At 37.8% G+C, this 288,358-nt stretch overlaps 6 protein-coding genes and 1 long non-coding RNA gene across 17 annotated transcripts; 3 read left to right on the top strand and 4 right to left on the bottom strand.

The window, feature by feature from the left end:
- Positions 1–12,243: 12,243 nt before the first annotated feature.
- Positions 12,244–33,932, bottom strand: LOC120311693 (gap junction beta-2 protein-like). Its single transcript, XM_039351486.1, has 2 exons — positions 33,740–33,932; positions 12,244–13,889 (listed from the first exon to the last, which is right to left on the bottom strand). Exon 2 carries the CDS (start codon positions 13,865–13,867, stop codon positions 13,076–13,078), a length of 792 nt encoding a protein of 263 aa, XP_039207420.1. The 5' UTR covers positions 13,868–13,889; positions 33,740–33,932; the 3' UTR covers positions 12,244–13,075.
- A 183-nt stretch (positions 33,933–34,115) lies between these two features.
- On the top strand, positions 34,116–43,277 carry LOC120311694. Of its 2 annotated transcripts, none has more exons than XR_005557696.1 (3): positions 34,116–34,421; positions 35,530–35,687; positions 42,737–43,277. It is a non-coding gene; the product is annotated as an uncharacterized LOC120311694 (long non-coding RNA). The 2 variants fall into 2 exon arrangements; XR_005557695.1 differs by having other exon boundaries at positions 35,335–35,687.
- A 27,680-nt stretch (positions 43,278–70,957) lies between these two features.
- On the bottom strand, positions 70,958–115,683 carry CRYL1 (crystallin lambda 1). 3 transcript variants are annotated; one of them, XM_039351484.1, is made up of 8 exons: positions 115,609–115,683; positions 102,860–102,967; positions 95,356–95,482; positions 89,126–89,287; positions 88,400–88,594; positions 82,602–82,707; positions 76,605–76,711; positions 70,958–73,707 (listed from the first exon to the last, which is right to left on the bottom strand). In XM_039351484.1, the coding sequence occupies exons 2-8, from the start codon at positions 102,940–102,942 to the stop codon at positions 73,579–73,581; spliced, it is 909 nt and encodes a 302-aa protein (XP_039207418.1). In that variant the 5' UTR covers positions 102,943–102,967; positions 115,609–115,683; the 3' UTR covers positions 70,958–73,578. The 3 variants fall into 3 exon arrangements, with proteins under 3 accessions (XP_039207418.1, XP_039207417.1, XP_039207419.1); XM_039351483.1 differs by lacking the exon at positions 115,609–115,683 and adding an exon at positions 112,113–112,389; XM_039351485.1 differs by lacking the exon at positions 115,609–115,683 and adding an exon at positions 104,902–104,924.
- Positions 115,684–115,748: 65 nt separating this feature from the next.
- IFT88 (intraflagellar transport 88) lies at positions 115,749–162,311 on the top strand. 4 transcript variants are annotated; one of them, XM_039351481.1, is made up of 27 exons: positions 115,762–115,929; positions 116,013–116,066; positions 117,670–117,765; positions 118,250–118,312; positions 119,629–119,685; positions 123,397–123,450; positions 124,367–124,430; positions 125,550–125,619; positions 126,974–127,064; positions 128,044–128,148; positions 129,432–129,534; positions 130,657–130,771; positions 131,803–132,034; positions 132,817–132,887; positions 133,815–133,901; positions 135,568–135,667; positions 136,538–136,624; positions 137,530–137,716; positions 138,525–138,633; positions 138,780–138,930; positions 145,958–146,073; positions 148,004–148,056; positions 148,164–148,229; positions 149,696–149,802; positions 151,511–151,571; positions 155,821–155,922; positions 162,053–162,311. In XM_039351481.1, exons 3-27 carry the CDS (start codon positions 117,676–117,678, stop codon positions 162,172–162,174), a joined length of 2,463 nt encoding a protein of 820 aa, XP_039207415.1. In that variant the 5' UTR covers positions 115,762–115,929; positions 116,013–116,066; positions 117,670–117,675; the 3' UTR covers positions 162,175–162,311. The 4 variants fall into 4 exon arrangements, with proteins under 4 accessions (XP_039207413.1, XP_039207415.1, XP_039207414.1 ...); XM_039351480.1 differs by having other exon boundaries at positions 115,764–115,892; XM_039351479.1 differs by having other exon boundaries at positions 115,749–116,066.
- A 3,883-nt stretch (positions 162,312–166,194) lies between these two features.
- On the top strand, positions 166,195–170,369 carry IL17D (interleukin 17D). 3 transcript variants are annotated; one of them, XM_039351475.1, is made up of 3 exons: positions 166,195–166,424; positions 168,187–168,482; positions 169,377–170,369. In XM_039351475.1, exons 1-3 carry the CDS (start codon positions 166,410–166,412, stop codon positions 169,693–169,695), a joined length of 630 nt encoding a protein of 209 aa, XP_039207409.1. In that variant the 5' UTR covers positions 166,195–166,409; the 3' UTR covers positions 169,696–170,369. The 3 variants fall into 3 exon arrangements, with proteins under 3 accessions (XP_039207409.1, XP_039207410.1, XP_039207411.1); XM_039351476.1 differs by lacking the exon at positions 166,195–166,424 and adding an exon at positions 166,438–166,801; XM_039351477.1 differs by lacking the exon at positions 166,195–166,424 and adding an exon at positions 166,844–166,991.
- Positions 170,370–175,543: 5,174 nt separating this feature from the next.
- On the bottom strand, positions 175,544–184,334 carry EEF1AKMT1 (EEF1A lysine methyltransferase 1). 2 transcript variants are annotated; one of them, XM_039351473.1, is made up of 5 exons: positions 184,251–184,334; positions 181,104–181,252; positions 179,644–179,726; positions 177,658–177,938; positions 175,544–175,723 (listed from the first exon to the last, which is right to left on the bottom strand). In XM_039351473.1, the coding sequence occupies exons 2-5, from the start codon at positions 181,248–181,250 to the stop codon at positions 175,581–175,583; spliced, it is 654 nt and encodes a 217-aa protein (XP_039207407.1). In that variant the 5' UTR covers positions 181,251–181,252; positions 184,251–184,334; the 3' UTR covers positions 175,544–175,580. The 2 variants fall into 2 exon arrangements, with proteins under 2 accessions (XP_039207407.1, XP_039207408.1); XM_039351474.1 differs by having other exon boundaries at positions 181,104–181,289; positions 184,251–184,331.
- A 7,109-nt stretch (positions 184,335–191,443) lies between these two features.
- XPO4 (exportin 4) lies at positions 191,444–284,104 on the bottom strand. 2 transcript variants are annotated; one of them, XM_039351471.1, is made up of 23 exons: positions 281,641–284,104; positions 261,622–261,727; positions 258,215–258,356; positions 255,652–255,790; positions 239,399–239,515; positions 236,778–236,931; positions 231,676–231,788; positions 228,584–228,741; positions 228,216–228,390; positions 223,240–223,416; positions 214,704–214,846; positions 214,452–214,594; positions 213,548–213,725; positions 211,643–211,802; positions 210,605–210,774; positions 209,073–209,247; positions 204,522–204,815; positions 202,585–202,765; positions 200,768–200,886; positions 200,005–200,135; positions 198,814–198,931; positions 197,992–198,084; positions 191,444–197,704 (listed from the first exon to the last, which is right to left on the bottom strand). In XM_039351471.1, the coding sequence occupies exons 1-23, from the start codon at positions 281,716–281,718 to the stop codon at positions 197,507–197,509; spliced, it is 3,462 nt and encodes a 1,153-aa protein (XP_039207405.1). In that variant the 5' UTR covers positions 281,719–284,104; the 3' UTR covers positions 191,444–197,506. The 2 variants fall into 2 exon arrangements, with proteins under 2 accessions (XP_039207405.1, XP_039207406.1); XM_039351472.1 differs by lacking the exons at positions 255,652–255,790; positions 281,641–284,104.
- Between the last annotated feature and the right edge of the window lie 4,254 nt (positions 284,105–288,358).

Here is a 288,358-nt window from a genome sequence, read left to right as displayed (position 1 = left end):
ACAATATAGTTTCTAGAGTTAATACCCGATTTAAAAAGTAAGCAGACATGTTGAAAACATAGTAATTAAAAGTTTTCATTGCTATGATGCAACAAATCATTCAGAGTTTGTACCCTATCTTGTTGATGTCAGCCCAAATCTTACTGATTGTCAATAAAAAAAACACTGGCAGCTGATGTGAAATTCTTTTATGAACTGGGAAGAAACTTCCTTCTAACTCCACCTTATGTATGTAGAAAAGATATGACTAACTAATACAGTAAATCTCTACAGAAAAGGTTCCTCAGGATGATGCAAGAAAAGGGAGGAAAGATACATTCTTCAAACAGTTTTTGCAGGCCACAACACATCTGTACTACAGTATGTATCATCTAACTATGGCAAATCTAGACAGCATACTAAAAAGCAGAGACATCACCCTGCCAACAAAAGTACATATAGTCAAGGCCATGGTTTTCCCAGTTGCAATGTATGGCTATGAAAGTTGGACCATAAGAAAGGCTGAGCGCAAAAGAATTGAGGTCTTTGAACTATGGTGCTGGAGAAGACTCCTACAAGTCCCCTGGACTGCAAGGCGATCAAACCGGCCAGTCCTAGAAGAGATCAACCATGACTGCTCTTTAGAAGGCCAGATCCTGAAGTTGAAACTCAAGTACTTTGGCCACCTAATGAGAGGAAAGGACTCACTGGAGAAGAGCCTAATGCTGGGAAAGATTGAGGGCAATAGAAGAAGGGGACGACAGAGAATGAGGTGGCTGGATGGAGTCATTGAAGCAGTAGGCGTGAGCTTAAATGGACTCCAGAAGATGGTAGAGGACAGGAAGGCCTGGAGGAATGTCCATAGGGTTGCGAAGGATCGGACACGACTTCGCAACTAACAACAACAACAACAAAATGTATCATTTAGATCTCAATTTCGGCAACTGTGTGGACTTCAGCCTCCAGAATTCCCCAGCCAGCATGTTGGAGCTGAAGTTCACACATCTTAAAGTTGCTGAGATTGTCATCAAAAGCATGGTTATCATCAAAATCAATAAAATCCAAGATAAACACCATAAATTCATTTCACTGTTACAAAAAAAAAAAATGCTGGCATGCAAGCTTAGATTATACTCGACTTCACTGGTACCCTAAAAATATAGCTGCCATAGGCATATCTAGAAAGATTTAAGAAAAGCAACCGAGGAATGTGATTTAACTTTCTCTCAACTTATCTTCCTTTACATCCCCCTTTTTTATTTCTCCAATGGAATTAGGTTTTCAATAATACTAGAAAAAGGGAAAGATTGTGGTTTTGAAAGGAATTATGGTATTTTTTAATGTGAAAATTTATTCCTGCAGATTATATTCTTAACCTGTTTTAAACTGAGTATTTTGTAATCCAATAGCGTTTGAAAATATTATTGGTTTCTCTGTTGCTCTATCCTCTGCATGCCATTATTCATTTAGCAGAACATTGATTATCTTCTTTCTTAGTCCCCATCCTATTGTTGTTGCTTTTTGTCTTTTTTTCAAACCATTCATTAACTGGGTTTCCTCTAATTGGTGACAAATCTTAACAGATTTTAGATACCTTGAGGTTTCCCTTAAATAGAGTGAGGCTACTGATGCCAGTAGAAATACGGATAACTTCAGTCTATCTCACAAGTGAAGGAAGCATTGTGAGGAAATGGCAGAAAAAAAGATAATGCAAGAGTTTCATTTTTGTTGTGGTTCAATGCTTTTGCGAAAACCCATAAGTAGGACTCCTTCCAGGCAGTTACTTGATTTTCATTTAACTGGAGATGCCAGGACCTGAAGCAAAGATCCTCTGTATGCAGAATGATAGAGAGATAAAAAAGTTGTTTAAATGTGAAAAAACTTTGAAGTAACCTTGTTTGATCTTTTCAGCTCCTTCAGCAGGACATACACTTGTGAATATAGGACTACCCTAACTAGGCTACAAATCTTCTACTGATCACTAAATGACTTGGACACCTTTTGGGCTGTGACCTCTGCCACATGCAGGCTAAATTCTTGCCCCTCTTGGCTTCTTTGGGTTACCTGAATCCAGGAAGAGATGTTGCTAGTGGCTCTATAGAAGGCAGTTATGCAATCCCTCTTTAAGAAATTTTCTGTAGATCCAGAGGCATCAGACAATCATGCCTGGTCTTCCATCTTCTCTTTTTGGGCAAGATTGTCAAGGCAATGGTAGAAGACCAACCTTTGTCATAGAGGGAACAGATTATCTGGGTCATTTTAGTTAGGGTTCAGACCTGGGTATGAGATAGACATAATGTTGGTCACTCTATTGGGTAACCTTTGTAGATACCTGGACCAGGCATTGTTTTTGTTTCCTACTTGTCTTCGAGCCATTAAAAGGTATCTTTCTGAACTATCTCCAGGGATTTGACATTGGGAGCTCTAAGCTTCAGTAGTTCTGTTCCTTGCTCAACAGAGGGGTCTGGTCGATGGTAGTTGAGAAGAGCAATTAGCCTGATGGTCACTCTGTTGTAGAGAGTCATAGGATCAACACTGTTTAATATCTATATGAAGCCATTGCAGATGATCATTTGAAGGTTCCAGGTTTGATATCATTGTTATGTTGCTGACATCAAACTTTAAAGTGTGATCCTGAGCCCTGCTGGAAATGCTGTCAAATTTTCCAGAGCCTGGAAAGTGTAAATGTCTGGAAGGACAGAATGTGAAAATTTGAACCAAGCACAAACAGAATCATTGTTTGTCCACTGAAATTCTCTGTCTGCTTTAGATCTCTTGATAGAAAGACATCACCTCTGAAGAAGTGCCATAACTTAATGAGGATTGTTCTCCTGGAGCCATGGTTACGATTTGAACAACAGGATAACATTCTGGTTTATGGGGCTTTACAGAATACAAAATAACAAAGTTGGAAGGGATCTTGGAGGTCTTCTAGTCCAGTCCCTACTCAGGCAGGAAACCCTATACCATTTCAGACAAATGGTTGTCCAATCTCTTTTCAAAAACTTCCAGTGTTGGAGCATTCACAACTTATGGAGGCAAGTTGTTCCACTGATTAATTGTTCTAACTGTCAGGAAATTTCTCCTTAGTTCTAGGTTGCTTTTCTCCTTGATTAATTTCCATCCATTGCTTCTTGTCCTTCCTTCAGATGCTTTGGAGAATAGGTTGACCCTCTTCTTTGTGGCAAATCCTTAGATATTGGAACACTGCTATCATGTCACCCCTACTCCTTTTCATTAAACTAGACATACTCAATTCCAGCAACCGTTATTTATATGTTTTAGCCTCCAGTCCCCTAATCATCTTTGTTGCTCTTCTCTGTACTGTTTCTAGAGTCTCAACATCTTCTTTAGATTGTGGCGACCAAAGCTGGATACAGTATTCCAAGTATGGCTTTACTAGGGCATTATAAAGTGTTATTAATCCTTCACCTGATCTTGATTCTCTCCTTCTGTTAATGCAGCCTAGGACTGTGTTGGCTTTTTTGGCAGCTGCAGCACACTGCTGGCTCCTATTTAAGTGATTGTCCACTAGGACTTCAAGATCCTTCCCACAGTTACTACTATTGATCCAGGTACCACCTATATTATATCTGTGCATTTGGTTTTTCTTGTCTAAATGTAGAACCTTACTTTTTTCATCACTGAATTGTCATGCTTCAGATGATGTGCCAGAAAAGTACTGTGAAAAGTTTGTTACAGGGACTCATATCCTTATCACCATGTGCTTGAATAACTCTGGCTCACTTTATGCGAGGCTGTCTTTAAAACTGCCAATGATCCAGTGTACAGTAATCTGTATACTCACTAATACCCAGAGTTGGAGCATCTGTGCTATGGGCCCTGTAAGCTTTCAGATGCAATTTAAAATGTTGTTTTCAATCTATAAAATTCTCTGTGGCTTGACAACTGGACAACCCCCCCCTCCCCCAGAGTGATCTGATACCCATCTTATATCTGTGATTCAGGGCAGTTCACACAATTCAAAAAATAACAGAAACCAAAACCACCTAGGAATAAATAGCCAAAACAATAACAACAAAACAAAAACAAGTTCAAATAATGCAAACTTTCTGGGTGAAGCAGCTTGTCTTTTCTCACCTCTGGAAGGTTAGAGATGCCAAAGCATGAGGTGTTGCTTCTTGGTGGCAACATCAGCATGTTAGAGCAGCCTTCAGATTAGATGTACTCACTAACCTCTTTTCAGAAACAGCTATTTTGCATTTGGTTTGTTGTTATTGTTGTTTTTCTATTATATTTTAATTATATTTTATTTTTTAAAAAATAATACTGATATTTTAATTGTATAGATGTCTGTCTGTCAATCATTCAAAATCCCTAATTGGATTGCAGTTGGTTATAAATATAAGTAATATTAATAAATGGCAACAAAGAGATTTTTTTTAATATGCAACATTTGCTGTCAATTCATCATAGGGATTCTTGCAGGCCAAATATAACTGTCCAAAGTAAATATTTTATTGTCTAGGCAATGGAAGAGAGAAAAGGATTTTCAAGAAAATAGGCTTGAGTGGAAAGCAGAATATATCTTTCATTCAGCAAAAAGCAGAACAGAGACAAGAACACAAGGAACAGGTAAAAACAGCGAATCCCTGGTTGCTGTATCTACTTATAGTAGCCAATAGCGTAAAGACTGAAAATTGTTATTGAAGTTTTTGAAGTTGCAGGAATGTTAATAAAGCACGTTTGAACCGTTAAAACCAACCCTTCTTTTTTCCACCTGTGCTTCTTTACAAATTGCTCCTGGCCATCTATGTGTGTATGTGCAAGCATACCACTTCCTTTGCACACAGTGTGAAGCACCTCTTTCAAAGGATTGCCCAGCCCTTACTATCTTTAACTCAGCTATTACTGTTAAGTTTCCTTCTCTTTAACAATTTTCCAGAGTTCCAGATGTAGGTGTGTAATGGCCAGGCTGTCCGCTGGAGTCTATATTTGGAGGAAAAGTCTGCAGAGCCAGGAGGAGCAGAGAGAAAGGCTCTGGAGGGAACTCCAAATATTTTGGTACTAAAAAAGTCTCCCGTGTATGTTGTACATCAAAAGTGCCCAAGAACAAGGCCTTTAAAACTGAAAGAAAAAGATGCTTAATAATATTAATACTTATTTAGTCACACTTGTGGTACCCCAAAATCTACATCTTGTATATAGGTAGTCCTCAGCCTATGACAGTGATGGCGAACCTTTTAGAGACCAAGTGCCCAAAAACCGCCCCGCCCCTGCTCTGCCCACGCGCTCCCGCCCTGACCCCGCTCATCCTCAGGGTCATCCATGGCATGCCGCAGATCGCCCAGGCGGCCCAGCAGCGCCATGGTGGCCACGCCCTCCACCCATACCCTGCAGCATCATCTGCTGCCTAGTTGCCATGTGCTTGGCTGTGCAGCTCCGCATGGGCCACACCCAGGGGTGACTCTTCTCCGGGGAGGCTGCTGGTGAAGAGGGGGCTATGGGGGGAGGCAGGGCTGGGGCGACAGCGTGCATGCCCACAGAGAGGGCTCCAAGTGCTGCCTCTGGCACTAGTGCCATAGGTTCGCCACTACTGACCTATGACCATAACTGACCCCAAAATTTCTGTTGCTAAGCAAGACAGTTGTTAAATGAGCTTTGCCCCATTTTATGACAGTTGTTAAGTGAATTACTGCAGTTGTTAAATTAGTAGCACAGTTGTTAAGTGACTCTACCTTCCCCATTGACGTTGCTTGTCAGAAGGTTACAAAAGAGGATCACGTGATCACATGACCATGATTACGGACACTGTAACCATCATAAATATGAATCAGTTGCCAAGCATCCAAATTTTGGACCGTGAAGGTATTGCAATAGTCATGTGTGAAAAATGGTCATACATTTTTCAGTGCTGTTGCAACTTCAAACAGTCACTGCAATAACTACCTGTAATAAAAAATAAGTTTCAGGATGATGTCAGTGAACAATTTCAGCAGCAAAGAGAATTTCTGTAAAGTAGAAAAAGAGGATGTTAGACTCTTCCTCTGTCTCTTACAGAGAGCAACTGCTTTTATTCAGGATAGACGTAAGCCTGAAAAAGAGAAGTCTGGTCCAGAAGAAACAAATTGGGGTGAGATATTACAAGAGAAAAATACAGCAGACAGAAGAACCTTTTTTCCAACCTCAAATCATTTCTCTACTTTAGGGGTATATTTGAAAAACTCCTTTGTATAAAGTCAATCACCTACGGTTACAAACAACAGAGGTAGGATTAAAGATAATTGATGGCTACATGGATATATCCCATGTGGTTTCTTTGGCATTTAGAAGTGGTTTGCCTTTGATGTCTTCAGGCACATTTTTTCCAGTTTCCAAATATTGTGTATAATTCTGAGAAATCATGGTGATCTTCCATCTTAAGCAGGTGCATATTTAGCATTTTGAGACCAACTATAGCCAGCTACATACTGCATAAACAAGGCAACAGAATTGCCATACTGCGGATGTGGCTTGTAGTTCCACTCTGTAGCACTAGATGGGAGCAGGAAGATTTCTGTGATAAACTCCAGTGACAGGCCACAGGGCTGATGATAAATTCCATGTGCCTAAAAAAAAAAAAGAAAAAGAAAAGAAACTTGCAGGACGAGATAGCTCAGCAATAGTCAACTATTAATAGAATAAAAATTTGCTGAGTCAATAAAGTTCAGAAAGTGGAGTTCTGATTAAGCTCATTAATTCATAAAAAGAAACAGATTTTTAAAAATCTGATCCAGTTCCTCAATTTGGTGCCATATAGATTGTAACAGGAAGTTCAGCATGATGCTTTAGATGTCTATATTGTATCTACATTCAAATTAATTCTATTGTCAACTTCATTTTCCAGGTAATTAAGTAGGTAGATCTACAAGTGCTCTCTAATAATATTGGAATTGGATACTAATTATATATAAATAATGCTTGTAAATATTCAAATTGCAAGCATACATTAAGATTATCTATCAACATATGCCAGCTTTTCCTAACTTAATATTCTTCTGATATATAGGGATATGCCTCTGAGAATTCTAATAGAAATTCTGGGAGTTGAATCCAACATTTTTGAGGACAGAGTGCTGAAAAGGACAAATCAGGAACAAACTGCAGATTCTGTCAATTTATTATTCCTTCGTTGGAGTAGAACAACTGAGTACTTTTGTACCATCTTGGCTTTGTTTTAGGTGGAGTTGAACAGAAGAGGAAACAAAGTTGGCAGCTCATCTGTGAGACTTGATTTGCAGGACCAGCTGCTAGATATATGTAATTTTGTTGGGTGGGGAAGCAATTTGCCTTGTCTTGAACAGAAAGCAATCGTCTCCAGTAAATCTCAGATTTGTGAACTACATTAGAGGAAGTATCCTTAAATTGTGAACAAAAATGTTGGCTAATTCATGCACAGTCAGGATCAAATGGCAGTAGTTAGTAATGCTGAGGAACACAACATATCTGTTAACTGTGTTCCAAAGAAAAAACAAGCAACTCACTTATGGTCACCGCTGGAAAATTGGGAACAGTAGCATACTAACATAATGAACTTGTGAATCTTGAGAAAGTGCACAGATTCCTTGGGCTGATGACTCTCAATATGACACTGCATTGTGAAGGCCATCTGACAGATGGCAAATAGTTGGGTTTCTGCAAGAGTATTTGTTTCTTTAAGAGTGGAGGTGGTGCCCTGCACTTGAAGGAGGCACTCTCAAGAATCCTTCACTTGACTGATGGTTTTCATTAATTTTCATTTAGTCTCCAATTTTCCCTTTCTGGGAAAGTAATTGGGAAGGTGCTCAGATTACAGCTTCAGAGACCCCTGGAAGATATGGATTATCTAGATCTTTTTCAATATGGTTTCAGACGGGGGGGGGGGCATAGTAATGAGTGATGTTCCAGTTTTTAATATGATTTATTTTCTGGACTTGGATGATTTATTTATTTTTTGCATTTTTTATATGGTTATATTTTATAAATCGTTCAGAATTATAACAGACTGGGGTGCCCAACACATCATGAGTGTCAAATCATTTGGCTTGTCTGGACCGTATTGAGTGATAAGGAATATCTTGGGCCTCATATAAAATGTATAATATAGTTAATCTTGTGATGCCACATTATGGTACTAGCTATCCAGGGCTACATGCAGCCCATAGCAGTTGGATGCACTTGCTATACAGTAACTAACCAACTAAGGAGGGGATGTAGCATGATCATAAATACAACTGCTTTCTTTATGTAGAGGAAAATAGAGATAACTCTACAAGAGCAGTTATGTAAACATCAGCTTAGATTGAAAAAATAGGAAAGGCTAAGAAGGAAGTTCAGTGTTGCCCCACCTTGATTCTCTTTGGTGTAAGAGAAGAGAGACAGAAACTCTATGCCCTGTATCGATCATATAGCATTCCAGTGTCCTCATGTAGTCAGTTTCCTGACGTGGACTGCCTCAAAAGGAACTATTTGTTGATGGTCTTACAGCAAATATAGACAACTAAAATCAGTACAAGATGGATTCTACCAATGGCATACCAAGGGCAAGGCAGTGGGAACAATCACTGCTGGATGCAGGCACTAAGTGAGCGTGTTGTCTGAATAGACTTCAAGTGCCAAATAGCCTAACTATGCCACCAGATCCCACCTATAGAACTCCTTCACTTCCAACACCTTTGCTGAGTTTTAGATCTCAGTTTCAAATGCAATAATTTCACAATGGCATACCTTATAATAATTTAAATATTTAGTCTGGAATATTGTTCATGTTTGAGAAGCCTTAATTTTCTTCCTGCTACAATAAGACACAGTGGGCAACCTCTGTTGTCCATTGTGATATCCAATGTTTAAATTCTACTGAGAAACCTCAGAAGCTTTTTATTTGTAAGAAGTTGGATAGCTTTCTTTCAACTTGGTTATTATACTGCATGTTTCAACACGGCTGTCTTTGAATTAATTGTCAACTCACGTCATGTACTAACTGGTGTTAAATGATGTACAAGAGGTATTTTTTCATGTTTTATCTCAAATGCTATTTTCTGATTTGGAGATCTGCAGAAAACTAATAAGAGAATATCTGTTGCTACATGACAGGGGTTAGTCTTTGTACTTACAAATACTGCTGACTTCCTTGGGATGTGCTTTTAAATAAACACAAAATTGATTTTTACCTTATTACCACCATTTAATTTCAAGTAGTGCAGTAATTAAGGGTAGGAAAATGTTCCAAATTCGCTCCTTCAACTTCTTACTCTTTATTTATTTCATAACAAAGAGGGAAATGTTACATTTATTTAAAAAAATAAGTTTGCATACTAATTTGCATAGGAGTTTTTATAAACTAGATTAAAACAATTCATTACATAGGCATCTGTTATAAACCATAAGGAGAAAAATAAACAACAAAAAACGCATTGCAATGTTGGACACAAGTCATGGGACTTATATTGTGATATCATGATGCATCTTTCATCACTTAATCCCTTTGCCCTTCCAGGAGATGCCTCTGGTCAATATATCTCATTATTATGTACATGGACTGGCAATTGCTGTTCAAATTTTAAGACTTTCTACATCTTACTGAGAAAGCATTTGACACGGGGTTTTCTGCTTGCAATGCTATAGTCCGTTTGTAGAAAAGAATGCTTTAGAGGCCAGTATTTTAGTGACAGATTAAAATAGAGAGCTATCTTATCGATGTTGGGCATCTGTGTAATACAACAGATAAGAAAAATGAATAGCTTGTATTGCTTGATAAATGTTTAAGACATGGAGAAGAAATACAGTAACTTGAACTAAAAAATCTTCAGTGTCTTTCTGGATTGGCTCAAGCACTATACTAGCATCTTAGTTTCAGCTGTGTTCAGCTAAATATATCCCCAAAAGCCAAATAGCAAGATGCTAATCATAATTGCTAATTGATGTAAGCCTCACCCTTCTGTATATACATGCAATGTATGCTTAAAATCTGTGTTTAAATAACTGCTTTTTTTTCTTAACAATCTCTCATACTCCCAAGGAAAACAAAAACAAGAATCTGTCTAGACTCTAAGCCATCCATGGAATGTGTATTCTGCTGCCCCATTTTTATGTTTTTGGGTGAGTTACTACTCTTACATTACTTCATCCAGCTGTCAGAAGTGTATTTATTCTCAGAGATTACAGCTGATTTCCAGGTATGTTACCACCACCAATGCTCACTGCTGTGTGCTTTCCCATTTTTAAAGTGAGATGACAACTTAACCTAGAAGTAAATTGGAGGACAGTGCAATGACTGAAGCATGGATGTTATGAGGTTAAACCTGCTACCCCAGGTAGCAGATGGGCCTCTGCAGTTTGGATCAATTGACGTATCCAAATTGCCTTCAAAGGCAGTCTCATTGCTGTGTGGTGACAAAGGCATGAGTCACTGTGATCAAAGTTTTCTAACCCAGAAAAGTTTACAATTGATACACCAGTTGGTGCTGGGCAAAAGCCCTCCTGGCCACAGTTTCTGCTTGCTTCTCCAGTCTGGAGGCCCTTTTTTACCATGATGGTAAAAAAGGGCCTCCAGACTGCAAACCTGACCATTAAATAGAAATGTGATATCATGAATAGCCACAACTGGAGGCAGACGTATTGCTAGCCATGGAAACTTCATCTTTCTAGAACTGAATCTGAAATTCTTAAACCATGCAAATCATCAGGCATGAAGTAGACAGAATTTGGACCGCATCTCCAGATCAGGAGCCCTAACGTACATGTTAAATAACCTAAGGATTAAACATCATTGAGAGGTCTAACAGGACCTTTAGTCTGATGGGGCAAGCTAAACAAACAAGCCATCACCATATTCTGAAGCTATCATTGCAAAACTCAGAAATAATCGCCCTCTGCTTCTAGATGTTAATTCTGATTCATTAATAGATAGGCTACAGGTGTAGCCGGTTTTCCAAAAATGAAATTTAAGGGTAATCAGAAATCAGGCTAAATGTATAGGTAGCTCCCTAGATTATTTGCAGAAGATGACCAAGAATTTTTTAATTTAAATTATTTAACAATAGCAAGTAAGAGTAAGTGCCCTGCTTTTAATACAAATTAAAATTTAGGCTATGGAACAAAGGTTTTATGAAAAAGCTGGACATGTGAGAAAAATATCAAATTCACCTTTTGCTACTGAGAACAAATTCCTAGTTAAGCATGTTCTCAAAGACACCTAAATCTAATACCAAGGATGTGTGGTATTACTTTTAAATAAATATCCATATGATTGTGCTACAAGTGTCTGATACTTTCTCCCAGCTGTTATTACCACTTTGGAATTACTAGTATAGTCAATGGATATTAGAATTCAAGGAACAAATAAAATTATTCAAGCCTGAAATTTTCTAGCAGGCTTACTTACATAAAACTCAAAGCAACCTCTTTCAAATTTCAATGAAATTTGTTTCCCAAGAGCTAGAAACATATTGCATTAATCAGACATCTTCTATTTAATAGCCAGTTAACTGTTTTTTTTTCACAGTCATTGGGTGACAAAGATTATTTTAGAATTTTGTCCAACTGTGCTATTTTTATTTGCTGTATTTAATGTTTCTTATCAAGCTAACTGATATGGAAGAAAAGGAAAATCAGTATACTTTTTTCTGCCATTTATTGTAGAATTGAACAGGAAGCATAATCTGCCTTATCTTTTCCTTGATGCATTATGATTAGAATAGCATGAGTTGTGTGGAAAGCTTTAATCTCTTTGACCATGGCTGCTGAAAATTAAACTTATATTTTCCTAACTCCCTATATTAATTAAAATCCTAGCCCCATCTATTGATGTGATAGAAATCTACCCAATTTGCATCTTTCTCTTCTTCCTGTCTACTCGGCGCATTAATGCTCCAAATAATAACTGTAGTCCTTCCTGTATCTCAATAGTTTTCTTCCAATTCTTGTTATAGTAAAATAAATAAATACATTCCAATGCTTATGACTTAGCTTGCAGTTCTAAACTGAATCAGTTCTTTCTGGGAATGTGAATGTCACATAAGATAATGGAGACTGAAACTTAAATCTTGTGTAGAATTTAAGTTAACTCTCAAATGTAACTCCAGACTTAAGTATTAAATTATTTGAAAAGTTGAGTAGAAATTCAACTGCAAGAATTTCAAATTGTAAAGATCATGCTATTAAATATCAGAATCCTAGCCCACTAAAACTTGATTAAATCTGTACTTCAATTTTCTGCCCTTTGGATGAAACACAGTGTTTTTTTAAGGTCTCAACCCTTTTTAAAAACAAAAAAATGTAAACATATTTACAGGAAGTCAAAACATTTTTCTTTTATTTAGAGCAAGTTGATTTAAATGTTGCTGACAGACATATTCTTCACATTATTTTCAGCCAACTACCACTGCCTTTCTTAATTTTATCATTTCCATTTATGGTTTAATAATAATATTTAAAAAATAATAAAAATAATGGATATGCTCTGTAGCCAATGAAACACTATTTCGGTATCTTTTTAAAAATTATAACTAATATATTACAACACAAGGAGATTTTATAACTGGCATTAGACAGAATATTCATGGAATTATTTATTGCTCATGATTTAAAATGTTTGCTTTCCAATCACATTACAGTGAAGACATTAGCATTTTGTTCGTTTATAGAAATCAAAATAAAAAAGAGACATTAATTAATCATATGTCTTAACATCAAGAAATATGGAATACTGTATCAGTCCTTAGAAAAATATGTTAATTTAATTTAGATGAAAAAGTAGAACATCTACCACAGTGGTAAAGGGTCTTGTAATACTAACAGTATTTAATCAGTAAGGCAGTTAATTCCATCTCTTTAGTTTAAAGATTAATTTCAGTATGAAGGCACTAATTAGGATTACTTTAACAAATCAAAATAGATCTGGTAAAGTTATACATAAAGTAAATCACATCATCTTAAAATCTTCAACATTCTTATGTCAGTATTGACCTTAGAAAACATGTCTAGCTCGAACATGTAGTAATACTCTTGTTTACCTGTTACTTTATTGCTTAATCAAATCTAACCACTTTCATAGCAGCTTTATGAAGGTGGTTATGCAGTTACTCTACATCAAATGCATATTAGACTTTTGATCACTCTAGTTGTTTGTAAATGGTGTTACTGTATTCTGGCAGCTATCTGATATAAGCTCATTCATTTCATTTTGTTTGCTTTCTTCTTTGTTCCCCTGGATGGCATGATTTTTGGGTATTTTTCCTTTTCGAGACCTTCTAACACAAAACTTCAGCAACAAATAAGAGAATTCTGCTACATTTAGTAGAATGCAAATGCCAGACACTGAAATCATAAAAATGGTAAATATTGTCTTTTCGGTGGGTCGGGAAACAAAACAATCCACTATATTGGGACATGGCCAAATGCTACATTTCAGTAGGCGAGGCATGTGATACCCCTGGTACATATAGTAAAACACATACATGAAAGAAGCTTCAAATATCAGCCTGAATAAGATGCTGGCAGTGTATGTCCACCACAAAGGACCCTCGATGTGGAACCTCTGTCTCTTTATTTCTTCTATGTCCTTGAATTCACAATTTTTATCTCCTTTTTGGAATTTTTTTTTCTTTTCATGCCGTCTATATGCCACGTGCATGGCCACCAAAAGTGCAGGAGTAGAAACAAAAATGAGCTGCAGGGCCCACAGTCTGATGTGAGAAACTGGGAAAAAATAATCGTAGCAGACATTTTTGCATCCTGGTTGCAAAGTATTGCAGACAAAGTCATCTTGCTCATCACCCCAGACTTCCTCTGCAGCAACTACGAGAATCATAATACGGAAGATGAAAAGAACAGTCAGCCAGATCTTCCCAATGCTGGTGGAGTGTTTGTTCACCCCTCCTAAAACAGATTGCAGGGTTCCCCAGTCCATTGTATTGTCTGAGTTTTGGGGCCTGTTAAGACAAAGAGATGTTTTTTTTAAAATTATACAATAATTTTATAAAGCTTCTTCTAGATCTGCATGCATAGTTCATTCAAATAAATGATATAAGCAATTAAAAATATTTTTAACAACAGTCCATAAATTAAACAAATATTTTGGACGTCATTTCAACGGGCAGCAAAAATATTGTAGGAAGCTAAAATATTGTAGGAAGCAATTATCCTTTTCCGACTTAATGATACCAAAATAAGTCCAACAGCACTTAGACTAATTCTATAAATAGTGACTTAAGTAAAAGATTTAGATTTATATATTATTTACAAAACGTATATCTCATAAAATGATTCTAGGTGGATCACAACAGTCAATAAAAATAGTTAAAATAGAAGTCAACTTTTCCCTCTTCCCAAATCAAACAGTGATCCATCACAGTGGCCCAAAGTCACTTTGCACAGTGAGGTAAACAGCATATAAATTTAATCAATCAATCAATAAATCTCAACCACAATCCTAGGCCAATGCATTTAGTCTCTGGAAGGCTAAAAACAATAGGAACACTTTAGATTTCGGGTGAGAGGCTACAAGTAGTCTTTGATGTACAACCACTCATACAGCAACCATTCAAATTGTGACAGCACTGAAAGAGAGGGACTTACAACTGATCCACAAGGTTGTGGTCATTGTAGCATCCCTGCAGTTACATGATGAGCACTGAGATCTACTGTATACTCTACTGCCCACCTGCTGACTTCATTAGCTTGCCTATGCTTTCCAATGCTTGTCTACTGCACAGCGGTCATGTGACATTGTGCTTTACAACTGCATTGTAGTGATGACAATCCTGATCCCAATTTCCATCCTAACCCATGGACTAGCTGTATTCCAAAGGGCTGAGGCAGCCACCAAGAAGGCACACTTCCAATATCAGGAGACAACATTTGAGGAAGGGGACTTGGAGCATGCACACTCTCTAGTCTAGTAGAAGGGTAGATGCCCTCAGGGAGAGGCGATCCTGCAAGTAACCTGGCTTGGTGCCATGGAGGGTCTGAAAGGTGATAATCAACATATTGAACCAACTGGGGCCAGTACAGCTTTGCAGCAATGGTGCTTCCCAGGTGAATTATGGGACACCCAAAACTCTGGCACTGCTCTTCTCAATCAATTTGCAGCTTATGGATGGCTGGCCTTTAAGAGAATGGATATAGAGGGCATTGCTGTAATGCAAATGGGAGATGACTAAGGCATGAATGTCAGCAAGCACTCATCTCATATCTTTGCTTGTATTTAAGTTGTACACAACCATTTTTGTTTTATATTTTATAAAGTTACAATACAGTTGTAATATTTCAAGACAATATTCGGGATGCATTTAACTTTGAATTTCATAATCCTGATTCAGTTTATGAATGTTGCGCAGGAAACAAGCCTAGCCACTTGCAAGTGAATCTGTGTGTTCATCTTTAATTATCAAACATAGAAACTCCCAATTCTGCCTTCTCTGGATTCTGCCATAAGAGGGAGAAAAGGGGGAGAGCAAAGGGGCTTTATGGCCCTCACTTCCTTCAGCACACTTCAAAGGACTGAATGTGTGTTTATTGTGGCCTCTAAGCTTTAACATATCAAAGAAGAGTAATTGCCTTTCATGTAGTTATCTGAAGTCTCCATCCAGACGGAAGAAGAAAGGGGATGGAATTGTGATACTTGAAACTATCACTGGAAGGGGGGTTGATTGGGTGGGACTACTGGGGAACCCCTTAAAACCTTGAATGGGAGAGCTTGAACCCCAAGTCCTGTCTAGCATGCCTGCAACCATTTTCTCTTAATAAAGGATTCCTGTTGGAAGAATTATTCCAAGAGTTCTGTCTTCTTAAGATGCAAAGTGGGGTGGGTCCTCACATTAGACAGGACTTGCAAAATTAATCCACCTGGAAGGAAGACCCTTGCCGGGGGATTTTGCAAAAATTTACCATGTCAGACAATGGAGCAAAAGAGGGGGAAAACTCCCTGGAAAGAGAGCCGCTGACCCAGTTGGAACCTTGCCAGATGTTGGGATCCGAGAGGCCAGATTCCTCAGGAGAAGAAGTGGTGGAGACACAGGACCACAAGCCTCGCTGGTCGATGGGCGTTGGAAAGAAAAGTGAGGGGGGAAAGGAATCAAGAAAGGTGACCCTGAGACGGGGGACCAAGCAACCAGAATGGAAGCAGGAGAGGGAGAAATCCCTGCACGCAAGTGAAGAGGGAGGAAGCTGGGCACCGTACTCAGACTGGATCCTAGAGAAAGCTATTGACCTGATGAAGAGAACTCTCAGCTCCCTAGGAGAGGAGAATACTGAACCCTACGGCCGCCCCAGTTCCTGGCGCCGCAAAGGGAGAGACACCGAGGGGGACATGGAACCTGCAACCCCAGGGACATCTACTGATCCAGGAGCTCCCACCCCCTACCGGACCACAGATGGCAATCTGGACGGAAGGCACTACCACCCACAACAGAGGCACCAATCCATTCCAAGACGTCCACCGTTGGAAGTGAAATTCAAAGGGGAGCCAACACGCTTGGGATTTTTCCTAACCCAAGTCCTCAGCTACATGGAGGAATAGGGGCAGGACATTCCCAGCGACAAAGCCCGCATCCGGATCGTGCAATCTGCCCTGGATGGACCAGCTGCGGATTGGGTAGTGAACTTGCATGACTCCAATGCCCCAGAACTCAGTAACTTCAACCGTTTCATGTCCTCTTTGAGAAGACGATTTGAAGACCCCCTGGCTGATCGCAAAGCCCGTGAAAAAATAACAACGATGAGGCAGGGCAAACGCCCCGTGGCTGAGTATACACAAGAATTCCGGGCCATTGCCAGCAAACTGAATTGGCCAGAAGACATCCTCCTTGGCCATTTCAAAGACTGACTAAACTATGATCTATATGATGCTTGCCTACCCCGAGGGGACCCACATCGACTTGAGGAATGGTACGTCTTGGCAGAGGAAGCAGAGATCGACATATTGAAGAGGCACCGCCGAGGAAAACAATGGAGCCGCCCCCCGCCTGAGCTGACACACCAACCGGTGAAATCATCGGATACAGCCAAGAAGCAAATGAGATGTTTCAAGTGCGGAAGAGAAGGGCATCGAGCTGTAGAATGCCTCTCAAAGGCCCCCCAGCACAACCCAGACAGATCCCCAATCAACAAACCCGGAAAGTATTCAGCTAAGCCAAAAGAAACGGCCATGAGAATGATGGAAATTGCAGAAACCCCCACCTCTGCTCACCAAGGGGAAAGGACTCCAGCCTACACCACAGGGCCGGTGGATGCCTCAGATGACAGCTCGGAGGGCGAACCCCTGGTACGTGGATGCATCACACCCATCTTCAAAACAGTGACTATATTAATCCCCCCCATGCCCGAAGCTGTGAAGGTGAAAGCCTTAATAGACTCTAGCTGTACCCGCTGCCTCATTAGCCCAACACTAGTGGGGAATCTGGGCATCCCATCCAGGAGACTGGAACAACCAATCTCATTTGGCCAGCTAGATGGATCCATAGCAGGGGGGGTGCCAGCTACCCTAGCCACTTTGCCAATACATCTCTCCCTTGGCAACCATGAAGAGGACTTAACGTTTGTGGTGACCCCAGGTATGGAATGCCCAATGATTCTAGGGATGGAATGGTTGAAAAAATGGAACCCCTGGGTAAATTGGAGGACGACAGAAATCAAATTCCCGAAGGGGGACCCTATGGACTTAAAACCCCAAGGGAGGCTACCAGAATCAAGAATAGAAAAAGCATCATAGGAGAGGAAAAAAGATTAACAGAAATACCAGAGGATATAGGGACCCTTGCTGAAGTCTGCAGTGAGTAGTAGGGCGAATGACTTCCCCCCTCACCGACCCACGACTGTACCATGATTCACGCCTGGGGCAAAACTCCCGAAGCCCAGATTATACTCCATGAGCCCAAAGGAGAAGGAGGAAATGGAAAGATTTATAAAAAAAAACCTGGAGAGAGGGTTCATTGAGCCAGCCAAGCCTAAAGTGGCTGCCCCGGTCCTTTTTATAGAGAAGAAGGATGGCTCTTTACGTTTATGCGTGGATTATAGGGCCCTGAATACAATCAGTGAAAGCAACCTATACCCTCTGCCCCTCATGAAAGACATGCTGTCACACCTATCGAAAGGGAAAAATTTTTTCTAAACTAGACCTAAGGGAAGCTTACTATCGATAAAGAATCAAGGACAAGGGACGAATGGAAGACTGCATTTAAATGCCCCCATGGGTGTTGGTGCTATCAATCCAAAAAGTCTTGACCATTTGGATTACAAGGGGGCCCTGCAGTCTTTATGCAATTAATCAATGAAGTTCTAAGTGGAGCACTGTTTAAGGGGGTCCTTGTTTTCTTGGACGACATTCTTATCTTTACCGAAACAAAAGAAGAACACGTCAAACTTGTCAGAGCGGTTTTAAAGAAGCTGCGAGCCGCCCACCTATATGCCAAACTCTCAAAATGCGAATTCCACCAGGAAAGGATAGACTACCTAGGCTATCGCATATCCCCACAGGGCATTGAAATGGACCCAGAGAAGGTCAGAGCAGTATTAGAATGGGCACCACCCCGCACAAGAACGCAACTACAAAGTTTCCTGGGCTTTGCAAATTTTTACCGCCAATTCATCCCCTCATTTGCACAGATAGCCTTGCCCCTCACTAACTTACTAAAAACGAAGGGAACACCCTCAGTAAAACCTCGCCAGCCACTAAAATGGACAATGGAGTGCCAAGCAGCGTTTGAGAGACTAAAGAGACTTTTTTCTGCCGAACCAGTACTAAGGCACCCAGACATGGACAAACCCTTCATAATACAGGCAGATGCAAGTGATGTGGCAGTGGGGGCTGTGCTATTACAAGTAAATGATGATGCAGTATTGCAACCCTGTGCATATACATCTAAGAAACTCACGGAAACAGAACAGCGCTGGCCCGTATGGGAGAAGGAGGCTTATGGGATACGTTGGGCATGACTCACGTGGCGACAGTTCCTGGAAGGCAACAAAATCCCCTTCCAGGTATGGACTGATCACAAAAATTTAGAAGCCCTGAAAACTCCCAGGAAACTCAATCCCAAACAAGCCCGCTGGTCCCAGCATTTTCACCAATTCCAATTTAAGCTCAAACATTTACCAGGAAGAAAGAACTTCCTGGAAGATGCACTATCTCGCATGCCCCAATATAACAGCGCACGAACCACAGACTCTAGACCAATAATGGCAGAGTCACAACTGGCAGCGCCAGTAACCACAAGAACCCAAGCCAAAATAAAACCACAACTGGACAGCCCAACTGGGATTGAATTCAGAAAAAGTTTGGAAACAGATGATTGGTTCCAGAAAAACAAACATGTGTGCACAATGAGAGACGGATTGCCTTGGGTAGGGGAAAAGTTATATATACCCACAACTCAAAGACTAACTTTCATGCAACTTTGCCATGACACAAAATCAGCAGGGCATTTTGGATTTGTAAAAACTTTACACTTAATTAAACGGCAATTTTGGTGGCCATCAATAAAAAGGACATAGAAAGTTATGTTGCCAGCTGCCCAACCTGTGCATCAGCAAAGAGGTTGCAAGGGAAACGGCCAGGGCTGTTAAAACCAGTGGGCCAAGGTCCTAGCCCCCTGGAGAAATAGCCTGGATTTTTATAGTGGGGGAATGGCCTGGAAAAGCAATGGGAATACTGTTATCTGGACAGCACGGACCTATTTTCCAAAACAGGTGTCACTTTATCCCTTGCCAAAAAATTTCCCACTGCAAAGGCCTTAGCAAAACTTTTCATCCAGCACATTTACAGATTGCACGGGGCACCCCAACGCATCATCTCTGATAGGGGAGTGCAATTTACGTCTGCAATTTGGAAGGAATTTTTATCCCTCTTAGGGACCACTCAGGGATTGACATCTAGCCACCACCCTCAAGGAGATGGACAAGCGGAACGGTGCCAGTCGGTACTTGAGCAATATTTGAGATGTTTTTAAATTTCCAACAGAGTGATTGGACGGACTTACTTCCTTTTGCAGAAGTTGCCTACAATAATGCAGTCCACTCCAGCACAGGCTACACTCCTTTTCAAATAGCCAACGGCCAAAGTTTCAACCCTATGCCAGAGTTAACCCCCAAAGAACCAACGATCCCTTCCCTGAAAGAATGGATGAAAACTACAAAAAACACCTGTCAAAGTCAGAAAATCACTAGATGAAGATTAGGCGGGCATACAATAGCACAAAGCCGATAAAAAAAGGATTGAGCATACACCATTCATTATAGGTGAAATAGTATACCTATCTACAACCCTGTAAAAAACTTGGACCAAAATATATAGGGCCTTTTCCAATTAAAAGAATCATAAACCCAGTAACAGTAGAATTAGAATTACCAAAAAATCTCAGGCAAAATACACCCAATTTTTATTGCAGCTTGCTGAAAAGAGAGCGTCAGTCATTTTTACGGCCAAAATCCCCACCACCACCACCTCCAATCATGGTGGAGGGCGACCAACACTTCGAAATAAAAGCGATCCTTGACGTAGGAGGTATCGTTGGAACAACTCAGTACTAGTTGCCTGGAAAAAACACATCCCTGCCTCACCAAAAAATGAGGGGTCCATAAAACGTCCACGGTCAGACCCCGAAGCTATTGAAGAAGAAGTTCACAAGAGTATACTAACAAGCTAACTAAATTTTTTACTTGTGTTTTCTTTCAGGTGGATCTCTCTTATGTTAGAGGGGCCGGATGTCAGAATCCAATATATTTAATCTTTTAATATCAAACATAGAAACTCCCAATTCGCCTTCTCTGGATTTCTGCCATAAGAGGGAGAAAATGGGGAGAGCAAAAGGGGGCTTATGGCCCTCACTTTCCTTCAGCACACTTCAAAGGAGAATGTGTGTTTATTGTGGCCTCTAAGCTTTAAACATATCAAAGAAGAGTAATTGCCTTTCATGTAGCTATCTGAAGTCTCCATCCAGACGGAAGAAGAAAGGGGATGGAATTGTGATACTTGAAACTATCACTGGAAGGGGGGTTGATTGGGTGGGACTACTGGGGAACCCCTTAAAACCTTGAATGGGAGAGCTTGAACCCCAAGTCCTGTCTAGCATGCCTGCAACCATTTTCTCTTAATAAAGGATTCCTGTTGGAAGAATTATTCCAAGAGTTCTGTCTTCTTAAGATGCAAAGTGGGGTGGGTCCTCACACCTAGCCACTTGCAAGTGAATCTGTGTGTCACACCCATTGATTACCCAAGCACCAAAGTATTCTATGCTGATCGAATATAATGTAGCATTGTTGCTTTTAGAATTAGAGATATCGAATATTTAGATCTGGTTAACTATCTGCTGTTATTTAAAAGATGGATGAAATTGAAAGTTTTGAAAAGAATCCAGGACTGTTTCTGGAGTCATCAGGAATAGGGTTCCCCCCCCCCCTTAAAATAATGTTATCTGTGGTAAAATAAACCAAAATTAATTCTTTAGCACAAAATTAAAAAAAACATGATCTCATGGGTTTGTAACAATGGAACTTTTTAACAAACTCTGAAAGCTCAGTTTAGAGTTCTTAAAACCACTTTATTTTTCACATATTGTTAAGCCTTGCTAAGGACTGATAGATGGTTTTTCTCAGTGCAGGTAGTCCTCACCTAGTAACCACTTGTTCAATGACTGTTCAAAGTTACAATACCACTGTATAAGGAAAGCTATGTCCAGTCCTCAACAGCATCCCTGAAGTCATGTGATTATCATTTGCAACCTTCACTGCAACCTTCCAACAGCGGCATGGTGGCCTCGTGGTGAAGACGCTTACCTCCCATTTGGAAGGTGTTCAATGCTAGGTAGCGACAGATGTTTCTCTCTCATGGTGCAAAGAGAAAATATCTACTGCAAACTTCACATAGGCATCGGGAAGGGCATCAGGCCAGTAAATGCTCAGTTCTATTCAGTCATCTTGACACTACCCCAAATTAAGGAATTACAAGGTTGTAAAAAGAAAAAAAACTCTGCCAGCTTCCAACAACCAAACTTGGTGGAGAAGCTGTCAGGAAGTTGTGATCACATGATATTGCACTTAACGACCACTCATGATTTGTTTAATGACAGCAACTGGAACTATTGTTGGAAGTTGGTGCAATCACATGATTTTTTGTTTGTTTTATGATATCGCTCAGTTCCCAGACCCAATTATAGTTGTTGACTGAGAACTATCTGTAAATGTGAAAGTGAGGAGAAGAAAGATGCTAGGAAACTATAAATTACACAGTGTATATCTACTGCATATACCAAGTTTCTGAATTCCTTGGGATATTTTCACAAAAGAATTTCCCAAAGAATATGTAATATCCTTAAAAATAAACAGGAATACTGATTCTTAATGTGACAAAAGGCATTTGGAAAATAGTTCTTATGAATTATTCTTAGAATCAAAAACTGACATGTTTACGACTCTAAGATAGATAATGAATTTTTTATTTAAGAAAACTTTATCATCTTAATAAATAGATATATTTGGACTTTACTACAAGATAAAACTCCCATCTCTTTTATTATATTTTGATCTAATAAATAGATAACAGAAATCAGGACAACTACACTGTAAGAGACCAATCAGTGCTACTTGTATTTAATAGAGTCAAATAGAATTCAGTGAGAAAGCCAACAGTCTCAGCTAAGGTGAAGAATTACAGTCTATATACTCAGTGAGCATTAAATAAAGGCCATGTGAATCTAATTTTGTTTAACTAATAGAAGTACTTTAAAAAGTGAACAATTTTCTCTGTCTCTGTTTCTCAATAGTCCTTGAGAAACATTAGATTCTTGGAATAATTATTAACTGAGCAGGAGAAAATTAGCATTTTACTTTTCTGATTAAATTGCAATAAAGTGTAAAATAGATAATCTTTGTCACACTTTAGGGTTAAGAAGAAATCACAAAGATACATGGCTACTCATACAATAAGCTTCCTTAGAATGTTCTAGATGACACCTGTTCTCCTGAAAAGTACTGGTTTTGGCTTAATAGTAAACCCCATAAAACTAGTTCAGCTTTTAGTGAAAATCCAAATAGGATGATCATACTTTCAGAAATTTGCTATTTGTATTGTGATCTAAAGCCTTCTTTATAAATTACTACAATTAGTATATAACCCGCTTTTTGATGGAGTGATCTCAAGTTATCCTAATGGTTGAAGAGCCAAACCTCATATAACAGGACTAATGATATAATTGTGATCTGCCTGATTATATGCTGATTTTTTCAGCCCAGAAAAAAAGCTTCCCAAACCTTTCCAAGATGCTGTATGTCTGAGTAGCATAAACTCAGTCCTGGAAAGTCGTATGTCATAAGATATATGATGGGACATGCAAATCATTTCTATGACTATATAATTTAATAAAACAAATTCGCATTTTATTTTCATTTTCAATATAACTTATATTATTGTTCTTAAAAGTCTGCCACTGTATATAATAACTGTTCTGCTGAATTATGTACAGATTTAATTTGCTTAAGGAACACATGGGCTTGGCTGCTGGCATCAAATCAATAGTTTAGTGTCTTTTAGGTGCAGAAAGCGGTAGAGACACTGCATGAAGTAATGCTGGAATTTGGACTACTTCGTAGACATTGAACTGTAAAGTTAATTTCTGATTTGCAAACTTGCAACCTTATTTTGATTGCCTGGCAGGGAAAGCTATGCTACCTGTCACTTCCTAGTTATGGAAATTCAAACTCGACTTAAAGATCCAGCTCATGACTGTGGTAGATTTGCTGGTGAAAAAACTGAAGCAGCCAAACCTACTCCCACAAATCCAAAATTTTTAATGAAATAATTTTGGAAATTTTACTCATGTATCTGCCCCCCACCCCATACGCTGATTTTCTTTTGTTTTCTTTAATGGATATGCAGAAAAGGAAAAAGAAGAGAAAAGCCAGTAAGATAGTCAATACTATTCTGTATATTAAAGTATCTTATTTACTCTGTTACAGGAAAAATAAAAAAAATCAACACAAACATATTTTGTAGCTCATTAAATGAACATTACAATAACAAGCAAGTGCCACTTATTTTGACTAAAGCAATATACTAAGAGACTCAAAAATCAGCAATTAACAATTTTATCTACTTATAATATTTCTACCCCATTTTTTAGCAATAAAATAATTGCAATCTAAGCTTAGAATTGGATAGACGAACAACAGGCCCTTCACCAGTTCTGGAATGCCTGTTTGGTCAGAAGCAAATTCTGCAGATAGAAGATTATTTTTGTGAGAATAACCGGAAGGAGGGTCCTGGGTAAGATATGTTGTGAATAGGTGCTTGGAGAGGGTGAGTTCTTTCCATAGTCTTATGCATCTTCTAAGAGGATCCGTAGTGAAGCCTCTTAGCTACACTAGCCTGGAGCAGATCCCTTCTGTTGTTCATTATAAGGAAAACTTGAAAAATGCCATATATACTCTTCTGTATAAACAATTGTTTTTAGAAGCAGCCAGACTGGAAAATGAGCAATGAGTCACTCCAGTACCTCAGCTCTTGGGTGGTGTTGAGTCCGTGGCGGGAAGCAGACATGAGAAGCAGTTGAAGTTCTCAGTTTTCTTTATTCTGCGTTCAGCTTACACGTAGATGGCTTCAGCAGCTCCCAAAACCTCCCAACTTCTTATATAGACATTTCCCGGGTAAATGCAATACTTTTCCCGCGCCAGCACCCGCGCATGCGCACGGCGCTGGCGACCGCCTGTCTGGTCCCAGGCAGCTTTGCACCTGCCCGGGACTGCCTGCAAACTCCCGAGCCGTTTGCAAGGCTCGGGACATAACACCCCTTTCCCCCGGGCTAAAACTACTACCAACATATAATCATTTATTTTATGCAGTGTTCTTCTTCTCAGTGCTCCTATCGTTACCTGGCTTTTGTTTAGCCAGCAATGTTATGTAATCCTCTAAGTATTTAGGAGACTTCTTTGCTCTCTGTGACCTTCGCAGCTCTGGGTTACTAGCATGAGTTCCCTGACTGGAGGGAGATGTGAGCCTGTTCTCCTTATTTTGCCTTGGTGCCTTCCAAGGACTGTGCCCCGCTGCCGGGCCTGCTTGCTCGCCCACCGGGCTCGTCAGGCCAGGGCTTCTGTCACTTTGTGACCTGGTTGACCTGCCTAGCTGTAGACCCTCGGGCCCCTTTAAGTGATAGCCACTGCTGGGCGTCTCTGTTGAACCTCCTAGGTCCATCCAAGACCTGTCAGGAGGCTGTCCATTCCCTGAACCCCCTTCTGTGTCCGGGCTTGTGTGGGTTTCTGTACTTTCCCAAAACTCAGTTACTCCCTGATTTGGGCTAGAGGTGTTGTAGTCGGGACTTGGTTCCTCGAACCACTCCATGTATGTTGACCCCCTGTAGGATTTGGGTAGAAGTCAGGACAACCTGGAATGTGTGAGCAGCTCTCTTGCGGGGAATGATTTGTTGGGATGCCCCGGGTATCCTCCGTGACTGGAGTGCTGTGTGATCGATGTGTGTGAAGTGAGTATGCCCCCGGGGTGACTCCCTGGCTGGAGTAGGCGTGGATGCCTGGTAATTAGGTAGGCTCATAGAATTCTTGTTCGGAGCTCTCGCGGAACCCTGGGAGGGGCCGTTTGTAGCTCCATCAGTGGAGATGGGCAGCAGCTCGTGCCCTTCCCTTTGCTCCAAAGGGTCCCCCTCCCCCCTGGAAAAGACCCAGGAGTCTCATCTGAAAAGTCCCGCTGAGGGCGGAGTTGGTCGATGTGCCGACGCAGGACACGACCGTTTTCCAGGGCTACCTCGTAGGAGAGAGGACCTGTGACCCTGGAAATAGAAGCGGGGACCCATGTATGACCAGGCCCGTAATTGCGAGCCCAAACCAGGGCACCCACAAGTAGTTGTCTAGGTGCCCTAGGATGTGAGGTAGATGAAGGAAGTCTGTCCGGATGCAACCGGTCAAGTTTAGTAGTAAGTTGACGCCCCCAACGAAGTTCAGCTGGGCTTCTCCCTGTAGAAGTGGACGGTGTGGTGCGATAAGAAAGGAGAAAGTCCGCCAACCTGTGATGCCAGTCCCCGTAGGTGAGTCTTTTCAATGCGTCCTTTGTGATGCGCACCATACGTTCAGCCATACCGTTTGGTGGACGGGTGGAAGGGTGCAGACATGGCATGACGAATCATGTTTGCCTGTAAGAAAGCTTGGAATTCGGAGGAAGTGAATTGAGGGCCGTTGTCGGACACAATGACATCTGGCAGCCCGTGTGCAGCAAAAATCCCCATCAGTACCTGAATAGTCTTTGCAGTGGTGGTGGATGAGACAGGCACAACCTCAAGCCATTTTGAATGGCTGTCAACAAGGACCAAGAAGAACTGGCCCTGAAAGGGTCCAGCGTAGTCAATGTGCACCCTAGACCATGGGGACTGTGTTTCCTCCCATCTATGCACGGGAGCTTGGGGCATCTCTGGGCGAGATCGTTGGCACAGGTGGCATGCATGCAACTTAGCCTCAATATCTTTATCTAAACCAGGCCACCACAAGTGGCTGCACGCAAGGGCCTTCATGCGAACAATGCCAGGATGACCCTCGTGGAGGGACTCTAAGATCCTAGTCCTCATTGAGGTGGGAATGACAACTCTGTTTCCCCAAAGCAGACAACCCTGAGAAGTGGACAACTCGTTCCTTTTGGACAAGAAACTCTGAAACTCAGGACTAGGGCAGTGCTCAGGCCATCCAGACAAAACCCAAGAAAGGACACGTGAAAGTGTGTGATCTGTGCCTGTTTCAGCGGCAACATCCCTGGCATTCAGAGGGGACTCGGGCAAGGCTTGGATGGATAGAATGTTGACAGCTGGCGCAGGGTTAGCTTCTACTACTGGCAGGGGCAATCTACTGAGGCCATCAGCATGGCCCATTTCTTTCCCAGGCTTGTGGAGTAAGGAAAAATCATATGCAGACAGAAAAATAGACCACCTAAGCATTCTAGGGGAACTGATTTGGGGAGTTTGTTTACGTGTGGTAAACAGTCCCAGCAGAGGCTTATGGTCAGTGAAGACCGTGAAGTGCCTGCCCTATAGAAAGTCATGGAATTTTTTAATTCCAGCAACAACAGCCAGAGCCTCCCTGTCTATCTGAGCGTAGTTGCGCTCAGCAGAAGACAATGTTCTGGAGTAATAGGCAACAGGAACCTGAGTTCCATCAGACCTGAGGTGGCTCAGGACAGCTCCAACCACGTAAGGGGACGCATCACAAGCGATGCACACAGGAAGAGACTCGTTGAAATGTGCAAGTACACTGTTAGAAGTGAGCAAAGCCTTGACTTTGTTAAAACAACCCTCATGCTTTTGTGACCACTGCCACACTGCTTGCTTGTCTAGTAGCCTGTGAAGAGGCTCAGCTACACTAGCTTTTTGTGGAAGAAAAGAATTGTAGAAATTCAGGAGGCCCAGGAAGGCCTGAAGTTCGGACTTGGACTTTGGCCTAGGTGCTTCTAAAATAGCAGTCAGTTTGGATTCAGCAGGGTGAATCCCAGCAGCATCAATTTTGAACCCCAGAAATTCAGTAGAAGGCACCCCAATCATGCATTTGTCTTTTTTGAGCTTGAGGCCTGATTTCCTGAATCTTAACAGAACAGATCTTAGCCTTTCAGCTAGAATGTGTGTGGAGTCTCCTGCAATTAAGACATCATCAAAGTAGGGGCAAACCCCCGGTATGCCCCGCAGTGTGTTTTCCATGACGCTTTGGAAAATCCCAGGAGCGACATTCACTCCAAACTGCAGCCTTTTTACCTTAAAGGCTCCCCTGTGGGTCACAATAGTCTGAGCTATAGCAGCAGCATCATCAACAGGCAGCTGTTGATAAGCTTGAGCTAGGTCAAGCTTTGCAAAAACGCGCCCCCCCTTGAGGGAGGCCAGAATATGACTGACCACAGGAACAGGATAGGCATGGTGCTGCAATGCCTTATTAAGAGTGCATTTGTAGTCAGCACAAATGCGAATGTCCCCATTTGCCTTTAGAGGCGTGACAATGGGGGTCTCCCAAGGGCTGGAATCAACAGGTTCTAGGATTCCCTGTTGGATCAGTTTGTCTAACTCAGTGTCAATTTTACTCTTTAAAGCAAAAGGGACCCTTCTTGCTTTAATTCTAATAGGAGTGACAGTGGGGTCTAGCTTTAAGGACACAGGGGGTCCTTTGAATGTGCCCAGCTGGGGGCTGAAAACATCTTCAAATTCTTTGCAGACTTCCTGTAGGTCGAGTGTTTGTAAGCTGTTGAGTCCTGTGACGTGTATCCCCAGGGCCTCAAACCAATCGAGTCCTATGAGACTCGTTCGTTCACCCCCTACTACTAATAAGTCTAGTGGACCTTCAAAACTCTTGTATTGCAAGTTAAGGGTGGCCTCCCCCTTAACACACACTCTTGAATTTTGAAAATCTGTTAACACAATGTCAGAAGGCCTTAACTTGGCCTGAGTTCCACTACCGGAACAAATCTTCCTAAATGTATGCAAGGAGATAATTGAAAAGGCAGACCCTGTGTCTAGTTCAATAGATAATGGAACCCCTTGTAGCTTCACCTTGAGTGACAGCTTTTTCTTAATGGGCTTGTATGTGCCTGTCCTAAGGATGCTTCTTCGCGAAGCGCAAAAACCTACCCTATTCTGGCTGGGGAATCTGGTACCTTTCAGGCGCAGTTCTTCCTGAGGTTGTACCTTTCGTCGGCCCAGACACACAGCTGCAATGTGTCCTTGTTTGCCGCATGCCCGGCAGGTAGCGGAGTGGAACTTGCAGTCGGTTCTCCTGTGGCGACCTCCACAGCCAATGCACTTGAGCAGAGCTGAAGAGCTTCCCTTCTGTTTTTCTTCCTTCGTGGGGTGGAGACGGTCGACTTTCTCGTCCGGATCCTCCTCGGAGTTTCTTTGGATGTCTTCCTGGTGCACGGATGCAACCTCTGGACTGTTTCTGATCGGCCGCATGTTCTTGACAGCGCCGCCTGCTGCGTCTTCTGCGGTGACTTCCCTTAAGGCATCTTGGTAGGACAATTCTTCTTTAGCGAAAAGTCTCTGTTGTAGATCTCGATGCCTTAACCCGCACACGAATCGGTCCCTCAGGCGTTCTTCGAGGTCTTTGAACTCGCAGTGCTTGGCGGCCTTCCGTAATGCGGCGATGAATTCTTTGGCCGACTCACCGGGCCGTTGATCCCTCTGCTCGAAGGTGTGGCGCCATGCGATGACGGATATCTTGGGGTGGAAGTGCTCCTTCAGTAGCTTCTTCAGATCTGCGTAGCTTACAGACTCTACTGGAACAGGTGCTGCAAGGTTTTCTGCGATGTCGAAGGCGTCTTGGCCGCAAACACAACGCAGGGTGGCAGCCTTCAAGCTCTCTTCCCTCACTTGGTTTGCCTTGAAGTAGTTCTCCACCCTGGCTACGTATGACTCCCACCGCTCTGGATGTGAGACGTCGAATTCCGAAAGCCTTCCGATTTTCGCCATCTTCAGGAGATGGGTCTATCAGCCAGCCTCCCCCCGAATGCGCACTGGATTGGCGGGTAGCTGCCGAGTCGACGCCGTTCCGCCGCTCAGGACTCACTTGGGTAAGCTTACACTTCTTCCTTTCCAGGCGGTGTAAGGCGATCCCACCTTCGTCGCCAGTGTTGAGTCCTTGGCGGAAAGTAGACACGAGAAGCAGTTGAAGTTCTCAGTTTTCTTTATTCTGCGTTCAGCTTACAAGTAGATGGCTTCAGCAGCTCCCAAAACCTCCCAGCTTCTTATATAGACATTTCCCGGGTAAATGCAATACTTTTCCCGCGCCAGCACCCGCGCATGCGCACGGCGCTGGCGACAGCCTGTCTGGTCCCGGGCAGCTTTGCACCTGCCCGGGACTGCCTGCAAACGCCCGAGCCGTTTGCAAGGCTCGGGACATAACAGGTGGACTACAAGATCATAAATAAATAATTACAAGTAAAAGGCTTGTAGATTTTCACTGAAAATCTAGACAACGAAACAACAACTTTAAAAATGGAAGTGACTTTCTACACAAATCAGAAGAAACCTGAGAAAGAAGAAGACCAGATCGAATGGAAGACAACTATACCAGAGTAAATATGGGGATCTAGGCCACCAGGGTGACAACTTAATGATTATAAATGGGCCAGTTCTTCCAGAAAATTGGCAACTAGATGGTCTCCTTTAATTCAAGTAACATACACAAGAATGAAGGGAGATCTATTCGATGATTTAAAAGCATTGGTATGGAAGCCTGGTTGGCGTAAGAAGAAAGCTAGAATTAGGTTGAAAAACTGAGGTCTTTTGATTTATTAGAGAGGATTCTAAATTGCCAACTAGTGGGCTAAACGGAGACGTTGAGACAAGGGGAAATTTGATTATTAGATTTAAAATAGTGGGAAAACAGTAAAAAATAAGGGATTAATTTGTTTAATATTGAGGACTTAGATTTACAAGAGAAATGAAACTAACAATTAGGCAATAGGTTTGAATTATTGATTAGCCCAGATAATATAGATGATAGACTTGAATTATGTACATTTTAGATATTATAACTTTTATGAAGTGATACTAAGGAAATTTGGGTTACCCGAAACTCAAATACCATGGATATTAAACGTTATATTGGACTATGGTAATTAAAAACTAAAAATTAGGTAAAACTTAATAACAGGATAGGGATTGTTTATGAAGATTTATTAAGATATGTATAAGCAAAAATGTATTGATAAATGTGATAATGAAGTTTTCACTGAATTTTAATACAATAGAAATTTTCTAGCTTAAATATAATATAGCAAATGTTAAGGGAAACAGAAGAAATATTTGATGTAACCTGAGATATGTATTAAAGATTTGATATTGAACTATTGATTAACCCAATCACCACATTGCCTTCCAAATACTCAAATGTAAAACTGGAAAACCAATAAAATATTATTAAAAAAAAAGATTTTTTGGAGAAAAGGTAGAGAATACATTTCCTCAATTCCCACATCATCTTTTTTTTCTTTCTGAATCATAAATAATTACAAATAAAAGGCTTAAATCATCTTTTTCTTCCTACAGATGTGTCTGCAAAAGTTTCCTTATTAGCATTTTCCTGTGCTATTCTCCTGAAGTACAATTATGTTATTAGCGATCAATGACAATGGAAGGAGTAAACGGTTTATTTTAACCACTTTATTGAAGAAAAACTCCCACAGATAAAAGAAGTGTTTGGGCATCAACCCAGAACCACATTAAAATATCATTTCAGTTAAATCACACTTTCTGAAAAACAGTTAATACTTTTCTTTCTTAATCAGTAGGAAACCAGATAGTGATAGCTACTAAGGAAGAATATATGACTCTACATTGTAAATACAAAAGTGTTTAATCTCCAGAAGAGGCTTTTATTTTTTTTAAAAAAAATTGGCTGATATGTGTTGCAACTTCATATTTAATTGCCTATCTTTAATTGTTTTAATTGGTAGATCATGAAATATCCAGAAAAATCATACATTTTCCTGAATATGTAAGCAAGTTAAAGAGATTGTCATAACTTCTTTGTATCACTTTTAATACTTATATATATTGAATTACATAGAACTCTTCAAAGCAATAGCTTATTTCCAAACTTCACAAAAATAAAATCATAAGGTAAAAGAAAAGGAAATGTTCTGTTTTATATATGAATTATTTACAAATACCTATTTGTTTTATTTTATTTATATTTTAATCAATTTTCTAAATGTAAGAAACACTTATGTGAAGAAATGTATACTGCAATTACATTTCACTAGTAAATCTTTACCACTTGAGCATTAACTACTTTCACATATTTTTTCCAAAGAGGAAACATCATTCCAAAACAAAATTTGGATCCCAACATTCATTTTCTATCACATCTATTATATTGTCATATTTTTGTAGCCTTTATCACATACAGTTTCATAGGAACTTGTACATTCACAGGATCATATAAATTCCTAAATATTTCAATATTGTGGATAGAAAGCTATCTTACCAAGTTGATGAAACAGCTTATGTGCAAGAATGGACTTCCATGGATAGACTTTGTTCCAGTGTCATCTGCAAACAGACCTTGAAAGGCTAAGCAGGGTCAGTCTTGATTAATACTTGAATGGGAGACTGCCAGCAATTTCCAAGGTTGTAAGATAAACTAGGAAGACAACACCAGAAGAAGTCAATGGTAAACAACTTATGTACTATTGCCACTTACCTACAAAGCCATCAAGATCAACCACATCTACATGAAGTGCATACAATGCATTACCATACAATATAAATGGGCGACAAAGACAAAATGATGAAAAAAGTGAGACACTGATTACAGCATAGACAGAAAAATCATATTTAATTATTGGATGGGAGACGGTAGCAAAAAAGTAACATAAACCACTCATGGCTAGAACTTGTTTGCTTGCTTTTCCAAGTGATGAAAGAATAAGTTGTTTTAAAATTTAGTAATTTAGGGTGCTATTAAATTTGTAAGTGCATTCTTGGAAAAGTCAACAAAAGTACCATTTTGAGGATTAGCCAAATAGTAAGTATTTGAGTCTTCTCAAAGAACATCTGAAAGAAGAAGTGACTTTATGAGATAGGTTAAGTGATTTGTGCAATTTAGTATCAGAAGACAACAAAGACAATACTCTAAAGTCTTAATTATGATCAAAGCAAGAAAGGAAAATCTGATTTCTCTTCAAAGAAATTAGCTTCTATCCCTGGATTGTTATTATGAGAGAGATAAGAAGAAAATAAAAGAAAATGCAAGAGATCAATTGAAGAAATAGATTCCACATTGTGGGATCTTCTTTAACAACACATTTACTTAACCTGTCGTGCAAGTCAAGGACAAACCAGTCTACTACTTATAGCAAAGAGAGCAGACACCTTATCTTCTTTAACCTGCCTTTTGATACCAGAGCTACCCCCCCCCCCAAAAAAAATAGCCAAGTAGGGAAATTCTGGTAGAACTGAATGGACTATTATTACAGAATTGTAAAATTGGAAAAGGAAATTTGAAGAATGAAGCAAAATATAGCGATGCCTAAAAGCATTCGTGAAAAGGTCCCCTTTTCATAAATTCTTTTTAATATTGCTTTCACAGGGTTTAATTGTTTGCAAAGAAAAAAAAACTCTCTGAGAACAGTCCAATTGGACAAGAACATGTTCCTTGACATTCTTTCCAGTAGCACATAGACAGGGAAACCCAAAACTATTTTATGGTCACCAAAATTAACCATCCCGTATGCAAAGGGTGAAAGATACAACTTCTGCTGTTGTTTTTCTATTAGCATCTGGAATTTAACCCTCCAGAAATGAGGAAAAGCCTTGCTGGAGTGGACCAATTCAACATCCCCTCCCATCATCTGAGGAAAGCCTATATGGAGGACAATCAGGAACTCTGTCTATTTATTTACTAAATTTACATGCCACGCATCTCAGTCGGCAGCATCTCTCCCGTCAGCAATGACGATTCCTCGCCATGAACTCGTTTAACCCTCTTTCTTTCCCATCTCTTTTTTTCACCTACGCCCAATAAATCTGACTTCGCGACTCTCCGGTCCCTAAAAGGGAAGGACGCCGACTTTTCAGGAATGGGGTTGTTAAGAGGACGCTTCCCAACTCAGCTTGAGCAGGAGGCAGGGGAGGGGAAGGCGGACGAAATTTGGATCCCTGTAATTTAAGATCGGTCAGTCCATCGGCAGCCGCGCAAAGCCATCCAAGCCCCTGGAATAACCCATTCACTACCCCCTCCCCATCCCTTATCCTGGCTCGAAGGGCGTCGAGCTCCTACCGGGTTCCCCCCCCCCCGAGGGCGCAAGGAAGTTCACCTGTTCGCGTCCCAGGAAGATCGAAAGCCCCGAGCGCTCCGCCTCGCTGAGCGCACCAGGTAGGGGCGGGTTGGGGATCCAGGCTATCGGCGGGGAGAGGCTTCTCGGCCAGCAACCGCGGGCGCCCCCTTTACACTTTGGCACGCCGGGATCCTCAGCAGCAGCAGCCTTTCCTCCGCCGCTGTCTTCGAGGTCTTCCCTGTTGGAGCGCGGCGGCTTTTAACCGCGCCCCTTACCTGCCCGCCTTCTCTTGACGCGCCGTGGGTGGCGGAGGGACAGCCCGGGCTGTAGAAAGCGGCGAGGAAAGGAGGAACGTAAAGAAAAGCAGAGAGGAGAGAAAGGGGGCAGACGAGAAGAAGGAGCAGCCCGGGTTAACCTGACGCCCCCAGGCCGGGATACCTGCAGGCTCAAGAAGGAAGGGGAGGAAATCTCCTCGTTTGCCCGCCTAAGCCCGAAGAAATGGTCCAGCTGAGCGCCTCCCAGATGCTGTGAAGGACCCTCCCCTCCCCTCTTCTCCCGGAATTCAGTCGCAGGTTCAGGGGGATTTTGCTGCCCCAATGCCCAGCTTGTCTTGCCTTCCAGGCTGGGAATGTTGCGATTAGCCCCTCCTCACAACACAGCCATTGGGGCGGCTGCTGTCCGCAAAAATGAAAAAGAATACAGAAGAAGGATTGCTGTACAGGTACTCCTCGACTTACGACCACAACTGAGCCCAAAATTTCTGTTGCTAAGTGAGACATTTGTTAAGTGCATTTTGCCCCATTTTACAACCTTTCTTGCCACAGTTGTTAAGTGAATCATAGTGGTTGTTAAGTTAGTAACCCGGTTGTTAAGTGAATCTGGCTCCCCCATTGACTTTGCTTGTCAGAAGGTCGCAAAAGTGGATCACATGACCTTGGGACACAGCAACAGTCATAAATATGAACCAGTTGCCAAGCATCTGAATTTTGATCACATGACCAGTGGGGGTGCTGCAATAATTGTGTTCCTTTTTTTAGTGCTGTTTTAACTTTGAACGGTCACTAAATGAACTGACTTAGGTCAAGGACTACCTGTAGTTACTTAACTTCTCCATAGAATGAAAAGACTTTGGTCCCTTGTGCAAAAGAATAAAGGAAGAAGGAACTGAGATTGGAGGATTCAAAGTCTAGAATGTACAGGTATTCCTTGACCTATAACTACAATTGCATTCAGAATTTCTGTTGCTAAGCAAGGCAATTGTTAAATGATTCGCACTCAATTTACCACTTTTTTGCAGAGTTGTTAAGCAAATCACTGCAGTTGTTCAGTGAATCACAGTACAGTTAAGTAAATATGTCTCCTACTAATGACTTTGCTTGTCAGAAGCCGGCCGAGAAGACCTCAAATGGTGTTTGTGGGATGCTGCAACCATCACTTATAATATTGGTTGCCAAGTGCCTAAATTTTGATCACATGACCGTGGGGATGCTGCAGTGGTTGAAAGTGTGAGAATTGTCATTAATTTTTTTCAGTGGTATTGTAACTGAATGGTCGGTAAACCAACAGTTTGTGATAATTTGCTATCACAAACGATATGCATGAACTCACAGTCCTCACATTCTGTTTAACTGCAGACTGAGGATCAACTGACGTAGAAGGAGAAAAAGAAGCATTCGTACTTAGAAATTCACGCTGACCTACTACATGCCATCCAGAGATCTATCAGTTGGGGCAGATCTACCCTGATCTAAAGCAGTCAACAAAACCCTATAGGGACATTCCTCAATTCAATTCCAAATATTCATTCCTTATTCAATTCCAAATAACAGGGTCCTGGTGTACATCACTACAGGAATGCCAAGATCAAGTACATGAGTTTGTCTTGTAGCAGATACTGAAGAGCAAATGTTTAAATTTGAAACATATCAAGCTCAAATATTAAGACTGGATATTGCCTTTTCTTTATATGCCAAAGAAAATACTAAAGGTAAGTTGAAACATGGTTAATGTAATTTCAGCTCTAGCTTTCCAGAGAGCTTGAAACATTATTAATATATTCAAAGTGTGTTAACGTTTTATATTAAAACATTAGCTGCTTTTGTTAAGATCTCGAGAAAAATTTCAGTGTACCCAATATTAAGAACTCCTAGATGGATTTTTGCTTAATTTTAGAAAATATATTGAAACTGTTGCCTTTTCAACTTTTAAGTTGACTTATGAAGTAATTATCATATAGTTTTCTCTATATATTTCCATTACTCCTAAAAGTGCACAATTTGGTTTAAAAATCCAGAATGTCATTTGGTAAAGAGAAGTACAGCATTATAAGATTTATGTATTTGCTTTCCCAAGTACTTTCAGATAAGGCTTTGAAAGTAATTAAGAGCATCAGTTACATTGCAACTGCAAATAGGAATTACCTATTTGATAATATGCTTTCTATTTGATAATATGGTTTCTTTTAAATGTTTGCCTGCATAAACTTTAAGTAGCTATGCCTACATATACTAATACATTTCTCTCTTTTCAAACTGGGACTATTCTGGCTACAATTCTGGCAAGAGTATTAGAACACCCTATTTGCCTTCCAGATATTTTGGACCAACTCCCACAGTTAATGCAAAAATTGTAAAAAATATAGTACAAAACATCTGGTGTGTACCCAGTTGCTTACCCCTGAGCTATGGTACATATTTAGTGCACTTACTTTGCAAAGAAGAAAAATCTTTTGAACCCAGAAATTAGCTCAAACTGTCATTTTCTTTTGCACAATTCTGTGCAATTAACTAATGACAAATAAGTAATGTCACAGGGGGTTCTCCTGTTGGCAATCTAGCTCCCATAATATATTCCTTAATTTTTAGTTTCAGATATACGTACTTCAGTTTAAAATGATTTCGTAATGGGAGGCTGTCCAAAAAAACCAGAGGTGTCCTTGAAAAAAGATTTCATTTGAAGCAATATGCTGATCTGAGCACATTTGCAGTAAGGTGCAATGAAATGAGGTGATCAGTATTTATGAAGGGGGTTCTTCTTAGAAAGAAAGAATGATCAGAAGAAATTCTTGGTGCAATGTTGATGAAAGCGAAAAAAAAAAAGACCAAATAGGTCTACCCCATGATGATAAGGGTGATGAAGTGTCAATTACTTATCTGCATTTATTGGTTGTCCTCTGGTGGCCTTCTTTAAAATTAACTGTTTTATATTGGCAAACTTCTTTCAGTCTGCTGTGACAATATTGCTAAACTTTACAGACAAAATTGGTCACATTTGACTGAGAGGGAGGTATTGGCTGGGCAGAGTCCTGTGAGATATTTGGTTATTCATTTATGGAGACTTTAAGCCACCTCAATCTGACTCACACTAAGCATTAACTATGGGTCTCGAGCAGGTGCATTCAGACTCATGAGCCAGGAACAGCTGCCATTCCCTGTCTTCTCTATCCATTACTATGACCATCGTTCTCTGACTATGGGCTCCAGGGAATTGACATTTTCAGAAGTCATCTGAGGGTCATTTGAACTTGTGGCTTCTGGGGTAGTGATTATGATTATCTGTGGTACAGATTGTCTGGATCTGGGTCTTTCTGATTGGTTCAAGCTGACATTTTTGAGAGAAGGAATGATGCTAAGGGTTTTTAAAGAGGTAGTGCACCTTTCCTCACGAGGCCATGGACAGCTACAGCCCTGTCTCCAGCCTTCTCTTTTTGGGGAAGATTGCAGAGAAAGTGCTTAGGAGAACAACTAGAGAGAGCCTATGCAAAGTGGATTATTTAAATCCCTTCATGTCTGGGTTCGGGTCCGAGCATCGGAAAGACGGCATGTACCAGCCTTATACAGTAGACCAAACCACGAATAACTTAGGTTTAGACCTAAACTATTTTTATGGAACAGCTATAATAACAGAATCTTATAAGTCTGAATGTGCTCCATCCCTCCCTTACTTTAGGAGGGGGCTTCTCAGGGGACATCTGAGACAGATGAGGACTAATAAAGGCGAATATTTGTAGCTCAGGATTGAAATGAGGGGTCCTTGGTGGTCTCTGAGCTTGCTTGTTTAACGTCATCAGTGCTGGTGATTTCTTTTTTGGTGATGTCACCCACCGATGATGTTACCTAGTTTGGGTAATGAAATTTCTGCAAAAAGACAAGCAAGCTCAGAGAGCATCAAGGACCTCATTGATGGGGAGGCCAGGAGCAGGATGAGGAGGATGTGGAATCTGTTGTTAAACTATCAACTACCTCTACTGTGATGCTCCCATATTGGAATCCCAAGCAAACTGGAGAGCCAGGTCTTTAGTTCTTACGAAAGTAGCAATAGCAATAGCACTTAGGCTTATATACTGCTTCATAGTGCATTATAGCACTCTCTAAGTGATTTACAGAGTCAGCATGTTGCCCCCCAACAATCTGTGTCCTCATTTTACCAACCTCAGAAGGATGGAAGGCTGAGTCAACCTTGAGCTTGTCATGATCGAACTGTTGGCAGTCAGCAAAGTTAGTCTGCAATACTGCATTCTAACCACTGGTGTCACCCTAGTTTATCTAAACAGCTTATCTTAGAATGGGCTACCATAAAAGATCATCTGAGATGTCAAAAAGAGAATAAACACACACTAACATACAGGAAGTAGCCTTTTTTGTTTGTTTACTAGCTTTAGTTCAATATAGAAAAAAATTTGATTCTCTGAGGACAGCTATACTTCTGGCCAAAAGGTGAATGTGGATTCATAGCAGATCAGCACTGAGACTGCCTAAATTTGTTTACTATCTCTATTTGTAATCCCCATGTAACCCATATATACTTCTTTAAAAAGTCCAAACAAGGTTGTCATTTTCTATGAGACAACTAAGAATAGCTTGAAGACTCTTTCTCTTTGCATAGTCACTATTAAGTTTTGGGATCACCTCTAAGCATTTTCTTTTCATCTGAGTCACTTCTGAAACAGCTACATACTGTAATTCTTCCATTTAAAAGATAAAACTGAAAATCACTTATCTGTACATTAACAAAGATTAACAATTTTTTATAAAATAAAAGTTTGACAAGTTATTTGTGGAAGTATTGACGGTAGTTTAAAGTTACTTTCATTGTAGAAAATAAGATGCCTTATGTATTCAGTGTGTAAAATAAATTTTAACAATTGCATTTTTCTAAAAGTTTTTTCAAAATATTTAAACTAAATGAGGTATTTCAGATAATCCTTGCGTGTATAAATTATTTTAATATTGCTAGCACTGATGAAGTTACTTAGTTTGGGTAACAAAATTTCGGCAAGAAAACGACCAAGCTCAGAATGCACCAAAGACCCTAAATTATTTTACTTCTAAAAGATTCCAATAACTGTAAGTGAAATAAGGATGACTATGACTTGGATAATTAAAAATCTCCATAAATCGATATTTGAAATATTTTACAAGAACAAAACATTCCTTAACTTATAAAGCTGATTTTTAAAAAGATATGAAAAAAATGTTGGTTCTAAATTTAAATAGTTAATATTCATGTTTTCATCACATTCAAGTGCTGTGGAAGCTCAGGATATAATCCTTTTAGTTAACTGGAAAAAATATAAAATAATGCATCTCTGAACTTTAAAAAAATTTCAGGGGACAGTAGGGTCAAGAAGCAACAGTGACAACCGAACACGGAACCACTGATTGGTTCAAAATTGGAAAAGGAGTCCGGCAAGGCTGTATACTGTCACCTTGCCTATTTAACTTATATGCAGAGCACATCATGAGAAAGGCAGGGCTAGATGAATCAAAAGTTGGAATTAAGATTGCCGTGAGAAATATCAACAACCTAAGATATGCAGATGATACCACTCTAATGGCAGAAAGTGAAGAGGAACTAAAGAGCCTCTTGATGCGGGTGAAGAAGGAGAGTGCAAAAGTTGGCTTGAAACTCAATATTAAGAAAACCAAAATCATGGCATCCGCCCCTCTCAATTCCTGGCAAATAGATGGGGAAGAAATGGAGGTAGTGACAGATTTTATTTTTCTGAGCTCCAAGATCACCTCAGATGGGGACTGCAGCCAAGAAATTAAAAGACGCGTGCTCCTGGGGAGGAAAGCTATAGCAAATCTAGACAGCATTCTAAAAAGCAGAGACATCACCCTGCCAACAAAAGTGCGTCTAGTCCAGGCCATGGTTTTCCCAGTTGCAATGTATGGCTGTGAAAGTTGGACCATAAGAAAGGCTGAGCGCAAAAGAATTGAGGCCTTTGAACTATGGTGCTGGAGAAGACTCCTGCGAGTCCCTTGGACTGCAAGGCGTTCAAACTGGTCAGTCCTAGAAGAGATCAATCCCGACTGCTCTTTAGAAGGCCAGATCCTGAAGTTGAAACTCAAATACTTTGGCCACCTAATGAGAAGGAAGGACTCACTGGAGAAGGGCCTAATGCTGGGAAAGATTGAGGGCAATAGAAGAAGGGAACGACAGAGAATGAGATGGCTGGATGGAGTCACTGAAGCAGTAGGTGTGAATTTAAATGGACTCCAGAAGATGGTAGAGGACAGGAAGACCTGGAGGAAAGTTGTCCATGGGGTCGCGATGGGTCGGACACGACTTCGCAATTAACAACAACAACAAGGAAAAGAAAAAAAATAATTAAATTGTCTCTGTGGGCTTTAAATCAGCAACTTTCTATTTGCAAAGTAAATTATATAATTATCATGCTATTATGTATATAATTAATGATAAAGCTGGCCATAAAACATATCAGTAACAATAGTAAGCACTGACTCAGTAGAAGGGAAGAAGAGGAGAATTAAGGAGAGAGAGAAAAAAACATACAAAAATAGTATAGATGAATATTTTGTTTCTGAGTTCCCTCTTTTTTTTTTTGCCAAATGACTTACAGTGTTTGTAAACACAAACATTATAAATCATATTCTGCCTTACTACTTGATATATAATATGTCTGGGAGCCATTCTTGCTTAAATTTAAACTATTATGCATATATATTGTTAATTCTGCCATTGTTGTGCATTCTCCAAGTTTAAGTTCCCAATCAGATATCATTGGTGCTGCATCCTTTTTCCAATGTTGGGCAAAGCATCTATCTTAATAAACTACTATATGATGTTTTTATTGATATATTCTAGGATTATATTTAGTAAAAAGAATGTTGATTTCATTTTATGTTTCATTTCTAAGATTCTCTGAATGGTGCTGTCTATGACTTTCCAACATTTTCCAACATTTATTTAACAGGTTTACCACATGTGGTAGAATGTAACTTCTGTCTCATGGCATATCCAACATTTCTTATTGTCTGATTTGTTTATCTTGGCAACTGTTGATGGAGATGTGTGCCACCTGTAAAACATATTGTATCACATTTGTCTTATATCTGGATTATTTCTAGCCAGCTTTCTTCTGTACACTGATCTTGGGATACTCTTTGGTTTTCTGAAGAACTCTCAGAGATGAAAAGCCAAAAGTGACATCTACAGAGCATCATAGGAGGAAGACAAAGAGTGAAACTGACCAAACACAAGTAAAAAAGATGAAAAAAACATTGCTATTTCTCCATCACTTTTGCATCTCTGATAGCCACCCAGCGGCCTTGTTTAGGGTGGTCCAGTCGTGATCAGGGGAGGGGCTTGGGCCACAAGATCATTTCCAAGTTCATGGTGGTGCATATTGATGCTATCTGGCAGACAAAGTTGTTCGGATTTGTTCAGAGTTGGACTTCCACTGGATAAATCTTAATGAGTTGGCCTTGAAGACCATTCGAAAGCTACAACTGGTTGAAAATGCAGCAGCATAAGCAGTAACGGTGTGCCTAGTGCCACCACTGTTATGTAAGCTGCACTGATTACCAAATAGCTTCTAAGTGCAATTCAAGATGGTCTCAGGCCTGATGTTTATTCTTAGTTCAATGACCCCTGTTCGTTTTGTTGTTTTTGCTCTGTTAGATGATTATTACATTCTAGGTCTGCTTGTGAACTTTTTTGATGCAACTGATTGGGTACTGTGTGTCACAGAATTTTTCTCCAATTTCATCTAACTACAGGACTAATGTGCTGTGACAACTCCATTTTTATGGCATGTATCCATAATATTATCCTGAACCATGCATGAGACAAGCTTAAGGTTGTTCTTAACTGTTCCAGTGTTAAAGTAGGATTTTCCCATTAAGCTAATAACAAGACACAGCAGTTCAAAAGTACATAAAATCTTGTGCACTTTGCCAGCTGTTCTGTTGGTGCAGCAGAACACTTTACCAGTTTATCTGTTGGTGGATGGCCTGTAGAATGTGGGATCAGCATGGTGCCTATTGGCTTCTTCATGCTGGCATAGTCATCCTCTTCCCACCCCTGCTGCCAACTATTTAGATGTTGAGCTTTTGCAGACAGTTAGATCTGCAGCCACTTGCCTTACCATATTCCCAAAAGATCTCAGTTTTGATGCTTTTTCATAACTCCACACTTAAGCTGCTGAATGGATGGATACATTAAATTGTCCTGTCTTGCTTTACAGTGCAGCAATGGAGAAGGTGGGTCTACTAATCAATTTACAACTTGAAGAGGTTAGGGGTGAATGCATTTAAGTAGAAAAGCCAGATGTTTCACATTTGCTGAACATGCCCTGCCCATGTGAAATCATGGCATTGGCAACATCCATTTGTGATCATGGCTTATCAACACCATTCTTCAGCAAGCTAAAATGTAGATAATAGATGCAGAATAGAGTTCGCCAATGAAGCTAGCAAATGTTATGCCGAAATACTTTTCTGTTGTCCAAGGAGAGATAGGCAGCCCTTTAATTCAGGATTCTAGGAAAATAATGAATGTTTTGAAGTCTATTACTATATAAAGGTGAGTGAAAGACACAGGGTGTTGCAGAATATTATAAAAAAAGTATTTTTTTAAGCAGCTGTGACAGTGCAACCAAAACTCTGCTTGACCACACCTTCTGGACACTCCTGAAAAGGCCTAAGATTTAAATCCTGTGGCTGTTATGAAGTTGATTTTGCTTGATTTGCAGTAGCTGATTTTCGTTATTAAAGCTTCTTTCCTTTTTAGAATCAAACAACTGCATAAACAACATCCACATACCATTCAAAAAAGATGATCAAAAACCCCCAAAAGAAACAAAAAGACCAAAACACCTTCTTACCAACAATTAACAGCCAGATGCAGAGATTAACACCACGATTAACAGAAGATCAACAATATAAAATGACAGCAAACCCCATTCCCTTCTAACACTGATGATGGTACCTAATTAGGTAATGAAATGTCTAAAGAAAACAAGCAGGCTCAGAGAGCACCAAGGACCTCACAGTTCACCCTGAACTATACATATGCTCTTCTATCAAAAGCTATTGCGTATCTATCTGATCTAGTCATTGAGCTAGTCTGTGACCATAGTCTCTTCTGTGGTTAAATCTTGGTTGAGTTTCCAGAGTGATACTTACTTTATACAGTTCAGTTGGTGAATCTCTAACTGACAACATGATACAACAGAGAAGCCTTTGGATTAAACTTCTTATGTACAGCTTTAGTGCACATATTGTTTTGCCTCAAATATTTATTTGCCTTTACTAATAAATAAATAGCCTAACTGCTGTATTTCCTGTTTTCTCTGTGAACTATTTAAAATGTCCTATTCAGGTCCAGTGCTGACTAAAGAGGTGTAACAATTTTATTTGTTGATGTAATCAATCATTACCTTCTTCTAAAGCCATAAATGAGGAAACGCTTCCTATTTCATAAAGTGTGAACTACTCATACTGTATGTAAATTACTATTCTATTTATTCATATGTTTCATAGCAGAGTTTCACTGCTTCATTTTTAGTTTCTTATTTCAATGCTAATATTTAATATTACATTTTGTTAACTGCATTTAAAAACATTTGAAATGTCCTTCCCTCTAGATAGATCATCTGTTTTAACTTAAATTAAGGCACAAATTACTATAATTTCAGTGGAAAGATATGCAGTGTTTTCAAGAAAATTGCCTTGAGTCTTCATATTTTGGGGGAAAAAATCCATGTTTAAAAAAGACTACAACTGATTACCATATACAGTGGAAGATATAATAGTGATCTAATTATGAATAGAGAAACATTACTATATTTTGTTTGAACTAAATTGTATCAATTTTATTCTATATGTTACATATAGAAGGATGCATCCATGGTGCTCTGTGTTCCCTTTCTTTTGGCAGAAAACATTTATCTTCAGAAGCATAATTTCCTTATATTGGATGTTATAGCAGCTGCCCCCAACCTTTTTGCCACCAGTGACTGGTTTTGTGGAAGACAATTTTTCCATGGAGCTGGGGGGGGAGGGGAATGGTTTCTGTTTCACTGGTTCATCCACCACTAACCTCCAGCTGTGCAGCCCAACAAACCACAGACTAGTATCGGTCCATGTCCAAATTAAAATTTGTCTAAATTAACACATTTTGAATCTAAATAATATATGTGAAAAAGTCTTAAATGACTCAGAGATAGAATTGGTAATTTCACAGAAATGTGTCCTTGTAACCCTGAACTTCCTTATCAAATTAATTCCTTACCAAATTTAGCTCCTTACATTCCAAAGTGGTAAAGTATAATCCTTTTAACCTAATATTATTCTATAAATACTATAGAATTTTCTGTTAAAGATATAATTATGTAATTTTAAAAAGAGATTAGACAAATTCATGAACTTCTTCACAAAAGACACTCGAAAACATGCATATTTGAGAGGAAGGACGTATCAAAAAAAGTCAAAATGGCAGCCACAAACATATGATCAAAGCTTTATCCTCTCAGTGCATGGGGGGAAAGGGACAGGACTTTGATTGCATGATTGTGGCCTCCTCTTGATTTTTATGAGCCCCTTTCTGTGGAAACTACTCAGCCTTGGACCATTTTTCCTTCTTACCTGTTGTACCCCCACAAATCTTGTTCTTATCTCAGACCTACTGATAATTTTCCACTCCATTTGGTAAAAGCTCAGTTTCAATTTCTGTTACTATATTGTATTATTTAAAAGCTCTGGAGGGAGATGCTTTATAAATCTAATCAATCAACCAATGGTAGAGGTGGTGATATCTCAGTTCCTTTTATATTCTAAATGACCATATTATATTCTGTGGGGAAGGCAAAGGACTTTATATTAATAATCTATCTCCTGGAACCATCTGATCCAGCAGGATGTTCTGATATATAACTATAATTTTACATGTATCGTTGTGTTATAATCATTTTAATTGGATGAAGACCTTAGTTTGAAAAGCATATTCATTATTTTTCACATTGGGATATCTTATTTTTTGGCAATTTATGTCTCCTTAGTTAAATATTAAAAGATAAGTAAATGCTTTTTTTTCAGATTTGTCTCAAGGTATACCTATATACCAAGAATCAGTGTACTTAAGGATCACAGGACCTTTGGGCCACCAAATAAAATACAATAGAGTGCAACTTTAGTTGGACAGACTAGTCTGAACAAACGTTTATATAGCAAATAAAAGGAAGGACATACAATAGGTAAATCATTAGAGGAATTCAGTGAATTTCATTGAGTTTTGCTTAATGTATTCTCAACCTTTACAATGTTGGAAAATTGCAGCATGCTCTGGTTTGCATTTTATAGAAGTTATCTTAAATATCAACAATGTATAATTCCTTTTGAATCACATTACTAATCTGATAGCTTTTGATATTAAGATTTCAATACAACTGATATTTTTCAGGCTATTTATCTTTTATTTTCAATAGTATGTGTGAAAGTAATAAGAAAACAGAGTCACTTGTTTCTTGTCACTTGACGAAAAAGAAAGAAGGAAAATGACTAGGAACAGTTCTTTACAGTCTTGAGGCATGTGGATGACCTTTGTCTCTTCTTTCTTTTTAACCGTCAGTTAACTTTTCCCTGCTTAATCTTCCAGTCATTCAATCCAGTTTCTACACTTTTCAGGTAAAATAGATTCCGTCTCACTTATAGCAATATTTGAAGAAGAATATATTTTTATGTTGGCCAATAAGATCACAAATTCAATGTAAAATACAACATTGATCTTCATTTTGGGCTAATAAAGAGTTTTTCAAGTTTTTCAAACTTGGCAACATTAAGGTTTTTTTAAATTTCAGGCAAAAAATATTGGCAACTTTAAGATATGAGCCAGTAATTCTGGGAGTGTTTTAAATTTAAAGTTGCCAAGTTTTGAAAAGCACTGAACTAATGGATACACTATAATTTTGACTGTATGCTGTGTGTGCTCTTGCAAAATATTTGCATGGTGTGGTTGTTTCACTATATTCACATGAAAAGTTTTAATGAAATATCTAAAAAGTCACAAAGCCTTTTAAGGCTGATACACTTGGAGAAACTCTGTTCAACTTTTCTCATCTTTGTTATGTTTATAGACGGGGGGGGCAATTCATTTATTTGCTTATTAGATTTGCATCCAGCCTTTCATCCAAGAGTTCATGATATCTTCCATGAGAATCATCTTTTACCTCCACAGCTGCAACCCTGTTAGTTAGGATCAGTTGAGAGAGAGTGACTAGTCCAGGGGTAGACAACCTTGGCTCTTTTATGACTCATGGACTTCAACTCCCAGAATTCCTGAGTCATAAAAGAGCCAAGGTTGCCTACCCCTGGACTAGTCCAAAGGGACTTAGATAATTTCCAAGGCTGGGAGTGGTTTTGAACTTAGTTCTGGTCCAATGTCTTAAAGCTAATATTTAAGTAGAAGCTATTGAAAGTTAAAATATATCATATTTTTACAATAATAAAATAAAAATGATAGCATTGGAAATATGAACTATATTTTTAAGTATTGAATACTATCAGTTATATGGAACAGGAAAGAAGATCAGTGCTAGAAAATAAATACAATTACTCAGTGCTTTTTTTTCTAAAAAAAAAAAAAAGATGCCGAACTCACACACGTCATACAACCCGCTTTGCCTACCCTACAAGGTTCCATCCAAAAAAGGTGCCGGAACTCTGTTCTATGAGATAAAAAACGCCCTGCAATTACTTACACATTCAACTGGGTGCAATTTTCAAATATTTTGCAGACAAAATGAACTCAGATTGTCAATGTGACTTTTCATCTGTATTTCTGTACATAATTATTTGCAAGTAATCTCTTTTGAAAGCAAAACAATTGGATTTTCTTCTGGAATCACATTGCGGGTTGTAGCTTAAGGATGGCCAGTCTGCAGACCTCAAAAGCTTGACATAATATCCATAATTTTCCCTGGAACCTTCTCTTAACTTACTCCTCAACCTACTGTAGCTTTCCAATGGAGTTTCAAAAAAGTTCAAGGTAGTTTCCATGACTTCGACCTATGTTCCACCCTTTTTTTTTACATACAATGCACCTAATAAAAAGAGTAGGTCTTCTGTCTCCTGATTGCAGATGCCATCTTGATTGAAAATGACCCAAAGGCAGAAAAGCAAATATTTAGGATAAAAGTAATATTTGTGTAAATATTATATCCAGTAGAATATGGTTCAGTTAGGTGAAAATGATTTACTCTAATGCTTGCAGAATAGGCACAATTTAGATAAAGTTAAATGACTAAACAATATTTCACAGAAATTGTCCATTTTAATTTCATTATGTGCATGTCATTAAATCTACTTATCACTTCTATCAAATCATTATGACAGGATCAATGTACAAAAGTCAGATACAGATTGCAGCATTTTACGAGGGCAATTTGGAAATAAACCTCTGTTTGGTTATCAATGACAGACACTCGCAGATACAGAACTTTCATTATACACATTTGAAAACTACAACATTACATTACTTTTTGACATAATCGCCATTCAAATTGAGGCACTTATTATAACATCTTACAAGGTTTGAAATTCCTTAGTAGTAGCCACTCAGTGCCAAATCTGGGCTATAGGGAGGGCGGTGATCAAAAACATTCCAACGGAACTGCTTCAAAAGTTCTTGGGTGCCATAGAAATTCCGCCAAATGTGAAGATGCCAAAGGAGTACTACTAATGAAGTTCCTAAGGTGTGGTTCACCATCAGTTCAGAAGTCTACTGTGAAACGTTACGAAAACTCAGCGAGCCATCCATAAGAAGCATTGGGGCATGCTGACTTCCGGTGTGGTGTTGGTTCATGATAACGCTCGTCCACACACTGCTAGATGCACTCAAGAATTTTTGAAGCAGTTCCGTTGGGATGTTTCTGATCATCCCCCCAAAGACCAGATTTGGTGCCGAGAGACTACTACTAAGGATAACCAAATGGAGGTTTATTTCTGAATTGCCCTCATATTTATGCTGACATTTTTAATTACATGTACATGCTCTGAAAAGTGCCTGGTGTCTATGATTTTCCATGAGGTACAGTAGGCATTCAATGCAGATTCTATTCCTTATATGAGACAGTATACCTGCAGAATATATGTGCAAAGAAAAGAGCATCTCTTTCATGTTTTTAAATAGAAAATATAAAAGATTAATACTTGAGAAATTGTAAAATTAGATCACACCAACTTCAATTCTAGGAAAGGAATTCTCTGCTTGTATGCTCAGACTATTTGTTTTTGCTTGGTTCCCATTAGTGCAAATGGGGATGATTTTTTACCCAAAAAAATTGTTTACAAAATACAATAGCAAACAATGTTAATTTATGATTAATTTATATTTTTCTATTATGTATATTTTTTCTCTCATTGTGATGAATGATAGTGCCGAAGGTAATTTTGAGCAGATTTAAATGCATTTGGCAACTTGGGGATTTTCCAGACTGCAGTTTTAAAACAATCTTTTCCCCTTTATATCAACTCGTTTTGCCTGGTCTGCTTTACTTGGTTACAGGCTAACCCTAGCAGGCTATGCTCCTCAACCAAGTCAATGATTACCTTAGTCTCTAACGTCTCCTAGCATTTTCTTTATTAGGAATACTGTAACAGCACAATGGATATAATAACATTTGTAAACACAGGTAGTCCTTGACTTACAACAGTTCATTTAGTTAGAAGTTCAAAGTTAGAACGGCACTGGAAAATGTGACTTATGACCATTTTTCACAGTTATGACCTCTGCAGCATCCCCATGATCGTGTGAACAAAATTCAGATGTTTGGAAACTGGTTCATATTTATGACTGTTGCTGTGTCCAGTGATCACCTTTTGCAACCTTCTGACAAGCAAAGTCAATGGGGGAGCCAGATTCACTTAACAACTGGATTACTAACTTATCAAAGAGATTCAATTAACAACTGTGGCAAGAAAGAAAATGGGGCAAAATCCACTTAACAAATGTCTCACTTAACAACATAAATTTTGGGCTCAGTTGTGGTCATAAGTAGAGGACTACCTGTAGAAGGTTGTTAGCTTGGAACCCAGCCAAACATTTAAAAATTACTATTTTTCTTTCTCTGAGCCAGCTATTTTCCCCTGCAATTTTGGCATTCTAATGAGCAGCAATATAGCTTGCCATCATTTTTCCAGTCACGAGTAGGTACATTTTATGTTTAGAAAGATTAACCTATAAGAACATGTCAGCTGTATGGGATAGACCAAATTAGAAACCAGGGCTAAGTTTATTGTAACAGCTATAGGAAAAGAATCTTGCAAGTGTGAATGTGCTTGCCCTCTCCTTACTTTATTTTTGTGTGAGATGTTTATTCCAATTAGTTTCTTGGAACTGATTCAAGCCCTGTATATCACACTGTTGCCTTGATAGCAGTTCTTCCTCTTGTCCTTTAAAGGTATTTCCTATGCCTTCTACAGAAAAAAGTGATTGGCTATTATTTCCCTAGAACAGCAGGATATTTTAGTGCCCCACCTTAAAAAAATATTAAGTAGTACAGCATCAGGATGATTGTCCAGTTAAAGAAAATAGTAGGCTACTAGCTAACTGAAGAACTTGCAGTGTCTGAGTCTCTACAGGATTTCCATGAGCCATTTTAGAGAAGGAATAGGATAGGAGGAGCTTAAGAGAATAATGAAAATGTGCCCTTAATATTGATGGCTATTTCTAAATTATTGTAACTGAATAATATTGTTTAATTTAAGAAGGCAATTATCCAATTACACCTAAAATAAACTCAAAATATAGTAATTTCCTGAAAATTAATTGTCTTCTTTGGCATAATTAAATGTTTGTCATTGGGTTATTTGCCAATTGGTAGTGTCACAACTGCCTTTAGTAATGCAAATTGTTATAATTTCCCGTTAGGTTACAATACACCCACAACTAACCTGTGGACTAATCCCTTTTGCTTTTGGTAAACTTAGGATAGCATGTCAGCTAAATCTTGCACAAGAACAATTTCATTCCTCCTGAAGTTAAATTTGTAGGAACTTCAGTTTCTCAATATCTGCTGACTGTGGGGAATGAAAGATAGAAAAGAATCTAAACCTGTCTGGACTTCCAGAGGCAGAATAACTTGATAGAGTGGTGTTGGCATTTTATTTGCTACATGCTTAAGCCTTGTTTGAATTTCTTCAGTTGAGCTTTTTTGATCACCATCTAAGATTCATTGTTTCTTTGGTCACATTTCTTCCTGAAACCTACTTTTTAAAAGCCTAATACATATCCCTTTCTTCTTTGAAGATCTGAGTTCTTATACTCTCTATGTTGTTGTTGTTAATTGCGAAGTCGTGTCCGACCCATCGCGACCCCATGGACAATGTTCCTCCAGGTCTTCCTGTCCTCTACCATCTTCTGGAGTCCATTTAAGTTCACGCCTACTGCTTTAGTGACTCCGTCCAGCCACCTCATTCTCTGTCGTCCCTTTCTTCTCTTGCCCTCAATCTTTCCCAGCATTAGGCCCTTCTCCAGTGAGACCTTCCTTCTCGTTAGGTGGCCAAAGTATTTGAGTTTCAACTTCAGGATCTGGCCTTCTAAAGAGCAGTCGGGGTTGATCTCTTCTAGGACTGACTGGTTTGAACGCCTTGCAGTCCAAGGGACTTGCAGGAGTCTTCTCCAGCACCATAGTTCAAAGGCCTCAATTCTTTGGCGCTCAGCCTTTCATACTCTCTATATACTAGTTTAATAGATATTTTGGTGCCATTTTTTGTCTTGGGGACTTGTGATCTGGTAGCTTATTTTGGTTGAGAGAAGGGAAAGACGGCAGTGGCAGATAATTTCAGTGAAAGCAATAATTGCTACATTATCCAAGGCTATACTGGCTGGGTAGATCAAATCAGATAGTACAGAGAAAGATTTTTTACAGAGGTAATTATACTGCAAAGTAAACCAGGCATCACATTTTTGTTAGCATGCTAATTCTTAGTAGCATACCATACTCATTACCACAGACTGCAGTCATTCAACAGAGACACTGCCTAATGAGCATCTATATACTGTAAAAGTGATAAAGAATATTCAGGTTTTAAATCAATATATCCAATATTTTGTTTGAATACTTAGTTTCAGTGATGTTTTATGGCTGATATGGAAGAATATTTGTGTGTGGGGGGAGGCCAAGCCTTTGGTACAAAAAACATTCTGATTTTATAGCTCAGTTTTTTAAAATGTTTTCATGTTTATTTGAAAGCCGTTCCTACTTGCAGTTTCTCCTAGTAAGCAAGCTTGCTTATAATTGTAGCCTAAATTATAGAATTTTAGAATAATTTATTCAAAATAAAAAGTTGATTTTTGAAAAAAAGCTCTTAAGCAACACCTTGATTTTGAGTAGATATACCTGGAATAAAGTCTTAATTCACTCTAAGTTTATGAATTACATTCTTGTTCTAACGTTGATCAGATAGGGTGATATATCATTTCTTTGACTATATTCCAACTCATAAATGTAGCAGAAAATTAACGCACAAATTCATTGCAGTTAGGTAGTATGATGTGAAGTCAGCTGCAACAAAAGCTTCTCTTATGGGCCGGTGCAGACATGACTTTATAGTGTGTGAACGTTTGTCTTTAATGATTTCAACAGCCTCTTCTTCTAAAGATAAAGATCTCAGAATGCCAAACCCTGAAGCATATTTAACATAACTTATTTTTTATAATACACAGGCAAATAACTGAACAAGTCAAAAACAACATTCACTTTGGCACAAATCTGGAAAAACATTGGTTAGAAGGTAATAGTGGACATTGGCTAGAATGTAGTAACATTGGGAACCGCCCAGAGATGGTTAGAAGATGGGTGGCTTTATAAATGTTTCAGATAAATAATTTTATTCTGTATTATTTCCATTCAGTTTTTATGCTCCTTTGTTATAGCTGTTAGTTACCTTTTCTTATTATAATACTTATTATAATACTATTATAATACTTCTAATAAAGGATTTTGACTCAGCCTTTCAAACATGTTCTGCTAGCTACCTCAGACTGTCCTTGGCAAAGAACAAACAGATATTTCTTTTTCCCTTGAACTTCTAATGCAGTGTTTCTCAACCTTGACAATTTTAAGGCATGTGGACTTCAACTCCCAGAATTCCACAGCCAGCATTGCTGGCTGTGGAATTCTGGGAGTTGGAGTCCACATGCCTTAAAATTGTCAAGGTTGAGAAACACTGTTCTAATGTGTTCCTGCTTTCAAGGAGAAACCAAACTTGGTTATTCATCATCCACACCTTCTAGATAACAAAATAATTTTAAGCAGGCTTTAAGCACTGGTTTTTGCCAGCAGGAAATTAGTCCAAAACTTTCCCAAGAAACATGGATCAGTTTTGAAGAATATTTTTCCTTTTCCTTTTTTGAATGAATATTTTATTCATTTTAAGATTTTCACATAGTAGATCCTACACACACACACACACACACACACACACACACACACACACATCTTAAATGGGTGATCATGGATCCATATTTACTAATTATTAGATAATTCAATCTGCAATAAATTAGGGCACCAAGCCAACTAGCACCAGGGTCCCCAATCTTGGCAACTTTAAAACCTATGGACTTCAACTCCCAGAATTCCCCAGCCAGCCATGCTAGGAGTTGAAGTCCACAGGTCTTAAAGTTGCCAAGGTTGGGGACCCTTGAACTAGCAGAGCTAGGTCTTCAGGCCTTTAGGGAAGGTCAGCAGGGGTAGGTATAGATCTCACCTCTAGGGGTATAATGTTCCAAAGGGCAGGACCCATAGCAGAAAAGGCTCGACCAGTGGTTCTCAACCTGTGGGTTGGGACCCCATTTGGGGTCGAACAACCATTTCACGGGGGTCGCCAAACAACGTAGTCCTCCATTTTTTCCCCTTCTCCTTACCTGTGCTACTCCCTTTTATTCTATTGGCTTTTGAAAGCCAATAGAATAGACTCTCTTGAATAGAGTCTAATTCTATTGGCTTTCAAAAGCCAATTAGGAATTGTCCAGGCTGTCTCTGCCCTGCTGAGCCCGCCAAAAGTCCCATTCTGCAAACGGTGCTGCACCAGTTGAGTAGTCCTCGACTTACGACCGGTTAAGTAGTCCTCGATTTACAACCAGTTGGGGGTCGCGGCATTAAAAAGGTTGAGAACCACTGGGCTAGACTCTCCTAGCCAAAATTCCTTGACTGGTAGGGTCTGCAGCATGCCACTTCTGCCAGCACAGGTGGGATGGGCCAATCCCACTGGAGTGAGACTATTCTTTAGACTTTTTTTACTTGCTTTTGTTTTGCTTTTAATTCCATTTATTAATTTATTATACATCATGTAGGCTTGTTTTTGCACTTGAGATGGCTTAAAATAGACTAAATAAATAAATTGTTACTTTCCTATCCTTTGTTGTTACATATGATTATGTAGTCATTAGTGCTATTTAAAATAATTTGCTTACATTGGCATCTTTGCATTTTGCAGGTGTGCCTTTTATTATTGTCCTATTGTGTAGCATACTGGCAGGATTTGATGCGATTCCATGTGATATAATAGTATTATATTTTGTCCATAATAAATCATTAAGGGATTATGCATTAACTATCAGAAAAAGACGTCTAATATTGGTCATTGTAGTTTAAACCAGGGCTTCCCCAACCTGTGGGGAGAGGTTTGTGAGAGGTTTGTGGCTGGGCCATCGAGGTGCATCTCCACTTGTGCGGGAAGTGGTTGGGCACATGTGCGCGTGCTCCATTTATGTGAGCGGCACGTGTGCATGCATGCTGTTCATGCAGATAGAGCTGTGTGCGTTTGCCGGTCGCCTTGTACAAGCCATCCCCTTCCCCTCCCCCCTCCGCTGGTCCACAGGGCTGTAAACATTGGGGAATTCTGGTTTAAATATCTTTGAACTCAAGGTGCTATTAGCCAATTAACAGAATTTAAATGCCTGAAGTACTGTGTGAAGGACTAGGCTAGGGGTAGGCAATCTCGGCTCTTTTATGACTCATGGACTTCAACTCCCAGAATTCCTGAGTCAGCTGCTGACTCAGGAATTCTGGGAGTTGAAGTCCATGAGTCATAAAAGAGCCGAGGTTGCCTACCCCTGGATTAGGCAATTAGAGCATTAACAGTATCTCATATTTTGTGCTCTCGGTTGTGGCAATTTCATTATTGAAAAATGTCCATACTAGATATTCTAGTTTTTATATCAGAAATTTCAAAGAATGGGAACCAGTTTGGTGTAGTGGTTAAAGTGCTGGCCTAGAACTGGGAGACCGTGAGTCGTAGTTTCTAGGCAAGAAAGCTGGCTGGATGATATGGGCCAAACGTTATTTCTGAACCATTTCACAGGGTAGTTGTTATGAGGAATATAGGCAGTTTTATGTATATTTGCTGCCTTGAGTTCCTTATAAAGTAATAAAGGTGGGATAAAAATCTAATCTAATCATCATCATAATTATAAGAAACAATCACCTGCATTTTCTCCATTTATCTCTACATTTCACAAGTTGAAGTTGCTTCTAATCACAGTTCCCTTCAGGATTATGTTTTAAATCTTAAACCTGAGATTATTTTTATTTCTGAAGTCATTTTCTGTCAGTCAATTAGAGTAACAGTGATTCTTCTCTGAAAGATTGTGCAGATCAGTCCTGAGTCATAGCATATATAAACTGACAAGACATGAAAGAGTTCTCCATCTCAGATGCTCTTTTAGTTTCCCTCAAGGTGCAGAATGCCACATAATACTGACCATGCACAAATGCAACAGTGCAGATTAAAAAGATGTATAAAATTTCAACACTAATATTATAATGACTGCAACAATATTTTCATGTAAAAAAGAACCTAAGATTATTTGTACAGTATAGAGCCTCCCTATTACTCCCAGTTGCAAGATAATTATTGAAGGTATCAGGGATTTGGCAGAAACTATAATAAAAAACCCACAATAAATAAGGTGCAGTTACAAAGAAGAGGTGGTCAACCTATTCTCCAAAGCACCTGAAAACAGGACAAGAAGCAATGGATGGAAACTAATCAAACACAGAAATAACCTAGAACTAAGGAGAAATTTTCTGACAGAACAATTAATGTTTGGAATGACTTTCCTCCAGAAGTTGTGGGTGCTCCAACATTGGAGATTTTTAAAAAGAGATTGGACAACCATTTGTCTGAAATAGTATAGGTTTCCTGCTTGAGCAGGGGGTTGGAGAAGATCTCCAAGGGACTTCCAACTCTGTTATTCTGTTATTCTGTTAAATGTCACACCCTGATTTTAAAAATATGCTGCAATGAAAATAATTGACATAAATACATTTGACCACTATGCATGGTAAATTTCTGTTGCTTCAGATAAGTTTTAATTCTTTTTAACCATAGTAATTAATTATTCTATTTACCTGATTTACACTCCATCTTTCTGCTTTAGAAAGTGCTCATTGAGGCTAACAAGATTTTCTAATCTAAGGCACTCTTCTTGGAGGAAAGACTATCTATGTGTATCCCAGAGGGGATCTTTCCTGGCAATGGCTTCACTTCTTTGGAGAGCATGCTTCACATATTCAATTACCTTGTTGGGCTTCCAAGGAGCTATGAAGGAAGGTTTAAGGAAGGTATTTATTTATTTATTAATAAAATTTATATGCCGCCCAATCCCTAGGGATCAGAAACCTTAGCCCAATCTTTCTCAACCTTATCAACTTTAAGAAGGGTGGACTTGTAGACTTCAACCCACAGAAGGGAGTTGAAGTCCATCCCTCTTATAGTTGGTGTGGTATTGCTTATGGGTTAGAATTGTTATTAGCCACTTAAAGAGGCTGTTGAAATTTAGCAGTATAGAAATTTTGGTAAACAAAAGGATTGAGTATAATAAGTAAAGACATAGACTAAAATTAAGATAAAATAAACACTAAAGCAGTGGTTCTCAACCTGTGGGTCGGGACCCCATTTGGGGTCGAATGACCATTTCACGGGGGTCGCCAAACCATGCTGTCCGCCATTTTTTCCCTTTTCCCTAGCTGTCCTACTCCCTCTTATTGGTGGCCACACCCACTTGGGGGTCACCACAACATGGGGAACTGTATTATGGGGTCACGGCATTAGAAAGGTTGAGAATCACTGCACTAAAGGCATGCAATAATTAAATTCAGTAAACACTAGGAAAATGGAAATTAAATAGAATTCTTCAGAAAAGTATGTCATAGCCAGGAGCAACCTAAGGAAAGACCTTCGTTGTGTGCCAGGAAGATCTTATAAGTCTTAACAAATGACTTACCACATTTTAAAGGAGAAAAATGGATCCTTAAAGTAGAACATTAAAAATTAATACCAATACCTTAAATTATGCCCGGGAAGCAACTGGAAGAGCCAGTTGGGTGAAATGGCTGAGGCATCAGGCTAGAAACCAGAAGACTGTAAGTTCTTGTCCTGCCTTGGGCACAAAGTCATCTGGGTGACCTTGGGCCAGTCACTCTCAGCCATAGGAAGGAGGTAATGGCAAACCCACTTCTGAAAATCCTTGCCAAGAACTTGTCTAGGAAGTCTCTGAGAATTGGACATGACTGAACAGAAGAAGAAAAAAAGCAACTGGCAACCAATGTAGATTCCTTCAGTGCCAGCATCATATTTCCATGTATCTTGTACTACAGTAATTAGCCCAACTAGGAAGGACTGAAATCATTGTAAAACCATCCTCTCCTGCCATAAAGTCCAGAAGGATAGTATGGTTGATGGTATTAAAAGCCAGCATAAGGTGAACTAGCAGAACTGCATAGCTCCCAATCAGTTTCTAGCTTTGGTTATGAAACAAAGGAGTTTCAGTATTCTATCCTGGCGAAAACAAACCTAATCAATCTGTCCAGAGAATTAGATACGTCATTGAGAAAGGTGTTCATTTCTTCATTATTTTTCCCATAATTGTTCTACAGATCTTATAAATGGGGAGATATTATTACAGTAGAAAATAACACATGCTCTACTACAAACAGGCAATGATCACTAGCCACGAGGCTAGTCTAATCCTAGCCAATTTGATCAACTAAGGAGAGGCAAGGATTGTATAAGCACTCATATCTCTACATTAGCCTATATCTTCAAGATCTATAAGTCAGAAATAATTCAGAACTATAGAACAAGCAATCTCCAATGTCTATGGAGATTCTTAGTCATCCAAGTCATGGTTGTCCCAAAGGTGCTTTTTCAAAAGGCAACAGGAAAACAAGGAAAAACAAAGTCCAGTTGCCATTTGAAAAAGCATCTTTGGGATATAGAACAAGCATTTGCCAAGAGTACATATCTATGATTGGTCCTAATATTAAGAGGGTAAATTAAGACAGAAACAATTGATCCTCATCATAAAAAATGATGCAATCAGCTCAGAGCAAATTGTCAACTGTTCCAGCTCTTTTCCTCTCACTTCTTGGTGGTGGAAATTTTGTACGTACGGAAAAGCAATAAAGGTCAGTTGTCTATCTTTTGTCCTCAAAATGTCTACAGGTAGTCCTCGACTTATGACCACAATTGAGTCCTAAACAGTCATATCTCATTTTTTTCAGTGCTATTGTAACTTTGAACAGTCATTAAACAATGGCAAACCCACTTCTGAAAATCCTTGCCAAGAACTTGTCTAGGAAGTCTCTGAGAATTGGACATGACTGAACAGAAGAAGTAAAAAAGCAATCAGTATGTCACAATGAATTAGCAAAGATTTCATGCACTCTTGTAAGATCTCAAAAGGTCCACTGGATTAAATTGAAAGGATACACTGATATAAAAGGAGTATAAAGGGGAAGGAAGATAGAACACAAATAGTCTTGCAAGATTTCCTACAATAATTTTTCTCAATAAGTTATAGCTACAGTTTTCCTGTGAATTAATTTCTTGATGTATTCTACCTCATAGACTTGACCTATGAAGTATAGCAACATCTTCAGCCATGTGACTAAGAATAGCTCAGTTAAGGCAAAGAGGACAAGCACAAGCTATCTAATATCTCTCCTTTCCTGGCATGTTAATAGCTCATCTTTCTTTTTCTCCATAAATATGCCAATAAGAGCCCATTCCTACCTCTTCAAAAGAATATAAAACAAAATAAAATCTTATGGGGCAGAAATATTGATGGAACCTGAAGGAGCTGTCCACAGAGATATTTTGGGCCTAAGAACAGTTGTGGGATTCAGCCAGTTCACACCACTTCAGCAGAACTGATAGATATTTTTTTGTTACCCAGGCCCAGAATGGACTTCTGGAAGCAGCAACCACACAGAGAACCAGTTGTTCACATATTTGAATCCCACCACTGCCTAAGGATCATGTTGAAGACTCAAGTCTTATGACATAATAAATATGTTTGTCTTTAAAATGTCACAAGATTCTCAATGATTAAAATGGCTTATTCATGGGATATAGTTTTTGCTTAGATTGTAATCTACATATTTCATTGCCAATCTCTAGAACTATAACTGGTGGTGCAAAACATTCATCCTCTTTTCAGAACGCTTATTCATTTGCCAAACGTGACGCACAAGGAGCACCCTGCTACTTTTAGAAAGTTTCCTAACAAAAAGTACCAAAGTTTAGCATAAAGGTCATAGGAGTTATGGATTAACAGCTTACTATGGGGACTTTGCAGTTGTAGGGCAGCAAAATCAAAGAATGAGTATAACACTGAATCACTGCTTTTTTGTGACTGCTTTAGACAGCTGGCTCACGGTAAGGGTTAATAGTCATTGGAAGATACTAATGATTTTGTTGCTCATGGTATCTGATGGCATCTCCTAAAAGCAGGCACTGCAACATCTAAATGTGCCATTAATCATGTCTTTGATTGTCCTTAAAGTTAATGATGTGATTATCTTTGCAAGGAGTTCATACTGAGCAGATTATAAAACAAGCTTAAACAAGCAAAAATACTTTGTTTACTATTATCTCTTTTTAAAAGATCTCTCTTTTTCTTTTTTGGGAATTCTAGTTTCAAGAGAACCAAAGCTTACAGAGGCCATTTCTAGGTGGATACATTGATAATGTATAGAAACAAAAAATGTAAAAATTAATTAAAATTGTGTGAAACTTAACATGGTTATTCTTAGCACAGTTCCATACACTGCATCATCAGAATAATTTACACCTAGAATAAATATGTTAAATATTAAAGAATAGGATGACTTTGTTTTCTAAGGGCTGCCCATAACTAGTTTGCCCCAAAAGAGAGAAGCCACTGACTGTTTCCCAAGAGCAGAAATGCATGTCCATTTTCAACCTGCACACTGCAGTGCTTTCTAATTTGCGCTACTTTTTACAAGTTCACTGATGGAACAGTAAAAGATATTTGTTTGTTTTTTACAAATTCATCTGAAACAGGACCTGGAGATTGGCAGTTAAAGAATTTTAAACTACAAGAACAAAAAAGGGCAGGATTTTTAGGTAAAATAACAATAGATATGGGCAGTGCTTTTTTGTAAGAAAAAAAGGTGCCAGAACTCAGCCCCCCCCCCCGGCCAGGCCATTCCTTGATCGGCAACCTTTCACTCCCCTCCCGAGCCCGACTGCCATGCTAAGGTGGATGGGATGGGCAGGGTGGGCCCAGTCCCCCTCTGCTGTTTTGGAGCCAGGGGGAGTGATGGCGAACAGCTCCATTGCTGTGCGCCACTGGAGGGGCTTTCTTTAAGCTTCGCCCAGCAGATCACCTGCCTGGGCGCACTGCCGCCTTCTTGTCCTCCGCCAACTCTCTCGTGGCTTGCACCATGACCAAGTGGCACAAGCCTCCCCTGCTGCCTCCCTCTGCCAGTCCTTTGTCGCCTGTCTCACGGAGAACAGAGAACACAGCAGCTCTCACAAGGATGCAGAGCAGAGAACAGCACTTGCTTGCTGCCCTGCATTGCCCCACGTCTCCCTTCTCCCTTCTGGAAATGGCAGCCCCGTTTCCTGCTGCGTCTCCTCTCGGCGCAGCTCCTCCCTCTTCCTGAAAGCAAAAGCATTTCTTTGCTAACCTGCTTTCCAGCTCTGGTGTGTTTCTCTTCTGCTGCAGGGAAACAGAGTTTGTGGGACTAAAAAAGTTCTGACTGAACTTTTTTTAGTTCCACAAATTCTGTTGAAAAAAAGTACCGAGACGCTGACAAAAACAGCCCTGGGTATGGGACATTTGGGAACAAGTTGCAAACTTTAAAATGCAAGTTCCCGATATGAGTGAATCATTCCAACAATTTGCAAAGGTATACTAAAGCCTGACTAATATTACGGCACTTCCCTGATAATTAAGTTCTCGTGAATTATTTGGGAGGAGACAGATTTGTCATTTTAAGTGCATGTTAGTTCATTTCTCAGTTTTGATTCACAAGGCAGCAGAATTCTAGCTGTTCCATTATTCCAGTAATAAAAAATATTTAATTCTGCATCAGTTATTTGAAAGTTTGTAATCTAAACATATTTTCATAGATAAATTGCATTGTTGAGTACCAATTTATAACGTATGATACAAAAGCAGAGGGCATGTTAGTATCAGAAAGAAAATTTTCACAAAATTTTCTGTATGCAATTTTACTTTTGTTTCTTTTATGCCCAGATGATCAACCCACTATAAGTTAAAAATTAATACTGTAGACTATCACTCATCAAAGTGAACAAAGATTTATTGCTCAGATTTTGAATTCTGAGTTGGAAGTGCAAATGCCAAGATGGTTTTTTGTCATCTCTGGTGGATTTGTGACAAAGCAAAGAAATATTGGGATCAGATTTTTACTTTAAATCAAAAGATTCGTAAAATAAATATAACATTGAAATCAGAAATTTTCTTTTTAGGTTTGATGGATAAGAAACCTGAAAGAAAATTTGAAATTTTGTTATTATCTATGTTATTATCTATGACAGCGTGAGAATCTTATATTCACAAAGATGTAAAGGCACACTAATTCCCATGAAAAATGAGTGGTAAATGTAATGGTGTTAGCGGAGAAGCGAAATTGGAGAAAAATTTATCTAATTTTATTAGATAAATTAGAGAATAATTTATCTAATTTTAATTCTACTTGAAAACTACTCCTGGACTTTTTGCTCAAAACTGAAAAAAAAAATGAAACTTTGATTTTAGGTGTTCATGATTAGAATGTTTTTGTCATTATAGAAATAGCTTGAAATGTTGTGAAATGTAAAAACAAAAAGTTGAGGTTGCATTTTTGTGTTTGTGTGTGCTTTACTGGGATGAAAAATGTCAGAAGTCAGCAATATTTTTCTCTTTCTCTGCACATTTCGCTGTCTCTTAGTTTTCCTAATTTTTGTTTTTTTCTTCATTTTTATCTTATAATGAAACTTAAAATTTATTTTAAAAAGGATTTTGAAGGAAATAAATAAATGTAAATAATGCAATTCACTGGCTTTTCATTAGTCAAAATGTTCTTTTGCTTGTAAAGTTTGGATTTTTCTTTATGAAGAAGGGGAGGCATCATTTGGTCTGTTTTCCTAGTTCAAACTGTTCAGTGTCCTAAACCTTAAGAGTCAGCGTACATGTGTTCTTCAGAACTTAAATGCACACTGGATTTCGTTTGCTTATAGCAGGGATCCCCAACCCCCAGTACATGGATTGCTACCGGCTTGCAGGCCATTGGCAACCAGGCTGTGCAAATGGGAAACTCCATTTGCATAAGCAGCGGGCATGCACACAAAATCATCCCCTTATTCCCCCCCCCCCCCCGCTGCCACCACTGCCAATCCGTGGATCTGGAAAGATTGGGGACCGCTGGCTTAGAGCATTAATGTTATTCACATATCATAAAAAAACCCAGATAACATTATATTTTTAGAAGCTGAATAATGTGATAAAATGTCAATCTTTTCAGATAGAATTACCATGAGTGTGTGTGTGTGTGCACGCGCGCACGTGTATATGCCACAAATTTTATTTATTTATTTATTTATCTACTTACTTGCTTACATCCCACCTTTATTATTTTTACAAATATTCAAGGTGACGAACATACGTAATACTTCTTCCTCCTATTTTCCCCAGAATAACAATCTTGTGAAGTGAGTTGGGCTTAGAGAGAGTGTGAATAGCTGAAGGTCACCCAGATGGTGTCATGGCTAAGATAGGATTTGAACTCATGGTTTCCCAGTTTCTAGCCTGATATTTTAACCACTACACTAAACTAGCTCTCTCATATACATGGTGTGTGTCTTTCCAAAGTCAGTTTGAGACTAAAATTTCTTTTTCTGCTGCTGCCAATCATCCTAGGTGGTAGGTAACACAAGTGCTATAAATACAAAGATTTTTTTTGTTTTTCCTTTTAGTATCTTCTAATAGGATTAAAAATATTTCTCTTTTGAAACTCTAGAGGAGCACTGAAATTAATTCAAACATTCAACACTATTAGAAGGGCCAATGATTTGAGTTGATATATAACAACTTTTATGAATTAACCACCTCACGGGGAATAATAAATGGTGGTGATGATGATTTATCATATTATAAATCAATGCTAATGTTGTGCTGAATTTGTCATAATGCTCTGCTTCAGTCTTTTAAAAACGTGATTGATTTAGATTGCTGAATATTTTAGGATTCTTCCAAGAGTACATCATTTAGAGTGCTGTATTAGACGGGATAAAACAACCAATTTTTCCATTTGACAGCATTTTAAAAGCAGAAATAATTCAAAGGGAAAAGACCAAAGAGATAAAGTTGGCTTTAATAATATAATTGTGTTGACACAGGCCATTGAAATGCACTCCAAGGGCTGCAAGTAAATTTTTTTCCATCAGATTATTTCATTGCATAATAGTACTTTTCCACTGTTCCAAACTTTTAGAGGTGAGGAGTCATTTTTACTGGGATCTATACTAAAATTAATATAAATAGTTGTCTGTACTAGAAATCCTGTAACAATAATCCAGTCTCTTTAAGGGCAGAAGTCACACATACTACATTATTTTCTAAAAATGTCCAGGTAGAACCATTGTCTCCATTTCAAACACACCAACAGAATCCAGAGAAATCATTTCATGCCGTTTTATTGTCTTGATCTAACAATTACACTAAGCATTTTTTAAACTGTGGTTTACTGATTTGGTCACAATGGGGTGGATTCACATTACATCACAGTAAACTATCCATCATACTTTAAATTGAACACACCATGCTTATTACAACACACTAAACTAAAATTAAGAAATTGCATTATTGTTCTGGATCCATTGACACAAAGTTTTAAAAAAGGTACAATAAAGTAAAAGGAGCCTTCTATCTAATTCAATATTCTGTGTCTCACAATAGCTGAACAGACGCACTGAAGAAAATCACAAGAAGGACAGAATAATTTCTTTTCAATATTCCTTAATAAATGGTATTTACAATATGCTATCTAACCTCTCTTTTTATGATACTAATGTCAAGGTTCCAATAGACAAGACCAAACAAATCAGAACTGCGAGGTTTGAGGTTTCCTCAAAGAACGTGTTTATTGGTTACCTAGTATTGGCACGGTCAAAAGTGAAACCAAATCTGAAGTTCCCTTCAAAGAGAGACAATACTACAAAGTTGAACTTCCTACCACAATGCTATGCAGTCAGCTACGTTCCCCAATAGAACAGTTCGGCGGGCTTTCTAACCGAATGCTCACATCCCCCTGACAGAAATGACCTTGGTTCCCATTGGACAGCAAAATGTTTAGACTAGTAAAAGTCCTCTGCACCCCCTCCCTTCTTGTGGCAACCTAAAATGAGCAAAATGGCTGCAACCAGGTTCGTTTTAGAGCTGACAACTACAAGATGTATCTGAGTGCACTTTACTACCCATGGAACACTGAAATATATTACCTTCAGTAATAATCACACTACTTTCTTTTTTAAAAAAGCATTAAATATTACACTTCATAATATGCACATTTGTATAAAAGGATGCAAAAGGAGGAATACTCAAAGTCATGCAATTATATTCTGATGCAGCTTTCTTCATGGTAGAACCAAAGGATCAGATTGAGAAAAAAAAATTACATTCAGAATATATTTTCCCAGAAAAAGTACTTTGCACTAATATTCCTTCACAATCTACCAGCTGACTTTATATATGTTGATATAAGCATTATGAGAGGCAACAGAGCATAATTGTTCTTAATAGCTGGAAAACTCTTCCTTATTTGGAGGATGTTCACCAGGTAGTGGGAAAAAGAGAAATGGATTCATAAAATAATGAATTGTAGTTGGAATAAACAAATTGAGTGCATCCTTAAGGAAACTGCAAATATTTGGTAATCAAAGGTTGTGCAACTACAAGAATGAAACAATTCACAGATGTAAATTTGTGGGTAAGCAGATCATCATTAACCAAGAAATTCCAACAAAATCTTGTTTGGTCATAGCTGTCTTTTCTACTTTGTTTGCAGAACAGATTTCCAGAAAAAACATAGCCCAGAGGATTCAAAAAATAATACCTGTATTTTCCATTTGACCCAGGGTGTAAGCAATCAGCTTCTATAAGAACAATATGGGTTTCCTTTCAACTAACCAGCATTTTCTCAAAGTTTCGCTTGCAGGTACTCGCTAATCTTTCAGATTTAGGATCATTTATGACCTGCTTCATGAAAATAAACTTGAACAACTAAGAAAAGAGTATACATCAAGTTCAGCACTGAGAGCATTCTCAGTGTTCGCTGCACACTAGGAGATTTCTAAATATCTGTGAAGTGGGGCTAATTTCCCATCGCATAGTCAACATGCAGGTTGCATTACCATTCTTTTAAACAAGTAAACAAGACTATATTTCTGTTTCCTTGTATTTCACTCCAGTGTCTCCTCTGTCATGAATGACTTTCTTATTGTAACTTAATCCCCATTTAAATGTTTTTTTTAAGTGTATTTTTCAAGTTAGCCACAGGAATGTAAGAGAATGTGATTGCTTTAAAAATGGATATGGGAGTTTACTCATCTGTTATATCCTTCGGCTGAATAACATTGCTACAAAATATGCCCAACAAATAGTGAACTGTCAATATCTCTAGCTGCACAGTGGATAGGAATAATATTAGGACAATATTTTCCTTATAAATTAAGACTACAGTACAGCTCCCAAATTCTCATCCAACATTATTTTTTACCATGTCAGCTGAGGAATGTTGGGTAAACAGGATACCAAGTTGAGGTGGGAGAAAGCTGGTTTTTAAAAAAACTTTTCAACATAAGCACTGGAAAATAAATAATTCCATACTCAATTTTGCACTGGCAAAGAACTGTAGTAAAAAAGTTATAGTCTGTCCTTGGTGCCTTGTTTACAAAGAGTTCCCTGAAGAGCAATGTTTCTTAAATGGAGCATGAATCATAAAAGAAAAGTCTTTCCATTAGGTGAGGCATGATCAAACAGGAATTTTAACAGCAATGTAAGCTAAGGAAAAATAATTCATTAGCCAGTCCATTAAACCCATTGTAGAAAAGTGAAATTCTGGCTTTTATTTGAAATGAAGTAAGAAGGAACTGTAGGCAAACTGAGTGTAAGCAATCAAAATAATTTTATTCAGTGCTGCTCTCTGTCAGACAAAGTGGACGTTATGATTTTTTTAAAAAAAATTCTTATATAGTCAACGCTAACAAAAGAGCTCCATGGGAAGGGCAAATAAAAAAAGTCAAGATGCTAGTTGCAGCCACCCAAAAGCCTGCCTCTTTGTGTAAGTGTATTGTGCATATGACACATGAAAAAAGTAGTAGGGCTTCAATTCTATGGTCATCGCCACCACCTTGACTCCTCCCGGTCCCTGCCAATAGTCAGTGGGATAGTACAGCAGATGAACTGAGCTGAGTCAAAACTATAGAATAAAACCAGAATGGGTTTTACCATTAGCCTCACCAAAATCTCAATTGGTATATCTTTATACAGCTACCATTTGAGATCTTCACATTCACCAATGGAATCACAGTAGTACGGAGACCAAAATAGAATAGAGCTGGAAGGGACCTTGGAGATCTTCTAGTCCAGTTCCCTGCTCAAGCAGGAGAACCTATACCATCTCAGACAAAGAACCTATACCATCTCAGACCACTACCGTGATAGAAGTTAAAAATAATACTGGAGAGAACCGTGTTCAGCACTGTCTCACTGGTAGACAGCTATCTTCTAGCTCAGTGTTTCTCAACCTTGACAATTTTAAGGCATGTGGACTTCAACTCCCAGAATTCCACAGCCAGCTGGCTGTGGAATTCTGGGAGTTGAAGTCCACATGCCTTAAAATTGTCAAGGTTGAGAAACACTGTATAGCTCCTCAAGCCTATGATCTGAGGTGCAAGAATTAATTCAGGAATGCTCTGAGACTAAATAGTGCCTGAAAAACATCTATTGTAGATATTCTAGCTTGCAATATTTCAGGTTTGTAAGGATTATGTTTCTGCTGGCTCACGTTATGACAAGTCACTGAATGCTGTGAATACAAAACAAACAAGAAAGGAATAATGATGTGTGAAAAGTATACTGATGACATCTTCATAACATGTCCTGCAAGTCATAACTTATGAAGGCAAACAAATGTTTGTTCATTTGGGAGGAGGGTTTTTGAAAAAAACATAGAGCAACAATTTTAATGCACCACCCTTGATGCTTCAGGAGCCACATAAAAGAAATTATGATAAACTTGCAATTAGGTAGAAACCCATTTTGGCAAGCTTTTTGCCAATTCTACTAATAGAGGAAAAATTGCATTTGGAATTAATGATAAATCTAGGCATCTAAACATTCAGGTGTTAACATTTTGGGGCAGATGTCTGCAGTAGAGAAACAGTAGAGAAGTAGAGGAGAGAACAAAGATGATCAGGGATCTGGAGGATAAAACATATAAAGAATGATTGCTGGAATTGGGTATGTTTAGTATAATGAAAAGAAGGGCCGGGGTGACATGATAGCAGTATCCCAATATCTGAGGGGTTGCCATAGAGAAGAGGTGTTAACCTATTCTCCAAAGCATTTGAAAACAGGACAAGAAGCAACAGATGGAAACTAATCAAGGAAAGAAGCAACCTAGAAACCTAGGAATAAGGAGAAATTTCCTGACAGAACAATTAATCAGTGGAATGACTTGCCTCCAGAAGTTGTGGCTGCTCCAACACTGGAAGTTTTTAAAAAGAGATTGAACAATAATTTGTCTGAAATAGTATAAGGTTTTCTGCCTGAGCAGGGGTTGGACTAGAACAGTGGTTCTCAACCTGTGGGTCGGGACCCCATTTGGGGTCGAACGACCATTTCACAGGGGTCCCCAAACAAGGCTGTCCGCCATTTTTTCCCCTTTTCTTTGGCCACGCCCCTGGCACCCGGTGATGTACAAATGGTTGGGGGTCACCACAACATGGGGAACTGTATTATGGGGTCGCGGCATTAGAAAGGTTGAGAACCACTGGAGTAGAAGATCTCCATGGTCCCTTCCAACTCTGTTTTTCTGTTATTCTAGTCTGAGCTTTCCAGGAAGTAACTGTACCATGATTGTTTCCATGTGATCTTTTGCTTCTGGCTTTGTCTTTGTGGCTGTTTGGACTGGGCTTGCTACACAGTAGTCAATGTGAATTTCAGGTTTATACCTTGCATGCCTTCACTTTGAAGAAGAATATTGGACATTTTTCTTCTGTTTCAGGTAAACATGAACCATCTATGGTATGTGAAATATGTATCAGACAGGGACAGAGCTTTGATCATTTTTTGAGCCCACTACAGATATGGATGGTGTGTTCCTTTCCCAGTATAAATCTCTGTTGTTTTCTTAAACAAACAATGCAGTTTTTTTGCCAATGTTGAAAAAAAGAGTTTGCCAATATGATAACCTTTTATTTGGGGCAATAGGAAGGACATGCTATCTTGTGAATTTTCCCATTTGGCCAATCCCCAGTCAAAGATGTAGTTGCTGTAACAGGTTTTCTTCTCATGAATTTTGATAGTTTGCTGTTTGTTTGGGTACTGATTTTGATATTGAGTTAATTGGTAAATAAAATTGTATCCAGTTTTCAGATCCAGGTTGTGAAGCCTCCTCTTTCTCACACTCAGTATATTATGAACAAATATTCTAGGTTTGTTTTACAAAGTCAGGGATATACAACATTTGAAAGAGCCAATCTTAGATCACTTTAAGGTTTCCCACTGGTCCTGCATTGTAAGTAATTATCATCATCAAAAAATATCCTCTAAATGTTTCAATTTAATATTCCTCTATTTTATCTATTCTTATAGATGGGTCAAATTCATTTAAATGTTCTAGAAATTATACTAAAAACATGAAATAAATTGATTCAGCATAATAATACATAATTCACTAGAGACATTATTATATTAAGAGAAGTTTGAAGAATGGTGTTTTAAAATTATATTACTAAAATCTGTCAATTTTGTATTGTAAAGATTCTTAATTATCAAAAGACGTTAACTTTCAGTTCAAAACATTAATATCTTAGATGGCTTTGTCTTAAGTCTATAGTATTATAGTTTTAGATTCTTGTTTATCTGAGCTTTCCAGCGAAACACCATTTGCTTTGTAAATAACAATGGGTATGAAAAAATTGGTCTGAGGGTCTGATTAAAATCACTGTATGCTACTAGCTAGTGTGAATATTGATAGAAACTATATACAAAGTATATCTATATACTCTGAATGATTTTTAAAATGGAAAAAGCAGAATGAAATTTAACAGATAATGCAATATTCTTCAGTCAGGAAACAAAAGAACAAAGCAAAATTAATCCTAATCAGACTTAACACTACATCTTCTACTAATGCTCATGATGTGAATAATACACATAATATTGCATATCCTGTTTCTACCACTGCCATAATTTTGTGGTGATTATAAAATATAATAAAAGAAATAACGTGATCTTAATTTGAACAATTAAGAACCTAATTTTCTAATCAACACAGCATCTCCTGCCAACATTATTTTTTTATATTTTGCTACCCACTAAAACCCCCCCGTGAATGATTTGTACTAATACTTATAATATTTGGTGCAGGAAATTATTAGTAAATATGACTAAAAGTTCAGTATATTCTTTGTACAATGAACTTCTAGATGCCAGGCAAGCATGAAGTAGAAATCAAACTCCTCGTGAATTTAACTTCATTCCCGAAATGTTTGCCTTCATATACTCCTAGATATTTACACAAATGCATATAAACCTGCTGCATTCCCTTGCATAAAGCAAGACAGACCAATAGATTTTGAATTGAAACTATTAAAATTTGAAACACATCATCATAGTTCTATATATTGCATTAGTATCTTGGTTTATAACCTCTTGAAGAAAAGCTGTAGAGATATGTGCATTGAAACCCTACCTCATAGATGGTCTCCTGTCAGGTCTTCCAGCCTCAAGATTAGAATTTCAGATGATACAACCTTGTCTTCTCAAGGTAGTATATTCATGCATCTCCCAAGACATTGTCTCATGTAAGTGGGGGATGCAGTCATAATAATCCTCTGGGAATGTAGCACTGATCCATTAACTGTTGCTGCACCCACAAGGGATTATGTGAAAATCCATCAGAAACTGCCTTGGTCTACTGGAAGAATGCAATGCCTTTTCAACTGGTTTCAAGTTGATTTAGAGACATCTGACATAGGCCTTTACTGCTAATTCACTAGTACAATGCTTGATTTAATGTCCCAATAATGAATAGATTGATCTTCAACTATTTTTTTACTTATTGATCTAGTTCCCTGTGCCAATTAGTGAAATTACTTAATGTAAAGAGATATATTTGTTTATACAAATGTCTTAATTTAGTTTAAAATAGAACAGGGTTCATGATAAACTGAATAGATACATATTCAGGGAATAATTCTTTTTATGATTTTTTAAAACCAAAATAAAACTGTTGCTAAGGATCCTTGCCAGGAATTACTTTTAATAATTTGCATTCATATTTCATGTTTTGTAAACTCAATAGGTTGTACTACTGAGATTATGAATGTATCAATAAACAAGCAGGTAATTCTGTAAAAAAAAATTAATAGGAAATGTTCAGGTTATATTCCACTGTACGTGGTTTGAGGACTTTTGGTGTTATATAGCTATGTTACACCAAATCTTTAAGCAGGTATTATATCTATTTGCAAATACAGTATGTGTATGTTTTGATGTGCAAACCCAGATTGCTTTGATTGCTCAGAATCAACTGCCATAAATCCAATATGGAAACAATTTGCTCAGTGCTCCATGCCCTGCCAATCTCGTGGTTGAACTACCCTTGGCAACGTGCTATTGGTACATATGGCAATGTTGGGCTGCGCTTGAAGAAAACATTGAAGGTTCAGTTTTGAAAGAATATGGCATGTTAGAAAGATGAGGCAAATGGGATCATAATGAGATAATTCTACAACAAATGTCATATTAATTTATTGGTTTCTAAAGTCAATTCAAATTAAGCTTCTATAACTAGAGACCCAAATAGCTAAAGAAATCCTTTTCTTTATGGTGCCCACTTGAAAGGAAGACTCTTCTCCAAATGATTAATACTCTCTATAGCACGGGTGTCAAACTCGCCGTGTCATGTGACATATTGCGACTTTTTTTGCATTGCCGGACCTGGGGTGGGCGCGGCCTCCATATGATGCAACCAGCCTGCAAGGCGGCAGTTTGACACCCCTGCTCTATAGAAATGTTGCCAAATCTGATCTTGCAATCATTTTGACAGCAAGTCAAGATTATCTTCTTGACTTAGGGAATTTCTGTTGATATAGCCTGTCCTGATCCATTTTATTTCCTCTTAATGCACTTCATGGTAATTTGTATTGCAGTTTAGCAATACAAGTGGAAACATCCATTTAATGACCCTCTAATCTAATTTTGATTTAGATATTCCCACCTGCCCAAACAACAGACAAGTCCATATACCCAAAGAAATCCAGCTGAGCAGTTTAGTATGCATTAATGTTGTGTTATTCATGGGAAATTCAAGTTACTTGTGTAATGATTCCCACTAATTGATCCTTGAATATAAAATGCTAAAATCCAAAAATGATACAATAACTGCATATAAATGCACAAGGCTGATTTCAATATAGATATTTATTGGTAAGCAGATCACAGATGTACAGATACTATAGCAGCTTGAAAAATAATGAATACAGAACAAAAAGAAGCATAAAATTTAGACTTTTGAATGTTGCAATTTAACATAAATTAAGGTAATGATACATTTAAATATTTCTTCTAATTAAATGTCTTGAGCTTGTACTAATGTACAGTACTAATCTCCTGAGTTTTGTACTGATGAAATTTAATAGTAATGAAACATATGCCAGGCGATAAAATACATTAAAATTATGGCAAGTTATTGATTTTGGAACAGAAGCCCTCAGTGACAATATTAATGCAAATTCATAACACAATCATGCTCAGTTAAAACAAAGAAGGCCCCATTAGCCAAATATGAAATCCTACAGGATTATGATAATTAATTCACTGAAAGTCAATCTTGTCAGGACAAGCTATAAAATATCACAAGAGACTAGGTTGGTCTCCTAAGTGCAGGAATTCCAAAGACTGAGCAGCCTCCTCAAGAAAGCTTTGGTAATGTAGTTATCACCCATACTTTACAAAGAAGACAAGGATATGCTTCCTCAGTTGAATAATCCCCAATGTAGGTTAAGACATACAGAAAACCCCAAAGATTTCCCCATATTTCATAAACGTGATGAAGAAAGAGATGTACAGGTATTTCAGTTGTATTCTCCAGTTTATAGTCCATGGACTTGCCTTTAGTTCAGGGTTCATGAGGTTTATTCTGCTGGGTGTAATCTTTAAAGAACTCTCACTGACAGGCTTACAAAAAGGCAGTTGTTTAGTCAGCAACGCTAAAACGCAAGTCACCCATTTCGCCACAAAAAACGTTTTAAACAGATGTTGGGCAATGAGGGAGTACTGCAAGGAAATCTTGCTTTGAAATATTTGTGTTTACTTTTGCAGCCAACTGGTAATGCTGTATAATACCAAGAATCTTTCACATCTAATGTTATACTTTAAAAGGGCGCTCTGATCTAGCACATCTGCTATTTGACTAATAATCCAAAGCGTCCATGACATAAAATGAAGGAATTGTTAAGGACACAACTCCGGTCTAAGCAGCTGATGTCCCCTTGCAGCTGGAAGAACTGCCAAGGAGAACAAATTATGGTCTACATTACCATATCATCCAGTCACTATCCTTTGTTCCTATATTGGTATTATTGCCAATCTGTATAATACGTCAATACAGCACAAAGCCTTTAATGTGAACCACAATTATCTGAATAGAAGACCCATTCATATAAAACTAATATTGGAAATCTATTTGGCTACAATCAGAGTAATTACAAACTTGGATAGCATGACTTATCCTGACTATAAATATATGGACAGAAGAGAATGTAGGCCAGAAGATAGCTTTTTTTTTTTTCCTTGCCCTCATTGCCAAAATACTTATATCCGTACAAAAAAGTAATTGATACTTGGCCTAAATTAATCACAAGCAAGACTTTAAAAAGTTAGTTTTAAATAAATATTACTGTTCTCTGTTACATTGTAGCTTAAGAGTGATATGAACCAAGAACTGATACAGGTAGTTCTTGACTTAAGACTCATTGCTTAGCAACTGTTCAAAGTTACGATGGACCCTGTCTCCCCCAAAATATACTTACAACCTGGATTTGAAGTTCTGATGGCCACACCCCTCCCCCTGTGATCATATGTCTATGGAGATTCTCAGTCATCCAGTTCATGGTTGTCGCAAAGGTGCTTTTTCAAGAAGCAACTGGACTTTCTTGTTTTCTTTGAAGCAGTTTTGCTTCTCATCCAAGAAGCTTCTTCAGTTCAACGTTTTGGACGAGAAGCAAAACGTCTTCAAAGAAAAACAGGAAAGTCCAGTTGCCTCTTTGGGACTATGGTCACATGATTGCACTTTAGGCAATCAGCAACCAGCCCATATTTACAGCCATTTGCAGCATCCCACTGTCATGTGATTGCAATGTATGGGGACCAGCATTTACTTCTGGTTTCTTACAAAATATGCCCATTGCGGAAAATGTGACGTTTTAATGACCACAGCATTTATTTAATGACTGCCACAAAAAAAGTAATAAAATCAGACTTACAACCTTCATTCTGGGCTCAGTTATGACTCAATTTGTAAGACAAGGACTACCTCTACATAAAAATATTTTTCATTAGGAAGGCCCAAGAGTTTTTGAAGTTACTGTGTTCAGTATCTTGCTTAAAATTGATTTTGCTTTGCATCCCATTTGTTTCAAAGATGGAAATCATAAACCACCATCAACAAATACATTTCTTTGCAGCCCTCCCACAAAATGCAAGCATCTCAACCAAGGATCTCAAAAGGTGCTTTTTTTCTTTGAGGAAGAAAAAAAACAGTCCAGTTGCCTTTTGAAAAAAAATATACTGTATATACTTTTGAGACAACTATCATCTGGATGATTGAGAATCTCCACAGACTCTCAACCAAGGGGTTTGAGACTGTGGCTTTAAAATATCATTTAGAAACATTTTCAGATAAAAATATTCCAGTCTTAAATAATTGACTTAAGTGGTTCAACTGGCTTTTGCATGTGTAATGTTTAGCCGTGGAAGGGAGGTGTCCTCTTGAATGCCAACTTGATGATGCCCTTTTCTGTGATTTAAACATGGTTCATGTCATCCGATTTAATATCCTTTTTCAGTTTGGCCAGGAGCATGAGGCATTCATCTCTCCACTGTCTCCTGGCATTTAGGTGCTCTGGATCACTTGGAGTTTTTTTAACCATGGCCTGAAACAAAGACAAAATAGCTGTACAGTAAGATAAAGGATCGCTTTAGGATAGCCCGAACTGGCATGACCTACCATCATGCCCATACAGTTTTCTTGGAAATGGTATGGAAATGATCTACTACTGTCTTTTTTCTTTTTTTTTGACTTTCCAGTTTAGTCTGGATTTGGGGTGGTTTCCTGGGCAAGGATTTCTCAACGGTCCTTGCCTGCTTAGCTTCTAAGTCAGGCAAGGTCAGTTAGGTAGGTACTGCCATCTAGCTGGGATTGCTTAAGTAGGAAACCAATCAGTCAGCCCAGCAGCATTCCCCCTACAACAGTGTTTCTAAAAACCTGACCAACTGAAAATGTGTGGACTTCAATTCCCAGAATTCCCCAGCTAGCTGGGAGAATCAGCTGGGGAATTCTCGGAGTTGATGTCCACACATGTTCAAGTTTTAGGAGAGGTTATCTTGTCTTTTAGGGCTTCTAAAATGATGGTGGTTTTATTCTTTCTGATAGCATGGAATAACTTGTTGATACTTCTTTCTTGTTGCACAGTAGCTCCAACCTGACCATAATACAGTAATTCAGTTCATGAGTGAATGCCTGACCTAGGTGAAATTCTGATGCCCTCCCCCAGTTAATTTAATTTATGAAGAGACCTCACATCTCCTTCACACTGGAAGAGCAACACTTTATTGCTACAAAAATGCCTTTCTTTTCCAATCTGTACGCTTGTTATTATATTCATGAGTATACTGGTGTTAATGATAAACAAGTGTCTCCTCTAATCCTTGCAGACTTCTAAAACATTTAAGATATCTTTTTCCAATGTTCTTACTCTACGTGCTACTGCAGTGTTTGGCAAAACCTGGTATTGGGAGTATATCTGGAGTACATCAACCAAAATTCCAGACTAGTGGCCCATTGGTTATAATGACTGACAGTTCCAGAAACTGTAGTCTGACACATCAGGACACCATCAGGTGGCGATGCATGCACTATTGCTTTTGAAACGATCTTCTCATTCATCTGATTTTTAAAAAGTTTCTCTGCTCACCATGTCATCAAACTATGCTCCACATTGTGAGGTTGTTAACAATAACATGCTTGTCCCTTTCCAGCAGAGCTATCCTATCTCTATTACATGGGAACCGGATACTTGAATATTGGCACTGGATGAAGGCTTGAGAGATTATCCAGAATGAATGGTTTAGAATTCTGCCATCTTTTTTTGACAGTGAAATCCTAGAGAAATAAATATGATGCGATGATATCTATTTAATAAAAACTTCAAGCCAAGCAAAGAGAACTCACTTTTTTTTGCTTTACTAGCCTCTGAACAATAAAAGAGGATGATGGCCCAATTACAATTACCTTGCCCCATTCCTAACTTAGCCCTGAATCTACTGCCTTCTGAAGCTAAAAAATAAAGCCGTCATACTGATGTTCAGATTATATTTTAATCATCTGACTACTTTTTCTCTTCATATATATTATAAAACACACTGGATTAGAAGTTGTTTTTATATCGGTATATACCTTTAAGAAGCAAGTTACAGAATGACAAGCAGACGAATAATTCTCTATTTTTACATAGTTTTAAAAGTTATTACAGTCCTTAAAAACCAGGCCCTAGAGCAGTGGTTCTCAACCTTTTTATACCGGCGACCCCGTTCATAAGGACGCGGTGCGCATGCGTGGCGGCGCCCCATGCGTGGTGCGCATGCGTGGCGGCGCCCCATGTGCCACCCCATGCGTGGGGCGCATGCACGGTGTTGCCCATGCGCCACCCCATGCGTGGCACGCATGTGCGGCGCAGCACACATGCACGGTGCCGCCAGCTGAAAAAAATGGCGGATCGTGTTGTTTGGCGACCCCCGTGAAATGGTCGTTCGACCCCAAATGGGGTCGCGACCCACAGGTTGAGAACCGCTGCCCTAGAGGTTAAATAAGTACGGAGGCCCACAAAATAAAAATGATTGGGCAAGGATTACTACATTAAGGAATGTGAACTCGAACAAGGAAAGAATGAAGTCGCTTTAAAATAACAGTTACCTTGACTTACACCCATTCATTTAGCAACTATTTGAAGTTACAACAGCACTCAAAAAAGGTACGTACAACTGGTCCTCCATGACTGTCGCAGCATCCCCCCAGCCCTGTGATCAAAATCAGGGTGTTTGGCAATTGGCACGTATTTACAATGGTTGCAGTGTCTCCGGAATATGTGACTGCCGTTTATGGCATTCTAATATGCAAGGTCAATGGGAGAGGCTGGATTTATTTAACCATGAGTGTTAAGCAGTGATTTGCTTAACAACTATGGAAATAAAAGTCATATAACTGGATGCAACTCACTGAACAACCATCTTGCTTAGTAACAAAAATTCTATTCCCAATTGTGGTCATAAATCAAGGATTACCTGTAAGTTTGCTAAATACAGATGATAATTCATTTCATTTAATAACAGTCACATGTGTGTTGAATGAATAATGTAATCAAAATATACAAAACCTGAGCATTTTATCCCACTTCTGACCATGTATATAATCTCTATCTAAAACAAAATATCACATTTTGGAGATCTGCAGAGTAGAATCTGATTTTGTGTCTTAAAAATCATCCGGTCATATTTCTGTTTTGTTTTTTACGTCCATTTGACAATAGGAACAACGCAATGCATGCGGCATATAAAGAAGCAAATTTGGCTGTAATGCATTCTATATGCCAAGGTTTATGTGTGTCAACCACACAGCAAATCACAAGACTGCTGATAACAAATAACAAAATGATTAAAAATCAATTAACCCAAATAAGGAAACCCAAAATTGATAAATTCATAGAACACCCAATATGCTAATGCAGTCGATACATTTTGCGAATTCAGCCTGATATTCAGTTTGTACACATACCTCATTGATTTTCTGTTCTGTTTCCCCAGCAAAATCTGGTATTGGTCCAAATGTTTTCAAGACATGGATAATACCTTTACGGTATCTCTCACAATAGTTCAGCATTCCTGAAAGAGAATAGGAAACTGTTTAATGTTTCCCAAACAAAGAAAGTCTACATTGTTACATACCACTGAATTTGAGTGGAATTATTCACTGTCTAGAATTCATTTTTTTTTTCTGGCTAGGGTTCCAAACAGCTGTCTGCTAATTCTTTTCAAAGAATGAAGCCCCAAGAAAAAAATTCTACAACATCCTTTGAGAACTTCCTTGTTTCCAAGCAGGATATATTTTACACTTAACAAAAATCCTCTTTCTTGAGATTGATCCCAGCAATTCAAAAGTTCAGACTGTTTAATAGCACTCATAATTTCAGCCAACATTATTTGGAAAGAAGAGAAGCAGCTGGGAGCTCATGAGCAGAACAAGCAAATACAATGGTCAATAGATATACAGTAAGGGAGTTTTGTTTTTGTGAGTTGTTTGGATAAGTGTTGTTTTCTTTATTATTCAGGAACTACTGTATCTGTTTATTTGAAGAATACAGGGTTTGAGCAGTATCAGCTCTATCAAGTAGATCAAATAGGAAGCACAACTAAAAGAGCTAATTCTACTTTATTGTAAGGCTATATTACAGAATTTTGCAAGTCTGGAAGAAGAATTCTACCTTTCTCTCCTTTACACACACAAAAAATAGGAAGATTTCTTCTGAATATCTTGCCCCATCTACTATCCCACTGCAGACGATGCTGTCTCTTATCTGACCATTGTCTAGGCAGCATCTTTGGGTCCAGTCAGCCAAGGTCATTCCCACATATCTTTAAAAACAGGAACTTAAGCTGTAAGTATTTCATTGATAATGAAACATTTGGGAGTTTGAAATCAGCGAGCAAACAGGAAGAGGGAATTAGATGAATAGAAGAATTTACTAATCTTCCACTTTCAGAGACAAAACATCAAGATAAACTCAGTGATTGAGTGAAGAATCCAGAGCTCAAGGTTCTGAAAATATAAGTGTCCCAGGTTCTTTTATGTATACCAGGTTAGTGGGCTCCAAACCTCCAAGGGAGCCAATACAACTCCTGGCCTGACCCCGGCCAACACACCATAAGTACACAAAGCTAATATTCATAGTTTACTATATCATTTCTCCCTTCAATTACAACTTCTGTTTCTCCACTACTTCTCTTTGTGAGCCCTATTTCTGGAAAACAGTAATTCTTATATTTGTCTTAGACTGCTTTAGGTTGTTTTAGTTTCCCAAATGAACACAAACCACCTTCCCTCTCACACCCACACCACAACTCCAACACCAGCTGCCTCTCTGCTCAACTTTTTTAGTCACACATTTCAGGTTGACTATCTAGGACACTAGCAGCCCAGGTGCTGGCCATTTTGCAGGCACCCTGTCCTCTCACAAATATCCATCTTCTACTTCAAATAATTCTTTAAAAAGAATGAACAGTTACCAAGAATAACTACATTAAAATAGAAAGCCAGCAGGAGAAGGCAGTGTTTTCTGGTTTATTACATATACATATACTTGGCTTGGACCCCAACTGGTATGACAATTTCCTAATTAGCAGGTCCACCCCCCTGAAATCAGAGTGGCTGAACTGGAGATAATTAGGCAACCAGAGAGATATCTGGATAAGAGCCTTCAAGATACTTCCAAGGTGATAAAATTCTCTTTTTTAAGGAAAATGGGGAAGGAGGACATTGAGAATGAGACATGTGTTCCTAAATTAGGGATCCAGTCTGTGGATGATGAAATCTTTTTATATTGAAAACATACTTCCAGGAGATTGGGGGGATTTTTATTGTAATTTGACCTTTACAAACAAAACATAAACATGTAGGCTTGTGGATCACATGGTGACTTGTTTGCCTGGTCCAAAGGTTGTAGACATACAGATCAACTGCTATGCCATGGTGTAAGCCAAAGCAGTTTAGATTTGTTAGGTGTCTAGGAATGTGAGGGACAAGCCAAGTTTGGGAAATGGGTTCCACTTGGAACCCAGCTGCTATGGCATAAAAGCCAAAAGCTGACAAATCAAGTTCCAAATTGATTTTTGGAGGAGAGCCCAAAGATTGTGTAGCATCCAGTTCAAAAAAAGTTTAGCTATAGTATTTCAGGAAACAAAGGACCAATACTGGAAGAGGGTTAATGAAATGTTAGGAAAGGTTCATATCAACATTTTAAAAAAGGACTTCCCATTTTTCAGCTACTTATTTCAAATGTTACTTGTGACTAATGCAGATATTTGTCATTTAATTTACAACAATATTCAGTCATGATCTTTGTGTAGGTGTCTGGCTGTAAAATCAGGACTTTACAGATGCCAAAGAGGAAGGTCTGCATGAATATGAGAAAATTCCTACTCCTAATCTCAAGAAATGTGCCCAGAAGTCTGCAATCCTTGGCATACTTACTTACTAAAACTGATGGAGGTATAATAGAGTTCACCTTGAGTAAGCATGAATAGATTACCAACATCTATTGTTTATATATTAACCCAAGGAGTATACTATTTAATGAGCTAATGTAAAAGGGGGAACCATCAACTGATATCCTATTTCAAAATATCTCTAAGAGAGTGGTCAGAAAAGCATTTCAGTAACGTCTGAGTTTCAGCTGTAATAGTGCCTCTTTTTATATTCTGCGATTTTTGCAGAAGCAAAATAGAATATAAAGAGCTCCCAGGTTTTTTTAAAGTATTAATAGCAGAGCTAATAAAAATATTAGTTGCTTCCAGTTACACACACAATGATGTTTAATGAGAAGACTTTTAAAGATGTTACTTTTTACATTATGAAGATCACGGTTGTAATCGTTTAAAAAAAACAGGTTGAAAAAAGTACTTTTGCTTAAACAATTTAAAAAAATTCTAGGTTATGCATCGTTACTGATATTTCTTTCCTGTTGGCATGAACTATACCGAGATTTAAAAAAGCTAATTTGGGTGAAGCTATTTAAGACTGGTTGTTAAAAGCCAAATGGCCTGTCTTTAAGTGTTTTTGGGAAGGTTGAAAACAAGCAGGTAATCTTACCCCCTCTGTGGAACCTGAAAAGATTAGATCCGTACACAGGAGGTCCTTTGTTCCATGATGATACAGTTATAGGGTACCTGAGAAAATTGTTTTAGTAGCACTGCACTGCTGGGGGTTTTTTGTACTAAAAGGATCTGATATTTTTTTTAGTACCCCTCTGCCAAAATGTTAAACTGTCCAGCTCCAGGACCCAAAATCTGTACTCATCACTCTTTATATTAATTCAATTTGATGTCCTTAAACTACCTTCTCCTATTAAAAATGTTGTGGGCTTCCTTTCTCCTTGTTATGTTTCTTTTTGTTCTCATGTTACTTTTCTCTTTCTCTTTGCAATGACTTGCTGTTGGCATTTGCTTTTTATCCCAAAGCTTCTGGCATACAAGTATTCTACTGTTGCATAAGAGTTCTTTTCCCAGCTATGAAAGCTAAAACTGTGCTCCCGTACACGTTTACTTTGAGGTAAGTCTCACACAGGTATCTGTGAGATTTAATCCCATCTAAAGCAGGATTCTCATCAATTGCTCAAATCAGGGCTTCTCAATCTCAGCAATTGTCAAATGTATGGACTACAACTCCCAGAATACCCCAACCAGCATACATCTTAAAATTGATGAAATTGAGAAGTATGGACTAATAGCATCTTCTATGGTTTTTCAAACATTCTTGAGCAGACAGACCTCACCAATGGCTGAAAGACAGTGGAGGATTCTATATGACTCTAGTAAGGACATGGCATATATACCCAGAACAATAGCTTTAAGCAATGTTCTTGGATGGAGTATGGGAGTGCACACATTCTAATGCTTAATTTAAAAATTTTTATTAGATTAAATTCAAGTAAATATTCTATACAAATAGAGATTGAGGATGCTTTGAGTGGAGAAACCTGATGCTTTTGAATAGGGCTACAGTATTGTTTTTTTGCAAATGATTAGGCAAACATGTAGCAATGCCTCTTCTAGGCATCCATGTCTGCATAAATCCAAGCATGTGGTTTTCAACACTGTTTTGGTTTCTAATTCTCATCATTCCCAGGAATATGTTCCAAATCAGAACTTTGTAGGAGTTGTGGCAAAAACATCTGGAAGATATCAAATCACCAGCCTCGATTTTAAACTTTCAAATATTATATTATTTCTTCGAGAATAATCACACAACTTAGTAAATATATTTTTTGCTGGTTGAGGATGGACCAAGTTAACAGGCTTGAGAAAGCTTCAGTGATCCAATGGACTCAAATGATTATTTCTTGTTAAATCATTTGAGAAAACTCTATCTGCAGTTAGAAATGATATGGAATAGATTACACAGGCTTTCAAAATTCACTAAACCAGAAACAACTCATCAGATTTAAATAGGAACAATGGCTTTGCCTGTTACAAAGGGGAGTGGGAGAGCAAAGCTTCCTTCTAGGCCAGGGGTAGGCAACCTTGGCTCTTTTATGACTTGTGGATTTCAACTCCCAGTATTCCTGAGTCAGCATGGCTGGTTCAGGAATTCTGGGTATTGAAGTCCACAAGTCATAAAAGAGCCAAGATTGCCTACCCCTGTTCTAGGCCCTAACAACCAGTTGTAAATTTATTATTTTTATTTAATTTATATTTGATCTTTCTGTAAATCTGGGAAGGCCAAGGCAGCCTTCAATTTTACAAATAATAAATAAACTTTGTAGTGAGATGGGCGGCAAACAAATTTAATAAATAATAAAAGCTATAGAACAAAAATGTTACTAAAACACAGTGACTAAGCCATGGGAAAAAAGATTTTAAATTAATAACCTTGAAAAGATGGTGATTCTCTGGAAAGGTAGCCACTCTCAAACCACATGATAGTGAGCGATCACCACAATTTTTAGCTAATGCAAAAGTTATAGTCATGCCAGGAAAATAATTATATGTTTAAACATGGTGCAACAGATATATTTTTTCATAAAATAGCTCAAAGAGCCAACCAAAATAATTACTGTCCAATACTACTTTGAATAGAAATCTCCAGAACCTAACAACATTGAATAATAATTATATAACTACTACTACTACTACTACTACTACTACTCTACTACTACTACTACTACTACTACTACTACTACTACTACTGGTAGAATCATAAAATAGAGAAAGTCATAGAAAATGATAAAGTTAAACTGCTCTGGGACTTCAGAATTCAAACAGACAAGCACCTGCAACATAACACCCCAGACTTAACAATTGTCAATAAGAAAGACAGAAAAGTCTGGATAGTGGACGTGGCAGTGCCTGGAGACAGCAGACCAGATGAGAAAGAACTGGAGAAGATAACAAAATACAAAGACCTACAAATAGAAATAGAAAGACTGTAGCAAAAGCAAGCAAGGGTAGTACCAATAGTAATAGGCGCCTTGAATGCAATCCCATAACAACTGGAGCACCACTTGGACACCATCGGCATTGACAAATTCACCATTAGTCAATTGCAAAAGGCGGCCTTACTAGGAACCGCCTCCATCCTGTGACAATATCTGTAATAACATCAAACATCCACATCTGTCTATCCCAGGTCCTTGGTAAGGACTCGATAGGTAGACAAAATGCCAAATTCAGTCTGAACATCTGGCTGACTGTGCGATGATCCATAATAATAATAATATACACATTTCACATCCACATATATATTGAGAGAGAGAGAATATTCTTGATATAATCATAACTTTGAGAAGTGGACAAATGATTGCAGATATCTGTTCATGGAAATGCTATGATTTATGCACTTGCATCTGGTATAACGATGCCAAAAAATAACCCCAACATTTGCATGATATTACTGCACATGTGTCATCTTTTTGATGTCATCATGGTCATTAACAGAAATTGTTGATCAACACCTATTAGTTTAGAAATGTCTGCATTTAACTTTCACACAGTTACAAACCTTCAGCGTTTAGATGCATTGTTTCTAGAGGTCCCATAAACGCATACCGCATTCCCAAGCCATCAGACATCACAAGGTCTAGATCATCTGGCGATACTATTCCATCCTGTATAAAAAATATTGATTTTGAGTGTTAAAGAATTGTAGAATTCATATTTACTTTATAATCCCTTTATGGATAGGAAATATTGCAAAACAAAAGGCTAACATTAATTGTAGAACAAAAGTTGCTGATGTGTCTATCAATCTGCATGGTGGTTTACAGAGTAATATGGTCTCTCAGATTATTTCTGATGGCTGGGGAGGATAGTGCAAAGGTGTCAATTTTTATTTTTAAAAAAACAGATTTTTTAAAAAAGGAATTCAGAATTGCAGTGGTTCAGTTGCTATTTTAGATGTAGCACACTTATCTGAAGACATAGAGAGCCTTACCTGTTTAGCTGCCAATGAGAAAACCATACAAAATTATACCTCTGATTTTGAGTGATTTGTGCCTGACGAGTAAAGTGCTCAATGGCATAATCTAAAATGGTTATTAGATGAGCTGAGTTCAGCTTGAAGGAGACTTTATTTTTGGCAGGACAGTGAGTGCTTCTCTCAAAAATAACCATAAATTATGCAACCTTCCTGAATATGGCATAAAATTGCTTTCTAACTGATAGAAGTCCTGGACATAATTAGAAATACAGGTTCTTGTGATGATCCAATTTCTTTATATTACAGGTAGTCCTTGACTTACAACAGTACATTTAGTGACCATTCAAAGTTACAAATGCACTAAAAAAAGTGACTAACAACTTTATTTCATGCTTAAAACCGTTGCAGCGTCCCCATGGTCATGTGATCAAAATTCGGATATTTGGCAACTGACTCATTTATGACAATTGCAACATCTTGGAGTCATATTTTGCGATCTTCTGATAAAGTCAATGGGGAAGCAGATTCAGTTAACAACCGTGTTATTAACAGCTGCAATGATTCACTTAACAAGTGTGGCAAGAAAGGTCGCAAAATGAGGCAAAACTCACCTAACAACTGTCTTGCTTAGCAACAGAAATTTTGGGCTCAATTGTGGTCGTAAGTCAAGGACTACCTGTATTCATATTCAATGATGTTGTGGAATCTTGTTCTTTTGGTCAGAAGGACAAAAGAAAGCTTGCATTCCTGCACTGCTCTTTGTGGTCTTGAGTATGATGTTATGATGCAAAAAGGGGGGAGGGGCTGCATCATAATGTTAGAATGTTATCTGCCCACCACTACCTCTGAAAAAAATGATCTAGTATCATTGATATTTTGCAGCTTGACTTTTCATCATATAAAATACCAGCTTCCATTACAGTATGATTTTGGAGCATTTCATTCACCTTTTTGACTAGGGTGTGTGGGGTGTATGTGCATTATGCAGAAGTGAAAATGGACAAACATGATAATTAAATACAGAACATGCAACTGCCATATACGTTATTACACGTTGGATGGATCATGAAAGCAATCTGCATGGCCTAAACATGCCCAGCTCCTTATGTTTATTAAGAGGCAACTCCCAGTTTCCAATATAGCAGGTCATGAGTGCTGTTTGAAGTTCAGCTAACATCCAGAGAATACATTTCCAAGCAAACCAGCACACCCAAAAAACAGGATAGGACAAGTCCCTCAGTACAGATTCATCTCCTGTTTCTTGAAAGCTCTTCCTAACAATATACTTTTAAATGTATTGTTTTTACAATAATCTTAGTTTATGCTCTTAACAAGAAAATCATTTTTAATGTCTTCAGATCGAAGACCAGATTATATAGGGAAATCATATTAAACAGAAAAGGCAAGATTAAAAATAATCAAAAGGAAGAACAACTTATATCAATATAAGCAGTAATGTAATACGTGTACTCCATTTTTCCTAGTGCTAAGCAATACAGGAACTTGATCACAGATTCATTCCAGAAACAATGCCATAAATAATCAATCATATCAATCTTTTCCTTAAAATCTTTTCATTAAAATAGGTTTTAAGTAGCTAAATTTTTGGTTAGAGGTAGTCCTTAGTAATACAGGAGCTGTGGTGGCACAGTGGTTAGAATGCAATATTGCAGGCTAACTCTGCCAACTGCCAGCAGTTCGATCCTGACCTAGTCAAGGTTGATTGGGCCTCCATCTTTCTAAGGTTGGTAAAATGAGGACTCAGATTGTGGGGGGCAATATGCTGACTCTGTATACCATTCAGAGAGTGCTGTAAAGCACCATGGAGCAGTATATAAGTCTAAGTGCTATTGGTATAGTGGAGAAATTATACTACGATGTTTCCCCAAAAGTAAGACCTACCCCCCCAAAATAAGCCCTAGTTTTGGGGTGAGGCACTCATTTAAAAATCAAACTAGGGCAGGGGTAGGAGTGTGGATCTGCCCCACGCGCCCCACACCCACTTACCTTGCAGCCAAGCATCTCTTCGCTTTTCTGGGGTGTCTTCTGCAGCCAGGCCTGCATTTCTCAGTCACAGGCCTTTCTGAAAGGCCTGTGCAGCAAAGAACCAAGCTATGGATTCAATCCATAGCTTGGTTCTGCAAGACCTCTGCAACCAAGGACCAAGCTATGGATTGAATCCATAGTTCGGTACTCGGCTGCATTGGTCTTCCAAAAAGGCCTGATTGCAAAATGCAGGCCAGAATGTAGCTGCAGAATGAAGCTGCTCCTTTGCCCCAGAAGAAGTGGACCAACTGGGCGGGGCTGTTGGTGCTGGAAGTGAGTAAGACATCCCCCGAAAATAAGACCTGGTGCCTCTTTTGGAGGCAAAAAAAAAAAGACCTGGTCTTATTTTCGGGGAAACACGGGTATATTCTTTCTACTGGCAGTGTTCCCTACAACACATTTTTTATGAATGGATAAAAACAGTTCATATAGTGCATCAGTTGAATACCTCTGTTGTGTCTTTGCAATAGTGATGAATTCATTGCTGAACTTCCAGCACTAGTCAGCATGGCCTATGGTGGAGTTACAGTTCAGAAATAATTGGAGAATCACACTCTTAACTAATATGAATCAGAGAGTTAAGTGATAAACTTGCAGACCCAGCCTGATTGCTTCAAAACACGCAGAGGATTTAAACTGTTATAGTCTAACTCATTTCCCTTCTAACTTTTCCCCAAAGCGAACCACATTCCTTATTAGCACTGATAATGTTACCTAGTTTAGATAATGAAACGTCTGCAAGAAACAAGGAAGCTCAGAGAGCACCAAGGATTCCTCTAACTTTTGCCCTTCTAACAAACAAATAAACTAGGAGAAGAGGATACTATAAAAATATGTGAGAACCAGGCAAATGGGTGTGAGTGTCCATCTGAGTATCCTTCATTGTTGAACCACCCACTATCAACCCTTTCTACTCATACAGACTTCAAAGATTTCATGGGAACCACGGGAGCGTCTGAGTCTGAAATTTTTCCTGGGAAACACTGTAGTTCCTCCCATGTACCTTAAATTTTGTTTTACTCCCTACCTACTCTTAAGAGATACTGAGCAAATTGAAATAAATGTTTTTTTCAAAAGGTGAAATTACATGGCTAATACACAGACTATAAATATTACTCCATTTACTTTCAATTGGCTAAAATTATCCACTATGCAAAATTTTAAACTATATTTCTTATGTAAGCCATATTGGTCTGCCTTATGCAATATTATCTATAATGAATGGATTAGTAATGGTTCATTTCTTGAATTAATAAACTGATCTATGACCAAACCAAAGAAAGCTAGGGTCATTAACCAGAGTAAAAAGAAGGATCATTCTGCCGAACCATAGTTAAAACTAATACTTTTTCTTAATACTGTACAGGGTTGCTTGAACCAAGTGCCCTGATTCCTTTCTCCCAATCATACTAGAGGATGGGGGGGGGGTCAATGGTATATGCTGAGGCTGGACCATAAATCTAGAGGTGCCAGAAATGCAGATAGACATGCCAGATAGAAACATTGCCTTAGAGGAATATTTTGAAGCCCATTGCTTGCCTTTCCACTCCTGAAAATCTGTGAAATTAACATGTAACATACTCGATCCATACCTACAAAGGTTTATTTCCGTAAAATACCGGATAAATTATTTCAACATTCTAATAATAATAAAAATGAGGCTCTAAGTGCCTTATATCTTCTTTTATTTCCCATTGGTCAAGAACAAAGAAAACCAGAGAATCAGTTTATAGTAAACATTTAAGACAGACTCCATTCAGTTAAAAAAATGACACAAATCGGAAGATTTTCATGCTAGTAATTTATAGCATCATCTTGATATAAAATCTGTCTGCTGTTTATCCACATTTCAGGAGTAACTTGTGGACCCAAAGTAAGAACAGAAACACACACAGAGAGAGATAGAGAGGGAGGGAGGGAGGAGAGAGAGAGAGAGAGAGAGAGAGAGAGAGAGAGAGAGAGAGAGAGAGAGAGAGAGAGAGAGAGAGAGAGAGAGAGAGGGAGGGAGGGAGAGACTCTATAAACTGCCTTAATTCCTACTGGTGTTTTCTGATGAACTGTATGTAATGATAATTACAGGAAATATAAGTATATTAGGAACAGATGTGAAAGAGAATTACAACTGCCACATATTCTTCAGGTAAACACGTTCTTACAAGCTATTAGCATTGCCTCTTAAGAAATCTTCAAAACTGCAATGTGAGAAAACAAGGCAAGAAGTTGGAACATAGATATAGCATACTTATAAACAGGTAACCAAATAGAATACTGAAGTGACATGGAATAAAATTAACTCCTGCACAAATATTTCAGCATGCCCTTTGAAATTCACATAAAATCAGAAACTTCCATTGAGTAACAATTTAACAAAGAACTTGGGATTTTTTTCTAATGTTCTCATTTTGCTGTTTGAAACATATTTGTTTCTTTCCATGTTTTAGCTTTAGCATGTTAACTACAGAATCAAATTTCTCGTCATTATCAACAGAAGATGAATATGAAAAAATCTTAAAGCTGCTATATTATGAAATGAATATTAGTTTGCTTAGTCATGTTATCTATTTTAATTTCATTATGCTTAATACAGGATTATATTGTGTTTATTAAAGATGGAGTTAAAATATGAACTTGTCTACTACACGATGGACCGAATTCAGGTATTACTGAATTTATGTTTAATAAGTTATGTGTTTATTTTTGCCACCAATTCTCTCTTGATCAGTTCTTCCCTCCACTCCACAAACTTAGTTACACAGGAAAAATATTAGACCCAACGTTCACAACATATGGTGGTCCGTTATCCAGTAACTAGCCTGATCTCACACAGCTAGCAAAGATTAGCAAAGAGTAACTATATATTGTCCCCAGCTGGAGGTCTGGACTTTCCTTCTACCTGACAAAGCTCAAAGGCAACATACAGAAAACTATTAAAATATATAGTGCAATCCTATCTGTCTGTTTATTAATCAATCTTATTGATAAGTACTAGATCAATAAAATTCCTGTTGGATGTCTTACCGAGTTCCATAGACTTACTTCTAACTGCAATGTTATACTTAGCTTGACTATGTATGAGAATATACTATAAGTCTAGATGTGCATATCATACTAAGCCACGATGTGGTTTTATTTAATAGTGATTTAGTGTAATCTATGGAACCAGCCATTCTTTGTAAACCATTATTTATGGCTTAGTGCTTTACATACAATGCCAATTGCGATTTATTCAACAAATCCAGTTAAACAAACCAAAACTCAGTGCAATATATATGCCAAATTTTAAGTCACATATTGTAGACTGAAGAAGTCAGAAGGAGAATAAAGATCATACATACCCCAACGAGTCTCCATGTTTCACTAATAAGAGCATACTGAAGTCGGTTCAGAACAAATCCATCTATCTCTCTTGTTAATTTAATTGGTGACTGTCCTATATTTTTCATCAAAGCATAGGTTTTCTCCATTGTAGAAGGATCAGTTTCTGGATGAGGAACTAATTCAACAAGTGGCACATAATATGGTGGATTTACCTACATATCACCATTTAAAGAGAGAGAAAAAGCATGTTAATAGATCTATCAGGCAATCCTACAATAATTTTAAAGCCAAAGGAGCATAAAGGCAACATGAGCTTATCATAAGAAAATCATCTTGTCCTCATCAGAATCAAACTTCCCAAAGCTTAATATCTTAAGATGAATATAAAGGACAACAAAGCAAACTACAAGAGTTGATCTCCATGATGCACTCTATAATTTTAACAAACTTTAATCAAATGTTGTTAAACATTCTTCATTACAATGCTGCTGCTCTATATATGTATTATAACTGAATTGTGTGCCATTCTTTGATCCTATCTCCAGGGCAGTTTGTAAAATTGTTGTCGCCACAGATTTAACATGAGGCCTCACTTTTTGTAAGTTTGCATTTCAAAATGATACCCTCTGGAAAATCTCACATGCCACATGCAAAAATTTCATGAAACATATATAAATTTCTTTCCTCTGACCTCTCATTTAGACCTGAAAAAAACTATCTCAAAAATACCTTGAGATACTTACAGGATGTGCAACTATACACTGCTGCACATGCTTCAATCCAGTGAATAATTTTGTAGGCAAGTGAGTCGAGGTTGAACTAGCTAGGATAGCATCATTACTGACTATTAGGTCTAACTGAGAAAATATCTTCTTTTTCAGTTCTACATTCTCAGGTATACACTCCTAGAATACAAAATAGGTATATTAAAACATATAATGGGAGCCTTTGACAAATATTTCAATAAATTAGACTCTTTTGGAAAACAAGCCATGCAGTGCTTAGAAATATTTATTAGTTTATACTGTAGTTTATTTCGCAAGTATTATTGGCAAATTGTAATATAACCTGTTACCTTTGAAACAAAAACCTTTGCTTTTCTCCTAATTGCTGGATCATTTTGTGAAGTAGATTACTTTCAAATACATCTGTAACAAAGTCATAGGGTTGGAGAGCTCTGAGGATACTTGTACACATGAATAAATGAGTGGCATTGAGTAGTGTTTTTATGAAATTCCCCACCTGAAACCCAAAGCCATTTTTTTTCAGATCTGGCAATAATCATTCAGGGGAAGCTGAATGCCCTCAGAAACTCAAGCCTACCAAATTATGCAAAGTCACTCAACAAGAGCATTTGCAAAGAATTTCTCCGTTGGAAAGACAATTGTATTCAATTTGTTGGACTGAATGGAATAAAAGTCCTTGTCCTCAGGGATGGATTTATGTTCTTTTGTGAGGCTGACTCCCTGAAGAACTAAATTAAGTTCTAATCTGCTGTTAATCATGGGTTGCATAATGTATTAAAAACTACAAAAGTGTAGAACCTATTCACAAAGGGAAAAGGCACAGTTTTAACAGCTGGATCCTCACAAGGGTAAGCCTGAGCACTTTTTAAAGGACTCTAATATAGGGCCCATTTCTGTACGACAAGGATTACGTTTCTCATTTGTACAGAAGCCCTTTATTTCTAATTGAGCTCCAAAATGTCAGTAAGGACCCTGTAGCACACCTTTCAATTTTAATAGAATCTTGCTAAAACATTCCTTGCAACATCCCTAATTAGGAGACCTTAATTGATTCCTTGTAACAATGGCAACTCACTGTTGAAATTGTTGTCTTTCATTTTTATATTAAAACTCTATATACAGCCACTTTACTATGAAAAAGTATGCAATTTAGAACAAATCATATACCAAAGCCATAAGTATATCATGCCTCTATAAATCACAATGAAAACTACATGGCTCTGAGTTATTTTTTATACATGCACCCACCCAGCATAGGTCTAACCTAAATGCATTTTATTTTGGTCTTCACAAGTATGTTTTGTGATGTACATATCAAAATAATTTTATCCGATGTAGTTTTTAGAAATATACTAGATCTAATCTGAGTAGTTGTTCAAAATGTCTTCTTAAAAAGAAAAGTGAGAACCAAAGGTTAAAATTTATTTTAGGTACACTTAACTCCATTCCAACAGGGTCAAAAACAATGCACAGGATAGGAGAATAGAAAACTATTGATTATTGATTGGAAACATGTTTCTTCTTAATATACTCTGCGTAAGAGTTGTCACAACCTGATATCAACTAAGTATTCCAAGTTGATTTCAAATAAAAGTACAATCTATATGGTATATATCTACATAATTAAAAAAATTAATTAAATATTACACAGAATGGTTACATTAAATTACATGCTCTTTTAACAATTAGAAAGTATGGGAGGAGATTTACATCTAATAAGTTTGCTTAGAACTCTTTTATAGCATAAGTCCATTTCAGCCAATTACCAAGAACTGAATATAAAAATAATCTATAGATAAAATAATTGTTTAAAATGAATTAATCAAGGTTTCTAAACTAGGGAATAATTAAATCATTTATCTCAGTTGAATATTTTGGAGGAAATTGGAGAAATATTTAATATACTCTAGTAATAGTAACTATTTTTTTTTAAAAAAATGCATTGTCCCCCAGACAATAAACATGAAAGATGATTACCCCCTTGAGATTTAATCCTTGTTGTTGGTAATGATGGTCATAACTGCAAAATTTACTTTTGTAAAACTACAGAAAAATTTAAAGTTTAGTGGCAAAACTTTGACTAGAGTGACATATTAGGAACCGTATTCCTAAAGCTGTTTGAGGCTAGGATAAGAAATAAATTTATTTAAGATTAAATGATATTTTTAAAATATTGTTATATACTTTTCTTCTCCATAAATGTAGCATCTACTAAATGAAAATTACAGTTCCAATGGATAACTTTTTTTTTAGACAACTAGAATGCATTTGGAAACAGTATTTTTAATTTTTTTGGGAGTCATGAGTTTTGAAGAAACCTGATTTATAAAAAAAATATATTGGCCAAATGTAATGAAGCCAACAGCACTGTTTAGACATCAATATTTCCTTAAAAATAACAAGACATATGTATTATCTTATAAAAGCTACTAGGGTATTACTGTGCTGAAGTACACTGTGTCGTTATTTTTCATCCATCTGAAGTCAGAAAGAAATTTTATCTTATTCAAACTGTCTAGTGATTTTGTGGATTATTTCATTCTTTGTCTTCCGAGTAGCACATGATTTTCTTTATTGGCTCCAATTGTCTGCTTTGCAGAAGCCATGGACAAATACTGCACACAAGTTGTTTACTCTGGTTGTCTATGGCACACAATTACCTTGATTTTATGGGCTAATCTTTAAGGAGTAATGAGGGAAAATTTTCAGGGTCATGCCCTGAAGTGTAAATTTTTCCATGGAATTCTAAAATAAGTTTTTAATATGTATTCTTTAACCTTATACTCTGAAGACAGTTTTTCTCTTTTGTGTGTTATAATTGAATAGAGTTCCTTTTTTAAACTTGAGATATTCTGTTCTTTGGTTTTCAGAAGTAAGGGTAGAAGTAATAGACTTTAGAAATAGAAATGTGCATTTGCTTTCATTTCTCTGTTACATTAATTGAGTTAATCTATTTCCTACTGTGTAATTCTCAAATAGTATTCAAATGTTTAAGGGAGAACCTTCCTTCTACCTACTATTAGGGCTCTGGTTTTGGGTTAGTGAGTTTTATAAATGTATAAATAAATCCAGCCAACTGATTTATTTAGCAAATAGCAGTCCAATTTCAGCCGGTCTGTGATTCTAGCCTCTCACTGAAAGGGAAAGAGGGAAAGAAGCAAGATATTCATATTCAGAAGAAAATTATGATTCACAGTCTTTAAAGAGATATTTGCATTATTGTAATGTCTTTCTTCCATATCATGGAAGCTTGACAATGCTGCATGCTTACTGTATAGCCTACAATAAGGAGTGTGAGCCTAGTCTCAAATGTAGAAGAAACAGGATTCACTGCCTACATCCAGGTATAGTGAATGCTTGAGAGAGCTTCAAAGTATAAGTGAACGAAATGTAACTACCTGGAGGAGAAATAATTAAGAAATAATGAAGTTTTCTAATAAAATTTGAATATACAGTAGCAACATGCATCTGTTCAACATAGTTCAACAAGTGCCCTGTAGATAATAATGATTTTATAAGATTAAGGAGAAAATTAAGGGTTTGATTTTTTACTTCATCAGAAAACATAGCCATGGCAGCCTTTCTCAACTAGGAGCACTGGCCAATTTGTCTGAACTGAGAACCTAACCAGCATTGGATCTGCTTAGGATTTAAATGAGAGATTCTCCGGGGAATCCCAGAACTAGATACCGGACTGGGAAATAGAAAAAAAATCCTGGAAGATAGGAAAGGCAACAAACATTACTGGGCTGTTGCAAAATAACCAACTTGGATATATATCCATGACTACTTTGTGAAAAGAAGGGGGAAGAAAAGACACACACACACACACACACACACACAAAGTTCCGTTGAACAAGTCTTAAAATAAAGCCAGGGCTCTATCCCTAAGAAATATGCCAAAAGCAAGTGTCACTTGTTAAATAACCTTGCAATCATCTTCTCAATATCCTTAATCTGTTGCTCCCTCTAGTGGCACATGTTATCAATACAGCTGTCAAGGATTATTTTTTAATAGCTGTTTGTCTCAAATATATGATGCTGGGTGGTTTACATTATGTAAAACATATACATATATAAAAAATAAAAACATGCAGCAGCCAAACAAAATCATAAAATACAACCATGAATACAATCAGGAGACAGTTCTATCACACAACTGGTGCCCCAGACTCTGGCACAAAATCAGATCTTCAAAAGCATTAGGAAGGACCAGCAAGGATGGGGTCAATCTGATCTCTGGAGGGATGATGTTCGAGAGGGTAGGTGCCACAGAAAATAATAATAATAAAAAGGCTTGGTTCACTTTGTTCTACTCTTTCCTCCCTTCACTCTTCTCTTCAAATTTTAAATAAAAAAAATTAGGTAAGGATGGTCCTAACCTTGACGGCCATTTTGTTAAAGCCCTAAAGACCTGGGCCTGAGTCCCTGAGTGTGTGAATGGACTTGTTTCTTGGTTGTATTAGTGACTGTGGGGAATGATATTTTCTTGACTGCTATCTAATTTTTGTATTCCTGTAATTGTTTTTATTTAATTTTGTTCACCATACAGAATTACTTATTGAGATTGCCAGATGTACAACTTGAATGAATGAATGAATCTGACAAACATCTCTTCAACCAAGATATTGTGTTAGACATACACAATATTCAACCAAGATACTGAGTATGTCTACTTTAGGACTGTGTTTTAAATTTTGCTTTGATTTAGTTTAATAGTTCAAAACTTTTCTTTTCTGAATTTTGAGTGGAAGCTTATAAATCTACTGTATGTGCCCATATGTTTGTTATCTATACAAAATGAGCATGACTGATTGCTTTTGTTCCCTGTTGCAATCTACCCCGCATTGCTTTTGGTTCTTTTCCAAAGCAGTGTGTGTGTGTGTGTGTGTGTGTGTGTGTGTGTGTGTGTGTGTGAGTGTGGTCACTTTCTTGTTATTAAATTTGGGTGCATACAGTACATCTCTTCCATACATGTCACCTCAGTTCTGAGGAAGCAGAATCTTCCTTATTTAGGCTTTTTTATATTCTCAATATATGGAATTATGAGTTGTCTCATTTCAAGAATGAAATTTACTAGCCTTGACTACAAAAAGATGCAAGAATTTTTAATTCAATTACAAGTAGTCTTCAATTTATGACTGGTCACTTAATGACCATTCAAAGTTACAACATACTTATCGGGGGGGCTACTTATGATCCAGAAATTCAATCACAACATTAGTTCCCGACTGAACATCAGGTGCTCAGCAACCAGGCTGCATTTACAGCCATTTACAGCATCCCAGTCATGGGACTGTGTTTTACAATGGTTTGGGGGCAAAAATTCTTAACATTCACTTAAGAACCCCTACAAGAAAAAAATTGGATCAATCCTATGTTTTACGACCATCATGACTTACAACCATGATGGGCAGGCTCCATTAAAGTCGTAAGTCAAGGTCTATTTGTAAATGAAATTGTTTAAATCAATGGTTCTCAACCTTTTTAATACCGTGACTCCCCCAACCGGTTGTAAGTCAAGGACTACCCAACTGGTCGTAAGTCGAGGACTACTCAACCGGTTGTAAGTCGAGGACTTTCCCTGCCCGGGAGCACCGTGCATGCATGGTGCCGCCCCCTGCACCGGCCAAGGCGTAGCTGGCAAGCGGCAGAGACGGCGCAGGCCGACCACCAGCTGGGCCACCAGCTGGCCCAGCCCAAGGGAGGTAAGGCCCCACATGCGCCTGCAGCCCTCCCTGCACCCGCCGGCCTCCCACCTCCCACCCCTGGCCCTCTTTTACTTACATTTTTAGTAGTTGCTCAGCAGGGAGGGGTGGAAGCTTCCAGATAGCTCGCCTTCGCTGCAGACAACTTGCAGCACCGTTTGCAGAATGGGACTTTTGGTGGGCTCAGCAGGGCAGAGACAGCCTGGACAATTCCTATTGGCTTTTGAAAGCCAATAGAATTAGACTCTATTCAAGAGAGTCTATTCTATTGGCTTTCAAAAGCCAATAGAATAAAAGGAAGTAGCACAGCTAAGGAAAAGGGGAAAAAAATGGCGGACTGCATTGTTTGGCAACCTCTGTGAAATGGTCGTTCGACCCCAAATGGGGTCCCGACCCACAGGTTGAGAACCACTGGTTTAAATGAATGAAATAGTTATTTATGTTTGTAGCATACATAAAAGGCAGATTAACTCACTAACTTTCTTTCATGAGAATTCCATAGGATCATCATGGACTCACCTGAACATAAATGGCATCTTTGAGTGCTTCTTTTAAATCTGTGCAACCACTAATGAGAGTGATCTGCTGGTCAGCTTTGAGGGAGCCTTTCAGCATTCCAGCTGTTTCGAGTTCTTTCATTTGTTCACTATTTGGAACATAAAGTGAATATTGGAATTATTCCTTAAAATCACTTCCAGATACATTGGGTTAAGCATATATTATGATCTTTAAATGCTTCATTGATATTAGAATCAAATTCTAACTTTTGCAGATCACTATGGCTACATCCATCTAACAAGGTATAAGACAGTTTCTACTGCAGCATTTCTCAACAAAGCACTATTCAATTGTGTAGGTCACAACCTCCAGAGTTCCCAATCACCAATGGAAATACATTTAAAACTTAAAGAAAGTGTGATATAACTGATGATAGCCAGATTTCAAAAGCTCCTTGGAAGTCTGAAAACATCAAATAAGCTTTTTTAAAAGAAATGCATTTTTTCCAATAGGTTTGCATGAATCCCCCCATTACAGTCAATGGGATCCACTAGAATGCTTGCTACAAGTAAAATAGGATACCAGTTTTCCAACTAACAAATTACATTGCTGAGGTCAAAATCAGATGTTTGCTGGTGGAAAAAATTCTAAGGAGGATGGTCATTGAACTTTCCAGACATGTGAACGTGTGAGTCGGAACCTTTTCATTTCTGCATAGATTTTCTAAGTAGAATCTGCTGCTATTTCCTATAAAATGGGGCACTGTTTTCCTGTTTTGTCTTGTGCCAAAGATAGTAAAATTTGCAAAACTAAACAGCAGATGGCCCTCAAATATACCTACAACAGATGAAGACTTATACATTTTAAATACCATTTGTAACTGGAAGAGGTAATTAACAGTATAACTAACATTATCCCATATTTATTTTAAAATATATTAAAATTATATTTCAAAGTTGTTTTCCACTTCCTCTTGGAAACTTTCAAGTTTTTCAAGTTCTGTTCAAAAAGTTCTTTCTTTTCTTTTGATTGCATTTTTTTCTCCTCATAAAATGAAAAAAAATGCATTAATAATTTATTGAAGGAACAAACAGTACACAAAAGTACACAACCTCAAGTACATTTCTATTCAGTTGCAAGCACAACATCCAAGATATTGTCTCCAGCTATAAACAGAATAGCAAATCATTACAATCCCCAATTTCTCAAAATTTATAAGATTATTACTGTTTAGGCTTCAGTGGGCTAAAAGAGGGAGGGGGGAAATGAAATGCACCACAGCTTCCCAGTCATTCCCAGTCAACCCAGCAGGGATAGTGTTGCATTTAAAGTTTTTATGGCTTCAAATAACCCTACATGATTAATCAGAGCAAGTTCAAGGCTTATTTTTCTTCAATTTGCAGAATCAATAGTCACTGCACTATCCTTTAAGAAATTATAAGAACCATAATTGTTTGAAAAATACATGGTTTTATTTGTTTGTTTTTTGTATCATCCTTTATTATTTTTACAAATAACTCTAGATGATGAACATATCCAGCACCTTCCTCCTCCAATTTCCCCACAGCAATCCTATGAGGTACAGTGGGATGGGATGGCCTGAAAATGAGTGACGGGTACAAACTTATCCAGCCAGCTTTCATGCCTAAGGCAGGAGCAAAAATCACAACCTCCTTAGGTCAGCACCTTAACCACTACACCAAACTGGCTATCAGTTTAACTGGTTCTCTAGTGGTTCAGTGAAGACAACAGAACATTAACAGTAAAATCAAATGGAATTAATCAATTCTTATTTAGGCACAGTTTTCTGTGAAAAGAGGATATCTGTTTCACTGGGCAGTTGTGAAGAACTGAATAAAGAGACAGGATTGATGCTTAAGATTAATAAAACAAGGTAAGAATTAACTGAATTTGAATAAAGTTAAATCTATATGCCAGGTTAAATGTATCCAGGATAATGAAGGAACTGATTATCTGATTTCACCTTTACATATCAATTGTTGACAAATTTTGGAAAACCAACAAATGTCAGGTACTTTGAGGAGAGCAAATCCAATCAATATAACAGTGATACTTGGGAGACTAAACTTATCTCATTTTTTAGTTGCATAACTTTGTTGATAGATTGTGAGAATGCTGTGAATATAATATATCTTCACTTCAGCAAAGAATCTGATGAAGTAGCCCATGAGATTAATTCCCAAGATAAATGTATGTGTGGGCTAAATGTATGACAACTTAACGGAAATTGACTGGTTTAAAAATTGTACTCAAGAAGTACTAATCAGTGGTTCTTCGTTGTACTGAGCAAGATGCCAAAAGATTCATTCTTGGGCTCTAGACTCTATAATATTAATACTAAAGACTTGAATGAAAAAATAGACTACTCATTAGATCTGAAGATGACAGAAAATAGAGTATGATAACTATCCTAGAAAACAAAAGCAAATTCAAAATAATATTGATACGACTGATGCCACTTTATACTGCACTAGTGAGGACACAATTGGAATACCGTGTACAGGTCTGATCACCATGACACCAAAAATACATTGAGACCCTAGAAAGTGTGCAGAGTAGAGCAACAAAAATGATAAAGGCTAAATCATATGATGAACAATTGTCTAGCCTATCAAAGAGAAGGATTGGGGGGACATGCTAACTGTCTTCCAGTACTTGAGGAACTGATACAGAGAAGAAAGGTTTGATTTATTCTCCAAAGCACCAGAGGATAATGGGTGGAAGCTTGTTAAAGATAGATCCAATCCAGAAGTAAGGAGAAATTTTTTGACAGTGAGAAAAATTAATCAATGGAATAGCTAGCTTTCCTGAGTTGTGAGTACTCCATCACTGGAGGTTCTCAAAAATAGGTTGACAGTATACAGTCTCCTGCCTGAGCAGGAAGTTGGACCAGAAGATCTCTGAGGTTCTTTCCAGCCTATGATTCTATGTTCTATAAACAAAGTTAACCGTAGAAATACCAGCAGGACCTGGGAAAAGAACTACTAATAATTATGGTATCAAAATGCAAATACAAACCCATGAATAACAAAAACACCAGCAACAAAGCTAATGAGATCATTCCCTTTCACCTAGTAATCCTCTGCTCAGAAATATGAGATTTCTCTAAAGTATTTCATTTCAGAATATGATATTCCAAACAATAGATACAAGGGTAAATACAAAAGAGACAACATGTGTGCAAGTAGCTTATCTCCATGGCCACAAGGATTATAAATCAGTTTTTTACATTTCATTTCTGGTTGAGATTCTCAGGTAATGTTGAAACTGATCCTTATTAATCTTAATGCAAATCAGGGAACAAACTAGGATTCCTGTTTGAGATAATGTCTGTTCTTTGGAAAATTTAAAAATCTTTGAGAAATTTTATAGGAGACTTAAAAAGTTTTAACATGTTCTTCTGGAATCACTGAATTGATGAAAGCTGACTTTAAATATATATATAATTATATACCCTGACAATCTTTAATTGTAGGAATAATGTTACTGTTCTTTCATTTAGCTCCATTATTTGTCATGTTATTAATAATTTTCCTATAATAATAATGATGATGATGATAATGATAAAGTTGGAAGGGACCTTGGAGGTCATCTAGTCCAACCCCCTGCTCACGCAGGAAACCCTATACCATTTTGAACAAATGGCTGTCCAGTTTCTTCTTAAAAACTTCCAGTGTTGGAGCATTCACCGCTTCTGGAGGCAGGTTGTTCCACTGGTTAATTGTTCTAACTGTCAGGAAGTTTCTCCTTATTTCTAGGTTGCTTCTCTCTTTGGTTAGTTTCCACCCGTTGCTTCTTGTCCTGCCTTCTGGCTCTTTGGAAAATAGCTTGACTCCCTCTTCTTTGTGGCAGCCCCTGAGATATTGGAACATTGCTATCATGTCACCCCTCGTCCTTCTCTTCATTAAACTAGACATACCCAATTCCAGCAACCATTCCTCGTATGTTTTAGCCTCCAGTCAGCTAATCATCTTTGTTGCTCTTCTCTGTACTCTTTCTAGAGTCTCAACATCTTTTTTACATTGTGGTGACCAAAACTGGATGCAGTATTCCAAGCGTGGCCTTACCAAGGCATTGTAAAGTGGTATTAATACTTCATGTGATCTTGATTCTATCTCTCTGTTAATGCAGCCTAGCACTGTATTGGCTTTTTTGGCACCTGCAGCACACTGCTGGCTCATATTCAAATGATTGTCCACTAGGACTCCGAGATCCCTCTCACAGTTACTATTGAGCAAGGTACCCCCTATACTATATCTGTACATTTGGTTTTTCTTGCCTAAATGTAGAACCTTGCTTTTTTCACCATTGAATTTCATTTTGTTAGTTAGTGCCCAGTGTTCAAGTCTGTCCAGATCCTTCTGTATCTGAAGCCTGTCTTCTGGAGTGTTGTCTATTCCTGCCAGCTTGGTGTCATCTGCAAATTTGATGAGTTCCCCATCTATCCCTTCATCCAAATCGTTGATGAAGATGTTGAAGAGTACTGGGCCCAGAACAGAGCCCTGGGGCACCCCACTACACACTTCCCTCCATGTAGATGCGATTCCATTGAGGACCACATGCTGAGTACAGCCGGTCAGCTAGCTACGGATCCATCTGGTGGTGATGCTGTCTTACCCGCATTTTTCTATCTTATCAAGTAGTAGGTTGTGATATACTTTGTCAAATGCCTTACTGAAGTCCAAGTAAATTATATCCACAGCATTCCTCTGGTCCACTAATTTTGTCACTTGGTCAAAGAATGCAATAAGATTTGTCTGGCATGATCTGTTTTTGACAAACCAGTGTTGGCTTTTAATAATGACTTTGTTTGCCTGCAGGTGTTCGCTGATTTGTTGTTTGATTATCTTTTCCAGAATCTTCCCAGGTTTTGAGGTCAGGCTGATAGGTCTGTAATTTCCTGGGTCCTTTCCCCCCCCCTTTTTGAAGATGGGAACTACATCAGTTCTTTTCCAGTCCTCTGGTAGTTCCCCAGTGCTCCAGGATCTTTGAAAAATATAGTTCAGTGGTTCTAAGATCACACCTGCCAGTTCCTTGAGAACCTTGGGGTGTAATCCATCTGGTCCTGGTGATTTGAACTCATCTAGGCTGGACAGGTGTTCACTTACCATTTTCTTGCCTATCTTAACTTGTATTTCTATTTTGTTTTTTATGGCACTATTTTGGATAGATTGGTCTGTTTTTTCCCTTTGTGTAAAGACAGATGCGAAAAACGAGTTAAATAGTTCTGCTTTCTCCCTGTTGCTTGTCACCTTCTTGCCACTTTCACCCAATAATGGACCAATCATTTCCTTCACTTTTTTCTTGTTTTTTACATGTTGAAAGAAGCTTTTTTTGTTATTTCTGACTTTGGTTGCAAACCTTAGTTCATTTTGAGCCTTAGCTTTCCTCACTTGATCTTTGAAGGCTCGGGCTATTTGCTGATATTCTGACCTATGTGTCCCTCTTTCCACTTTCTATACTTGTCCTTTTTATCTTTCAATTGATCAGAGAGTTCTTTATGCAGCCATACTGGTTTCTTTTGAGAGCTGTTATTTTTCCTCTTTGTTGGTATTGTGCTATACTGGGCCTTTATTATCTCACTTTTCAAAATTTCTCAAGGCTCTTGAGTTGTTTTCCCCTGGAGGATTCTCATCCATGGAATCCTTCCCAAACCCTCTCTAAGTTTATTGAAATTAGCTCTCTTGAAGTCCAAGACTCTAGTTTGACTGTGTTCTATTGCTTGTGCTTCCATAATGTTGAATTCCAATATTGCATGATCACTTCCTCCCAAGGTTCCTATGGCTTCAACACCTTCTATCATTTCATCTCTGTTAGTGAGAATTAGGTCCAAAATGGCTAATCCCCTAGTTCCCTTCTCTACTTTTGGGAGACAAAGTTGTCTGCTAGGTTTGTCAGGAATCTGTTTGATCTTCCACTTGGTGCAGAGTTTGTCTCCCAGTTGATGTCAGGGTAGTTAAAGTCCCCCATTACTATTGTGATGTGCTTCCTACATACCTTAGTTAGCTGACTAGCAAAAAGTTCATCTATTTCCAGTGTTTGGTTGGGTGGTCTATAGTATACACCTATGGCAACATTGTTTCCCCCCCCCCTTTTATATTGACCCATATGCATTCAGGACAGTTTTCATCATTGTTGTGCTCTATTTCTGTAGAGATGTAGTTATTTCTTATATATAGAGCAACTCCACCTCCTCTTTTATTTGGTCTGTTTCTTTTAAATAATTTAAATCCCTCTAGCTGTGTGTTCCATTTGTGGGTTTCATCCCACAATGTTACCGTAATGGCAACAATATCATATCTGCCCTCATTAATCTGAATGTCTAGTTCACCGTTTGTTGTTCATACCCTGTGCATTTGTGTATAGACATTTGAGTCCTTTATGACCGACCCTGTGTTTACTTCCTACATAACCTGTGTGGTGCCTGAGTTCCCCTTATGTCTTACCATCTATTTGGTTAGTGCACCATTCTGTTTTAGAGAATTTAATAAGTATTCAGTATCTTAAACATACAAGGATCAATTTCAAATTTAACAACTACAAAATCTTTGTTAAATTGAAACTTTGTCTCTTTCTGCTTTAGAGATTTAAATTTCTGCTTTAGAAGTTTCTGAAAACAATAATGTAATGTACAGAACTTATTTTGCAGTTTATTAGCTGATCAACCAAAGAGCAAAGTTTTAAAATAATATCTATCTAGATCAGATTTGATAAGGAATTGGGAAGAAAAAAAGTATACACCTTTGTGACAGAGTCAACGGTATACAGTATTTTGTGTCAGAGTCATGTGTTGTATATTCAGTAAGTTAAAGTGATTTAACATTCACATTTTATGAATTCAAATTACTTACCGTACTTCAAAAACCACTGGAGACAATTAGAATGTTACTATGATAGCTTGACAGGGCATGGTGTTTTCTTTTTGTTTTTGTCAAAATTTAGTTGTTTTCCCAATTAAAGGCTGGGAAATATTAAGTTGTTTAGTGCACTTGAAAGGTTTGGGGATGGAAGTTTGAGTTTATTTTTGTAAAAAAAGAGATACTCTGGAATAATCCCAATCTCAAAATCTCTGGTTTTTTTTTTATTATTATTACGTGGGCAAAAAGCAGTATTTACCTTACTGTTAATGCTTTGATAATAAAACATTTGAGGAACTGGAAAAGAAATTTGGACTTCTGAAACTGGATTATAGTTATATTTTAAATTAAAAACCTCTTGATTTCTTAGTTTGTCCTTGATGCACAAACAACTTTTGAAACTCCCAAATTCTTTTCAGTATCCCTTGTATAGTTCAACAGAGGATTAAGGGAGGGATGTCAATATTTTATATTAAATTATATTAAAATATTTACACAAGTATTTTATCATAAGGGCCTGCTTTACTATTTTCTATTTTTGGTCTAATATACACATGATTCTTGATATGATTTGGGGAGAAAATTAGGATCAAAATGTTAATGTTTACAATACCTTATCTAGACTTGGAGGAAGTTAGATCACTTACCCAATTTTTTTCAAGCTTTTTGTAACCTGTGCTTCCACAGTATCATAGAGCTTTACTTGAAAACCACCAGATGCAAAAACCATGGCCCAGCTGCTTCCAATGATTCCACTAAGGAAGAAATCAAACGAAAAGAAGATCAGTGTGCATTTTTTATGGTTGTTAGCAAGGACACTGATGGAAATTGGTTCTAGATTTTCAATTTGAGTATTTTCTTGAAGGCAACAGCAATTTAAATATGAAACACATTATTTCTCACACACATTCCGGATTATCTGATCATTCATATCTAGTAGTGAAAATTCAAAAACTGTCTTGAAGGAAAAAAACAAAACAGGACAGACATGTAACGATGAGATCAGCTCATACCCATGCTCTGAGATGGCAGAAGTAATCCCATTCGTGACTTATAGCAACTTCTAGTACTTCTTTATTTCTTCTTTATTTGTATCCTGCTTTTATTATTTTTATAAATAACCGAAGATGGCAAACATATCTAAATATTCCTTCCTTCTCCACAATAATGACTTTGTGAGGTGGATTGGGCTAAGAGAGTGAGAGAATGAATGGCTGACCCAAAGTCACCCAGCTGGCTTTCATGCTTAAGGCGGGACTAGAACTCACAGTTTCTAGACTGATACCTTAACCACTAGACCAGTGGTGGCGAACCAATGGCAAGTGTGCCAGAGGCGGCACTCAGAGCCCTCTGTGGGCATGCATGCCATCGCCCCAGTCACACCTCCCCCTGTGGCCCCTCACCAGCAGCCCCCCCAGAGAGTTGCCCCTGAGCGTGGCCCATATGGAGCAGCGCAGCCAAGGATATGGCAGCCAGGCAGTGGGGACAAGACTCCGCCCTCGCGCTCCGTCGCATGCAGTTGATGCTATAAGGTGTGGGTGGAGGGCGTGGCCACCATGGCACTGCTGGGCCAGCCTGGGCGATCTGTGGAGGTGGTGAGTGGCCCTGGGGGCGGGCGGGGTGGGGGGCAGAGCGGAGTGGGCGGGGCAGGGGCGGTTTTTGGGCACTCAGTCTCTAAAAGGTTCGCCATCACTGCACTATACCAAACCAGCTCTATTATCCAACTTCTATAACAGGATAACAAGACAGGTAGCATATAAATTTAATAAATAAATAAAATTGTATTCAACTATTATATTCTAACTATTATATTCCACTATTGCCATACTGATATAACTGTATTGAGGGCATATTTTATATCAGCTCAAGAATGGTTAACTGATTCTAGAAGACACATTGATCTAGTAGCGTGTAAATAGACATAAAAAACACCACTAGACAAATAGGCTTATACCAGAGAAACATAAATATCGTTTTATGTTTCATATTCTGTGAAAGGCTAATTCTGCAAATTAGAACCCAAAATCATTGCATTCCCCACCACACATATGGCATGCGTATCATTTGGATATTTCAAATAATTATTGAAAATACGAATTGCCTTTTATCAACTATCTATTTAAAATCTGGTAGAAACTATCCACTTTCCTAGGCTTTTTCCCAATCCTGCATTAATAAATATTCAAATAAAGAATGCCATATCTGAACATAAAACAAGGTGCAAGCAAACATGCATTCTATTGCTGCTGGCGTAGGAGCTTCTACACTATTCATTATTTTTTGCTACTACAATACTACTGGAATAAAGTATTGCTATTAGATTCTTTTTTGAGTATTTAAAAGGCATGATACATATTCTATGAAATTCAATCTTTAGTGCAAACGATTTAGATGATATAACTGCTTAAGATAACTGCTTGAGTCACAACTGAAATTTAATTTTAAAACATTCATAATATAATCAGACATATATTCTGTATGATCCTATCATACAGCATCACAGTCTGGTTTGGAAGCATCACTGCTTCAGACAGGAAGGCTGTGCAGAGAGTGGTGAGGATGGCTGAAAAGATCATTGGCAGTTCCCTCCTCCCATCCAGGACATAGCACAGAAGCATTGCTTGAGCAGGGTCCGCAAGATTGCCTGGGACACGACACATCCTCTTCACAACCCTGTTTTCTTTGTTACCTTCTGGGAGGAGGCTCTGTGGTATCCGAAGCAGAACATCCAGATTCAGTCACAGCTTTGTTCCACACATGTAAGGGTCTATACATATGTTGTATATAGTACATTTTAAATGTGTGTTATGTATGTGTACACTTTGAGAGGAAGCAACTAAATTTCATTTTAATATGTGCCATTGTGCCCACAGGAAAAAATGACAATAAAGGTAATCTAATCTAATCTAATCTAATCTAATCTAATCTAATCTAATCTAATCTTCTATTGTTTCATGTTGTTCATGAGTCAGAAGTGATGTCACTGTTCTTTCAAAATATGTGGATACTCTATTTGATTCGAAATATCATAAAAGGTGCCATGGACAGTGTTGTGACATCATTGGATTGAGCAGGCCAAAATATGAGGGTTCTTTTTTTGTTGTTTCATTTATCCCTTAATGAACCCAATAGGAAAAATTATGTTTTCAGTTATATTTGCAAAAAATGAAAAAAAAAAAGTCTGAAATGTTTGATCCCATGCATTCTGGGGACATCTGGAGTCATATATGTAGTGCTGTGGAACAGAGAATACACATTTGTTGTATTGGATTAAGCATTTAAATTATAGTTAACATTGAATTTTAAATTGTGGTTAAACATTGATCAAAGTTCTCCAATTTCTTCCTTATTATAATAGTAAGGGAGAATGATAAATATTTAGGTCTAAGGCTCAAGGTCTTGCTTACATAATGATAAAATGGTAATTCATTTTAGCATTTAAGCATGTTATACACACATACATACATATGCACACATATATATATTACAAGAATTCAATCCCTAGCATTCCATTTCCAGTCGTAAATGGTTAGCAGTTCTGGGAGTTGCAATCCCCTCACATTAGGGAATGCTAGATTGGAGAAGGATGGTTGAATCCCTTCTATAATATTCTGAAAAATACCTATTTTTAAATTAAAAATGCTTAAATATAAAATTGCCAAGTTGACAGTATATTTACATAACATCAGCCTTGCTTGAAAGCTCAGCTAAACGGTATATGTAGTATTCTGGATATCTATGTTTTAATGGAAATAGCTACTGAATATCTGCTGACATTATGATTTCACAATCAACAAGTAAAGTAGAAAATGATTAACCTCTTTTTTAACACTGTAATAAGTGCTGGTAGATCGGATAATTGGACAAAATTACCAATTTGTTGCGGAATGATTCTGTAGAAACAAAGACAAATTTGTTTTGAAGTCACTAAACTTGATAAAAGTGATTTCCCCATCCTAAAACCTTGCTTCTCAGCAAAGTCAGCTTTCCTGATTGGAGAATAATAGGGGGAACAGGAATTAAGTAAGTTGTGTTCAGAAGAGCTTGAGCAGACTCTCTTGTGATTGCTTTATCTAGATTCTATCTCTGCTCAAAAAAGATTACTCTTAATGGGGGGGTTAATTAAGTAACCGTGTGTGCCCAACATTCCAGCCAATCATGAGCTTTTTCTTTTGCTTGGAACAGCAATTTGTTTTGATCTCCTTGCACAAACATGGAAACTTCTGCAACATAGCTGGGATTGTGACATGTTCCAATATTAGCAAAACCTCTTCTCTCACTTGCCAATTTGACAGCTACCCTACTTTTTAAGATCAATGAAATATGTTGTACAATGAAAAAGTTGGTTTTCAGAGTAAATGAAGCATCTCTTAGATCAGGGGTCCCAACCCTCAGTCCATAGACCGGTACCGGGCCACAGTATGCCAGCAACTGGTCCGCACATACAAGCAAATCCCCATCTGTAGGATGGAGGCAGCACACAAAATCACGCACTCTCCAGTCCGTGGAAAAACCTTTCTCCATGGAACCGGTCCCTGGTGCCCAAATGGTTGGGGACCTCTGCCTTAGATTACTTCCTCCCTCTGATTATCCTCTCACAAGCAAAACCTAATATGATTTCATTTTCAATAAAAGAAAATACAAAGATTTTATTTTGTTGGTAAATAGAGGAATTTCTCCTATCCCTTTACAAGACTTGCAAAAAATTCAGAGCATTAAATGCTTGTTTATTAATAATCAAGTAATTAACCTTAGCAGTAAGTTAAGATCTTCATGATGTGGCTTAAAACTAGCCAAATATATCTTTCAACCCAGTTATCTACTAACTATTGCCATCTACTCAAAGGTAGCTCATTGTTCCAGCAGTTAGAAGGAATTGTTTAGTTACACAATCTTTTGTACAATTTTTATAATGGGGATAGTTTTATCTTTTTTGAATATTTTACCTAGTCCATCAGCTAGCTTCTTGGAGAATTCAGTGCCCACAGGGAATATTAATATACAATGAATCATCAACCCCAAATTTTCTGGTTTAAAGAAGGTGAAGCAGAATGTGTATTGTCGTGGATATTAAAAGAGAGGTTCTGCTGTAATAGCCTGAATGAGGCCTCTTCAAAAATCTGAAACACTACATTTCTGACAATAAATCACCCATTTTGTTATTTAGATGTTCTCAGTCAATTTTTCACTTGTTATCAGTCTTTTATTTCCCACATTATAAAGTTATTGAAATCTAGCAGCATTTTATACGTCACATTATCATGGAGTGAATGTTTTTCATTCTTTTTCAACCAGTGTCTCACTCATTGCCACCAAGTTTCCTGTTATCATGAATACTCTTTCATGAATCTCAGGTGATATCAGGACTAACAATCTCTATCAGATTTTTGTTAATTTTCATAAATAAAAGCATTGTCATTAAATGTATGCAACAATTGCCATACGAATAAATACAAAATGAATATAGCATATGAATCATTTAAAATAAAAATAGAAAACACCTCTCTGTTCTTTATCAGCCATTGAAAATAACCATTATGGCAAATTATAGAAGCTGAAGATGAGAAGATTGGTGGTGTTGGTTATGAACGGCTTAATGAATAGCAGAGTTCTGGGCTAACAAGCCACAGTATTATTATTTTTTGCTAGTACTATTTTATTCTGTATTCTAGTTTTTCTGTTTTCAGTTTCTGAAGCTGGGATCCTACCCAAAATAATAATAACAACAACAATAATAGAGTTGGAAGGGACCTTGGAGGTCTTCTAGTCCAACCCTCTGCTCAGGCAGGAAACCCTATACCAGTGATGGCGAACCTTTTAGAGACCGAGTGCCCAAGAACTGCCCCGCCCCGCCCCCCACCCTGCCCCTGCCCTGCCCACAGGGCCACCCACTACCGCCATGTCCCACTGCAGATCACCCAGGTGGCCCAGCAACGCCATGGCGGCCACACCCTCCGCCCACACCCCGTAGCATCATCTGCGCATGACGGAGTGCGAGGGCAGAGTCTTGTTCCTGCTGCCCGGCTGCCATGTCCTTGACTGCACTGCTCTATGCGGGCCATGCCAGGGAGCGACTCTCCTGCAGGGGGCTGCTGGTGAGGATGGGACCGTGGGGGGAGGTAGGGCTGGGGCAATGGCACGAGTGCCCACAGAGAGGGCTCTGAGTGCCGCCTCTGGCACGTGTGCCATAGGTTCGCCACCACTGCCTTATGCTATTTCAGACAAATGATTGTCCAGTCTCTTCTTAAAAACTCCCAGTGTCGGAGCATTCACAACTTCTGGAGGCAGGTTGTTTCACTGATTAACTGTTCTGTCAGGAAATTTCTCCTTAGTTCTAGGTTGTTTCTCTCTTTGATTAGTTTCCATCCGTTGCTTCTTGTCCTGTCTTCAGGTGCTTTGGAGAAGAGGCTGACCCCCTCTTCTTTGTCAGAGATCTTCAAATATTGGAACCCTGCTATCATGTCACCCCAGTCCTTCTTTTCATTAGACTTTTCATTAAACAATCATTTTCATTCATTGCTCAGTTTTTAACCTCAGCAATAAGAACAAACAAACAAAAAACTGGCCACAAGCATTTGCTGCTTTTAACAGAATGACAATGTTGCAGTGAAAGCTGTGTCTTTTTGGGGTGTATGCAATGCAGATAGAAAACGGATGTTGCTTATGATGCTACAATACTGCTCATGTTATTCTGATCTGTAATTCTGATTCTGTAATTATTATATTTATAGTTTCAGTTATTCTTCAGATGTTCTTTGTCACATAGGGGAAGGGAAGGTTTGTGTCCCTAGATCTCTCAAGTCTGAAGCTAATGCCTTTCAATCAAATAGATTAAAAAATACAGTAGAACAAAGTCATATAGTCAATATTACAAAAATAAAAAATAAATTAAGAACACTTGCAGGAATTGGGTATGTCTATTTTAATGAGAAGGACTAGAGATGACAGTGTTCCAGTATCTAAGGAGCTATCACAAAAAAGACGGTGTCAACTTATTCTCGAAAGCACCTGAAGGCAGAACAAGAAGCAATGGGTGAAAACTAATCATGCCAAACCAATCTTATTTCATTATTTGACATGGTGACTAAATTAGAAGACCAGCAAAATGCTGTGGAAATAGGCTTCAGTAAGACATTCAACAAAGTAGACCACAACCTACTTCTTGGTAAGCTAGAAAAAAGTGGGATACATAGCATCATCACCAGATGGATTTGTAACTGGCTGACAAACTGTACTCAGTGAGTAGTCTTTAATGGTACTACATCTACATGGAGGGAAGTAAGTAGTGGAGTACCACAAGGGTCTGTCTTAGGTATTCTTCCATATCTTCATAAATGACTTAGATGAGAGAACAGAAGGGAAACTCATCAAATTTGCAGATGACACTAAGCTGGCAGGAATAGCCAACACCCTAGATGATAGGCTCAGGATCCAGATGGATCTTGACAGACTTGAAACTGATCAAGGAGAGATTTAATCTAGAAATAAGGAGAAATTTTCTGACAGTGAGAACAATCAACCAATTGCCTTCAGAAGTTGTGGGTGCTTCATCGATGGAGGCTTTCAAGAAGAGCCACTTATCAGAAATAGTATAGGGCAGTGATGGCGAACCTTTTAGAGACCAAGTACCCAAAAACTGGTCCTGCCCCCATTCTACCCCTTGCCCTGCCCCTGTTCCACCCCTACCCCATCCCCTGCCCCGCCTGCTCGCAGGGCCACTCACCACCTCCAGGGCCCGCAGCAGATCGCCCAGGCAGCCCAGCAGCGCCATGGCAGTCATGCCCTCTGCCTGCCCCCGCAACATCAACTGTGCGCGATGGGACGTGAGAGCAGAGTCTTGTCTACGCTGTCTGGCTGCCATATCCTTGGCTGAGCTGCTTCATGTGGGCCACGCTCGGGGACAACTCTCCTCCGGGGGGGGGCTGCTAAGGAGGGGGTCACGGGGGAAGCAAGGCTGGGGCAACGGTATGTGTGGCCACAGAGAGGGCTCTGACTGCCACCTCTGACACGCGTGCCATAGGTTCGCCACCACTGGTATAGGGTCTCCTGTCTGATCAGGAGGCTGGATCAGATGACCTACAAGGTCCCTTCCAACTCTGTTATTCTAAGTCTAATCAAGGAGAACCAACCTAGAAATAAGGAGAAATTTTCTAACAATTAGAACAATTAATCAGTGGAATAGCTTGCCTTCAGAAGTTGTGGGTACTCTATCACTGGAAGTTTTTAAGAAGAGATTGGACAACCTATTGTCTGATGTGGTATAGGGTCTCCTGCTTTAGTACAGAATTGGACTAGAGGGCCGTCAAGATCCCTTCCAACTCTGTTATTCTGTTATTCTATCATATGTGGGACAGCTACAGATATAAAGAGAACAAAAATGCCGAAGTAAATGTAATCACTACTAAATATGCTGGAAAATAAGATATGGCAATACATGGATTCTAAATAGGATAACTGAAAGAGATGGAATTGGCAGTCATAACACATTTTGATATAATTCAACCAAATCCATTTGATGCTGGATTATAATCCAACGTACTGAAGTCCCAATTAAATATTCAGTTATATATATTACATAAAATAATCATACTTGGCCTTCACTTGTTCACTAGATAAGAGCAAAGAAAGTGTTTTGGGTCTCTTTGGTAGCATTTTTTCCAGCTCTAGTTCGGTACACCAAACTTTGCTATGAAAACTTTGTTTTTAAGTTCTAAACTTCAGGTTAGAAGGACAGACAATTCTATCTACAGCTTAATAAAAACAATGGCATGCTCTTCATTGTTTTATTCCAGAACATTCAAAATTAAGACCTATCTCCTCCCTAAATGTGCATTTACATATTTCTAATCATATATCATAAGCAAATGTTGCAGTGTTGTATCATGGTAGCTAATCAACATTTTAAATGCAGAAAAAGGCTGGTGACTGAGCTTTGCTCCTTGATCACTGAATCGTCTCAGATGCTGACAAACCTAGGCAAAACCTGACTTGACTCTACATACCATTGGTGAATGAGGCATGACTTCATGTAGACTTTAACTGCTATTTGAACCAAAGACCATGTGATAATCTAAAATAAACATGCTCCAAAAACCTCTAAAATCTGCAGTCTGGGAAGCCATTGTGGAAACCACTGTTCATATCCTTTTATTTGAAGGGCTGAGGTTGAATCATAAATAGGGTGGGAAAATCAGCAATAAAATGAAATACAACTGAATCTTAAGATACTGCTCAATGGAAAAGTACTTTAGAAGCATCTATAATACACAATCTAAATTAATTTTATCCCATAATTGCTTATATAAAATAGAATTAATTTCAGCTACAAAGTTGTTGTCACTTTTTTAACTCGATGCAATCCAGAAAAAGAAAAAAAGAATATTATATCCCCTGGGAGTCATTTTACAAGCTATGGAAGGCCAAAGATGGACTTATTTCTACATTAACTTCCCCAAAATAATAACTGACGCTTGCATTGCAAATTAGCTTCTCACAAGTTGTATTTTTCTGTCTTTTATAGAACTTTTGAAATGATATGGCTAATAAAACACTTTGCATACCCATTCCATCTGACAGAGGGAACAGGAGGAAAAGGATAGTTCCTTTTCCTGGAACAAACTTTTGTTCCATGATAACCTGCCAAGTAAAGGGATCCAACAGGGGATAGAGTAGTCATTTGCTTGTTTCAAGGCTCTGTGGGATAAACTGCAACAAGTACTGATGGAAGTTGTGCTACTGGGGCTTTCTCATGGCTGCTAGATTCTGTACCTAAAAATACATCAACCTGGCCCCTTTGGGCATGGGAGCTGGAAAACGTCAAGCCCCTTCTGTTTTAACTGTCCTACCTCTTCTCTCTGGGCACAGCAAGCAAAAGTAACTCAAGTTCATCGAATTATTTACCTGCCAACAATCACAATTCGCCCCTCCTTGGTAGGATTCATGGTGGTGGAGAAATGCAGAACCTTCGCAGAGGAAGCAAGCTTAGCAAAGAGGACACCCTCTGGGCTACCAGGGCCACCACCCGTTTAAAAGGGAACGCGTCCTCCCCACCCCCACTTCTGGGATGTTACGGCCACTTCCATTGGTTGCCAGAAAAGGATGGTTCCTATTGGCTGCCCGAGTGTCCCAAACAACTGCTCCAACCCGCGATTCCGAGGGGGTTACCCAACACGTTCCCACAATTATTAAGAGAGAGTTCGGTACGGGGAGACGCCTTCGGATCATGTCACTTATTCCTATTTTCTTTCCTTCCGACCCGTTCCGGTTGTAAATCTGCGAAGAGCGACAGAGTCACCCCATTTCCGACTGTAGTTCTTCTCCCTCCATCTTCCCTCCCCCTTCATATGCCTTCCTCTTCGGAAAAACCAGGGATCCCAACCTTATTCTTAGCTTTAGGGTTTAGCACTTTCCCCCGGTCTGGTCCTCTCCACATGTGCTAGGACCAGTCCCCATAATCCCCGACCCACTAGTGCCTGGGAATTAAGGGAGTTGAAGTCAACGGAGCTGGAGGTATCAAGGTGGAGAAATTTCTTTTGCTCTTGTTTTCCGGGTGGTCCAGAAAGCCCACTCGCTCACTTTCTCCGTCTCCTCGCTGCCACGGGAGTCATGGAACCAACAGAGTCAATGTCTACCCCCTGCCGCTTGTCTTTCCCTTTCTCTGGGAGTCACTGGGGACAGAATCAGACCTGGTGGGTCCGATCCTCATACCAAAACTAAGTTGCTGGTGTGAATTTCCAAAAAGGTGCCCATTTCTCTTGCTCAGAATGTCAGTGATGGAGGTGCCAAGTCATAAGAACAGGATGTGAACGGACTCTACAATGCTTCCAACACCATCCTGTTTCTTTAAACTCCTGCCATGTAAATCAGTATACCCATATTTCTATATTTCATGTTTGCCTGCTTTGAAGCAACAATATGAATTTAATTACCATTATTTAAAGTTTGCTTTATGTTCTGCAGTTACAAGCTTCAGGCAAAATTATGTTGAAAGAAAGCCATGGGAAAAGCAAAGGCGTTAAAGATCATGCTGATATAATTAGCAAGAGTTTAAGATTGGATGTGTGGATGATATAATTTGAAAAAAATACAGTAAAGCCTGAGATGCATCAAATGTAAAAATAACAAATACTAATGCTGAATAATTAAAATGTTGATTATTAGTAATATACAGACTTCAATACATTTAATTTGATCTTGATTAGAATATGAGCTGCAATTTCCATTTTTAGATTGTCAAAATATTAGAAACGTACCATTTTATTTTTAAATCTTAGAGGTTTTAATTTACTAGATAAAAAAACCACCAATCTACAACCGTATGATTATGTAACTTTTATGTGGTGTTTAGAAAAGCATAGCCTGATATCCACTTTTGATCTTCTTATTTCAAAGTTTAAATAAGTAGCCCTGTTAATAAAACCAATCCAAGTAAATAGTTATTGTTATATATGCCTATTGGAGGAAAAGTCACATCAACTTGACTGTGATTTACTGCTGGGAGAAATATTTATTTATTTATTTATTTATTTATTTATGAGACTTATATACCGCTTTAAGTGCAAGCACTCTCTAAGCAGTGTACACCAGTAAGCAATGTATATATATATATTTACATTGCCCCCAACAATCTGGGTCCTCATTTTACCTACCTCGGGAGGATGGAAGGCTGAGTCAACCTTGAGCCGGTGAGATTTGAACCGCTGACCTGCTGAACACAGTCAGCTAAAGTGGCCTGCAGTACTGCACTCTAACTGCTACGCCACCTCGGCTCCTTTTAACACCATACTTCTTTGTGCACAAGATTGTAAATAGTATTAAAATATTGCAGCAAGTCTATTTCTATTGTAATTATCATAGAAAATAAATATGAGGAGCATTTTCCATGTAGGAAAGAAATCTAGAAAAATGAAAGAGCCTTAGAAAATCCTGCAAATAAAATATAATGAAAGGCTGTCACCTTCCAAGGGAAGGGATCCATGAGCAACCATCTCTTAGTAGGCTGATTCTTCTTGGTTTAGAGAAAGTTTTATCATGCAGACAAGTATGTTTAATCCACTGATGAGACAGAAGGAGAAAGTGACACTAAAGGGTATCATGAGCAAATATTTACACTGATTGTCTACTGATAGGCCTTCATCAACAAAGCTTTATAAACCAACTCCGCGTGCTGAATAATACAAAGTGATATTGCTTTCCTTCTTTCATTTTTCATGTGCCTAAATCATTGCAAAATGAGGATCCATTAAAAATTATTTTAAAAAATGTAGTTTGCTTTTTTGTGAACTTTTTTCAAATGTGATCTTGATAATATGCTTAAATAAAAAGCAGTGACTGAAGTATATTTTCCTTGCCTTTTAAAAACACCTTTAAAATGTGTTTTTATACAACATTAATTTTGAAACCATATCCCATATGAGTACTGGTATATCACATTAAATACATTGAATTAAATAAGATTATAAGATTACAGAAGCAGTAAAATATTGTCTATAATTTACCTAAAGTGCAGTCTGGTAGCCTCTCACTAAATTGGTACAATTCACTAAGCCTTTCCTAGCAGAAAATTTACCGTACTTTAACTGATAGAAATGTGGATTTTCTATTTAAATTTGTTCCTATTATTTCAAGAAGAAACTTTTTCAATATATCAATAATCAGCATTTGCATTATTTTGTAAAAGCTAATGATATTTTTTTAATACACCTTTTCGGCTAGTTGTCCCTTTATACGCCAGGCATGCAATGTTTCACTCAGCAAATGATATATAAGGAGATAGATTTGGATCTGATTCCATCCCACACAGCTGCTTTTAAAGAATAAATTCCACTAAATAGCATCAAGTTGTGCCATGTTAATTGCACAATTTGCTTTCTAGTTAAGTAATTATAAATGGCTTTAGTGGTTTAAGAGATGTGTCCTCAGTTATTAATCTTACATAATACTTGTGGAATTTTTTAAAAACCCATCCTTTCAGCAGAATTTCATTCCCCATTGTAAATACTGCCCATTTTCAGTAAGCCAATAGAAATATGCACAAATGAAAAAAGAAAAAAAAATAATGATTCTCTCAAGTTGAACTAACTTCGGATGACCATGTAGTTTCCTTAACAACAATGTGCAAATGATTTGCCATTGCCTTTTCTGATTATTTTTTTACTAATTAACAGCCCTGGAATTTTCTGGTTGACCCCCATCCAATTTCTAACCAGGTCTGACACTGTTTAATTTTTTTAATCAGCCAAGATTCCATTCACAAATATATTTGCACTACAAAATATATAGAAGTATAATAGTATTCCCAGCCAAGGCTGGGGCTTGGTGAAATCTGGAACACAAAAAATTGGAGAAAAGTAATGTAAATCAATATTTACTAGCTATCCTTTGAAATGCTCCTTACTTTCTTTTTTTCTCTCTACTGTCAGATTTCCAGCTCACCACTGGCAAACAGGACGCTGCAATAACCGTCTAGCCGCGGGAACTTCGTTAGGAGCTATTACGCATGCTCGGATATTTTCTTCCTTCTAAAGGAGCGTTCTTGTCCCTTAGCAACCTGAAGTGATGCATTGTGGGCTTGAAAGCTCAGGCCCTATACTTCAAAACAACGAGGGTCGCTTTTTTCCTCCGAGGCCTTGTTTGGGGAGAGCCAAAGAAAAAAGTCGCGTTAATGGGAGGGAAACTAAGGTTATCTGGGAGATAGCGGGATACGGAAAAATTCCAAGTATGCTGGTTCTAGCTGTTAAGGGTTGTTTTAAGAAAGGATTTCAACCAATTAACATGCCCCTTTTTTCTGAATTTTTACAGATTCTGATCATTTCCATCACTGCTGGAGCTCTCGTCCTTGGAAGGCTCAGCCAGGTGAGCATTAAATCAAAACTCTCCGACTGTTGCTAGAAGGAAACGATTGGAGAACCGCTGGAGGCGGCTAGGCTTGTGCTTTCAGTAGGAAAGGACTTTCTATTTTTTATTTATTAAACTTGTACACTGTCCAACTTCCAATGACTCTGGACAGCTCACAAGGAATTACAATAAAGATTCCTCCTTCCTAAAACCCATTTTTCTTCTTGTGGTCAAAGGAAACATATCTGGGATGAGGTACTGCATCCTGGGAATTGAATAGTGGCTAGATATGAATTCGGGAACAGAAATGGCCAGAAGTATCTTTTAAGAAACTGACTACAGCCTTGTCTGGAGTTTGCAGAATTGTTCTCCCTGCCTGCCCTGGTGATCTCTCACAGGGGGGTTGTTGCCACGTGTTTTGCATGGAAATCCCTTTGAAGATGATCTGGTTGCCATAGTTATTTGGAAGCTATGTAGTATAATTCTGTGCCAGTGGTTGCCAATATCTGATCTAATTCAGAGGGCTTATTGCATTAATGGGGGGGAACACATTCACCCATACAATTCGGTCTCAAGCGACTGATAGAAAAGTCAGCTTAATTTGCATTTGGGGTTAGTATCCAGACATCCTGGTGTCCATTTCAGTGCTGGTGTTAATGTGAGATTTTTTGAGCTAAGATCAACTTCTTAATTATTTTTAAAATGAATTTCAATATTACTAATAGGGCAATGATACTCCTGAGAAGCATGTGGAAATATTAATAGAATGAAGTATACTTTCAAGAATTACTGCCTTAGTGTATTTGTGATCACATACACAGACTAAAACTTTTGACACTAATTTTGGAATAAGTTCTTTTAAATTCAGTAGACTAGCTTTTGAATTGTATTGTAAGATTACTGTCTTATACACCAGTTTGGTGTAGTGATTAAAGGATCAGGCTAGAAACTGGGAGATTGTGGGTTGTGGTCTGCTTTAGGCATAAAGACACCAGGGTGATCTTGAGCTAGTCTCTTTCTCTTGGCCCTAGGAAGTAAACAATTGCAAACCATTTCTGGAAGAAAAAAAACTTGCTGAGAAAACTGTCTAGGCAGTCTTCCACAATCAGGCAAGATTGAACTGAAAAATAAAATGTGTTTTCTTAGGAGAAAGTCAAATTATGTCAGTGGGACTTCTTAGTATGAATAGACATAAAGTTGCATTCTCTTACGCTGTTTTATGATGCTGTTTTGCTGCTGCATCATAATGAAAACTGGGCTCTCAGTGTCTTGCCTTCTTCTCTTATTCTTTTGTTCATGTGCATTGTGTAATAGATGTTTAAAACTCCCCTTGTAGATAATTTCTCTTGAGCGAAAGTATGAAGGAGTATTGAGAAAGAGAAAAAGAGCAGCACTTGGTTTGCAGCCTTCAACTGAGATCTTACAATTTTAGACTGGAGCATTCTTGACATGTTGTTATTTTCAGGCATAACCTTGTTTGTATTTTTAAAAAATTAAGTTTGTGATGAAATCATTTATTACAATTCCAAGCAAATTTTTTTGAAATACTGCATGGTCTGATATATATTTACTGACAGCTAAAACTGGAAGCCAGTATTTTGACACCTTTTTTGTTTCATAGATTAAAATGATGAAAAATGTCCACCTGGCACCCGAAGCAGATGAAGATGACCTTTATTCTGGTTATAATGATTATAACCCTACTTTTGATACAGAGGTAAAATATACCATATATTTATCAATTGTTCTGTTCTTTTGCATTATAATATCAAAGCACAGAAAAAGAATAAGAAAAACAAATTAAAGATAAGAGATAAGATGAAAGGAAACAAAATTTGACTAAATCAGGTTTGCACAAATACAAAAATATAGTAAATTTGGCGAAATATTTATTTTAAAATTTATTTGAATACCATAGGATATCATAAATGAATTTTATTATGCTAAGGAATAGTAGTAGTAGTATAATAGTAGTCTATTATAATAGTCTCCCTCGACACCTGAAGCAGTAAAGAGGAAGTGAAGAAGTGTCATTTGTATACAAACATAAATGTGTAGAATAAGTAATATAATGCATTTTAATTTAAATGTACAAATGCAAGATAAATATATTTATATACTAATAAATACATTTTAAAAAAAACATGCTGACTATTTAGCTATTTTAAAATCAACATTCATAGTTTTGTGTGTTTTTCTAGGATTTAGAGAATGATCCAGCTTTTCAACAGGCTGTGAAAACTAGCCATGGTAGAAGGCCTCCAGTAAGTTAAAAATTACAAAGCATCTGTGTAAGCATTTACAAAACTTCTTGAGAGCCACTGTTCTTTTATAATATTTTTAGCGTAGTTCCACATCTTTGTTTAGAGTACTTGCTTATGGTAAACAGCAGTCCTTCCTTATTTTACACTTAATGGAATAATATATATGATGTTGTTCTTTTATAGCTGTTTGCTTCTGCTTTTTAAAAAAATCCTCTGTCAGGGTTTTTTAGTTTTCTAAAACATGTATATGAACACATACCTGCACAAACATGGATAAATATGTATGTCAATACTGCAACTTACAATAGTATCATGTTCTGATAATTATTCTGGTATTTCAGACTGGATGTAAAGACAGTGTATTCTGATGAATTACAAAATGCATGTAATAATTAGCCAATTAAATGAAGTCAGCAGATGAAATCATATAAGAGCATAAAAATTTACCTTGACAGTAACAGATAAAGGGCCACTAGTCCATTTCACATAGCCAGGCAATAACAATATTAATTAACAACAGAACTCAGGTCTGGATCTGGAACAGAATTTTTTAAAAATATCAAAAATATTACTAGCTGCTCACTTAATTGGAGATTTTGGAGATCTACTATCCAGAATAATTGCACACCTACAGAGCACATACATCACTTTGCTTATTAATGCTGATAGTTGATTAAATATCTATATATTCATTTTAATAGATTTAAATGACAACCTGTCTTCCTCAGGTGATTCTGATGACTTAACAGAACACATAATACAAAAAAAATGAAAGAATAAATAACAACAAGAAACATATAGCAGCAGAGGAAACCATTCAACCAACACATTACAGGGCTCACTACCTCTCGATCCCCATGCAAGAAAAACAGGTCTTGAGGAGTTTTACAATCGGTTCTCCATTGCCTACCTATTCAATAATCAAGACATATGGAGATTTTATCCTTGATATCACTTTGAAGAAAACAAATTCTCTTTAAGAATTTGTGCCAAAAATGCAAAACAGCAAAGTCAAGACTTCTTTAAATCAAGTTCAAGTCCTAGTAACTTCTTGGATGTTTTCATACACTTTCCTTGGCAAGTGGTTGCCAAGCAGTGGTTTGCCATTGCCTTATGGGATGTTTTTCAACTTTTAGTCTACTCTGTGCTTTTCAAAGATGATGCTAAAACAGTATTGACAGAGGCAATGTAATGTTATATAGATAATTATATAATTTTATTTTAATTACACATAGTAATTATATTTAAACTACTGCATTCTAGTTCTTGTAAAATAATGCTTAATGCTTAATTAACACTTAGTTCCTTTTTACAAGCTTACGGCCAAAGTTCCAGGTACATCAAGTGCACGGACTTTAGCTACAGGGTATGTGGTAAGTTGTTATTCTCTGCATATTTTTCTGATTTTCTTCTTTCTTTGTGTCTGCTTTTTCACCAACAAGACATACTAAGTGCAAAGTTCCTGATCCCAGTCAACCTGTGAAATTATGTAGCTCTCATATTTTAAATGCTCAAGAAGAAGGACTAAAATCCTGAAAGGGAAAAGCAAAGTTCCACAGTTGAGGGGTGATGTCTCTTGAAAGCTAGAGAATAGAACTGCTGAATTTGTTGCAAGAAATGAAAGAAAGTAATTTAAGCCGTTTTCTATGACAATGGCTTATGGGTATTGGAAATGAATCGAGCAGGACCATTTCCTCTTATATAAGGCCAAATGCTATTCTGCTCTCTGGCACCAGTTTTAATTTTATAAATATTTCAATATTCGCCTTCTGCACTGCTAGCATAGTGATTTTTGTTCAGACCTGCTTATTCCTTTAGAAATAGAATTTGCAGTTTATCATAATTGATTAAGTTTGGATAAGCAAATGCTTCCATTGTTGAAAGCCACTCAGGTATTTTCGTATAGATTTTATGTTTAATTCTCTCCCACTCTGAAAGTAGTACATTCCTCATGGCATGAGTTTGAAAATATTTATGTACTTTATTTTTCTCGTACCACAAAAATGCATGCCAGCCCAGTTGCAAATCATGTCCCTCTAAGTAAAGAAGTTGTTTATTTCTCAACATAATCCATTCTTTAAGCCAAAGCAAAATAGCTGCTTGATAATAAAGTCTCCAGTCCGGGAGCCCAAAGCCCCCTCTGTCTTTAGATTCTTGTAATAATTTAATTTTAATTCTTGCTTTTTTTCCCCTTGCCATATAAATCTCGCTATTGTTGCTTTTAAATCATCAAAAAATTTCTGACTTAATTTGTCAGGAACTGTCTGAAATAGGAAAAGTAGCTTAGGCAGAATGTTCATCTTAACAGTCGCTATCCTTCCTAACAGTGATAATTGAAAATTTTTCCACTTTTCCAGATCTAGTTTTATTTGTTTCAATAATCTTTCATAGCTGTCCTCTTTTACTGTTGTATATTTTGGTGTTAAATAGATGCCTAAATATTTGACTTTTTTGGCTATCTGGAGATTTGTCTTTTTAACAAGTTGAAGTTTCTGTTTCTCTATTAGGTTTTTTGTAAGTACTTTAGTCTTTTCCCTATTTATTTTCAGCCCAGCTACTTCTCCAAATTTCTCTATTTTCTGCAAGAGTTTAGTGGCTGTTTCCAATGGCTCCTCTAAGATAAAAACCAAGTCGTCTGCAAAGGCCTGTAGTTTATATTTCTGATCTTTTGTCTCCAGTCCTTTAATCTCCGAATCTTGTCTAATATTCTAGCCAACACTTCCAATGTAAGAATAAATAACAAAGGAGACAGTGGGCATCCCTGTCTTATGCCTTTTTTAATGTCAAAGTTATCTGTGCAATCTCCATTTAAAAGTATTCTTGCTGATTGTTTATTATAAATTGCTTGAATTGCGTTTATAAAGTTTTCACCAAAGTCCATCTCCTTCAACTGTTGAAACATAAATTGCCAATTGAGATTATCAAAAGCTTTTTGTGCGTCTAAAAATATAAGTGCCATCTGTTTCCCCAGATGTTTTTCATAATATTCTAACACATTTAAAATAATCCTTAAATTATTCTTTATCTGTCTTTTAGGTCTGAGTGGATAAATTCATTCAAAAATTTCTTCATTCTTTCCGCTATTATTGCTGTAAATATTTTATAGTCCACATTTAATAATAATATTGGTCTATAGTTTTTAATTTGTGTGAGGTCAATATCATCTTTAGGTATAAGAGAAATATTGGCTTCTGTCCAGGAATTTGGTATTTTTGTCATCGAGAAGGCTTCATTACAAACATCTTTCAATATCGGGCTTACTATATCTTGTAAAGCTACGTAAAATTCTGTTGGGAGGCCATTGGGTCCCAGAGTTTTATCCTTCTTTTGCCTTTTTATTGCCTCTGTAATTTCCATCATTGTTATCTTCTCATTTAACATACATTGCATATTCTTTGATATCTTTGAAAGATTTGCTTTTTTTAGATACTCCTGTATTGCCTCTTTAGAAACCACCTCCACCTTGTAAAGTGTCTCATAGTAAGCCTTGGCAATTTTTTTCAATGCATCATTATGGCAATGTATTTCGCCTTTTGAATCTTGTAATTTACTTATCAATCTTTTTTCTCTTTCTTTTTTCAGTCTATATGCAAGCCATCTTCCTGGTTTATTGGCATTTTCAAAAAAGTTCTGTTTAGATCATTTAATCTGTTGTGCCCTTATTTCCATCTCCAATAAATTTAATTTATGTTTTATTAATTCCATTTGTGTCTTCAACTTCTTCTTTGGTGGATCGTTTTGTAGCTCAACTTCTAGGTTACTAAATTGTTCTTTCAGTTTAAACTGTGTTTGTCTCTTTTCTTGTTACGTATAAAGACATTTTCGATAAGGATGGAAAACTTAAAGAAGGCAGGTTCTTCAACAACATGGTATCGATTTAACATGGTGGTCTTACCTGCAAATTCAAACAAGATATGAGAAAGATGTAAAACTAATGGGATTCTACAAAGAACAGACACCATTAGATAAAATACTCTTAAAAACAGATGAAAATCCGATCAAGAAACTTTATAAATTTCTGTTAAGCTGGAAGATGGAAGAAGAACAAGTAAAAGAAACAATGATAGTGTGGGCAAGGAATTTTGGTTATTCTATAGACTTAGAAGATTGGCAAAACTTTGGGATCGAAACATTAAATTTACTAAAGCAGCTGCATATAAGGAAAACTTATATAAAATGTTTTATAGATGGCATATGACATCAGTTAGATTAGAGAAAATCTTTAAAAACGTGTCAAATATTTGTTGGAAATGTAAACAGAAACCAGGCACTTACTATCATCTCTGGTGGATATGCCCTAACGCTAAGAAATTTTGGTTTAAGATTCAGATATGGTTAGAAAAGATGATTAAAATTAAGATAGAATTTAAACCGGAATTGTGTTTGCTAGGAATATTAGGATCTAATTATGGAAAAGAGAATGAGTACTTAATATTACAGGTATTAACAGCTACGAGAATAGCATTTGCCCAATTTTGGAAAAATGAAAATCTACCATCTGACCAGATTATACTAAGAAAAATACTAAATATAATGGACAGATTAACTTTAGAAATGAAAGAGAAAGAAGACTCAATCTATTTTAAAACATGGGATAAATTTTACCAATGGTTAGCAATACGATAGAATGAGAAAAGGTTATGAAACTTAATGGGATAATTGATATTTTGTATTTAAATTTCATGTTTATTCCTATGAATATTTCTTCTTTTTCTTATTTGTGATTTTAACAATAAGTAATTATAACCAATAAGTAATATATTAATGTGTTAAAGTTATAATTAATTAGTAATATAGTAGTAATATATTAAGTATTGCTATTTTATATTAATTATTATGATTGAATATGTATACCCAGATGGGTTTACTTGCTGAAGTGTTGACTTATTGTGGGGGACATCCCCACTATTGTATCTATCTCTTCCCCTGGTCTAACCTTTTTTGTTTGTCATCCCTTGTTATACCCTTATTGACCCCACTTCCCCTTTATCCTTATAAAATCTAATAAAATATTTATATATATAAAAAAAGAAATAGAATTTGCAATGATGATTGATCAAAAATATTTTCTTGCATCATGATAGTCAAAGACAACCTTGTCTTCATCAATGGGCAGACCAATGACAGCAGCTATGCAGGTAATACTGTTATAATTTTTGCTCAAATTAATTGATAGACTGCAGTTAATGAATCTAAGACTGTACGTGTCATGGCAGTGAAGAACTGGTTTTAAATTTAAGGAATGAGACATAAGTGAAAATGAGAATACATCATTAGGTACCCAATTTCTTACCTAAAAGGAATATTTCCATTTATAGCAGCAAATTTGAAAAATAAAATTTTCCTTAAAATATGGGTTATAAATTTTGTAATACTCCTGTAGATTCATAATAATGGGATAAATGAAAAGTATGCAGATAGCCCCTTCAAATCCAACTAATGATTTCATTGCACAGTATTGAACAATAAATAATTTTTAAAAATCTATAGATAGTCCTCTACTTATGATCACAATTAAGCCCAAAATTTCTTTTGTTAGGCAAGACAGTTAACTGAGTTTTGCCCCATTTTTCTTGCACAGTTGTGGATCACTGCAGTTGTTAATAACATGGTTGTTAAGTGAATCTGGCTTCTTCATTAACTTTGCTGGGCAGAAGGGCGCAAAGGGTGATCACATGACCTCAGAGAACTGAAATGTTATAAGTACATGCCAATTGCCAAGCTTTTGAATTTTGATCATGTGACCACAACGATGCTGCAATGGTTGTAAATGTGAAAAGCAGTCATAAGCCACTGTTTTCAGTGATGTTGTAACTTCAGCCACTAAGCAAATGATTGCAAGTTGATAGCTATCTGTATAACAACTAACTTTAAAAATCCTGTATGCTACAAGTTATTATTGAAATTCGCAAACTGAAATTACTGTGTTGAAGTATTAATACAGTTCGGTTTCATGTATTTGTCTCATTCTGACACTTAATACTCATTCTGACATTATATAGCGATGAGGCAAGAACTTGCTTCCCTCACGATTTTCATCATTTGTTCTTTAAGGATGGTGTTACTCGACCTATGACAGCAGTGCAGGCAGCAGGTTACACAAAAGCAGCTTCAAGAGGTATATTTTTATGTCATTAATTATGGTGTCCTTCCAGAGCACCTGGTGAGGTTGTCTGTTGAGGATATGATTTAAAAGCAGTTCTAGTCCTTCCTGTGATGCTAAAGAACAACTAAGTGACACTTTGGCTATTGATGTATAGTGTCCTCCAAGTGCCCTTGTTGTGTTAATATATTCATAAAACTGGTGGGAGAAATAATTCAGAGTTTTGGAATGGGGTGAGATTATTATGCTGGTAGCATCCAGCTGTACTGCTTCCTGTTATTCAACTCTATGGAAGCAATATCTTTTGAGTGTTGCATCAATTCAGTTATGGGGCTATATGAAATTAAAGTCAAAGACAGTAGAAGTGCTCTTGGTCAATAAGAAAATGGACTTGGGTACTGACTGAAATGTATGATGGGATTGCATTTCACCTGAAAAAGTACCCTTGCAGTTTGGGGGGGGGGAGTCTTTGATCCTCAGCTAGATTCTATGGGGCAGCTATAACAAGGAATTTATACACACCAGCTACAACTTTTCTTAAGATTTAGCAACAGTTAGCAACAGTTTAGTTTTATCCTGTTTTGACTACTGGAAATTTGAAATTGCCCTTGAAAAATGTTCAGAAATTGGAACTTGTGCACAATGCAGCAATAGATTGTTAACTCTGCAAGATACAGAGATTATGTGTTATTTGTACTTAAAGACATGCACTGCTTGCACATACTGGGCACAATTTAAAGTGTCATATTATCCTTTAGAGCTTTAAACCAACTTGCTTAGGATGTCACTATTAAGGGGCCATTTATCCTGTTATGCACTTACAGTATCTGGACTGAAGATAGGTTCTCTTACATGCCATGTCAGAGAGGGCTTTTTCTTGCATTGCTCCCAGATTATGAAATATTCTTCTCAGGAGTTGGGCTTGGTGCAACATACATGGTGTTTATCAGGCGTTAAATTTAATTTAAGTTTTATTTCTAGGATTGCATTTATTTTTAATTTTAGGAATGCCCCATGTACTCATTTGAGTAGAGTAGAGGTTATGTATCAAATAGATACATTTTAAAAATTATTAGAAATTAGCCTTCAATAGGTAAACATATAGAGTTCTCAGTTATATTTATTAATTTTCAGGTTCTGCATTTGATCCTCTTGGCCAGGCAAGAGGTCCAGCTCCTCCTCTAGAAACAAAAAATGAAGATAGGTAGGTAGACAGCTTTGTTACAGTTACTTTGTCATGTCTTTCGGGGGGGGGGGAATCAATAGCATATACATCATTCACTGTAAGGCAATAAAACAGAATTTAATTGGAAAAGGCTGAATCTTTATTTTTCTATACTGGTATAATACGACTTATTAAAAAAACAGTGCTTGTTCGTTTTAAATAGAGTGCCATAGTACAAAGAGTGATATTTGTACTATAGATTAATTATTGTGGGAGAATGTTTTGATGTCACACAGTGTCATCTTCAAATACTTTCCTATGACCTGGATAAATGTGATCCATTATTATTTATTTATTTATTTATGAGACTTATATACTGCTTTAAGTGCAAGCACTCTCTAAGCGGTGTACACCAGTAAGCAATGTATATATATATTTTACATTGCCCCCAACAATCTGGGTCCTCATTTTACCTACCCCGGAAGGATGGAAGGCTGAGTCAACCTTGAGTCGGTGAGATTTGAACTGCTGACCTGCTGAACACAGTCAGCTAAAGTGGCCTGCAGTACTGCACTCTAACTGCTGCGCCACCTCGGCTCAGTGTTTTAGTTTTTGAAACTATACCTATGGATATATCAATTGTGTTTAGTTACATATACTAACATATATACATTCCAATAGAATTGATATCATCTTGCATGTTTAAATCCTTATAATCATTTGTCTTGCAATAGGTAAGGTGTTGGACTATGGGGATTGGGGGCAGGTTGTTCACTTTTAGTTATGGAAATTAACTCCATAACTTTGGAGTGCTCATTTCATTTCAGCCCAGGCTAGCTTCATAAAATGAAGAGAGATTGCCACGGAAGAGGTGTTGAGCTGTGGAAAGAAAGGCAGAATATAAATCAAACAAATAAATTACCCAGCCTTTTGGGGTCTAGTGTTTCTCTGCAGATTAAACAGTCATTGTAAGTCAGATTGTTTCTACTTCATGCTACTGTGTATGATTCTCAAATTTGCCTTGGATAATTGGAGCATATTTGGGAGGTGGGCAGGAAATCATTTCTTTATAAATCAGATTGACCATCATACACAGAAGCATTGGAAACTGTCATTAGCTAAAAATAACATGACCTCAGCAGTTTTTGCTGCCATAAATTCTTAGGAGATCTTTCGAGGGAGCATGTATTTTTGAATTTCTTCTTCAGAAATAGTCCAGCCTGAGTATTTCATTAGGAAATCAGCACAGAATTATCTGTATAAAATAAATGTATATAAACAAGGGCAGCCCAAGTAAAACCTAATGTAGTACATCTAATATGTGTACCAAAGTGTAGATTTTTTTTCCTTGGTGTTTCTGATGTCATATGATTCTGCTCTTTCCTTATTTCAGTCCAGAAGGAAAGATTAAACAGTTAGAAAAAAAAGTGAATGAGTTGGTTGAAGAAAGCTGCATTGCTCACAGCTGTGGAGATTTAAAATTGGTAAGAGGTAGCCTTAAATTATTACTTCATCCTGAAATACAAAGCTGCATTGTTGCGTTTATAGTTTTCAGATTGCCAGTTTGTTTTTAGTAATAAAAGATGGAGAGCCATCATAAAAATCTTAGCTGGATAAAAATTGTCATCATATCTAGATATAGTTGCTATATGAATTCATCCATTATGTATAAAGTTCAAAAAACGAGTGCAATTCCCTTGATTGACCAAATTATTTATATGTCAAATATGCTTATATAAAATGACCATTGGTGGCCTGCTCATATTTTTGCTTCTGGACATCATTGTATTTATCTAAGCCCTTTTATAGAAAATGATAAAATATTTGTTTCTAAGGAATACTGAAAGAGTACATAGTCTAGAGCATGTATATTTTGCAATTATGTAAGAGTGAGGTTTTAGAATTAAGTTTGGACTGGAATTCAGCTTCCTCTGTGTTCATTTAGAAAAAAATTAGTCCCATCTATCTACAATACATGATGAGAACACTGAGGATTTCAAAGCTGAAAGGTAATATATTGTTCCATCTTCCAAAAACCCAAAGCACACTGTAAAACTATGCTATGGGAGACACCAATTTTTGCTGAGAAGGAATTTGCTACAGCTGTCCTTACCAAGAAGATTATAGAAACTAGTTCCTGCTTTCTCTTTCCAAGCTAAAATAATTATTCATTCCTTTCTTGGTATATGCAGGGGTTTTTTAGATTTCATATTAGTATTCAAAAATAGAATTTGTAAGCTCACTTTCTACTAAAGAACAGCATTAAAATCTGCTAGTGAGGGATGCATTCCCTACTTGAGTATCCTGATGACATGAACATATTTTTTGCTGTTGTGTCCTATTAGTGATTTTATATGCAGTTATAGAAGTAAGTTTGTGTAAATATATATCAAAATTGTTTTATGCAACATTGTCTAAGGAAGGGCATAAAGCACCAGTGAAACATAAATTATTTTCTTTAAGGCTCTAGAAAAGGCGAAAGATGCTGGAAGAAAAGAAAGAGCCTTAGTAAGGCAACGTGAACAGACAATGTCTCCTGCTAATATTAACCTTGATCTTACTTATACTGTAAGTAACCGTAAAAACACTCAATGCACATTCAGAATCTTCAGAAAGGGATTAATCATACATGGATGACCTCTGATGAATATTTGTATGTATGTATTAAAGTGCATGTATTGTAATTATATTTAATTGAATGTCAGCATTTGTGTTTGAATTTAAAGACCATAAACAACATAAATCAGACGGCCTCAAAAGTATCCTAGAACTATAAACGTTCACTTGCCAATATTGATAGTAGGCATATGTTATTTGTTTAAAAGATTTATATGTCCACCCATCTTATACAGTATAACCCTGGATTAAGTAACAACAGCAATATTACTAAATAAAACAAGAACCCCACAAAATTAAAACTATGACAACAACTCTAGTTTAGGCCAGTCATTCTATATTAACTAGAATTAAAGCCTACCACTGCTTAACCATCATATAAATTTAAACCAAATTAATGATTTCTGAGTAGTTCTTTGAAGCACCTTATTAATAAAAAGATCAGGTGGGGAGGGAGTGTAATAGATAGTGAGGAGGTTGTTTGTAGGTAATTCATTCTAAAATTTCAAAAGAAGTTGACATGCTGCAAAGCAAAGCCTATTCACTAGCATCACCCTTACTACTAAAAATGCCTTTGGATCCCAAATTGGCTTTTTTAGGAAATACAAATGATGGCACCATTGAGTACCTTACTTTGAAAATATAACCATTTGCTTTAAAAAAAAGAGATCAAAGTTAAATAGGGCAGTAGGGAATGTTTTCTGGAAAAGACTGCTTTGAATCAATTATTCAGGCTAGGCTGGCATATTTTTAAAAAAAAAATCCCAGAAAAAATGAAAGATCTTTTCCTATTGTTGCCATGAAACTACCAGTGTCAAGCTTCACTTGACTTCCTAATCATCTTTACATTTTAATCACTTGTGTCCCCAGAGTTGCCATTGTGTGAATGGGGAATGCCTCATGGTCAGCACCCATTGTGCACAAGCTCTCACAAGGGGTTCTTGAAATGCCAAATGAGCTCAAAGGGCTCCTGGCTCAGAAGGTAAGGACGACCACATCTCTCAACCCTTCCGTGAGGAATAGTGTAGACCATACCGAATGTTCAATAATGTCCTGCTAATAGCTACTCTGTCCTCTCCCCTGGGGTAGCTGTTCTCTGTTTTCTTCCAAAAGGCAGCAGTTCTCTTTTTCCTATATAGTTGCTGCACTACCGACTGCCTCAACTTTATGATGAAGAAATTTAAAACTGTTGCTTGTGGAGGACAATGGAAATATTCTCATTTCTTTTCTTTTAGGTACTCTTCAATTTGGCTAGCCAATACTCTGCTAATGACATGTATGCAGAAGCACTAAATACATATCAGGTCATCGTGAAAAACAAAATGTTCGTCAATGGAGGTACTTTACTTTTACCGAATCAGACCATGCTGAGTAATTATATCAAATGGGAACTATTTATTTATTTAACAAATTTATATAGCCACCTAGCACATACATAGGTGATTCTGGGCAATGTATAACATTTATCATAGTCTCTGTTCGTTGATATTGGCCAAATATAGAAATTGGTGCCATTTTATAAGTTCAGCGAGATATTTTTCTTTTGTCAGATATGTTTTCAAATCTGAAGAAATAACTTTTTGGGGAATTATTTAGCAAAAGAGATTGCCAGTTCAGTAATACCTTTAAGCTTTAATAAGTTCCTCTAAATCAGAAATAGTTGAATTTTGCAGCTATCTTTTGATCATCTATATTTTGCAACCCCTTATATCATAACTGTGATTATCTCTGCATTTAGTGATTGTATTCTTAAAGTATGTGTTCTAACAACTTTACCTGCTAGTTTAGAAGTTGCAGGAAAAGTCTGTATCCTATTCCCCCAATTAAACTTTGATAGTTGTTCCAGCATAATCCTCAAGTGATAAAAAGAACTGAGATTTTTCTGGAGGCCCACTTTTTCAAATCTGTAAATTAGGTAGGCCCAATAAAGCCAGCATTTTGCTATTTAAAATGTTGCTTTTAAATAAAATGAGAGCCAGTTTGCTGTAGAAACCAGGTGATTGCCTTAGCCCTAAAAACCAGCTCGGTGACCTTGGGCAGTCACTTTCTCTCTGCCCAACCCACCTCACAGGGTTGTTGTGAGGAAAATAGGAGAAGGTTGGAGTATTACATCTGCTCACTGCCTTGACTTATTTGTAAAAATAATAAAGGTAGGATAGAAATAAACAAAGTCAGTTTGACTGAAGTGGCATAGAAAGTTGTGACTTGCAAATAAATAGATAAACTTGCAGTCCAATCTAAGTAAAAAAAGCCTGCTGTGTATATAATTAGGCAACTGGAAAATAAAAGGTGTCAAGCCCTCCATTTCTTTTTTGTCCCAAATAGCTCATTCTTTTTATTTTCCTCTTCTCCAAATTCTTCCGTGCCAACTATATATATTTTATATCTGCGTACAGCCTAACTTATATTCTGGAAAATAACTGGGATATGAGCTACATCTTATTCTGTATTATTTTATAGGCATGCTGAAAGTGAACATGGCAAATATTTATTTGAAACAAAGGAACTATTCAAAAGCCATCAAGTTCTATCGAATGGCTCTAGATCAGATTGCAAGTGTCCACAAGGAGATGAGGTGAGTTCCAACAAATCTGACCATTTGTTGTTCACTCTAATTTTCTGTCTACAGAGCCCTGTTAGTCTTGTTCATATGCTATCTACTGAGACTACTTATGACCTTTCATTTATTTCAATGCTATCTTCATATTATCTTGAGGGCAAAGTAGACATGACAAAGGGAAACATTTTAGTTATTTGCCCTGTTTATATAAAGTGGAATCCTCAAGCAAAAGAGCATGTAGAAATAAGGTGGAAAGCAATTTAGTGTCCTTACAATTGTGTATGTTTTACAGATAAGTCTTCCTTTTAAGAGTTGTAGGTGGTGGATACCTGATTCTCTTTCATCTACTTCTCATTAATAGTTTGATAATACTTACTCTGTGATCCAACTTACTTGACTCAGAAGATAGCAAATGTCCTGCAATATTACCTAATATTCAGTAAGGTATCGAATAAAAACCTTGTTGACCAGGAGACAGCTTAAGTGGGAATTGGAAGAAGGTTATAATGATTAGGCCAATTTTGTCAGGAATTGTTTTCCTCCATATAAACTTATCGATCATTAGTTACAACTTGGTATTTAAAAAAGGCCTTTTCAGTAGTGGGACCTCATTGTACATTTTCCCTTTTAAGGAAGATGAGATTATGACCCCTTATTACTTTGCTTTAGATAGGCAGAAAATCAGTTCTGATGGTTTTTAATTGTTGATGGTTGATTTTTATCCATTCTTAATTGTAATAAATATTGTTTTCAAATATTTTTGTACGGCATGCTTTTATACTTGTGGTTATTGTTTTTATAATGATATGCTATTATAATGTTTTATTTTATATTGCCCAGGGATACTCATAGTTGGATTTATAAACTGAATCAGTGAAGTAAAAATATCAGATCCCTACTTTATTTAATTTGTTTCGATGTTGTTATTACTTTCTTATATAGTGTTAATTTGCATTTTTGACTGTATTCTAGGCAGAGTTCAGCAGTCATGTATCTTTATTTTAAGATACAGTTTAATATAAGGTTCTAACTATGTATTTCATTAGGATTAAAATAATGCAGAACATTGGAGTTGCGTTTATTAAAACCGGCCAATATACTGATGCCATTAGTTCCTTTGAGCACATTATGAGCACATCACCAAACCTGAAAGCAGGCTTCAACTTGATCCTGTGCTACTTTGCTACTGGAGACAGAGATCAAATGAAAAAAGCCTTCCAAAAACTGCTTGCTGTTCCACTGGAAATAGATGATGATGACAAATATATTTCACAAGGAGTAAGTATGCACAAATTCATAAATTGCAATTTATAGACAAAAAAATCATGGAAAGGAAAAATGTTCCATATAGTATAATAGTGGCATAAAAACTCTTTATGATCAATATCAAACAATGGTAATTTCATCCCGACAGATCTTTTTTTCTAACAGATAAATATTTTAAATGCAGTTTTGAAGTAAAGTTTGTTACACAAATGAAATGGTTGCATTCTAGCAATATTTAAATGGTTCTCATTTGAACTTGTACATCATCCTATAGATTATAAATTACAGAATAAGTACAGAAATACTTAATAAAGTCCCCATATGGGTAAAAGGATTTTTAGACCAAAAAGTAAATAGAAATTTATTTTTGGAACTGAAATATATCCTCAGCTCGGCACAGAAATCAGCATCTAACCTGCCATACAAACATCTCAGTTATTTAAAAATAAGTTTTTTGCTTAGGTTGGATAATAAACCTTTATTGTCATTTTTATACTGTGGGCACGATGGCAAACATCAAAAATGAAATTTAGTTGCCCGCTCTCAAAGTGAAACACATACATGACACACACCTAAACATACTATGAACAACATATATATAGACCCACATCCCTACATATACATAGCAAATAAATATTAAATATTGTCCATGTTTTATTGAATGAATAAAAATACTTTAAAGTGTATGACACATAAAATGTTATGATTTTCATGAATACATTTCTGTGTCCATATATCCATTCCTGTTTTTTGTGTTACCCCAGTGACTAGATTTACCTTTTTGGCATTTTTAGGATGATCCACATACAAACCTGTTGATAGAAGCTATTAAGAATGATAGCTTACGACAAATGGAACGTGAAAAGTAAGTCTCTCTTACATTATTTCCAAAGGTCTTTTCATTATCTTTCATATTTTATTGACATGTTTAAGCAGGTGAAGATGTAAATGAATTCAGTGTGCTTTTCCAGCTGTCTGCTTTGGTTATGCTAAGTTAGAAGTCAGTTTATTTTCATTTATTTACCACATTTATCACCTCTGCAATCTCATAAAGGGTTGAGAAAATACGTGGGAAGGCAGGTTTAAAAACTGGACAGGTAACATGTTAATAATATGGTTACACCGTGGAATGCTCCTGGTTAAGGTGCCAGCCAAATAGCCTTTCTTTCTTCAAGGCATTTAATTCCATTTCCCAGTCCTGATTTTCTATTCCATTTTTCTTCCCATGATTTAATAATATTAGTAATATTCCATAATCCTATGGAGATTCTCAGTCATCCAGGTCATGATTGTCCCATAGGAGCTGTTTCAAAAGGCAACTGAAGAAGCTTCTTCAATGAAAAGCTAAACGTCTTCAAGGAAAAACAAAGTCCAGTTGCCTGTTGAAAAAAGTTCCTTTGGGACAATCCTGGAGCAGGTTCAGTACTATTTAGCTCTTTGCCGTTAAGAGTTGGACAGGTAGTAGGACAATCTAAATATTTGTACTTTTGCAAAATCTTCAAACTTCCCAAGCCTACAGGCATTTCACTTTATTTTCCATACTCAAAGAATCAGGGTTCAAACTGAGGACAGAATGAGTGTCCTAATCAGTATGGAGGATTATACCCTAAAAGCTTATCTTAAGCCACAAATCAGTTTCCTTTCAAAGTATCTTACTTGATGTTTTTATTTAATATTTATTATTTACTAAATAAATATTAGATTTAAATATTTAATCTCTTCAATAAAGTTTTCTGTTAGCCACAATGTGTATATAGGCTTTGCCCCTTTTAACTAGAATTTTTTTTTTTAGGAAAGCTACAGCAGAAAAGTATATTATGACAGCTGCTAAATTAATTGCTCCAGCAATTGAAACTTCATTTGCAGTAGGCTATGACTGGTAGGTGTCAATTTTAAACTATGGACCTCTGTTGTTCACCTGTTATCCTCTGGTTGATTCTGTTAAAGATTGGATATTATATCATGGTCATATGCAATGATTAAAGTAAAATGAAATAATTTGTATTTTATTGATTGTGTGTTTGCACGTGAAAGCTCTAATGCCTGGATCTTGTATAGTAACAATATAACCTTTCTCAGTTGAGTTGAATCCATTATAAATTACAAAATAAGGCTGTTACAAAACAAAACTGCACAACAAATTCACCTTATTAATGTTTTGGTAGTTTATTGGGTACTCAGTGAGTCTCCTTTTAAGTATTTGAGTCTGTAAAATTGTCAAGTATTTAAGTCAATTTATAGCAGACATGTCAAACACAAGGCCCGCGGACCAGATCCGGCCCGCGATTGGCTGATATTTGGCACCCGGGGATGCCCCAGAAATGGCGAGGAACTGGGCCCTGCTGCCCTGGTCCCGGCCAGCCCGGCGGACCCCAGGGCGCATGACAGGACGCGGTGAGTGCACGAGGGCTGGCCCTCCAACAGCAGCGCTGTGACAGCACTGGCAGCATGTGGAGTTGGGGGGACACGTGATGCAGACAGCTGGACATGCCTACTCTGTCCCATCTCTTTTTGGTTGGAGAGCAGGTTGCCACTGGTCATCTCCTCAGCCTCGAGGATCTTGCTCTTGGCCTGCGGGTGAAGTGCATTCCCCTCACGTACCTCGGTACCTGTTGTGGTCACCAGCTGCTTGCACAGTTCCATTAGGCTGCCACCCAGAGCTGTAAGACCACCCAGCATGAAGGAGGTGAAGCGATTGGTTAGGAAGCCCCACTCAGGGTGGCCTTTTGCTTAATGGCCCTGGGCATGCTCTACTACCTCTACTCGAGCTTGCTAGCCAGCCATTTCACCTCCTTAGGTGCTGGGCAGGCCAGATGTTCCGGGCGGCAACAGTGGCCTAATGGACCTGCATGAACTGTTGGTGGTGGCAGCCTGAGGCAGGGCCAAGGTGTGTTGGGTGTGTGAGGGGAAAAGGTTCCATGCGCAGGCCAAGGGAAGGATCTGCAAGGGGACTGAGGAGATGACCAACAGCAACCTGCTCTCCAACCGCAAGAAAAAACAGATGGGACAGAGTAGGCGTGTCTGGTGGTCTGCGTCACGCGCCTTCTCCCTCCCCTACTCCGCCTGCTGCTGGAGGGCTGGCCCAGTATTGGCAGCAGGCTGCGGAGCCCCAGAGTGCGCCAGTCAAGGTTCTGGCAGGCTGTGGCTGCTGACAGACACCGTCATTCCCCATTTGCTTGTTGGCCTCTGTATGCGGGGGCCTATGTGTCAGGCAGCAGCTGTCCCCAGCCCATATCGCCTCGCCTCACCCCACTCCACCCTCCATAGAGCCTCTGGATCTCCCCCAACACTGCCCAGCTCCCACAGGCATCCCCCCATGAGCAACAAGGTGGCCATGCCCACCCAGACTGCCGTGACCACCACAGCTACGACCACCCAATGGGCCACACCCAGCTGGCCACCCAGAGGGCACCATAGTGCTGATGCTGCCCTCAAATTGAGTTTGACACCCCTGATTTACAGGATCAACTTAATCAAGCAATTGCCTTCTTAATATAGAAAGACCCACTATAAGAAAAAAAAAATCTCTCTTTTTTACCTTGAAGGTGTGTGGAAATGGTAAAAACATCTCAATATGTAGAGTTAGCCAATGACCTGGAAATCAATAAAGCAATTACCTATTTGCGGCAAAAAGATTTTAATCAGGTACAGTGTTTTCATAAACATTTTACTGGTAATTTTTACATTGAATCGTGATCAAAATATAATTTCATATCTTTAAAAAATTGAAATACTACTTTATTACATTAGTCAACTTATGAAAAGGTTTAGAAAAGTGAGGTTAATGAACCCAATATCCTTACAAAAGACTCTGCTGTTGTTGTTGAGAGCTTGATGGCTTCTCTTTAATCTCTTCGTCTCCCGGCACTCAAACCTAAGGGAAATCACTGTCCTGAGCTGGTGAGAAGCCAACATCTGGAGCGTAAGTGGGCAAGATCCTATCGTTTTCTTTCTCAGAGAAAGATTCTCTAGGATCGAGCTGTCTTGTGGATAACATTCTAGAAGAAAAGCATGCCATCCTCTGATACAAATTTTCTTTTTCTTTTCTTGCCACTGGAATTCAGAAGTAGGACCTGGAAGGGGCTTTCAGGATTCAGCTAATGGTCCAGGCTGGTACACCCAGAAGGAGTTGCATTGGTTCCAACCCATTCCAGGTTTTTAAGATTGATATCAACCAGGACTACAATTTCTGGGCTGCAGAAATGTAGACAAGCCAAAAGATGCAGAAAATTCTGATTTGTTACTGCCATCTAATGAACAGATGGATTTTTCCTGGCTAGATCTTACAGTTCTAGCATCAGTACGTTAATTGGACCTGAAATGGACTGGAAGACCATGCAGCTGCTGAAGTGTTTAGACTCACATTAATGTCAACTTCTATTCATTCAAAATAGATGTTTCACTAATTGAAGTTTTAGAACTATCTTCAGAAGCAGTTCATGTTCTGTAACTATCCAGTAGAGCTGAGTAGTTTTTTTTACATTGAGGGTAACTTTGCTTTTTAATTATTTCTAGGCTGTTGACACTTTAAAGATGTTTGAAAAAAAGGATAGCAGAGTTAAAAGTGCAGCTGCAACAAATCTTTCTTTTCTATACTTTTTGGTGAGTAATTAAAAGGTTTTTTTTAAAGTCTAAGGATATGGAGCTTCTCTGGATTTTCTCATGTAGTTACTTTTAAATGTAGTCAGTGGTTTTAAAAACAAATAGCCACTGAGTACGTTTCATTAATTGCTGAAGTTAATTATCTTGAAATCGTTTACTTCAAGTTCATGTGAAATGTGCTTCTTAAAGATAACAGTTCGAAGTTCAAGTAAGTAACAGAGCAGTGAGTTCAGTGGTACATGTTGACATCAGTCGATTTGTTTTAACTGACACAGGTTTTCCATTTCTGCCACAGCAACTTTAAGTAATATTTCCAAGAAATATTACTTAATAGGTGCTTAAAATGGCAACTTCGAAATTCCCTTCTTTTACGACCACTTGGATCTTTGGGGAAATCATTAGCAAAATGCATGCAACATATAAAGTTAAACTATTGATAACGGAAACAGGATTGATTAAATATATTTTTCTCCTAATATTTAATTGGTCAGCTAAAGGCAACATTGATTGGCTCATGGATTCTCAGAGGAAGAAAGCAATGAAGAGAACCATGGGTCAGCTCAAACTAATTCTGAGGAACCGGGAGTAGAAATACTTCTGGTAGGCAAATGTCTTAAGAAAAAGATAACTGAATTAGATTCATTCAATTTGTAACAATTGGATCTATTTAAAACCATGCCAGCAAAATATTTAGGAAGGAGATATACTGTTATATTGCTTAACCAATGGGTTATAATCTTAATAAGTACTAAAAACTTTAAATGATAGTGTATGATTTTAATAAAAACTGAGGGCTAGAAACACACTTAACAAATCAGTGTATATCAGGAATCAAAATATATTTTTAAAGAGTTAATTTCCAAAGCATCAGCAACTAGATAAGATATGTTTTCTGTTTAATTTAGGAAAATGAGATTATACAAGCAAGCAATTATGCAGATTTAGCTGTAAATTCTGACAGATACAATCCAGCTGCTCTGACAAATAAAGGAAATACCATTTTCATAAATGGAGATTATGAGAAGGCAGCAGAGTTTTATAAGGAATCTTTAAGGAATGATTCATCATGCACCGAAGCGCTTTATAATATTGGTAAGTTACAAGTCAATTTGGATTGCAATTTGAGATGATTGGAACTCTGGATAAAAATGTGTCATTTCTAAAACTGGAAAGTAAGAGCTAGTTTTGTTCTTAATGGGGTGTGTATCCACAATTGCAGGGCCAAGATGGTAAGTTTAAGTGCAGACAAAAGCCACCCCTCTGAAGGAGTTTAACTACCCTTGGTAGGCAGCTGTTTCATCCAGCACCTAGAGAGATGAGAGGGGCTTCTCTCAACAGGCACTAGCAGCAGCTTACAACATTCCCTGCCTGCTTCCCCACCGACCTTCTGGGGAAACCAAGAGAGAAAATTGCAAATTACATGATTGGGTGCTTGTCAATTGCTGACCATAGGAGTGTATCGTGATCCATACAGCATTTTTTCTGAGGCCATTAGAATTCCAGACCACCTTTAAACAGTCATCAGTGGAGGACTATCTGCATGTCATTTTGAAATTATTGTGGTTTATTGTAGATGCCTTAGATAAAATCAAAACATTTTGAAGCCACACAATTACCCCATTTTGGCATTGTGAGGAAATGGGAATAAAGCAAAGCATCAGAAGCCCTCCCAGGACATTTTCATTCGTGATTTCAAGTTAGTGCCATAAGATGCCAAAACTGTAGGCTAAGCTCTGTATCAGAATTTTGTGACCATTTATGTGTATTTATATTATTTTTATTATGAAAAAGACCTCGAAATGGATTACCTTCCAGCATGCGTGGACTTGCATTTAGTTATATTATGGAAAATGTAATTTAGCTCAGTTTATTTCATAACAAACACAATCTCTTTTTTCAGGTTTATCATATAAAAAGCTAAATAGACTAGATGAAGCATTGGATTCTTTTCTGAAGCTTCATGCAATTCTTCGAAATAGTGCCCAGGTTCTCTTCCAAATTGCAAGCATGTATCTTTTCAACAAATCTAATGTTTAACACTACAGATATTCAGTGTCCTTTCAATCACAATTGTAACACAACAGGTGCTCATTTAAACATTGCAAAGTATAAAAAAAACTCTACATAAGATATTCCTTAATTGACAATATTTCAGATATGAATTAATGGAGGATCCTAATCAGGCCATTGAGTGGCTTATGCAACTTATTAGTGTTGTTCCAACAGACTCACATGCACTGGCAAAACTTGGGGAACTCTATGATAGTGAAGGTGACAAGTCTCAAGCATTTCAATATTATTATGAGGTAGGTGTTTTAAAAATTACATTTCCATATCAGCCTACATCTTGCATGCTATCTGAGACTTACTGGAATTGAAATCTGGAGCATTTGAGGGTCATTAATGAGGAAGAGTACTCTGTTGTAGTTCCTTATATACAATAGGCATATTATATAAGTGTGAAATATATTTAATTTGACCCTTTAAGATGGCAAAGAATTCAACATTCTGATTAGCAAAAATAATTCTTTGTACAGTAAATATATTTGCTAAATATATTTTTGTTGGTCAAGAGTATGGAATCCACAGAGAAAACATTTTGTTTAGTAATACTAAATATCCGAAATGGTATAGGGTTCCTGCCTGAGCAGGGGGTTGGACTCGATGACCTCCAAGGTCCCTTCCAACTTTATTATTATTATTATTTTATGGATCATTGCACAGTCAGCCAGATGTTCAGACTGGATTTGGCATTTTGTCTACCTATCGAGTCCTTACCAAGGACCTGGGATAGGCAGATGTGGATGTTTGATGGTATTACAGGTATCGTCGCAGGATGGAAACAGTTCCTAGTAAGGCCGCCTTTTGCAATTGACTAATAGCGAATTTGTCAATGCCAATGGTGTTCAAGTGGTGCTCCAGTTGTTTTGGGATTGCACCCAAGGAGCCTATTACTATTGGTACTACCCTTGCTTGCTTTTGCCACAGTCTTTCTATTTCTATTTGTAGGTCTTTGTATTTTGTTATCTTCTCCAGTTCTTTTTCTTCTATTCTGCTGTCTCCAGGCACTGCCACGTCCACTATCCAGACTTTTTTGTCTTTCTTATCGACAATTGTTAAGTCTGGGGTGTTATGTTGCAGGTGCTTGTCTGTTTGAATTCTGAAGTCCCAGAGCAGTTTAATTTTATCATTTTCTATGACTTTCTCTATTTTATGATCCCACCAGTTTTTGCTTACAGGCAAATGATATTTTTTGCAGATCTTCCAATGCACCATTGTTGCTACTTTGTCATGCCGCTGCTTGTAGTCAGTCTGTGCAATCTTCTTGCAACAGCTTACCAGGTGGTCCACTGTTTCTTCAGCTTCTTTGCATAGGCGGCACTTACTGTCTGTTGCTGTCTTCTCAATTTTGACTTTGTATGCATTTGTCCTTAAGGCTTGGTCTTGTGCAGCCAGAATTAGTCCCTCGGTCTCTTTCTTCAATTTTCCTGCTCTTAGCCATTGCCAGGTTTTATTATTATCTGCTTTCCCAGCTATTTTTTTCATGTATTGGCCATGTAGTGCTTTGTCTTCCCATTCCTCTATTCTGTTCTTCATTTGGTCTTTATTGTATTATTATTATTATTATTATTATTATTATTATTATTATTATTATTATTTGAAATTTCATTCTTCACATGGAAAAATTCTCATAGGATTAAATAGATTGATTTCCCTTATACGCATGCTGTCATCCACAATGGTATTATGAAAGATTTTTGGAAAATTTGAGGTAATATATATCACCAGATCAAGAAAAATAGAATGATATATCCCTGATGAATATTCCAGGAGCTTAATATGTCTGAAGTGCACTAAGTTGAAGAAGACTAATAAATCCACTACTACCATATAACCAGAGATTTAGAAAAAAATTCCTTCAATTTTTAATCAGCTCTAAGCAGATTTAAATCCTGCCATGTTTAAATAGGATTCAAATTAGGAAATGCAACTAGATAAATAACATCATTAATATCCACAAGTTTAATACAATAGTAAAATATTCCTATATCATGTTCCTATATCTTATATTACTCATACATAAGAGGAGCCTCTCCTAATTAATCTGTCCCTCTGTTAAAAATATATTATTTTCCTAAACCCCCAGTAATATTGGAGCAAGTTGAATTCCTGAGGAAATGCAGTTCCAAAGAAGAAGGCCACATTCACAATTCCTATCTCCAAAAACTCTGTAGACAACTTTGTTTAACAAAGGGAACAATTAATACAATTAACTTGATTTTGGTACAGTGAACAGATGAAAAAGGTATAGGTCAGTGGTTCTCAACCTTCCTAATGCTGCGACCCTAATACAGTTCCTCTTCTTGTGGTGACCCCCAACCATAAAATTATTTCTGTTGCTACTTCATAATTGTAATTTTGCTACTGTTATGAAATAATTGGTCCATTAGTGCAGGGCTTTTCAGGCTTTTCACCGATTTTATCACTTTTAGAATATGGCAACATTTGAGTACCATCAGTCACCTAGCGAGGTGTCAAAAACTTGATGACCCAAAAAAAATGGAAAAAAGTGATAAAGTACAGGTCTTGACTTACAACAGTTTGCTTAGTGACTGTTCAAAGTTACAACGGCACTGAAAAAAGTGACTTATGACCATTTTTCACACTTATGACCGTTGCAGCATCCCTAGATCATGTGATTTACATTTCGATGCTTGACAACTGATTCATATTTATGATGGTTACATTGTTCCAGGGTCATGTGATCGCCTTTTGCAACCTTCTCACAAGCAATGTTAATGGGGGAAACCAGATTCACTTAACAACCATGTTACTAATTTAATCTCTCTCTCCCTCTTTCTTCCTCTCTCTCTGTCTCCTTCTTTCTCTCTCTCTCTCCCTCTCTTTCTCTCTCTCTCCCTCTCTCCCCCCTATTTCTCTCTCCCTCTCTTTCTCTCTCCATTTCTCTCTCCCTCTCTTTCTCCCTTTTTCTCTCCCTCTCTCCCTCTTTCTCTCCCTCCCCCTCTCTTTCTCTCCCTGTCTCCCTTTTTTCTCTCTCCCGTTCTCCTTTTCTCTTTCTCTCTCTCCCTGTCACTCTCTCTTTCTCTCCCTCTCTTTCTCTTTCCCTCTTTCTCTCCCTCTCTCTATTTCTCTCTCTTCCTCTTAAAGATCCTTAAAATCCTTGAAAGTTATGCTTGGGTGGAAGACTTTTTTTTTTTACAGATGGGGTGGGTTGGCAGACAAGTACTCAAAAAAAAAAAAAGGAAAAAAAGTGCGAATAGGCATCCAGTAGCTAGCTTGAAGTTTGAACAACTTCTTTCTCTTGCCACCGGCTTCTAGGAGGAACAAAAGACATCCAGCACTGCAAACAGGCACCCTGGACTGGCCATTCCAGGGCTTCCTGCACCGGCTGACTTAGCTGTCTACAACCTCTGTTGTCGCTTGAGGGGGGGAAAGGGACACGGGCGGGAGAGATTCCTTCTTTCTCATCCGAGGAGGGAAATTATATTGGACCGTTGACTCTCTGTCGAGCCCCATGGGCCCGACATTCGCGGGCAGGCGGGAACCCGCCTGCTGAGCCGCCACCTCCCCATCGCTCTTCATGCCGGCCAGCATCGTTGCCAGACCTCCCAGCTGACAAGTGCACATTCAGGGGTCGCCAGCTGACGGGCGCAGCAGATCGGCGCCATGGCAGTCTCCCAGCCACCCGCTTCTTTGGCTGGAGCAATTGCCAGGGCTTGCATGGTCGCCGGTGGCGGGGAGCGCGTCAGTGGCCATTGGGGACCACGGCAGCAGTTCTGTGCCACGGAGGCTTGAGGTGCAGGACGTGGAGCGGCGCAGTGCCGTGGGAGGTGGCAGGACAGAGGGGTGGGGTTACCTGCATCCTGCTGGCCGAACTCTGGAAGCCTGCCTGAATGAAGAATTTTAGGGAGAGTTGAAAGCGAGACAGCTGCCTAAGAATATGATGTGTGAGGCACAGGGGACATCGGTGGCGGGCTGCCCTCCGAGCTGGAGTGGCTGGTGCAGCCTCCCCCGTCCCATACCTCCGCCTGCAGCACCAGGCGCACACCACACTGATGGCGCAGAGTTTGCAGTTGCTGAGCCAGACACCAGTACGGGGTGGCGGGAGGGCGCGGACGGCAGGCAGGCCAAGGCGGCAGCAGGCATTGCGGGCCAGGCGCTCCAGGGCGGCCATGTAGGCACAAGGTGAGGCAGCGGTGGCGCAGGTTCAGCACTGGCTAGGCCACCAGCTGGCCCAGCCCAAGGAAGGTCAGCCACCTGCCACGCCCCATGCACGCCACCTTCGCACCCAGCACCCGCCGCTGCCTTTCCCACGCAGCCCCACTGTGTCAAGCGGGCCCCGCGGCTCCGATAGCAGCCGCCGCAATGCACACCGATGGTGCACAAGGTGAGCACGAGGAAGGCGAGCACATGTTTTCCATGCTTCAGTGCCAGGCTCTCCATGCTGTAGCGCGACATGGAGAGCCTGGCTGACACAGGTGGGCACGAGGCAGGAGTGTACATGGACTCCGCTTTTTCAGCAGGGCAGAATTAAGTGCTGCTCCCCACCTCCCACCCTTGGTCCTCTTTTACTCACAAGTAGGAGATGGCGTAGTTGCTCAGCAGGGAGGGGTGAAAAGTTCTTGCAAACTTGCCTTTGCTACAGACAACTTGCATGTGCAACGTTTGCGGGCTGGGTCTTTTGGCGCGCTCAGCAGTCCAGAAACAGCCGTTAACGACCAGGTCTGGACAATTCCTATTTCTATTCAATAGAGTCTATTCTATTGGCTTTTGAAAGCCAATAAAATAGAGGGAGTAGCACAGCTCATGGAAAAGTTAAAAAAATCCATCAAAAAAAGGTGCCGGAACGCCGTTCTGAGCGTTCTATGAGAAAACAAGCCCTGGTCTGAGGCGAACCTTGGGAAACGGTCGTTCGACCCCCAAAGGGGTCACGACCCACAGGTTGAGAACCGCTGGTATAGATAATCCACCCCGTCTAGGGACATTCACAATTCTCTTTTTATTTACGATTATATGTTGCACGAGTTGTCCTCTGCTCCTTCATCTCGACTTGTTGAGGCCCCTCAAACTGAGATTTCCCATTTTTCATTAATATAGGCTCTTCAGACTGCAATTTTACCCTTAAAGATTGCTCCCAAAAATTTATAAATCCTACTTCTCCCGCAGATTCAGAAACCAATAGTTGCGAGGCTTCCTTAACCTTCTTCTGTTATTCCTTTTCTTTACAGTTATATGTTGCACAGGTTATCCTCTGCTCCTCCATCTCAACTTGTTGAGGCCCCTCAAACTGAGGTTTCCCAATTTTCATAAGTATAGGCTCTTCAGACTGCAATTCTACCTTCTTTTCTTCCAAAGCTTTAAACTTAATAGATGGCGATGAACATACCCCCAGGACCGAAGTATAAAAGTCTTTTGCTTGAGAAACAGTATTAAGACTATAACATATCCCCAGGTAATTCACCACCATTCCAATCGGAACATCCCATCTGAACAAGATTCGTCTCTTTTTAAGTTCATCTGCTAAAAAAGCAAACTCCTTTCTTCTTCTTAAAATTTTAGATGGGATCTCCTTTAGAATTATAACATCTTGTGAAGCAATTTGAAATCTCTTCTTATAAAAAGCTTGTATAATTTCGTTGCGCAGGGATCTTTTCCCAAAGTAAATTACCACATCTCTTGGCAAATTCTTTTGCACTGCCACCACAGAGTTAACTCTAAATAATTTTTCAATTTCACTAAGTATTTCCTCTTTTTCTTTATTCAAAATCACAGCAAAGTCCTTTGCAACCATCTCTCTCAGATCTCCTTGCACAGACTCTCCCAAACCTCTGATTCTTAAGGCATATTCCATTTGTCTATATTGAAGCATAAGAATCTCATTTTCCATTTCTTTTTCCATGCTTTCAAATTTTCCCTCCATCAATTCCACTTTTTCTGGTACCTCTTCTACATGAGAGTTCAGCTTTTCAAGAACAGAGGCAACTCCTTTTAGAGCCAAAACTATCTCTTGCCTCATGGGACATTCACAATCCTCAACAACCTTCTCCAGACTGGACAATACTCAAATCTGCTAGGTTGAGCAATGGTTTCTTGACCCACATAGACCATTGTTTTCTTCATCATCATATTCCTTGCATGAATGAATATATATGTTCATGGTATATTAAGGAGATAGATACTTATGCTCTTAAAGCAGAATCCTGCAGTCAGTGGCTAACTTAACAGAATATGGGTAATCTCCAGTTTTAAGAATGAGTTCTGTTCTCAAGATATGTCCTTAAGTTGAATTTTATGTGAATGGAACAATATTAGTTTATAATACCGTATAAGTAGTATTGCATAAAGAACTTGAATCATTGTGTAATTAGCTCATGTTTTGCTAGAGTAGGGTCCATTCTTAAACCAGGACATGCTTAATCTAAGAACTTGCTGTAATTCTATCTTCCAATATTGAGTAAGAGACCAACTGTCTGATTATACAGTATGTGTCATATCTGAATTAGGCCAGTCTAAGTACAAATACTTCAATTATTGAACATTTCACCTAAAAGTTAATATAATTAAATTAAATTTGCTAATGAATTATCCTCCTTGCTTTGAGTTGCAGCTTCTTTATACAACACACAAAGACCATTTGAACCATATTCTCAATGTAGCATTGCCCTGGCAATCAGTACTTTGAACTATTTACAGAGAGAGCGAGAGGTGATGGATAATCACTTTATATAATTTTTCTCTTCAAGTTAAATAGCTCACGTTTTCAAATGCATGAAATGGCCACCATGTTTAACTATCATAGGCTACCATAACTCTTCATAAATTGACTATAGATTTATGGTACATATAAATTTTGCTTGTTTAAGCCAAATAATTTAGTCATAATTATTAAGCTTGGGTAATTTGCTTACCTAAAATAATTTAGTTTTGGCTACTGTATAGATTCAGTGGAAACACATTGTAATTGTAATACACTATAACAAATGTAATATACAGTATTTTATTACATTAACATTGACCAGCAAAAATCATAATTTGAGGAAGTGCTTCCTTACTTCACCTTTAAAATGCTTGTAAATCAAATATGTAAGAAATAAGCGCTTTTTAAATCAAATGTCATAATTTTTCTGTTAATTGCAAATGAGTACATTCTCTTTACTGATTAATTGATGTATTAGAATGCTACTTATATACACTCATGTATTACGTATTTTCAGTAGCTGGAGAATTACAAATTAATGTGTAAACTATTCTAGAAGCAAAATAAAGCTTATCACTAACGTTACATTTCTTTCAACCCTTTTATTTTGTTAGTCCTATCGGTATTTCCCTTCAAACATTGAGGTTATAGAATGGCTTGGAGCCTATTACATTGACACACAATTCTGTGAAAAAGCCATTCACTATTTTGAAAGAGCAGCACTTATTCAGTAAGTAATCACAACATTTGTATGTTCAGAGTCATTTTACTTCTACAGGCATTTTCTACAATGTTGTTACCATTGACATAAATTAGGTATAGAAAATTGGGCGATTTTTCAAGAATTATTTTCAGTGCTTCTTTGATGCTTTTAAAATAGTTGTGCTATGATTTAACTTTAAGGAAAATTCAAGTAAGTCTTTAAGCAATTAGAAGGATGAAATATTCTAGATTACACTTTTCTAATCTGTTCTGATATGAAGAGGTCAGTACCCTTGAATTATTCCAGTTTAGCCAAGAATATGTGTAATATTTTGACTAGATTCCACTGGGTTTATTTGATAAACCTTAAAAGCTTTAGTGGTGACAATAAAAATGACAAAGGAATGGCTGGAAACATTCTGTCTGAGCCAGTAGATGATAGGTAGGTAGGTAGGTAGGTAGGTAGGTAGGTAGGTAGGTAGGTGGGTAGGTGGGTAGGTGGGTAGGTGGGTGGATGGATGGATGGATGGATAGATAGATAGATAGATAGATAGATAGATAGATAGATAGATAGATAGATAGATAGATAGATAGATAGATAGATAGATAGATAGAGGCAGGCAGACGTGTATGCATACATGCATGCTATCTTCTTAAAGAATGTTGGGGTTGCTTTTAAAAACCCAGTAGTTATGATAGATTTTAAAAGTTCATTTCCAGTTTCCTTAATTTAGATATAAACTCATTTGAAATAATATATCATATTAGCACTTCTCATGAATTGAGTAGTAGAGATTCTGTTGATGGATCCCGTGGTCTGGATTCATGCATCATATGAACCCAATTTTTTTCAGGTGTTGTCTATGGTATAAACCAGTGGCTATCATTGAAACAAAATCAAACAAATCAGAATTATTTCATAAATATTATTTTTATGTGAGAAAGATTTAGAATTGAGTGTTATAATCCTGATTCCGATAGAATCATGGCTCATGAAAGTATTGACAGAAATAGTTTCAGTAGGACTAAACAATTTTCCTTTTATTGTTATGCTATTAAAAGATAGAATCATCTTTTAAATGAAGCCTAGTCAGAATTTCATAATATATCAAAAACATTTTATGGTTTATTTATTTCTTGGTAATTCAGGAAAAACAAGTTATCACTTCACTAGTCTTTTAGGAAATGACCAATAGAAAAGAGTTTTTTCTGAATGAATATAGATCAATTGAGGTACTTAAAAAAAACCTGAAGCTTGAGGATTTTAAAATCAATAGTCATAGATAAAGCAGGAAGGATTTTAATTTTAAAATTACAGAAAAAAGTAATATAATAACCTTGAGCTCTCTATGCATCAAATAAGTTGTGCTCCACTTGGTATGTTACACTAAGCATTACATGTATAATCTCAATCATTATCACTCCTTCTACAGAAATCAGCTTTCTAATATGTTTCTGTTTTAAATTTTAAAATAATTGGTTATATGCCAAACATAACTCACAGCATCTCTCTGTGGGAGTGTGGGAAAATGGGCTGCAGAATATCTGTGAGGCAACGTAATAATATAAAATATGTGAATGTATGGTTTGACTTAAGAAACAAAAAATTGTGTGATGCTAAGATAATATAACCATCTAATAATCCATACATATGTGCTTTTTGCTCTCCAGATGAAAGAGCTGCAACATAAATATTCCTGTTGGCTGAACCAAGTAGTCAGTTTTAAAAATGTTTGGGGTTCATCCAGTATGATTTTCAGTGCTGTTCTTTTCAGATTACAAATTGGCATTGAAATTTACTTCAGTTGCATATTTTTATCTTCCCTTAGAGAGAAAGAAATTATTTGTCCATGAAAATATTCGCTTTGAGCAGTTCCATTTTGATTAATTTCATCCATATGCTAGATGTTTAAGGAAAGTTTTTCAGTTGCATTACACTGTGATATGTGTACTTACAGGCCAACCCAAGTGAAATGGCAATTGATGGTTGCCAGCTGCTATAGAAGAAGTGGTAAGTGTCCATACCTATTGCATTTTAGTTTTAATATTTTTAATATTTTTCTTATAATTTGGCCTAGCTGTCTGAGCTTGTTTCCTTCTTTATTTACTGGCTAATAGGTAACTATCAAAAAGCTCTGGATACCTACAAGACAATTCACAGAAGGTTTCCAGATAATGCCGAATGTAAGTAATTTTTCTAACATAATGCTCACTGCATTTTATAGTTATCTCACTTTTTTACTGGATTATTTCATACACAAATATTTGCCTTACTACTTAAGGGCTATCATATTCAGTCTAAAGCAAGTTATCCATCATTTGGGCCTGCTGTACACACACCTCCAGCACAAACAGACTTTCCAGTTTTCTTAAGCAGAGGAAGCCCTTCTTTGAATACAGTCTTTGCATTGCAGGGAATGGGAAAGATCTATTAGAAGGGGCTCTTTGTATTAAATACATAAGAAATCATTGGAAATATTGGAAATACTCTAAAAATAGTGCAGAGGAGAGCAACAAAGATGATTAGGGGACTGTAGGCTAAAACATTCGAAGACCTATTGCGGAAATTGGGTGTGTCTAATTTAATGAAAATAAATACTAGAGATGAAAAGTATTCCACTATCTAAGGGGCTGCCCCAAAGAAGAAGAAGTCAACCTATTCTCCAAAAGTACCTAAAGGCAGGACAAGAAGCAATGGATGGAAATTAATCAAGGAGAGAACGAATCTAGAACTAAAGAGAAATTTCCTGACACAGAGAAAAATGAACCCATGGAATGGCTTGCCTCCAGAAGTTGTGGGTGCTCCAACACTTGAGGGTTTTAAGAAGAGACTGGACTTGTCTGAGATGGTATAGGGTTTCCTGCTGGAGCAGGGGGTTGGACTAGAAGGCCTCCAAGGTCCCTTCCAACTCTGTTATTCTGTTATATGGCAGGGTATCAAATGTGATAGAAAGCAAAATGAGGTTAATGGAATCTAGACTGCACAAGGTGGATTTTTATGAGACTTCATAAAAGTCTGTCGGGGACAGGCACTCTCTAGAAGTACATTCTGATGTATGGTGTAGACAGTAAGTGCTATAATATTTAATAGGCATTACTACCTAATAAGTATGTTTATGATAATAATTATCTAATTAAAAGTGACTTTTAAAACTTTAATATATTCCATTTAAAGACTATCCTTCTCACTTTTCAGGATTTATTATAGAAGTACAATAGTTTGGGAAAAGACATGCATTCTTTTATTAACAAAAGTGAAAAGAGAATTTTCAGGCAGGATTCTAATATTTCCTGTTGTCTAAGAAATGTGGTGCTATGAAATCATAAGCCCTAGGGAATTTAATGTCACAATGAAATATTTTCCGTTCAATGACTTTCTTGCTGGTAGGCTGGCATTGTCCGATGGCTGCCACCCTTCTTGGCCAGCAAAACTTCCAACCATACCACAGGGATGAAGGAGTGAAAGGGATCTGCCCCTTTACAGAAAAAGTTTCCCAATCCATGCTGTGTTGTATTGTATTGTTGCACAAATGAATACATTTTTACTCCCATTCAGTTTTTTTCCCCACATTTTTTTTCACATTATTAGTGCTAGGAGAAAAAAAACCCTGTTCTTTTGTTACGTTAATATTGTGGCTATTATATTCTAGGTTTACGGTTCTTGGTTCGACTCTGCACAGATATGGGAATGAAAGAAGTGCAAGAATATGCAACAAAGCTTAAAAGAGTAGAAAAATTGAAAGAACTAAGGGAACAGGTATAAGTCATTTTTAAAAGCACAAGTTACTTCAATAATCTTAAGAATATAATCTGATTTTATTGTGTTGCATCTTTCTAATAATACACCAAAATAGCTTTTGAGTGTTACAACATGTAATGGTAAAAGTCTATTTATGTTTACTTTAACTCAGGACAATAAAAACATGTCAAAAGATAAAAACACTTAGCACTTTGGTTATGGCTGCTCCCATAAAGGTCACAGCACATTCTTGTCTGTGGCTCAACTAATGATACGCATCAAGTTGTTCCCACGAACTAAATGTCATCATGTGTCAGCATAGTGTTTGCATTCAAGCAATGCTGCCTTTCGTAATTGACTGATAAAAATTTTGTCAATGTGCAGATTTTCTAAGTGTTGTCCAAGGCCTTTTGGTATGGCACCCAGTGTGCTGATAACCACTGGGGCCACCACTGGCCGTTAATGCCATAACTTTTCAACTGTGATTTTCAAATCTTGATACTTTCTGATTTTCTCCAATTCTTTAACTTCTATTCTACAGTCTCCCACCTGAATTATCCACGCTTTCTTCTTTTCAACCACAGTCATGTACTAAAACGTTATTAATTTGAATTCAGAAATCCCACCATATTTAAACCTTTTCATTTTCAATTACTTCTTCAACTCCATGTTGCTACCAATGTTTCATTACTGCAAAAAGATAATTTTTATCTTTTTAATGACTGTGTGACGTTTATAGTTTATAGTCATTTTGTATAATCATCGTGCACAAGCTGAATATATGATCTATGATTTTCTTCTGCTTTTTTGCACAATTTGATGATTTTTCAATTCTGGTCTTGATTGCATTAATTCAGATAGCTTGCTCTTCATCAGCCATAATATAATAATAAATAAACGCAGACCAATAAAATCCAGAAAATATTATTTTTAAAGAGGTTACTGAAGTTTTTTCTGCATGCCCCTAAATCAGTGGTTCTCAACCTTTTTAATGCGGCGACCCCCAACCGGTTGTAAATCGAGGACTACTCAACTGGTCGTAAGTCAAGGACTACTCAACTGGTGCAACACCATTTGCAGAATGGGACTTTTGGCGGTCTCAGCAGGGCAGAGACAGCCTGGACAATTTCTATTGGCTTTTGAAAGCCAATAGAATTAGACTCTATTCAAGAGAGTCTATTCTATTGGCTTTCAAAAGCCAGTAGAATAAAAGGCAGTAGCACAGCTAAGGAAAAGGGGAAAAAATGGCGGGCTGCATTGTTTGGCGACCCCCGTGAAATGGTCGTTCGACCCCAAATGGGGTCCCGACCCTCAGGTTGAGAACCACTGCCCTAAATGTTCCCATTGGTAAAGCAAGATTTATGGTCCATCAATACAATAAAGTCAATAATAATAATACTACAATAAAATAAAATGTATTAATTCAGCATATGAGATCCGTTCAAAAAAGACAATTTTCAGTCTGTATCGCTTTTTCAAGGGCCAGGTATTGCACTATTGATGTTTAAGACTCATAATCCAAGAAGCTCAGGGAAATATATAGTATTTTCAGGAGTATACAGTAATTTGGGCAAATGTATTTGTATTCTTCCTCCCAATCAATCCCTCTTAGCCTTAAAACTCAGTAAGTGGTCTCAGGAAGAACTGTGAGGTCTAATTTGTGTAAAAGAATGCTATAATAATTATTGATATTAAACAGTAATTCTGCCTTTTCCATTATTTGTAGCGTGTCAGGTCTGGCAGAAATGGCAGTGCCCGTGCCCGTAGAGAAGGGAGTGCTGGAGGTGGTGAGTACTAATCCAATTAAAGTTGGGTGAACGTGACCATTTTTGCAATGTCTCAGTTTAGTTTATCTCTGTTCCTCATCTTGTAAATCTGTCAGGTTTGCTTTATTGAATTTGGTAGGTTTTTTCAACAGCATCACACAAATTTGTTATATACTGTCATACACAATCCTCTACACGTACACAACTTGCCTAATACAGTATGTATTTTTACATTATAAGTATTCAGTCTAATACAAATGCCACGGTATCACACACTGCTTTAGAAACTGGGACAAATTTCAAAAGTTGTTTCTTGTGTAACTTTTTTAAGAACAGAGGTTCAGTATTCTCTCTCTTTGGTGTGCCATACCGCATAATGTTTTTAATTCAGACCATGAAACATTGTCATAAGAATTTGAGTGGTATTAGGGCTTAAAGACTAAAAACTATGCCACGTGTTTCCATGGTATTTGCCTTGCATCATGGAGTGTTATAGCCTTAAGCTTTTATATATTTAATTTTGGCTTTGTTTTCATTTATCTTTCTTATGGTGTACTGTGTAACATAGGTTATGAAGAAATTTTTTTGAAGTGCAATTGAAAGCGTGCACATGAATGTTACAACTATAAATATTACATTTTATTCCTGATATTGCTTACTGTACTATGGAATGGAAAACATTGCAATGAACGAGAGAAGAAACATTTTCTCAAAATCCTTTTCTGGAGATGAATCACTGTAGGGTTTCATTTGCTATTTTATTATGTTAGCTTTCTGCCATGTTCCAGAAGTCTTGGAGCATCATTTCCATCAACTAACCTGGCTTTAGCTTCTTCTGACTGGAAATAATGATAGTCCCAACATATCTGGAAAGAAATAAGTTGCAGAAGACTGACTTAAATAATTAAAAAAAAAAATCATTCAGGCTCAGGGTGAACAGAAATATGATTAGATACAGTTGCATGATTAATGGTAATATTAGGCATTGACTTTGTGTGGGTGGGTTTAGATGAAAGTTTTAGAATGCTCCCATATAGCAAATTATGCAAATACAGGTGGTTTTTCAAATTATGACCACAATTGGGACCACAATTTCCATTGCTAAGCAAGACAGTCATTAAGTGAATCACTCCCAATTTTACATCCTTTTTTCCATGGTTGTTAAGTGAATTCTTGCTATTGTTAAGTGAATCATGCAGTCATTAAATGACTCCGGCTTCCCCCATTGACTTTGCTTGTTGGAAGCCAACTGGGAAGGTTGCAAATGGTGATCACATGACCCCAGGAAGGTGCAACCAGCCTAAATACATACATGTTGCCAAGCATTTGAATTTTGATCATGGGGTGGGGATGCTGTGACGATCATAACTGCATGTACCAGGTATAAGTCACTGTTTTCGGTGCTGTTGTAACTTCAGCAGCCACTAAATGAATGGTTGTAAATTGAGGATTTCATCTGTAATGAAAAGCCCTTGCTATTCTTACAATGTTCTGTGGGAGACTTTAAGAACTTCATTTGCTAGAATCTTACCACTTTTTAGCAAGGCAGAAGGACACTACAGTATGTGGTATCTAGTACTGGTACTTAAAGCAATTGAGGGAATATCACTTGCTAAAGTTGTCAGTCCTCTTGCATAACTAGCTATTGTATATTCTCTGATTATTTGTTGGGCATAGAGGTCCAAGGAATACAATACCATGAAGGATTAGGTACCCTGTGCTATGATCCCATGTGAAAAGGCAGTAGACTTTTAGATTATGCTTTGAACTCAGAATTTTGGATCATACTGGAGGCACTTAAGTTTCAGTCGAATGAAAGAACTTTACCTGATGACAATAGCCAGTCTCATGTCCAGTGCCAGCTCAGTAGGTTATAGAATTCTGAGCTTTACACATCTAATGTAACTTGCATGGAAGTAACATTTTTTGTAAGTTTATTTTCTACCATTTCAGAGAGAAAACTTCTGTTCACAGATATACTGTATGTTACATGGTGTATCATTTACCAGCTCATAATGATCAGAAAATAGTCTCAGTAGATGTTCTTTTATGATCTTTTCTTATCCTGGTGATCTGGAGTATTGATATTCCATTTCATATTTGCTTGGGCCTTTGTACTGTTACTTGCCTTTTGTTATTCTTCTTTCATTCTTTCTATTTTGTAGCTTGTCCCTTCTCCAAGTAAAGCTCAGACTCAGAAATGTCAAGAGGTCATTTAAATTTCCCTACTGGCATCAGCTTATTGTCTGCCACAATCAGAAGACTCTGATGTGGTATTAACTCTAAAACTCTTCCTCTCCTAACGTGAAAGCCTGTAACTATAAAACTCATGTTTTAGGCCACTTTTTGAATGCCACAAAGAAAGGGATTATTCAGAGGTCTGGAGCAGAATGCTCCAAAATCTGGAGGAAAGAACTAATCCAGGTCCCTTAATCCTTAATAGACCTTCTGGAGATGTTTTTTCCAGATAGGTTAATCCTGGTGTATTGTTTAGTGTACTCTATTTAATCTAATTTAGCAGCTTAAATATTTTCAACATTATCAATAAAGGAGAATATTTGTAGCTTAGGGTTGAAACAAGGGGTCTTTGGTGCTGTCTGAGCTTGCTTGTTTTCTTGCAGACATTTCATTAACCAAATTTCCTTACCTGGTTTAGGTAATGAAACAACTGCAAGAAAACAACCAAGCTCAGAGAGCACCAAGGACCCTTGTTTTGCATTATTTAATGGTTAATTTACTATTCTTTGAAGAATAACAAAGAATTTGGTTTAGTTTGGGGGATTCAGCTTGATTCTTTTATAAATATAAATGTGTCAGACTGAATTTATATGCAGAAAGATAAGGGGCAGATAAGAGACAGTATATCCATCAGAAAGCTTTACTTTATTAGTTCCACAATCACTATCAGGGTATACCAACCTTTTTTTCTCTCACCCAAACAAATTATTCTCATATGCAAACACATCTTTTCCCATCCTCTTTCCACCAGAAAGAGGGTGAAAGGAATTGATAACTGGAAAGGAGAAGGAAGGGATAAGAGATAAGACCTCTTAAAGCTATTACAAACAGCTCTTTCAAACAAAGGCAAATCTCTTAAAGCAGGGATTCTCAAACTTTTTCCTTTATTACCCAAAACCGCTTATCAGAATGTCCTTTTTACCCAATATGGATAAACCAATTTAAATGTCCATGTGGTGATTGGTTAATAGGTTCGTGTGTCAAAAAAATTTTTTTTAAAATAAATTTTGGATAATTTACACCAGTTTGGGAAATACTGCTTGAAATTATCCATTGTGTTTCAGTCTGAAGAGATAAGGAAGAATAAATGATTGATTGTAGAAAATTTTATGCCAAACATTTTTTTTTCTGAGCAACATTCCCTAAAACCCAGCAGAGAACTAAAACATCACAATGAAAGAGTCGTATGTTTAAACTCTGATCTCTAAAATATATGGAAATCATCTGTGTGAGCAAGTCATTCAAATAAAATTCAGTCTCAGCAAAACTAAAATGCAGGTCGTTAATTTGCATTTTAGCAACTTGTTAAGCAAATGGAAATAAACATGCTTCTCTGGTAAGAACAGAAACATGCAGGCTATGGAAGTATATAATTCCAATAAGAAACATGCCATCATGAAAATAATTGCTCGAAGAGAACCAGATTCAAGGAAACCTGTAAGGTCTTCAGGGAATAGTGGGGAAGAACCTATGAGATGTCATAACTAACAAACTAACAAATAATAAGACCCCTGATGACTCTGATTCTGATAGTAAAAATCTGGCCTGCCTTGGGGGAGAAGAGCATGATATCACTATGTAATTGAATCTTACATAGCAAAGTTTTTCATTGTACATGTACAATTACATGTAAGGAATTTACAATATGTAAACAATATGTGCACTATGTCATTGCAACAGTATTTATTAGATTTATATCTCGCCTTATTGATGTTATTGTGCTTAGGTGGCATTTTGTGGATACAGGTTGTAGTTAGAAATGTTGATTGTGAGCCAGAAGGGTTTGTAATTCAACTCAACTTTGAATTCAACTGAATGTCTTAGGCAAGGCATGTAAATGGCTTTTGCTATTTACCATACAAATTTTATCAGTAGCTGTAAGGATTACTAAAATAGTAATCCAGAATAGATTGGTTCGTAGTCAGAATCTGGTCATAGTGGAATGCTCTAAGTTTGTAAAATTTCATATACACCAAGACTTTGTGCTACGTTGACCTAAAATTATATTGAACATTATTCTCTCTTATGTCAGAACCTGGTAGCACAACAATTAAAGGAGAACGTCTGAGTACGAAATTGAAATCTTTGCCAGGAACAAATGAGCCATATGAAAGTAATGTTAATAAAGAAATAGGTAAGTGTGTGTCTAATTATTTACTTTCATAGAATTGTTCAGATACACAGAGAAGACCAAAATTTAACTCTTTAAATCATTAGTATAAGTAAGTGTTTATAGTGGCAGGAAAGGAGAACTACTACTCTTTAGGCAAAAAGTTCATATCAAAAATATATATATATAAAGCTACCATGTGGACTTTTTTCAGTATGCAAAACATATTATCATTGCTGAACTAGAAGAAATAGAAAATGGAATTAAAACTGCCTGTAGAGCCTAAAACTGATATCAAAGAGACATCACTAGCATATCTGGGAAGAAACATCAACCTAGATATTCCAGCGATGACACTTCGGTATCCGGAAGTAAGAAAGACTTATGGGGTCTTCTGTTAATTGTGAAAAAAGTGCTAAAGTAAGATCATTCTTCAGGTTTTTTTTGTAAAAAAAACTAGGTTATGGCAAATGCCATGCCAATACAAGTAGAAATATTGAAGTAGTAACAGACTGTAGGCTGAAAATTTTACAGGGACAGTGACTAGCCATAAAATAAAAAAGGTATCTGCTACTTCATTGTGTTTGATATATCTAACCAACATATGAAGAAATATCAGAAATGAGTTATGTTTCCCCAGTTATTAGTACCAAAGTCTTGCATGGAAACCAGACCATCAGAAAGAGTGATTGAAGAAAAGTCAATGCCTTTGAACTATGTTGCTAGAGAAAATTGTTGAGAATACTTTGGACTTCAGTAACAATAGCAATAGTAGTTGGATTTTATACTGCCCCATAGTGTTTTACAACATTCTCTCAGCGGAATTTACAGTGTCAGCATATTGCCCCCCCAAAATCTGGGTCCTCATTTTACCAACCTCAGAAGGATGGAAGGCTGAGTCAACCTCAATTCCAGTCAGGATCAAACTCCAGACTGTGGGCAGAATTAGCCTTCATTCTTACCGCTGTGCCACTAGTGCTTATAATGAACATCAGGAAGAGTATATAATTCAATACTAAATAAAATAAAATGGGCTGCTCAGTGGGAGTGCTGATAATGTAGCTTAAATATGTGGAGCATATAATATCCTTGGGCAGGGGTAGGCAACCCAAAACACTCAAAGAGCCACTTGGACCCGTTTTCCCACCAAAACAAAACACCGGGAGCCGCAAAATCCTTTTGATATCTAAAATGAAGATAACACTGCATATATCCTTTTTTACCTTTATTATAGGTGTGTGTGTGTATGTATGTGTGTGTGTGTGTGTGTGTGTGTGTGTGTGTGTGTGTGTGTGTATATGTAGGTCTTTGGTTGTTCGGGTTTTCTCCCGCGTAAAATTGGAAGTGTCTTGGCAACGTTTCGATGAAGTCCCATTCGTCATCTTCAGGCTGGTGTTTTCAGCTTCGTGCTTTGAGCAGCAATGTGTGGTCTTAGCTTTTTCTTCCTTTTAACTGCCAGTGGGGGTATGAACTGATTGGGTGGGAGCTTGGCTGTGTTCTGATTGGGTGAGGTGTGTTCTGAATGGTTAGGGGCTTGGCTGTGCTCTGATTGGCTGGGGGAGTGTTCTGTTTGGTTGTGCTCAGGTTAGTCTGAGTTGCAGAGCGGTTTGAGATTTTGGGCTGCCTTGTTATTTTTTGGCTTCGCGTTCGTGGTCGTGCCTCCTCTTCATGGAGGGTGTCAGTTTGCTTCATGTATGGATTGGAGGGGTTTAAAGTGGCTAATGATGCAGCTGTGGTCTGGCTTCTGGTTTGTGGTCGTGCCTCTTCATCGGTGTGGCTTTGGGTTTGCTTTTTGCGTGGATGTGTGGTGGTGACCTCCTGTGTGGTTTTTGTGAGTGTGGGTCTGGTATCATTTTTTGTGTTAGGGAGTCGTTTGTCAATAAGGGCGGGTTTTCAAATGGCTGGTAGGCGGGAGGTATCATCTCGCTTGTTCATGCTGTGTGGGCGTTTTCTATCTCGATGGCTTCTCTGATTATTCTGTTATTAAAATGTTCACTTTTGGCAATGGTTCTGGTATTTTTAAAGTCAATTTCATGTCCTGTGGCTTTAAGGTGTTGGACCAGGGAAGATGTTGGTTCCTCTTTTTTGACTGAGTTCTTATGTTCTTCAATGCGTGCACTTATTCTTCTGTTGGTTTGTCTGATGTATGTGGTGGGACAAGTGGTGCATGGGATTTCACCACCACACATCCACACAAAAAAACAAACCCAAAGCCACACCGATGACGAGGCACGACCACAAACCAGAAGCCAGACCACAGCTGCATCATTAGCCACTTTAAACCCTTCCAATCCATACATGAAGCAAACTGACACCCTCCATGAAGAGGAGGCACGACCACGAACGAGAAGCCAAAAAATAGCAAGGCAGCCCAAAATCTTAAACCCCTCTGCAACTCAGACTAACCTGAGCACAACCAAACAGAACACTCCCCCAGCCAATCAGAGCACAGCCAAGCCCCTAACCATTCAGAACATACCTCCACCCAATCAGAACACAGCCAAGCTCCCACCCAATCAGTTCATACCACCACTGGCAGTTAAAAGGAAGAAACAGCTAAGACCACACATTGCTGCTCAAAGCATGAAGCTGAAAACACCAGCCTGAAGATGACGAATGGGACTTCGTCGAAACGTCGCCAAGACACTTCCAATTTTACGCGGGAGAAAACCCGAACAACCAAAGACCTACATACAAATACCCACGAAAACCTCAGAAAACATACACACACACACACACACACACACACACACACACACACACACTAAAAATAAAAGTAAAAATATGACTCTTGGGAATACCCATACTATTAAAACAATGATCACCAAGAGAATGCTTTAAGAGAATAAAATTACATACACACAGAAGTTAAAAAAAAGGATATATGCAGTGTTATCTTCCTTTTAGATGTCAAAAGGGTCTCTCTCTCTCTCTCTCTGTCTCTCTCCCTCCCTCCTTATCTGCCCTTGGTCTGCCACTCCTCTTCCCCCTCTCTCTTTCTTTCTCTCTCTCTTTCCTCTCTCTCTCCCTCCCTCCCTCTCTCTCTCTCTCTCTTTCTCCCCCCCCCTCCTATCTGCTGCTCACCTAGCAAGCTTCAAGCTGTTGTCCAACAAGCTAAGGGGTAAGCAACCTCGTCTCTTTTATGACTCATGGACTTCAACTCCCAGAATTCCTGAGTCAGCCTTCCTGCTTCCTGCTTCCTGCAGAGACGCAGCAAAGGGAGGAGCTCCGCCCAGTAAGCTTTTCAGCTCCTTGGAGAACACTGTGAGTGCACTCTCTTTTACACACACACACACACACACACACACACACACACGAGAGAGAGAGAGAGAGAGAGAGAGAGAGAGAGAGAGAGAGAGAGAGAGAGAGAGAGAGAGAGAGAGAGAGAAGCAGGGAAGCGCAATTGCCTCTGTCTCTGTCTCTCTCTGCAAAGGCAGAGGAGGCTGGGAACCACAGGGGAAGGCTCAAAGAGCCGCATGCGGCTCTGGGGCCACAGGTTGCCGACCTGTGTCCTTGGAGAAGAAAGTGCTTGGAAGAATGAAGGCAGTTGAAAAAGAGTGACAAAAGATAGTCACTAGTTACTGTTACTGGGTATGATCTTATAAGACCTCAAAGAAGCACTGACAAAATAATCCTGGCAAAATAATGTCCATTGAATCACAAAAAAGCACCTGAATGATTGAACAGCCACATCAAATTCAGCCACGTAATTCACTTATAAAATTAATATAGCTTTATGAAATTCAATCTTTAAAAAGCATCATATATAATATGTACTTCAGTAGTAGCCTACATGTACATTCTGCAAACCTGTAGAATGCAAAATGAGCTGTATAAAATGTTTCTTCTGTTTATATATTAATTTAGAACATCAGAAGTGAAATTTTCTCTTTGCAAACGGTAGAGCTCCTAGATTGCCTATGGAAATGAAACTAAATGTAGGATAAATTGAAATTAAATACATTGATGATATGCCCTTGAAAAATAAATCATGGTGATTTATTTATTTAATTAGTTCTGGGAGGCACGATAAGTACCAAAAATGATGGGTACTGAACAAATTTTTCTCATAATGAATAATGTAGTGAGTCACAAGACAGATGACACCAACAGGTTGTAGCTTGTGTATTGAATACCAAACAAATGATGAGTACTGGGACAAAATGTTCTTATCAGAATGTGTTGAGTACCAAATTTGATGAGTTTCAAAGCAGTTTTGAGTACCAAGGTACCACTGTATATCCCAAACAGCAGATTTATTCTTAATTTAATTAGGGGAGGCAATCATGAAATGTGTTCCAGCGATAGAATATATGAAAATAATGAGCAATTATAGGCCATGTTTACCCAACCTCATGTATTTCCTGCAATAATTCTTGTTTTTGTTAAAGTTACAAAGAATGGCTTCACCAGTCCTTGGTTACATTAAATTCCTACTCACTAGATACACTCAGATTACTTATTCTAACTACTGGCTGGTAGAAAAGGGAGTTGGAAATGGCAGTTGAGCAGCCAAGAGAGGAGCTGGTTATTATCCAGTGTTGGAGCTGAAGGAGAAGATTATAAGCATACTGGGGATAACTATTATGGCAATAAGCTGGGACCGGAAATGAAATGAAAATGGGAGCAGTAGGGGTGGAATTGAGGAGATTATAAGGAGGGAAGGAAGCCAAGAACCTCTGGATATTTGTCTGTTGTCGGATATTGAATTTATGTTTGTGTGAGTGAAGGAGCATCCAGTGGGATAGATAAAAATAGAGAGGAATTAGTAATTGAATTGAGAGTTTGGAAGAGAAAGCCAGAACTATATGGGAAGAGAAAAAGTTTACAATTTGAGGCTGATTCCTCCCTTTTTCAGATATTCAAGATCTGAGGCAAGACTTTGTGGCTTGTTCCAGTTTTTGTTCCAACTACTCCTTTTCATTCAGATCTTGGGCATGTTATGTGTCTGGCAGTCCTGCTTTTTTGAAGAATGCGTGTTTTGCAACTGACCCCAACCTACTGATTCATGACATTTCCTTTAAAAGTTCCAACGGGCCAATCTGCTCCCAAATTAGAGATTCTTGTCTTCATTAGTGCAGAAGAAGAGGTTCAGTAGTAATGCTGGGAGAAAGATCTCTACAATTTGGTAGGACATGACACAAGATCTTACACATTTGGAGAAAAGTGCATAACTACCTTGGACTGTGAAATGTGATTTATTCTAACACAGAATTAGGGGGGGCACTAAGTCTAGCTTCTGTTGGGTGCAAGAATCCAAATTCAAACATGCGCAACAGATGGCTGTCTGGCTTCCATGTGAATACATCTAGTGAAGAGAAACATGCATTGGATAATTGATTTCACTGGGTAATTGATTTCACTGAGCAATTGGTTCCACAATATTATTACTTTTACTATTAGGAAGTTTTTGTTTTAACATCCAATTAGGATCCATTTACCTGTAATTTAATCCTTTATTTTGTATCTTGCACTGTGACATAATGGAGAACAGGTCATAACCTTCTTCTGAATGACACCCTTTCAGGTTTTTGAAGAGTGCTGTTCTATCCCGCACACCCACAACTTTTCAAAGCTAAAAATTTCCTAATTGTTTAGTCTCTTTGTATGACATGGTTTTTAGTTCCGGATTATGCTTGTTGCACTTTATGAATTTATTCATTTCTGTAAAACCTTTTTAAAGAATAGGTGCCTGAAAGTTGGGTCTTTGATCAAAGTAGAATAGTTTCTTACAGTTTAAAACTACGCTTGTGTTGATGTAGTCTAAAATTGCATTTGCCTTTTTTGAAGTCACATCACACTTCTGACTCATCTTCCTTCCTTCCTTCCCCCACTCCCTCCCTTCCCTCCCAAATATTCTTCTAAGCCTCCTATTCTGTAATCTAATTTCTCTAATCTAACAAGATAATTTTGGATTATATTTTTACCTTCTAGTATACAGGTGTCAAACTCCCCATGTCACGTGACATGTTGCGATGTATAGTGACTTTTTTTGCATTGCTAGGATGGGCAAGGCCTCTATATGATGCAACCAGCCCGCGGGTCAGCAGTTTAACACCCCTGTTCTAGTATATTGATCCCACCCAGTTCTAGCAATTCAGTAAAAGAACAAATTTCTTAGCTCTATTTTTTTTCCTTTCTTTTCAAAATGTAGATGCTTCATACCTGGATCCACTTGGACCTCAACCTGAGAGGCCAAAAACAGCACTAAGGAAAAAAATGGATGAAGATGAGTTTGCTGATGAAGACGTAGGCGATGATTTGCTTCCAGAATAACTTTTTAGATCAGTTCAATTATTTTTTAAAGGTTTCAAAAGAAAAAAGATCTTAATAGAAATTTATATTTATTTGAACACTATATGTATATATGAAATCTTTATTTTAAGTAAAGTTTTTATAGTAAGAATTTAAAATCTTGTGCATCTGTTGTCAATCATAACTTTTATCTCATATCTTTATGCTCACCCAAACCGCCTTAATGATCTATGGGACCAGCGATCAGCCTAAGGCTGAAACATTGAGCATCTTTATATCATAATCCATATATTTTATCTTGATAAGTATAGAGTTTTATTGGAGAGCAGTTGCTCATCCTAATATGCCTACTTGAAGTATTGCCACTGAAAAGAAAGCTTAAGAGTCAAGTCATGAGTGGTAGGACATCAGTCATGGAAGCCAAAAACAATAGTGAGGGCAGGTGGATTTGTTAATCGTATCAGCCCTTCCCAGCGGATTCAGGAGAACCCTTCCAGGGCAGTTGGGGGAATATTTCAGAAAATGAATTGAGAATATCTAACAATACTATCTATGGAGATTAATTGCAATTTCTAAGTGTAAGTAATTCTAATCATTCCTAATTATTTGATTATATTTGACCATAATCCATATTTTCAAAATTGCAAAGTGTGAAATCCCCATCTTGTATATGGCAAGATTTTATTCAGTTCTGTGCACATGAGATTTATTTATGCCATGATATGATAATCTCAGAATTTTTTTAACCTAGTAGAGTTGTTCCCTATTGTAACTGAAGCAATTTTCTATAAACCATCCTATATCTGCAGGGTTAACTGTTCCATAATTTGCGTCTGTGAAAAAAAAAACTGCAGCAGTAAACTGCAGTACACCATCTGCCAAGAACTTCTGTGTATCAATATTCAGATCTCAGAGTCAAATTCATTTTCTGCAAAGATTGTGGGAATTACTCCACAAATGAAATAGGAAATTAGTATTGTGCTCATCTAAGAAATGATAGATTTGATTAAAAATTGAAGAGGACGTTTCAGAGCTTCACTTTTTCTAACTAGCTAATAAATGATTAACTGACACATTAGGAGAAGCCTATATATTTTTCCAAACTTACAAAAGCAGCCCATCAGATCCAGCTTTACAAAGTCATAATTTAGATATTTGCTGGACTTGCAAGTTAGCAAAACGCTTTTCAATCTATAGAGACCTCTTATTTTCTTTTCTGCACATTTGTCATTATTTGGAAAGTGTAGAAAAATGGAGCAATACCCAAATAGTGCCCTTTGATAAGTTTTCATTAATTACACATATTTCATTACATAAAGTTTTAAACAAGAAAAAAGCAAAACTGGGATAAATTAATCTTCTTTCTAAAATATCTATCCATCACAAATAGGTGATTTATTGAAGTTTTAAAAATGAATAAAGACTACTTTAGAGCAGCACTGTCTTTTTAAAACATGTTACAATTTAATTCTTTAAATGAGAAACAGGGAGAGAAATGTCTAATGCTTAATTTATCAACACTGACCTTATTTTCCTTAGGCAAGTGTATCAGAGCAAGGATGGGCAACCATTTTGTTTCTAGAGATAGCACTTTAAAATTATTTTTAATGTAAAAAGCTGTAGTGGTTGGGGTAATAACTTATACATGAAATCAAAATTTTAATCTGATTTGCGTTTTAGGGAGATTTTAATGTTTTATGAAAATGATAGGCATGTAGCACTATGATTTGTTATTCGATATTTTGCTGCTGTTTATTGGTGGCATCATCCTGTTAGTTTTTAAGGGACACAAAACAGAAACTAAATTAGACGAAGAAAACAGTAATTCTGTGATGAAATACATGTTTCATATACTCTTTAATAATAGAAAGATCCAAACTGAGAGATCTTTTATTGATACTTGGAAAGGCTTACAAGTTTAATTCAGTATATATAGCTTCTTAGCTCCACTTAAAAAAGGAGCTCCAGAGTTCAGTGCAGGGGACAGCTCTGTAATTTGGAGAGCTGGAGCTAAAATAATCACTCTGAAATCTTTTTAGTTTTTTTTAAAACATCTTTCCAGCCAAACTTCGCAGAACTACTTTAAGGTGGATTATTTAAGGATTTTTTGCAGGTTTTGTTGTCTGGAAGACCCTGCAGGTTTAGTAATTATAAAGATCAGTGATGGCGAACCTTTTAGAGACCGAGTGCCCAAACTGCAACCCAAAACCCACTTATTTATTGCCGGGTGCCAGGTGGGCGTGGCCCACTGGATGGGCGTGGCTGTGGTGGTCATGGCAGGCTGGCTGGGTGTGGCCAAGGTGGGCGTGATCAACTCGATGTTGATCGTGGGGAGGGACCCCTGTGGGGACCGGGCAGGGTTGGGGGAGATCCAGGGGGTCTCTGGCAGGTGGGGCGGTGGGCAGGAGGCTCGTTCTGCGGGGTAAGGCGAGGCAGGGGCTAGGGCGGCTGCTGCCTGACACCATCAGCCCCCACACACAGAGGCCAGCGAGCGCATGGGAGCTGACAAGTGTCTGTCAGCAGCTCCACAGCCCGCTGCCAGCATTCAGAGAAGCTGTCTTTGAGTTGGCCGGCCGGCCGACAGCTGAGGAGGCGATGTAGTGGGTTGTTCCCAGGAAAAGAAGAGCATGCGAGGCCAGGAGGGATGGAATGGGGGGGGGAAGGAAACCAACTGTGCAGGGATGCATCCGGCCACGTGGGACCTCAGTGAGTTAGCAGGCAGCTGGTTGAAGAGGGATGGTTGCCATCTCCGGGGCATGGCGCACGTGCCCACAAAGAGGGCTCTGAGTGCCGCCTCTGGCACGCGTGCCACAGGTTCGCCACCACTGATAAAGATGGTTTATGTAAGGGCAGTTACAGACAGTGGACTCATTTAGACATCAAAATGTATAAAGACTCCAGCTTTATAACTTTGTGCAAAAAAAAAAAATCCTTAAGAAACTGGATTACAGCAATTTATATAATGTATTTTGGTAGAAGGCATAAAGATGGCTGGGTGATTTTGGGCCAGTCACTCTGTTAGTCCCAGGAAGAAGCAATTGCAAAGGACTTCCGGAGATCTTGCCAAGAAAACCGCAGGGATGTGTCCAGTCAGTTTCCAGCAGTCAAGATTGATTTGAATGCATATATGTTTAAGCGCCTGCACACACCCGCACACTCACACACAAAAGTAAGCCATACATTTAAAGTGCTCTGTAGATAACTCTCCCAATCATGGATCTTGTACCTCCTTGTAGTAATAAGCACAAATGAAAACATTGGGATTTGTATGGCCCCTGAATTGTATTACTTTGCTATAATCCATCATAATATCACGGTCAACATCCAGCTCTATGGACTGCAGATGCACCAATGCAGAAATAGATATGTGGGCTCTGGACAAAAGTGAAACTAAAAAATATTTACAAAAAAATCATATTTCCAACAGCTATGTGAGCCAACAATTATTGCTTTGTGACAGGGGAATTCCTCCCAGAAAGTTTTGCCAAAAGTTCTTAGCATACAGGTGGTTCTCAACTTACGACCACACTTGAACCCAAAATTTATGTGGCTGAGACATTTGTTAATTTGGCCCCATTTTATGACCTTTTTTGTCATAGTTGTTAAGTGAATCACGACAGTTGTTAAATTAGTAACACAGTTGTTAAGTGAATCTGGCTTCCCCATTGATTTTGCTTTTTTCAGCGCCAGGTTGTAACTTCAAACAGTCACTAAACGAATTGTTGTAAGTCGAGGACTACCTCTAACTATTTCCTTACATATCAGGATCCAGTTTATACAGTATGACTTCAGATTTTTTTCTAAATGGTGTATCCAGATAATAAGACTTAAGGACTACTCATCTTTTCATCGCCATTCACGTTTTGGGGGGGGGGAGTTTTTAGCAACGTTGTTGAAACAACGGCTCTTAGTAATTCGAAATTTGGCTACAATATTAAATTATCGCTTAGAGGTTTTTTTGTCCTGGGACCCCAATTCAAGGCGGAGTCCTTTCCGACGCCCTCGGGATAGGTGCGCGAAAGGACGTGGCGTTCCCCCGTTCAGTCAGTCCAGCGAGGGAAGCGCACGAGCCCCGGCCCTTTTTCTCCGGCGTATTGAACCGTCCTGGCACCAGCAGCCGGGGGTCCTGCTGCGAGAAGCCGGGCGCTCTTCCAACTTTTCCTCCGCTCCCTCCAACCGCCGCCAGGGCCAGGAGGACCCCAGGCGCTCGCCAAGCCAGCTCGTCCCGCCGCTCCGCGCGCTGAGGCGTCTCTGTCATGCAGACGGCCAAGGTAAGGACGAAGCGGGTATGCGTGTTAAAGTAAGGAAGAAGCGGGGCGACGCCTTTCACCTGCCCGCGATGCGAACTTCGACCCCACCCCCCCCCCCCCGACGGGTTGGAGGCCGTTTGCTCCGGCCGGGATTGCTTGCAAACTTGCGCTATTGCGCTTCTCCCCGTTCGGCACCGCGGGCAAGTGGGTTGGCTTAGCCCAGTCACCGCAGTGTCGCGCTTTTTTCGCCCCTGCTCTTGTTCTGCGAGCTCGAGTGGGAAAGAAAAGCACGAGCATCGGGGCGAGGCGCTCTCGGGCCTTTTTTGCTGCGCGCAAAACGGCGAGCGGTTGGAACGAACAAAGTAAAAGTGCGCCTTTGGAATGACGAGCTGACGGCGGTGAGTGAAAGTTGCGGAACTGCGGCAGTTGGCCAGGCTGCTTATGGGATGCTGAGTAACAGGCGGGGAATAAGCTGAGAAGAGCTGTCCGCCTGAACTGGCCCGTAGATCCCCGCTGTAGCAAGAGAGCGGGCATTCCTTTTCCCTTGTAAAGCTCGCTAGCCAGAGCTGCTGATCGCTGGCGCTTCAGGTGAAATGTATTTATACAAATAACTTTCGTGCCCCTTTGTAGCTGACCTTACAAATCGACAGTTCTTGAGGCAATTTCTAGCAAAAATGAGCAATTTTAGCCAGAAACCAAGAGGTAGAAAAGAACACTTGAATTAAACCATTGCATAGGACAGGAATCCAAACTATAGCATCCTATTTGAATAGGATACTTGTAAGATGTTAAATAAGGATTAGCCTTAGGTGTTGATGCAAAATTCAACATGTAAATTAACAAAATATTCCGGGACAGTGAAAGCTTTACCGGTCCTGTGTTTGTGCTCCAGCACTTTTTCAAGCAATATTATATAATTATATATAATATTACATAATTGTATTATAATTATAATATATAATATATAAGCTATATTAATTAATTCATTCAATTTCTATAGCTACCCATCTCAATCAATGATTCTGGACAGCTATTTCCAAAGAATTGTACAATCCTGATATATTGTAGAACCAACAATAATGAGTATAAATTGTATTAACTAGTTGTGGGGTTTTTTAGGATTTGTCCCATGTGGCTGCAGAGTCTGCTGGGAGGGTGATCCACTGGACTTGATTAGTTCTAACAGTTTACTGTCAATACAACAGGGATTTGTTTATTAGCCACAAATCCTAATTCTGATTAGGGCTGTGAGTGTAGGAGAAGTGGCAGAACCTGGAGGTGGAGTCAAAAGAGGATTCAACCTAAAATCTCTACCTAACCACAAATGGACTGAGTCCAACCACTCTTGAATTCAAGCATCCAAATAGTGCTATCCTGTGCATAGGAAAGAGTAGTAATAAATCAGTTTAATTTGAACTTCATGTGTGGCCCTGGTCTTTTGCACCTGACTGGAAGGGGCTGACTGATCAAGGTAATCCAGCTTCCATAAGTAAGGGAGGACCTGAACCTGGATCACTCCACTCTTAGTCCAGCATCTTAGCCATTACAGTACATCTCTGGATATTGGTTCCAAAGTTAAGTTGCTGTGGCAGAAGAATTGGAGAAGATCTCAGATGCCATGTTGACGAATTCAGGCTTAAGCAAACAGTGTGATCAGTCAGGGAAAACTCCCTGAAATTGTTTTTAATCAATATTCTTTTTCTGCATCGCAAATTCTGTATTTTTGTTTGGGTTTAAACAATATAAACTTCTTTTATATTGTTTCATTTCCTTCTCATTACAGGGATGGATACTGGTTTGTCTACTTTTGTGTGGGCTCAGTTTCCCCAGAGTAGAAGCTGTCAAAATAAGCAAACGTCCCATGCACTCTCGATCCTGTGCAGACCGACCTGAGGAGCTTTTGGAACAGCTGTATGGAAGACTCACAGCTGGCATGCTCAGTGCCTTCCATCACACCCTGCAGTTGGAGCCTCTGGAAAATGACCAGAACATCAGTTGTCCTGTGGGAGGCAGGCTAGCTACTGATAAGACATATCGGCTCCCCATTAATCTCAACAGTATCTCTCCTTGGTCCTACAGGTAACCCAATCTTTTCCATACCTTTAAAATTTAAAATTGGGTTTAAATGGAAGTGGTTTGCACTGCTACCTTCTTCCTAGGGCACAGAGAAAGTGACTGACCCAGGGTTGCCACATGGCTTCATGTCTAAAGTAATCGCCTAGTTTCCAGTTGAGGTGCTTCAACTACTATACCAAAATGAGCTTTCATTGTAGTCTTAAAACCAAGCTTTGCACATAAAATATGTAAAATAAGCCTAAATTTCTTCACAATCCATTAAAAGAACAATTAAAGGAAGGAAGAAAAAGAGTTGGGGTTAAAGTTAATATTAAGAATATGGAGGGGTGCAGTTCTGTTAAACAATATTTGCTCAAAGCAGCTGGTCATCAATTCATACTTCCTTTTCTAAAAATGGGTATGCAACTCATTTTCATATGAGGCACAAGTTCTTCCAGTTGGCTGTGTCTTTTCTGTCTATTTTTATTTGTAAGCTGCCCAGAGTTGGTAGGGAGTCAGACAGCCTAGAAATTTAATGAATGAATAACATAAATTATTAACATAATAAAATAGGAAAGGGGGTGATTGTGCAGTTGTGCCCATCATCTCCAAATGTTTCCATGTTGATGCTTGATCCAAAGAAGGGAACTCAACTTTATTTCATTATTTCAAGTGACAGTAAATTGTAAAGTTCTTAGCTTACTTTTCTATGTTTAAGCAGAGTTCAAGAATTGCAGCTGTCTATTTTCCTCTTAGCCTAATAACAGCATGATAATGTAAAGAATATCTCAACATTCTGCTAGACTCCTTTCCATTCAAGTCAATCCAAGAAACAGGGAAAAAGAGCAGCAGGAGAAATAGAGGGAAAATTGGGACAGAATGTCCAAAGTGAATCCTTCTTCTTTTCCTTTGGCACAGAATCTCCTACGATTCTACCCGATATCCGAAATACATTCCTGAAGCCTACTGCCTTTGTAAGGGCTGTCTTACAGGTGATTACGGAGAAGAAAATCTTCATTTTCGAAGTACGCCAGTATTCATGCCGACTGTCATCTTGCACCGAACCACATCCTGCACGGGCGGCCGCTATGCTTACACTGAGGATTATGTCTCTATTCCTGTGGGCTGCACCTGTGTACCAGAAAGTGAAAAAGAAGCACAAGTGAATTCCAGCATAGATAAAAGAGCAGTAAAATTGATGGGAAATCAGAATAATGACAAGCCAGCATCCAAATGAGGAATGGAAAGGAGGCCAAAAACAAAGGATGTTTCGGTTCATGATTTCTGTTTCAAAGAACTGCAATGTCCCCTTCCTGCAACAGAGTTCATCTCAGTTAATTTCATAGAACTTGGGGTCAATTGTAATTAAAATTGTCCTTTCTTTAGAAACAGTGGAGTTTGCAAGATGCCTTTTTCCTCATAATTGGAGACATGACAATTCCTGGGGAGTTGCAATATTGAAATGCTGGGGGACACATACATTAAAGCATTTTAAGATATGTAAAGGTGCTACATAACCGTTCCAAACCTCAGTGCTTTGTTATGCAAATACTCAAAATATGCTGAGCAGGGATGCAGCATTGATTTTTGTGTATAATAAAATCTAGGTTCAACAGATTTTGGATCTAATGGACAAATTTTTCATTTGGATTGTTTATCCATCAAATCACGCTTTTATTGAAAATTATGCTATTTGTATCAATTACATAACACCCAGGACATACATTGATGCAAATGACAAATTCAGATTTAACAAACACTTAGACTTAATGGATGGCCCTCCCCACTCAGGGGTCTATGAAATTAATGTTTCATTGCATTTTTCCTACATCATTACAGATTGCAAGTGAGGGCCACTGAAATGAAAGCAAGAATATAAATGAATAATTAAAACATTTTTCAAAGAATGCTGAAAAAATTAGCTGTGCACACTGCAACTGATTTTTTAAAAAATGTAAGTAGCTTTGACTTGGTATTTAAAATCTTATATTCTGGAATTACAACATTAAAACTGTTAAAAGCTATTGAATACCTTAAGCATGCTGATGGCTACAAATGTACATGCTTTTTAAAAAGGGACTCAATACATGTATAGAGAATAGATCTGTCAGTGCCTATTAATCCTGGTTGTTTATTGCCTCTAGCAGAAATGTACTAAATGGGTTGTGGAGTTGCCAACTATACAAATATTAAGTACTTATCAATCAATGTTCATAGAATAAATAACCATTGTTTAAAAACATTCAGATTTGGGTTTTACTTTAAGTTTGGATTTACATCCTAATCTGGCATATGCGAGCCTTAGCTCTGGGAATACAGTGATCCATCCGTCAGAGCAAATATCGACATCCACACTACAAGAGATGGCCTCAATCAGGCAATCTTCAGCTACACTGCAGTAGCTGGCCAAGTCCTGAAGAGCCCCAATTTGGAGAAAGCTGACTGTGACAGAAGTTGCTTTGCATACCATTGTGAAAAGCAAAGCATTGTCTGGTTTATGAGCCCTTTTGGAAGCCTGGAAATATGTCAATTGCCTCTCTAAGCTATTTTAACTTTTTGTAGCAGCTTTGGGAATACATAAATGAACATCAATAAAATGAAATCATAGACTATAAAAAAAGCGAAAGGCAGACAAATGTGTTTTGGCATTCCTTCCTCAAAAGAGAGAAATGGCCAAATTCAAGGAAAACATGAGCCAAAATCTTGAATAGCAAAGGTTCTCTGAATTGTGTATGCACAAGGCATCTGCCAATACCCCCTGAAACACCAAGATGAAGGAAAAACTGTTTAGCCCTGTTTACAGGAGTTTAATCATTTCAAGTTCCTTTTTTCCACAACTGCAAATGCCATACTAAGTAAGCATTTCTCAAACTGATTTCTTTTTCAAATTATTCAGTAATTATCCTTGGCGCTTTTTCCAAAGCGAATAGAAGTGGGGGTTTATTACTAAAATGGACAATTTGAAAGCATAGTACATTTGAGCCATCTGTTTGTGACAGCTACAAAGTAGGAGGGTGACCAAGATGGGGAAGAAGAGCAGAGTGTGACAAATTGGTGATTAAATCTGTATTTGGGATTTGGGCCTCACTTCCAAAGAGGGACTGGATTCCCATTTCCATCATTCTCATTCTCTCCTTCCCTCCCTCTCTATATATATGTGTGTTTGTGTGTGTATACTACACATATATACATGCATGCTCCTTTATCAGCTTGTTTGAAGGCTGCCAGCATAGGGTGACAAGAGACCAAAGAATAGAAGCAGATTTCAAGCAATGTGTTTTTCTTCAATTGATATTGACAAAATGGATAATTATCTTATTAGATTTAGGTACAGTACTGCGCAACTCCAAGGCGATTATGAATCATGTACTGAGATGGCTGGAAAAAGAAAAGCCTGGAAATTAATCTGAGAAAGAATAATGGAAAAAAACTATTGCAACAGAGAGAAAACTGAAGAGAAAGGATAGCTGTCTTCATTCAGAGATTAAGTGGGTTTATTCTGTCCTGCTCCAAAAGACAGGAAGATCAAATTCTGGACAATGTAAAAACCCTTTGCCTGATATCGTAGGGAGCCACTGCCAAACAGAATCAAAGCAAAATAAAGTCCTTTCTTCCTGTGCCTACAATATGGAAATAAAAGAGAACCATGGTGAATTCCTAATGTATCAGTTCCATCTAGGAAACAAGATGGAGTGATCAAAATCTAAAGAACAATTTAAGAACTTTTTAAATATCTCTTGCATCTCTGGAAATCTTTAAACTTCTAGAACATAGATTAATCATTTAAGGTGTCCTCTGTTTCTAGAAAATTTTACCAGTTGATGAATTTGGTCTCTCTGTGTCCATCATTGATATGTGTCTCTTCCCACCAAACATTCTCTTTAAATTATCTCCCAATCCAAGCATATGGTTCATATATTATCGGTAGTGAAAAACAGGAACATTTGCAACTGAAGACACTGAAATGGTCTTTGCTTTTTAGGAAAAAAATGACATATGATTTCATCCAGGCAAACGTATGATTTTAATTTATTTCATGCCAGAAAATTGCTTTTCTATTCACTGATATTCAAGATGGGTTCTAAAAATGTATTTCAGTAGTATTACATAAAGAAAAACCTGAACTCCCAGCTCTTCCTGCTCTGGTGGAAAGAGCTTATTCCAACTAGATTTTGTTGGACTACCTCAACTACTCCGTCAGTTATCAAATCGTAACCGGTGTGGTAGCTAATGTAGCCCAACAGCGTCTAGTTGGAAATAAGCTCTTTCCACCAGAGCAAGGAAGAGCTGGGATTTCATGTTTTTCTTTATGTAATAGTACTGAAATACATTTTTAGAACCCATCTTGAATATCAGTGAATAGAAAAGCAATTTTCTGGCATGAAATAAATTAAAATCATACGTTTGCCTGGATGAAATCTTATCATTTTTTTCCTATAAAGCAAAGACCATTTGATTGTCTTCAATTGCAAATGTTCCTGTTTTTCAATACAGATACTAGCTTAGTTTGGGAGATAATTTGAAGAGACTGGTTGGTAAGCAGGCAATTGGCCTGTAGTTGCCTGGTGCTGCCCCTTTTGTTGGATCTTTCATTATCAGGTAGTATGTTGTTAAACTGCTTGGCAATGAGGAGGTTGTAGACCACTCAGCCAAAACCATGCAGTTAATCTTCAACTGGTGCTGACCAATTCTTGATCTTCTTTGTCATTTTTTCTGCTGTTATTACAAGGATAATGAATGCAATCCATGTAATGAGACAGTGTTTTGGACTAAGGCAGATGTATCCAGTGTTCCTTTTTGCTCTTCCATTTCAAAATTTATTTTATATTAAAATAAATATTAAAACATTTTTAAATATTAAAACGTACAATTTAAGAAATGTTAGTGATGGGATGGTCCTCATTTGTAAAACACTGAAAAATCAAGATTCACTCTAGTTACAGAAAGTACTCAAATATTTGAAAATCCAGGTCAAATAGCTTTAGCATTTAGTTCTACCTTCTCTACTGTAAAACACAAACACAGGGGACACCAAGGATGTCAAAAATCAAATCTTAGATCTAGTTTGATATCAAAGCTCTAAGAAGCAAGACGGAAAATGAGATTGCCTTATAACCTTGGAAACAGGGTAGGAGCACAAAGGAGGCACAGAGGAAATAATGAAAGAGATTATGATGTTTCTATCTATAGTAATTCCCTGAACAGTTGCTGGTGATAATATATACATCCGGACATCGGTAACCTAAAAATAAATTATTCCAGTGCAAGCCACAGGTTATGGAACTGAGATTCTTGATGTACTCTCAGTCGCTTCACATTGCACTCATCCTTTGAAGACATCTGTTTAGTAATAACTGTTTTACAATAACCCCACAGTAGCATTCTGTTAACAGAAAGGGAGGGGAAACTTGCCTTAAATCAGTCTGGTTGAAGTTCCTTTCCCTGGTAATTGAAGCAATTATTGTAATTGCAAGTTTTTTATTCTTTATTGCTCTCAACACTATACAATTTCTTCTGTGGCTATTGTCCATAGTTTAAATTCTCATTTGGAATAATCATAGAAACATAGAAAACTGAATACAGAAAAAGACCTAGCAGTCCATTGAGTCTGCCCTTTGACTTTTTTTTTAATTAATTATTAGATGTTATTTTTAATTTTTGTCAAATGATAGACATGTGTTTATCCCAAGGATGTTTAAACTCAGTTGCTTGATGATTGATCCACTATCTCCATTGCAAGTTGGTTTCAAGCCTCCACTATAGGGAATCCTCAACAATTGAGCCCAAAATAAGTGGGACACTTGTTAATTGAATTTGCCCCATGACCTTTCTCACCACAATTGTTAAGTGAATCACTGCAGCTGTAGTTAGTAACACGGTTGTTAAATGAATCTGGCTTGCCCACTGACTTTGCTTGTCAGGAGGACGCAAAAGGTGATCACATGACTGTGGGACACTGCAACCGTCATAAATGTGTCAGTTGCCAAGCGCTTGAATTTTGATCACATGACCATGGGGATGCTGCAGTGGTCGTAAATGTGAAAAAAGGTCATGTCACTTTTTTCAGCACTGTTGTAACTTCGAACGGTCGTTAAAGGAACTGTTGTAAACCGATGACTATCTGTACTACTTCTGTGAAGTAATACTTTCAAACACTACTTTCGAACTTCCCTCCTGTGAGTCTGAGGTTATGCCTGCACATTCTTGATTTTTGCTTAATATTGAAAATCACCTAAGTTCTGCACAGCTATTAGAAAGCCGCTAAAGACTTCCATGTGTATGTCTATAAAAGCTTATTTCAGCTTACAGCATTACAATAGCCAAGCTATTAGCTGGAACAAGTGCAAAATATCTTTTAGTTCACCGCCAAGCCTCTTTCAATGGCAGGATAGGCTTTATGGGAATTGCTGGATCTCATTTCTAAGCTTGACAAACTAGAGAGCACCTTATTTTAGTCAAGCAGTTAGAGAGCACCTTATTTTAGTCAAGCAGTTATTTTTGTATTACCAGTTATTTTATATTTCTTTTGCTTAACTTGCTATCACAAGCCTTGTCTCTTGCCTGTGATTTTATGCTGATTTGTGTTGTAGTTTCGAGTAGCTCCTATGGTAATTTATTAGTACCTATGGAAAAACTATAACAGAATAACACAATTGGAAGAGATTTTGGAGGTCTTCTAGTCCAACTTCCTGCTCAAGCAAGAGAACCTATACCATTTCAGACAAATGATTGTTCAGTCTCTTCTTAAAAACCTCCAGTGTTGGAGCATTCACAACTTGTGGAGGCAGGTTGTTCCACCGATTAATTGTTCTGTCAGAAAATATCTTCTTAGTTCTAGGTTGCTTCTCTCCTTGATTAGTTTCCATCCATTGCTTCTTGTCCTGCCTTCAGGTGCTTTAGAGAATAGTTTGACCCCCTCTATAGTGATCTCCATGTGACCAACAGTATTGTTGTAGAGTAGACCAATGCATCACAAAGGGATTCATATCAGCTGAAATGTAACCTGAAATAAAAAATGTTGATTGATACATCATTTAAAAAAAAGAAATGGCAGGTGTTTACTTCATCAGAAAAGGAAAAATCACTTTAGTTTGAAAAATCCTATTAATGTTTATTGGGTTATCAAGAGCCAGAATCCAAATCCAATCCAGAATCATAATTCACATAGCATCGAAATTCATTAGCTAAATTTCGAGCATGTTTTGGAACAAACTTGCACATCTTCACACCAAGGTATTTAACAGCATATTCTTCCATGATTAAGCCTGAAAACAAAACAAAACAAACTTTAGAATAGTCCTACTAGATAAGAACAGGTTTTATGTATTTGCAATTATGGTCCAATCAGATACTCCCAGAAAGCTCCTAAATTGAGTATAAAAACAAAATTTCTTTCCTGCTATCTACAGGTAAGCTACTACAGTAGTCGTTATGACTTTAACAGAGCCTGCAAGTATGGTTGTAAGTCAAGATTAAGTCAGTGACCCATGACTGTGCCCCATTGTATAACCTCTTTTGTGGTAGCCTTTAAGCAAACATGGCTGTTGTAAAGCAAACATGGTGGTTGTAAAGCGAACCCATTGTTTGCTAGGGCACGATTTTTGCCAGAAACCAGAAGTAAATGTGTTTCTAATAAAAACATCATAAATCCTTGTCACGTGACTGCACGACTCTTCAAATGGCAGTAAATGCAGGCCAGTTGCCAAGTGCACAAAATGTGGTCGGATGATTGTGAGGGTGGGCTCAACGTAACTTCAAATCCAGGTCGCAATTAGCTTTTTCAGAGTCTGTCATAACATAGAATGGTTGTTAAGCAACCAGTCACAAATTGAGAACTACCTATCTGTTCAGACAGCTCTGTTGTTATGAGAACGCTATCAAAAATGCAAATTCTCCTTCTCAAACTAAATCCCCAGGATATCCATTTTTTCACCTTCTATTGTCTTACAAATCATTCACTGTGGGGAAGAGCTGATTAGTTCCCAAATGGGAACATTCTGAAAAAAATACAAGCCAAAACACAATAGCTGTTCAACAGAAACCAGCCATGAAAACCTACACAAAAGGAATATTTGTTCTGCCATATGTTTTGAATCAAGTAACACTTCGTACAGCATTCTTTTAAACAATAAATCAAATATACTGTGTTCATAGATTAACCCTAGCACATCCCCCATTTCTGGTCATACAATGGCAAAAATATACAGGTAGTCCTCGACTTACGGCCACAACTGAGCCAAACATTTCCGTTGCTAAGTGAAACATGTCAAGTGAGTTTTGCCCCATTTTAAGAACTTTCTTGCCATATTTGTTAAGTGAATCATTTCAGCTGTTCAGTTAGTATCATGGTTGTTAAGTGAATCTGTCATTCCAATTGACTTTTCTTGTCAGAAGGTCACAAAAGGTGATCACATGACCCTGGGACACTGCAACTGTCATGAGTCAATTGCCAAGCATCTGAATTTTGATTGCATGACCATAGGGATGCTGTAATGGTTGTAAGTGTGAAAAATGGTCATGTCACTTTTTTAGTGCCGTTGTAACTTTGAATGGTCACTAAATGAACTGTTGTTAAGTCGCAGACTATCTATACATATCTTAGGTGAAATAAAGCACCTATTTCTCGAATCCATCTTCATAAGTAACTATATTATCTGAATGAGTTAATGCTGGTTCTCTAAACCTTTATTACCTGTTTTCAGTTAGTTTTATACTCAAAGTCACTGCGCTTTGATATTTTTGACAATGGTATTTCTCTATATTTTCTCCCCTTTTTACTTCCCTCAACCTCCAATGCTGTTGCTGTCTGCTGGTCACCTTTGGCATACCAACAACAGGAGAAATATTTAATTATAGATAGTTCTTGTGGGTCATTAAGAGAAGCACTTGTTAAGTGAAACTGCAACTGTGGTTATAATCTTCCTTCATCTTCCCTTTGTTTTACAGACCTGCAAAGGTTGTAAATGTGAGGACTAGTCATAAAGTTACTTTTTCATCACAGTCATAATTGCAAATGGTCACTAAATAAGGCAGTCACTAAGTGAGGACTACCCAAAGTTTTATCAGAACATTCTTTAAATCTATAGAAACGTATTTACAATGTATGCAACTCTATAATAATAATGATTTTCATAAATGGCTGCTGTTTTCTTCCCAAAAGGTATTGAAGCAAATGAATTTGGGAAAAGAAGTGATGTACCTGTACAGAGCAGAATCTTTCCTTTAGTTAAGTATTTAATGGTTTCGGCTATTTTTTTGAGACATTCTTCAGATAGGTAGGGTGGATCTGCTAAGACAATATCAAAACTATGTGCTCCAAGGTGGGTTGGAAGTTTCAAAGGACTGTTGTAATCATAGAAAATATATTCAGTTCCATACACAGAAAATCTTTGGTCATACTCCAAAATGCAGGTTGAAAAATCCTGGCTGTCCTGCTCTTTCAGTTTTTGATAAACACTCGGGGCACTGACACAAGCTATCCTGCAAGGATAATGAAGCAAGGAAAGAAGTGGCTATTTAATACATTAAATCAAAATGTTTAATTCACACCTTTTCCTGAATATAAACATGTAACTACTTACTTGAGACCACAAACATCATTCTTGTTCAATAACACACCTGCAAATTTTTTTTCCCTCACCACAGACAGGAAAGTGCTAATTTGAAATAACAGAACAAATTATTTATAAATCAATAATAAGCATTCACTGAACAGTGCAAACTTGTTCTTGGGTGATTATGCACAGTATTGCAACCAAAGTCAAATTTACAAATAACCTACCACTCAAAAAATAACAGCACCTTCTGGACTGCTGAATAGACAGTCTCTGTCCATCTATTCTATACATGGGGCAGGATCAAACAGGGCGTGGTTTCCTGAAATAAGCTGCTTCTATTTCTACTATTATTATAAGTACACCTCTCTCATGTACTTGTGGTTAATTCATGTCTAAATATTAAATGCTTTTTAAAGAACTAACCTCAGAGTTCTGTGCATCAAAAAAAAATGCTGTTTCTGAAATAAAAGTAGGAATTCTGGGGTGGGGGAGAAGATAGAAATTGAAGATGGGAGCCCCAATCACAAGATGGAAGCCTCACCATTGTTTTTACACATAAAAAATGAGCAGGGCTTTGATGGCATAGTTGTGGCCATTTTCTTTATTTTTTTTTTGACATTCTTCGTGCCCCAATAACCCTGGATAAAACTCTGGATTCAAATTCTTCTACAGATCATAAGCTTGTTAAAAGAACAATCTTAAGCCCTCACCCTTAAAAGGGAAAAGTAAGTTATTGTGAAGATCTAGAACTGTTTGTAAATGCTTGAGAGCTTGCAAAAGAATTGTAAAGTGAGTTGAACCTGATTTTCTGACCTTTTTTGCTAGAGTTGTTAAGCGAATCACTGCAGCTGTTAAGTGAATCATGCAGTCATTAAGCAAATTAGGCATTCCGCATTGACTCTGCTTGTCACAAGCCAGCTGGGAAGGTCACAAATAATGATCACATGACCCCAGAATGCTGCATCCATCATAAATATATGCCACTTGCCAAGCACTCAAATTTTGATCATGTGGCTATAGCAGTGGTGGCAAACCTATGGCATGCATGCCAGAGGCGGCACTCAAAGCCCTCTCTGTGGGCACATGTGCCTTCGCCCCAACCCTGCTTCCCCCGACGGCCCCCTCCTCACCAGCAGCCCTCCCCCGGAGGAGAGTCGCCCCCGGGCACAGCCCACACAGAGCAGTGCAGCCAAGGACATGGCAGCTGGGTAGCGGAGACAAGACTCCGCCCTCGCGCTCCGTCATGCGCAGATGATGCTGCAAGGTGCGGGTGTGGCCACCATGGCATTGCTGAGCCACCTGGGCAATCTGTTGCGGTGGGCCTTGGAGGCGGGTGGCCCTGTGGGCAGGCGGGGCACGGGGTGCAGGCAGGGCGGGGTGGTTTTGGGGTACTTGGTCTCTAAAAGGTTCGGCATCACTGGGCTATAGGGATGCTGCGATGATTGTTAAGTGGAAGAACCAGTTTTTCAGTGCTATTGTTAACTTCAAATGGTCATTAAACAAATAGTTGCAGATCAAGAATTATTTGTAGTTTAATGCTCTGAAAGGAAAGGGCTGATAGATGAATAAGCCAGCATTTTTACAAGATAGTCACAATGCTTGGTTTATAAAAAGCCAACAGAATTTACCTGCCAACTTTCCCAGCTGCTCTTATGGCCTCATTAGCTAAACAAAATGCTGTCTCAGGATCATACCAAAACTGGCTCAGTTGCTGAAAGGGAAAAAAGGGCAAATGTTAATAGCATAACTTTTCGGTAATTTATCCGTAGAAGGTTATTTGCTACAACCCAGAGGTTTGGTTTGGTTGAAATACCAACTTAAAAGAATTAGTATCCATCCATGGAAGAATGGATCAAAAAGATGATGGAATTGGCAGAGATGGTAAAGTTAATTATACAAATTAGGGAAAAGAATGTAAATAGGTTTGTTTCCACTTGGAAACTGTTTCTGGTTTCTCTGCTCTAAAGAAACAAAAAAATAAAGTTTGATTTGGGGTTTTGATCATTTTGTAGATTGTTGTTATATAAAATAATGAATACTAGCCATTTCTATAAGTAAAAAGTTGACACTATAACTCTGTCATGCATCTTACTGCACCAAAAGAAGCTGGAAGTCACTGCTTTTGTTTCTTTCTTCTTTCTTACACCTTATTTTCTTTTTCCCTCCCTTTCCCCTTTTTTCCATTGTCTTTTTAAATTTTATTTTATATTAAGAAAAAATAATATATATATATATCAAAACAAGAATTAGGATCCTTGGTATTGAAATACTGGCAGATTCAAGTTAAATGATGTCAAGACAAAAAAAACACAGAAATCTAGGAATCAGTTTAGTTTCAATGAAAAACTAATCGTGAGTAGGCATAACACTGAATTATGTAACCATTCACAAATTGATTGCATGATCTAAGAATTCAATAATAGGTCTGTTTGGGAATTATACATGTATTTCAATGAGAATTATAGGTAATCCTCAACTTACAACCGTTTGTTTAGTGACCGTTTAAATTTATAACAGCACTGAAGTGATTTATGACCGTTTTTCACATTTACAACCATTGTAGCATCCCCACGGTCACATAATCTAAATTCAGATGCTTGGCAACTGACTCATATTTATGACAGTTGCAATGTCCCGGGATTGTGATCACCTTTTGTGACTTTCTGGCAAGCAAAGTCAATGGGGAAGCCAGATTCACTTAACAAAGTATGTTACCAACTTAACAACTGCAGTGATTTATTTAAGAAAGGTCATAAAACGTAACAACTGTCACTTAGCAACAGAAATTTTGGGCTCAACTGAGGTTGTAAATCAAGGACCACCTGTATCTGTCCCCAGTTCACAGCAGCCAGGGATGTAGAGGCTGTAGAATGGTAAACAAAGCCGGACTAACATGATACACCAAGACATAAGTAATGGCCGCCAAGGTGCAGATACTATTTATTTTGCAAAGATCATTAATCTAAGTGCTCTAAGCTCAGTGGAAACTTAGTTACTGCTATTTCCATTCATGGAAACTGGAAATGAAAACTTGTGGGCCTTTCTACACAGGCGTCCCCATTAGCCACATTTTAGCAAAAATGCTTACCCAGTTCTCTTCAATAGAACCGACTGAGTAACTGTGAGTTTTATCAGTAGTCTTAGCTTCTCTCTGCTGTTGCTCAACATAGAATTCCTGCAGAGCAGCTAAAGCTTCAGATGAAAGCTGAGGAACATCATCACCATCATCATTCATTTCTGGATATAAAGCACGAAATAAAGAGCCTTTTGTCAGCTGAAAGGAATTGGCAAAAGGTAAACGACTTAGGTATAAAATTCAAATATTTTGCCGTGAGAGAAAAACATAAGAGGAAAAGATTTCAGAATTAAAAGCAATAGAGATTCTTCCCCCCCATTTTATATATTTGTTGCCAATACAGGTAATCCTCATTTAATGATCATCAACTGGGAAAAGCAACTTGGCATCAGGGAGGGCAGTTGCTAAGTGAAACCATAACTGTGCTTATGATCTTACTTTCCTGCTATCATTCCTCCTATTATAGTAAAGTAGACCCTTCCCAAATTCTCTCATGTTGAATGTACCGTATCTTTAATTTGCAAGAAAAAAAAAACAGAATGAAGGTTGCTTCAATTGTAGTTGGAAGGTTTCAAAATGGAATTACGTTTCAACTGCAGCTCTTTATTTTTTTTTCCAAATTGTGCACTCATCAAGAAAATGTTTTCGTTTTATAAATAACCAGCTGCATTTTTGTTAAATATATTTAATGAAAAATCCTTTATGCATTAAAATCACATATCCAAAAGGATGCCTGCAGCTATTTCTTTCAAATGAATATTTCTTGTTTGATTCATCATTGCTCTGGTGTTGAACAGTTTTAATGACAGGAAAAATATTACCAATTTTAATGGATTTTTTTTACAACAAAGTGTGTTACACATAATATAAGCTTTTGAAGATCTAAAAAATTTGTAAACAAAAGCACAGTTAAGGAAAAAGTAATTATACACATATGAAAGAAGATAATATGGACTGATAAATCTAGTGCCATAAACACCTGCACATGATTCTGTAGCCAATATCCTTTTGGCTGCTTTGATAATCAAAAGCTCCTAAGGATGGCAAAATTAAAATTTTAGAAAAGATTATCAATATCTCGCTAGAATATGGAGGCAATCACAATGACATAAAAGTCACAAAGAGGCCCCCCACAAAGACATCGAGGAACTACAGTATTTCAGAAATGGAAACTGTTTCTCATATGTTATGGACTAAATTTTCCAGCATCCCTAATGTTTGAAAATGCTGGCTAGGGAAATGAGAATTAAGAGTACAGCAGAAGCTAAAAGGTCACATCTTGAACCACATCTCCAATCAAGAAAGAGATTCAATCTCGCAAAAAGGATTGTAATTTTCAATTACAACTTCAAGAAGTTAAGACTGCACACATGGCCATTTTAAGTAATTCAATCAAAGTGACATAAATTTATTGTACATCCAACATCCCTACAGTTCTGCTGCATGAAAAATAAATTCATCGTAAGTTAAAGTAAAGGCCATTAGCAAGAGTCTTGCCACGTAACAGACAGCACACAAAGGTTGCCCTTCCTAAAAGAGTATGAAAAGAAACAGGCCACACGATTACGTGAGCAGACATCCTCTAGGACAGCGGTTTCCAACCTTTTCTATACCCTGCACCCCTAGAATACTTCTGATATATTCTCGCACCCCTTATAAAAGTTCAAAATGAATTTTGAAACTTCTAAAACCCAAGTTTTCACAGCCCCTGGAATATCGTCTCACACCCCCAGTTGGGAACCCCTTGCTCTCCTAGACTTCCCCTTGCATCTACTTACATAGTTCCAAATTTGAGAATTCAAAGGGTCTACTTTATTGGGAAAAGTTGTTCTGCCAGCAAACACAGCTCAGTACTTCTGAACTGAACATAATTGTGAAATATAACCTTTCTTATAAAACAGCAATCTTCATAAGCATTGCCCATGTGGGAAGTCAGCCCCCCCAGAAAGAAATATTTTTGGGAATATTAAAAGGCAAAATATTACATTTCCCCAAAGGATCTTAAAAGTAGAAACCAACCCCCCCCCCAAGTCTCTCTGCCCCAAACAGAAACCAGGTCTGCAGAAATGCAGATGTGATAATCTTGTCAGAAAGATTGGAGCCAGGAAGCTGAGATTAGAAAAATAAAGATCCCTAGAATCAACAATCCCTCACACCAAAAAATCCAACATTCATCAGCCCCAGGTAAGCAGGATATGACCTTTGGGACATAAAAGGATTAACTCACTATCAGAATACCAGGAAGGCACACTCAGACTCAGGTCAAAGTACATGACACAGGAAATACAAAGCCTGAAACAGGAAGAACTCCAAGTACAAAGCCCAAAGGAAGTATAAAAGCCCACCACTCTGTGCTACATGTGGTCAGTTTTTCCCAGAGTCATCTTTCTGTCTGACTCTCCTCTTCAATAAACAATAAAGTTCTGCTTGGACTGGACCCTGATGGAGATTTTTCTTTCAACACCCATATACTGTATTAATCACCGTTAACATTTCAAAGATTCATACAGATGGTCCTTGCAACAGCACTGTTGCTTTTGATTTTGACAAACCTAAGTACCTGACCAGGTGTGCTTAATTCTGTGTTATGAGGGTAACGGATGGGGAAGCAAGAAGAACCCTTCTAGGTTTTATGCTTCTGAAGGAGGAAATTGCAAAGGTCCTCTCTTCTGCTCACATTCTTTTGATGCCACCCTGCTGCCCAGGCGGAAAGGGCTAACATCAACATGGGCCTCCATAGTTCTCTTTGTACGCACGCTGCACCACTAGGAAAATGCTCTGTATTCATGCAGCAACCCAATACAGGTGTAGTTATATAGAGACGACCAATAGGCGGCAGCAAAGAGAGCCTTGCTGCTGCCATCTTGTGGTCGGCCGTTTGCTTCCAGACAGGGGAGCCCGATGCTAAAACTCGGAACTAATCGCGCAGGCTGGGTCTGCATATACAGCGAGGGCAAAACGTACATGACGAGTAGGTGGGTGCAGGGTGGCCATTCAGCCACGAACTCTAGTGAAAGGCAGGCCTTAGCCCTGGAGACTAAACCCTATTCGTGCACCGGCTCTTGGCTACCCAAAGCAGGCTCTCCCTCCACTACTGGCTCTCCCCTCCCCGGCAGCCCGTTCTCCTGCCTTCCGTCGGCTGGCAGCCGCTCCACTCACCAGCGGCCTGGGCCTCTCGGCTCCCGCCCGCCTCTTTCCTTTCCCCTTCTTTCCGGAACTCCGCCTTTCCTCCGCCCGATAACCCAGCCCGCTCCGGCGCCCTCTACCGCGGAAGGAGCTCAGGCGCTTTGGCAAGCGACTCAGCTGGTTGCTGTTTTAATAGGTGCTATTGGGAAAGGGGTGCAAAAGAGAGTAGAAAAAGATGGTAAAGTAGCGTGCCAAGGAAACGGAGCTAAAGAGCATGGCTTCCCTGATTCTTGCCAAGCAGCATGTTTTAAGGGCATATTAGAGCTAAAAAAAAAGAGTAGGATGGGATGGTGGGTCATAGGATTTACAGAGCCTCCCAGTCCTTATGTTCCAAATCTGCCCAGAGAGACAATGTTATTGTCTGTCGCGGTGAGGGGACTTTTTCAAATTGTAAGATTTATTTACTTCGCAACGCAGGGGAGGATTTTTCCACTCAGTTCCAGAACTGAAACAAGCCTACCAAAACGATGTTTGCGTGAGCCACTATTGCTACAAACAGCCAATTGTATCAATGGCAATTTTGCTCAAAAGCATCACATATGGGACTTAGTCATGGTTTTAGGTGGCTCTAGTTAGAACGTTAATCCACCAATTAAGGACATGTGTTTATGAATCTATGATAAACTGCTTCCCAGTGGTGCCTTTTTTATAGAAGATGAGTAAGCTTTCTGTTTAAAATAAACAAAATGTAGTGCTTTCCATGGTTTCCCACAAAACGTATTTATTGCTACTTCGTCCTTAAATAGAAATGATCCATCACAGACTTCTTGCGAGGCCAGTGAAATCAGATGAATATGTGTTAATATGATTCTCCAAAAATGATGTTATTTTACTAAATTGAAGTTCCATCTTTTTTTGGGGGGGATTTGTTTTTACATTTAAGACAAGGCAACATACACACTTCTAGAAAAGAGAAGCAATGGCCTTGAAGGACTGGAAAAAATGCCTACCAAAGCAATGGAATGGTTGGATAAAACGGCCTTGAGAAAAGTCTCAGACAAGTCTCTCCCTAGCTCACATAAACCTGGGAGGAGGAACCGTATTCAGTCTTGTAAGATTCTGGTATAAAGCTTTACAGTAAAAGTAGTACTGATCTATATGGCATTGGTTTTCTAGTCGATCTATCTTGTAGAACTGGCAATATTATAAAATGCACTTAGTTGTTATTTCACTGGTCTGTTCTATTTGAAATAATTTCCCACCATTGACTCCTGACATTTGCTTCACTTTGAAGCTGAAGTATCTGGTCTGAATTTTAAATCTGATTTGACCTTTTCTCTCCTTGCTGGATCTTAAAAGGCTAAAAGTATATACAGTGCATTCAGAAAGTATTCAGATCCCCTTCACTTTTGTCAATTTTGTTATACTGCAGCCCAATTCTACAGTTGCTGAAATTCATTTTTTTTCTCATTAATCTACACTTAGTACCCCATAACAACGAAGTGAAAACAGAATTTTAGAAATGTCTGTAAATTTATTAAAAAGAAGAAATTGAAATATCACATTGGCATAACTATTCAGACCTTTCACTCAGTATTTTGTTGAAGCACCTTTGGCAGCAATTACAGCCTTAAGTCTTTTTGGGTATGACGCAACAAGCTTTGCACACCTGGATTGGGGGATTTTCTGCCATTCTTCCTTGCAAATCCTCTCAAACTCAGTGAGGTTGGATGGTGACCAATAGCGTTCAAGTCAGGGCTGTGGCTGGCCACTCTAGGACATTCACAGAGTTGTCCCTAAGTCACTCCTGTGTTGTCTTAGCTGTGTGGAAAGTGAACCTTCAGTCCAGTCTGAGGTCCTGAGCGCTGTGGAACAGGTTTTCATTGAGAATATCCCTGTACTTTGCTCCATTCAGCTTTCCTTCAACCGTGACCAGTCTCCCAATCTCTGATGGAGAAAAACACCCCCACAGCTTGATGCTGCCACCACTGTGCGAGTGGTGCCTGGTTTCCTCCAGACATAACATTTAGAACTGAGGCTAAACAGTTCAATTTCTGTTTCATCAGAGCAGAGAATCTCATTCCTCACAGTTTGAGAATCCTTCAGGTGCTTTGTTGCAAACTCCAAGCTGGCTTTCATGTATTTTGCACTGAGAGGTTTCTGTCTACCCACTCTGCCATGAAGCCAGATAGGTGGAGGGCTGCAGTGATGGTTATCCTTCTGAAACGCTGTCCCATCTCCACACAAGATCTCTGGAGCACAGTCAGAGTGACCATCAGATTCTGGTCACCTCTCTTACTAAGGTCTTTCTCCTCCAATTGCTTAGTTGGACCAGGTGACCAGCTCTTGGAAGAGTCCAGGTTGTATCAAACTTCTTCCATTTGAGAATTATGGAGGCCTTCAGTGCAGCAGAAATTTCATTATAGCCTTCCCCAGATCGTGTCTTGCAATAATCCTGAGCTCTGCAGGCAGTTCCTTTGACCTCGTGACTTTTGCTCTGCTACAGTATGCATTGTCAGCTGTGAGACCTTCTATAGCAGGCATGTCAAACTCATGATGTCATGTGACATCGCGCAACATATTGCAACTTTTTCCCCATTGCCGGCAATGGGGTGGGTGCAGTTTTGGCATGATTCATCCCGCCCACGGGTCAGCAGTTTGACATGCCTGTTCTATAGAGAGGTATGTGCCTTTCCAAATCATGTCAAATTAATTTAATTTACCACAGATGGACTCCAAGATGTAGAAACATGTCAGCAATCATCAAGAGTAATGGGAGGTACCTGAGTTAAATTTCAAGTGTTGTTGCAAAGGGTCTGAATACTTATGCCAATATGATATTTCAGTGTTTTCTGTAATAAATTTATAGACATTTCTAAAATTCTGTTTTCACTTTATCATTATGGGATACAGAGTGTAGATTAATGAGAAAATAATGAATTTCAACAAGTGTAGAATCAGGATGCAGCATAATACAATTGACAAAAGGGGGTCTGAATACTTTCTGAATGCACTGTGTACTGTATATTAGGCTATTAGAAAGGTTTATACTTCTCTGTTATACTATGATTGTTAAACAACTGAATGGCAGATTGGTCAGCCACATTTTAGCTTAATGTGTTATGCAAAGCCCATCTATGGAATTAATAATTTGCTCCAATTTTTGTGTGTGTGTGTGTCTTCAAAACAGTGTTCACTTCTGGCGAGTGCCTGGAGTAGTCCATGCAGTTATCTTGCCAAGATTTCTGAAGTGGTTTGCTATTGCCTCTTTCCTAGGACTGACTAGCCCAAGGTCTCCCAGCTAGCTTCGTGCCTGAGATACGACTAGAACTCTCCAGTTTCTCATCAGATACATTAACCACTAGGCCAAACTGGATCCCCAAACTTGTATTATCATGATGAAATTAACTATAGATATAGTTAAATGTGCTCTGCAGAAAATTGCCTGCAATTTTGTCTTAGGAAATGAACAGGTGTAATACATTGGATGTTTGGTACTTGTCAATTAAAAGCCTACAAATAAGATGCACTGCTGCAGGAATAGTTAGATTTTCTGAATACTCTAACTCAGACATGTCAAACTCGCGATGTCATATGACGTCATGCAACGTATCAGGATGGTTTTGCCATTGCCGGCAATGGGGTGGGCATGGCTTCTGGATGATGCATCCGGCCCGTGGGCCGGCAGTTTGACACCCCTGCTAACTCATACACCAATAATCCTTGTTTAGTGACCACAACTGGGACTTGCAACTTAGACATTAAGCAAGGTAGTTGCTAAGTGAAACCATGACTCTGCTTAAATCTTACCTCAGCTTTCCTTTGCTTTATAGATCTGCAAAGGAAGTTAATGAGAGGACTGGTCACAAAGTTACTTTTTTTTAGCACTGTTGTAATTTCAAACAGACACTATATAAGGCATATACTAAACAAGGGTTAACAAATTGCTAGATGCCTGTTGGGGCTCTTACATCTGCAGAATTATTAGGTGGAAGCAGAACGGTAGAAATTTCTGTATTGTTTGGTTGCCATCAAGTAGTTATTTGCATTGTTGCAACCTAGACCTGGTAGCCCAATTGTTTATTTAAGGGGAGAAGTTTTTCCTCCATAATCATCAACAAAAAATTCAGATTAAAAAGAAAAAAAATTAAGTTGATGTTTGACACATGGCACGTTTATAGTACCTAATATGGCTTTCCTTTGGAATGTTAGATGGCTGCAAGAAATTACTGGGTGAAGGTGCATTCTCCAAGATTGTGGGTTGGTTTCTGAACATTTTGTTACCAGGTTAGATAACATCTTCAGCAGTGTTTCTTCTGTTTATAAGGACTTCAGGTTTGGGTGTGTCAAGTGAGGTTCTTCGATGGATCTTGTGAAGGGTCAGGTGTGAGAGCCCCATCACAAGACCCATCATAGACCCTTACTTGACACCCCCACACCTGGTATGTTAGTGCTAACTGCAAGTCATATCATAAACTTCTTTTGACTTCTGGATTGCAAGTTTTTGAAAGTAGGGACAATGAGATCCTTAAAGTTGTTTTGGATACCCAGCTAACTGGACAGATATACACAATTGTGGGTGATGGATTTAGGGGAAGTGTGATACTGGAGAGCAGTGATAGTGATACAATGAGACAACAACATGCAAGAAAACAAAATCTCTGCTTCTCCTGCATTAAAATACTGTAGAATCAAACTGCAGTTTGAATAGTACTTATTTTCTTTATAATATGGTTTTCTGGTGAGATTAGAAACATACTTTTCCTTTAATTTTCTCTTTTTTTAATTACAAGTTTTAACAGCACCAGTTAAAAGATCTTACCACTGTATCATTTATATCTTCAATAAACCATTACGAAAAACACATCTATACCTTAAAAATTACTGTCTATTCCAAAAAAAAAAGAGTAAATGTCTTGTTCTACTAAATGTTCTTCCTAACTGGCTCAATCCATATGTGCTGAGCTACATTCAAAGCCATACTATGCACCCTATTAAATCTGTAGAGGTAGTAAAACAACCTCTTAACCTAACAATACCTTCAGAATCAGAAGATATAAATTGAGTAAAACCAGGAAAAACGAAGTGAAGCAAATATTTAGTTGACAATACAGCTGGTACACCATCAGTGCTTCTCAGGAGAAATAATAATACATGAACCTACATTCCCTTTGATATCACAAGCACAATGTTGGAAAGTTAGGCATTTGAACAGAATTTGCCAACTTGCTCAGTGCAGAAAAGGAAATTAAAGCATCCCAAGACAGGTAACTCTGCAATCTGTACTTGAACACTTCAGGTAAGAAGCAACTCAACACCTTTGTCACTTTGCTCTATTTGATAGGATTAAAAAATTAATTGGAATCTGACTTATGGTAATTTAAATTCTTCATTCCATGTTTTGCAATCTGACTTTCTTTTATGTAACTCCTTCAGAGTTTTGTAGTCTGCAGAACTTTAGCAAGAAAAGTACTTTAGATTCAGTAAGACAGTACCCCCTTCGCTTGCTAAAGCTGCCAATGCTGGATCCAAAATACCTTTCCAACTTTACAGCTCTTATTTTAGATATTTGAAGAATGTTATGATATATCCCTCTTCTAACATTTTCCAATTACTCATTCCAGTTTGTCTGCATCCTTTTAAAAGTGTGGGTTTCACACAATATTCAAGACGGCCTGACCAATGCAGAACAAAGTGCAACTATTATTATAGTTCTGTTGATATACTGTAGCTGTAACTACTGCATTAACTGCTGCATTAAACAGCATTAAATAGTCATAATCATACTGTCTCACATTCAGTTTATAATCAACTACTGTGCTTTTTTTAGATTTTTACTTTTTTAGATTTCATACAGTGATCATAAGGCAGGATGAATGGCAGGAAAAATGGTTGCTTTACTATGATGTGATTTCCAGAAGGGTTACAATTATCTTGTTCTTTGCTTTATTCTATGTTGCACTGTAAGTCCTATTTATTGACTATTTGCACAGTACATTATTCAGAGACTGGCATTCAATATCACAAAAACTCAATTTCTTCACAGTACTTCATCAGGACTTTCTTTCTGTGTAACAAATAGACCCTGTTTCATAATTATTATTTCAAGTATCATACCTATCAATTTGGCTATTTCCTTATTAACAATGTTCACGTTTGACTATATTCAATTTGTTGTTGTTTTCCCCAGTCTGTTTTTCTGAATTACTAAGATCTTTTCATATTTTGTTTATGTCTTCTAAGGTAGTAAGTATTCTCCTAAAATTTGTACTGGTGACAGATTTGAGAATCATCCTTGTTTCTTCACCCAAATTAATAAAAATGTTGATGTATACAGGATCTAGAGCTGAGCTGTGTGGCATCTACATAGTACTTTACTCTAATTGGATGATTGTAATCTTTATATCAGCTATATGTGACCTGTACTTTCTAATTTGCTAATTAGAATTCATGTCAAATGCTTTTTGGATATCATGGTTTACATATGCATTCCCACAATCTACTAAGCTCCCCAATAAAGTGATCACAATTAATTATGTGCCATCAAGTCATGGACTCTTAGAGACCACATAGATTTTCTCCATGACAATCTGTCCCTAATTTGGTCCTTGAACGTTGCACTCATTGCTACTGTAACTGAAATAGTCAAGACCTCATGCTGATATATATTAATTTAATGAACTACTTCCCCAAATGTTCCCATATATTAATGTTATATTGACTTGTTCATAATTTGTTAAATTCTCCTTTTCTATTTTTTGAAGAAAAGGACAATTAGCCTTCTCCAATAGTCTCAAAGATAATGTATAAATTATTTAACCAAACCATCATCAAATTCTTTCAGTACTCTAACATCCCATTCATTTTTCCTTAAAGATTTAAATACCTTAAATAAGTATCTCTTGACTATATTTCAAGCTGTCTCAACTTAATCATCCTGCCCCTTTATCCTACTTACAATTGTTTGGTGGAACACTGCTGAAGAAAATAACTTAAAATAGCTTTGACTCTTGGTATCTATTAGGTAAATATATAATTTAACTTAATGAACTTTGGAGAATAAAAACATTTAAAAATAAATAGACCTGTTCTTCTTCACATTAAATTACTCCCCATCCCCCATGCACACTTTTTAGAGTTGTAGCTTCTAAACATAATCTGGCTATTTAAAATATACAGATTAATATATTCTACTTAAAAAAGAAGAGACAGGTATCTACTGCAACTTGCTTTCCTGAGACAGTAAATTTTTGTTTTTCATTGAGTACATACGTTTATCAAAATATTTGCAAGACAATTCATTTTCAACAGCCATAAAGTCACAAAAGTGCGTTAACAGCTTTAAAGCAGTCCGAAAGTATTTTGGCCAACAGTCTTTCATTAAGGACGGATAGAAGAATGTAAGAATTCACTGCCAATAGAGCTGATGTTGTGAGAAGAGATCTTCCTAAGATATTTCTTAGAAATACAGTAATAGTTCAAAAATAGCAAAACATTGTTTAAAAGTAATGGAGCATAACAAGCAGAATGTACAGTAGAAACAACAATATTTAAAACAGCATTGCAAATGTATCTATTAGGGGCCAGTGAAAATTCTTTCCCCAACCATTTTACGGTGAGATAGACTAAATTAGGATCCCTTAGTTCAAAGAATCAAAGACATAATCAGACACAGTTTTGTTTGCAACCGTTCTTGTAGTAATCACCCATCCTTCAACAGGTAAAAACTATTTAAGGCTCTCATATAAGTCTTTTTGGTTAAAAGGCAATCTAATGCACATTAGAATGAAAGACAAACCTTAAAAGAGATCAATCATATAAAAACAAGGATTAGGTGCAATAGGAAAGAGTTGGAATTTTAACTAAACACATTTATGCAACGAAATGTTTCATGAGAACCTGCCCCTTTTTAATAAAAAAAAATTAAAGTACTGAAATTCACATATTGAAGCACCAAGATTATTATTTACATTTACAGAGTTTTCAAATGCAAATCAAAACATTTATTCTACTTTTTAAACACCCACTGTTAATTACAACTGGTTAAGATTGCAGACCGCTTTGAAAAACAAAATTACTGTATTTCTTGCTGTTATTGTTTAACTATCTTCATGACTTTCTTTTTTTTGATCAAGCTGCTTTATTTGGATAGCAGGTGTATTAAAAAAATGAAAGCATACTAAGAAACCAAATCCAATCACGCAAGACAATACAAATCTCTCTCTTTACAAAAAAATCTAATCATTTTTTTCTCCCTCTATGACTTTCAAGTTTATTCCAGATCTTATTAATTTAAAGCAAAATTTCATTTCAGACAATCTGTGGCTTTAAATATTTTCCATTGTACAAAGGGACTGGAATAAAAAGAGGCTGATCTAAATCAATAATAATTCTTGACCCTAATAAACATACAAAATTATTAAAATTAAAAACAATGCATTTAACAGAAGCGTGGTTTGCAAACTTAACATTCCAGTTAAGTTCTGAATTCATGTTAGTAAGATTCAGCCAGATATAAAATTTAGATACCAAAATCTGAAGAATAGAAAATGTTTCAACTCCAGTAATTGGAATATTTCAATAATTTAAGGTTGTAATAAATAAAATTGGTTGAATTTAATAACAGTTTTACCTCTTCCAAAAAGCAGTTCTGTTTGAGTGAGAGGATCAAAATAACATTAGTGATGTTAAGAAGTTAATTATATTTTGCACATTTAGTTATGGCTGTCTCCTTCTCATTCTGAAAGCTTGGTTTACCAAGAGCAGTGGACAAGTTCAACTTGTATCTTAGTGATATTCTAAAGCAAGAAGACTGAATCAGTGCAAAACTGAATTCATTATTTTTATTTATCTTTGATAGAAACAACTGAAAAACCATTTTTAGGCTTCAGAGCAAGTCAGCTTATAGTAAAAAAAAAGCAGTAATTGCACATGGATAAAACACAAAAAAAAATATTTAACAAGAAATGTCATTCCCCAATATTCTGGCTTAAAAGGTGACTATATTACATTGAATATGGCTTCATTTTATGGAATATTCCATCAATTCCAACTATAGTAATAAATAGTGGAATTATGGAACTCATGTAATCTCAAAACTGCCATTCTATTTTGTTTGCTTCAGACCAAGCTTTCCATTTATGTGATAGCCATTAGTGGTGATAATATTCACAGCACAAGGCTACGTGTCCCTATGCAAAAGGATCACAAAATTCTAAGGATTACTTCCAATTAAATGACTATTGGATTGAAATATGATTGTTGCTGAATCTTCAGAACTGTAGCATACAAAGCATGTTGCACCACAAAAAGTGATATTGTACTTGCAAAATTTTGCAGACCAGAACTTTTGGAAAAATAGATTTTCATTACTTTGAGGCCTGCTTTTAAAATAATCTTTAATGAAGCTGACTCTCAGAATAATGAGATAAGCCTGTAAACATAAGCTGTTCAGCAGAATTCACTTTTCTCACAGATTAATAAAATAAGATGGAAAATGCTATGTTATTCTGTTTCATTTCCAATAATCCATAAGGATGGTATTGTTTTTCAGAGTGTTCTTTTGCATGGTTTAAGTTCTGTATGGAGTGGCTCATTGGAAAAAAACCAACCCAAATAAAATCACAGAAGACATTGGAAACTAGTATAACTAACTTTGCTATTATTGTGCAGACATATTACTACTGTATATGTTTAACACCAATAATTGCTGGGACCAGGTTGAATGATTTCAATTTCTGTTGTGATAAATAAGCTGTCAAATATGACAATTAATTTGGATTTTAAGAAAATTATCAAATTTTTTACATTCTGTATTTTTACAGAAATTGCATATATTTCACTAAATATCATGACAACCCAATATTTGGACTGCATTTTAACATGCTCAAATTAAAATTCCAGGCCTTTTTTTTTTTTTTTTGAAAAGCGTAATAACACTATCAACACCCGAGATAAAAGCAAGGTCAGTTTATCTATGCTTAAATCATGTGATTCATGTTTTTTATGTTATATGTTTTGAAAATCTAGCAATAGAGCCGAATATATAATTTGGAAGTAAGTATAGAATAGCAATGGCTATCATTAAAAAGATATCCCAAGAAAATTGTTTACTCTGTCAAAGCATCATATTTGCTATGTCTGAATTATAAAGTAGGTTGCATAATGGGATCTTATAGCAAGTGTTTTTTTACTTAATGTTTTCCTTTTCTCTAAGTTTTCCCTGAAGGCAGATTCATTGGGGTTATTGAATAATGAACCAAATTCTCAAAGACCGTCAGCTAACTGAAATGCATTATTTTTTTTTATTGTCTTCCATTGGTTTTGTCTGTGTTTTTACTAAAAGAAGTACATCGTATCCCATTAAAGACTCCTTTCTTATAACAATCTGGACACAGTCAAGTAATGAAAGAGTTCTCCAATGTGATAAATCTGTCTATGCTTGAAATTGAGCTTTCTGAATTAATAGAGCAATTCTGGATTGTTAAAATGTCAACATTTAGGAGTGGAGATACATTGCATTATATCTGGAAACATGTTGGATGAAGTAAGGGTAAGATAGTATTATTCATACTTTTAAAAAAATACAAAAACTGGAAAGATAGCCTTCTTAGAAATTTTTAACAATTACAAAATTTCAGATAAAAATGTATTGGATAGAGTCCCTTTAATATAATATACATTTTAAATCGGGAAGCAAGTTTAAAATGGCAAATAATCCTTGACAATTTAGAAACAATCCACCAAGCCCTGTTGTGCACAACCACCATTCATTTGTGCAGACATTTGGAACAGAGTAACTTGAAATGAACAAATGATGCTCAGCAGCACTTAGCAGATTCTTCCCCAAACAGTCAAAAAGGTGGAATTCTTGGGCACGATTCACTGTTGCCCTGCAAGTATTTCCTCTTTAAAGAAATTGTGCAAACGGGCTCTTCAATGCTTCCAGAGATAAACATTATGTCTCACATTTCCAAAAGTTCACATGGCACCTTTGAGCACTAATTTTATAAACTAGAATTGTTGTTTACAATGAGAACTTACATCCAATCAATAAATTGCCATCAGTTAAATAGAGGCAGTAGAATTTCTTTCAATATCATGAGTAAAATTTTGAAAGCAATTGGTTTAGAAACTTAAATGTTAACAAATTATTTAAAAAAGACACATGTAGAATTCATCATACTTAAAAACACACATAATTGTGTTGGAACCACAGGACAAACCCAATTTTTAAAACAAATCAGAAGCCAAAACAATTCCCTTATTCTACAAATAACACTAACAGAAAGAGATGGAACAGTATAATTGTGAATTGAACAACTGAGGATCAGTTCAGATATCATGGCAAATTATGGATTAGCTCATTAGGAATATGTATTTTAAAACTTATTCTTTAGGAGACCAATCAGTGGCTAAATAGCCATCATTTGCTCAGCCCAGCCACTCATGCATACTAAATTAAATCAAGTGCAAAGGGTTTGAGACAGAATGTTCTGAAGGCCAAGCCATTTTGTTCATAGTGATCTCTGTACTGAGCCACCCTTTACTGAATCTTTTTGTTTACTTACTCAAGGAAGCAACTTCCTCTAGCCAGTCTTCATTTTTTGAAAACATTACAGTTCATAGGAAAGATTTACAAACCATGACCCATCTTTGCCTTGGTTTCTGATTGTGATTTAATTAGAAGGAATTAAAGAAGTCTTGGACCCTATAAAACTCTATATTATTAAAATTTCAAATCATACTGTATATAAATAATTATGGGTAGTGTGATTAAATGTTGAGATGAACAGCTCAGGACTGGCATGGAATTGCAAACATGATGCTAAGATGAGGTTAGGGTTTACATCTCCATATAAAATGTAAAAATCTTTGTTAATATCCAATAGCTTAGTTCTTGTAAGTATGGAGCACAAGGTTCTGGAGACAAATTTCTCCTTCCTTCATTAAAAAAGGTTATTTTTAATCAGCAGCGTACACATTCCGGTTGGTTTAGTTTGGCTTACAATTATGAATAAACATTCTGCTTCCATAGTCTTGATATCCTGCCACTTTGTTCCCATGGCAACTTCCTATTTGGTGAGTGCAGGATTAAACCATACAGGTTATCTTACATACTTAAAGTGCCAACACACCAAACAAGTGGGATCGGAGCAGCAGAAGGCAGCAGTATTAATTTGACAATGGTGGCAAAATATTAAACCACGGGTCCATATTCTGAATCATGAAGTCAAACATGCACGGCCTTTGCTAGAAGAGTTTGATACTCATGTAATCTAGCCACAGAATCTAATGCCCTAACATAAAAAAATTGTAGAAATCAATAATTTACAAAATTTGAAACATTATTGCTTCAGCAAACAATCCAATCTTGAAATACACTGCAGTTGTGTATGACCTGGGTATGACTCAACAAATATTAAAAGTAAAAATAGACATTGATTTTTGTTTACACTCACAGACATAATACTCCCAACACACAAGGGCTGCAAATAGATACATGGCAGCTTAGTGCCAACATTCTAAACCAGTTCTGAAAATTCAAAGCTTGCCTTAGATAACTCACCTAACTTATTTCAGCTATTTTTTGTTTTAAATTAAGGCAATGAAATGGCTACAGTTCCTAAAGTTCATTTTAGGGGAAACAAAAATATACACCTTTCTTCTTTCTGAACTTTAGGGCAGCAGCATATAATGTAAAAAGTTGTATTACACAAACATGCAACACCAGGTTGATGTAAAAAAAGCAAAACAAAAAATAACAACAACACTAAATCCAAGTTAAAAAATATCATTTGGTGGTTTCTTCTTCACTGGGTTACACAGTTTTCAGAGAGGAAAAATAAAGCTTGGAATTGTTTTACAGTTCTGTATGTGTCTAAATCACGCACCAAAAGGGCTTCTAGCAAAAAAAAAAAAAAAATATTATAGGACTTTGATTCATCACTACTTGAGGACTTCTGGGACAAGGCACTGATTCTTGGTTTGTTTGTTTTTTGTTTACTGTGCCCATGTCTGTATGCACTTGTGGAATTCTTTGAAACATTTCAGTTTTTCTGTTTATTCTGTACAACATAAAAGGTGTATGACAGATGATGACTAACACATATTAGCAGAAGCTGATTTTAGAGTTGACATCTCCTATTCCACTGCTCAAAACTTCCAGGCTCTGAAATTTTAGGTGGCTGCAAAAAACCCAGCAACAGGCATTTAAGATTAAGTCAGCTTTCAGCATTTTTCAGTGCATTTTGCAAAAAGGGTCTAAGTTAGGCATACAGTTCTGGTATTTATTTTACACAGAGAAGACCACCAACATTTGACATAAAGTCTTCTAAACTTTTGAGGAAGGCCATCTTCTGCTTACGGTCCAGCGTAGGTGGAGTGCTGCTTGCAGTAAGTTTGTTGAAAGCATCTGCTAACCGCTGGTAAATTATGGGATCTTGCTGACTTGACAGTAAAGTTTCAACTAATTCAGAATATTCTGCCTGTAAAGAAGATAATCACATTTATATTTCAGAAGAAAATGTTATTAATAAAAATTAACCCTGTGTAATTAATATCAAGCTTCCTATAGACTGGCTTGTTAACAGAATTACAATGTACGTATATTTCCAATTTTGGATGCTAGGAATATTTCTTTAAGGTTAAGAGATAGTGGCTTCCCTCAAGTCATCAAGCTAACTCTTTCTGACTGTAAGATTCAATTATACACTCTACTATCCCTAAACATTATGGAACATGCAGGAGATAATGACATCATAAAATACCATACCTGATGCAAACATACTAATGTATAAAATGCTTCTCCTGCTGCAGCTGTCATCTCTGTATTGTGCTTTTGCAGTACCAGCATATCAAAAACCATCTAAAATTTAAAAACAAAACTTTATATCCTGACTTTTTAAGGAAAAAATGTGTTAAGCTGAAAGTGACAACTACTTTGTAGAAGCCTATGTTTTAAGACGAGGACTAAAAATTAACTTTCAAATTATATACATAATCGTTTGTAACAATGTGTAAGAATCAAATAACAAAATGGATGGTAAATGGCTGAAGTAGAGACCCCTAATCTATCTGCTTAATTATGTTAAGAATTTTGAACTTCCTTACCAATATAGCTTACTCCCATGGGCACAAAGAATTTTCTGTTGGAAAAACTGGGTACTTTTTAATAATAGATTCCTTGGGCTTCTTAGTTACCAATAAGTTAAAACTTAAAAAAAAAGCAGGATTCATTTTACAAAAGCTGCCATCAAATGTGCTGTTAACCTGATTACTGGCTTGCATCCAAAAAGCTCCCAGGCAAGAGAAAGTGGTTTCCCATAAATAATATGACACAAGGTTCATTCTCAAGGCTTTCTGAAGGATCACTAAGGCTTATGCCCCTCAACCTCTATTTCCCATTTTGCAATATTGTATTCGCCAATTCAGCATTGTGCAAATAAACTGAGCTGAATTTCCCAGAATCCTCAGCAGCTACGTGAAACATCAGAGAAAGCTGCTAACACCAACGATATTACACAATGGTGTTATGCTGTGCTGAATCCAAGCCACCACAATATTAGACAATAGGATATGGAATGATGTCTCTTACCTTAAGAAAGTGTCTTGTTGCTAAAAAAAGGGATGACTCTGATTCCTGTGTTTTTGCACATTGTTCTGCTAATGGTGTCAGAGCTTCTAAGCAGAGCTGGCAAACATCTGAACTCATTCTGATTATTCAAAGTCAAGAAATATATTTAGTCCTTGGGGTGGGGGTATTTGGAAATTATACAGTATGTCAGGGAAACAGTAACAGAAGTTAAACACTGCCATTTTCCTATACATTATTTCAAGCTAAGATTACCACTAAGTGGCTGAAATTGGTTCCTCCTCCATTATTTCTCCCTAGAAACTGTTCTTATTGCATTTCTGTTTAAATCAAATGAAACTAAGGAAAGTAAAGCCGGAGAATAGGGCTGAATACATAATCAAGTGAAGAAGGCCGCCTTGTAGCAAATGAGTGAGAAACACAGAATATCTAAATATTTTTGCATTAAAATGTTATTGAACCTAGAAACTAGATAAGGAGAACAGATTCCATTCCTGAAAAATTGTAAAAGAGGTTTTATTCTTCCTAATATTTTAAATGCTAGAATACTCTAGCAACAGGCTTAAACAATCCGGTGCACATGTATCCTGGTTCTTACTGCTGATAGGATGGAAAAATTGCAATAAATGAATAACAGCTTCTCATTACAAGGATAAGTTACTTCAAGCAAAGAATATGCAGAACTTGATAAAAGATTATATTACAGAGCCGAGGTGGCGCAGCAGTTAGAGTGCAGTACTTTAGCTGACTGTGTTCAGCAGGTCAGCGGTTCAAATCTCACCGGCTCAAGATTGACTCAGCCTTCCATCCTTTCGAGGTAGGTAAAATGAGGACCCAGATTGTTGGGGGCAATGTAAATATATATATATATATACATTGCTTACTGGTGTACACCACTTAGAGAGTGCTTGCACTTAAAGCGGTATATAAGTCTCATAAATAAATAAATAAATAAACTCTCTGCCAAAATAAAATAAGAAATATGTTTATTCTCTCATATAGAATAACTTTGATAAACAAACACAATGCAAATGTTCAGGTAAATAATCAATAACTAAAATGGTTGACATTAAGGTATATACTTAAAAGTATATAACTCATATACAGTAATATAATAATTTAAAGAGAGGAAAAATAAGAGATCAATTGAATAACTCCTTTTCCTGCTCTCCAAAAGAAAATCTTAAAGGATACGATGTCATCCCCAATTCTAATGAATACATAAGGCTTTTAAACAAATCTTCTGGAAGCTGTGGAATTTTCTCAGGAAATATTTCACAAATAAAAGTAATTAGTTTGTAGTATTGATTACATAGTGATGGAAACTATGGAAGGAAAAAGTAAATAAATTTATGTTAATGAGGCTTCTTAAAATAAACAATTGTATTTCAAGAATACAAAGTAATATCATGCATTCTTAAATAATTATATTTCAAGAATACATATATCAGGTATTCAAAATCAAGGATTATTTTATATGTTTCACAATTTGCAATACATATATAGTCCTAGGTTTTTGAGGTCAACACAGAATTAAAGCTGACATATTTTTGTAATTCACGGCCCATTGTTGAAACCTTAGCTCACTTATTGTGATAAACTGTGGTGAATACATACACGCATGTTATTTCATAATGGTTTGCTAGGCTCCTCGGTTTCAACCCAGTATATTAACTGCTTTGTTACACTAATTCTCCAATACCAAGCTATTCCACAGATGGTACTATTCACACATTTAGACAGTACAAGATTTAAAAGGCTGTTTAAAGACAGGCATGAGCTTGGCTGAAGCTCTGCGTTAATGCCAGTGGCCATTTTCAGTCAGCCATGAGAGTTCTGGTAGTAGTAGAAAATGCATGCTCATATTTAAAGAAACAACACTATAATGATTAAAATTTTTAAAATAATGGTCAAAATTCCCCATCTCTTTCTGCAACACTACTGACACTGTACACACCTTTAACAAATCTTGAGACATTAAAGGCAGGATTAGGTTCACTCCATATAAGACAACATCTGCTGCTGATACAGATCTGTTTGTTGCCTGCCCGGGTTCATGTCCCCTAAACACTTCATCTAAAAATATGGGGAAGAAGGGAGAAATATAGGAATATAAGAACAAATTCAGCTATCTGTAAATATTTTCTGAAGCTTAGAATTTCATTCATTATTACTGAGCATGAAATCTGTTCATAAATTATTAATTAAAGTAATTGGAATACAGTGCTTGAATCCCAGTAAGGTGGTTCCAAACTTAATTTTGCCTTCCACAGTTGATCTTAAATTTTAAATTTTCCTTTAGAAAAATTAAACAGTACAATGAGGTCTATTACAAGCATTTGACTTCTGCATTTTCTGTATGCACTTCTTGGAACATACACATTTTTTTTAAAATTAGTAATGTAATGTTAAATTATATCTGCTTTTTTTCCTATTCTTTGGATTTTGAGATGAATGAAAAGATTAAAAAATCCATCAAGAAAAATAGGGAATCAATTTTAAGGTGAAAAAAAGTCTGACATTTAACAAAAAGATATTTTGTAATCTATTATAGCCAAAATTAATGTACCTCTAGACATACAATTATAAGATATATACTTACTCATTTCAAACTCTTCAACTTTAGATTTATCATGAGGCAGACCACTTTAATATACTTTAAAGTGATGATTCACTAATGATTTGCTTAACTTCTATTTAAACGTATCTTCTTATAGTTCAAAATGTACAAGGTAAAAACCCCAAACAGTAATCTTATTAGCCATAAAGATTTGGCTGATAAATTAATATAAAATTCTATGAAAAACTGTGCTTACAATAAATAATTATCTGCTTGGGGAATGATTTCATATATTATAAACAGACAAATACAGATTTACCAATATAGGTAGTCTTCAACCATCAACTGTCCTTCCTTCCTTCCTTCCTTCCTTCCTTCCTTCCTTCCTTCCTTCCTTCCTTCCTTCCTTCCTTCCTTCCTTTTATTTAAATGTATATGCTGCCCATCTTCCCAACAGGTTGGAAGTCATAATGGCCATTAAGTGCCCACATGATCACCTCATGACCTGCTCTTCCTGATGTGGTCATCAAATGAACAGGTCCTGCCTCAGGTCTTCCCCACTTTGAGGCATTCATACTCAACTTCCTGCTCCTCAGAATCCCGACAAACTGCCAGTTCTGCTTCCCAAGCCACTGGGCCCCACACCCCCCACCCTTGGGGAGATAGGTGGGGGGCCACTGTTAGATCCTTGTGGTCAGTTGTAAGGGTGAATGACTGCAGAAGTGCTGCAGCTGCTGTAATTTTGGAACCAAGTTGTAAGTAGCTTTTGGGGAGGATCTGTAAGTCATAAATCAAGAACTACCTGTATCTATACTCTATAATTAGTAATATTTATTAATGCCACTATGCAAATGTTTCAAAAACATTTGTATATATGCTACTTTTTAAAGAGATATTTGACTGCCTACATTTTTCAACTGGTTGTTTAAATTCTCCAATGTTAGTTTAAGCATTCCATAAAAAACAAACAATATCAAAATCAGGAAGGCAATAAAAGATTAGAAAAATTGAAAGCCGCTGAAGAACCAAATAGGAAAACATCAAAAACCATTTGAATGGATGCATCAGTGAACTGAGGTTTTAACTCTGAAGTTTAAGAGACCGAAAGTACCTAATCAATGAAGCTCTATTATTTGTTCATTATATATTGATGTCAAGACATAAAGAGCTCTTTAAGTTTCACCCGTTATTTTCAGTTGTAAATTTCCCCCTACCTGTATCACTGAAATCTATAAATTCTTTTGAAAGTAGGTTTGTGAGAAGCTCCATAATGAGAAGAAGATCCTGGTATTGGTCCTCTTCTGCTGTAACATCTATTCGTTGTCTACCTAAATTATTCTTGGAATATACTTGAAGTAGGGTCAGACAAGCTTCATATAAATTCATAGCTTTAGACTGAAAAAAAAATTGAAAAAGAAAAGAAGGCTTAATGAAAGATATACACTTGCTAGAATGTACTTATGATTCAGGCCTCAAAACCACTTCAGTTGCAACTGATACTAAGCGGAATATACTCCATCTATAGCTGTGGCACTCAGAGCCCTCTCTGTGGGCACGCGCGCCGTTGCCCCAGTCCTAGGCCTTCAGCTGGGTTTTATAAAACCTTTTCACTTTAGGCCTCCACCGCCGTGTGCAAAAAAAAAAAAAAAAAAAAGGTTCAATCAATCAATCAATTTCAACTTATTGCAGAGAAAAAAAGATCTTGCAAAGTTGGAATTGATTGATTTAACTTTTTAATCCTGCCCAGTCTACCATTACCACCGCAGCCACGCCCATCCAATTGACCACGCCCACCTAATTGGTCACACCCACCCAATGGACCACGCTCACCCGGCACCCGACAATACATAAGTGGGTTTGGGGTTGCAGTTTGGGTACTCGGTCTCTAAAAGGTTCGCCATCACTGATCTATAGCAAAGGTTTAAAACAATAAAATAACAATTCTTACTTATTATTAAACTTATTGCTCAAAGGGAACACTCTCCAACATAGTAAATCACATTGTCAGGCATACATTTAAGCAGTGTAGAATTTCCACTGTATCGTTATAACATTTTGTAGGAAATTCTATCTCTTGGTATTATTAATTTCTCCATTTTTAGGAGTCCTGTGCTGGAAGAGATACCGTATTTTCCGGCGTATATGACAACTCGGCATATAAGATGACCACCGACTTTGGAGATGATTTGCATGCTTAGAAAGTCGTCTTATACGCCAGAAAATACGGTAAGTAAGTGTCCAATGTATCTTTAACAGTTAACATTGGGGCATACACTTTCTAGGTTGCAGTAAGTATTCTGTTGATGTATAACAGAGAACCTGTACAGGTAGTCCTTGACTTACGACCACAACTGAGTTGAAAATTGCTGTTATTAAGTGAGACAGTTGTTAAGTGAGATTTGCCTCAGTTTATGACCTTTCTTGCCACAGTTGTTAAAGTGAATCACTGCAGTGGTTAAGTTAGTAACACGGTTGTAAAGTGAATCTGGTTTCCCATTGAGTTTGCATATCAAAAGGTCACAAAAGATGATCACATGACCCCGAGACACTGCAACCATCATAAATATGAGTCAATTGCCAAGCATTCAAATTTTGATCACATGACCATGGGGATGGTGCAAAGGCTTTGTGAAAAAATAGTCATAAGTCACATTTTTCAATGCTGTTGTATCTTTGAATGATCACTAAACAAATAGTTATAAGTTCAGAACTACTTGTATTCTTCTAGACATGGTCATATTCTCCATTATCTGGAAGCGCACAGCCTCACCATCCAGGTCGGTCATAAAATAATGCAAGCAAGGCATGAGACATAAATAATATCTAGCCCAAACCCTCTCCAAATGGATAAATCAGCACAATGGTGAAGGAAAATATTCTAAAAGAAACAAATACATCATGTTGTGAATCATCAACTCTCAGTTCTATTTCAACTTGATAATACTAAAAATGTTTAGAAATTCCAAGCTTTTCAAAATATTCTTCCAAAATATGGAAATGTTTCAATGTACAGAGCCCACTAATTTCTTTTATTAGAAATAAAATACAAAGAAAGGCTTTAAGGTTATGAAAATACATTGATATTACTGCACAGATTTGTACACTTCCAGCATATATCTTACATTTAGAATATATTTTTAAATTTATTTACCTCTCCAAGATAGCATATTTGTTTATGTGCAACTTCAACAAAAACTTCTATGATGAGGTTAACAGTCTCTGGTGTATTCTTGTACACTTCCATTAGTCCAATGCAATTTGTAAGAAAGTCCATCAGAAAATTAAAAAGAATTGCTACATTGTCTATTTGGGTAGCCTCAGCAATACCACAAAGTGCTTCTAAGGTGGCAGTGATTTCCTGTTTCACCTCCTCTTCCTGGCAGATTTGTTGGAAGTTTTCTTGGTTTATCACATTTAAGAATCGTTGTTGCAGTGGCTGAAGAACCTGCAAAATAAAAATAAAAGGAAGTATACTGTAGCTTCCCTGCAGAAGCTAAAGATGCAGACAAAAATATTTTGACCCAAAGATTTTTCATGTAAATACATTTAACTTGGATAACAGTATTTTTTATATACAGTATAACACAGCCTAGAAGTTTAGGATTGATCACAGAAGCATTGCTTCAGTTCTAAATAAGTTGGCAATGGCAGTTTCTAAATATGCTAAATAAATAAGCAAATAAGTAACTAATTTATTTCTTGTTTGAATAGTATATATAAAACATACCCAGCCAAATGCTAAAGGAATACCCATTTTGAAAAAGCAGTACGAATGTAAAATTTTAAGCAAAAAATAAAAGTGCTGAGCTAACCCATTGCATAGTCTAAGTGACTCTTGGTGGGTAATAAACAAAAGCTATAAAACAAAAATACAATTAAAAACAGGGTTAAAAAATAGAATAAAAACAAGTTAAAAGGCAGAGGGGGAGCATCTTCAAATTGATTTTAAAGAGTAAGGTGTTTTAACAGGTAGTAAATGTCCATAGCAAAATGTCTATGGAGATTCTCAACCAGCTCAGGAATTCTGGGAGTTGAGTCCACGAGTCATAAAAGAGCCAAGGTTGCCTACCCCGATTAAGGTCATGGTTGTCTCAAAGGTGCTTTTTTCAAAAGGCAACTGGACTTTCTTAATTTTTTTTCTTTTGTTCCTTCAGTCGGAAATGAAGAAGCTTCTTGCATGAGAAATGAAAGGTTTTCAAGAAAACAAAAAGAAAAAAAAAAACTAAGAAAGTCCAGTTGCCTTTGAAAAAGCATCTTTGGGACATCCACAGCAAAATTGGATTGAAAAATGCTATGGGGCTAGTGGGATTATTTTAAACAATTGTGGAAGAGATGTGTGGGAGAAACTGAGTCACAACAGAACAGCTGTCTATGGGAGTGGTAGAGGAGTCATGTCATTTTTTGCTCTTTTAAAACATCATGAGCGCCCTAGGCCTGCAAAACCTGATAAGCGTGGTTCAAATTCTTTTATGTTGACATGTCCTATCTGGTTTTGTATAATATTTTGTTTGCCAAAAGGGCTCATTATCCATTGTAAAATTTTACAACTAGCTGTTTCTGGCTCAAGAATATAAGCCTTGTTTTTGCAGCTACATTTTTAAACACATGCCTCATACTATTTTGAAGAGTCATTTTTGAAAAGCTTCCTTGAAGAAGAAACGGGACTTGTTGATTAAGAAATATTACATGCTTAAATCCTGGAAGACAATGGAACATGTCTATAGCTAAAATGAAGAAAAAAACTATTTTTTTTCAAAGTATTGCTCTAATTTTTTCTTTTCTCTACACGTGTGTGACTGTTCACATGCATGTGTTTATGCAGAAGAGCTATGTTTGGCAAAACAAGGCCTTTGCTAAACAGCTAAAGCAGGGGAACAAAAGAGATGGAGAATATGGATGAAATGCATCCTTTCCGATCCATTCAATTTTCCCCTTGCAGCAGCCACGTCCTTGTATTAATGGTTCACAATCCTCTAGAACATGGGACTGCTTTGCTAGACCCTGTAGAATGATCATTCTGAGGTCTTCAGAATAATGCCCTGTGAGGCCACTGACACTTCCCAACACAGTATATTAGGCACCCTCTCAAAACATCTTCTAAAGCAGGGGTGTCAAACTCAATTTCATTGACGGCTGCATCAGTATTGCGGTTGCCCTCGGGGGGCCAGGTGGGTGTGGCCAGGGTGGGTGCGGTCTACAGGGTGGGTGTGGATGGAGTGGGTGTGGCCTACTGGGTGGGCATGGTCAGCTCTACATCGTTCGCGTCAAGGGTGCCTATGGAGGCCTGGGCAGGAGTGGGACAGATCTGAGGGTCTCTGGCAGAAGGTGGTGGGACCGGGGCAAGCGCCAAGGCATGGTGCATTTCTTCATTCCTCACAAAGGGTGACACCTCCCCAGCATGCACCCAGGGGGCGGGGCTGACACAGCAGGGGCTGGTTCCTCGCTGTTTCTAGACGGCCTTGTGGAGCTAAGACTGAATGTGTTTCAGCATCGGCTGGCCTGGGCCAGGGCCAAGGCAGTGGGGGCCATTCCCTCACTGTTTCCAGGATGGCTTCGTGGGCCACATGAAACCACTTCGCGAGCCGCATCCGGCCCCCGGGCCTTGTGTTTGACATGTCTGTTCTAAAGCAATATCTCTTGACTTCAGCATCTTTTAAGATGTGTGAACTTCAACTTCTCGGAGTTGAAGTCAATGCATCTTAAAGTTGCGGAGGTTGAGAAATAAGGATGCAGATGAATGACTCAGTGGAGACAGGAGCAGCCTTGAACTGTGGAGAGAAAATGATGGGTATTCAATGGGCTGCTTTTATTTAAATAAGTTTCTTTTTCTGCATAACAGCAAAAAAAGTTTCTAAAATATACAGAATCAATAAATATAACTAAGGGACATTGCACAAAATGAAAAAGAGGAAAAAATAAAATAAAAAAGAAAGTCAGAGATAAGTTATTATGGTTACATTTCATTTGTTTAATATTTGTTATTCTAAATCCAGAACATTTTTTCATGGAATTTTATGAAACTTTGGTAGCACAATGCCCAACATTAGAACTTTAATTTTCAACAATAAAAATAAAAGAATGACTTATAAAGTATTTAAATATATTAAGTCAACAATACAATTATTGTTGCATTCAAATTATAAGAATTAGTATTATTGCAGTTCAAAATAATATATCCTATAATTCCCCAGTCTAGAATCAAAAATAAAGTTGGCAGCAGATTTCTTTCCTTATCCCCGAGTAACAAATTTCTGGTAATAAATGATATGAAAATATATAGAAAAGTATCTATTTTGAGAGTGTACAGCTATACACCACCAATATCTTTTCTATGCATACATTTAACCTCTGCATATGCAAAAAGTGTTCTTTCATTTTAACGTTAAGTAACAGTACACTGCTTATAGATTATCTAAAAAACTTTGTGAAATAAGCTACATTGCAAGTAATAACGTAGCATTAGATATATCGAGAACCAGTTCACTGTAGCAGTTAAGACCCAAAGGTGCTTTTTCAAGAGGCAACTGGACTTTCTTGTTTTTCTTTAAAGATGTTTTGCTTCTTATCCAAGAAGCTTCTTCAACTCTGACTGGATGGTGGAGAATGGAAGGATTGATATTCCTTGCAGACAGCTGGTCATTTGCATTCTTTTAGACAGTCATTGAGGCCACTTGGAGGTTTATCTGTGTCCTCAAGGTCACCTAAGTAGTGCAAATGGGTGTGTAGACTGGAGAGAGATGATGTCATATCCCTTCCCCTCTGCTGACTCTCTAAAACAGTAGTTCTCAACCTGTGGGTCGGGACCCCATTTGGGGTCGAATGACCATTTCACGGAGGTCGCCAAACAACACAGTCCGCCATTTTTCCCCCCTTTTCCTTAGCTGTGCTACTCCCTTTTATTCTATTGGCTTTTGAAAGCCAATAGAATAGATTCTCTTGAATAGAATCTAATTCTATTGGCTTTCAAAAGCCAATAGGAATTGTCCAGGCTGTCTCTGCCCTGCTGAGTCCGCCAAAAGTCCCATTCTGCAAACGGTGTTGCACCAGTTGAGTAGTCCTCAACTTACGACCGGTTGAGTAGTCCTCGACTTACGACTGGTTGAGGGGTCGCGGCATTAAAAAGGTTGAGAACCACTGCTCTAAAAGAATGTAATTGACCAGCTGTCTGCAAGGAATATAAATCCTTTCTTTCCCAACAATTCAGTCAGAGCTGAAGAAGCTTCTTGGATGAGAAGCGAAATGTCTTCTAAGAAAAACAAGAAATCCAGTTGCCTCTTGAAAAAGCACCTTTGGGACAACCAGGACCTGGATGATTGAGAATCTCCCTAGACATATAGCAGTTAAGATATCAGGCTAGAAACCAGGAGTCCTGCCTTAGGCCCAAAGGCAGCTGGGTGACGTTGGGCCAGTCACTCTCTTTCAGCCTTAGGAAGAAGGCAATGGCAAACTACTTCTGAAAAACCTTGTCAAGAAAACTGCAAGGACAAGTTCAGGCAGTCATCAAGAATTAGAAACTGACTCAAAGGCATGCATACATTCCCAAATAATACAATGCTAGTGAGTAATTGATGCTCTAACTTTTTTATATATAAAATAAGTTAAAAAAGGATTTTTTTAAGTCAACAAGAAAAACAAATCAAGACTATGGAATGCCAAACTCTCACTTGCTGATCCCAATTTTGGAAACAGAAATTGTACTTACTTCTGTCCAGTACTGTTGTTTGGTATCTCCATCCATATGAGCAAAACCTCCAAGAACTAAGGCTTTCATTAACGTACGTTGCACTGAACTGGATAGAATGTGAAGAGGGGGATTCCGTCTGGCAAACTGTTTTGCTAAGTTCCACCAGTTTTCACACTGAATTACTAAATTTGCCCTTACGGAAAGACATTGAAACACAATAAATAACAATGCAATAGCCTGGAACAGTTAAATAAAAGCAGCTTTCTTCCAGATAAAAATTTAAACAGACTCTTAACAAATGAATAATACTCTAATAACATGGTGTGTGCTGGCACTAGTATTAAGAGTCATCATCAAAACTCTTTCCCTTCGATTTGTTCATGAATAGAAAGAGGAGAAGAATAATTTATTGATTATAAATTATTGCCCACGATATTCTTCTTTTGGGAAATTAAACCTGAACTAGCTATAGCAGATATTCTGTACTTATATATAAGCACAGGTTAAAAGTGACATTTATAAGTGAGCTTCGGAAGTGCCATTTCTATTTGATAATATGAAGCGATCGGTTTCTGGAAGAAGTTAACAGTAAACTGAAGTTCAGCAAATTGTCTTTTTAATTCTTAGTGTTGATCAGATCAAAGTAATTATTACAATCATGTTCCATGCCTTGGAAATAAGTATGGTATCTTAACAATGGTAGCTTAGCACTTGACTCATCAAGCTTCTGAAAAGAATCATTTTGTAAATGAGGTATGAGTTCGAGCCCTTAAATAACAGGTAGTCCTCAACTTATGGCCAGTCTTTTAAAGATCTTTTGAAATTACGACTGGCCTGGAACAAGTGCAAGTGTTGCAATGTCATGTGGTCACATGACCAATTGTGACTTTTTTCTAGTTTCCACCCATTTGGAAAATGGGTTGCTCTTATGATGGTGCGGCATTCACTTAATGACCTCTGCAAAAATGTTGTAAAATTGGGTCCAGTCAGGTGGGATCTCAACTTACAACTGACTTATGATTGGAAATCCAGCCCCAATTGCTTTTGTAAGTCAAGGACTACCTGCAATACAGTTCGTTCAAGCAATATCAACTTATTGGGTAGTAAAAACACTTCCAACCATTTTAATCTCTATTTACCTCAATATATGCCTAAAACTCTTTTGAAGTAGTTCAAACATGTATCTTTACAACATACTTTTGATGGGCAGGCAATCTATATTGTGAATGTATCCCAGATGCACGCTGGTTATGTGATCTGTCCTCAAAAGATACAAATTTGGAATTTTAAACTCTATTAAAAGTTTAACATATGTACTTTCTACTTAATCCCACTCAACCCATGAAAAATAAATATAAAAATATTTCATCTATCTGCCTTCCAGATAGATGGCACTAGGTAGTTGTTTCAGTTCTATTAATGCTTCCTCACAGCTACAATATATATATGTTCACAAGTCTATTAACATCTAATTTGGTCTAGAAATTCTCAGTTGGGATTCTTAGAAAGGCATTTATTTTTTCATCTAGGAGTATAGCTTTTAGGCTTACCTCTCTCTCCTTTCTACCAAAGTTACTAGTAGCTGCACAGTGTCATTGGCAAGATCTTGCTCAGAACTCCACACTGCAAGATTGCTGATTACTTTTTCTAAAAGGTAGCCCACAATCCATTGGGCACCCTCAGTGTCAGCACCAAATGCGGTGTTGAATGGCAAGCTTATCTAAAAAAAAAAGTTAATATTTATGAATGCCATAGAATGTAGTACAGTATATTGATAAGAACATGGTCTAACGTCTAAGCTTTCTTTTGTTTATACCATATATTTGATCTGTGGATTGTAAGTTAAAAATACATGTCTGTTTTGTTCAAAAATGCATTAGGAATAAAATAAGTGAAGGCACATACAGATTTAATAGCTAGATCCATTATGGCAGGGGTTCCCAATCCCCAGGCCACAGACTAGCACCAGTTTGCAGCCCCCCAGGAACCGGGCCACACAAGTGAGAGAAGCCCCATTGCAAGTGAAGGATCCAGGCAGCAAATAAAACCATGCCCCCCCCCGGTCCACAGAAAAACTGCCCTACGTGGAACTGGTCCCTGGCGCCCAAAAGGTTGGGGTCAGCTACATTATGGTGTTTCTACATACATGCACCTAGTAATTTTAGAGGAATATAGCTGGTCCACACATGTAGCAGAAGCGGATGAGAAATCATAAAAATGGTGTGTTACTTTGAATATTTTTCCCCATATATAAATTCCCTAAAAGCCATTCTAGTTTATTATTTATAAGGAATATCACAAAAGCATACCAAAGAATAATTCTCCCATTGCATTATATAACAAGACTTTTTTTTGTTTCATTTTCTTTTCCTTTCATTGTACTTTTAGATCAGATCATACTTATTTAAGTACTGCAATGAATAAGCTCATGCCATTCGTTGCAAAATCTCAGAATTTAGAATAGAATAGAACTGGAAGTGACCTTGGAGGTCTTCTAGTCCATCCCCGTTTAAGCAGGAGACCCTATTCATGTTTTAAGAAATTTGAAATTAAATGTAAAAATGTCCACAAGTTTAAAATTGTTTTACCTGGTCATATAGTTTTTCATCTACGAGGAGATAGGTTTTTGCCCACCGTTTGAGGAACCACACAATATCTTTTCCCATCTGCGGGCTCAGAAGGTACGTAAGATCTGCTCTTATTGCTCGAGACTCCACTTCCGAAACTCTTAGAACAGAAGACAATAACCTGAAGAAAATTAAAGATACTGTGACTTTCCCCTAGCACTCACTGATGTTCATTTATGCTTAAACACACAAAACCCTTAGGTTTTTTTTTTTTTTTTTTTTTTTTTTTTTTTTAGGTTTTATCAGCTTCACCATTTCTTCCAATAGAAAACATTGTTTTCTGTTTGGAATACTAAGTTTTCCAAGTATTCACTCTTTTAGCCACTGAATTCCTACTTTATTATTATTTACTATTATTATATACTGCCCATTCTTTACCTTAGAGGCTAGTATGAAAATCCTCAATTGTTAATTTAGAAATCTCAGGTTAGTGTTGCAGGAAGAACTAATTCTCCAAGATTAATACAACAAGCCTGCTTAGAGTATTTGAAATTCTTATTGAGACTTTATACCAGTTAATATTATAACTCTTCAGCCCAAGACTAGTTTAATATTGCTGAAGAGTTTTCCAAGACACAGCACTGGTTTTCAGTTATTTAATCCCTGAAGAAGCACGTTAGCCCAAAGAAAACAGTCTCTTCAGAGGACAGTTATTTTGGAGAAAAGGAACCCCAAAGTGCAAGATTACTTCCTATTTACATACTCTGAGGCAGCCTAGTTGGGATAGATTTTTAACTCATAAACCTGGGGAACTCTAACCAAATAGAAGGCAGTGCTGGGCTGGTAGTTTGATACCTTAGAAATTTATTTCTTAGTATCACTAAAGATATGTCCGCAGCCACTACCATATAACTTCTATTTAGTCAATACATGTATGCATGAAAGAACTACTGAAAAACTTGCTATCCTGGTATGAAAAGTGGCTTATAAGTATCCTGGAAATGCAGAGAGTCTCAAATTTATCTTCTAAACAGTCAAACTATTTATTGCCATTTCCTTAAAATTTAAGAACTCTATGTCCATCTCTTCTTACTTTTAGCAGCTTGATCTTCAGATCTGCAGAAAATACTTATTCCTGCTAACATTTACAATATTACAGACCATGTATGGACTCAATGTAGCAGTTTTATTACAGCAAATAATAGAGACCATATGCATATTAATAAAGACCTTCTTTTTCTCTTATAAAACATTTTTTTAAAAAAACAAATGGATACTAAAAATTTAATTCAATATACTATGCTTTCTTATTGTGAGGTATTAGAAACAGGTATTTCTCTTTTAACAGAGTAAAACCCTTTAAAATACTCTCCTCAAAGTGCTCTGAATTTTTACTCAAAGACAAACAAATTAGTTGAGAATTTTAATTTTATTGACTTAGAAAATATTCTGTGACTTCATACTGGCTTACAAAATTGAATATGTTCTGGCAAATATATTTTGAATAGCTATTTCTGCCTTGCTCTAAGATATTTATTTTGATTTAAAGATGCACCTATGTCACATGCCTGTAAACATGTTCACAACAACTCATTTCATTTTCATTTAATAAGCAATGTACTTCCTTTGTCTGACACACAGCCCTCCAAAAGTGGTGTTTGTGTTATTCTTGCACCAACCCGCCCCCCGCCCAAAATTTCACTTATACCATAGTGCATCGTAAGGTTTGCTTAAAGCAAAAAACCTTAACTATTAAGGGTTTTTCCCCTCAGTCACTACACCTTAATTCTACAAAAAGCCTATTTAACTTTCTTTCACCAGTTCTGACATTCACATTGTTATCATGGATTAATAATTTACAATGATAGCCCTACCTACTTCTGATTTACGGTTCAATATTTGGCATTAAAATACTAAATTAATTACCTAATAACAGAATCGGTTCTGTTGTACCCTGGAATGGAAGAGGCCTTTTCTCCTGGAGATCCAAGAATTTGAAGCGTTGTATTGATGTCAACCTCAGTTGAATGCTTAATGGAATACTCCATTATTTCTGGAGGTATTAGCGGAGTCTCTCCCTGAGTATCATTAGCTAAGAGGTAGCCTTAAAATTAAAAGCAAACAAACAAAAAAAGAAAGTAGTGACCTCAGGTTACCTAGCCTAAATTAAATACTGCTTTAAGGGCCATCAAAGAGATGCTGAGAGAATTGGCATCAATATTTGGCTAAATTCGATGATATGCTTAAATTAAAACTTGCATTTATGTTACATAGTTCAATTTGGCTTTGTATTGGATTTCTACATGTCAGAATAAAGTCTATAAGCAGCTACAATTACTAGGGAGAAAGTAGCAAATAAAATTAAATTCACCTTAAATTCCATAACAAATATAATTTTAAAATAATACATCTCCTATGTTGGGCATCATGTCACTAATACTTTTTAAAGGTTTTTTGTATTTGCAGCCTAGGCTAGACAGAACCTCTTCAAAAAAAATCCTGTAAGACTGGCAGTTCTAACCAATTAATTCCTTCCAGAGGGTATACTGTATATAATAGCTAAAAATGCAGAGGAAGGTCTGAGAGAAATTACACAAATTTAAAGATCAAAACAATGTGTTGAGGGGGGGGGGGGCATGAAGAAAACCACCACACTCATACAAGGCCATTTTTCCTGACTTGAGTGTTGTGAAAATAAGGGTGCATCTATGTGTGTAAACTACACATACACAATTGATAGAAGAGCTAGTTTGTAATAGATTTGACAAAGGAACCTCCATTTTTAATGGAATCATCTCAACTGCCCTGCATGCAGAAGCCTTCTACTCACCTGTGACTAGAATAAGCCAATGAATATCCTCATACAAGTCATCAAGCACTTTACTGTCAATGGAGCTCGATCCAGCTGAACTTATTAATTGCTGATGCCTTTGTAACTGGCCATGAAGCCTTGTCACTCTGTCTTCTAACAAACTGATGGGAAACATTAAATAAGTTTATTAGTTATTTTTTTCACAATGAAGATGCAGTGAATGAAAATAGCAAAGGCGATGTCATGCGATATAAATGACTTGAGCTATACCTGATAAGAAGAGGTATACAGTGTTCAGCAGCAATTCTTCCTAACATGCCTATGCTGGCCAGCTGATCAGAAAATTGTTCTCTGTCATCCTCCTGCAGCTCACTTATTTCCTCCTCCTCCCTGGAAGCTACACCATTGGCAGTCTGAATTGGAAAGAGAATGCAAGCCTGTCACATTGTAAAAACTGATTTTCTAGAATTTGTTAATATTTTAAATAAAATAGATTAAAAACTGACCCATCATAAGCAAAGATAAGGTAATATGTCCAGGTGTCATTCAAGGTGAAAAAGTACAAATGTAGAAAAATATATACTGTAGATTTGCAGCTACTGCATGTCTCTTCTTTCTCTTTTTGCACAGTAACTGTGAGAGGGACCTTGGAGTCCTAATGGACAATCACTTAACTATGAGCCAGCAGTGTGCAGCAGCAAACAAAAAAGCTAATACAATCCTGGGTTGTATAAACAGAGGCACTGAATCAAGATTACGCGAAGTACTAGTACTGCTTTACAAAGCCGTAGTAAGATCACACGTGGAATACTGCAGTCAATTTTGATCACCATATCACAAGAAAGATGTTGAGAGTTTGGAAAAAAATTCAGAGAAGAGCAACTAAGATGATCAAAGGCCTGGAGGCTAAACCATACAAAGAACGGCTGCAGGACTTGGGTTTCGCTAGTCTAAAGAAAAGAAGAAATAGGGGAGACATGATAGCAGAGTTGTAGTATCTGAGGGGCTGCCACATGGCAGAGGGGGTCAGTTCTTTACCAGAGCACCAGAGGGAAGGACAAGAAACAATGGTTGAAAACTGAGCAAGGAGAGAAGCAACTTGAAATTAAGGAGAAATTTTCTGACAGTGAGGACAATCAACCAGTGGAACAGCTTACCCCCAGACATTGTGGGGACTCCATCACTGGAGATTTTTAAGAAGAGACTAGACCTGTCTGAGATAGTATAGGTTGTCCAAGGTCCCTTCCAGCTCTATTCTATTCTATTCTATTCTATTCTATTCTATTCTATTCTATTCTATTCTATTCTATTCTATTCTATTCTCCCATTGGCTGGGCGTGGCTGCAGTGGTAATGGCAGACTGGGTGGGACTAAAAAGTTCAGTCAATCAATTCCAACTTTGCAAGATCTTTTTTTCCCCACGAGAAGTTGAAATTGACTGATTGAACCTTTTTTTTTGCACATGGCGGCAGAGGCCTAAAGCGAAAAGGTTTTATAAAACCCAGCTGAAGGCCTAAGACTGGGGTGACGGCACACGTGCCCACAGAGAGGGCTCTGAGTGCCACCTCTGGCACCTGTGCCATAGGTTCACCACCACTGTTCTATATTCTATTCTATATTCTATTCTAATCAAAAATACAGGACTGCTTTATTGGATAGGACCAAAAGCACACCAAATTCAGCATTCCAATCCCACAGGGGCAAACCAGCTATCTGTGGAAAACCCTAAAATCGATTCTTCTGATCATGTTTCTTAATAATCGGCATACATATTGTTTAAGAGATGAGAGATAATAAATAGCCATAATGACTAAAAGTACAGGTTTTCTTCTCCACTAAACAGTCTATCTTGGTTTTAAAGCAATCTAAGTTGGCCCTCATTATACTTTGTGGAAGAAAATTCTGAAGTTACATAAAAATGTATGATGACAATCCTGCGATGTGAAGCTTCCTTCCTACTGGTAGTTATTACAGCTGAAGGTCCTAGTTCATGTTCATTTTGGTTTGTAAAATCAAGCTGAAATTCTGCTCAACTATATATAGGTGTATATATAGGGGGAGCAGGGGAAGATTGTTGACTGAGATCAGCTTAATCCAATTTTTTTAAAAAATGGGAGTCACTTCCTTCCTTCCAATGTTATTAGAAGCATCAATTCTCCAAACATTTTACAGTATTTAGAACAAAGAGGTTGCATCATCTCTGTGATGGAACTAATAACTAACGAACCATGAGAACACGGAGCACAGAGCAAAAGAGTTAAGGGAGGAAACAGGATCATTATAGAAAGTATTCTTGAATCCAGGGAAGGGGGAAACATGAGAAAAAAATTCAAAAGAGCCTAATTATACTACATATAGGTCAGTGGTGGCGAACCTATGGCACGGGTGCCAGAGGCGGCACTCAGAGCCCTCTCTGTGGGCACATGCGCCATCGCCCCAGTCCTAGGCCTTCAGCTGGGTTTTATAAAACCTTTTCGCTTTAGGCCTCCGCCGTTGTTGCCAAAAAAAAAAAAAAAAAGGTTCAATCAATCAGTCAATTTCAACTTCTCACAGGAAAAAAAATCTTGCAAAGTTGGAATTGATTGATTGAACTTTTTAGTCCCACCCAGTCTGCTGTTACCACCACAGCCACGCCCACACAATGGACCACGCCCACACAATGGGCCACACCCACCCAGCACCCGACGATGCATAAGTGGGGTTTGGGTTGCAGTTTGGGCACTCGGTCTCTAAAAGGTTCACCATCACTGATATAGGTCATGCAGGAAAATCAGTTTGGTAGGCTTTTAGAATTCTGTATAGGTCTTTCCAGAAATCCAAGTGGGTTTTGCTTTCTATGTTTGTCAGCTTCACACGTTTGACATTACACTTGTAAGCTCCCTTATTCTCTCTCATTAAAGAGGATTGGGCCCTGTGTTCAGGATCTAGACATGACTTCTGTCCTCAAGGTACTTCATTGGCTGATCAAATGGCAGAGGTGCTCCATTATAGAAAATTCAGGAGAAAGAGCTACAGTTTGCAAAGGGCAGTTATTACAGTATTTTGGGAAGGATTTACAAGGAGCAGCCCCACAGGCTGCTATGCAGATACTTATATTATGTTTCTATGCAGGTTTGCCAATGAAGTTGTGAGTGAAGGGGGAGCCAGGACCAATTCCTTACTTTCCCTATTCAGTTCAGCTGGGCAGAATTCCCTACAGACCAGACCAAAATGGCATTTGAAAGAGTGGGCAGATCAGCAGTACCACTCATTGAAATCAACATACTATATGAGATACCTATTAAAATTGTATGTAGATATTCAGAGCTGCTTTTGATGAGTCTACCTACACACGGGTGTCAAACTCGCTGCGTCATGTGACATTTGCAATGTATCGCGACTTATTTGTATTGCCGAAGCTGGGGTGGGCGTGGCCTCTGTATGATGCAACCGGCCCATGGGCCGGTAGTTTGACACCCTCTAGTTTGACACCTAGAGAGTGAGTACCAATTGGGAGATTAATAAATTATGACCTGGTAGATGCCAAACACATGACTATACAGCAGATTTTCAATTGTATGTGCTAGGACCATGTGCTAGAATGATTTTGCCCCAATCAACCAGCTTTGAGAAAGTCTCTCCTATTAACTGAAGATCAATTAGTATGACAAAGCACACCTTAGATTTTGGAAGAATTAGTTCAACATTGTATGATGGTTAATGGTAGGCGACATAGAGGAAATAACATTTTCTTCAACCTTCCTTTCCCCAAAATTGCCTTCTTGGATTCCAAGGTGTGAAGACCAAGGAAAGAAGGGACAATGAAGAGAACTACATTTGTAATAGAGAAACAAAAGGAGACCTTAGATCAGTGATGGCGAACCTTTTAGAGACTGAGTGCCCAAACTGCAACCCAAAACCCACTTATTTATCGCCGGGTGTCAGGTGGGCGTGGCCTACTGGGTAGACGTAGCTGTGGTGGTCATGGCAGATTAGGTGGGTGTGGCCAAGGTGGGCGTGATCAACTCAATGTAGCTCGTGGGGAGGGACGCCTACGGGGGCCGAGCAGGGTTGGGTGAGATCCAGAGGGTCTCTGGCAGGTGGGGTGGTGGGTTGAGGCTCATCCTGCTGGGTGAGGCAAGGCGAGGCAGGGCGGGGGTGCCACTATCCCAGGGCAAGGTGAGGCAGGGACCGGGGCAGCTGCTGCCTGACACCATTGGCCCCTGCACACAGAGGCCAGTGAGTACATCCGGCCATGTGAGACCTCGGCAAGTTAGTGGGCGGCTGGTTGGAGAGGGGCGGTTGCCATCTCCAGGGCATGGCAAACATGCCCGCAGAGAGGACTCTGAGTGGCGCCTCTGGCACGCCTGCCATAGGTTCGCCACCACTGCCTTAGATTGTTTTTAACCTCCCTAAGCTTCCATGCTTTGAATTGGCTGTAAAATATGACACCTTAACAGTTTTAGGACATCTTGAAAGTAAATGCCTGCAAACCTTGACTTTGGGAAATTCTGACACCAGGCAAATACATCAACTTAATAAACTATAAATAACAATTCTGAAGAGCATGCAATAAAGAGAGCACCTGCAGAAAGAGATCAAAGATGTACAGTGAATACAAGTACTAAGATCAAAGCTATGCTGTTTTAAGAATTGTTCTTTTTCTGAACCCTTAGAAAATCATCCATACATTTCTTAATTACAGGTAGTCTTCAAGGTACGAATGGCCATTTAATGACTGTTTGAAGTTATGAATGCACCCCAAATGTGGACTTAAGACAGGGGTTCAAAATTGCAACCAAAATGAAGCCGCTGGAGTCGTGTGTCCTGGATTCAGTTACTCCCAAAGCAGTGGCCATTTTAGTCCTATGTCTGCCCTGATCACCCACAATTACAACAGGTGATGTCTGAGGCCCATATAGATGGCACATTTTTTTCTCCTGGTCACATAACTAATGAAGATCCAGAGTCTTTGCAAAAGGAACTCAGTTTTTTTCCCCCTCCTCATTGCTGCCAGATGGAGGACTAGAAGAGTGAATCTTTCACTGCTGGCCTTGTTGCTTCTTTCATTGCTGTTGCCTTGAGGACTGCAGTAGTGTGGTTTCCTTTGTAAATACTTTAAAATTTTCTTTTTCATTATGGTATGATCTTGTTTGTAACTACTTTACAAAGATAACCTTTTTTTTCATTACTGTGTTTGTTTGCATTTTGCTTTGGAATTGCTAGCACAAATATTAGCTGGCCTCTACGGAGAACTCTCTTAGTAAAGTTCCTTTGCATTCTACTCTACCAAATGTTTGTTTGCACGTAATTTGAGACTGCTAGCACAAAGATCCTTTGAACTCTACTGTACTGTGTTTGTTTGCTTTTGTTCTAAGCATTAGTGTGTACTACTGTAGATTGCTTGTAGAATAGTTGATGGGCAGGGGACAGTGGTTCCTTCTGGAGCAGTGTTTCTCAACCTTGACAATTTTAAGGCATGTGGACTTCAACTTCCAGAATTCCACAGCCAGCAATTCTGGGAGTTGAAGTCCACATGCCTTAAAATTATCAAGGTTGAGAAACACTGTTCTGGAGGCTCCACTTGGAGCCCTGAAAATTCAGCCCCTCCCCCTCCAGTTTAAGTCTGGGCACCTGCTTGGAGGTACTGCAGTTCAGAGGCAGAGGGGCTGCTTTGTCTTGCCAAAACAGCTGATGGCAGGTGACAAACAAAAGCAAACAGCAACTCTGATCTTTGTTTAACAACCTGTTCATTTGGTTAAAGAGTGCCACAAAAATGTTGTAAAAATGAGTCCAGTTCATTTTATGACAGTTTTGATTTACAATCCTAGTGGGCAGGCTCCATTAAGGTCATACCTTGAGGAATATCTACACTTGAAGTGGAACTAGAGTTTTTTTTTCTTTTTTAAATGCACAACATCCAAGAAGTCAATTTTTAACCTCCTTTGTAACAAACCATTTCCTTCTTTGCTCACCACTTACAAATTCTGCTTACTGCTGCCTTCCAAACCCAAGTGAGACGTTAATCATGCTGAGTTCCATGGAATGCCCAAAGTAGATTTTCAGACCAACTGCTTGCCAATTCGCCGCGCCCAACTCACCACAGCACAACTTGCCATGTCCCACTCACCCTGGGACAAATCACTGCGGGACATGAGTTACAGTAATATCGAAGAACTGGTGGAATAGAATTATTAAAGAAAGGATGCAAAAGGAGGGATAAAATGAAATGTGAACGACCAAAATCGAAATAATTTTTAAAATTATTTTAAATGATTAAACTGAATTGTTAAATTGTCTCATGGCAAGTTGTCGCATGGTGAATTGGCAAGTTGTCCTGCAGCGAGTTGGCTGAGGCGAGTTGTCCCATTCTGAACTGTTAAAGGGGAAACTGCATATGACAGGGGAAGGCTGCTAATGTATAGTTCATTTACAATTCTTCAAAAGTACAGCTTGGAAGTATAGCTTTTTTAGGGACTTAAGCATTTTTAGAAACTGAGCCAGTCACAGAAACTGCGGAGGACATAAATGCTCATGATTTTATCATTCCAGTGCTCAAAAATAAGATTCCTATTTCTAGTTCACGATAAATCTGAGAACATAAAAAAAAATTAAAAACAACAATATACATTTCCTGCAACCTTGGGGAAACAACTCCTGATCAGTATTTCAATGAAACAATTAAAATGAAGACATTACCTTTACTTTAGAGCAGGGGTGTCAAACTCGCAATGTCATGTGACACGTCGCGACATTTCATGATTTTTTTTCCATTGCTAGCAATGGGGTGGGCACAGTTTTGCCATGATGCATCTGGCCCACGGGCCGCCAGTTTGACACCCCTGCTTTAGAGCATTTAAAGACTATAGTGTGTTTCCTGCGCCAGTATCATTATCATCAACAGTAGAACTAAGGTCCCCAATTAACAGGTCCTCAGACCTATCCTATGTCATCCTCCAGAACCCACTGATTTGTGGCGGTTGTACTTATTGTAACAACTGTATTTTAAAAAGGCAAGCCCTCCCCCATGGCAGTCCTGGCACTACCATATACTCCTACCCTCCATGGCAGTCCTGGCACTACCATATACTCCTACCCTCCCAAATATGGTCATTAACAAGAATCCTTTAACATTAACCAAGACTCCTGCAAAAGCACTCTGCAGCATTGTGCTTTGTTGAATGCATTAGATTTTAATAATAAAGCTGATTACTGCAAAACAGAGAATCAAGAGTGCATAATTATTTTTTAATTATCAACTCAAAATTACCATATTTTTCAACTGGGATAATTCAGGCTTTTTCCCCCCACAGCAAAAAAACAAAAACAAAACTTAAAATCCCATCTAAAATCATTGCAGATTTCTTAACCAGGATCCTGGAACCTAAAACCAAGCCATCCTTTCATCTTTTAAGAGGCTCTTTCAATCCTCTTCCCTTGATTCCACAACCCAATAATGTTCTTAATAGATTCAATGCCACAGCTGTCTATGGAAAGTGCTTCTTGTTTGGAAAAAACTAGCTCCTGCTTTCATATTGAAAAGCCAGAAGTTTTTGTGTTGTCAGCTTCTAAGTATGGGGCATGGGGTTGAACTTATCTCAGTGAAATTAATGAATTATCTGTTCAAACAAATTATGCTGGGATTATCTAGTCACAACTCAAAGGCCTTAATTATGAAATATATTGGCTGGCACTTTGGCCACCATCAACCTAGTCACTGAGGACTTAGAGTTCGCAATCATCAATAAGTGTTCTTCACGCCCAAGATGAATGCTTGAACTATCATTAAATCCAATTTCAACAATCCAAAGCTGATACATAAATAGTGATCATTATACCATTACAGCCAAATTCTGGCTTTTCAGAATTATAGGTAACAAATCAAGAAAACTGGAGGAGTCAGTATGGAAGGAGGATGGTTTTAATTTTAATTATCTCATTGTGGTTAGACTCGTCACCCCCTGTCTTTGGCATTTTTTTTTATTGAAAATTTTTAAATTTTACAAAACAATACAGTTCCCTTCCCCAAGCCCCCCCAACCCTCCCATACCCTCCCCAGAGCTGAATACAGGCTTAATTAAAATTTTTCAAAAAATCTTAAAACAGATATAAACCATTAACAAGTCAAAATACATTAATTAAACAAATTGTGAAATAGTTAACAATAATATATATATATATAAAGACAAAAATACAAGGAAATACAAGAAAATAGGAAGAAAGAACAAAGAAAAAAGAAAGTAAAAAAAGAAAAAAAATCTATAAAATATCTTAAATTTTAAATATAGGTTATTGAAAAGCTAAATAATATTTTTTTATATCCAACTTGTGTTGTATGAAGTCTATCCATTTTTTCCATACCAAAAAATACTTCTCTTGCGATTGGTCTTTTAAGAAAGCCGAAATCTTTGCCATTTCCGCCAAATAAGAAACTTTAAAAAACCACTCTTGCAAAGTAGGCAAGGATTCCTTCTTCCAACATTGCTCTACTAACAACCTTGCCGGGCATTTTTAAAAGATCTTTTAAATAGAAATGACTGTATTTGAAACCTATTATGTAGAACTGTAAAGATAAATACATTTACTTCTACTGAACAGACAGGAAAATCAGGGCAGAAAGAACTACACCTCTCTCTCTCTCTCTCTCTCTCTCTCTCTCTCTCTCTCTCACACACACACACACACACACACACACACACACACACACACACTGGTTTAGCATGATTGTTCAATCTTGGTCAATACATTATTCATATTTATGTTTAAATAAATCAACTTTTCAATTATTCCACATCTCAAGATTTTCATAATTGCCTCTAGAACTTACCAAATTCCTTGTACCATCAGGAGCAGCTAAGTGGCACTGGATGTAAGAATTAAAAACCTGAACAGCATGCTGAGTGAAGAAGCCTTTGTGGAAATGTTTATCATCTTGTACCAAGGTAAGCCACGATTCCAAGAGCTTGTCGTATGCCTCCATATATACCATATCATCTTTGTCAAGCTAAAGAAATAAAGCAAAAATACTAATTATCCAAAAGTTGTCAGAGCTTTCATCAATATTTACTCAGTAAATTTGCAAGGATATTTTTTCCATTAGTTGTCTATTTACTTAATTCCAATTTTTATTTTGTGACAATAACTATTTTTTTTTCACTGTTTGCAATAGGCTTTTAGACTAACAGATAATTTACTGTGATTTGAACTCAGTACACCATAAGCCTTCAAAGAATCTAAACAGCTAGTGAACATCTGGAGTACTATATGATATTCCTTCCCATTAGCTGTGTCTCTACTCTCCTGCCAAAATGTTACACAAGTTCCCTCAAGCCTCTGGATCAATTTTGCAAGAATGAGAAAGGAAGTTTGGGTTGGGAAAAGAAGTCTCTTCCAGTAAATTGTTATTTTTAAAACTGGAAACAAAGGCTGATTGATAAATAGACATTACCGTGTACACATACACACTTAGAAAACATGTTTCTTTTATGCAAACTCAGAGGATTTAAAACAATTCAAACAGTTTACCTCCCAAATAAAAAGGTAAACCCTATAATAGCTCAAGAATAAATTATCAGAAAGTGTTCTTATGATAAAAATCACATTCTAACTAGGAAATATGAAGTTGATAGTTTTTTTAAACCTTTACCTGACACACCAAGATTACAGTGGCCAAGTAACCCGGCAGACTCTTCTCTTTTTTTATCAAATATGATCAGAGGTGAATGAGGGGGAATTTTTCTGCAAGTCTTATTTTTCTTTTATATGGCATCAGATATAAAGATATGAAGGGAAGAAACTAGAAAGTTTTTTCCAAACATTTTAATTGAAAAATTCATTTAAAAAAACTGGATCACAAATATTTCCTAATATGCTTTAAATTATTTATAAAGTGACAAGATATGAAAGAAATTAATCTGTATTTACACCAAAAAAATCTCTGACCCCTAATACAGAAGTTTTCAAATTTTTTTCAGGCTGAAGAAGCTGTAATTTAAAAATAAAATCTCTCATAATCCCTGATCTAACAACCAACAGTTGGCTGCATTTAAGTAACCTTTCCCCCCCTTAATCTCTCACAGAATCTTGTCAAACTCTAATGGGACCCCATAGTTCCATGGAACACCATTTGAAAATGCTGCTTTGAAAAGTTAAAAATATGCAGACAAGTCTTCCCTCTTCAGAAGTCCATGGAAACGATTAAAGCAAAAAGAGCAGAAGAAAGAATTGTGTATACTGATAGTCTTTTAGATTTACAACATTTCACATGACAAACGTGTTCTCTGATTCTTGTTAATTCTCTTTTTTGAAAAGCAATGCAGTAAATAACAAAATACAGTGAAGGGCAAAAATAGCTTTAATATACAGGACTTCAGTGTTGATGGCTTACTCTTTTTGTTAACTTTTTTCTTGCATTATTTAGGAATTATTAGTTTATAGATCTGTCTGTTACAGATATTGAGACTATTTTAAAGTACAGTAAATTCAATTCAAAAATGTATGAGTATTGTCTGAATAAACTATACTGTTGTATATTACATATCAAACATATATCTATAAGCAAACTAAATTATACAAAATTGATTTTTCAAAGCAAAAACAAAAAACAAAGCAACTGGGAAATAGTATTAGAAATTACTATTCTGAAAAGTACAAGAAAAGATCCAATTTTATTTCACTGTTTAAACATTTCTGCAAATTTTGTAACTATATACAGAAGAAATATGCAGTCTATGGGGTAAAGCTGACTAGGATGGCATGATTTTCCTGTGTGCACATTGCTTATATCAAATGTTTTTTATATTTGTTTCTTTTAAGGAATTTAAATTCATTTAAAAACTGAGAATCAGTTTAATGTAGTGCTGAGCTAGAAACTGGAAAACTATGAGTTCTAATCTCCCCTTAGGCACAAATGTCAACTGGTTTAACTTTTGAACAGTCACTTTTACCCAGGCCACCACATAAGGTTGTTGTTGTGAGGGAAATAGGAGGAGAGAATACCGAGTACCTCATGCTATCTTGACTTGTACAAAATAAAGGTGAGATATAAATAATAAATAAGAATTAAATTCTGCTTAAGCATTGGATTTGCTACAGTGCTAGAACTAATATCAGATACGTTCTAGATAATTAGTAACAGAGGTTTTTCACATCTTTACAAATCTGCTGCCACTGAAATTATTTTTTCTATTAATACTGACACATTAGCAAAAGCCATATAAAAAAAATAAATAAGTAACTCCCTGCATACTAGTTAATTCTACATATTGTTTAAACTAATGAACAAATAATAATTTCACATTGCATCCGTAGGGTAATGGAGCTTATGTATTAGATGTTAATTTCCAATAGTGAAGAGGCCACAACAGGCCCTTCCTAAAGAAGACTTTAGGAATAACTTACATCATTACTTCAAAGTTTCAGAGCTGGTGATATCAGCATGGTTCAGTTCACACATCCCACTGCTTGTTTTCTCAGTCAACATGACAAAACTTTTTCTAATGATTCTATGAGTGGAATGGTCTGGGGTAAATCTCCTGTTATACGGAGCTTTGGAACAGGCTCATGCTTCTGATTACAACAAAGCTCAGTGCAATGCAAAAATCCTTTGCTATTTAAGAAGAATGTGGGAAGATAATTGCCTGCTGCTATATGCTAGTAGAGGGCTGGGGACATTAGCCCCATGCTAACTGCTTTATGGAAATCTGTCAAAGGTGATGAGAAAAATTGAAATGCAATAGTAAAACTCACCCCCTTTTTTGGCTCCATTCAAAATCTATCACCCCACTATGTACTTAAATACACAAAGCAAAAATCAATACTGTAAAGCAGGAGCAAACTTTGTTATTTTTTAAAAAAATCTGTATAGTGTTGTCAGGATTAATAAAAACATTCCTTTAGTAATTCAAGATACAACCATGTGAAATATTGATAAATAAGGTGGAAAGCTAAGTTACTAGATTCTAGAACTATACAGAGTTCAGTTCTGGTTTGAAAAAACTATTTTCAATATCCAGAGGCACATACATTGTATTTATTTACAACTTCTTAAAGCAGCTACATCTTTTGCTGGACACAGATGGCTATATCCTCTGAAGTATCTATTTAGAATTGGATCTGAAGCATCACACATCTCTCCTAGATTGCAATGCACAGATATCCCATAAGCTTGTTGTTATCAATATGTAGCCAACCCATGGAAATATATCACTGACAAGCAATACTGGATAAATATTACAGTACCAGCACTTGCAATTGAAAAAATACATTAAGTCTATTGTATCATGTCTTCATATACCTAAAAAGAACACACATTTAAAACACTTTTGGGGCACAAGGACATACTGTGCCAGTATAAACCTACAAGGTATTAAGAACTGTCAATGCAGATTCCTCTGCAGGAAATATTATACCCATCTGGTGTTTGAGATACAGCCATATGTGCCAAAACCAAGAAACTAAAGGCCACAATGATTAAATATCTAAAATTAAATTCTAAAATTAAAAGCAAATATTCTTTCAGCATTGTGATAAGATGGCTTTCTGAATTTCTGAAGACAATGCATTCTAAATGGTGGTAATCATGATGAATTTCTGATATTTACATTTCATTCAAGGTACCAATCTCAAGACAAAATTCACAACTGTTCAAAAAATCCTTTTATTCCAATACATTAAAAAAATCCACTATTATAGTTTTGAAAGTGAACACCAGCACCAGATTAAGGAAATTAGTCTGCCCTGTCAAATTCACTCAGGAGATATACAGTAGATGCTCCGTCCATCAATTACTCTTGACCTGTTCTGCTCAATTTGAAAAGTGGAATAGTTTGAAATTCGTCTCTTACTCCTAAATCTTAATTTTACACAGCAAAAGCTGAAGACAATTCTGGAAGCCCAAACTAGATGTTACACAGATCGTATGTAGATCTCTTACTCTTACTCAGATGTTTGAAGATTTCATGAGCAGAAGATTATGGCATGAGAGTTGTATCAAAAAAAAGTGGAGAAGAATTAAGATATAAAATGTATGGGACATTGTAAAATAAAATGCAACATGAGAGAGATAGGGAGTGTGTTTTATAGGAAAGAACAATGAAATGAATAAAAACCCGATTAAGTTGGAGACCAAACACGGAAGCTAAGATTTTTAAAAAAGCCCACATTACCAGTTTTCATGCCTCACTCTTACTCAGTTTTGTATTTCTCTATAAATACAGTTATAACTATAAACCACTATACAGAAAAATCCTTATAATATGAACTCCAAAGTATGCAAATTTACTGATTTCTTTTCAGTTAATTGCTTTAACTTATACAGAATGAATAAAGGCAACAAAAATGTTCACATGTGGGAAATTATCCAATTCAACCTGATATATCCAATAATGTCCATATAATCCCCACACAAAATATTATAACAGAAACTAAAATGTATTAATTGGAGAAGCATTACGCCATCTCCAAACTTCATTTTTTCATGCTAATATCAAACAATATTATATTGAGGAAAATATCAGAATGCAACATAAATATGTGGTTCACTGCAGAACTGCCAACTCTGTATATAGTACATGCTCTAACTCAGGGTGATTTTGTACTTCATTAGGAGCCTTTAAACCAACCAAATTTCTTCATAAAACAGAATAGAACCACAGAAAAGGATGCAACTCACTGTAACCATTACAAATTAACTGAGTACTAAGGGAAAAAGTAGTGCCATAAGCGAGACGTTACATAAAACCAAAAGTATTTTAAAGTTTCAACATTTTGGAAGAACCTCATAAAAATAAAGTTGTTACTTACAACTTCTTCCAAGGCAGCACTTCTTCCAAAAGAGCAAGTGAGATGTGTGAGGCAGTTAACAAATGAAGAGAAAAGTTCATTTGGAATGGCTGTTAATATATTGCGAGGAAATACAGTGATCAAATTGCTGATTATACTGGATATGCCCACAGCTTCAGAATCTTCTATCTCAATCCTGTAGACAAAACATTTTTTTAAAAAAGAGAAAAGACCAATAACATTTTATTGTAAAATTTAAAAGCATTTCAGTATTGCTCAGAAAGATATCTTTATGTTGTAGTGCTATGCCGCTCTCCAAACAACAGAACGTAAGTCCCACCTCCCTTCCCCTGCTATCCCAAATTCTAGGAAGTAAGCATATTACCTACCCATTGATCGTATTGAGCAATCCCTCAATGAAGTGAGCCAAATAATCAACTTGAGAGCTTTCATCTGGAAAGACTGGCCCATGAAGAGAGGCTAGCTGGGCTAAACATTGCAGAGAGTCTTGTGCCATATCGGTGTCTTCTCTAATTTTTCGATGTACCTTTTCAGAAGTGAGAGGGTTAACACCACATGAGGAGGTGGGGAGAAGAAATAAGATGTTCTTTTACCATAATCACATGACACACTCCTAAAGAGCGTGAGCAAACGCACATGCACATCCCCCACATAAACAGCTTTTCCTAGTATCTCGTGTATTAGTAGTCATTCCTTGGTATGTATGCAAACTGCTACTTCAGTAGACCAACTCAAACAATCATATTAAATTAGTCAAAGCCCGGGACCTACCTACATGTTAAACTGTCTATGCATTTTAAGTCTTAGAGGGAAACAGTTGCCAGCCAGTCAGACATGCTGCTCCTTCTAAAAACAGAAATAATGACAGCCATCTCTATTATGCTAACTATGCCTGGGCTACAGTGCCTTGCTAAAGTTAGTCGACAAGTTCAATCAAGATTATATAGATGCTTCTTTAGCAGAGGTAAACACCAAACTCTCAAGAACCAAACACATTTCTTTGAACTAAAATCTTATAATTTTCCAAATCTCTTTATTCTCGATCTTATTGTTTCTGTCTACAAGACTGCTCTCCTTTTTGACACTAGCCTTCTTAAGGGATCCTCATAGATAATAAATCTCTCCTATAGATCAATCATTTATAGACTGAATATTTATAGCAAGTGTGGGCATCAAGAGATCAATCTTTAAAAGACAACCTTGGATGCACAACAGAATTTCTGAATTCAATATTCTGATATGCTTTTAGGATGTATTACTATAAAGTAATATGGGACAACTGTTTTCTCCTGGTTTAAACAAATTTAATATTTCAAATGGTATTATAATCTAACAAATACTAGTCTCACAATTTAAAGGTACACTAAATTAATATTTATTGTTATTATTACATTATTACATGCGCTTAACATGCTTTATGAACTGCTCACAATACATAGTGTTTAATAAATATATAAAACCTACAACAAAATACAATGCACAGTTGTCATACCTACAACAAAATACATAGTTGTTAAAATGGAGACTTTATATATTTTTATTTATAGAGAAATGTGAAGTTTAGCTTCACAAAAAACTAAAAGTTAATACCTACAAACTAGAATATATTCCCTAGATAATAATGAAAGGCACATGTAATTATTTTAAAAATTGAATTCACTACTGATTTTGTTGACAATCAAGAAATACATTTTTTAAATTGAGTTACAAATGCAGCAAATCAACTCTAAATGAGGGATTTATAAACATATGAAAGACATAGCTATTCTGGAGATTCAGTGAATAACATACAAATAAAATTATTAACCCCTATTCTATTAATATGGAGTTGATGTTTACTGGGGAACATGAAAACAATACCTAATCTAAAAAATAGTTTCTTTACCAGCAAGTAAAGGAATTTAACCTGAAGACTTGCCAATGAAGAATTATGTTAGAAAGGGTTAACCTGTAAACCTAAAAGCTATTTGCTTTAGGAGGTCCCAGCTGACAGTAGCAACTGTCTGGTTGTCTAGACAGCTGTTCATATTGTGTGCAGCTGTTAAGTGGTCTGCCAGCAAGTTTTTTTATTATTTTTTTGAAAATGCCTGAGCAAGATTAAAAATTTACAAGTAACTACATATCCATAACTAAATGTTTTGAAAAAATTAGCATGCTATATAAAAGCATTATTTTTTAAAAAATCTTAAACACATCCATTATTTTAGAAGCAATAACCCCAAATTCCAGCTATCTCATTCTAATTTATGGGGGAAAACAGTTGCTGTTTATCTTCCAAAAATAGATTACCTAAGGCAGTTGTCTAATGCTAAAAACGTGGTCAATCTCTCCATTAATTCACAGAAAATTATCATACCTTGGTGGAAAAAATTTACACTCATCATGTTGAAAAAGTGTATTGTTATTGCTATATAAGAGATGTATTTCCTATTAATTTTTATACGCTAAAAATGAGACATGGAGCAATTTCTATGTTGTCTAGATTTAATAATATATTATTAAATATATTAATTCTAGAATAATATTACATGGAGTTTTGTTAGTTTTAATTCATTCTAATTACTATTTTATTGTATTCTGAATTATTATTTGTTACATGTTGGTTCTATTTAACAAGTAAAATCCTTTTAAAATTCACACAGATTCTGAGCTTTTAAACACCTATTACTTTTATCTTGTTTGACACTGCTTCCTTATATTTTATTAAATTTGTTCCTCACCCTAACTTTTAGACCTAATATGATTGTTACACTATCTCTGCTATGCTTGGTTGTTGCTTCTGAATTTTTTCTTTGCTGGATATTGATCATAGTTAAATTTGGTTTTCCTTCTTCTGCATATTGAACTTGCAGATGACTGGACTGAACATTTCATGAAGAGCTCTTAACTCAAACACCACAGGTTGGTTCACATGAAATGCCACAAATTCTTACATAGAACTAAGATTCCAAAGGAAAAGCCATATGCATCAGGCAGGCACTCTTATGGTACATGCCAGAATAAACATAGGTTTCCTAAATGGAAACATTATCCATTAGGAAGTTGCCAAATGGGAAGCAGCTTTAAGCTCCCTTTAGTTTTGTTTTACTCTATTTGCACAGTCCCTAAGAGGAGAGCAGGCTTAGTTTAATTTGCTTTTACAATTAACTAGAGAAATTTTATTTGACCAGCAATACTGAAGAAATAGCTGAAAGATACCCAACAACCCTGTTCTGTTTAAATCACAACCATTATTAAATTAAATGAACACAATGCAGAGGAATTAATACAAACACCGACCGATTTAAAATGTTTAACCGGTTTTGCTGGTGAAGCATAGAGTATGATTTATGCAACTCTTACCTGAAGTCTTCCTACCACATCCAAGAGAGGGAAAAATCCAAGAACAATTTGAGAAAGAAGTGATGGGAGCTGTAGCTTTGTTGCTACTGAACTAGCAAAAGAGAACAATGGAACTTACTGTAAAGAAAAGCTCCATCACTCTGCTGTCCAGGAGGGTCTCACGCCAGGACTCTGTTGGCTTTAACATCACATTTTGTGAGGATTCAAACATAGCTATATAATGTCTGCCTAGTTGTCTGGTGTCAAGGTCAACAACAACATTCCAATTTGGCCTTCTTCTTTTTTTTTTAAATCCCTGATACAACAGGTCCCATTCAGAAAGAATGCAATGGAAACAAATTTTAAGCCTCTTCACATACACAGCATAATTCATGCATGAGGACAAGGAATAAAAGACATTGTACTGCAAAAAAGAACACCCTAGGAATGCCAGATAACAGTTTGATCACAATGACGAAACATTCCATAGTGGCGCAATCGTGTAATAATCATTCTAATGAGACAAGGAACAAAAATGATACCACATTCAACAGGTATCAAACCTGTCCGAAATATGCTTTGTATATTAAAATGCTTTTGGCTGGTTTTATCGGATGTTGCAGAGCAATTTAAGTCTTTGAAACCTACTAGCATATCCTACATACTTCAAAGGATTCAACTGAGTTTAGCTTCTTGTTAGATTAAAAAAATGTATCAATTACACATATGCATGCGTGTCTACACACTTCACAGCAGGGATAATGGATACATGGTTTAAATCTGGAACTTTATATCCCAACCTCATGCACACATGTCACACCAATTTTGATTGAGTTTCTTTACTTATAACTTTACATAGCAGCAGTCTTTAAAAGACAAAACATATGCTATGTTTCAGATAATACAAGGTAATCCTATAAAAAGCATATTAGTATACATAGAGAATCAATGTTAAAATACAAACATAATATCATTTTGTGCATTTACATTATGCACTACTCCAAAGTTGCAAAGCTAAAAATACTTAAAACATAGGGCAGTTGTCCAGAATGCATATGGATTTGCTATTCACTAAGTTACACATAAATCTGGTAAAAATAGTATATCTGAAAGAAGACAGGTTTAATTATCAGTCCGCCTAAATATTCATGTTCAGCTATTGGAGGATCTTAAAAGTTAACAACGAAACACAAATGAGTACATTACTGAATCTCATGTAACATTCCGATATTTATTTTGCTTAGTTGGGAGGAACAATGCCACACAGAACAATGGAATTCAGCTAGTTTTGTAATTAAATACTAATCATTCTAAAAATTAGATATAATAGTTTAAGCTTTAATGAACATTATTCACCTTTATATATTCACCATTATTCACCTTTTCCATTGACATAGTTGACTCCAAAACTGTTGCTAGTATAATTTTTGTTATACAACTTTCTTCTTAAAGCTGCTGCCCCAAATTTATGCCTAACGTTAGCTATCCAAAATTCAACTTTTTCACAAGCTTTAAGTTTTGCCCACAACACAGGCTGAGGCTTGGTTGAGCACATAGGGTGAATGAAATACTCTCTCCTTTTTTCCCCATTTCCCTCTCCTTTTGTTGTCTGTTTATATTTGACAGTAAATCTCTTGTGCACAGGGAACCTGTTCATTGCTTTGAAAAGCATCAAAGGCAATGCTTATTAAATAATGATAAAATAATAAATGCTTAGTAATAATGGCTCGGAGTCGATTACTCAGTTGTAAGTACATTTTTTCTATTAAAGTACATTATATTAAATGCTGATATACACACATGGAATTCAATTTAAAAATGCTGAAAATACAATTTTAATTTTGAATAAGGCAAGATAACATACAAATCCTGTAATAGCAATTGCTGGAGAAAAATTGATTCTGTAAGCCAAAGTTGTGTACCAGCTGCCAAAAAAGCCAACACAGTGCTAGGCTGCATTAACAGAGGGATAGAATCAAGATCACGTGAAGTGTTAATACCACTTTACAATGCCTTGGTAAGGCCACTCTGGGAATACTGCATTCAGTTTTGGTCACCGCCATGTAAAAAAGATGTTGAGACTCTAGAAAGAGTGCAGAGAAGAGCAACAAAGATGACTAGGACTGGAGGCTAAAACATATAAAGAACAGTTGCTGGAATTGGGTATGTCTATTTTAATGAAGAGAAGGACGAGGGGTGACATGATAGCAGTATTCCTATATCTCAGGGGTTGCCACAAAGAAGAGGGAGTCAAGCTATTCTCCAAAGCAGGACAAGAAGTGATGGATGGAAACTAATCAAGGAGAGAAGCAACCTAGAACTAAGGAGAAATTTCCTGACAGTCAGAACAATTAATCAGTGAAACAACCTGCCTCCAGAAGCTGTGAATGCTCCAACACTGGAAATTTTTAAGAAGAAATTGGACAACCATTTGTCAGAAATGGTATATAGGGTTTCCTGCCTAAGCAGGGGGTTGGACTAGAAGACCTCCAAGGTCCCTTCCAACTCTGTTATTCCATTCCATTCTGTTCTGTTCTAGTCTTCACTTTGACAGTTACAGCATTATACTTTCAATGCAGTTTAGCATTAAGGTTTGCATAAGCTGATCCCACCTCAAATTCCCTTTTAATTTATCTGTTTTCTGAAGAAGAAATAGAATCAGGAATTAGGAGTTACGAATGAAATCAGGGATTACTTGGGAAATTCACTCAAGCTGCAATGTAGTGGTTAAAGTATTAGACTAGGACTGAGGAGGCCCAGAGACAAGTCCACTTTCAGCCTTGGAAGCCCAATGGGTGATTCTGAGTCACACAAAACCCTCAGCCCAACCAAACTAAGAGGAATGTTACTGTGGGGGGGGGGGGGGAAGAATGAGGACTATGTGTCCGGCCTTGAGTTCCTGGAGGAAAGATAGCACAGGTAGTCCTTGAGTTACAATCACAACTGAGCCCAAAATTTACATTGCTAAATGAAACATTTGTTAAGTGAGTTAGCCCATTTTACGATTTTTCTTGCCACAGTTGTTTAGTGAATCATTCTATTTGTTAAGTTAGTAACACAGTTGTTAAGGGAATCACCCATTGACTTGCTTGTCATAAAGTTGAAAAAGGGGATCACTTGACCCCAGGACACTGCAACAGTCATAAATATGTAGTAGTTGCCATGCATCTGAATTTTGATCATGGGAAGCTGCAATGGTCCTAAGTGTGAAAAATGGTCATGTCACTTTTTTCAGTGCTGCTGTAACTTTGAACAGTCATTAAATGCACTGTTGTAAGTCACCTGTGTATGAATGTAACAAATAAACAATAAAATAAAGCCTGAACTGCAGGGAAACAGTCTCTTGCAGCATTGTCTCCCTTTAACCTGTATATAAGACATGTTGCCTATAATTCAGGAAGTAGTAAATGGCTATCATTAGCCACTGATGGTTGCATCCTTCATGAACTTGTCTTGTCCCTTTTTAAAGCCATCCAAATTAACAGCCATTACATCTGCTGGCAACAGATTCCACACTTTAATTATATAGTTTGTCAAAAAGAATTTTGTTCTGTTGATCTTGAATCTCCCCTAATTTAGGGGAATATCTACATAAAGCTTGTTTTTATAAACCTCTATTATTTTTCCCTTCACTGTCTTTTGTTCTAAACAATACCAAATGTAGTTTTTCTACATTAGGAAACTTTCCCAGCTTAAATTGTTTCGTTGGCATAAAGTAAGAAGATAAATCTCTAGACTTTTGATATGGCACAACAGTGCCCCCTAAAGTGTCTGATAAATTGGACCCACAGTTAGAAGCCAGAACAAAAACAATCCAGCTTTTGTTCCCTTAAAAAGCCATGTAATCCTTTTTAAGGGAACAAAAAAATAGATTGCATCTTTAGAATTATATCAAGAATTACTAAGATGGCTTTAATTGTTAAATAATTTTTTACTTGCTATCTAGATCCAGAACATCCAAAGTTGAGCATTCTGCTTTGTTGGACAAAACAATCTTCATAGAGAAAATGGCTTTCACTTTTTCTCTATGTTCTGTAGAACTGAAGATGGTACTAAAAAAAAGAGACAAAAAAGAGATAAATATACAGAGAAGTGGAACATATAAATATTCCATCAGGAGATCTAGATGCTACCTCTAACTAGATCTTTAGCTATGAACTGTGACAATTCATATGTTGACAGTCAGGATTTTATTCAAGAAAGTAGCAAGCATCTGATCAGCCTAGGCTATTTGGGTTGATCTTCTTCACAATTCTGTATATGTGTTCACTTTTTTGTTTACTTTTTCCTATATGCTATATTCCCTTTTCCCAATAAGTACACTTATAATAATATAAACTCTAAGCATTGATATAATAAGGGAATTTCTTGGGCTGGGCAGAAGTGAAAGTTTTTGACAGACCAGCCAAGAAGTTCCCAGCTTATAGACTAGGGGTGTCAAGGAGTTTAACCTAACTGGTAGCAGCCTAATGTACCGTATATGCCAGCGTATAAGGCGACTTCTGCGAGCGCTGAAATCGGCGCCAAAGACGGGGGTCATCTTATACGCCAAGTCGTCTTATACGCCGGAAATACTGGTAGTTTCCGGCGTATAAGACGACGTTCTAGGAATGCGGCTTGGCGATAAAAACGGGGGTCGTCTTATACACCGGGTCGTCTTGTACACCGGCATATACGGTAAAAGTTCTTTATTGGGGAACTCTTGGAAAAAGGGATCTGAAGGGAGATTTTAAACTATCCCCTCTCAGTTTACAATATACAATAGGCTATTTACCAGAAGTCATCATTTCTGATCCATTTTCTCTGCCTGTCTGCCTCTCTTTTAATGTCTCCTCAGACCTTTCTCCATGGGCTATTTCAGAAGTTTAAATTATGAGGAATGTGGCTTCTGCTTTTATGTAACTATCAAAGGACACACTTTGGAGAATAACTTTGCTTATTAGAATCGTAATAACAATAATAAATATGCTTTATGTTCGTATTATCCACCAAATTTTATTACACCGCATCTAGCTTTTTCATGTGCAGTGAAGTAGATTAGATATTCCTGGGTGAGAAAAGAATAAAGAAATGCATGACTCTATATATGCGCGTGTGTGCAGACACACACACACAAACCCTGGAATAATCACTATATCTACTTTCTGACAGCCTTCCAGATTTAAGACATTGCTTCTGCTTTATAGGATTCATATTGAAGCTGAGGTTTCACAGAATTCTGACAAACGATCAAAAGGATATAATTTGGAGGAAGAAAATTCCAGCTTAAGACCTGATTGGCTAGTGCAAGGTAACGCTGAAAGACCGAAGACATCTGAGCATTAAGATTTTCACGCCGGCTGAATTCCTGTAGTACCTCTACTGTGAGCATAAAAATCTGGCGGAGATCGTCCTCCTGTGCAGAATAAAGACAAGATGTTTTAATAATCTTTTAATTTTTCCATAATATAAACCAGTATGCAAGTCAAGTTAAACATTTCAGTTACAACTCTCAGATCAACCTAACTTCATCCCTCATGGACTGAATCTTTTACACAAAAATCATGCATTTGCTACTAAAATAACACTTAATTTTTTTTCATCTGAGAAGTTAGTTAATCATATATGAATCGTATCAAAAGATCATCTAGTCCAGTATGCCCTATCTTACAAGCCCATAGGAAATCCACAAAGAGGAAAAGGAGTGTAATTCCACAATCTACTCATGTGGCATTGCAACACATTGCCATTGCTATGCCTCTGCCTCTGAGCATGAAGCACTTCCTTTCTTTCTGTTCTGAATCACGCACCATTCAGGTTTGCTGATGACAAGAGCTTCTCTTAGTAGTTTGTCAAAAGAACTTAATTGTAGCCAACCTTTGCTTCTCATGGTGGTCAACCAATTGCTCCCATTATTACTCTCCTATAATTGGTATCCAAAGACATATTGCACTCAACCAGGAGGTAATGTTTTTCCAAACTAAAGTGTCCCAAATATTTTAGCCTTTTCTCCCATAAGGAAGGAATACAAGTCACTGGATATTTTTTGCACAGCTGCCACACACTACATTGATATCATCATTAACATTTACAAATTCATTTTTTTCATGATTAGTAGTACATATCTGGGTTTCATCAATGCACGTGTAAAATTAGGTGTCTTTGCCCAGTGTGAATTGCTTTACACTTCTTCAAATTGAAGTTCATTTACTCACTTTTTTCCTGAAGAGTTCCAAACAATATAAAACTGACATTATAAGCCTCAGCCTGTTAGCCTTCCGTAAAGCTTTAAAGACCTGGCTATGTTCCCAAGCCTTGAGTTCTACATGCACCAAGGGCCACACCTCCTGCCTATATTGTTAACAGGCCAGATTTCTTGTTTTGTATGTACTCGAATTAAGACATTTTAATATTGTTGAGTGTTTTAATGGTTTTTATTGTTTTCATTATTTTAAAATTTTTAAGATTTTAATTATAATATACGTTTCTGAATTGTTTGCTGCCCAGAGTTGTTTGCTGAAATCAAATCAACCAACCAACCAATCAACCAACCAACCAATCGTGTATATAGGCAGTTGATTTTTCCTTTTACACTGAACCAATTAATGACATTAAGTTTTCCAGGAATTTTTAGAGAGTTTTAACAAAAGGCTTTTGAAAAATCCACTAATGTTTCCATGACTAATAAATATTTTTGCTGACACTCAGGATATAGTTAATATAACAGGGTTCAGGATTTACTTTTAAAAGACAATTATTTACTTTTTCCTTTAGCTTATTTTTCTTTGATATGATAGATAATTCTATCTTTAATCATGCTTTCCAAATTTATTCAGAACAGATGTTAAATTTCTGGCATGTAACTTCCTTGATAATTCCTGAGTTCCATTCCAGTTCTCTAATACAAGTAGAATAATACTACATATTTTTCCTAGGAGATCAGCAATTTCACATGTTAATCCTTTAAAAACAGTTGGATGGACAGCATCTGGAATTAGTTATTTGGTTTCAGCTAATGATGTCAATTCCTTTTGTTTCCAAGGAATGTAAAGATGTTTTGTGGTTTTTAATTGCTAGATTTTTAAAAACTTCATTAATGGTATGGCTGCTCAAATGCTTTTTTTTGTTGTTTGTTTGTATTTAATTTATTCAAACTGTTCCTCTAAGCTCTTATAGAAGTAGCATTTAGACTTATATACTGGGGTCCCCAACCCCCGGTACGTGAACCAGTACTGAGCTGCGACATGCCAGCAACCGGTCTGCACAAACAAGCAAAATCCCATTCATGGGATGTAGGCAGCACACAAAACCACACACTCTCCAGTCAACAGAAAAAACTCTCCACAGAACCGGTCACTGGTGCCCAAAAGGTTGGGGACCTCTGTTATATAGTACTCCATAGTGCTTTACAGCATTCTCTGAGTAGTTTACAGTGTTAGCATATTGCCCCCAACCACCTGGGTCCTTATTTTACCAACCTCATAAAAATGGAAGGCTTGAGCCCATCAGGATCAATCTCCTGACTATGGGCAGAGTTAGCCTGCAATACTGCTTTCTAACCACTGCGCCACCATAGCTCTTATCATTTGGAAAGAATTCTACTCTCTGGACAGCTTTCCATTTTTATTTCTATAATTTTCTTGGTAGTACTTGCAACCTTTTCTTATGGTATTCATTGTAGTTCATCTGTTATTGCTTTCATTTGAGTAACTGTGGAAATATATGAGAAAGAAAGAAAAGTATCACATAGGCACCCCCCACACTTTCTAACCTGAAATTTAATTCCTTCTACATATTAGAATTACATCATTCTCTTCCATATGTCTGCAATGTCATCGATTTTTCCCTGTTCACATTGTTCTTGAAAACACAGAAACACATACCTGAAATATTAGTTTGCAATTGCCGTGAAATTCCATGCTTAATCCAATGTTACTGGTTTTACTTGAACTTGAGAACTCACTTAGCAATGCGGTTAAAATGGAACAGGCCAGAGTTTGCTGAGAAAATTTGATAAGAAAAAGATTTATTAGTTGAATAATTTATTATGTAAATTTTTATTATATCAGATCTTTTATCATTAAAAATGATAAATGTCACATCCATTCTCAGATTTGGATGTAGTCAAAAAAGCATTTGTTACTTGGTCTTGATATTGTTATTTTTGAACTCCATGGTAGTTTAAAGAATGTGGAGAAACTATTTTGTGCATAATATGCATTTCAGAGAATGCTTATTAATTCAGAAGTAGGGACATTCATCTATTTATTTAGCAATTCTGTATGGTGCCATGGTTACAATCTCCAGACATTGAAAAAAATGACAGTAATAAGAGTGAAACTCAAAAAAACAGCAATGCTTTAAACCACCCTATCTAGATGCCTACTCTCTCCAAAACTCTTTACAACAGTTCCATTTTCACCAGTTGTCAGAACACTGCCAAGGTTAGTGTCAAACTGGTATGTGGAAGGAAACTGTTCCATAGAGCAGGGACTATAATTGGAGAACACTGCTTCCAGCATCCTGCCATCCTCATCTCCCAAAATCAAAAGGATATTATTGAATTGATTCCATTTGGAAAAAAAACAGGTGCAAAGCTATATAGAGCTTTGTACGTTAAAATCAGCACTTTGAATTGCAACCATAAATCTACTAGAAGCCAGTGTAAGACTTTCCTCTTATCTGCCAAAGTGCAAGTCACCTCATTTTACAACAAGAGCAGTTTCTGAGCAGTATTTAATTGCAGTAATTTAGACATACTGTATGGTGATACAGGTGTGAGTTATCATGGCTGTTGCATGTTCTTTTTCTGAACTACCAGTAACCAGTTTGACCCAGACTCAATAGGCCAAAAGCACTGGAAACTTGGCAGTTGGTTGGGTTGTATCTCCCTTAGTGGATAACTTTTATTTTATCAAGGGAAAACTTACAAAGTTAAATTTGCCATTTATCTTTTTTAGTTACTACTTTTTCTGTCCTGTCACAGTATTTATTTTTTCTTCACCTTTTCTGCTTGTTTGTTTCTGGTCGGGCTTCTTGATTCTTCCCCTCTTCTTCTGAATGCTTATTTGTAAATGATAGAGGAAACAAAATAAATGACCCTTCCTTCCCAGTGAGAATCACTGGTGTCTCACATCATCAAAGTTGGCTATCATTTACTTTGTCTCTTTATTTGGCTCTAGGTAGGACTTTGGCTCTGTTCATTCAGCTTTTCTCACAAGTCTTGTGATGGCAGAGCTCCCAGGCAGCCATCTTCTCTTTTTCATTCCTTCTTGTTTGATTGGTGGCTGCTGTTTGATTGGCAGTTGAGTTGGCTTGATGATGCATGAGAGCCAAGAATGCAGGGGAAGGAAGGAACATGGGTGGAACCTTCCACAACGGCCAAATCTCTTAATCCACTAAATCAGAACTGGCACATCAACTAAAGCTGGGCAAAGACCACTCCCCTCCAGCCATGATAGAAAGCCATCCGCCAATTCTTTCAGGGGAAGCACTACCTATTAAAAGTACATGTGACAAAGAACCTCAATGAACAAATAGTAACTCCATCTTTCTATATTTCATTGGAGACAATCTCTCCAGCTACAAAAGCCCTAACAAGAACAGGCACTCCAAAAAGAGTGGAATCACTGTAATATAGTTCCCATTGCTTCCAATTTTCATAGACATTCCATAAAGATGCCATAATTGGTGATACCAAATGCTGCTGAGAGGGGGTACATTTTGAACTAAAATCAACAGGAATGTATGTATGTTTATGGCCTAATCTAGTACAGTATACAAATACTTTTAGACAAATAATTTACTAGGCAAGTAGCACAAATTATCTTTGGTCTGAAAACATTACTTTGGTCTGAAAACATTACCAATGTGTAAAGTCTTCATATTAATATTTACTGTTTATTGTACTTCCTATATTTGCAAAGTTTTATTAAGATTATGATATACTAGCAATAATCATGTATGAATTAAAAGTCTTTCATTGGTCTTGGGTGAATCATAGCACAAACACTATTATTAGAAGCATGCAAGTTTTAAAACTTCATTAGGTAGCACTGAATCATTAGGAGATTCCTCTCACCCCACCATAGGGAGTTCAAAACAGGATAGATCTCATTATTGAAGTTAATACTGGCAGGAAAGATCAGTTTAAACAGAACACTGTAGCTAGAAATATCCACTTTATAAGAAAATTATGGTTCATTTATTGACTGTATTTCTAAAGCAATGGATTAGATTTTATAGTACATTAGATTTTATAGTACATTTCAATCATTCCTATAAACTTGTCTATATGTGGGAGTCACATGCTGGGTCAGTCAAATCCTGCTTTTAGCTAACAAATTCTTAATGCATTCTTAATGAAATTTTAAAACTTTTGTGCTTAAATTAGTAGTAAAGGTTCCCCAAGAATAAAAGCATTTGCTACAGCTTTATTCTGAAAGTTAATAGGACTTATTTAGAATTAAGGCTAAATGCAAAGACAACCCCCACGCCCCCATATATACCACTAAATGTTTATACAGAATACTAGAGATCTGTGTAAGTTTAGTTGACCCTGAAAAACATATATATGAAACTGCCAAATACAAAGTATATAAATTTCCAGAATTATATAAATAATGCACAGGTTCTTCTTCCTCCAATATTATTTAAAGCTTAATTCTTAAGGTAAATTTTAAAGTATCAAACTAGTAAATGATTATTTCATAATGTCTAGCTCCTCCATACATTATGCAAAAGGTAGCTTGTTTTATATTTCTTACAATAGATGTAATACAATGGAAGTATACAACTATTGGCTTTATTCCTAGACTATTTGGAGCCAAGGTGCCACAGGCGGGCAGAGGAATAGGAATTGTTAAAGGGTCATGAATGCAGGCAAGCGTCCAGGGGTTAAACAGAAATATGCACACTACCTCTGAACCCCCGAAAGATTAAAGTTGTGATGATACTATTTATGCGAGGTCATGCAACAGCTGACAGTAGTGCCATCCACCCACCAACTGCAACATCTTTGTTCAGAAATGCCTCTGATGTCAATACCTTGACCCCACACACAAGCTAGTTATCACAGTCGCTATGTACAAAATTGATAGTCTTCTTTGCTATATAAATCCCAAACAGATAAAAAGAAAATTTTAGAAATTTATGTGAAATATATATATGCAAGCTGAATGTAATAGCTGATTTCCGTAATGATCCTGGACTCTCTAAGCCACAATAACACCAAAGTTTCATATTTATTTATTTATTTTACTTTTTATTAGATTTATACAGCTGCCAAATTCAAAAACATAAATTGCATAGCACCTGAGAGAAAAAGCATCATACAGTCAGTACAACCAGAAAACGTGCTTCATTATACACCCAGGGACCCTGGCTTAAGCACAGAACCAAGTCTTAAGGTCCAGCAAGGTTCGGGCCAATCATCAGATCTCTGGAGGGATTATATTCCAGAGAGTGGTTGCCATGACAAAAAAGGCTCTGCTCCTGGGCCCTGCCAAATGACACTCCCCAAAAGACGGGACCCAAAGCATGCCTATTCTGTCAGACCTGAAGGGATGAATAGAAACAATTGGGGAAGAGTGTCCCATAACTAACCCAGCCTAAACCACGAAGGGCTTTAAAGGTGACTACCAGAACTATGAATTGCACCCAGAAGCATATTGGGAGCAATGCGGTGTCACATGCATTGAGTAACAGGAGCCATTGCTATTTACGCCACCATAGTCTGGATTGGCTGAATGAGAATTTTATTTTCTTATTCTAGAAACATCTAGATCTAGAAACATATGCATTACGATATAGCTGACTATGGAATGATGAAGGGTTTCGATTGTACATGAACAGATAAAAAACTAAAGATAATAGAACTGTATAAGCTGCATTTCTAGTGTTGGAATGTTCCATTTCAGATGTCATAGAATTCTACAAAAATTAGAATAAAGATGGCCCCAAAATTGATTTTAATAACTGCCACTCATAGTGCAAATTTAATGAGTAACTACAGAGAGAACATCATCCAGTTAAGGGTGAGCCTATAAAACTGGTCTACTGCCTCACTTAGCAGAAATGTTATGAGTTCTACCACATGAACAAATTACATACTCAAACAATAACCCTGGTCTGACAACATAAAATATTTCTCTTGTTTGGAGAGTGGATTATTTCTTAGAATAGCCTGGCACTTACCCCAGTTGGGTAGTTATAAAAGTTTGCCATGCTTAAAAGAGACTTTCAGCTGCTCTAAGAGGAGATCAATCAGAATGTGCTAAGAGAGATTAACTGGGCAATCAGATACTCAGTGGAAGTTAAGCAGTCTTAGACAATCATTGTTTTTTTTTCCTTTTACTTTTTTTTAATAAACTCCCTCTAAAAGCTACTTCCCCATTAAAACAAAGAAACAAACAGAAAGTACAGCAATGCACTGAAAAATAGACAACACTGTGAATATTCCTGTATATTAGTGCATTCTTATAAAGGATGGTTCATGCCTTTAAAAAAGAATTTCATTTAAATTAAAAAATTAAAGCTATAATGAATGTTAGAATGGATTTCACACTTGTGACTGGGCGGTTGGTGGAAAACGTGCACCAGTATTTGAATGTGCTTAGATTACAGGGGATGAAAGGGATATAAGAGTTCAAAGAGTTTAGGAAAATATAGAGGCTAGTATACACCTGTCCAAAACTTAGAAATTGATCAGAGAATAAATTTCAGAGCTAAAACTGTTGTGTCTGCATCAGGCATTTGTGCTTCAGTCATCAGCATAAAAAGGAACATTTGGTTTAGACCAATTGCCTGTTCAAAAATTAACTTGAAACTTCAAAATCCATTAGGATGATCTTATCCTTTTCTATGCAGGAGAAAATATATTTATCTTTCTATCCACCGGAAACTGCAAAAGAATAATGCACTTTAGGCAAAGAGGTTGCACAGTTGTGTTTTCCTAGCCTATCAAGTTAATCCTACTGTCTTAAATCATTCTCAGATACTGTCAGGATGATTTATAGGGCTGCTGTTCTTCTCAAATGCTTCTGTGAAATCCATAGTGTCAGTGTTAACTGATGCCTAAGAAGACAGGAAGTATTTGATAACATCCTTCAAGAGATACTTATAACTAATACAGTGGGAGGAAGCCGGAGCAGAGCCACAAGGCAACTCTGCTAGTAATGAAAGCAAAACGAAATCAAAACATTCTCTTAGAACAGCTAATTCAAAAGTGACTTTCTTTAATTTTTTGTCCTTGAACAATCTCGATCAGATGAAAAGGTACTAAAATTCACCTTAGGTATAATAAAAGCAAAAGCTAACAAATAAAAAAAAACCTGAATGATACATAACAGACCTCTAATGATTATTTATGTTAGCCATTGCAAGATATTTGAGGTCAAGTCTAATTCCAATGTTCTTTCTTAGACTCCTTTTGGAGTAATATTGTACAATATGTTGAATTACTGGGAAAAACCAAATGTTTTAGGAGATGGGAACATATTTCAATTGATGATATGAAGGATGGATGTCAGAGATGTAATGATTTAGCCATTTTTGAGATAATTATATATTCTGTTAAGCAGAAAATGTCACATTCTCTCTCCTTTTGGAAAATGTTTTTGGAGGGGCTTGACGAACACCGATAGTGTAGTTTTTCCCTTTTAAAGTTACTAAATCAGATGAACTTGAAATATATTTGTAGTTAAATATTTTTCTTTTTTTATGTTTTTCTTCCTTAGTTTTTGTCCTTTTTTCCTTCAGTGCAGTGAACTGTTCATTTTTATTTTATGCATGTTTGTTTGAAAATAAATTAATAAAAATAAAATAAATATTTTTTAAAAAGGATAAATTGGAATGTAAAAACCGCTTATCATTAAGCAATAACTCATTTAACCATGACTTGCTGAATTCCTAATGGATTCATGCAAGAAAAGTTATGGTATCAGAAATCAGAATAAAAGCCCATCCTACAAATCATCTGAACCTATTCCAAAATGAGAGGGAGACAATACCTGAAGGAAATATGAGGCCACTGGTTCTCCACCAAAAGATTCAAAGATGGGGAACCAAACAAAGGTTGAATGCAACTGGTTTTAATATGACGGTCAATATATAATATACATATTATTGTTACTTATTGTTCAATTACATAATATTCAGTTCAGAAAGGAGCCCAGAGCAATGTTCAAAAAATAAGTAATCTGATAAAAGGAATCAGAGTTAGAGTCTTGACATTCACTAGACATCTGAATACTATAATTTAAAATAACATTTAATTAAAAATCAGTCTGATCACACAGGAGTTATTAATCCTCAAACATCCAGGTGAACGGATGCATATTTAATTGATATTTAAAATAATACAGCATAAGGGCTAATCTTATTTCCATTAAGATTAAACGTATTAAAGGTAATCCTTGCTGGCTTCCGGTGGATCTGCGCGTGCAATGGCGGCTACTTTGTAGCCGTCCTCCTGGGTAAGTGTTTGAATCGCTATGAACAGCGGACATCAGCGGTTCAGCGGTTCAAAAACCCCCTCCCGGGCAAAGGGGGGGTAGAGAGTTGTCTGAATAGTGGTAGAGCCTCTTATGCTCCCCCAAAGTTTTTTTTTCGGGGGGCGAAAGGAGTGCTCCCACGGAGTTCAGACTGTCTCCGCTTCCCAGCTGCTTTTGTCCCTAGGGACAAAACAAGCCGCTGCAACCACCTCCGCGATTAAAGTTAACTGGTGAGTTTTTTTTAGAAGCGGACAGAGCTGAGTAGAGGATTTAGTTTTTGCTTTCTTTGATTTTATTTGGATTTTAAGTCTAAGGATTTATTTTTAGTTTTATATTCCGTCTTTTTATTTTTTTTTTCCCTTTGCTGAAAGGGAAAGTAAAATGGCGATCGGCAAGCCTCTCGGTGTTTTTTTTTTTTTCCGGAAGGTAGAATGGTGACCGGCAGGCTTCTTGGTGTTTCTTTTTTTCCCCTTTCTCTTTTTCCTTTTTTTTTTGTTTTTTTAATGATTGGAATGGAGTGTTAGTATTATTATTTTTATTTTTGTTTAATTTTTTTGTTTCTTGTATTTTTTGTATTTTTAAAAAAATGGAATGGATTTTTTCTATTTAATTATTTTTTTCTTCTTTCTCTTTTTTCTTTTTTTTGAACTTCTTTCTCTTTATTATAATGATCTCCTTTTGAAGGATATTTTTTTTTGATTTTATGGAGTTAATTTCTTTTTTTTTCCTTTGCTTAATTTTTGCAATTTCCAAGAAGGAGTAAAGATTTTTTTAAGATGGCTCCAAAGCGTCCAGTAATCCCTACAGCTCCTAAAGTGGTTTCTTTTTCGGTGTTATCATCAGCGCAACAACCTAAATTAATAGCTTCACCTTCTTCTTTGGCACAGTCAACAATGGTGAAGGATTTGCAAGATATGATGGGAGACGTTGTACTTCAAATTAGGGGAGAAATGAAAGAGATTTTAGAGGAAAACAATAAGACGTTGAGGCAAGAGATAGTTTTGGCTTTAAAAGGTGTTGCCTTTGTTCTTGAAAAGTTGAATTCTCGTGTAGAAGAGGTAGCAGAAAAAGTGGAATTGATGGAGGGAAAATTTGAAAGTATGGAAAAAGAGATGAAAAATTTTCAAGATGAACTTCTTATGCTTCAATATAAACAAATGGAATATGCCTTAAGAATCAGAGGTTTGGGTGAGTCTGTGCAAGGAGATCTGAGAGAGATGGTTGCAAAGGACTTTGCTGTGATTTTGAATAGAGAAAAAGAGGAAATACTTAGTGATATGGAACAGATATTTAGAGTTAACTCTGTGGTGGCAGAGCAAAAGAATTTGCCAAGAGATGTGGTAATTTACTTTGGGAAAAGATCTCTGCACAATGAAATTATACAAGCCTTTTATAAGAAGAGGTTTCAAATTGCTTCACAAGATGTTATAATTTTAAAGGAGATCCCATCTAAAATTTTAAGAAGAAGAAAGGAGTTTGCTTTTCTAGCAGACGAACTTAAAAAGAGACAAATTTTGTTTAGATGGGACGTTCCGACTGGAATGGTGGTGACTTACCTGGGGATACGTTATAGTCTTAATACTGTTTCTAAAGCAAAAGACTTTTATACTTCGGTCCTGGGGGTATGCTCATCGCCACCTACCACGTTTAAAGCTTTGGAAGATAAAAAGGCAGAATTGCAGTCTGCTTACATTTATGAAAATTGGGAAACTTCAGTTTGAGGGGCCTCAACAAGTAGAGATGGAGGAGCAGAAGACAACCTGTGTAACATACAATTGTAAAGAAAAGGATCAACAGAAGAAGGTCAAGGAAGTTTCACAAGTATTTGTTCCTGAATCTGCGGGAGAAGTAGGATTTATAAACTCTTTGGAGCAACCTTTAAGGGCAGAATTGCAGTGTGAAGAGCCTATATTAATTAAAAATGGGAAATTTCAGTTTGAGGTGCCTCAACAAGTCGAGATGAAAGAGCAGAGGACAACTTGTGCAACATATAAACGTAAAGAGAAAGACCAACAGAAGAAGGAGGTTAAGGAAGCTTCACAGCTATTGGTTCCTGAGCTTGTGGGAGAACCAGGACTTAAAAAATTTTTGGAGCTATCTTCAAGGGCAGATTTTAAAGCATTTTTTTCGAGGTTTATGGACAAGAGAGACTGATAAGGATTGTGTTTATAGTGGATGGAACTGGCCATTGGAGAGAAGATTATGGAGATCGAATGAATTTTAGATAACAAGTTTAAGTACTTAGTTTAAGTACTTAGAAGACTATTGAATTGTGGGAGAAATAAGATTTATAAACTTTTTGGAATTACCTTTAAGAGACTTATGGATAAGAGAAGGAATGTGTTTATTGTGGAGGAATTTGTTATTGGTAAAGATTTAAACAGGTATAAGGGAATTTTAATGTCTTAAATAATGTTTAAATATGTGTTTTGGGGTAATAATATAAGTATGATATGAAAAGGTTTAGAGTATATTATAAAATGATGGATAATTTTTTCTATTATTATTATTATTTTTAAGAGAAGTTAATTTGTTTAATTAAACGTATTTAGATTTGTTTAGGATTTATATGTTTTTTAAGTCCTTTTTTTTTGATAGGAGAGAAGATCATGGAGATTGAATGAAAATTTTAGAAAGAAGTTTAAATATAAGTATTTAGTTTAATTATTTAAATGGGTATTCAGTTTTGATGGTATAATGAATGTTTACATGCTTATTTTTGTGTTCTAGAGTAAAGAAAGAGGGAGATTAGATTTTATATTGTAGGTATAGATATTTAAAGAAAGTAATGTTTAAATTTGTGTTTTGGGGATTCTTTATAGAATGATGGATAATAATATAAGTACAATATTAGAAAAGGTTTAGAGTATATTATAATATGTGTTTAATGTTTGCAATTATTATCTTTTAGAGAAGATATTTTGTTTAATTTAATGTATTTAGACTTGTTTAGGATTTATATGTGTTTTAAGTGTTTTTTTATTTTTTTTATTTTCTTTGAAAATTTTTAATTAAGCCTGTACTCAGCTCTGGGAAGGTTGAGGGAGGGTGTGGGAGGTTTGGGGAGATGGGGGAGGGTATGGGAGGGTGGGGGGTTTGGGGAAGGGATTTGCTTTGTAAAATTTAAAAACTTTCAATAAAAAAAAAGGTAATCCTTGCTTAGCAACTGCCTCGTGCAGCAACTGTTTGAAGTTACAATGCTGAAAATAATAACTTGACAACCAATGCCCACACTTACAATCTTTGCAGTGTTCCTCAGTTATGTGATCACCATTACTGTTAGTACATATTGTTCTATGCCTGACCTGTGGTTTCCCCACCACCACCACCAAACTTGCCAAGTGGATAGATTGGAAAGGAAGGAATTACAAGAGAGTAAGTAATGGATAGCAATGTGGTGGAACCAGCAGCCAGGAGAGGTTGTGTAGGAGATGATGAAGCTGAGCATGAGAGAGGATTCAAGAGCTTCATCCATTTAGGGTCTCTTCATGTCCACAAGAGATCTAAATCCAGCCCTTTTTGAATTCTATTGACTTTTATCTATTTCCAATTTGCCTTGACTATTATTATTTCAGATTCTTGTTTAGAGATAGTATAGAATAAATTGATACTCATTTCAACAACCCAGGTTCCTGATTTCTTGCATCTGACAGGTTGGGAGCCATAAGTGCACTATGCAAACAGCCCTCTATATTCCCCACTGTGTGCCTGCTTACTCTCTTGTAATCCCTTCCTCTCCAATCTCTCTGCTCTCTGAAGGGAAGGAAATGATTCAGGCATTTCTGTCTACAGAAATTCCTTGTGTCTTTTTCCCACCTCCAAATGAAAACAGATAATAAAGCATCATTTTTTAAACATAGTTAATAATAATAATAGTAGTAAAGTTGGAAGGGACCTTGGAGGTCATCTAGTCCAACCCCCTGCTCGGGCAGGAAACCCTACACCAGTTCGGACAAGTGGCTGTCCAGTCTCTTCTTAAAAACTTCCAGTGTTGGAGCATTTACTGCTTCTGGAGGCAGGCTGTTCCACTGATTAATTGTTCTCACTGTCAGGAAGTTTCTCCTTAGTTCTACGTTGCTTCTCTCCTTGATTAGTTTCCACCCGTTGCTTCTTGTCCTGCCTTCAGGTGCTTTGGAAAATAGCTTAATTCCCTCTTCTAAGCACAGTCAGCCAAATTAGCACATACTTAACTACTCAGATTTTCAAGAAGAGTCTTCAATGCACAGTACTGAGTACAGAGCTAGTTCACTCCTTGTGGTGTACTTCTGGATAGTGTGCAAGCATCAACTGAATGGATTAGCAGTCTTAAGACAGCCAAACAACTATTCTGTATTAACACTAAAGTCTCCTGGCTGATGTACCATTGCCATACACTAAATAAATACTGTAATAATGCACAGAATGTTACTCCTTTTTTCTAAGCTTGAAACTATTACAAATTAATTGCTAGTCCTAATATCTGGAGGGAACATTTTCTATCCACGGTCCCACATAATATTAATAAGCTGATCAAAAATATAAAAGCTGCATTCCTATCATTTATTCCTATAAACCAGTGATAGCGAACCTTTTAGAGATCGAGTGCCCAAATTGCAACCCAAAACACACTTATTTATCGCCGGATGCCAAGTGGATGTGGCCCACTGGATGGGCGTGGCTGTGGTCATGGCAGATTGGGTGAGTGTGGCCAAGGTGGGCGTGATCACCTCAATGTTGCTTGTGGGGAGGGACGTCTATGGGGCTGGGCAGGGTTGGGGGAGATCCAGGGGGCCTATGGCAGGTGGGGCGGTGGGCAGGAGGCTTGTCTTGCGGGGTGAGGCGAGGCAAGGCAAAGAAGGGCGGGGGTGCCATTGTCACAGGGAAAGGTGAGGCAGAGGCCGGGGCAGCTGCTGCCTGACACCATCAGCCCCTGCACACAGAGGCCAGCGAGTGCATGGGTGCTGGGATGCATCAGGCCATGTAGGACCTCAGCCAGTTAGGGGTGGCTGGTTGAAGAGAGACGGTTGCCACCTCCGGGGCATGGCATGTGTGCCCACAGAGAGGGCTCTGAGTGCCACTTCTGGCACATGTGTCATAGGTTTGCCACCACTGCTATAAACAATAGTTACTGAATTTTAAAAATGTGATATTTTGAACTTGAAATACTAGTTTACTATTACATTTATATAACCAACTTTTTCTGGATCTTCAAAAGTGATTTGTATTATATTAAATGTAATTATCATAAAGGATATTTGTATTGCTCCTTCTTATGGCATGCAAATGATTTAACAGTCTGACAGAGCTGAAGAAATCCTGCTCTTTGCAATCACTTTCATCTTTTTTAATTTTTTACTTTTTAAAACATTTCTTTGGTTTTACCTTATATTATAGGCAGAAACAAACTCAGCATGCCTCATTGTAAAACATACAAAAAAGTTAACAGTGCAAAAACATAAAGACTAATGGTGTCAAATATAAACCAGGGATGAGGACATATCAGCATCTTTTTTATATCTCTTTTGGATTTCGCTTTGTTGTGTGCAGGGGTAAAATGGAAGTATGATCCGTTTTTAAATTCATGCAGTTTTTAACAAACAGCTAATTTACCCAACTCTTTTATTTTGCACAGCTCATGGTGAACATGTTTACCTTCTTTCAGTGAAGACCTCCAGGCATACATAACTTAGTGAACACATTAGGAACAACACTTGACAAGTTGTTGAACAGAATATTTTTATATATTAATATGAGGTAGGCCCACTGACAGCTGAAAGTTCACACAGTCATACACACACACACACAAAATAAAGTTGCACTCCAGTTCTCAGAACGGGGTATCTTTCAAAATAGCCAAAGTAGAAAAGAGAATTCTGTATTGAGGTCCAGCACCAATGGGCTGCAGGCATTTGTGGTTACGTGGAATTTATTCTACATACATTTCCTCAGCATCTTGGAATCAGTGGTGGAAAACATGAATTAAGCAGACTAAAATTAGTAATTGGCTTTTTAGCAGAAGCTCTGTCCATCAGAGACCAATGTTGGCTATACTGGGAAAAGGTACTAAAGGTATGGAATCAGTTCCCTAAGATAAAATCATGTTCTAGGAGTGTCTTACTTGCGTTGTCTCAGTGAGTAATTAAAATATTTTTTATACTTTACTAAATGTAGATTACTATTTACTAAATATCACCAGTTGTATATAAAAACAGATTGCCAAGGAGAAAATCTATGAAGTCACTAATAGACAATGCAATCTGATATCACATAATCAACCAATCAATTGTACATATAGGTCTCTTGCCAAGGGATCATAAACAGGCAGTCTGCACCAAGTCTTAACACTATCAAATTTAACTCAACCAAATGTTTGCATGTTAAAACAGTTTGCTTAGCTTCGATTCTAAGAAAGAGAGTGGCATTACACTATGGCAGAGCAGACAATTCTACTGAGATGCAGCAACTCAGTAACTGTTAACTCATAGCCTTATAAAATTGTTGTGAGGATAAAATGGTAAGGAAGGAATTATGTATGTCATCTTGAGTTCACAGAATAAAAAGCTGACATGTAAAGATAAATGTACAATAGAAATATTACATACTTGGCAATAATGTCTTTGTGAATAATATTCCAGAGTATGTGTAGTATGGAGCTGCTTTCTAAGTGTTGAAAATTAAAGTTATTATTTTGATTGGCCACTTCATGAGTGATAAAACTCACTTTTCATTCCCAAGTCAGTAAAGGGAAAATTTTTCATCTTGACTCTATGCCATAGGTGGTTGTGTCCATTTTTGATAAATCTGTCTACCTCTACTACTTGCAAAATATAAATCTAGGACTTCTGCCATCTGCTACCAAGTTAATTCTAAGTATCTCATCAATAAATAATTCTTTCTCTTCTCTCAGTCCATGCACTCACCCTATCCAAGTCCTTGAAAGATGAAAAAAAATCTTAGGAAAAAAATGTGACGTGATAAAATTCATTCAGCTCTAAAAATAATTTTCCCCAGTTATAACAGATAGACAATGGAGATGTCCTATGTATCTTCTAGGCATGTAGGTTGACTGATTTTCTTTCCTTCACAAGGAGGCTGTATCTTAAGTGTTTGGGTTATAAATCCCCATTAAAAAGAATTCTAGATATTTCATTCATTAGAATTATTACAGGTAGTCCTCAACTTACAACACTTCATTTAGTGACCATTCAAAATTACAATGGCACTGAAAAAAGTGACTTATGACCATTTTTCACACTTATGACCTTTGTAGCATCCCCATGATCATATGATCAAAATTCAAATGCTTGGCAACTGACTTATATTTATGACGGTTGCAATGTTCTGGAGTCATGTGATCTCCTTTTGTGACCTTTTGACAAGCAAAGTCAATGGGGAAGTTAGACTCACTTCACAACTGTGTTACTAACTGAACAATTGCAGTAATTCACATCATCGGTGGCAATTAAGGTCGTAAAATGGGGCAAAACTCAATAAATAACTGTCTTACATAGCAACAGAAATTTTGGGCTCAACTGTGGTTGTAAGACGAAGAATATCTGTATTATATTTATTTATTATACTGCCTGAGGAGGGAATCTATATACTACTATAACTCTTGTATCTGTTTAATTATTTTGTAAGCTTCAATTGGGCATTTTTTTTTAATTAATGCTATTTCAAATGAGGTAAGTAAACCCTAACCCATAACTCCTTTGGGATTGAAATTTGGCAAAGTTGTGGGTGGTTCAGTGTTGCAATAGTCATCTGCTGTTAAATGATGATAATTACCAATTGTCCCGACTAGCTTCTATAAGTAAAGACAATGGGAAAAATGGCAGGAAGTTTGAATTTGCTTCTCTTCCCATTGCTTTTTTGCCTGGTCCTGGCAATTATATTTCTCTGTTTAGGTGAGGAAATACTTCTGAAAGGAAACACAACTGGTCACAACTTGACTCGTAAAAAAATAAAAAGAAAAACATCAGGTAACTTTGTATAAATTAAAAAAATTAAAGTTTTGCCTCGGAGAAGGAATATATGCATGCATACATAAAATAACTGTCAAGGCTTAAAGATAAACCCTGAAATTTAGAATGATTAAAACGCTGTTAGAACAGAGGCCTGCATAACTCAAATAATTACAAGTAATTATTTGGCAAGGCTTGATTTTTTTTAAAAAAAATGTTCCTGAATTGCCAAATGAATTGCAAAAAAGTAGGAACTGTAATAAAATGAATGTGATCAGGTCATTGAATAGTGGAAAGAGAAGGAAATTTGGAACAGAAAGAACTGGGCTCTGCTGATCAAAAGGAGAATGGACATGTGGAAACTCACACGGGAGCATTAGACAGATTTAGAGTTGAATAACCTGAAAGCTACTAGTTTCCCTTGGTCAGAATTGAAAAAGATGGAAGGAGAAACAGTGTAAGTATGAATACCAACCTTATCCTAGTCTTCCAATGAGAGTTAAAACATAGTACGTCTAAGTAGTCACAAAGTAGGGAAAGGTTTAAACTAATCAAATGGCTGAGCAATACTCACACTTTATTAAAATAAAGTTGAAGTTGTCATCATTTCAGGTAAAGGATTTTATAAATATCTGTACATTTTTTTTAGCACTGTGACATGTGTGTTGTTCTATTCTTAGAAATTTTGTTGCTGTTATACACATAGCATTACATTTCATTTTATTGCAGATAAGCTCTCTCAGATCATTCCATTTTAGCTACCAAAGTTTTTAGCAAGCATTTCCAGAGTGGAACATTTTCTGGCACAGCATATGGAATTGGAACTAACGGCGCAAGTGGAAATAAGGTGCTGGAATTCTATTTAGAGCTTCATGAGAGGGTGGAGGATATTTCCTCATCGGGTTCTAAAAATGTAACACGAGTAAATTTTATATTGCCATCTTCAGTTCTGAGTCGGCACACACCCCTTCTACCCAATCATGCCACTTCCCCAGGGAATGGAGAAGGTCTTTCCTCAGGCCATTCCAACAGCTGACTTACAGACAGAACACAACAAGGAACAGATATAAACCAAACCAAACACAAGAATATCTCTAACAGCTATTGAAAACCCATTTCGATACAAAATATATGCATGCATACATAAAAGGAATATATGCATGCATACATAAAATAACTGTCACTTCGAATTTGGCAATTCATGCTCAACATCTATCTGGGTATCTATCACTTAATAATTTGACTGGGGAGTCAAAAATATATGAGACTCAAAAACAATTTATGTTGTAATTAAGTGCCATAGTTGAATCCAAGCATACTGATACCACTGGAGCCAGAATAACAGAATGTAATTTTATTGCTGTCCTTCAGTTGCTAAATATATTATATAGCTGCCTATTCTTTTTTCCTTTTAATGGCATACTTTCTACTCTGAGCAGCTTAGGTCTGATCTTCTCATGGAGTCAAATGGGGAATCTCTTTGAATTAATGCCTTTTTTCCTCAACTCCTTGCTTCCAACTGTGTTGCAAATTACAACTTGAGAATGCTCAATGGACACAGCAATTCCAACAGATTTGGAAGACACAGGTATGGAGGGAAATTTAAATTATTACAAGAAGTAAATAATTACTATAATTACAGAAAGAAAATGTCCAGGAAGATGTAAAGAAAGATGTATGTTTTTAAACATAAGAACTTACCACTGTGGGATTGCCGCTGCTTATCAACTGGCTGACTTCATGAAAAATGCTCTTGCAGTCAATTGATTTGTCTAAAGACCCTCGTTTCACTATTACTGCTACTGCTAATAATATCTGTTCCCGCACATATTTCTGGAGACTGCAAAGTAAAATATAAAATATATTCAGCACTGATCAAGATGATCACATTATTGTTTACAAAGCAAGAACACACAAACTCTTCTTAGTTGTACTGCTTTTAGAAAGCAGGAATGACTGGGCTAATTGTTTATAGAATTCTTTCGTCTTCTGCTGCCTTGAGTTTGGTTATCTTGCATTGTTAGGATAATTAAATATAGTTTTTCTTATAAGCCAGGAAGAGGGAATCCCTGGCATGTGGATGGGATGTAGCCTGCCAGCCTTTTAATTTAGGCTTTAGCATCCTCACTGTCCTAGCATTTAATTTTTTTCTGAGTGGAGGCAAACGATTCCCCTTGCAGGCAGAATTTATGGATATAGGAAAACCCCATCTTCTGACATTTTCGGGCAGATTCCTATTCTGACCCAGAGGCTGAGGATAATTCCCCTGAACACAGAAAAAGTAGTCCCTTATTACATATTTAAGGGAAGGGTGGAACAACCGGTTCTTTCCTCCTTGCAAGAGAGGCTGAAGAGTGTCAGGGAGAGGCAATGAATGAATGTCAGACTGACATTTCCCAACCCCAAATGCCACCTGGTCTTCTAGCCATAGGAGGCTGTTGGGGGAAACGGGGAACATCTAGTTTTTGGGCCAGATTCAGTTCATATCCTGCAGCATCCCCTGTGTTACATCTCCAACAATAATTTATACAGTTCATATTCATGACACAGTTTGTACTTTTATTTATTAAACTGTTATACAGTGACTATGGAAATCACATGGCTGTTTACAACCAACTGTTTTATCTGGCTGAATTAAATTCTAGAATGGTTACACCTGTTCATTTGAATCAGGAAGTAGATTCAGCCCTAATGTTAGCTATTTTGCTTATTGGCTTTCAAATGTATTTTTAGACTTAGTGAATTGTTTTAATGTTTTTATTCATAGCAGTTATAGCTGAAACTGCAATTTGTAATCAGCAGCAGGTTTTTCACTTTCTGGAGTTCATTAAAATAGTTAACAAACATTTTCTTGGAAGATTAATCGTATTTATTAAAATAAAAAATGGAATTTGATTATAAAAATTTAGCATTTGGATATGTTTATTTTAGCACCCAATTTGTTTTCAAAGTTTGTTAAGATAGAGCTTTCTTGATCCTTTTGCTTACTAACCACTGAAATGCAGGGGAAGCAGCTATCTGTTCTCCTGATAAAGGAAAAACATGCAACTGTTCTGTACTTATAATATTTTGCAAATTGCCATCTTCTTTCTCAGACTCCAAGAAGCCTATTATGATATCTATGAGATGAAGAGGCATATGTTAATTAATCATATTTTATGTAAGACTAAGATGACAATATTACTTAAAGACAAGGATCTTACTCATTTTTTTTCTTCCCTCCTTTAAGCTGCTCTTGTGCATCATTCAAAGCTTCACTGGAACATAGAACAACCCTCTCAAATTGTATCTATATTGGAGAATGCTTCAACTGAATTTGGGCAATCTCTCCTTTCATGCAATGTCCCTCATTGTACAGACAATTCTAAATCACTGGATGGGCTTCTACAGAGGAATCAATGAACGCCAAAAACACAATAAGCAAAACCTCCAGGAGGATATGACTGTCCTGTTACTTTTAGAGTGGTCCTACCAAGTGTGAAAACATCCCTTCTAATTTACACCAACTTCTAGAAAGAATCTCAGATGTCCAAACAACCAACAACAACTACTAACATCTAAGTGAACATAAGTTCTTTTATATCACATACACCAGAGATCTCCAACCTTTCCAGGTTCGCGGACCGGAGAGAAGGAGAACAGCTTCAAAATTGGTGGGTGTGTGCATGTGCGCACGGGGCCATGCACACTGGCGTGGCACTAGCAGCCCTGTTCACACATGCGGCATGTACTGGCGCCATGCGCAAGGGGGAACAGCCGCACCCCCCCACGGTGAGTAGCCCGTTCGCACATGCACAAACGGGCCACAGACACTTGCCTCGTGCTAGCATCCCTACTTGTGCCCATATGCAAACGGGGCCACAGGCACTAGTGCAAGTGGGGGGGAATGCATGCCCACACGTGCATGCACTGGCCAGCCATTTCTGCAGGCCGCTGGCCAAGAGCCCATAGCCCAGGCCCAGGACACGGCCCATAGGTTGGGGACCCCTGACGTACACCAAGTGCTCTGTATTCCAATTAATATTGTCTCTGGAATCATCCTAGAATGTCTCTCCATTACTTTTGACATGTTTTAAACTGGAAATTTCAGGGACAGAAATTTCCCCTTGTATGCAGCACTGACTCCTCCAGTAAATTATGTTTTCTTTGGCCATGAAAACAGAAGCCAATTCATTATGTGGATTTTATTTATTTCAATTGGGAAGTATATAATGTTCTTATTCAGGACACTTTATAAACATTTTATATCATGCTCTGTACTTACTTTGGCCTTTGTAAGACATACGTTAAAAGGAATGTTCGTAGTGATTCTATACTGCTTTTTTCCAATAGAATCCATTCTCGTACAACTGCTTCCATTATCGCTGTGGCAGCTTGAAAAAGGACATAGTCCACTTTACTAGTTTCTGTTAAAGAAATGCAGGTTTATAAACTCATAATCCATAGACAAAAGCTTGAAAAACATAACTGTAGGATACCTGTAAAAGTGTTATTTTTATTTATGTCCAAAATTATAGGCTGGATTTTAGGTCACTTTCTAAAGAGTTCATAGCAATTATAAACTCGTCTTTTACAACATTCAAAGACATCTATATATATTTTGCAGCAGATATAAAAACAATATAAAAATACATAAATCAACAGCAGAAACAACTTGTTGAAGCATCAGCATCAGCAAGTTAAAATTAAAAGTAAATAAATATTAGGCATCAATAAACGTTAAACCCAAAACAATTTTTAAAGGAAATGGTCAACATCAATGCAAAAAGCAGACACTTTTAGAGACAATTCTCCCAGTGAAAATCCAGTGGTGACAATATTCCGTACTATTTTGCTGTCCTCCAATTCAGTGTGTTAACACCACCCTAGCCACAATCATATACCCAGCCACTAAAAGATGATGCTGTTGTACTCAACTCCTGCAGCCAGCAAGAAAACACAAAAAAGAGGTCTGAAATCAGAAGATTCTATTCCAATAGTGTATAAGCTTTTCCTAAAAAGCAGGTACACCATTGTCTTTATCTATCTTCCCATTAACATTTTTCTATTATTAATATTTTTGAATGCTTTTGTAATTTCGTAACCACACTGTTTCAATTAAAATATAAAATATAGCACTTCTACAAATATTCCTCATTTAATGACTGGCAAGTTCATTGCTAATTGAAGCAATCATTAAGTGAAACATCACATAACTACACCTGACTCAATGATATCAGTTTCATTGCCGTTGTTCAGCAAATCATCCATAGCTATTACATACAATGTCACATGATTGCGACATGCTACTTGCTACCTGTTGGCTTTCCAACTGATTTTGCTTGTCCGAAGCCAGCTGTGAGGTCAGAAATGGAAATCATGTGACCACAGGATGACATCATATACGAGCCCCAGTTGCAAAGTGCATAAATCATGATCATGTGATTACAAGGACCTCGCAGTGGCAGTAAATTCAAGGACAAATTGTAAATCTACTTTTTTCCAGTGCTGTTGTAAGTTCAAACGGTTGCTGAATGAGACTGCTGTTAACTGAGGACTTCCTGTATTCTGTTAAACTTTATTTGGATATTTATTAAGTTTTCCTTATTAGCTCTAATTTCTTAAACATGTACTATCTCTCCAGTTTGGTTTTGTGATGATCTTTTAAATACTGCAAAACACTTTGTGCTTGATTCATGGAAAAGAAGGCAAGCAGTATTTTAAATCATGGTAGCTGCCACAGAAAAGTATAAATTAAGTGTCATAACTCTTAATATGGTGTAAGATTACAATTTCTGGAATCAGCTGTATTTGTACATTTAAATCAAACATCTTAGCCATATTTATATAAAACCAAGACTTATTAAGACCAATAAGGGTTATTTTCAAATTAACAATGCTTAATATGTGAATCTCTAAATCCACATCAACACTGCTAGAGAAAACAGTATTTTACGCATAGGGGGAACTATTCCCCCGCTCTGACTATTTTCAATTCTGGCCCTTTTCTGGGCTCTGTTGAATTCTTTTTCCAGGGCTTGGTGCCTTCTGATTGCCTGTTTATCTGCCTTCCTGGATGACTTCTTTACAGCCTTGATCTTGGAGGCTGTTGAAGCTTCGGAACCCTCTGAAACAGATACTCCTGAAGCTGAAGGCAGGGCTCCGGTGGAGGTCATGATCGCCTCCTCCATTCTCTACTAGCGTAGGGTCATGACAGGGGAACCCCAGTAGTAGGAAAAAAACAATTGCACTGGGTGTGCACCGGCGCACTACAGAGACGCCTGTCAAAACCCAGGCACAGACACTTCACTTGTCCGACTTAATTGTAATGCACGGATAACTCAGACACACTAATGGGGATACCCGGGATCCGGCTTTATTGCAGTGGGCAGGGACAGGCACACGACTGGGGATGCCCGTAAATTACCGCCAATCAATCCGGAAGCATACGGGCCACTAATGGGGAGCCCGAGGTCCGGACGGAGCCAGCAAGGAATTAGATTGTAATCAGGAGTTAATTAAAACCAAAGCTCCCTTTGTTTATTCCAGGCGAAGGGCACCAAGTCTTGGAAGGAGAAGTTATGAGTCTTAGGAATTCCTCTAGTATAACCCCTGTTATATGAATATTACTGCTCTAGTACTCTAGTATTGTGGTCTTAATACAATTTTATTTGTGCCGGACCGAGGTTTCCTTGCAAGAACTGGGTTCTAATTCCTTGCTGGCTCCGTCCGGACCTCGGGCTCCCCATTAGTGGCCCGTATGCTTCCGGATTGATTGGCGGAAAAAAATATGGCCACCGCAACTTGGAAGCTACTGCGCAGGTGCCAGGAATCCACCACACATGTGCAGAAGCCTCCCGCGCATGCGCAGAAGTCTCCCTTGTAGCCTACACCACGTGCACTTGAGACAAAAGACTACGCGTGCGCTGAGGTGCCCTGGTAATGGCAGCCCGTTTAAAACCCTGAGGAAGCCCTGGCAAGTTAAAAGGTGCAGCGTTTTGCCTTCCAGCTGTCTCGCATGCATCTCCCCTTGCCCTCCCTCTCCTTGCTAATCTGACCGCTTGCCTTTCTTATGTGTGGAGTTCCCGAGGGATTTCCGTTCTTTTAAAGGCAGCCGGTCTGTTTGATTCTTTTCTTTTTAAAAGAAAAGGAATCTGGAGTGGAGGGTTGGGGATTAGGTGAGGGGGGGGGAGGAGTTAGGGAATTCACCCCCTTTTAAACGAGGGTGGTTTTCCCTCTGGGGAATCTGAATTCCTAAATCCTACAATTTAGAAGAATTTTTTTGGGGGATATTTTAGAGTAATCAATTTAATTGCACTAATTAAATTAAGTTAGATTAACTCCAATCACCCTGAACCTAAGCAATCTCATCTACTAGCAGATAATCCACCAATGGAAAGAAACTATACCTGCCTAGGAGCCAAAAGTTGTACGTCTGTTCCTTGGGCGAGATCAGTCAAGACTGGGATCTCATGGTCCAGGACAGGAGTGGCAACTTTGGCTGACTGATCTGATTGGGCAGGAATACAGTCTCAACCCATAGGTGGATTATCCATCTCCAGTGCTGGAGAATCTCTAAATCCACATCAACACTGCTAGAGAAAACAGTATTTTACGCATATATCCGTAGCCTCTTTTACAAAGTTATATGATTATGAATTAATGGTACACTGATTGAAACATAGGACTTACCTAAAATATGTTTGCAAACTGCAAACGGCGATTTTGATTTTCTAAACGATAAAAAAATGTGTTCGGCGTGCTGACGTTGTTCGTTATTGACCATGGAGGGTGGTGCCTACAGAGAAAAAAAAGACTCTTTCTAACAATGGAATACAGAAAATTGCCATTTCTTATTCAAGTATATATCACAATAAAAAGCTTTTACTTTCATCTATGAAAAAATATTCCAAATTAAGGTAGTAATAAGGGAGTACCAATAATAAAGTAGCAACTAATTAATAAATCAGATGAAAGTTCATCACTTAATTAGTCCATTAAAGTATTCTATTCCAACCTGTTAATCCAATGCAGCCTGTACTATGTAACTAGTATCATTCGGTATGACAGTATAACAAGACAACTATACTTGGCTTACAAACTCTGGATGACAGCAAGTTCATAATAAAGAAATAAATACAGAAATAGTAATCCTTAGATAGATGAAAATCTAGCACTTATGTGCATTTTTGCAGATCAGACTATATTGATTTGTATAGCCATCCGTTTTGCAAATGTGACTTTGGAAGGTGAAAACCAAGAAACAATCAAATGAAAATAATAATGTCCAAAGAGTAAAGAACAACATTCCTAGAAATGGTGATATAACAGTAATAAGACTATATAATGGTAATTCTACGATGTGATTTTCAATAATACCCTGAAGGTGTGTTCAAATGAACAATTTAGTTGCATTCATCAAATCATCTCATTGCTGCTTTTCTCTTGGGTGGATGCTGTCCCAATGGGTAGATCTTCTTGGAAATTCCCACCAGCATAGCCGTGTAGAGAATTCTGGGGCTTGAAGCCTATACATCTGGTGGATACCCATACTAAGGAAAATTATTCTACTGAGATTTTTTTCAACACAGAAAAAGTAATGAAATGCCAATTTAAAAGTGGAAAAAAGCTCTTTCTAACTCCAATATTATGAACGTATCATCTTACTTGTAAGGAATGTTGGATCGGTTACAGATGTATTTGTTATATTATGACATATTAATTTATTAAGGCAACATGGGTACAGTATGATCATTATTGTGATTGTGGTATTTTATCTTCGATGTTTTTTTATTAGCATCTCACAAATCCAATAAGCAATCAAATAAGATATACCAATAACTCATAGTTCTACAAATAAACTCATTTTTATCAATAATGTGCAAATAATTAAGATTAAGATAATCTTTATTGTCATTTTCCTGTATACACAATGACACACATTAAAATTAACTTCATTTATATAAAAATACAGAAAAAGGTAGCTCTACTTTTGAGGGAGAAACTTAAAGTTAGAAGCCTGAATTTTCAGACATTGTAGTGTTGTTGTATGTTGCCCTCTAGTGCAATTCCAGCATATTTTTTATCAAAACAATAGCAATATGTAATATGTTTACTTTCTCTAATAAATCATTCCAAAATGTGACTATTATTTATTTTGATTATTTAAAATATTTCTAGGCTACCCAACAAAGTCCTTTCATTTTATACACACGAGAATCAATTGGGGTTGGAGTATTGTTGCTGTTTAATTCCAAGAAATTTTTTTTAAAAAAATCTTAATCCATAGCTGGTAGCATTTTATCCTGCTTTGCTAACAGAAATATCACAGGACAATGGTGGTTTCTTGCAAACAGAACTGGTTCAGAAAAAAGCAAGATTGCTCATATTGAGCTTGATTAATTAGAATCACTAAAAAGATGAGGTCTCCTTTGAGTTATAGTCAACTTTGGGCAATGTCATACATGCAGTTTTAGAATGGATGTTGTTTGCCACACCGTCTTCCAGGATGTTGAGCCTATAGTCCTGTGGTTTCAAGTGGTCCCCCAACCAAACATGGCCAACATAGTTTAACTTCTAAAATCAGACACAGCTGGGGAGGTACTGCCATCTGTTGGCATGAAATAAAAATTGAGTTGTAAAGTAAGTTACATTGAGGCCAACTCACTACAAAGATCAAAATACTTTTCCAAAACACTAGAATAAGTACAAAGTCCAGAAAAAACTTACATAAATAAATGGCATAGATAGAGTCTGATGAATCCCACAAGTTAAGATATATTCCATAACTACAAGACTCTTATGAAACAGGCCCATATCTATCTCTCACTTATACAGCCAACATCTTTCTCTCTCACATATTTCATAGAATATGTACATGACATTGAGATTTTCACAGCACAACCCCCATGTAAAGAAATGCCTGTGAAGATAAAGTTTTTATCTTTCTCCTTAAAATAGCCATCCACTGTTCTAACTACTGAGAGTTCTATCAAACTCTTTCATATGAGCCTATGATGAAGGCAATGGATCCATAGTTCTATCAGGATAGAAGATCCACATGTAATTTAACGAGTAGAAGTGTTCCTCATTTAATAGCCACTCACTCAGTGACCATTTAAACTTGTGACAGTGCTTGAACAAGTGGTAGTTATAGCCACGTAGGAGATGAACAGGCTGAGCCAAAGGGTGGGATTAAACACATTTGTTTAGAGTTGTTGCTTTCCCACAAGAGACCTAAGTCCAGCTCCTTATAAATTCTGTTGACCCTTATCTAGCGCCAATTTGGCTTGACCATTAGTAATCAGATTCTTGTGTATAAGCTGCATGTACTCACCGTTTAGTGCTTTGAACTCAACTCCTGTTCCTGGTTTCTTTCACCTAACATACTAGTCCTCAAAGTTCTGGCCAGTGCAGAATCACTACAGTCACACAATCACGCTCTAAGCCAGCGGTTCTCAACGTTTGTGTGACGGCGACCCCCGACACACAAACGTTATGCGCATGCGCGGCGCGGCGCCCATGGGGGCAGCGCCCCCATGTGTGGCGCTGCCCCCGGAGGGGAGAAAATGGCAGATCGCCGCCTTTGGCGACCCCCGAAAAATGGTCGATCGACCCCAAATGGGGTCGCGACCCATAGGTTGAGAACCGCTGCTCTAAGCACTTGGCAAAGGGCCCAGATTTCCAACTGTTGCAGTGTCCCATGGTCATGTGATTGTAATTCATGATGTTCCATGTCAGTTTCCCACAAACAAAATCAATGGGAAAAAGCTAGCAGAAAGTTGGGAGTTGCAATCACATGAGGTTTTTGCTTATAATGACCTGCATGGTCCTCACTTAACAGTGGTAACTGGGGATCGCTGGAACTGCCATTACTAAGTGGCAGGGTCACATGACATTGTGCTTTACAACCACATAGCTTATCAACAGAAATTGTGATCCCAATTATCAGAGAACTGCAACTGAATAAAATCATAGCAGAGTACTGTGCAAATGCCCAAACTTAAGGGACTTGTGAGACTTTTGTAATATCTGTAATTTTACACACAAAGTGCATATTATAATCTTGCTAAAATGTGTGCATTATCTTGTATAAGCAGTAGATATAAAACACACCCAAGAAACCATAAACAATTTATATATATGACTGTATTACAGACAAAGTGATGAAATTATCACTTTCTTTTGATTGAAACTCAAATCTAATTTCTTCTTCTAACTGCAAGACTTCAACAAGTTACACAATTTAACATACACATACTTCAAAGGAATTTACAGCCCTACTGAATGCCTCCAAATTAAATATTATTTGCTATTAAACTGCAGCACTATTAAATTACTTTGGCAACCAAAAAAATATTTTGTTCTCCAAATAAGGCATATTGAAAGAATGAGTATTTTCTTTAAAAAGTTGCAAGAATAAGAATGTACTGGAAAGATAAAGCAAGCATGTTTTCATCAGCCCAAGAGATTACAAAAGATGGCTCGATGGCTTTTTTAAGAGGACAAGTCAATAAAGGACAACTTATTCAAACACTCTACAATAAGAAGCAGAAGATCAAACCCACACTTGACAAATTTATTACTTAGAAAACATCAGACAAAGAAGTTGTAACAGCAATATTTTTAATGACCATATTAAGCTTAGGAAAGCTTTGTCTAGACAAATTATCCCAGACCCTATGAATAATAGTACTACCATGATGTTACAAGGATTTATGAGAAGGGGCGTTGGTCTTACCTGAACGCCTTTTCTCAGTACGGAGATGGATAATCCACGGATGGTTTTCTCTGTCTGCCTGCTCTTGAGACCAAGTAGCCAAAGCTTGACACGCCCCCACTTCCTGTGGAGTCCATTCTTAACGAGGGCGAATTGGCTGATGATTGACGAGGTATTGGCTCTCAGCTCCCTACTCGCGGCCTGCGGGCCTTGGGGTGGGTGTGGATTATCCATCTCCGTACTGAGAAAAGGCGTTCAGGTAAGACCAACGCCCCTTCTCCAGTACAGGAGATGGATAATCCACGGATGGGACGTACTAAAGCCTCACTGTCCCAAGGGGTGGGAAACAGATAAGGCCGGTAGATTGATCTCTGAGACAACTTGCTGGAGGACCCTCCTACCAAAGGAGGCGTCCGCCGATGCAAAGCGGTCTATCTTGTAGTGTCATATAAACGGGGAAGGCGAGGACCATGTCGCAGCCCTGCAAACTTCCTCGATTGACGCCTGGGTAGCCCATGCCGCCGAAGTTGCAGCGCTTCGGGTGGAATGGGCTGTGAGATGACTTGGGGGCGGGCAGGGATGATACATTGTAAGCTTCTGCGATACAGCTTCGGATCCACCTTCCAATGGTGCCCGCGGAAACTTTCCGCCCCAAGGTGCCCGCTTGGAAGGACACAAATAGGGCCTCCGATTTGTGGAAGGGTTCTGTACGCTTTATATAACGCCGCAAGGCTCTGCGGACGTCCAATGTATGCCACTGCCGCTCCCGGTCATGTGTTGGATTTGGACAGAAGTTTGGGAGAATTACTTCCTGTGTCCTCTGAAAGAGTGAATTCACCTTCGGTATGAAGGCAGGATCTAACCTAAGGACCACCCTGTCCTTGTGGAAAATGCATAGGTCGTTTCTGACTGACAGTGCGGCCAGTTCCAAAATTCGTCTGGCCGATGTGATGGCAATCAGGAACGCCACCTTTAGCGACAGGTGTCGCAAGGAAACGGTCGCCAATGGTTCAAATGGTGACCGAGTGAGTGCGTGAAGGACTCGCGGTAGTTCCCAGGACGGGTACCTGTGAATTACTGGAGGTCTGGTATTATAGGCGCCCTTGATAAAGGCGCGGATCCTGGGGTGGTGAGCTAAGGGAACCGAATCCGTGCAGGTGAGGAGGGTGGACAAGGCCGCCACTTGCCTGCGGATGGTCGCGGGGGCCAGGCCTCTGTCTAGTCCCTCCAAGAGGTAATCTACTATCTGAGGGATGTAGAGTTTGTGTAAGTCAAACTGCCGTTCCCTGCACCAAAGGCAAAAATTTTTCCAAGTGGAGTCATAAATGAGGTTTGTTGCCGGACGGCGTGAAGCTTGAATTATGGTAATGGCCCCGGGAGAGAATACGTCCTGTGCCATTATCTGGCGCTCAAGTGCCAGGCGGTCAGTTGTAACCATTGGGGTTCCGGGTGACTGATGGTTCCCTGGTGTAGGGACACTTGATGAGTGGGAATGTTCCATGGGGGCGACTGAGACAGGTTCATCAGGTCGGCGAACCACGGTCTCTGTGGCCAATATGGTGCTACTAGGATCACTTCTGCCCGCTCCTGAATCAGCTTGCGGATGACCGCCGGTATGAGTGGTAGTGGGGGAAAGGCATAAAGCAGACCGAGGCCACTGAGTTCTCAGAGCGTCCGTCCCCTCTGCTCGCGGGTTGAAGTAACGAGAGTAAAATCTGGGGAGCTGGGCATTGTCTGATGATGCGAACAGATCGAGGATCGGGTACCCGAACTTGCGGGAGATGTCTAGGAAAAAGTTCGGGTGTAGCCCCCACTCCGAAGGGTCCACTGTGGTGCGGCTTAGGAAGTCCGCTTGCTGGTTGTTGACCCCCGATCTGTGTTCCGCTTTTAGTGACTTCAGATTGGGCTCTACCCAGCTGAATAGGAGTCGTGACTCTGTCATCAGGGTTTTTGATCTGGTCCCCCCCTGCCGATTGAGGTGCGCCTTGGCTGCTACGTTGTCTGTTAGGACTAGAACGTGGTGGCCTCTGATTCTGTCTTTGAATTGTTGCAAGGCTAGGTGGATAGCCCTGAGTTCTAGCCAGTTGATGTTGTTTCTCAGATCCGTGGTGGACCAACGTCCCTGTACAAACTGGGAGTCCAGATGGGCTCCCCAACCATCCAGACTGGCGTCTGTAGTGATGGTAACTCTGACTGGTTCCTTGAAGGGTGACCCCTTGGTCACGGCCCGAGAGCACCACCAGCGTAGCGCCCTGCGGATTTGTGCCGTGACCCTGACTAGGTGGTTGGATGCGCTGGTGTTCTGCCGTTGGTACGGGAGCAGAAACCACTGTAGTTCCGTAGGTGGAGCCTGGCCCAGGGTACAATGGCTATGGCCGATACCATCTTGCCCAATAATTGGGAAAGTGTTAGTATCGGAACTGAACGTTGCCTGTGAACCCAGCGAGCCAGTTCCCTGATGCCGGCCACCCGGTCTTGGGAGAGATAGACCATACAGTTGGTTGTGTCTATCATGGCCCCCAGATGCAGCAGCCTGGACGAGGGAACTGTCTGGCTCTTCTGAACGTTTACTGAGAATCCGTGTAATTGGAGGACGCGAATGACGGTCCTTACGTCCGCCTGAGCTGTCTGTAGGGATGTTGCTTGGATTAGTATGTCGTCTAGGGAACATTGGACGCGTATTGGGATTTTTCTCAGTTTGGCGGCTACCGCTGCTAGTATCTTGGTAAATACCCTGGGTGCCGAAGATAGACCGAAGGGGAGAGCTCTGTATTGGAAGTGTTTTCCCCCGTAACAGAAACGTAGGAACCGGCGGTGGTTTGGGTGGATGGGGATGTGAAGGTAGGATTCCGTGAGGTCTATCGATGCCAGGAAGTCTCCTTCTCTGATGCTTCCCAGGATGGACTGAAGGGATTGCATCTTGAATTTTTTGTATGTGATGTAGCGGTTGAGGTTTTTTAGGTCCAGGATTGCCCTCCATCCTCCTGAAGTCTTTGGAACCACGAAGAGGATGGAGTAAAATCCTCTGCCTCTGTATTCCGCTGGGACCGGTTCTATTGCTTGAATGTCCAACAGGTGTTGGATGGCCTCCTGCATGAGTTTGCGTTTGGTTGGGTTCCTGGAGACCGAGCAGTTGATGAGTCGGTCTGGGGGTGTGACCAGGAACTCCAGGGACAGCCCGGACTGGATGGTTTGTAGTACCCAGTTGTCCGTGGAGGTCTGCTCCCACTGGTGGAAGAAGTGAGCTAGTCTTCCTCCAATGGGTAGGTCTATGTAGGAGTCATTTTGTCTTCCGGTACGGACGACCCGTTCCATGAAAGGGTCGTCTCGACTGGTTTTGTTGTCTGGGCTGGAACCCCGGTCTGTCGTAGGGGCGGCCGTACGGTTTGTTCTGCCTGGGAGTGAATGGCTTGGGTGCCGGACTGATAGGCGTGGTTGTCGGTTGACGAAAGGACTGCCTACGAAAGTAAGGTGTGGTACGTTTGTCTGACCTTTTGTTCAAGTGTGCCATGACCTTCCGCTTGTCTTTGTTCTCTACAAGATAGGGGTCCAAGGCCTCCCCAAACAGACCGTTGCTTGATTAAGGGGCGGTCGCTAGCCGCCACTTAGCCTTGGTGTCAGCTTGCCAGTGTTTTAGCCATAGCATTCTCCTGGCAATTATGTTGGATGCTATGGATCTGGATGAAAAAATGGCCGATTGGAACGTTGCGTCTGCAGCGTATTTCGTGGCTGCTACCATCTTAGCCAGGTCCTGGTGTGTTCGTATGTCCTCCATAGGAACTATGGTTTGTAGTTGTTGCAACCAGATGAGGGTGGCCCGGACAAAAAAGGAGGCCGAGGTGGCTGCTTTGATGGCCCATGCCGCTGTCTGGTGGGTTTTGCGAAAGGCTTGTTCCCACTTTTTGGCATCTGCCTTAAGGGCCTCCACTAGGTCCCCAGCCATGGCTGTCTGGGAGACCAAGGGGGTCCAGGCTTCATCTACTTTAGGAATTTCTAAGGCCTCATTGATGTCTGTGGCAGTGCTGTATAATTTTTTGTCCGTACCACTCACTGATGGGAAGGAAGCGGGAGAGTCCCATGGCTTCTTGATCCCTTTCAGGAAAATGGCGGGGCAAGGTATATGGTGTAGCGTTGTCACCTTTTCTACGAATACGGGTCTGGATGTGGTGGCCGGTGTCGCTTGCGGCTGAGAAAACTGATCCGTCCCCATGTCCGCAATGGCTGTGGCATTGCGTAGTATCGTGAGGAAGCGGTTGGGATTAAATAATCCCCCTGAGGGGGGCTCAGGGGGAAGTTCCTCATCCTCTGACATAGAGATCCCAGGTTGATCCTCCTCTTGTGGTGAAGAATAACCACTCATGGAGGACTGGGCCGGGGAGATGGGTTCCTGAATGCCTGAGGACTCTTGAGGGGAGTTCCGAGTGTGGCATGGCTGAGATGGAGGGCCCCTGGTCGTGGTGGGCGGAGCGCTGTGCTAGGGCTCGGTCCACCACTTTGGTTAATAGGGCCTCTAGCCGTCCATCTGCCCAGATGTCCCCTCTGTCATTACCTTTGGGTGTGGTGGCCGCAGGTGGAGAGGTGGACTCAGTGGTTGTGCCTGCCGCCGTGGTTGTTTGTTGGGCTGATGTAGATGGCGGATCCAGTGGTTGCGGTGTTCCTGGAATGGACCACGCGCTCTGGGTTGATGTGGATGGACCCAATGATAATTCCATCTCGGTGGCCGCTATTTGAACCAATTCCAATTGGGCCTGCCTCTGCGCTCTGGAGAACTCCTTCTCCAGGGCCTGGTGCCTACGGCTGGCTTGCTTTTCCGCCAACTTGGAGGGCCTCTTGAGCGAGTGTTTTGTCTTCGCTTTGCACTTGCCTGCGCCTTCTGGTCAGAAGGTGTGTTGCAGCCGCAATTGGGAGATGGAGGGGTCGTGCTCATGGATTGAGGCAACGAGGGTCCCTCCATTCCGCTTGAGCAGTCCCAGAAAAACTGAGAAGACGCTCAGGCAGGGAAGTATTGGCGGGAGCGAAATTGGAACAAGTACCAGGACTGTTCCCCTGATCACCTGACCACAACAAAAATATTCTCTCTGGGCTAAGGTCACGGTAGCTGAGGGAGGTACCGAAGGCACGTTTGGAACCACTCTTTGGGTTCCGCCCGGAGGCCTTAGGTGACCAGGCAACGTGCACCAGTAGAAAAAGGAAAAGGGAGGCAAAAAAATATCAGTGGCGACCTCAAAAGGGTCTGTAGGCCTGACTTAATACACAGCAGGTATCAAATGGCGGTCACCTAGAGCGGAATTTATTCTTATTAATACTATTACTATTATACTAATAATAGGAACAACAATAATAGCAAAATAATAATAATAATAACAACAACAACAACAATAATGGTGATGATGATAATATTGTGTGTTCTGTCTTTAGGCCTGTTGGCCCTGCAGTCGCTTAATTTTTAGCTTTAAAAAAAAAAAATATTTTTTTTAATTATTATTATTATTATTATTATTATTAAAATTTATGTATCTATTTTTATTATTATTATATTTTGTCCTATTATTATATGTGTGTATCGGGGGTGGAGCGCTGGTTGTGTGCTCATATTCCGCCTCTATCAGTGATTCCAGATATGATGTAGAGCTTCCTTAAGCTCGGTTTGCCTTTCTCTGGCAAGAGATGGCAGCCACAGCTCGTTTCTCCCTGAAAAAAGGGCTTTGCGGATCCCAGGAGGGTTCTCTAGCCTCCGTTTCTTGGTTGGGGCTTACTCCCTTCCTGTGCTTCGTTTCCCTCTGAAAATAAGCTCCGCAGCCTCCCAGAAGCTGCTTGTGCCCGGGGATTTAAATTTGGCGCGCTGTGACGTTTTAAGGGAATCCCAGTCAGGGATTGCCTTTGTTGTCTGAAAACAGCAACTAAAATGGCGCCCGCGGTTGCCCTGGGCTGCTAGGGACTCTCCGATGATCCGAATTCAAGTTTGAATCCGGACCTGGAGATTGTTATTTTTTCCCCCAATTTGAGGAAAAAATCCCTTGGAAGGTTGGGGAGAAAAGCTCAGCAAGTGGTCTCTGCTGATGCCTTTTTCCCCCCCTTTTCCACCTCCAGAGCCCTGGGGCTGACTGGGATCCGTGGGGAGTTTCCCCCCCCCACACCCCCTTTTTCAATTTTAATATAGGATCAGGGATGATCCCAAGGAAAACTTAGTGGTTGGGGAAAAGGTTCAGCAAGTAGTCTCTGCTGATGCCTTCTTCCCCCCCTTTTCACCCACCAGAGCCCTGGGGCTGGCTGATATCTGTGGGGAAATTTCCCTCCCCACCAATCCCCTTTTTAATTTTAGGTTTGAGATCAGGACTGATCCCCAGAAAATTTTGTGGTTAAATTCCTATAGGTGGCAATTTTTTTTTTGGAAGGGGAAGCCAATTATCAAGGGATAATCAATCAATGGATTTCTTGTCTAACCTGATAAGCTGAGAGCCACGCCAAAACGAGTCTTCTTCGAGCAGAGACCAAGTTAAGAATGGACTCCACAGGAAGTGGGGGCGTGTCAAGCTTTGGCTACTTGGTCTCAAGAGCAGGCAGACAGAGAAAACCCATCCGTGGATTATCCATCTCCTGTACTGGAGAATTATCGATAGCTTGGGAAAAAACTGACAACAATACATTAATTTATAGTAATAAAAAAGCCCAATCAGCATTTTATAACATACAGGACTGAGAGAAACACTAAAAATCGACTAACAAGACCATGCTTAAGGAATTTATATTGCTCCGGATAAGCAATTTCACAGCTAAGAATAGTTGTACACAGGAATGGCCTCCACTAAGAGAACATGGCAATTCCTTTCCCTTCTGTGTAAGAGATTGGGGGGGGAGAGGGAGGGAGGGAGGGAGGGAGGGAGGGAGAGAGAGAGAGAGAGAGAGAGAGAGAGAGAGAGAGAGAGAGAGAGAGAGAGAATGGGAATGGAGGTCTGCAGAAAATGAGGGGAAAGGAAGTCCTATTGTGCAAATGACCACCCTTTCAAAACACAATTCATCATCATCAAACACTACGACTCTAGGCAAAATTGCGGGTCCAAATATATGCTATTTTGATTACAAAATAAATTGTAACATTTGTGTTGGTCAACCAGGAGCATTAACTTTGTATCTCAAGAAGAAAAAAAAAACTGCTTTGCTTACAAGTCCTCATTTCTGGAAATTTCTGGATGTCTAATTAAGACCTCAATAGCAATCCAGAGAGCTGCATAAACTTAATTTCTGTGCTAGTTCAGTGGACTTTTATTTTATTTTATTTCAAATAGATGAGTTCCCATTATGGTAAAAGTATTTTTGAAACCCCACTCTTCTTTACTTGGCTTGTTCTGTGGTTTAGATTCTGAATTTAGTTTTCAAAGTAACGATTTTATCAAGTATTCCTGAACTTGCGCAAAGGTATGGATTCTTTTTCCCTTCTGAGCAATATAAATATTGATATAAAGATATGCAGAGCCTGAGATGCAAAGGCAAAAGGTCTTCTGAGGATTTGAGTTCAGACTTGTGTACAACTCCTTCAAAAAACACTTGTCTTTTCTTTGTAGCTATGAAGAATAGCTGTGTTACCTGCCACTTCAAGAAAAGATGTAATTGCTTTAAGGCAGTGGTTCTCAACCTGTGGGTCGGGACCCCATTTGGGGTCAAACGACCATTTCACGGGGGTCGCCAAACCACGCTGTCCGCCATTTTTTCCCTTTTCCCTAGCTGTCCTACTCCCTCTTATTGGTGGCCACACCCACTTGGGGGTCACCACAATATGGGGAACTGTATTATGGGGTCACGGTATTAGAAAGGTTGAGAACCACTGCTTTAAGGAATTGCAGGCAAGTGCTATAGGAGCATTTCCAAGTGCTCCAAAACATCTCTTTGCCTTTGAATCATACTAAAAATGATTCAGTGTGATAGATTATATAAGTACTCCTTGCTTAATGACCATTCGTTCAACACCCATTCAAAGTAATGGTGCAGAACAAACAGTACTTATGCCGGACCCTCAAAGTTATGGTGATCAAAATTCAGGTGTTTGGCAACCTACCTGCACTTATCACTTTAGGGGCACTTCGATACCCTGCACCCTCACCCCCATCTCTGTCCATTTGGTAGCCCTGCACAAGGGAGCTCCTCTGTGGCAGCCCTGGGGCTGGCTCAGAGTCTCCAGCAGTCTCAGTCTCCACTCTGACTACCTCTGCCCCAGGCCTCTATTGCAACCCCAGCACCGCTACCCTTGAGGAGTGCCAATTCAAGCCATTTCAACCCAAGGCCAGTGGTGAGATTCAAATATATGAACAACTGATTCTCTGTGTGGATGCTGCTTCTGGAAGTCCGTTGTGGGCCTGGTCAACAGAAAATGAGCTACCGTTCTGCTGAACTGGTACGAACCGGCTGAATCCCACCACTGCCCAAGGCCCAGCCATCTCCACCGCTCTGTGCTCTGCAGCCCTGCCACAACCTTCACGGTGACCTTTACGGTCTTTTTCCCATTGCTGATGAGGCACCCCTAGCCTGACCCTATGTGAGGAAATTTCTGGCCCCATTAGCCTTTCTCTTCAAAGCTGCAAGCTCTGTACTTTGGATTGCCACCGCCGTTCTTGCAATGCTTCAGACGCTTTCTGAAAGCTTTCTGAAGCATTGCAGGAATGATGCACACTTTTTGGAGAACAGCATGAGCGGCCTTGGGAGGAAAGTCTGGCACGGCCAGCAGTTCACTCATGCAGGGCCATGCCACGCACATCTCATCAGCAGTGATAAATTACAAAATTTAGCTGGGCGGAGCAGGGCAGGACTGGCAGAGTGCAAAGTGAGGGAGTGGTTGGGCACTGGGTTGCTGGCTGTGGCACAGGACTCTATAGCAGCAGTGCTGGTGCTGAAGTAGAGGCTTGGGAGGAAATGGCAGCTTATTAAAACTACAAAGGCACCAGGCCTCTATTTCAGCCCCACTGCAAAGACTGCTGCTGTTTGGCAGGCCAAAAAGGGCAGAGACAAGGAGGGAGAGGTGGGGGTGGTTTCAAGAGCAGGCAGAGTTCCTTACCTTACTGAAGCTCAAGACTGGGGGGAACAAACCGGGAAAGGCTTGGATCAGGATAGATCTTTGCTCAGTGGGATTCAGTTAATGACAACAATGGGGATTGCTGTCACTAAATGAAGTCACATAATGTTGCACTTTGACAGCATTGTTTAACTATGGAAATTCCAGTCCCAATTACCATCTTAACTTGAGGACTACCTGTAACTGCTATTTAGAAAATATGAATGTTGCTTGCCTCCTGTTAAATGACCTTAACTCTTCCCAATGCATTCTAAGTTGGCTTTCTTAATGTAAAATAAATTTAATGTCAACCAATGAGCACACAAAAATCTTAATATATTGCCATACATATGAGAAGAGAGAAACAGACAGACACATAATGGTGAAACACAGCAAAAAGGTTGTTGTTCCAATGAGCTTGGAATGTAAAATAAGGAACAGGCAGTCATATGAAAAGAAGCACAGGCACAGTGTAAATAGGGATTTAATAATTGAAATATGTATGCTACTCTTTATTACAGGTGTGGTCACTGTAAGTCAGATTTTCTTGACCTACTCCTTTCCAGATTTGTTAGGACTACAACTCTCAAAAATTTTAATGGCATGCAAGAGGAAGTAAAAAGCTTTGCAGGTGGTTAATGAAAAAGCAGGATTTTGAAGAGAGATTTGAAAGAAGAAAGAGAAATAGCATCTTACAAGATGTTGAGAAAATACAGGAAGAGGATAATCTTCTGAGAAAGCAGGAAGCCTTTGAACTGAACTAGGGAAGTGAAAGTCACCGGAAAGGATGTGTTGGAATGTAAGAATTCAGAGATAGAAAAATACACGTTCTTGGAAGTTTTTGAAAATCAGGACAATACACCAAATACAAAACCAGTTGAAAATATATGCTCTCCTCCAGATATTAAGGGTAAATAATTATAATTCACTTTTTAGGAGAATATTTTAGAAAGCCAGAGAAAGGCAGGATAGAAAACTAACATAACAATATTTGTACATAGAAGATAAATTTTACTTTAGTTGTGTAGCTGATGGCTAATGCTACCAGCAACACAAGGCTCTTTCAAAAACCATCCAGGGACAAGGTCTGTAGCTGAAGAAAATAGACCTTTTTTACACAAATTATATCCAAAATCAGAATTTATTGATATTACATTCTTAACAGACGCTTTCAACATACTTCAATATTTCTAATCTCTATTGCATTTTATTTTTTAAAATATTTAGGAACAGAACTAAAGGGAAACAAAAGAAAAAGGAAAGAGAAAAGGCAATTTATAAATGGTAAGAATAAGAAAAAAATACTTGCTTTTATTACTCTGTAATATTGACTCAAGACAGTATCTAAAGATAACATCTCAGTTTGGCAATTTAAAAACTATTCTTAGCAGCAAGTCAACAACAATAAGAATAACCCATCAAAATCACAATTGACAAGAATATCTAGCTAATCTAAAACAGTCTGTGAAGAATTTAGTGTTTTAAGCTCTTGAGAAACCCCAAAATTAAATATTACAGAAATCTATGTTCAGAATAACCCACTTCAATATTTAATATTGAAAGCTGTAGTACTTGCTAAAATACAAAAAATATTGGAGTCAGTAATTAAATTCACATACTGCACTAAGCCATGATTTTGCTTAGGCATGCTTATTGTATAAGTCATGGTTGACTGGGTTTGTACAACACACTAAGCCAAAGGCAAACAAATTATATGATGGCTTACTAGTAAATTGGGCGAGCCGGGTCAATGTGTTAAGTGTTTATTTTCAGGCAAACGTATCTTTTTTGCTATGACAGAACATCTTTATTCATGAAGGGCTATGGGATTAAAAATGTATTTATATGTTGACTTTAGCACGGAAAACTAAAATTATTTTTTGTATGGCGTCACAAAATCCTTAGATGTTGTAGTTTCTTTACAGTAACTCTATTCTCTCGAAAAAAAATACCCCAAATCAGTTTAATTAGATTAGCGATTTTATGTTTGCAATCCTCATTTATCCAGATTTTCATTCCAGATGCCTTAATAGCCACATACTTCTTTCACAGGAAACTTCAATCTGATGTGCTCCAGATGCATTACAGGAAAATAGAAAGTTTTGGAAAGCTGCTTTAGAGACTATTCTATAATAATGAAAGTACTATATACTTTTACTGAGTCTTTCCTCAAACAAGTATTGGCAAAGGCAACAATTCTATAACTAACTCTTTGTTTAAAATATTTACAGGCAACTTTCAGAGTAAAGCCCATGCCAAGATCATCAGTCATGGCACAGACTTCATTAAGATATTATGAACACATAAGAATACAGTATTGTATAAAAGCTTAAGGCTTGATCCCTACTTAGTCACACTGAGAATATACTTAGTGAAATCAGTGGGATTTAGGCTGGTCATGACTAGCAAATCTCAGCAATTTTAATAGCTCTATTTGCAAAAATTATGGGACTTGAAAGTCAATCATTTAGAAACCACAAATTTTAGGGATGCCTGATCTTCTGCCACAAATGTTAGGCAGTATTTAGAAGCTGTGCATGATTATCATGAATTACCTCCCATTCTTCAGAATTATTTTCAGAACAGAACTTTCTCACTGGCAAGACTTCTGTCTGTTTGCTTTACTGCACAGGTAATCCTCGACATACGACCACAACTGAGCACAACATTTCTATTGCTAAGCAAGACATTTGTTAAGCGAGGTTTGCCCCATTTTATGACCTTTCTTGCCAGTTGTTAAGTGAATAACTGCAGTCAATTAAGTTAATACCATGGTTGTTAAGTGAATCTGGTTTCCCCATTGATGTGCTTGTCAAAAGGTTGCAAAAGGTGTTATATGATCCCGGAACACTGCAACCGTCATAAATATGAGTCAGTTGCCAAGCTTCTGAATTCTGATTATGTGACCATGGAGATGCTGCAACGGTTGTAAGTATGAAAACTGGTCACTGGTATAAGTTAATTTTTTCAGTGCCATTGTAACTAAACAGTCACTAAATGAACTGTTGTAAGTCAAGGGCTATTTGTACTGTACTGTACTGTACTGTACTGTGTTCTAGATTTACAAGCAGATGGCAGCACATACTAATATGCAGACATCTCTCATTCATAAAGTTGCTGCAGGGTAAAACTACGTACATCAGTTACTGCATCTTGCTTTCTCTGATAGGCTGCTGAGCTTAATTACACTAAAAAGGAAAAAAAGGTTAACTCACTGACGTTCTTAAAAAATATATCCAAGTATTACATACTGAACTAAAATCCTCCCCCACCCCCACAACCACCACCGTTTCTAAGCAATTTAAAGACCTGAAACATCAAAGTCTGGTCTCATTGGTATCACTGGCATCTTTAGTTGTTCCAACTGTTGTAGGAAAGCTGCATTTTTAGGGAAAGGATCTTTGCTAGGGATAGCAACTGGGAAGAACAGGGAGCTAAACATAGTCCTCAACTTACGACCACAACTGAGTGCAAAATTTCTGTTGCTAAGCGAGACAACTGTTAAGTAAATTTTGCCCCATTTATGACTTTTCTTGTCACAGCTGTTAAGTGAATCACTGCATTTATTAAGTTAGTAACATGGTTGTTAAGTTAACATGGCTTTCCCATTGACATTGTTTGCTAGAAGGTTGCAAAAGGGGATCACATAAATATGAACCAGTTGCCAAGCATCTGAATTTTGATCACATGACTATGGAGATGCTGCAACAGTCATAAGTGTGAAAAAATGGTCATAAGTTACTGTTTGAATGGTCACTAAATGAACTGTTGAGAGTCGAGGACTACCTCTCTCTCTCTCTCTCTCTCTCTCTCTCTCTCTCATTTTCATCAAGTTTTTCTCTTTTTGCAGATTTGTATATTTCTAGCCTTCATACAATTAGGTACAATATAGATATTTGCATTTATAGTAATCAAATATTTGCAATTCAAGCAAATCTGATAAAAAAAATATTCTTACTTTATACTCCAGTATACTTGGCTTAAAATTAGCAAAATGACAAATGAATGAAACTACGGGTATGTTCAAGATACAAGGAGGAGGTATGTAATTCTTACATTTATTTTATCTATTAGACATGCTATTTGAAAATGCAGTCCTAAAAATGCTTACTCAGAATCAAAGTTCACTGAGTTCATATGCTTGTAAGATTGTAGTCTAAGGTTGTAATAATAAGATTCTTATTTTGGGATTAAACCTCCTGAATTAAAACCTGTGAGTATATAAACTTAAAAATCTATATATCAAAAGTTCACAGGTGCAAAAGTTGTGAATTTGGCTAATTCTCAGTCACAAGGTCAACAATGAAGAATACTAAAAGATGTAATTCAGCATTATTTGGCAGGATCACATATTGAGTACTTATTCAAGGAACACAGTACAACTTCAGAATAGTGCAAAACAGTCTGAACATTAATGTAGCTGGATAAAATTGGGATAATGTTATACCAAATTATTTAGCACTCTTTAAAACAACATTTTTTTTACCAATTCGTTTACAATTTATTTTAGCAGACTATTAACACCATTATTTTCATCATTACCATTAAGATTTTTATCAAACCTCTTAAGATTTTTAGCACTAATACCATTTTGTGTAAAAGAATTATACAGACCAAATTAAAGCCACTACTGTAATTTATGACATTTGCAATTTCCCGACTAGATTCAAATTTTCTAAGGTAGAAGGCAATCTTAAAGTCTATCAAATAAGTTCATTTAGATATATGTTCATGATTTATCACTCTTTCAGAGAGGTTGAAGATCTATAGATACTAAAAAAAAACCCAAAAGTTTACACTGATTGGTAGAAGAAATCAGCATAAGTTAACTAAACGTATTCACGGTCAACCAAGAATTATAAATTATGAAATTTATATAAATTATGAAATAATTTATATAAATTTATGAGTTATGAGATGAAGAGAGTTTTGATTGAAGTATTAGAGGTGTTAAGCTATTGAAAATGTTCATACTTGTCTTGTTGATGGGGAAGTTATTTTTTCTATATTTCTTTTTTTCTTTTTTATATATTTCTCCTCCTTTTTGCAATTTCTATTTTTTTCTTGTTTATATTTTCTTACTTTTTGTTAGTTTATTTTTGTAATTTTAAATTTCAATAAAATTGTTATAAAAATGTATTTGCAATCAAGTATACACTATAATAAGTATATCATCTGGCACACATCCAGTGGCAACCAGGGTCGCACCTTTTGCATTAGCAAGTCATGCTTGTTCAACCGTAGCAGCAAAAAGACAAGTTGAACTCTTGCCTCAGGTAGTTTAAAGACTTCTTAAGAACCAAGGTAGATGTTCAGAAATCTCATATGGTACAGTACTAGACTATATCATCTTAGAATTATTATTTATCTGAATGCTGTATCCTATGCTCTAATAAAACTTTATACCACAGAGGGTGAGGGCTAGGTAGGAATCTTTTGTCCTGACTTTTTAATGTGCTAGGAGTGTTATTTGCATTGCATGTTGGGTTATTCAGCTAAACTGTAAAGTAGCTGCCATAAAAGAGCCATTGATGTATATTTGATAACAAGAAACAGATATATGAATAATCTCACTAACTAAAATGACATTGCTCCAGTCTACATTAGTAAGTCAAATTTCAGTGTTCAAAGTCCCATCCTATTATTTTTTAAAGAATTCAAAACAACAGCATTTTCCCACAGGAAAGATTCTTATAAATAATTTCAAAATCTTATTTCCATCTGGATTCTTAATCTGTTTATATCATCAGTCTGTCTTTCTGATATTTCCCAAAAGCACTCTGATAGCCTATCACACCAAAACACTATTAAGAAGGGGAAAAATAAAATATATAAAGCATAATTCTGAACTCAAGAAAAGAAAGCTGATGTAACAAATCTAGATATAAAACTATTCTGATTGTAGCTTGTTTCTTTTATGCATGGAGTTATTATAGAAAATGTTTATTATTTACTGCCTGGGAAGTAGAGCAGATTATAATCCATTTACTCAGTAAGTCTATACACATTCCATACATTGGTACAGCAAAAGCCACTAATCTAGAAGATTACTGATTATAGGCAAGCATTCTTTGCTCTTTGAGAACAGTTTTGAATTTTTCCTGTTTAAATATATTTAATTCACAAGAGAGAACAAATATAAAGTTATTTTAGTTTAATCACAAGTAGCATTTTGGAGCATGAGTTTCTAGCCTTGCAGAAAATCTTCATAAAAGAAAAGGTTCTGCTATTGAAACTTGGTTCTTTTATATATCCACCACTGAGAAAGACAAAAAGCAAACTGAACAGCCATTTCAGTAGCAGAGTGTAATAATATATAAGAAAAAAAAGGAAAAAGGCAATATACTACATGCAGTGTTGGTAAAACGGGTGTGTTAGAGGCTGATATTAAAACATTCTTATCAGAAGACGTGAAAAATGGTATTAAAAGGGAAGGGGGAGGGGAGAACCAGGATAGAAACTGGGAAGTGGGGAAACCACTCCTGATTCCAAATTTGAGCACGTGGATGTCGAAGTGAAAAGGAAAGGATTATGTTGGGATATGATGGTATCAATGAATGGAATGCAAGCCTCACACAACATTAAAAAGGTTATGGAAAACGACAGGGACAAAAGCGAAGGGTGGCCAGCAACGTGATTCTGCCCGTCTTTGCCCACCTAGGGTCAAAGAGGCTCATGCTGGAGAAAAGATGCACGGGGCTTCAGCTTCAGACAAGAAGGAATGGGAGAGAAAGACCCGGCCTGTTGCAAAGTTTCTAGGGCACGAAAAGCGATGCCACCTCCCGGGGTTATCCGAGGATGCTTCCCTAGAGGAGTCCAAAGAGAGCCATCCCCGGGGAAGGGGCACTCACAGGGCTTCCCTTAAGGACAGGGGTCGGCTTTTTCCACCCCACCATCCACTCCGTCCCCAGCCGATCTGCCGACACTCCGACCCGCGCGCCTCCCTCACCATCAGCACTTTGGCCGCGCTCTCCAGCTGAGCGATCACTTCGGAGGCTCCCCCCGCCACCGCGGCCGCCGCCATCATGGTCTCTCTTCAATGACGCGCCATGCAATGCATTCTGGGACGAGGCGGCCGCCCAGCCAATCCGGGATCTCGGAGAGCAGAAGGGGCCCGGAGGGAGCGCTGGAGAGGGGAGGTCGTGCCGGCCCCGCGGAGCGGTCGTGAGGCGCTTCCCGCCGGCTGCGGGGGTGGCGGAAGCGGCGGGTTGTCCCTTGAAATGGCTTCAGGGAAAATGGCGAGAGAGCAGTTCCGCCGGGTCGGGGCGGAGAGGGGGGATGCGGGCATACGGCTCGACCCTTCCCCACCATGCGCAGTCATAAAGCCAAAGGGGCTGAGGTGGCGACGGTTTGGAGCGGGTTGTCGGAAGCCTAAACGCTCCCTCAACGAGGACGCCAACATCCACCAGTTCCCAAAAACTCGAGATTTAAACTCTTCGCCAGCTAAACTGTGAGAAACGCCGGTGGATCTGGGATTGGTTGTTTCCATTCTCAGTCCCCTATAACTCCAGTCCACTGCCAGCCATAAAGTATTCGAGGGAGGGTCATCCAGGTCAAAGGATTTGTTCTCCAATCAAGTTGGAAGCTAATGCAATCCATCTACGTCGAGATTTTTGTGCATTTGGGTTTTGTTTTTTAAAAAGGTGGATTCTCCCAAAAGGCACAATGCACAGTTAAGGCAATACTTAAGTTAGTTACGTCTTCCCAGTTCCTTATTTATAGAAATTTTGAAAGACAACAGAAAAGTGATTGAATTTTGCATAATACTACATGATGTGGAATTTATATAATTCTATGTCTAAGATTAATTATGGAACCAACCATGTGTATTTCCATTAGGATGGCCTTCTGTTCTTTTAAATAATTCAGTATAGTAAGAATTGTGTAAGAAAATGTAATGCATGATCATATCGCATAGCCAGCTTAAATATCAGATGTTGCAACTCACAGTGTGGAGATTCTTAGGGTACATCATATTTGTCTACCAAATACATTTCATCTGGCCCAAAGTTTTCTGTACTTGAATAGCACCATCAATCTGAGACACTAAGGCAATATTGAAAACAAAATGAAGCAAGTACTGTAAGTAAATATTGATCCTTTCTTGGCTGGCAAGGCATATACTACAATAAATTATTTCCCAAGACAAAGGCTCAGGTAAGCAGTCATGTAACAACACCACAATGCTATTATGAAAGAATTCACATCACTGCTGTGTATCAAATGCTAACTCTATTCATAGTATGGTCATTGTTTAATCTGCCTTTTTCTCCCACCTATTCTACGGTATGTCAAGAGCTAGAAATGAATGTCTTTGGGGTAGAGATATTGTATCCATTCCTTGTTTTAATAACAAACTGATTTAGTATAATACAAGGTTGTTTATTTTTTACTAGGTGAAGACTATATAATCTGTGCACTTCAGAATATCTTTTGACCATTTAACTCATTCATCTGCATTATGTGTAGCATATTCTGAATATGATCTCATCTGGACCAAAGGTCTAAGCATAGAGTGCAGTTGCAGCATTCTTGATCCTTTATGATTAAATTATGTACACAGTATTGGTTTTTCTTTCAGGAGTTTTCAACTCAAGCCCAATCTGCATTCATCTTCACTTCTTTCATCCTCAAAATGCAGAAAACTCTGCAAACCCTCTGAGTCACCCAGTATCCACTTTTAGTTGACCAATAGGGGAATGCAAAGAAATCATTACTGTAGTAGCTCCCCTATCACAGCCCTCACTGCTCCCTCTTAACATTTTTAATTCATTGTGAATTGGATCATTTGATCATGTCTCAGAAACGGGGGGGGGGGAGAGACAGCAGTTGCATTAAGGAAAGGCTTTCTAGCTGCAGATTTGCATTTCTTCCCTAATTTAAAATCCTCGTCTACATTGTGAAGGTGACAGGGCAAAGGCACTGGGCTTTTGCAACCATTTACTTTTCCCACTGCCTTTCATCATGGTTGCACATTGTGACAGGAGTAGAGAAGAGGAAACATGCATGTTAAATACTTACAGATGATACCTGGGGCTGGACACGGAGACAGGAGGAAAGCAAGAGTTCCTGTCAACTAGAAATAAACCACCCACAAGCTGCAGCAACACAAAAGGAGAAAAGAGCTTTGCTGCAAACTCAGATAAACCAATAAAGAACCAGGGAGAAAATTGAATCTCTTGGATATTGCCAATAAAGTCATGGAAGGGCAGAGACTCAGATCTGATTCTGAGCCAGGGCAAAGAATGAATTGGAAATGGCTTGCTTCATTTGTTTTTTGGGGAGGATTACAGTTCCTGACCCAGTTCCTACAGTACACCTAAATTAAAATATCATTTGGATGGTTTGGTCTTAATGTTCTGTGTGAATCTACTCTGCCTTATAGATTATATTCGCAATAAAATATTCATGATATGCACTAATATGGAGCCCTGACTTTTACCTGTGTCCATTTTTTAATCTTTCAATTCTTCAGGTTTTTTTACATCACCTTCAACTTTGTTTGCTAAAAAGCAATCTTCTATACCTGGCTTAAAATTAAATATAAAGAAGACCAAAATAATGACAATGGATACAGCAATCAGCCCTAGAATTGACAATAAAGATATCAAAGTGGTGGATAACTTCTGCCTTTAAGATCACCAGTACTAATAAAAGGACAAGCAATCAAGAAATAATCACAGAATAGCACTTGAGAGGCCAACTGTGAAGGCCTTGGAAAAGATATTCAGATGTTGTGATGTGTCTATACCTCCAAAATCAGAATTGTATGAGCAATTCTCTGTGTGACGCTATAGAAAGCAAAAGTTGGACTTTGAAGAAACAGGATAGAAAGAACTTTGAACTTTTGAACTATGGTATTGAAAAAGATTTGGATTTCTTTTATCTCACCATAATCTTAGTTGCAGTTCTTCCTGTTTCTCAGGGTTATTGCTTCTGCATTTAAATATAATGATTATAATTGCCAATAATTTTTATTTCCAAGGGAGTCATAGGTCTGTATGGGTCCAGAGGCTTTCTTAGAAGTGAAAATCATGTTAAAAACTAGCATTTTGTTTCACAGCATGCCAACTTCTCATTTTGAAAATTAGTTAATTTTCTACATGAATCAGGTGCATAGAAAACCTGGTAAGTGCCGAGGATGGACACAGAAACAACAATGATTTATGGTTTGATCATTAACCATAATTGAATAAAATATAAGTTGATTTGACATAAACCGTAGTGACTGGATTCACATACCACAGTTATTTAAAACTAAATACACAAAGTACCGTAGTATACTATTCATAATAAAGAATAATATAAAAATGATCACAACGTTATAATCTCACAACTTATTTCATAAGGAACTATTAACAGCAGCATCATTGGACAAAGTGTTCTTGCAGGTGCATCATTAATCTTCCGGACAGATTGTACCTTAGCACTTGAAATAACGAGTCTTATGAAGCTAAATTATTCTACTTAAATTGTACTTGTCCATATGGTGGATATTTTATCTAGATACGTTTCATTAGTTCTTCACTAATTAGTTCATTAGGAATTACAGAGAAAAACTCCAAATGGCTTATTCTCAAATGTAATGAGAGTGACTTATGGATATGAGCAATGTAATAACATAAAAACACATGCAAACCAATGTACTGTGCTGCTTTTAAAAAAATCCTTCCCATATGCTGATGGGATCTATGCTGATAAAATTAATTTGAGAACAGAATTTGGAGTTTAGTAACTAGAATGTAGCGAAGAATTCAGTAACAACCAAATATGCAGATTTGTGAAAAAAATGGGTAAATTCTGTTAGTATCAGTAGAGAGCAGTTGTGAATTCCATCTCATCACTGTAAAGTGTTATGGTGATATCATTTCTTCAGATTGTATGTATAATCAGTGCTTTTTTTGTAAAAACAAAAAACAGTGGCAGAACTCACACACGTCATACACCCCCCCCTTGCCTATCCTACAAGGTTTACTGTTGTAGTTAAAAAAAAAAAAAACCTTTCAATTTTTAGTGTATCTAAAAGACTAGGATTTTGTTCAAGGTAAGTTAATAGTATTAATGTTACCATTTACTGCGTGGCTTTGAATTACAAGAAGGCATTTTATTAATCTTTTGGGACATTTACCACTGGCATACCCATTTCGTTTAATGAAATGTCAGCTTTCTATATGGAATGAAATTGGCCAAATAAAACAAAATTTGGTTGGTTGTAAAAGATTGAATTATTTTTAAGAAGTTGTCAAGCTTAATATGGATAGTGACTTGAAACAAATTAGAGTTGAAACTGTCAGTGAACAGATTACTTTTAATTTACGTTTAAGTCAAACCCAATTTAATAAATAGATCTGATTAAACCTCATACTGTAGGCCTACCTTTACATTTTACCAATACATAATAATAATACTTCCAAATCACAACATTGGCTTTATTCTTATTCTTCTACTCTGCAGTTTGAACATGAAGTATAAAAGGCTAAAAAGAGATTTTTGTAGACATCCCAGCCTTTGAACTACCCAAGGAACCGAAATAGCAAAGTTTCACTGTTGGGCAAGCTTCCATGCCAGCTGCCTTTCTTTCCTCTCGCTTCATCTCTTTTTAACCTCACACTCCCTCTGTAAGGGAAGGCAGAAGACTCACTCACCCTCTCGTGAAAGATGGCCTCCATGTTTATGTGTCTCCCACCGCCACCATCGGCTTCCACACCACATGGTCCAACCCAGCCAATCAAGCCACGCTCTGGCTGTGGTGCTCCGGCACCTCATGACTCCTCCTACAGGAGGCAGATAGCGCCGGAGGGGACCCTGCTCGCATTGTACTGCCAGCGGGGCATTTTCAAAAACAAACGAGGATAGGAAGAGAAACAATAGGAAAAGAATGCAACTCTGGAAAATCCGTCAAAAAAAGGTGCCGGAATTCTGTTCCAGTGCGTTCTATGACAAAAAAAAAGCCCTGTGTATAATATTATTTACCACTTGAAGAAAATTGGCTGAACAATATTCATTGAAGAACAATGCTTTTAAAGTTTAATTTTTTACTTATTTTTATCCCACCTATATTAGTTTTATAAATAACTGAAGATGGCAAACACACTGAACATTTCTTCTTCCTCTTCTTTTCACCACAACAATAATCTTACGAGGTAGGTTGAGCTGAGAGAGAGTGACTGACCCAAGGTCACCTCACTGGCTTTTATGCCCAAGGCAGGGCTAGAACTCTCAGTCTCCCAGTTTCAATCCTGGTGCCTTAACTGTTAGACCAAATTGGCTCTAAATTCAACTAAATCTTTTATATATTAGTATCATCAAAAAAATTGAACCATTACATAGTTTTTCTCTATCTGGTGCACACCACCAGGTGTGTGCAGCTTCAGTTCCCATAATCCTTAGCTGGCATGCTTTGCTGGCTATGGGTTAAAGGAATTATTCAACTTTCCTGGAAGACACCAGATTAAGAAACGTTGATACAGTACCAACAGTATTCTTACAAATGGGCTACGTTCTGAGAGTTCATAAGTCCATTTGCAAGTCTAACAAGCATATATCAACGCTACTAACATCGGATGTTCTTGCTTTAACAACAGATGAAAATGCAGCCATTTTCTCTATGCTTTTAGAATTAGTTGGTGCTGGGAGAGGGGATTGGAATTGGAAAGAGAGTTCAGTTAGTCATAATAATAACTCTGCTGTGGAAATCCAAGGACAAAATGGGTCCAGAGCCGATAATGTTTTAGCAGGCTGGAGAGCTGGGGAGAAAGCCCCCACTTCAAGCTAATTGGGGAATATAATTTATGACTGGTTATTGGGGGTGGGAATTGTACTTTGTTATTTTGTATCCAGGGGAGGGGAATTTAGTTTTCGGGTTCAACTATGTAGTGCTGATACTTTGTTTCCCAAATAGAAGATTCTTTAAGGAAAACAGTGCCTCAAAGTTCTTTTGAAGGGTTTCATCTGTCGGAACCATGACAGCATAAAAACATGCATAATATACAGCTCTTATTTTACAGTATACAAACAGTGAACAGTGCAAGAGGAAGGCGGGAAAGGGTTAGTTTCTGATGTGCCACTTCCTTCTCCCACTCCTAGAACCTTTTAGGTTGGGGTTGCAGACAGGCTCGTTTATATTAATGAAAATTCAAAATTTGAAAGTTCGTAAGTTGAGTAATGTCTATATAAGACTACTTGAAACACAAGTCTTCTTTACCACTAGGGGGCCCTTTGTAACCATAACAGGTATAATGTACATCTCAGTTTTATTTGTCATAAATCTCACCTATAGTTCCTAACACAAACTTATTAGCCTGCTAGACCTCCAAATGTTATAGAATCAGCAAATACTGCATCCAGACTGAAGGGAAGCACCATTGCTTCATTGTTTAATGCCCACAAGGGCTTTGTTTTGTGGAGAGTGGAAAGCTTAAGTCACAGATGGAAAACCCTGACTATAAAACTCACTGCATTCTGGTTTTGCTAGGTATGTATATATGTTGCCATTAATTATTCTGCAGGAATTCAAATTACACAATTTAAAATCGTTTCCACTCCCTTGCTTCCCTTGAAGACTGTTATGTTTCTTGCTACTCAAGGTATAGTACTGACACTACTCTGATAAATCGCCCCTCCTTGCTACAGTTACTATTATATTGTCCAGCAACAATGCCGGCTCC

This window comes from Crotalus tigris, unplaced genomic scaffold (genome assembly GCF_016545835.1).
Source record: "Crotalus tigris isolate CLP2741 ecotype Arizona unplaced genomic scaffold, ASM1654583v1 scf7180000018371.15429387391:27106975, whole genome shotgun sequence".
Classification (NCBI taxonomy): Eukaryota; Metazoa; Chordata; class Lepidosauria; order Squamata; family Viperidae; genus Crotalus; species Crotalus tigris.
Note: the sequence above shows the minus strand (reverse complement) of the source record. Positions and strands in the feature narration are given on the sequence as shown.

Excerpts from the sequence above, each read along its gene's own strand:
- LOC120311693 (XM_039351486.1), bottom strand. The coding sequence starts at position 13,867 with ATGGACTGGGGAACCCTGCAATCTGTTTTAGGAGGGGTGAACAAACAC.
- CRYL1 (XM_039351483.1), bottom strand. The coding sequence starts at position 112,153 with ATGAATCCTACCAAGGAGGGGCGAATTGTGATTGTTGGCAG. Across the intron at positions 88,595-89,125 it reads AGTGTATAGTTGCACATCCT|GTAAATCCACCATATTATGT; the intron begins GTAAGTATCTCA and ends GGTGATATGTAG. Across the intron at positions 73,708-76,604 it reads CAGAACAGAAAATCAATGAG|GCCATGGTTAAAAAAACTCC; the intron begins GTATGTGTACAA and ends TCTTTGTTTCAG.
- IFT88 (XM_039351479.1), top strand. The coding sequence starts at position 115,770 with ATGCATTGTGGGCTTGAAAGCTCAGGCCCTATACTTCAAAACAACGAG. Across the intron at positions 117,766-118,249 it reads ACCCTACTTTTGATACAGAG|GATTTAGAGAATGATCCAGC; the intron begins GTAAAATATACC and ends GTGTTTTTCTAG. Across the intron at positions 151,572-155,820 it reads AGAAGGGAGTGCTGGAGGTG|AACCTGGTAGCACAACAATT; the intron begins GTGAGTACTAAT and ends CTCTTATGTCAG.
- IL17D (XM_039351475.1), top strand. Across the intron at positions 168,483-169,376 it reads ATCTCTCCTTGGTCCTACAG|AATCTCCTACGATTCTACCC; the intron begins GTAACCCAATCT and ends CCTTTGGCACAG.
- EEF1AKMT1 (XM_039351473.1), bottom strand. The coding sequence starts at position 181,250 with ATGAATGATGATGGTGATGATGTTCCTCAGCTTTCATCTGAAGCTTTA. Across the intron at positions 177,939-179,643 it reads GCAGCTGGGAAAGTTGGCAG|GATAGCTTGTGTCAGTGCCC; the intron begins GTAAATTCTGTT and ends TTATCCTTGCAG. Across the intron at positions 175,724-177,657 it reads AAAGATTCTGCTCTGTACAG|GCTTAATCATGGAAGAATAT; the intron begins GTACATCACTTC and ends TTTTGTTTTCAG.
- XPO4 (XM_039351471.1), bottom strand. The coding sequence starts at position 281,718 with ATGATGGCGGCGGCCGCGGTGGCGGGGGGAGCCTCCGAAGTGATCGCT. Across the intron at positions 255,791-258,214 it reads TATGTCTTACAAAGGCCAAA|TCTCCAGAAATATGTGCGGG; the intron begins GTAAGTACAGAG and ends TTTACTTTGCAG. Across the intron at positions 200,887-202,584 it reads TATAGATTTCAGTGATACAG|ATGAAGTGTTTAGGGGACAT; the intron begins GTAGGGGGAAAT and ends CCATATTTTTAG.